At 44.8% G+C, this 288358-nt stretch overlaps 2 protein-coding genes across 6 annotated transcripts; one reads left to right on the forward strand and one right to left on the reverse strand.

Annotated features, from left to right (window-relative positions):
* The first annotated feature begins 19538 nt into the window (after positions 1-19538).
* On the forward strand, positions 19539-42313 carry bmp3 (bone morphogenetic protein 3). The gene is made up of 3 exons (XM_041195349.1): positions 19539-19949; positions 40010-40914; positions 41453-42313. Exons 1-3 carry the CDS (start codon positions 19661-19663, stop codon positions 41642-41644), a joined length of 1386 nt encoding a protein of 461 aa, XP_041051283.1. The 5' UTR covers positions 19539-19660; the 3' UTR covers positions 41645-42313.
* A 43919-nt stretch (positions 42314-86232) lies between these two features.
* prkg2 (protein kinase cGMP-dependent 2) lies at positions 86233-214856 on the reverse strand. Of its 5 annotated transcripts, none has more exons than XM_041189078.1 (19): positions 214706-214856; positions 202420-202968; positions 194679-194791; positions 187909-188022; positions 186426-186531; positions 185507-185570; positions 172299-172376; positions 163622-163716; positions 161900-161968; positions 158038-158136; positions 146371-146518; positions 134206-134342; positions 129983-130072; positions 129703-129844; positions 127277-127440; positions 123841-123963; positions 120794-120856; positions 96306-96372; positions 86233-90233 (listed from the first exon to the last, which is right to left on the reverse strand). In XM_041189078.1, the coding sequence occupies exons 2-19, from the start codon at positions 202953-202955 to the stop codon at positions 90138-90140; spliced, it is 2304 nt and encodes a 767-aa protein (XP_041045012.1). In that variant the 5' UTR covers positions 202956-202968; positions 214706-214856; the 3' UTR covers positions 86233-90137. The 5 variants fall into 5 exon arrangements, with proteins under 5 accessions (XP_041045012.1, XP_041044996.1, XP_041045004.1 ...); XM_041189062.1 differs by having other exon boundaries at positions 194625-194791; XM_041189070.1 differs by having other exon boundaries at positions 194625-194791; positions 214682-214856.
* Between the last annotated feature and the right edge of the window lie 73502 nt (positions 214857-288358).

The raw sequence follows: 288358 nt of genomic DNA on the forward strand, positions 1-288358 counted from the left end.
TCCTCAGGATAGTGTCCTCGGCCCAACCATCTTCAGCTGATTCATCAAAAGGTCAGAAGTGGGGATGTTCACTGATGATTGCACAATGTTCAGCACCATTTGTCACTCCTCAGATACTGAAGCAGCCTACATCCAAATGCAGCAAGACCTGGACAATATTCAAGCTTGGGCTGACAAGTGGCAAATAACATTCACACCACATAAATGTCAGGCAATGACCATCTCCAACAGTAGAGAATCCAACCATTGCCCCTTGATGTTCAATAGCATTACTATCACTGGATCCTGGGAGTTACCATTGACTAGAAACTGAAATGGACTAGCCACATAAATACTGTGGCTACAAGAGCAGGTCAGAGGCTAGGTATCATGCGATGAGTAACCCACCTCCTGACTCCCCAAAGCCTGTCCACCATCTACAAGGCACAATCAGGAGTGTGATGGAATACTCCCAACTTGCCTGGATGAGTGCAGCTCCCACAACACTCAAGAAACTTGACACCGTCCTGGGGGCATTTGAAAAAAGTTCTGCTCACCCAGCACTGGATGTCAAACAAGCAGAATGATAAATCAGAGATAGTAGAGGGGTGAAGCGAGGTGGTGTGAGTTAGGGCTGGCTAATATCAGCATTCAAGTTGAACCTGACCTTGTGCTTTGGGATGATGCTACTGAAGGGCAGCATGAGGATGAAATATATTAGAGGGCCAAGGATGGATCTTTGGGGGACTCCAGATGTATTAGCACACATGTGGGAAGAGAAGCCACTGCAGATGACGAACAGTGGCAGCAGTGCGTACCATCTACAAGATTCATTGCATAAACTCACCAAGGCTCCTTGGGCAAGATCTTTCAAACCTATCTAGAAGGACAAGGGTAGCAGATACATGGGAACACCACCGCCTGGAAGTTCCGCTGACACTACTCACCATCTGACTTGGAAATATATCGCCATTCCTTCACTGTCACTGGGTCAAAATCCTGGAACTCCCTCCCTAACAGCACTGTGGGTGTACCTGCACCACATGGACTGCAGTGGTTCAAGATGGCAGCTCACCACCACCTTCTCAAGTACAATTAGGGATGGGCAACAAATGCTGACCCAGCCAGCGAATCCCACCTCCCATAAATGAATAAAAATATGTAGTATAATTCTTGACCCAGAGAGTGGTTAGAATGTGGTACTGGCTACCACATGGAAATGTCTAGGTGAATGGCATAGATCCTTTTAAGAAAAAATTTTAAAAAATCAAATAAGGGAGAATAGAATAAAAGGATATCCTGATAGCATGAGATGAAGTAGGGTGGGTGGAGGCTCATGTGAAGTTAAAAATCAGCTGGGGACAGTTGGACTGAATGGCATGTGACTGAGCTGTAAATTTGATGTAATTCAATGAATATATTGGTCGATGGGTTGAGTCGACGGTTTCTCCAATCAAAATGTTCCCCTAAATTTAGACGATGAACATTGGTATTTTTCTATCCCATGGCTGCTAGCCAGGAACAAAGCCCTGAGGATCCATAAGCAAAAAAGGGTACTTAGCTTTTTTGGGCCTTTTTTGCCTTGTTGCCTATCCTTCTCTGTTCTGACGGGGCAAGACACAAGAACTAGGATCATTTGCTTCAGCCACCTCATGACTGGGCAGCTTCTGATAAACCTTCAAAGCAGAATGTCTGCTCCTTTGCCTCCACTCTCTCTCAACTTCACACCCAGCCATGTTATTTGCATGCCTGCCCTTTTTTTCTGAATTGCTGGGGCAACTTAAAGTAAGTGAATTATTAGTGCCTCTGTACATTTTTCTCTTCTTTTACAACAAGGAACTGAAAATATTGGAGTTGTGGCTTTTATGGTGACATTGGGGATCATGATTAGTATCTGTCAGCTGAAAAATCACGGAAACAGTAGGCCATTCCTACTTATTCCCCTTGCTTTACTGATTGCAAATGCAAGCATGACAGTGGTACTTAATCAGCTTTGTGAAACATTCACTGGACAATGGCATTGCATATCCACCCTCATGGCTTTGTTATCCTGCACTTTCACAGCTCACTGATAGCTCACTGATCATTTATCTCTAAGTACTCATCTGTCAGTGCTGCTCTCTAATGCTTCAGTAAGGCCACATAATCTTGCAGTATTACAATAGAGGATGCAACAGACAAAAGAACAATTTCCTAAGTGTGTGCTGTTATCCCGAACATCCGACTTTAATTAATGCTCTGTAATTATTGTTTTAGTACTATAGCTCTGTGCAGTACATTGGTAGTTCTTTACTACTCTAGCCCTACTTTAGCTCTATATACCTCTAGGTCTTAAGACATTGAAATCATGCACTATTGAATCAGACTCCATTGCCTGGAAAAGACGAACAGTTTTCAATTCATAATACCCAAATTCACTACACGATCCCCAAGGATCTTAAAATAGAAGACGATGGACTGGATTTTCACCATTGAGGCTGAAAGCTCAAGGTGAGAAATTTCACAGATATGAAAATACAAACATACGAATTAGAAGCAGCAGTAGGCCACTCAGCTCTTCGAGCCTGCTCTGCCATTCAATAAGACCATGGCTGATCTAATTTTGACCTCAACTCCATGTTCGCGCCTACCCCCAATAACATTTCACCCCCTTGCTTATCAAGAATTTAGCTACCTCTGCTTTAAAAATATTCAGGGACTCTGCTTCCACCACCTATTGAGGAAGAGAGTTCCAAGGACTCATGACCATCTAACAGAAAAAATTCTCATCTCTGTCTTAAATGGGCCACCCCTTATTTTTGAACAGTGACCCCTAGTTCTAGATTCTCCCACAAGAGAAAACATCCTCTCCACATCCATCCTGTCAAGACCTACAGGATCTTATATGCTACAATCAAGTCACCTCTTCCTATTCTAAACTCCAGCGTATACAAGCTTAGCCTGTCCCACCTTTCCTCTTAAGACAACCTGCCCATTCCAGCTATTAGTCTGGTAAACCTTCTCTGAACTGCTTCCAATGCATTTACATCCTTCCTTAAATAAGGTGACCAATACTGTACACAGTAATCCAGATGTGGTCTAACTAGTGTCCTGTACAACTGAAGCATTACCTCCCTTCTTTTGTATTCAATTCCCCTCCCAATAAATGATAACATTCTATTAGCTTTCCTAGTTACTGGCCTTTTGTGAATAAAAGAGAAACATATTATCTAAATGGTGAGAGATTGCAGAGCTCTGAGATTTTTTATTCGTTCATAGGATATGCGTGTCACTGGCTGGGCCAGCATTTATTGACCATCCCTAATTGCCCTTGTTTCAGAGGGCACATGAGAGTCAACCACATTGCTGTGGGTCTGAAGTCACATGTAGGCCAGACCAGGTAAGAACAGCAGATTTTCTTCCCCAAAGGGCATGAGTAAACCAGATGGGTTTTTACAAGAAATGGCAATAGTTTCATGGCCTTCATCAGACTTTTAATTCCAGATTTTTATTGAATTCAAATTCCACCATCTGCAACTGAACCCAGGTCTTCAGAGCATTACCCTGGGTCTCTGGATTACTAGTCCAGTGACAATACCACATGCCACTACTTCCCGCTATGCAGAGGGATCTGGGTGTCTTAGTGCATGGATTGCAAAAGGCAACTATGTAGACACAGCAAGTAATTAGGAAAGTTAATAGAATGTTATCATTTCTTGCAAGGGGAATTGAATACTAAAGTAGGGGTGTTATGCTTCAATTATACAGAGCACTAGTGAGACCACATCTGGAGTGTACAGTATTGGTCACCTTATTTAAGGAAGGATGTAAATACATTGGAAGCAGTTCAGAGAAGGTTTACAAGGCTAATAACCAGAATGGGTATCTGTCTTATGAGGAAAGGTTTGACAGACTATGCTTATATCCACTGAAATTTAGAAGAGTAAGAGGCAACTTGATTGAAACATATAAGATCCTGAGGGGGCTTGACCAGGGCGGATGTGGAGAGGATGTTTCCCCTTTTCGGAGAATCTAGAACTAGGGTCACTGTTTAAAATTAAAGGATCGCCCATTTAAAATGGAAATGGGGCAACAAAATTTCTCTCAGAGGGTTGTGAGTCTTTGGAACTCTCTTCCTGAAAAGGCAGTGGAAGCAGCGTCTATGAATATTTTTAAAGCAGAGGCGGGTAGATTCTTGGTAAGCAAGGGGGTGATAGGTTATCGGGGTAGGCGGAATGTGGAGTTGAGGTTGAAATCAGATGAGGCATGATCTTATTAAATGACGGAGCAGGCTTCAGGGGCCGAATGGCCTACTCCTGCTCCTTGCTTGCATATCGTATGCACTAGGACACCCAGATCTCTCTGCATCTCAGAGCTCTGCAATCTCTCACCATTTAGATATTATGCTTCTTTTTTTATTTTTCATGCCAAAATGGATAATGTCACACTTTCCCACATTATACTCCATTTGCCAAGTCTTCTCCTACTCACTTAATCTTTCTATATCCCTTTGTAGCCTCAAGTCCTTTTCACATCTTACTACCCTACCTATCTTTGTGTCATCAGCAAATTTAGCAAGCATACCTTCAGTTCCTTCATCTAAGTCGTTTATATAATCCCTGATCCCTGTGGCACACCACTCGTTACATCTTGCCAACCAAAAAAAGACCATTTATGGCTACCCTCTGCTTTCTGTTAGCTAGCCAATCTTCTATCCATACCCTACATAATGAGCTTTTATTTTTTGCAATAACCTTTGATGTGGCACCATGTTAAATAGCTTCAGGAAATTTAAATACAACACATGTTACTTCTTCAAAGAATTTCAATGAATTGGTTAAACATCATTTCCCTTTCACAAAACCACGTTGACTCTGCCTGATTACGCTGAATTTTGCAAAGTGCCCTATTATAATGTCTTTAATAATACCTTCTACCATTTTCCCTATGGCAGATGTTAACCTAACAGGCCTGTGGTTTCCTACTTTCTGTCTCCCTCCATTTTTGAATAAAGGAGTTACATCCACTATTTTCCAATCTAACAGAACCTTCCCCAAATCCAGGGAATATTGAAAAATTAAAAGCAACACATCAATTATCTCACTAGCTACTTCTTTTAAGATATTTGATAAGGTACACTGGATACTGAAAACAACTCTCATTCACGAAACTCAAAGATTTTAATTCCCTCAATCGGTCAATCAGTTCCAAAAAAAAACTTCTATTCGCTAACCACTTCAAAGACAGTCTCTTAGAACTGTCAATCAAAGTGTGAACTCAGCCTCCCTGCTAAGATAAAGAGCTTTTGAAACTCAGTCAAGTATTCATAATGTTTTCCATTGTAATAACAGCCTTTGTGAAATGTCAGCAATGAAGCCCACTGAAACTGCAGGAACAGATGGCTTTTTCTAAGCTACATCAGATGACCTATCAATCAATAGTCTCCAGCAATAGGAGTCTTCTTTTTTACTTTAACTTTTTTAAAAATTCATTCATGGGATGTGGGCTTTGCTGGCTTTCCAACATATAATTGCCCATCCCTAGTTGCCCTTGAGAAGGCGGTGGTGAGCTGCCTTCTTGAAGTGCTGCAGTCCATGTAATATATGTACACCCACAGTGCTGTTAGGAAAGGTGTTCCAGGATTTTGAGCCAGCGACAGTGAAGAAACAACGATATATTTCCAAGTCAGGATGGTGAGTGACTTGGAGGGAAACTTCCAGGTGGTAGTGTTCCGATCTTGTCTGCTGTCCTTGTCCTTCTAGATGGTAATGGTCGTAGGTTTGGAAGGTGCTGTTGAAGGAGCCTCGGTAAATTCCTGCAGTGCATCTTGTAGATGGTACTCGCTGCAGCTACTGTGAGTTGGTGGTGGGGGAAGTGAATATTTATGGATGTGGTGCCAATCAAGTGGGCTGCTTTGTCCTGGGTGGTGTCAAGCTTCTTGAGTGTTTTGGGAGCGGAACTCATCCAGGCAAGTGGGGCGTATTCCATCATACTCCTAACTTGTGCGTTGTGGATGAGATACATGCTTTGGGAAGTCAGAGAGTGAGTTACTCATCGCACAATTCCTGGAGAAGAATTTTCTCTTTGGCATGCAGGGATCGGCCCCATATGCCGACGCATAAAATGATGCTCGGTGACATCGGGCGTGCGTCCTGATATCACTGTGTGTCATTCCAATCTTCCGTTTGGTGGGCACACGCTGGAGGCGGCTGCGCACCCGCCAAACTGTCGAAGGCCTGTTGTGGCCATTTAAAAACTAATTTTGATCATTAACAGGCCTGATCGTCCAACATTAAGGTTGGCAGGCAGGCAAAGAACCCAAGTGGCCATCGCGTTTTTTGTGAAACATCATCCACGGGCGGGATGAGATTTCATGAAGGTTTTATTAAATTAATAAATAACATTTTCACATTTCATAAACATGTCCCAACTCATGTGACACTGTCACCTGAGAGGGCATGTGTAAATAATTTTTAACCTTATTTATTAAAAATTCTCAGTATGTTCTGAATCTCCCTGAGGCAGCTCCGTGCCTCAGAGATTTTTGCGTTCTTTCACGCGTATGCACAAAAGAGCACAGCCTCCAACTCTCCCTCTTCCCCCCACCCACACAGGTAGTGCTGAGTGCTACTGGGCGCGCGTCACGCTAGGCAGGCCTTAATTGGCCCGCCCACGTAAAATGGTGGCAGGAGCCGATCGCGGGCAGCAATCGGTTCCACGCCTGCCCGTGCCCACTCCCGACCAGCCCGATCAGCCCGCTCAACAGGGAGGAAGTTCTCCCCCTGGTCTCCGACCCGCTCTTGTAGCCACAGCATTTATGTGGCTAGTCCAGTTCAGTTTCTAGTCAACCCCCAGGAAGTTGATAGTGGGGGAGTCAGTGATGGTAATGCTATTGAACATCAAGTGACAATAGTCGGATTCTCTCTTGTTGGAGGCGGTCATTGCCTGACACTTATGTGGGAGAATGTTACTTGCCACTTGTCAGCCTAAGCCTGGATATTGCCGAGGTCTTGCTACATTTGGATTGCTTCAGTATCTGAGGAGTTGCAAATGGTGCTGAACATAGTGCAGAACATTGTGCAATCATCAGCGAAAATCCCCAAATCTGACCTTATGACGGTAGGAAGGTCATTGATGAAGCAGCGGAAGATGGTTGGGCCCAGGACACTACCCTGAGGAACTCCTGCAGTGGTGTCCTGGAGCTGAGATGACTGACCTCCAACAACCACAACCATCTTCCTTTGTGCTCGGTATGACTCCAACCAACGGAGACATTTCCCCCTGATTCTCAGTGACTCCAGTTTTGATAGGGCTCCTTGATGCCACACTCGGTCAAATGCAGCCTCGATATCAAGTATAGTCACTCACCTCATCTCGGGAGTTCAGCTGTTTTGTGCATGTTTGAACCAAGGCTGTAATGAGGTCAGGATCCGAGTGGCTCTGGTGGAACCCAAACTGGGCGTCAGTGAGCAGGTTATTGCTAAGCAAGTGCCGCTTGATAGCACTGTTGATGACCCCTTCCATTACTTTACTGATGATCGAGAGTAGACTGATGGGGCGGTAATTGGCCAGGTTGGATTTGTCCTGCCAACTGACAGCTGCTATCTTTTTTTTTCATGTTTAAAGGGTTGGGGATTTAAATAACTTCAGATCATGACCTTTAAATAGACCTTACCCATCCTTCACAATTGTTTGCACCTCCTCCATATATTTGTGACTCCCACACTGTGTGTTAAGGCCCTTGGATCAATGGAATTGAGGTCTCTTTTATCTCAGCACTAATTTCAAATTGCCCTGCTGTGTTTGGATGTCCTACCTGTGTGATTCATGCCCACCCACATCCCCCTGCCAGCAAAATGGGATCTACTGGAAAAGGGGCCTCTGCATCCAGGTCCCGGCTGCCATTTTAAAGACCTCCAGAGTCAGCTCAGTGTGAAAGGTTCTTTATAGAAGAAAGGATCTTTCTTTTCAATCGACCTCCTTAGTTATTTCCTATTCTTCTAATCTATTCTCAATCAATTGCTGAGATGAGTTTTTACATTAACAACACTGTAACTTCTCCAGTCTGGAATGCTTGGGACCAAGTCATTTCTGGATTTCAGAATTTTCTGGATTATAGAATGACATTAGAATGCCTAATAACAAGTGTGTGAACCGGAAAATACTGTATATATATATATAATATAAATAAATAATTACCTGAAGCATAAAACAGTGATAAAACATAAATCAGTAGCAATAATTGTTTTGTTCATCCAAGTACTGCATCTTCCATGTTTTTGCTCCCAAAGTACTGTACTAAAATGATGCCGTGGATTGCTTGGATCTGCGTAAAAGATTTCCGGACAACTTGAGCTTCTGAGCAGTAGATTTCTGAACTGAAGAGGTTACAATGCATGAGTTTTTGGATTTCCTGAACTTCACAGGTCACTCATCACATTAACTCACTCACTATGACTGGAGTGTCTGTTGCTTTTCTTCTCTTTCTATGTTCAACAGGATTTAGGACTCTTCCATTCAGTTCTCTTTTCTCCAGATCAAAACACAAAAAATAAACTTGTTTTCTTTTTCCAGATGAGCTTAAAATATACATCCACTGTTATGCTTTAGCTTTCCAGAATTTGCAGTTTGTTCTTTTCATTTATGGTGAGTTATCCACCTAACTAAAATAGCAGTGGCATGATGAAAGTTGATTCTGGATACATAGATGACAATGGCTTTTTTAGGTCCCACTGGTGGGTTTAGTGGCCAACTTTACTGCCACTGTGACTGTACGTTCAATAATTGCTTATTAGATTGAGATCTCTCCATAGTTATTGTTTCACACTTAGTGTCACTGTAGCAGAAACCTATGACATCGGTGGTAATGAATGAATGTTCCTGTAAAGTCCTTAAAGATTATGGCTGTCAACTAGTTCTAGAGAAAGCAAGGCTGGAAAACACTGGGAGAATTTCTACAGAGTTTTCCTAATTTTCAACTGTAATTCTGGCCGAAGATCAATGGAAGTCCTGGTGATACAGCAAAAACAGCCTTAGCTGTTTTCAGTCATGTTATGTCATCCTTCTAGGGATTCGGCCGATCATCTGTCAAATGTAGGAGAAGAGATTAGGAGAAGCCCCATGATAAATTCCAGGTGATTGTTTAATACACTGGGGTAGGGAACACGCAGTTCAGGCTACAATCTTACAACTTGATGCAAATATTCAAATTGAAGACCTGGTGAAAATTACTAAATTAATATAATTTAAAGCATTTTTGTGCTGTGCCCCATTTAATGGTGCAGTGTGTTTTGTCATTGTTTTGGCATATTGAGTCAAATCGTATCTATATGAATGAAGCATTTTTGCACCAATAGCCATCATATTTATATAAAAAGTGACAATTGTCATATTTCTGTAAAGGTCACTCCATCTTGCAGCACAGCAAATTAACGTGAAAAGTATAAAATGGGTACCGTTTATAACTGACTATATTTGATATTATAGACATCATTTCCAAGTAAGAGTGATGCCTGGATTCACAGGTTTTGTTTCACTGCTGTGTTACCCACCATTTTCATGTGTAATATGCAAAATGAAGTAATAAATTAGCTGTTCCTATGAACATAATGGCCATGAATCACCGTAGATTGATCCAACAGGCAATGTTACAAATTTGGCAAATAGAGGTAACAAATGAATTGAATGAACTTTTTAACATAATAATCACAACATAACAATCAGTCACTCCATGTGAACACAAACACTTATTCCAGGCCAGTTCAACAAACACTGTAGTGAAGAGAATAAGTGAACCAACTCTAATAAGAGAAATCCTTTCCTTCGTGATGTGTTTGCACTACATTTTTAAGTCTTGTGCAGCTCACCAGATCAAAGTCCATGTATTCGCATTTTCTGGAGCATGGAGGCCATTGCTCCAAACAATAATGTCTCTGATTCAGATTCATTCTGCTCTGGACAGATTGCATCAAAAATGAACACAAGCTACATTAACTAATGGTATGAAACCACCAAGTCTTTACATTGAAACATAACATAGCCATTAATTCATCCATGCTGCCAATGTAATAAAAGCAAAATATCGCAGGTGCTAGAAATCTTAAATAAAAACAGAAAGTGCTGGAAAACTCAGCAGGTCTGGCAGCATCTGTGAAGAGAGAAACAGAGGTAATGTTTTGAGTCCAAAATGACTCTTCTTCCGAAGACTCCCCTTCCAGCTCTTTCTGTTTTTGCTGCGAACTTAATTTCCCAGTTCTCTCCTGTGATTATTTTCTAACATTGTTATAGTCATTGATCTTTTTAGATGTCAAGGATTTGCCTATTCTCATATTGAAATGACTTAATTTACATTGATATAGAAATTTGCTCCAGGCCTCCACCTGTTTAGTCAAATAGAAGTGAAATTTGAATATTGGGCTCATGGGCCTCCCCGTTTCCTGATGCAGCATTTGTGCTTTTATGTGTTTATGTTTCTTTCACTATTTGGTTTGTCTTTTTGAACTTGGCATATGGAAAATGCTGATATCCCATTGACAGAAAGAGGCTGCTTCCTAATTTGCGAGCGTCAAAAACAGGATATTTCAATGAAAATATCAGATAAAGTGCCAGCAAAGCACAGAGGAGCACCGGGAGGATGACCAGTGGATTAAAGGGTCATCAGTGAGTAATATCAATGGAGACAAAGAGCCCTATTTTCACAATTGCAGAGACCTCCACAATTTTGACACCCTTGTCTCATTTAAATTTGATAGGCAAACTGAGTGGTGCTAAACAAATGTTCAGATTACAGCTAACTGATTGAGACTTCAAGATCAGTAGGGTGGAAGAGGGTCTGATGATGAAAGGAAGAAAGGAATTCAGAGTACTAGGGAAGAGACTAACTTGGTGGTAAGAGCCAGAACACAGCTGGAATGACTTGGAAGGGCAGCTGGTGGGAAAGGCCTGGAGGCATCAATAAGCAGCAAAGTGCTGCTACTTACAGGCAACTTTCTGTCAAAGCCATGATGCCAATAATTAGCATTTGCAATAATTCTGTGGGTGGTAAGAGTTTTTTTTGCACAAACAAGCAAATGTTCTGAAGAGAAATACTGAGATGGGGTGTGATTGTTGATCTGCTGGCAGAGTCCCAGGTACAGGGATGGGTGGAGTGAAAGGGAATGGAAACAAATTGTGATTAGCCTCTAGCAAATTAGTAAAACGGGAAAGGAGCCAAGAGAGGAGGATAAAGTAGCCGAGCTTGTTGCTTGTAGGAAGGCAGGGCCGGTCCCTCAACAGCGCCAGAGCAGGAAGCCACGGCTTTATTCGAGTGCTCATTTACAACAGATATCTGATAACAGAGTGTGGTTCCATTTCTGAATTGTTACAATCATATTCTGGCCGGCGCAACATTTAACATATTGTTATGCTCCAAATCAATTGAAGGAAAGCAAAACCAAATACGCACACTCAAATACCCAACTCTCTCACCTTATTGCGCCAGAATTGACCGATGACGTGGTAGCAGCTGATGTCATGAGGGTTCCCTGGAATGTGATTGGTGGAGGTTTTGTCCTTTTCCCTGTGGATGGGAAGGGTGTGGTACTGCCTGCAACCAGGAGAGGGCAGTATCACGGCTGCATAATTAGAGAGGCACATTTCAATGATGGTACGTGTAAAAATTCTACAAATTATTTTTTCTGTTCAAAAATATGCATGCATCTTTTCTGCCCTATTGTGTTACCCAGATTCGAACTCACTTTTCTGCTACTTGTAACATTTGGTTGGTGTTTGCCCAGTGTTGTCTTCTCTGTGCGCACACACACACACACACACACACACGTGTTTGCAAACGACCATTTTTCCAGAATAGCCACCATCAGTTGTAATACAGAACGTGGAATTCTCTCAGAAATGATGTTCCTGACGGATTTTCCACAATTTAAATCTTTGGCGACTGCAATGGTGTTTCTGCACCATTGTTTCAGAACTCTGTTCCAAAGCTATAGCCATTCATCAAACCTAGTGAACGCCGATGCTTTTAATTTATTTCACAATTTTCTTCGGTGAGGCAAAATACATTTTATGGTCTACACGCGAAAACAAGGATGTGCGAGATGGAAGAATGTTTTATTTTCAAGTGTTTAGTGATTCGAACTGGATGTCGGCTTCTGTTTTATCGGTTCATTCATTTCATGCAAATTCAGAAGCTGTTGTATTCAATTTTAAAACAGAGAAAACTGTTTTTATAGTTTTGGGACAAGTAAAATACTGCAGCTGCTGAAAATCTGAAATAAAAATGGAAAACTTTGGAAACGCTCAGCAGGTCTGACTATCTGTGGTGATTAAAACAAAGTTAACGTTTCAGGTAGCGGACCTTCTGTCTGTTTTGCTCTCAATAGATGCTGCCTGACCTGTTGAGTATCTCCAGCGTTTTCTGATAGTTTTTCTATTTTTCCTCAAATGATTCTGAGCTGGCTTCACACCAGATTATTTATTTTGGAAAAATGTAGTTTATTCATAAAATATCTGAAAACACATTACAAAAAGTGTAATCTTATTCAACTTTTCTACATACATGATGAGGCGCTTCCATATGCTTCCCACCAAATTCTGTCTTGGTGGTGGAGTTACCTTAGATTGTTGACAAGTGTAGTCACTGCATTGACGATGGAAATGTTGCTCAATCACTTCAAACTGCAAGTAAACAATAATACCAAAGGCTCAATCACTCCCCCGGTCGCAAAGCGACAAATGCAACCCCAGAAACTTCTGCTTAAAGGACATTGTTCATTTCCAGGAAAATACAGGTACATAGTTTGGCATTGAAATCACTCACTGAATTTCAGTATAAATTTAACAGCTATATAGGTTGAAGCACATTTAATGCCGCCCACGCACACACACACACACAAAGATGGGCATTACACGAGCAGGCATTACTCTTAGACGAAGGTACACAGAAAATGTCCAACCCTTGCAATCTGAGACAATAATTAGAAAACACTAGAAATGTAGCAAACCAACCAGCATCTGAATGACGAATGCTGGTTAATGTTTGGGCTGTGACTGTTCAAAACATCGATCCTGATGCAGGGTCCCACCCAAGACTTTAACCTTTCTCAAATGCTGATCGACCTGTTGTGCATTTCCCTCGATTTCTGTTTTTTATTACAGCTTAACAACGTGTACTGGGCGCTCGTCCAATATCAAGTAAGTGTGCCCTGCCCTATTAATCACTTCATACCAGGGAAGGTTTTTTGAAACAGTGAAGAGGTTACTTATTAACCCTCTCCCTGCTTCTTGCGCAGAATTAAAATGTCACGCTGCCATTCCGACAGCTGTGCGATCAGCTCGGATTTAGTTTTAGCGTCAGGGCAGAGAGGCGCAACTTTTAGAGGTAGGGTTGGAAATTAAGATAATAATTTTACCAATTCTAATTCCTGATTATTGGGGAGTGGGGGCATGCTCACTCAGTCACTCTTCCAGGCATGGTGTACAAATACTGTTGTCCTCTTCACCACACTTGGGAATATCTGTTTTCAACTTGTAACCATTTCCATTGGTTCTTAGTACATAATCACTTGTAGTCTGAAGTCCAGGTAAACAACTATTGCCTTTTGGAAAAAATACTGCCTTTCAGTGATGGGCTATAGTTTGGTCCGCACGTACGGGCAATGAATAAATCTCGGTGAAAACTTACCGAGAAGCCCGAAAGGAAGTAATGGGACACGTCCTGCAACTGCAATCCAAATTGAGAATGCAGAGACTCGTCAAGAAGGACGAGTAGCTTCATGAGTCATTTTCTCATAAAGTCAGTTTAGCGGATGATCTATTGGGTAGGTCAAGTCCAGAGGTACTGCAGTCATTCAAGTAATAGGAATGTAAAACTGATTGAGAGTGAAGTCAGATAAGTATAAAGGGTAAGTCTGTCAATTCTTGGCAATGCTTCTCCTTTTGGGGATTTGTGAAATGCGGCTCGGGAAAATTGGCGTAACTTAAATCTGATGGCATATCAGTTAAACTGGTAAGTGCGGGAACTGTCACAATGCAGTATTGTATTTATATGCGTGCATTGCCTTGGATTTAGAATAATATGAGATTAACGCGGCGGACCTCCGACCTCCACAGTATGAGTGGGACTCAGTAATAATATTCTCCTTTTGATTTGACACAATTCACTGGTGACTATCAATGCTTTGAGTGTATCTCAGGTCGATATGCGTGAATACCTTTAAGTGTCTGTATTCACTTTTCCCAATGTACCTGGGTACTCTACAGCATTTGTGAATTGTCACTAGGTAGCGACAGAAGACAGTAACATTGCTGGAAACGCTGGTCACTCGTTAACAAAGGTGACATATCGGTTGAAAAAAGATCTAAAGTCCGAGCTGTTTCATATACCTAAAAAAAACTGACATTTGATTATCTTAAATTCTTCGGTTTGGAAAATAAACATCTCTGAATCAACCTATACAGATCATGGCAATAGATGTTTACGGGAAATCATTAGTTACTCACGGATGCTCGTGAAAGAGGGTATTTAAAGTCGTCTTCCTATCTTTATTTGGTGTGTGTGACATGCAGTACTGTGTCCGGACTGGGAGCTCTACAGGATGTGTCAGCTAAACGCTATTCATTTCCTAACAGAGAAGAGATCACTTTTAAAGCCGGGAATAAGCCGCATTATTCTTCATGCACCCCAGAACCAGCTCCGCTGAATTACTTTATCTTAATCGACACTATTATTTGTAGGATGAGTGAGAGATAATTTAGATTGTATTAACTGTCGATAATCTTGTGAGGTTTTCACTTGCTGAAAGAAAACGTCAAGTAATCTAGCGTTTAATGTGGAGACGATATGGTGATACAATCTGCATTAACACTGATAGCGAGCGAATAGCTGCAATTCAAGGAGTTATTTTTTGACGACCTTTTAAAATAAGAATGAATAAAGACCCGCCAAAGTACAGCAGGCTGCTAAGGTCCTCGCCTGGAAATAATAAGCACGAAAATAAACGGTTGTTGTTTCTTTCGAAAAGTTTTATAACGCCTTTGCAGTCCCGCCCGAAAAGTTTGCAGGGACTACGTTGTTTTTCTTTGTGCTGACGAGGACTGCAGTCATTGCATATACACTGAAATATAGCTGGATATACACTGATATAAGGCAGGATATACACTAAAATATATCTGGATATACACTGATATATAACTGGATACACTGAAATATAACTGGATATACACTGATATATAATTGAATATACACTGATCTATAACTGAATATATAGTGATATTTAGTAGATATACACTGATATATGTCTGGATATACACTGATCTATAACTGAATATACACTGATATATAACTGGATAATCACTGATATATAGCTGGATATACACTGAAATATAACAGGATATAGACTGATCTATAACTGTATATACACTGATATATAACTGGGAATACACATTTATAACTAGATGCACACTGAAATATAGCTGGATATATACTGATATATAACTGGATATACATATATATAACTGGATGCACATTGAAATATAGCAAGGTATACACTGACATATAACAGCATATACATTGATATATAACTGGATATACACTGATATATAACTGGATATACACTGATCTATTACTGGATATACACTGATATATAGCTGGATACACATTGATATTTAACTGGGTATACACTGATCTATAACTGGATATACTCTAATATATAACTGGATATATGCTGATATATAACTGGATATACACTGATATGTAACTGAATATATACTAATCTAAAACAGAATACACCTAATATATAACTGGATGTGCACTGATATATAACTGGATGTACAGTGATATATAACTGGATATACATTGGCATATAGCTGTACATGCACTTATCTATAACTGGATATACACTAATATATAACAGGATATACACTGATATGTAACTGGATGTACACTGTTGTATATTTGGATATACACTGATATATAACAGGATATACACTGATATATAACTGGATATACACTGATTTATAACTGGATATACACAGATCTGTAACTGGACATACACTGATATATAACTGGATATACACTGATGTATAACTGGATATACACTGATCCATAACAGGATATACTCTGATCTATTACTGAATATACACTGATATATAACAGGATATACACTTATCTATAACTGGATATATACTGATATATAACTGGATATACCAATATATATAACTGGATATACACTGATATATAACAGGATATACACTGATGTATAACTAGATATACACTGATGTATAACCGGATATATACTGATATATAACTGGATATACACTGATATATAACGGATATACACTGATGTATAACTAGATATACACTAATGTATAACCGGATATATACTGATATATAACTGGATATACACTGATGTGTAACTGGATATACACTGATATATAATAGGATATACACTGATTTATAACTGAATATACACTGATATATAATTGGAAAAACACTGATGTATAATTGGATACGTACTGATATATAACCGGATATACACTGAAGTATAACCAGATATACAATGATGTATAACCGGATGTACACTGATATATAACCGGATATACACTGATGCATAACCGATATACACTGATCTATAACCGGATACACACTGATATATAACCGGATGTACATTGATGCATAACTGGATATACACTGATGTACAACTGGATGTACACTCATGTATAAGTGGATATACACTGATATATAACAGGACATATACTGATGTATAACCAAATGTACACTGATGTATAACCGGATGTACACTGATATATGACTGGATATACACTGATGTATAACTGGATATACACTGATGTACAACTGGATATACACTCATGTATAGCTGGATACATACTGATATATAACCGGATATACTCTGATGTATAACCGAATGTACACTGATGTATAACCGGATACACACTGATATATAACCGGATGTACACTGATGTACAACTGGATATATACTCATATATAACTGGTTATATGCTGATATATAACAGGATATATACTGATGTATAACCAGATGTACACTTATGTATAACCGGATGTACACTGATATATGATTGGATATACACTGATGTATAACTGGATATACACTGATGTACAACTGGATATACACTCATGTATAGCTGGATATATATTGATATATAACAGGATATATACTGATTTATAACCAGATGTACACTGAAATATAACCAGATATACACTCATGTATAACAGGATATACACTGATATATAACTAGATATACACTGATATATAACTGGATATACACTGATATATAATAGGATATAAACTTATCTATAATTGGATATACATTTATCTATAACTGGATATACACTGATATATAATTGGATATACACTGATGTATAACTGGATACATACTAATAAATGACCAGATATACACTGATGTATAACCGATATACACTGATGTATAACCGGACACACACTGATATATAACCAGATATACACTGATGTATAACTGGATATACACTGATGTACAACTTGTTATACACTCATGTATAGCTGGATATATATTGATATATAACAGGATATACACTGATGTATAACCAGATGTACTCTGAAATATAACCAGATATACACTCATGTATAACAGGATATGCACTGATATATAACTGGATATACACTGATATATAATAGGATATAAACTTATCTATAATTGGATATACACTTATCTATAACTGGATATACACTGATATATAATTGGATATACACTGATGTATAACTGGATACATACTGATAAATAACCGGATATACACTGATGTATAAACGGATATACACTGATGTATAACCGGATGTACACTGATATATAACCAGATATACACTGATGTATAACCGATATACACTGATATATAACCGGACACACACTGATATATAACCAGATATACACTGATGTATAACTGGATATACACTGATGTACAACTGGATATACACTCATGTATAGCTGGATATATATTGATATATAACAGGATATACACTGATGTATAACCAGATGTACTCTGAAATATAACCAGATATACACTCATGTATAACAGGATATGCACTGATATATAACTGGATATACACTGATATATAATAGGATATAAACTTATCTATAATTGGATATACACTTATCTATAACTGGATATACACTGATATATAATTGGATATGCACTGATGTATAACTGGATACATACTGATAAATAACCGGATATACACTGATGTATAAACAGATATACACTGATGTATAACCGGATGTACACTGATATATAACCAGATATACACTGATGTATAACCGATATACACTGATGTATAACCGGACACACACTGATATATAACCAGATATACACTGATGTATAACTGGATATACACTGATATACAACTGGATATACACTCATGTATAACTGGATATACACTCATGTATAACTGGATATACATTTATCTGTAACCACATGTACACTGATGTATAACCAGATGTACACTGATATATAACTGGATATACACTGATGTATAACTGGAAATATATTGATATATAACAGGATATACACTGATGTATAACCAGATGTACACATATATAACCAGATATACACTGATATGTAACCGGATAAACACTGATGTACAACTGGATATACACTCATGTGTAACAGGATATGCACTGATATATAACAGGATATACACTGATGTATAACCAGATGTACACTGATGTATAACCGGATGTACACTGATATATAACCGGATATACACTGATGTATAACTGGATATACACTGATGTACAACTGGATATATACTTATGTATAGCTGGATATATACTGATATATAACAGGATATACACTGATGTATAACCAGATGTACACTGATGTATAACCAGATGGACACTGATATATAACCGGATACACTGATGTACAACCGGATATACACTGATGTATAACTGGATATACACTGATATATAACAGGATATACACTTATCTATAACTGGATATACACTGATCTGTGTGTCATTCCAAATGTTCTACTATCGGGGTGGAATTATTCAGAAACGAGAATGGAAAAGTTGACTGGGCTGATAACAGGTAATATTTTCTTCCAGCCTAATAATAATTATTCTGGTGTCTCATAACTCTCATAAATTAAAGCTTGCTATTAAACTGCGCGATGTGTATAATACATTTTTAAAGTGCTATCCCTCTTTCTCGTGTCAATCAGTTAAGATCATGTAACAATTTATAAAGTCACAGTCTGGCTCACGTTGGGCTGCAGGATCTGAATATTTGATCTATCACCTCTGGACATCTGAGATGTAGTTGGTTTTTTGAAGTCTGATTTGATTTAAGGAAGTGAAGCAGTTTGATTGGTCGGACCGAAGCTCTGCCCTGAGCTAGGACACATAACACTGTGCGCCTGCAGTCAGATAGCAACAGAACAGCCGAGTCCGAAAGAGACAGAGAGGAGCAGCAACAAGCGGCAATCAGAGTGAGCCGGGCTCCCCACACGCACACACACACACTCACACACATATACCAGGATCTGGGAGAGCCCCTCTCACTAGCTACCTGCCGCCCCTTGGAACAGCGTAAGCCTCAACAGCACAGCCTTGGAACTTTCCGAAAAGCAAAAATTATTCCTTTTTCTGAAGACAATTAGTTTAGCGTTTCTCTTTTTTTTGTCTTTATAAGAGGATGGGCACATTCCACACGCTGGTGTTTGTATGTATCGGATGGAGCTGTTTTACTGTGAGCTCCTCGGATCTGCTGAAAGATCATTTCCGCGGGCTGAGGAGAATTGCTGGCTTGAATGAGAATTCGAGAGACTCTGCTCCCCCTCGGAAGGGAAGCCCCATCTCCACAGAATCAGACCTGATGCAGGACACGCTGTCGGAGCACATGCTGATGCTTTATGACAAGTACAATAAAGCAGGCTACCAGTTTAAGGATGGCAATACGGTCCGCAGTTACAAAGCTAGTTTGGGTAAGTGTATAGTGTTGGATGGGATGATGAAATGAGGGATGGGTTTGCGTTTCTTGAGAACAGAACGTGAAACAGCATGTCTGTGACTTTATATGAAAACTTCCTTGTCTACGGAGTCCCTGAGATTTTTAATCTGGTCTGCCTTATTCATTAATCAGGAATTCCACAGAGGAACCAGTTGGTGTACCTTTGCAGTATTCACTCTGTAGATGAATGAGTGTAAACTCTTAATACAATTATCTCCAACCCTAACAATAAGAGGTCCGTTGTCTATTAAGGCTGATAAACATATGTAGGAAACAAAATTTCAGCATAATGACTGGTTCTAATTTTAACTCCGTTACTGCCACTGTTCACCCACTCGTCTCGAGTAACGCACATCAAAACTGCTCTGTATTTGTAGAAACGCTCGTGTAGCGATTAAAGTATGTTACATTATCTAGACCAGGACATAAGTGATTGCGGTAATAAACTCCAACCCAGTTGTTATCAGTAACGGTGTCACAAACAAATGGTACTACCTTTTATAAACTCAATTTTGCATTATTCCCACGGCCAGTTTACCTGGCAAGCTCATAATGAACCAAAACAGTGTTCGGTCAAGGAGTGCGAACTTCACTGCATTTTCCCAGTTTTTTTTTCTCTCTAGCTTTCCTCAAGGCAATGAGTCATGTTGTGCAATGATTCAGTGAGCTGTGACAGCCGTTCAGTACCTCAATCAAATAGTATGGTATGTGTGCTCTGTCCAAAGACAAGGTCCTTGGTTCATTGTCCGCTGATGCTTCATTCTGTTAATGGTGGTTTGCCATTGCCTTTCAACTCTTAAGGCAGGACGAGAAAACAGGTCCCAGCCAGAACATGAATCAAACCCGCACCATTGGTGTTTTTCTGAGCCACACGCCGCCATCAAGCCAAATGAGTTAACCTCTCCGTCAAGTGTCTATTCTTAATATGTGAACAGGGATAAGTGAGTATTGATGTCACTTTTATTATGTGACTATCCCTGCCCAAGACAAAAATGTATCTTTCCAGTATTCATATCTGCATTTGCTACAGCAATAACTGCATAGCAAATAGAAATAAGACCTCTGGCCAAGTCTTGTCCCCTCATTAGCCCAGGGACACTGAGGCATATTGGAGTGTCATCATTGCTTTCTTATCTGATATTGAGCAGTTCAACAAAGACTGAAGATGCAAACTCGGACTACCATGGTCTGAATGCTCAGTAGCATGTCCTGCCTGATGTTTATTCACTGACCCTTTGAGAACATCACATTAAGGTTCTGTTTTTAAAATTTTGTGTCACTGGAAGAAATCATGATTTTAAGGCCTGAACCGAGTGCAAAGGATTCAGTTATGCTTCACCTTCATACTTTGTGATGTCACCTGAAATGCTTAGTTAGGTTGAAATTATGGGATGCTTGAGAGAGTTATGGTTATAAAGCTGTAAACTAATCAATGGTTTCAATATACTCATAAAGTGTGAGAGCAAAGCTCAAGCAGTTTAGAAGTAGTTGAATCTCAAGATTAGATTAGTCTTGAAGGCTTTGCTTGTGAATGAAAGAGGCAGTTCTGTTTTGAGATGGTTTGCACCAGTTGCCCTTGCAACCATACAGAATGCCTATCTTCAGGGCCATACCTTAATCTTCTAGTTTGTTCCCCAACCGCTGAAGTTGAAAAAAAAGGGTATTTCCGGGTTTTTTTGCCTTTTAGTCCACTTTAGAAGAATTTAGCATACTCAATAAATACTATATTTGTAACTCAAATTGTGCTATTATTCAATATTGTCTATCAATTGTATTGAATTAATTGTAAGAGCATATTGGTGCTGTTGAAACTTTGGAAACAAAGCTATAAATAAGATTGAAACATAGAAATACACAGGGCCAGAAAATATTATTACAATCTACCTGACCCCTCAGATTATTCTGTGCTTTGTCCAAGTCCTGTCAGGTTGGTCATACAATGTGTTGGCTATTGCTGACACTGTACAACTATTAAAACTAAAGAATGAATAAACAACATGTACACAACTATTAGCTTGTACTATAGATTGTTAGTTTGTCATTAATTCCATTCCCTCACCGCACTACCGTCCCCGCTCCCCCCACCCTCCCCAAAGTGAATCCATTCCATAGCACGGATTTTTAAGGTGTTTTTACACTACAATTTTAGAGTTGTCGCAAAATGGTTTCTAATCTCCATGAGCTTTGCAAGATGGAGAGAACAAAACAGAGAACCATTCAATTGACATTAATTCTGTACAGCATATACCTGCCTCTGGATGCTTGAGAACAAGTTACCCATGTATCTTCCTGATCAAGAAATAGTACTTGATGAGCTGAAGAGATGAGAGGCAATAACACTTTAATCAGTGCCCTTTGTTTCCTTTTTGTTCTGTTACTCTCATGTTTATATAAATGGGTGAACCACTGGTGACCCATGGCCCATGCATTGAGAGCAACGATAGCCTATGCCTTGTACAAGTGGTGGTTAATCCCTTAGTCAGTGCAAGCTTTTACTGCCTGCCACATGCTGTTGCTGTTTTCAGTTAAGTATTTAGTTAATTACATTTTCTTTTCGTCCTTTGATATTTTTTCAAGGCATCACCCAAGAATTTTAAATGATCAGACATGTAAATGTTCAGACAACAATAAAAAACTGTAATTGAGTTTGTGTTGCCATTCCCCCTAGCATACACAAATTTGACAATTTCAGTTAATCTTCATCTCAATATGTTATTATTTAATAATAATTAGGAAATATGAACAGAATTGATCCATGTGGGTCTGGATATTGTCAAGTTAATATGTAACATTGATGTAATTCTCAGTTTTAGCTTTCAACAAAAACAATCCCCGGGTTCTTCTTATGAATGTCGAAGTTTTTTGCTTTTCATGGAGGATAATTACAAAGAACTGAATCACTTACACACCTTTGCAATAGTGGTCACAACACCACAAATCATATTCTGCATGATTTAATCATCTTTTGTGATTTAATCATTTCCCTGCTTTAACTTTAACCAACACGTCAAAGCGAACCTTACCTCAGTGTAACCAAATAGTCACCTAATGTAGTTCAACCTTTCGTTACCCAAGCACCAAACTGCATGCGACTGCCTTTTGCATAGAAAATAATCTCTCATGATGTGGCATATCATGCATTAATAGAGTATGTTTTATTTTTGGATGTCCTTCATTCTCACATTGCATCTAATCTACAAATTCTGAAATGTGCAGCAGTTAAGTTTTCCCAATATTTTCTGTTCGGAGATTTTTCGTTCATCATACTTTTGTGAAGGTTAAACGGGGAAAGAGCTCCCCCTGTCATCAGTGCCTATCTGTCTAAATCAGCCAGCTTCACACAAACTTTATCTCAAAATCTAGTACACAGCCCTGTTGTATTCCCACTGGCAGGTGAGAGGGAAAATCGTCTATGATAAAACCTGGATCTAGTAGGAATGCCTATACATAACCTTAACAGAATCAGGAGGAAGAATAGGAACTCACATTCAACAATAATTTGTATAACTCAGAGGTGCTTTACTGTACTTGGGCGTAACTATGTTTATACTTCACACGTTGCCTGAGAGATATGGAGATGATGACATTATAAAACTGAGTTAAATGATGTATCGTAAATTTAAAATATGAAAGATAACACAGTGTGCAGTGAACCACATGACATCAATCCAATGGCCAGGATTTTGCCCGCTCCGTGAGCGGTGAGCTCGGAGGTGATGGGAGGCTGCTGGCCAGCTGCATTGGGACGGCTCCCCGACGCAGCCCCACGAAGGGTGGTGCCCGGTGGGGGCGGGCACAATGAAAGAGCTGATTGAAGGCCATTTGGCTGCGGCGGGCAGGGCGGCTCCTATCACATGGGGGGGAGGTCACCCCAGCTGCATGGAGTCAGCTTCCTGGGGCGGGGACTTGGTGTCCAGGAGGTTCGCCCTCCGATTAGCCAAGGAGAGCCCAGCCCGCCGCCCAAACCCAGCTCGGCGTCCAATTTCGCACCTTTTCAAATGGAGGCGCTGTCCTGTCCCACCCTCGCAGCCTCCTCTGATTGGACTGTCAGCGTGGGGGGCGTGGGGAGAGAGAGAGAGAGGCAGCACGCTGTTCCTGATTGGACAGCAGCCTGGCGTTGGCCTCTTAATTAGCAGCCACTAGGAGGACAACTGCTGCGGTCTTGCTGTTCCCTCATGGGGTTTGGGGTTTATATTGGTTTTCGATGTTGGGACTTACCCCGTCCTGGGAAAATCCCAGCCAATGTGAGTAAACAGCAAACAGAACCTTACAGTTAACAACATAACTTAATAGCGAGACATTTATCATTCTGTATATATCAGGCAGAAGTGAGGTTTTATTTTTCTTAATCTTATGCATCAAATCTGGTAGGGATGACATGAAAGTGATAGTTACATCGAACTGAACATGGGGGATGGTAGGTTATCGGCGGTGAGTGGGATGCAGATTTCAGGTTACTATCAGATCAGCCATGATCTTGTTAAATGGCAGAGCAGGCTCAAGGGGCTGAATGGCCTACTCCTGTTCCTTGTTCGTATGTTGGTATGAATGGTACCTATGCGGTTGTCTCTTAATGCTCTCAGGGAAACTAGAATTGGGCAATAAATACTGCAGTCAGTGTTGACAATACCCCAAGATCAATATCTGAAGAAGAGTCATACGGACTCGAAACGTTAACTCTGTTTTTTCTCTTCATAGGTACTGTCACACCTGCTGAGTTTTTCGAGCATTTTGTTTTTCTTCAGATTTCCAGCATCTGCCATATTTTGCTTTTATCGACATATATAAAATACTTGACAAAGAGGAATTTTAAAGGGTGTAGGAAGAGAGTAAGTTTAGACTAAGTGAGAGAGAAATAGACAAACACTGGCACAGATTAAATGTGTTAAATTTAATGGATTGAATTGTTTGCTTCTATGCTACGATTCAGTGAGGCTTTTACTATAATATTAAGCAATTGTCAGTAATCTATAAGGTTGTGATTATAGTACCATTACGAAAGCAGCTAACAGTTGAGGCAGATTTTCAACCCGTGCCAGAAAAACAAGAGCTGTTTCAATATTCTGTATCAATCCCAAGTCTGCACAGAAGTTTCACATTCCATCTCTGTTTGTGGAACTCTATCCTAGATAGTGTCATCACCTAGAACTCTATGCTTTGTAGGCAGAAGTTCAAACAGTATCAACTATCACTTGTTGAACTTGGATTGCCCAGGCATGCATTATGCCATTAGGTACTTCTGACTTATTGTTGGTACCCCTACAAATAAATTCAGTTGTAGCCTTTAGTCAGTCCTCCCTATAGGAGGAAGCAAACTACACAATTATAAATGAAATTTCCCAGGTGTGGAATCACGCTAGATGAAGGCATGAGTTGCCGAATGTGTCCTGTAATGAACTATCTCCAACTTATGCCTTATATCTCATGATCCTCCACTCCACGCTGAGAATACAGATTGCAAGATCACACCTCGTATTTCATGACCAGCAACAACGTAATCTAAAATAATCTTGTTGCCAGCTACGGTAAATTTCCAGTATCCACAGTTTAAATTAAATGGAGTTCATGATAAAATCTTGAGCAAGGCCTTTTATTTGGGAAAGGAGATAAGCTATATTGGGAATTTTAGATCTTTTTTCTCTATTTTAAAGAGCATTAAAATAAACTTGAATGAACTTTGGTGGTATAAGGTTAACTATTTTCCTATGGGGTTTACAAAAATGATCTCAACTATGCTGTAGCACAGTGCTAGTCTCTCTTTTACCAACAGTTGCTATCAAATTAGTTGATAAATAGTTTATTGCTATGCATGATCCACTTAAAGTTTAATTCATACATATATTTTATCATTGTGTATGGTCATGTATATATGAATACATGGAAATGCATCAAAATCCAACTGTTTGCATATATTTGGCCCTAATTACATCATATAGAGAACATAAGAACTAGAAACAGGAGTAGGCAATTCAGCCCCTCGAGCCTGCCCTGCCATTCAATACGATCATGGCTGATCTCATTTTGGCCTCAACTCCAATTTCCCACCTTCTCCCCATAACCTTTCAATCCATTACTAATTAAAAATCTGTCTATCTCCTTCTTAAATTTATTCAGCGTTCTGGCATCCACTGCACTCTGAGGTAGTGAATTCCACAGATTCACGACCCTTTGAGAAAAGTAATTCCTCCTCATCGCTGATTTAAATCTACCACCCCTTAGCCTAAAACTATGGCCTCTCATTCTAGGATGCCTCAGAAAGGAAACATCCGGTCCACATCTACTTTGTCTATCCCCTTTAGTATCTTATATATCTCAATTAGATCTCCTCTCTCCCTTCTAAACTCCAGTGAGTATTGGCCTAAACTGCTCAATTTCTTCTCATAGGACAAGCCCCACATCTCTGGAATCAATCTATTGAACCTCCTCTGAACTGCCTGCAATGCAACTACATCATTCCTTAAGTAAGGGGACCAAAACTGTGCACAGTACTCCAGGTGCGGTCTCACCAATGCCTTGTACAGTTGCAACAACACTTCCCTATTTTTATACTCTATTCCTTTAGCAATAAATGCCAAAATTCCATTTGCCTTCCTTATTACCTGCTGTACCTGCATATCAGCTTTCAGCGATTCATGCACAAGGACACCCAGATCCCTCTACACTGAAGCATTCTGAAGTTTCTCACCATTTAAATAATATGTCACCTTTTTGTTCTTCCGACCAAAATAGATAACTTCACACTTATCCACGTTAAACTCCATCTGCCAAATTTTGGTCTATTCACCTAACCTGTCCATATCCATTTGTAAATTTCTTATTTTCTTCATTGCAACTTACTTTCCCACCTGTTTAGGTGTCGTCTGCAAACTTAGCTATAGCACCTTCTATCCCTGAATCCAAGTCATTAATATAGATTGTAAATAGTTGGGGCCCAAGGACCGAACCCTGTGACACCCCACTAGTTACGGCTTGCCATCTAGAAAAAGATCAATTTATCCTGACTCTCTGCTTTCTGTTGGTTAGCCAATCCTTTATCCAAACTAATACATTACCCCTAACTCTGTGTGATCTTATCTTGTGTATTAATCTTTTGTGCGGCATCTTATCAAAGGCCTTGTGGAAGTCCAGATATACTACATCTACAGGATCCCCATTATCCACTTTGCTTGTAACATCTTCAAAGAGCTCTAGCATATTAGTCAAACATGATTTACTCTTCATAAAACCATGCTGACTCTGATGGATTGCATTTTGACTTTCCAAATGCCCCATTACTACTTCCTTAATAATGGATTCCAACTATTCCCCAATGACAGACATTAAACTAACTGGTCTATAGTTTCCTACTTTCTGCCTCCCCCTTTTTTGAATAAGGGCTTATATTAGCATTTTTCCACTCCACTGAAACATTTTCAGAATCCTGGGAATTTTGGAATATTACAGCCAATGCATCCACTATCTCCACTGCCACTTCCTTTAAGACCCTGGGATGTAGGCCATCAGGTCCTGGGGACTTGTCACCCTTTAATCCCAATAGTTTGCTCAGTATTTTTTCTCTAGTAATGGTGATTGTTCTAAATTCCCCCCCTCCCCCCCACTATACTCGCTGCATTACCTGTTACTATTGGGGTGGTACTAGGGTCCTCCACCATGAAAACTGAGGCAGAATATTGATTAAGCATCTCTGCCATTTCTGTGTTCCCCACTATTAACTCCCCAGTCTCGTCCTCCAAGGGACCAGCATTCACTTTAGCTACTCTCTTTCCTTTTATATACTTGTAGAAGCTTTTGCTATCAGTTTTTACATTTTGCGCTAGTTTTCTTTCATAATTTGCCATTGCTCTTCTTATTATTTTTTTAGTAACCCTTTGTTGATCTTTAAAAGTTTCCCAATCTTCCAGCCTGCCACTGACCTTTGCAATTTGGTATGCCTTAGTTTTTGCCTCTATGTTATCTTTAACTTCTTTGCTTAGCCAAGGATGCTTTGTCCCCCTTACCATCTTTCTTCCTCTTTGGAATATATTTTACTTGGGAGGAATTGAATATCTCCTTAAATATCTGCCACTGTTCATCAACTGTCCTACCTTGTAGTGTTCCTGCCCAGTCCACTAGGGCCAAACCTGCCCTCATGCCTATGTAGTTACCTTTGTTTAACTCCAGAGCATTAGTACGGGACTCAAAGTTTCTTGCTCTCAAAGGGTAGATGGGATGTAACAGAACGTGCATCTTTAAGAGTTTTTACCAGATATAGGGGTGTAGACATGGACCCATCAGTTTCTGTATCAATATCAGCAAAAGAGATGGGACGAGTAAAATTATTTCATCAACCAAATTCCCACAAATTCCACTTCAGTTGTCCACAACACAAAGAAAGTCCACTTATGTACTTGACAGCACCTGATCTGGCAGAGTTGGGACCCACTGCAACATAAAAGGTTGTTACACCTAGAACATAGGAAATCAGCCTTTGACAATGGGTTACTTTGTTTGATATTCCTGCAGTTTTGAGCTGGCCTAGCTCACTCATTAATCACATGGCAAAGCTCTACAACCAGTTTCCTCTCCCTTTAGATTGACACCACAGATCAAATGGTGCAGATATTAGACCAATTTATACAAATATCCCAGACCCCAGAAAATAGGGCAGTATTAGTGGGATACCAATTTCAGCAGCTCAAATTCCCATTTGTTGTGGCAGCAGCCTAGGACACACAGTTTACCAGGGTCCATAGGCTATGTTGAAGAATTTATCAAAATAAAATGTTTGACTACATAATATGGGTCACTGAACTTTGAAGTGATTCATTGTCAGTGAATATAGGTGGGAATGTGAGTGGTGAGGAGGATATAAAGAGGCTTCAAGACGATTTAGACAGGTTGAGCAAGTGGGTAAAAAATGATAGATGCAGTATAATGTGGATAAGTGTGAAATTATCCACTTCAGTAGGAAAAGCAGAATGGCAGAGTATTATTTAAATGGTGATAGATTGGAAAATGTTGATGTACAAAGGGATCTGGGTGTCCTTGTACACCAGTCACTGAAAGCAAGCATGCAGATGCGGCAAACATTTAGGAAGGCAAATAGTATGTTGGGTCTTCATTGCAGTAGGACTTGAGTACAGGAGCAAGGATGTCTTACTGCAGCTGTACAGGGCCTTGGTGAGACAACACCTGGAGTATTGTGTGCAGTTTTGGCCTCCTTACCTCTGAAAGGATATACTTGCCATAGAGGAAGTACACCAAATGTTCACCAGACTGATTCCTGGGATGGCAGGATTGTCATATGAGGAGAGGTTGGGTCGACTATGTCTGTATTCACTGGAGTTTAGAAAAATGAGAGGGAATCTCATTGAAACATATAAAATTCTGACAGGGGTGGACAGACTGGATGCAGGAATGATGTTTCCTCTGGCTGGAGGGGGTCAAGAACAAAGGATCACAGTCTGAGGATACTTGGCAGGCCATTTAGGAGAAAGAGGAGAAACTTCTTCGCTCAGAGAGTGGTGAACCTGTACAATTCTCTACCACTGAGGTCAAGTCACTGAATATATTTAAGAAGGAAATAGATTTCTAGACACTAAAGACATTAAGGGGTGTGGGGAGAGCATGGGGGTATAGCGTTGAGGTAAAGGATCAGCCAAGATCATATTGAATGGCGGAGGAGATTCGAAGGGCCAAATGACTTACTCCTGCTCCTATCTTCTATGTTTCTATTCCTGAGAGATGTGACAAAATGCTGTAAAGATCTAACTGAGGAAGCTTTTGTAACTGAGAAGCTGTTTTTTTTTTCCTATCTGTACACAAGGGTGGACAGAAACGCCTGTTGCAACTGAAAAACAGTGACTTTCAGTTTAATTATAAATGATACTGAGAATTGTTTTTATCTAATTTTTACATTACAAAATTCCACAAGCGCTTTATAGCATTCTTTTAAGAAAGCCAATTTGCCTTATCTAAAAAATATTTTTTTTAATGTCCTAACACGTTTCTCTGTTTAAGCAACTTAAAACTTTATTACAGGGCAAATAAATCAGTAATTTAGTTAATCATTGTTGGTAACTGCCTGTTTGTTCAACACCCAACTGAATTTGAATTCGATAGTAATGCCATCAGTTCATTGTTAATAGCTCAACAGCACCATCTTGTGTAAGGAGAAGGAAAACATAGCTTCTCAGTTTTGAAAGCTTCTCCAGTTAGGTTAGATGTTTGTTGTACTTCATTTCATAGGGTCATTCACAACACAGGAGGCCATTTGGCCCTTCAAGTCTATACCAGCTCTCTGTGGAACAATCCAGCCAATCCTATTCCCCACTCTACCTCATAGTCCTGCAAGTTTATTTCCTTCAAGTGTCCATCCAATTTAATTTTGAAATCATCTATCATCTCTACTTTCACCATTCTCTTGGGCAGCGAGTTCCAGGTCATTACCTAAACAACTCCCAATTTAAATGAGGCAGAATTACCCCAAAGACTTGTGACTATTTTTTGATAAAGGACCAAATTCTTCAACAGATGACTGTTTGGAACCTTTATGGAGGAAGAGATAGCTGCCCCTAAGGAAAGAGTGGATCTTCTGCTGCTACTGCAAAGCTTACTACCACCTCTCTCTTGTCCCTCAGCCTGCAGCAGCAGCACCAGCAGAGAGGCCGAACAGATTCCTGAGCCTCAATGGCCCATCTTTCAGAAATGACTCAAGGCACTTTATATAAAATGAATCGCTTCAAAGTGTAGTGATTTATTATGTGTTAAACATTTCAACTGTTTTGTACACAGCAGGATTCCATGAACAGCAATGAAACAGTTCATCCAATTCGGACCATACTGATCGAAGGAAGAATCGATCATGGCACTAGGAGACCTTCCTGTTCTGGATTAAATAGTTTCATGGGGTCTTTAACATCCACCTGAACTGCTAAATCAGATAGACAGAACCTTAGTTTAACATTTCATCTGAAGTATGTCTGTACTGTACTGCAATATCATCTAAGATTATATGCTGTGGTCCTGGGGATAACAATTTGTGTGTGTTGCACAACAGTTGCAACAATGACAAAGTTAGCAGTGGGAGCACCTATACCCAATCCATATGGGTGGTCCAGCCACTGCTGTATGCTTCAGGCTTACTCTTTGGGCAGCCATCTAAAACAGGCACTAGGCCCATTGCATATGTTGATGAAAGGCCTAAAGCCTGTTTAAGCATTCCTCTGTCAGATTGGTCACCAAACCCCCAGGGGAGCCCTTATACCTAAGCAAATGCCAACAGGTACCGTAGATTGCAACATGTAAGTCGACCCAGCATATAATATGACCCAGCTTGTTCGATACCAAAAATCATTCTTTTTGCACGTGATCGTTGCATAAGTTGACACCCTTATAAGCTACAAAATACTTACTCGTATAGGATACTCAATTTTTCACCCCAGAAATGCACACCTTCCTCACCTTATACTGTAAGATGGTGCATGGGATCAATATGGGCTGTGTTGCGAAGATGGTGCATGGGAGTTTAAGACATGCCCGCAAAGAACAGATCGTGCGAGGCATGTTAAGTGAGGAACAGAAATGGGTCCTCCAGCAAAAAAAAAGGAGTAAGAAGCTGCTTTCAAGCTAGAAGTTGTAATATTTATTAACTCATCAAATAACAGTGCTGCATTGAGCGAATTCAGTGTGATTGAAAAACGAGTGCAAGAATAGAAGAAGAAGAAGGAATCTGCCCTGAAGAAGGTGCCCAAATGAACCATCAGAACAGGGACCAGCCACTGGCCTGATCTTGAGAAGCATGTATTGGAATGGGTGCTCAAAAGCCTCAAGTGGCAAATAACATTCATGCCAACAAGTGCCAGGCAATGACCACATCCAACAAGAGAGAATCTAACCTTCGCCCCTTAAAAATTCAATGGCATTATTGTCGCTGAATCCCCCACTATCAACATCCTGGGGTTACCATTGACTAGAAACCGAACTGGACTAGCCACATAAATACTGTGGCTACAAGAGCAGGTCAGAGGCTAGGAACCCTGTGGTGAGTAACTCACCTCCTGACTCCCCAAAGCCTGTCTGCCATCTACAAGGCACAAGTCAGGAGTGTGACGGAATACTCTTCATTTGCTGGTGTGTGTGCAGCTCCAACAACAATCAAGAAGCTCAACACCATCCAGGACAAAGCAACCTGCTTGATTGGCACCTCATCCACAAACATTCATTCCCTCCACCAATGAAGCACAGTAGCAGCAGTGTGTACCATCTACAAGATGCACTGCAGGAACTCACCAAGCCTCCTTCGTCAGCACCTTCCAAAGCCACGACCACTACCACCTAGAAGGACAAGGGCAGCAGATACATGCGAACACCAGCACTTGGAAATTCTCCTCCAAGCTACTCACCATCCTGACTTGAAAATATATCGCTGTTCCTTCACTGTCGCTGGGTCAAAGTCCTGGAACACCCTCCCTAATAGCACTGTGGGTGTACCTATACCACATAGACTGCAGCAGTCAGGAAGGCAGCTCACCACCATCTTCTCAAGAGCAATTAGGGATGGGCAGTAAATGCCTAAGCAGCAATGCCCACACCCCATGAATGAAATTTAAAAGTCGTCAGAATAGTTACATCATCACCAGGAATGTAATGCATTTATACACACTGAGGTGGGTTAAATCAAACCTTGAGTCCAGCAAAGATTTTAGACCAACAGCTAGTTGGTGTAACTGCTTTATGGAACAGAACATTCTAGTGTCACAACAGAAGAGCAAGGTTTCTCAGAGACTAACAAGAGACCTCGATGCCAAAATTACCGGTTGTCAGCAGTTCATATAGACAGCAGTGAAAACCCATGTACCCATTTAGTTACAGTGGCAACATGGATGAAGCACCCCATCAATTTTGAAATGCCCAGCAGCCAAACTGTGGAGTGGAAAGGTTCGAAAATAGTTTTGGTGAACAGGACATGACAAGATTCACAGTGGCACTAACCTGCATGGCTGATAGAACAAAATTAAAGCCTAAGTTCCCTGCAGGAGTATTTGTTCATCTCCATAAGAATGGTTAGATGGATGAGGATGGAGTGAGGTTTTGAATCGATAATGTGTGGAATAGGCCTATGTAAAGAATGCAGCTTATTAGCTTGGGTATGGGACATATTCAAATTCCATATAACCAATGAGATCAAGAGGCACCTGTGAATAAATAGCACCCACATTGCAGTTATCCAGGGGGTCTAATGTCTAAAATTCAATCTTTGGATGCATGCCTCAACAAGCCATTCAAGGATCATGTTCGTGCTGAATGAAATAGGTGGTTTGTTGATGGAGCCTTCACAATGGGCAGAATTTTATGTATGACGTGCGGGTGGCAGAACCCGCATTTCAGCGCTTAAAATGGCGCGTGCTGACATCAGGCGAGCATCCCAACGTCAGCGCACGCCATCGCGATATTTAGCTGGTCAGGCGCTATGAAGTGCAACGCACGCCCGCCATTAATTAAAGGCCTTGTTAAGGCCCTTAACTCGGCAGTCGGCGCCGATTTTGAGGCGCCTGTGCGATCTTCGGCTCGGCGCACGGGCCCATCAGGTAGGCGGGTAAGTGATTTTTTAACAAGCCTCATCCACAGGCGGGATATGTGGGCTCAGAGGGGTTGTTAATGCTTTAAATGAAGTATTTAATGCAGCAAGTGTTTTAAACTTGCCTAAGTGATTGTTAGCAGTTCAGATTGATTTCCAATAGCTTTCTCTGTACTTTGAAGCTTCAGCTCAGCAGTCTGTAGACAGTAATCTTTATCGGGCCTGCAGCTTTCCGGAGGCCTCCATTTATCCTGGGTATGGGTTCTGCCATCTCCACTGGAGGCAGCTCCTCTGAGGAGGAAGGGAGGGATAGAATATGGAGGAGGCCAGAAGTGGACAATCAGCCTCCAGGGGAGCCACCATTGGGAGGCCAGACGTAGTCACAAGGGGCACAGGGCCAAGAGGTTGTCCAAGGTGCAAGGGGCCACAGAAGATGCCACTATCCTACTGCCAGGGTATACAGGTGGCGAAGCAGCTAATTCAATATGACTGAGGTGCAGTGCCGAAAGAGACTCCGACTGTCAAGGGAGACAGTCAACTATATCTGTCAGATGATGGGACCTGGGATCTCCTCTAACTGTGTGGGTGGACACCCCATGCCAGCAGCTCTGAAGGACATAGTTGCCCTCCACTTCTATGCATCTGGCTCCTTCCAGAGCTCGGTGGGTGATCTTTGCGGTTCCTCCCAATCAGCTGTCCCCACTTGTGTCAAGCAGGTCACAGACGCTCTGTTCAGATGTGCATTGACCTTCATCCACTTTCGCTGTGACCAGACAAGTCAGGCACAGCGAGCCAGAGGCTTCGCGGCCATTGCTGGCTTCCCCCGTGTCCAGGGTGCAATAGACTGTACACATGTGGCCATCAAGGTGCCAGCAGGTGAGTCCGGTGCCTTCATCAACAGGAAGGGCTTCCACTCCATGAACGTGCTGATAGTGTGTGATCACAGGATGCAGATTCTGCAAGTCTGTGCAAGGTACCCAGGTAGCTCCCATGATGCTTACATCCTCAGACACTCCCAGGTGCCAGGGCTTTTCAGTGCCTTGACTCGACTGGATGGTTGACTGCTGGGTGACAAGGGCTAACTCCTCAGAAGGTGGCTCATAACGCTTCTCCACCATCCAAGAACAGAAGCTGAGCATCGATACAATAAGAGCCATGGCTTCACAAGGGCTGTGGTGGAGAGAGCCATTGGTCTTCTCAAGATGCGCTTCCATTGCCTGGACCGCTCAGGGGTGCACTCCAGTACCCCCCCAGATCGCGTCTCTGTGATAGTGGTAGCATGCTGCACTCTGCACAACCTTGTGCTGGAAAGGGGGGATGCAGTTGACGATGAAGATCTTGACGCAGTGGATGAGGCTGCACATGATGAATCCAGCAGTGGCTCAGAGGATGAGGAAGCACAGGGCTATGATGAGGGGCAGCACGCCGACCCGCTACTACATCAAGGAGGCAGGGACATCTGGGACACTTTAATCCAACGAACCTTCAGCTAGCTCCAGACTCATGGATCAGCAGGACCAGCATTGCCTGGTACTTCCACACATGGCACTTAGATGCTACATTTTCCACCTCATCAGCTGCAACTAAGAGTTTAGTACAGAAACATCAATGTCCACTCAAACACTCATGAGATGTCTGTGAAACAGTCAAATGCAGCAAAAAGGAAACACCCTCAGCCATGGTCAGAAAAGTGGACTTTATGACCACCAAAATAAAGCACAAACATTGCTCTGATGGACATAATAATATATTCCCTAATCTAGGGCCAACACAAAATCACCAGTGACAAACCTTTGGAGTGCCTAATGTGCCTTGTGCTTATGTTTGCGGGTGCTACGTCTAGGTGCTGCCCCATCGTTCAGAGTGGCTTGTGAGACAGCCTGCTGACTCTGCTGTCCTGTTGGCCTTGATGACCTTGGCAGCTGTCCTTTGGCCCATGGAGCCTGTGCTAGCCCTGCCTGGGAGGGAGTGGCCAGTTCCAGAACTGACACCACCCCAGTCGTCGCAGCCTCAGCGGATGCTACGGTCACTGGTAGAGGGGCGGTGGAGCTGCTCCCCTCATCCGGAATGCCCTGAGAGGAGCCCACGGCGACGACAGGCAGCTGTTGCACCAACGTGAGGTCCCATTGGACCTCCCTCCTTATTGCAGATGGATGGGCACCGAGCGCCGACACTTGGTGCCCAGGACATCTCCCACATTGGGAATGACCACCTGTGGCTATTAGCGCTGTGAGGGATTGCAGGTCCGAGCGTAACCCAATCAGGAGATTCTCAATCTGTTGGAAACCCCTCTCCATGAGAATCGCCAATCTCTCAATGGAGGAAGCCTGAAGCTCTGTCCTGAGGTTCATGCCTTCACTTACACTCTGCCTGGATTCCTCCACCTCAGAGACCAAGTGAAGCAAACTCTCATGCAACCCTACCAGATGCTCCCGCACATCCTGCTGCTTGTCCTGCAGCTGCTGCATTGCTGACATCTCCAGAGGCACATCATCACTGCCCAACTCAGCATGCAAGTCCTCTGGCTGATGGCGCCATCGGCACTCTCTGTCCGTGCCATCTCCTCCAGCAATTGTGAAATGCCCTCACCACTGTGCCCCGGGACACTAGCCGACATCATAATCCCCACCGATGTGGTAGTTGCTGCGCCGGTGCGTGGCTCACTGAAATGATGTGACACAAGTTGCAAGTGATGCCCCTGAGATGCAGAGGTGGGGCTCGGGACTTGTTCCTGGTGGCCATGTGGTGGTGATGCTGAAATTAACAACAAGGACAGTGCATCAGTTAGCGTTCAGTCAGCAACACCTTTCATCCCTTTCTCCCCCAGCTTCATAAGTCGCTCATCCTTCAAGAACCTAAGGAGACGAACATTGGTGGGGTGGTAAATAGTCATGAGGAGGCCCAAACATTACACAGACAGGGTGGTCAGATGGTCTAAGGAATGCCACACGGAATTTTATGTGGATAAGTGTGAGGTTATGCACTTGGGCAAGACAAACAAGGTACGGGAATACAGGAGAAATGGTAGGACTGTGGAAAGCCATGACGATTACAGGGACCTTGCTGGGCAGACCCTTTAAGGTAGCAGAACAGGAACATAAGGCGTTTAACACAATCAAAGCCAAACTTGCCTTTATTAGCTGAGGAATAGAATGTAGGAAAAGGCAGGTCATGTTGCAAGTGCAGAAAATGCTGTCGAGGCCACATCTACACTTCTGCATTCAGTTGTGACCTGCACTTCATGGGAGGGATGGCATTGGAGTGGGGAGAGTGCAGAGGTTCCTGACCTGGATGCATGCTGGCCTGGAGAGTTGGAGTTATGAGGAAACATTGTAAACACTTGTAACATTTACCGTGGAGCACAGGAGTTTGACAGGTCACATTATTGACCTTCATACCATTATGAGGAGCATAGAACAGGTGGACAGAAGGCAACATTTCCCCTTGGCGCAGGGATGACTAACGTGGTGGCATTTATTTAGGTTGAGTGCCATGAGATTGACAGGTGAGGTACTGAGGACCTTTTGGACAGAGTAATGTGGGACGCACTGGCTGAAAGGGTGCTGGAGGTACAAACCCTCCTAAGATGCAAAATAAGTCTTTGGATGTGCAGCAGCAATGCCATGGCATGTTAGGCCATGGGGATAGTGGTCACAAATGGGCTAAGGCGACTTTGGAAGGTGCTAGAGACGCGCATCCTCAAGGGGCCAAGGGACCTTTGTGTATGACCCACACGTCTGAGTGTCTCAGTCTGTGAATGAGCAGTGTTGCTGCATTACTGATTGCAGCAGTCATCAGTGCTTTGGATGGTGGGGAGACAGAGTGGATGAGACTGTGGCCCTCAAATACCTGGCCGCTGCACCCCAGCCTCACCAACACCTGCCGATCTGGCCACTTGCCTCCTCCCCAGCTCCATGATCTCCTTATATGTGGTTAGGTGCTGCAGCACGGCATGCCCACCATCAGTCCGCTGACACTCCCGGCTATTGTGCTCTATTTTTGCCTGCAGAACAGAGAAGAGGATTTATTGGGGCTGATCGCTCGTGTACTCTGCACACGCACGCCGCACCCCAACCACAGTGGCCTATCTGAGTCCTCCAGTGGCTCCTGTCCACACTACTGGTGATCAGTCCCCATAAGATAGTATGGCTCTCCCAACCCCCTCCCCCACCGGCCACCTTGGACAAATTCGGCGTTCATCACTTTGAATAACACACAGGTATTAGCGCCCATGGCAAGGAGGCGCAACTAGGTGCGGCACCGAGGCCAGCAGATGGCTCTTGGCCACAACACCTTGGGGCTCCCCTTCCATCTCATCACCATCAATAAGACGTGTTGGAGTTCTGAGTATGTGTCTAGCTGCCTCCACTGCAGGTTGCCCCCAAACTACTCAAATGCGACAAACACCAACATATGCTGCGGGGAGAACCCATCTTCTCATCAACCACTAAGGCTGATATAAGCATGGTCACTATCTGTTTGTCCACCCAGCGTGCGCCAAATGCCCAATGCCGGGGGCGGGGGGGGGCCTCAAAGGCTAAGGCTAGCTGCTGGGTAAAATGGCCAAGGCCAACATAGTACCCACCCTTCCAGAGTGCAGCAAATCATTGAAGCGTTGGCAGCACTGCGTTCCGGTGTACCGCACAGCATCTTGAGAGCTACTACCTCCGCCACCTCCTACCACGCCTGCCTGCTCACCTGGGGGGCCCTCCTCCTTCCATCCTGGGGAAACAACACCTCCCGATGGTTGGACACCTCTTTCAGGAGGGCAGCAAGGCAGCCATCGGAGAATTGAGGGGCACAGTGGCCCCCCGCTGGTCTACCCTGCAGCCTGTTCCCCTCCTCCTCCTCTGCCCTGACCTCCTCTGGAGCCCGGTCACTGGCCATGGTGAACAGCCTAAAGGAGGCCGCCTGGCCTTTCTTTATACAGACTGCCGGTTCCCCATTGGAACCACCGGTCTGTACACGCCTGCCGCACATTTGAATTTCCCGCTGTACCCGGGAGTCTGAAACGCACTGGGCGGGCTTTAATTGGCCCGCCCATGCAAAATGGCGGTGCGGCGCATTTTGCCAGCGGAGATCGGCTACACGCCTGCCACCCGCCCGACAAACATAAAATTCTGTCCAGTGAGTGGAAAGGTGCATGCGGCCCTGTTTTATGTTCTGTGTGGTTTCCTCGTCAAATCATGGGGCGCTATTAGAGCACAAGCTATTATAATATCATTCAAAAAATGCAGAATATCTAATTCAATGGATGGAGATGAAGATGATTTGTTTTGGAGGGATGATTCTAAAAGCAAAAGCTCAAAATCTGATCCAGAGTAGGATCCTTACAATGATGCCATCGTCAAAGTGACTCAGAATGAATTAGATGAACTCTTTGTGTTGGATGCTGAAGACAATGAATTTTACAGTTTTAAAACACTTTGATTGTGGTTAAAGGGGTCTTTCTAATAAATTCATTCAGTAAACCATGCCACATTAACTTTATAAATTACCTGTGTTATGTTTCCTTCACATTTCAAAATGGTGACCACCTTCACCCATACCAGTGCTTCTCATCACATTCTCGTTATAAGTCGACTTCAATTTTTAGAAGGATTTTTGAAGGCTTCATATGTCGACTTATATGCCTCGATCTATGAGAAGTTTGAATTTAAAATATATATATTTTTAAATTGTCATGAAGCCAGGTTGAGCAGGGTTGGTCCCACAACTCCTGTCCTCTCTTGTTACCATTTCACCTTCTCCCCACCTGTCTCGGGATTTCCCTTTAGGCCGCTGCTAGTGAGACAAGTGGTCCGAAATTTTTTTGTTCAAATCAGCCAGCTGCCTCTGGAGATGAAATTCATTTTAACAAGGCCTCATGATTGGTTGTCCATTGTGGCCATATTGCCAAAAGATGTCTAAACCCCAGCTTCAACCTTCAGCATTCTGATTTGGAGGCAATAAATGCGACTGGCTATAAAGACATTAAAAGGACAAGATGTGGGTTTAATCATAACAATTGTAGCTTACACTGCTCTGCATGTTTAATACTCCTGACTATTTTAAGAAGCTGAAATGACCAGTGGTACCCAATACCATGTTTGGAACCCTGATCACTCCAAAGTAGTGAGTAGACTTCATTGTTCAAAAGTATAACTTCAAAATAAAATGTAATATTTCAAAAGAATTATGACATCATTTCATTTTTAGAATTGAAATCAATAATGCCTCATCATAATGTCAAAAAAGTGATTTAAATATTTGCCTACCAATAGATTTTTGTCCACCAATATACTTAGGTGGAATAACATTTATTAAGTATTCTCCACAGAAGCAACAGCCCACAAGGTTAATGTGTAGACATGACAAAGAAATCTGATATAAAGTGGGCAGTCAACTGTTTGTATCACAACTGATGTAATGCTGCAATATTACTGTGCACAAGCTTTGACACTACTGGATATTTGATTTGTTTTTTATTATTATAGGGTGGATTGGAGACAAGCAACTGCACATTTTTAATCTGACATCTCTGACAAAATCCGAAGACATTTTGTCTGCCACGTTGCATTATTATATAGCTGACTTTGTAAACAACAGCAATATTTGCCCCTATTCAAAGGTCTGCAGTCATCATTTACACAGAAAACAAGTCAACATTGATCTTTCAATCTGGGTTTTTGCCACTGCTGACAATAACACCAGAATTCTGGGTCACTATGTGATAAACACATCCACTTTTTATCGAGACTTTCTCTCTTGGCAGTGGAAAGACATCACACGTGTGGTTAACAACGTGAAGTCAAGTGATGACCTGTCGATTGGAATTGAGATCATGCCTTCTGGTCCAACCTTGTGGAAACAGTTGCTTTCAAACCGTTCACCTTATATCTTGGTGTATGCGAATGATTCTGCAATTTCAGAACTGGACACTGTGGTGAGCACCCTTCAAAGACACCGCGGATCATTTGTCACCAAAGTGCAGGGTTTTGGAATCAATACTGCAAACAGGACTTTTGAAGTAAGAAAGAAAAGGTCAACTAACTTACTCATGCCCCTGCACAACAATGAATTACCTGGTGCAGAGTACCAGTACAATGAGGCTAGTGCATGGGAGACTAGAAGGCCATATAAAAAGCTGCATACTCGGCCAGCAGACAGGCAAAGAAAGACAAAGCAGAGGAAGGGCAACAGACAGAAATCACAGACTCTTCAGTATGATGAGCAAACATTGAGGAAGGCAAGACGGAGACAATGGAATGAACCCAGAAACTGTGCTCGTCGTTACCTGAAAGTAGATTTTGCAGACATTGGATGGAGTGAGTGGATAATCTCACCCAAGTCTTTTGATGCCTATTATTGTGCAGGTGCCTGCCAGTTCCCAATGCTAAAGGTGGGTGCTCATTTTTCACATTGGAATTTTTTCTCTCTTCCTTAAGGTTCCCCTGCCATGTGAAATTGGCAGGCGGCTTACTCCCCAACATATGCCAATGGCACATTCTATCCTGCTAATAAGAGATACATTGGGTGACCTTATTGGATCCCTCTAGATGAGGAAGACCATTCAGTCCTTCAAACTTACAGTGAGAGATGCTAGCATACGAATATTTGACCTACTTATACCAAATTCATGGCTCTGCTATTTTAATGGCGGCATTAGCCTATCTGTTGTAATCAGGTTAATGCCTCGGGAAAGGTAACAGAATGAGAATTGGCTACAGCACATTAAGCATTTGAGAGACAAGATCACCAGCATTACACTGCACTTATTATCATCAAATCATTTGTAAATGTTGAAAAGTTGTGCTAAATGTTCTATAGTACAAATTATATCATATAATAAATGACTAGATGTCATCCATAAGAAAGATGGAAGCATAAAACAGTGTTCAAAAGTGTTTCTTTAAAATCTTTTTCCCCTCTTCTTTTAGTCTTTAAGACCTTCAAACCATGCCACGATTCAGAGTATAGTGAGAGCAGTGGGCGTTGTTCCAGGGATTCCAGAGCCATGCTGTGTACCTGAGAAAATGTCATCATTAAGCATCCTCTTTGTCGATGAAAACAAGAACATTGTCCTGAAGGTCTACCCAAACATGACAGTGGAGTCATGTGCTTGCAGATAACCCCACAGGAACGTGCACATTGATTCTGGGTTTGCACTGGTGACATTTTTGTTTTCTTGTTCATTCTGAATGACAAAAGGAAGTCTTCCAACAAATGAAAACTGAATGGTGCCTTTAGATGAAAGGAAATGAAAGATAATTTATCATTTTATTTACAAACCCATTCACCTGCGTTAAATACGCAGTTTTCTGAACCAACAAACAAATCGAAGCGGTAAAGCGTCTGTGTCTGGAATTCAGAATTCTGAAACAGAATTGCATTTATTGTAGATTTATTTTAAGTTCTTAAAGACTCATTAATATGAATTGCCATTGCACTTCAAAAGATACTGTGTTTGATGGCTGTTTTATGACTTATATGCCCCATCCTCCACACACACACCCCAGCCAATCACAGACTGTGATGAGCATTTTATTTTATTCTTTGTATTTTATTGCAGTACTCTTAAATAATTAAGTAATTTGAAAAATAAAGCAGCTACGTGAATCAATGCAAACGTATTATTCGAAAAAGATCAATTTATTTGTTAAAATACCTTACTGCAGCAGTAAGTCACATGTTCGGTGCACAACATTTTATTTAATATTAACGAGCAACATTTTTTAATGCAAAATATTTGTTGAAGATGTTGCATGACCTAAAACATTCACTTCAGCAGGCAAGGAAGTCCAGTGCCAAGGGCTTACAGGATGTTTACTGGAGCTGCAAAATACAAGTCAGACATTGTTATAACATACCAAGGAACTCAGTGGCTGCAGAGGTACAATGATTCAGAAGTATCTATTCCAATTCTAAATAGCTAATTGAGACAACTCTTGTTAGGATTGATGCAAACACATCGTTGTTAGCTCCAGGAGTTAGATTGGGGGACAAGTAAATTTGTGGTCAATTAGTAAAAGGCAAACAGTGATGCTACACTTCTCTTGCCTCCTGTATTGGCCCATCTACTACCATATCAATAAAACAATAAGTAATTCTATCATATCTGGAATAATTACTCTCCCCACTCACTGCTGTTAATGGACTATTCTATTCATAATAAAGCACTTTGCAGTAAAGTAATAAATGGCTCCAAAATTAGTCAATTAATTGCTATTCAAATCAAAGCTGGTACATGTTTAGCTCCAATTATGGTTCTATTTCTCACTATAACTTATAGTATTTTAATATTGTTTTTGCAACCATTTATTTACAAATAAATCGACAATTTAAGCCCTTATTCAAACTAAACAGACTGAATTAGGCTCAAAATGACAAAATCTGTCTTTTATTAATTATGCTTAATATATGCTGCTTTATTCGAGTAATAGACTTATTGATGTTACAGAAGTAATTCATGAATATGTCATATCTACATATGTTTTTAAAGAATAGAAACATATATTTTATCATGAAAATGAGGTTGAAGATGCTGAAGAATTAAATATGGTTTAACTTTAGCATCTGGTACAATTGATAGACATTTGTCTATCAGGTATTATGCAGGTGAGCAGTGCTATCATTATCTGCAGATTACCCCAGTAATGGCACTCAATTTTACCTTTCAGTGAGCACCACCTACATCATTACGTTATATTTCTATTTTCCATATGTAAGATAAATTAGAAGTCCCTAAAATGGGCAGTGTGTATTTTTCATTGCAACCCTTACAGTGAGTAGCAATGTTTAACTTCCCTTGCCTTTTGTTTTATTTTCACTGAGTTAGACTTAAACTTGGGTTCCAACTTTGTCTTAAACCACTGTCTTATATCAATCATTTCTTTAACGTAAAGATAAATGTAAGTGATAACAAACTCAAAAGTGTGAATTATTAGGATTTAATGAAACTTATTGCATTCCACTTGTCAGCCGAAATCTACAAACATTTGACAGAGGGAGTAAGGAAACTTACCCAGGTCTAACTTCAAACTAATTTTCTTCAAGTAAAACGAGTCAAAACACCGGGCATGACTTGGTCTCTGTGGACTTGAGAGGTCTGGCCAAATCCTTTGTGTAGACCTGAAACCAAGTGGAATTAAAGTTGTTAACATTGGCCCTTGATCATAGTGCCTTACAATATTAATATTCTAATGAGTATGCATATAATCCAAAAGAGATATTCTCTTTTTCTTTAGCTAATATATCATTTTCAATATTATTTTTATGCTAACCGTTCATATTGCCTGTTAGGTGGTTACCCTCATGTTGATCCCAAAGATGAGTTCCAGATCCAGTGTCAACTGTTTTCACCATTTTTTAACAGTAAAAAATCTCTATTTCTTTTTTTGAGTTTGCAATAACCAGACATTTTGTTAGAGGAAAAATATTTTATAATCATTTCAGAAAAAATAATCACGCATGTAATTTTTCAATAATTTTTTAAAAATTCAAATATATTTTCGCTATTTAAGTAGGTACGTATTTGAATGCATTGAGTAATTGTAATACTTGTTTTGTATATAGTTCTATCTTAGATTTGGTACAAAAGTGGACATGTTTATTAACTACCAAAATCAAATGTCAATGAAAAAACAAGTTAATTGAATGAATGTTTCCCATTTCTCTCCACTAGATTTGAATAGTTTATACTACAATAAACTGGTGTAAGACAAATTGCATGCTTTTCTCTTATAAAAATTTTAATATATATATATATTCTGTATGTAGTATTACATAGACATCTGTGAAGCAGTTTGCCTGTGTATCATTCTATTTTTCAACACTTAAGCAAATTTGTCAACTTAAAAAAGTAACTCAATTTTAAATAGCATTATTCATCATTATTAAAAAAATACACAAATAATAATGTTTCCAATGTTAACTTTGGCCATATGGCAACACTATTTAAAGATGGATGAAATTAAATGGCTTTGTATCGTTTAAGTGCATTTGTATGTTTATCAACATATATCACAATATCTTTTCAATTTTTCTGTAATTTGGTTAGTGTATTACTTTGATTTAGCTGCAGCAGATTTTTAAAAAATCAACATTCATTCATTTGTAAAGAATTTCCTGTAAACATTTAGTTGATATATAATATTGTACAATATGTTTTAAAATACTACATATTTGTATATGGCAAGAAACCCTGTTGAAAAGCGTTTTTAATTTATTTTATGTTTGGCTGCAGTTTTTTTCCCCTTTTTTGCACAGTTTCACTATTTGGTTGCAATGATGTTTATTAAAGAGAGTAATAATATGAGCTTCAGTATCCTGAACACTACAAAGCATCTGAAATGAAACTGTGAAGGGCACTTGTCACTACTGATGTCTGAGCTTTCTTGTTTAATAGTGTTTTGTTGCATTAATGGAAACCTGCCTTACGATCTTTGGAAATAAATAAATTTAGTTATGTAACAAAAAACTCATCATAATTTACTTACTATCTTCTATCAGGACTAAACCTTGTTCACTTCAGGTATGGTTTACAAAGCTTGTTTGCTTTCTTTCTCACTGTCTGTTAGAGCTATATTGCTGTTTACACAAAGCCAGTTCTTACATGTTATTTCGTCTAATTTATTTCTCCAATTGTTCTGAAAGGTAACTTCCCATCTCCAAATTTTCTCCTTTCCTGAAAGCACTGACTCAAACTGGGGTATATAGAATGGGCACTTAAGTGAGTCCCAGCAGGGTAGAATTATAGTCAAAATTGTAAGATCATTTAATATCAAGAGCCCTAGTTGAGTCACCCATTCATAACTCTATGGTCCCACCACTGACCTGGCTAAGATCAGCAAACTCACTACATATGAGGGAGTAAATTTGAACTTTCTTGATACCTTGACACTGGTCCATACTGGATGGTGCACTTACCCTACTATGGCTCTAGGTTAGTTATTCAACTCTTGGGCAGAATTTTGCCCATGGCGGGAAGGCTCGGCGGGGGCGGCTGAGCAGCCGTCCACCGCCCAGGATCGGGAACAGACTGAGATTTCATGCTAGTGGACCAATTAAAGCCTGCCAGTGTGAAAGGCAACTGGGGGAGCTCCGAGAAGGGGCGGGCGGGGCATGATTCCCGCCGGGTCCAATAGCCCAATTCAAAAGGGGCCAGGCAGCCCCTGGAAGGACGCTGTACTCTCGATGGATTCCAGGTTGGACATGGCAGTGGAAGGGCAGGTCAGCAGGGCAGTTAGCCCTACATTTCTCCAACGAGTGTTTTGCAGCCATCCTGGAGGAGATGGCAGCGAGAAGGGCCACCCTTGTCCCCAAAGAGGGGAGGAGGAGGCCACTGCGCCTCACCAATAAGGCCTAGGGGGAGACATCCAGGGTGAGCAGCCACAATGTGGTGAGGCACACATGGGCACAGTGCTAGAAGCACTTCAATGATCTGCGATCGGAAAGGGTGAGTACCGTGTTGGCATAGGTCAGTGTGGAGAACAGTTAAGGGCTGGCTACTACCATCCCCAACCCTGGAGGACCTCAGAGGTGTTAGAAAGTGCATGGCAACTGTCAATGACACCCGAGTTGGCCAAGGGGGTGAGCCCTGGCTGGGTGAGTGCCTTGCGGCTCGAGGGCCATGAATCGGATGTGCACTGTGAGGTGTTCCTCAGGTGGGATTGGTCAGGCTGCAATGGCGCTGCAGGTAGAGAGTGGACTAATCAATGCTCCTCTGTCCTTTCAGGAGAAGAATATTGGGAGGTTGTGTACTGGCAGGGGACCTCCACATCTCCTAATCCTAACCTGTTACGAGCAGCAGGCCCTGGAGCTCAAGAGGCGGCATGCAGGTGCGGCCGTGGTGAGGTTGAGGTGCCAGATGCAGTGCATAGAGGTGAGAATGTCAGCTATTGCAATCATTGTAGTGTAGTCTCTATATTGATGTGAGCCTCAAACCTGAAGTCCCCATTGATAATGGAAAGACGAGGGCACCACAATGCAGATCTCCATTGTCTCATCAGGGTGCCTGGCATGCACACTGACAGTGTCAACTTAAACTAATGACATGTCCTTCTTCTCCCTTTTAGATACATCAGCAGGCAGTTGCTATGAGGACCTTGAAGGCCCACCCCTAACCCCAGAGGACCACCATGCTCAGCACGCACCGGCATCACACCCGCTCTGTCAAGCAGGCACCAGCGCAGATACCAGCACCTCGGTGGGCATAAGATCAGCGTCTAGTATCTTGGTGCACCTTGGTGAGGGTACTTCACAATCGCTTGAGATGTAGGCGGAGGCAAAGAGTGCCCAGGGTGCTGACAGTCAGAGGTCCGTTGGAGACCAGGACAATATTCAGTCAATGGCTGATGATGAGCCCCTGGACTCGTCCATTAGGCAGCAGATACTTGAAGTCCAGCAGGGTGTGCGGGAGGATCTGGTAGAGATACATGAGGGAATGCATGCCATGGTGTCCTTTTGGGAGGAGTCCCTGCGGAGCATGACCACTGTGTTGGCCCTCAAGATCGAGCACAATACATCCTCCATGGAGAGAGTGGTGACTCTCATGGAGAGGCTACTCCAGGGGCGCAGTCAGGGGTCCCTGGAGATGCACTTGGACCTGCAAGCCCTCACACCAGCAATGACCTCAGCTCGTTAGTGTCCATGTGAGAGATGGATTGGGCACCCAGTATCCCAGCTAGGTGTCTGGCCATCAATGGTGAGCAGGGAAGTCCAAAGCGACCTCATGTTGGCGCACGAGCTGCCTGTCATCTCTGCGAGCTCCTCTCAGGGTGTTCCCAATGATGGCAGTTCCTTCTGCTGGTGACTGGGGCATCTGATGAGGCTGCGGTGACTGGGGAGATGCCATCCGTGGCACTGGCTGCTCCCTCCCAGGCAGGGCCAGCACAGGCTCCACTGGCCAGAGGATGACCACCAAGGTCATCAAGGCCAACAAGACACCAGAGTGAGCAGGCTGTCTTCAATGGCGGTGCCAGCGAAGGGTGGGGGGGGGGGGAGCACCAAGACGTAGCACCCGCAAACGTAAATGTAAAGAACCTTAAGCACAACCCAGGCTTATCACAGGTGATATTTTGTTCCTCCATTTTGCTTTGACTTTTTCAATGGTGTGATAAACAACACTGGTTAATGTTTAGTTCAGCAATGTGTCACATGCAAAATTAAATGAGATTTTATTCTGTGCTATTGGCTTCTGTATGCTTCATTTGTTCTGTAGCTGCAGGGTAGACCATTATGTAATGATGGACGTGTGTCTCCTGAAACTTTGTTGCACTGGCACAGAGTGTATGTCGGTGGCCAAGGAAATGGTCCTGTCAGGGATCGAGTATGAGGCCTGCAGCCCTGGTATGTGGTGGTGGCTCTTATGTGGTAGGCTAGCTGAAGAAGTGTTGGATCAAAGCATCCTGGATGTCCCTGCCTCCCTGGAGGTTACCCAGGTCAGCGTCCATGTCCTCAGCGTTCTCTTCACCATCCTCATCCTCGTCACCACTGGACTCATCATCTGTGGCCTGCACAGCTGTGTCAACAACCTCTTCCTCCACCAGGCCCCCTATAGCTAGTGCCAGATTGTGTACAGCATGCAGCCACAATCAGTGACACCCGATCTGGGGGGTATTGTAATGTGCCCCCCGAAAAGATCCAGGCATCAGAAGCGCATCTTAAGAGCACCGATGGTTCTCTCCACCACAGCCCTTGTGGGGGTGTGGCTCCTATTGTATCGCTGCTCAGCTTCTGTTCTTGGAAAGCGGAGATGTGCCATGAGCCACATTCTGAGGGATAGCCCTTGTCACCCAGCAGCCATCCATCCAGCCGGACTGGAGCACTGAAAATCCCCGGTACCTGGGCGTGTCTGAGGATGTAGGCATCATGGGAGCTGCCTGGGTACCTTGCACAGACTTGTAGAATCTGCATCCTGTGATCACACACTATCTGCACGTTCATGGAGTGGAAGCTCTTCCTGTTGACGAAGGCACCGGGCTCACCTGCTGGCGCCTTGATGGCCACATGTGTACAGTCTATAGCACCCTGGATGCAGGGGAAGCCAGCAATGGCCGCAAATCCTCTGGCTCGCTCTGTCTGGCTTGCTTGGCCCATACGATAATGAATGAAAGTCAACACCTGCCTGAACAGAGCATCTGCCACAAGCTTGACGCAACTGCAGGCAACTGATTGGGAGACTCCACACAGATCCCCCACTGATCTCTGGGAAGTGCTGGAAGCATAGAAGTTGAGGGCCGCTGTGACCTTCAGAGGCACTGGCATGGAGTATCCACCCACACAGTCAGAGCTGATCTCAGGGATGATCCTCTGACAAATGGAGGTCATTGTCTCCATTCAGAGAAGGAGCCTCCTTCGGCATTGTACCTCAGTCATATTGAAGTAGCTGCTTCGCCGCTTGTATAACCTGGCAGGAGGATAGTGGCCTCTTCTGTGGCCCCCTCTGCCTTGGACTTTCTGCTGGGTCTGCGCCCCTTGTGCCTGCGCCTCTTCTCCCACAGGTCCCTCCCCTGGAAGCTGCATTGGGACACCTGGCCTGCTCTCCCTTCTGCCTCTCTCTTCCTCCTCAGAGGAGGTGCCTCCAGCAGAGACCAAAATCCCCATTACCAGGGTCATGGAAGGCTGTCTGATACCTGGAAGGGCCACACAGTCTGAATACTCCGGGGGCCCGGAAGACACCAATGAATTCTGAAATGAAGCCTAGAAATGATGACAATGCAGCTCTGCAGCGAGATGAAGCTGTCCAGTTCACATAAGCAACCAGCAGCACACGACCTCCAAAACTCCTCACCACTCACATTGACAATTCTGTTGACCCTTCTTATCCTGCCCGTGGATGAGCTTTTGCTAATTGTGGCCTGCCCACCTGCGTTTTGACCATGTGGCGGCCGAGAATTCACACGGGCTATGTAAATTCAGAGAGAATTGGTGTGTCAAGGGCCTTAACTGGCCTCTTAATTAATGGCGGGTGTGCCTTCGTCTACCTCGCACGCCTGCCGAACGAAATATTGCAAGAGTGCACATTGACGTCAGCACACTCCGCCAAGCAAAAAATTCTGCCCATTATTATGCACTAGTCAAAAGCTGAGTTAGAATGTTTTCCTGTCTTTATAATTTGGCTTATAATGAAGTATTTGAAAAGCCAGATTGGTCCTTATATAAATTAGGAAATTTTTAATATTATAAGATATCTGGTGGTAACATCTCTGGACTAGTAATCCCAAGGCCCAGACTAATGCTCTGGGGACACGGGTTCAAATCCCATCACGGCAGCTGGTGGAATTTAAAATCAATGGGCTGAATTTCCCCCCTGTTGGGGGGAAGTTGATGGGTGGGCGCATGCGGGCACACTTCTGATCGGCGCCTCTGATTAGAGGTGCGCTGCCATTTTACATGGGCGGGCCAATTAAGGCCCACCCAGCGTGACATCTGCATAGAAGCGCTATGTGCTCCCTGTGCGGGTGGGTGGGGAGTCCCAAAACTGAGAGTGTGCACGAAAGAGCGCACTCATCTCCCTGAGCCAAGAACAGTCTCAGGGAGATTGGCTGAATATGTAAAAAAGATAAAAGTAGAAAAATAAAATTTCCCTTACATGAGTTGGGACATGTCTATAATTTTTACAAAATCTTTATTAAAATTTTTTAAACCCTACGCGAAACCTCATCCCGCCAGTGGATGAGGTTTCATATTTTTTCTACTTCCCGCCAGGGCTCCTGGCCTGCCCAAGGTTGGACGGGCAGGTCCTTTAATTACTTAATTGACCCTATCAATGGCCTTAATTGGCCATTGGCAGGTCGGCGGGCACACAGCTGATTTTGCTGCGCTCTTGCCTTCCTGAAAATTTAAATTGGGCGCAGTAACGTCGGGAGTTGCCCCCGACGTCAGCACACATCATTTTACGCGTCGGCAAGCGGGCCCCACCCCAGCTCACCGACTCATAAAATTCTGCCTAGTAAGTCTGGAATTGAAAGCTATTCTCAGTAATGGTGACTATGAAACCATTGTCGACTGCCATAAAAACCCACCTGGTTCACTCATGTCCTTTAGGTAATGAAATCTGCCATCCTTACCTAGCCTGGCCTATATGTGACTCCAGATCCCCAGCAATATTATTGCCCTCTGAAATGGCCTAACAAGCAGTCAATTCAAGGGCAATTAGGAAGGGGCAACAAATGCTGGCCTTGCCAGCAATGCCCAAATCCCAAGAGAAAATTAAAAAAAAACACCACCTGGAAGTTCCCCTCCAAGCCACTCACCATCCTGACTTGGTAATATATCACTGTTCCTTCACTGTCGCTGGCTCAAAATCCTGAAACACTATCCTTTACACAACTGTGGGTACACCTATACCACATGGGCTGCAGCAGTTCAAGAAGGCAACTCACCACCTTCTTCTCAAGGGCAATTAGGGATGGGCAATAAATGCTGGCCTAGCCAGCAAAGCCCACATTCCATGAATGGATTAAAAAAAAAAGCTCGACATCATCCAGGGCAAAGAAGCCGCTTGATTGGCACCCCACTCACCACCTTCACTATCCATTCCCTGCACCACCGATGCACAGTGGCAGCAGTGTGTACCACCTACAAGATGCACTGCCGTAATGCACAAGACCCATTTTATAGCATCTTCCATACCTACAACCTCCACCATCTAGAAGGACAAGAGCAGCAGGTAGCTGGGAACAGCATCACTTGCAAGTTCCCCTCCAAGCCACACACCATCCTGACTTGGAAATATATCGCCGTTCCTTCACTGTTGCTAGGTTGAAGTCCTGGAACTCTCTCCCTAACAGCACTGTGGGTGTACCTACACCACATGGACTGCTGCGGTTCAAGAAGGCAGCTCACCACCACCTTCTCAAGGACAACCAGGGATGGGTAATAAATGCTGGCCTAGCCAGTGACACCCATGAACGAATAAATAAAAAAGATATGAGGAACAAAAATTATTCCAAAAACTTGGGATCAGGAATTAAACTTGCTTTCATTGAAGAAAAAGTGTTAGAAATAAAACATATGGAACAATTCTGTAGAAGAGCAATGTATAAAGCAATGCATGTGAAAGGTTGCTCAGAAGGGCAATAACAGACATGCCCTGAACGTTTCCATCCCCAGCATCTTCCATGCTGTCACAAGTTATTTCAATCAATCTACAGTCCACCCATTTCTCAGCTAACACTTTCACTGTGAACCTCAGGATAAGCTTTGAAAGTTTGTGCAGTTTGTAGGATTCTCCAAAGCCCCAGGTGGCACTGATTGCATGTACACTTGTATCCTGCCTGCTCCGACTCATAATGCTCTGTCTCTAATGAGTTACAAAAGATTCCACTCCATGGGTGGAATTTTCCGTGCCCACTGCTGGCAGGCGTGATGAGTGGTTTGAGCACACAATATGGCATGATCGGTTTCACGACGACAGGAAGGCAGGTCTCGACTGCCCGCTCAGTCCGCTGACAGCAGGCCGCGTTTCCCGCCATCGGTCATCGGGAACCTCATTGTAATACATCATCCTATCGTTGTCAAGCCATCCCGCCAGGCTCTTGCGCCCCCGCTGGATCACCTGCCCGCATCAGCTGGAAAGCACGCCGACGTGTTTCACAACAGCATAGAGGCGATGTGCACTTGGCAGCCTGCACTTTGGGTGAGCTGGACGTGAGTGAACAGCAACTTTCTGCAGAGCTCGCCAGTGTTGCCTGTTGCTTTGCAGGTTTCAGGGGCACTGGGGAGGCCAGGGTGAAGTGCCACCCTGCCTCGGAGATGACTTTTGAAGGTAAGCGGGAGCAGAGGGTAAGTGTCGCCTTGCTGCTGAGGTAAATTGTGACGGGGGGCAATTGCAGCCTTGCCCCTGAGGTGACTGGTGGTGGGGGCGGGGTTGGTGGTTAAGGGCAGCCCTGCCTCTGAGGTGACTGATGCTGGTGGTTGGGGGGGGGTGGGGGGGGGTGGTGGGTGGGGTTGTGGTCAAGGGCAGCCCTGCCATTGAGTGTAATGGTGGGGGGCTAGGGTGGGCGAGGGAAGTGGCCACACATTCCGCAAACCTATAGAAAGTGACCATTCCTCTGCAACTGAGACAGTTCAGGTGCAGCCACATTGATATGATTGGGGTTGGGCTCCGAGCTTATTCTGCCCACTCATGCAATGCAGAGGCATCAGAGTGCCACCAAGTGCTCCAGAGCTTCTGCCCCCTCCCCGTCCCCTGCCCCCCCCCCCGCAGAGATTGCAAATTCAAGAGGCCTTTAGCGGATTGCAGAACAGTTGGGTAACTGCACATGTTGTACAATCTCCTCACTAAAGCTGCCCATGGAGCAGTCACTGCTGGAGGTGTTCACATCCCCTTGCAGTGTCAGCATCCCAGTTTGGACCAGTCTCCCCCATGGTTCAAGCTAACAGGACAGCCGTGCAGTGCACTAATCTCTGGCCAGCACTCTCCGGGAAGCGTTAAGGGGCCATCACATTTAACCAGCACAGGCTATTACTAAACCCATACTAACCACGTGTCTCTCTCTTTTATCCTGCAGGGAGAGTACATCAGGATCATGGAGCCTGGTGAACAAGCTGTATGTCTGATGGTCTACAGAACGCGAAGGAGATGGAGGAGAGAGCAACTGAGGCTCCTGGCTGTGCAGAGACAGGAGCAACTACCTCAGGAAAAAGGGGCGGCTGGGGCTCCTGTGCATGCCACTGAAGAGCAATAGCGAGCCGTTGCTGGTCAGCACCTAGGCATCAGTAATGTTTCCAGGGAGTGTGAGGTTGGACCATCACTTTGTTCTGAAGGCTGCACAGAGCACAGGGAAGAGGCTCTGGACTGAGACACCTGCCTTTATTTTCTGCAGAAAGGTTTCACATCTGAGTGACAAGAACACTGCTCATCAGAACAATGAGCCATAGGCAAGGTGACAATCTTGGGAGTTTATTGACAATAGTGTATAGTGTATACAAGTGATTAACACCGTGCCCAGGCTGTGCAACTAATTCTCCTGTCGTAACTGTCCAAACCCTGCCGCTACATCTCGATGCTCCCCAGACATCCACAGTGGATGTGGAGGTAGCCTACTGACTGCAACACTCTGTCTGTGATGACTTTGGCAGCCGTCCTCTGGAGGACCAAGTCTTGGAGGGCCCCGGCCAGCTTTCAGGGTCCTGTTGTGTGGCAGTGGCATCCTCCTTGTTTATGGAGCTGGAGCTGCTGAGGTCGCAGGACGAGGGGAGTTGGATGGGCCAGATGCTCTCAGAGTCACCTGGATGGATGGCCCTGCAAGTCCTCCTCCCTATGGGTTCCCAGGCGCCCCAAGCTGACTCCTTGAGGAGCAAGGGTAGCTGGAGTGAGATTAAGCTGCGCGACACCCCTCTCGCATGCACACTGTTGGAGGCCAACTCTGGCACCAGCGATGGAGTTGAGCCTGCATAGCAGTGCAGGAGCAAAGTCCTGGACCAAGGTCTCCACAGCGGCCACCATCCTACCAGTGTTGACCTTGGTGTGTTGGCATGCCGACGCTATCACACCAGAGTGAAGGCGGACGGAGTCCTCCTTGCAATCTGAGGAGTGCAGCAGACATCCGTTCCTGATGTTCCTGAACTTGTCTTTTCATTTCCTGCAACTGTGACATGACGAAGTCCAGAGACTCGGACTCAGCAATGTCCTGGCCTTCAGGAGTCTTCAGAGTGCCGGGGACCTGGGAAGTCCCTGCCACCACCTGCAGTAGATCAGACAGTGCAATGTGCTCACCAGATTGCGATCCTGAGGCTACTTTAAAGCTGTGTCACACCGAGGTGTGTGTCTCTGCGCTGGTGGAGGGTGTGGGTGAGCACTGTGACAGGTCTTCAATTGGGGTTTCATCAGATTCCTCTTCTGAGGTGTCTTCGGGGTTTGATTGGAGGCCCTGGGTCATGGGCTCGGTCAACTATTTGCGAAAACAAGGAGAGATAATTAGTGCATGGCAGTGGCCTGTGAAAGAGACACATCATTCACGGCATGGTTGCCTGATGGATGTTGCACTGCTGAATCCTCACTTGGTAGAAGAGCGCCAACCTCACTGTCAGCGCAGGACAGGTCCAGATCCTCGCTGGCCAGCTGGATGGCTTTATTTTCAAAGTCCGTGAGGACCTTGATCTCAGGCATTCCTCCACCAGTCTGCGACCTCTCTCTCTTGTTGTGTGCCAGCTTGTCCTGCATGGATAGAGATGGAGAGAGTGTGAGCGGGATGCATGACAGGCCAGATGATAAGTATGCCTGGCCTATATGGGTGGTCACTGGCCCCGTGGATGGGATGAGGACAATAACAGTGTGTGTGAGAGACTGAATGGTGATGTCCCTTGGACTGGCAGTGAGTGAGGGCCCTGTGGATGTGTGATGGGTTTGTGAGTGCGTGCATTGAGAGTGATGAGAAGAGTGACTTAACCTGGTGGAAAATAGGAAAGCATTCATCCTCTTGAGACACTGGGTGGCTGCCTTCCTCTGAAGGGCATTGGCTCTGACCACCGCTGCCACCGGTGCCCATCTTGTGGCCAGAGCAGGGTACATGACATCCCAGCGGGCCTCCACGGCTTCCAAAAGTCACTCGAGAGACCCGTCATTAAACCAGGGAGCTGCAGTCTTCCTCAGTTTCAGGGCCATATTATCCATGCAGGTATGGTGAGCTGGAAGCAATGAGTGCTGTGCTTGTGGCTGGACTTTAATCATGGTACCCAACCTGATGTGGCAGCGGGTGATGGACGGTGGGCGAATGAGAGCCCACCCGCCATGGAAATGGCGTGATTCCCGGGGGTGCATAAATAATCAGGCGGGGTTGAGATGATACAGCATGCAAACCCGCCACTATGGCCACTACCACTCCTGCAAGACTTAGTGCAAATCTGGGAAAATTCCACCCTATGATTGTGCAACTCATCTATGAGCATCTGCACAAGAACATGCAGGTCACTGTCTGCTTTCAGGGCACCTGGGCTGCTAGCTCAGCACCATAATTTCAAAGATTCGTGATTATGGGGCAAAAGAGCTGTCAGCCAGGGAGACAGAAACATTATCCACATCCACTCCAAGCTTGCCATTGCATGAGTTCTTCACTGATATTCCCATTGATCTGCAGGAGAGGCTTGAGTTGTCTAGAATCTCCGTGCATGTAAACTCCTAGCCCCTGCAAGTGGTGGAGACATTGGAACCCATAGTTTACATGGCTGCAAAAAATAGCAATTTGAGTCACTAGAATATGGTGGTGGCAGGGGTAGGGGGATGAGGGAGGTTGCTGCAGGAGGTGATTAGAAGTAGTGAACAGTGGGGATGGTTGAAATGAAGAGGTATTGATGTGAAACATGGTGCCCAACAAATCACCTGAACTTGATCCACCAAAATCTCTACAAACCCACCTGCACTCTGCCGTTTTTTTTTTAATATCCATTCTTAAGCGTTACTGGCAAGGCCAGCATTTGTTCCCCAACCCTAACACCCCTTGAGAAGATGATGGTGAGCTGCCTTCTGAAATCACTGCAGTCCATGTGGTGTAGGTAGACTTGAATGTCTGTTAGGAAGAAAGTTCCAGGATTTTGACCCAGCAACAGTGAAGGAATGGTGACATAGTTCTTTGTCAGGATGGTGTGTGGCTTGGAGGGGAACTTGCAAGTGGTGGTTTTCTAATGCCTTTGTCCTTCCAGACGATAGGGATCAAAGGTTTGGAAGATGCTGTTAAAGAAGGTTTGACGTGTTCCTGCAGTGCATCTTGGAAATGTTGGAAGGGTGAGTTTTTAAGGTGGTGGATGAGATGCGGATCAAATGGGCTGCTTATTCTAGGATGTTGTTGAGCTTCTTGAGTGTTCATGGGGCTGCACTCAGCCATGCAAGTGGAGAGCGGTGTCACATACTTGACTTGTGATTTGTAGATGGTGAACAGGCTTCGGGGAGTCTGGGAGTGAGTTACTGACCATAGAATTCCAGCTTTTGACACTTCTTGGTAGTCACAGTATTTATATGACTGGTCCACTTAAGTTATTTCTGGTCAATGGTAACCACCACTCCTGTTGCCCTCTCCCACCCCATGGTCCCATGGTGGAGGATTCAGCAATGTTACAGCCATTGAATGTCAAAGGGAAATGATTAGATTCTTGCTTTTTGAAGATCGTCATTGCCTGGCACTTGTTTGCTGCAAATGTTACTTGCCACTTATCAGCCCATGTCTGAATGTTGTCCAGGTCTTGTTGCATTTGAGCACGGAGTGCTTCAGTACTTGAGGAGTCATGAATGATAATGAATATTGTGAAATCATCAGCGAACATCCCCAGTTTTGATCTTATGATGGAAGGAAGGTCATTGATGAAGAAGTTGAAGATGGTTGGGCATGGGACACTACCCTGAGGAACTCCTGTAGCAATGACCTAGGCCTCCAATAATGACAACCATGTGGTGTGTCTCTAATCAATAGAGAGTTTTCCCCTTCATTCCCATTGACCTCAATTTTGCTAAGGTTCCTTGATGCCACCCTTAGGCAAATGCTGCCTCTGGAATTCAGCTTTGTCCATGTTTGGGCGATGGCTGTAATGAGGTCTGGAGCCAAGCTTTCTTAACTGCTGGAAGACATGTCATCAGAGCTGCTCAGCATGGTTTTCCCCATTTGCCAGGAAAAGCAAACTATGCTTTTAAGCTGATAAAGGCCTTTAAGACCTCCTCCCCAAAAGATCAGCTGCTTGTCCTAGATACTTATTGGCATTTGCTACTCAGCTATAAAATACCAACGAGGCTGCATCTGGATATTCAGCGGGTTTAACTCAGGCAAGTAGGTGTTAATCCTGCCCCACTCACCTTCCACCTGTATTATACCTGATTATAAATAAGCCGTCCATATGTTTCTGCTTGTTGTTCAATCTAAATAAGCTGAATTTTCTATTTTATTGCATGTTGTAGCTCTAATAGCATTTATAACTCATTAATTAGACTTTTTCTAGTCTATTTTCTTTATGGCATTCGATGCAATGTTAATCCAAATTCCTTATTCCTTACTTTTCATTCCCCCAGGTATTGATCAATCTTGCAATCTTTAAGCTTTGCTCACTATTACAACTGCATAATCAATGTTACACCACAAATAACTTAAATGTATATTGTTGTGATCTCCATAGAGACTCTAAACTTTTAAACAGAAACTTGAACTCCCAGTTATTAACTGAAAGAAATTACACAAGATTTGACGTTTTAAACAATAACTTTTATTGCAGAAGAATTAAACAATGCATGTGCTATGAATTTAACACCATATTTCATAAGCCCATATTATTTAAGCCCAAAAATCACAACAGGACATTCCATGATCTATTTTATTTCCACCAAAGAGTTTCCTTAAACATTCTCAAATGTTAAGCGTTCATTCACTTCTCTTTCTGGGAGCAAATCAATTGTGCCACAGCTCTCTTGAATTCACTTTGATTTATCCTATGTGTTCCAATTCTCTGAGGTACAAGATGTCATGGGATCCTTCCGTTAGCTTTTAGATAAGTGATGCTCCAACTTTTTTTCACTGCTGTAGACATCTCAGCTCAAGCCTGGACCCCACTTATTTATGCTTAGTGATTTAAAAGTAAGGAACACCCCTGGTTTCTAATAGCCTCTACACTCCTTGTCCTGGCTTTGGACAGACACAGACTGCTTTCTTTCAGTCTGCTCCCACAGCTCCTAGATAGCTTTGGTCCCAAAGCTGTTTTACAGCTCCTGACAGACTCTACCTTCTCGAAAGTTCCAGCCAAGCTCACTGCCTCTTCTGTGAGCAAACACACACAAAATAAACAAAGGCAACTCACTAACCTCCATGGCAATGTGGCGTTCTTTGGGATGTCCCAAACAAAAAGGCAAACTCATTATCTTTCATTGTTGATTCTGTGTTCTACATAAATAATTTGTATCTCTAATGGAATTAGCAACCTCCTTTCTAGATTTGCTGGCTCCACCGAGAAACACCCTCATTTACAAAGGTGATTTTAGTTTTTTTGACCTGGGAACTACATGAATAATTTAAATCCCTTATTGAAGTAATTGCAGGCCTCCTGTCCCCACAAAGAACTCAGAGATGATCGTTCTTTGTTTAGGTTTTCTCAGTTCTACCTCTGACCTTATTAAATAAATAGAAATTGGCCTTTAAACTGTAATTACCAGGCCTGTTATCTGATTTCTCAACCAAGTGTTTCCAGTTATCTACCATTTATCTTCCATTTATTTAAAATTCAATTTCTAAACTAAAATTTAGTTTCTAAAATGTATGAATTATGAAATTGGATACTTACAACAGTATGAATCCTAACTATTTAATTTGTAAAGAATTCAGAATCACAGAATTGTTACATCACAGAAGGAGGCCAATCAGCCCATCATGTCTGCACTGGCTCTTCGAATGTGCAATTCACCTAATACCTTTACCCCGCTTCTCCCCGTAACCCTGCACATTCTTCCTTTACAGATAATAATTCAATTCCCTCCATCATGCTCTCAGGTAGCACATTCTAGATCTTAACTACTTGTGACATAGAAAAGTTTCTCCTTATATCTCCATTGCTTCTTTTGCTATACGACCATAAGACGTAGGAGCAGAAGTAGGCCATTCGGCCCATCAAATCTGCTCCGCCATTCAATGAGATCACAAGGGGAAACAACCTCTCACATTGACTCTGTCAAGCCCCCTAAGAATCTTATATTTTTCAATAAGATTGTCTCTCATTCATCTAAATTCTCATGAGTAAAGGCCAAACCCACTCAACCTTTCCTCATAAGAAAATCCCTCCATACCCAGGATCAACCTAGTGAACCTTCTCTGGACTGCCCCCAATGCCAGTATATCTTTCCTTAAATAAGGGGACAAAAATTGGTCAGAGTATTCTAGATGTGGTCTTATTAATGCCTTGTATAGTTTTAGCAAAAGTTCCCTATTTTTATACTCTATTTCCTTTGAAATAAAGATCAACATTCCATTTGCCTTCCCTATTACCTGTTGAACTTGTATGTTACCTTTCTGTGATTCATGCACAAGGACTCCCAAATCCCCCCTGTGCTGCAGCTTTCTGTAGTCTTTCTCCATTTAAATAATATTCAGCTCCTCTATTTTCCTGCCAAAGTGCATAATCTCACATTTTCCCACTTCATATTCCATCTGCCAAGCTTTTACCCACTCACTTAACCTGCCAATATCCCTCTGTAGACTCCTTGTGTCATCCTCACCACTTGCCTTCCCATCTATTTTTGTATCATCTACAAATTTGGTGATAGTACATTCACTTCCCTTATCTAAGTCATTAATATATATTGTAAATAACTGAGGTCTCAGCACTGTTTCCTGTGGCACTCCACTAGTTACAGGTTGCCATCCAGAAAATGTCCCCCTTATCCTACCTCTGTCTTCTATTAGTTAGCCAATCCTCTATCCATGCTAATATATTACCCCCAATACCATGGGCCCTTATCTTATTAAGTAGCCTTTTGTGCGGTACCTTATGGTACGTGTTTTGGAAATCCAAATATATTGCATCTACTGGTTCCCCTTTATCTATCCTGCTTGTTACATCCTCAAAGCATTCTAATAAATTTGTTAGGCATGATTTCCCCTTCATGAAGCCAATGCTGACTCTGCTTGACTAGATTATGTATTTCTAAATGCTCTGCTATTACATCCTTTATAATAGGCTCCAACATTTTCCCAATGACAAATGTTAAGCTAACAGGCCTATAGTGAGCTGTCTTTTGCCTCTCTCCCTTTTTGAATAAGGGTGTTAAATTGGCCGTTCTCCAATCCTCTTGGACTTTTCCAGAATTGAAGGATTCTTGGAAGATTACTACCAATGCAATGAGTGCCCTCTCATTCTCAATCCTTCCACCAATGGGAACAGTTTCTTCCTATCTACTCTGTCCAGGCCCTTCATGATTTTGAATACCTCCATCAAATCTCCTCTGAATGTTCTCTTCTCCAAGGAAGACAGTCCCAACTTCTTTAATCAATTTAGGTAATTGAAGTTCCTCATCACTGGGGCCATTTTCATGAATTTATTCTGCACTCTCTCACATTTCTTCATGCCTTTATTAAAGTATGGCACCCAGAATTGGACACAATACTACAGCTGAGCCCGAATCAGTGTTCTATACATGTTTTTTTTATATTCTTTTCACGGAACATGGATGTCGCTGGCTAGGCCAGCATTTTTATTGCCCATCCCTAATTGCCTTTGAGAAGGTGGTGGTGAGCTGCCTTCCTGACTGCTGCAATCCATGTGGTGTAGGTACATCCACAGTGCTGTTAGGGAGGAAATTTCAGGATTTTGACTCAGCGACAGTGGAGGAATGGTGATATATTTCCAAGTCAGGCTGATGTGTGGCTTGGAGGAAACTTGCAGGTGGTGATGTTCCCATGCATCTGCTGCCTTTGTTCTTCTTGATGGTAGACATTGAGGGTTTGGAAGGTGTCAAAGGAGTCTTGGTGAGTTTCTGTAATGCATCTTGTAGATTATGAGCACTGTGCATTGGTGGTGGAGGTGCTGGATGGGGTGCCAATTAAGCAACAGCTTTGTCCTGGATGGTGTTGAATTTCTTGAGAGTGTTAATGGAGCTGCACTTGTCCAGGCAAGTGTAGAGTGTTCCATCACACTCCTAATTTGTGTCTTGTGACAGACTTTGGGGAGTCAGGAGGTGAGTTACTCACTGCAGAATTCCCAGCCTCTGACCTGCTCTTATAACCACAGTATTTATATGGCTGTTCCAGTTCAGTTTCTGGTCAATGGTAACCCCCAGGATATTGATAGTGGGGGATTCAGCAATGGTAATGCCATTGAATGTGAAGGGGAGATGGTTAGATTCTCTCTTATTGGAGATGGTCATTGCCTGGCATTTCTGTGGCATGAATGTTACTTGCCACTTGTCAGCCCAAGCCTGGATATTGTCCGGGTCTTGCTGCATATTCTTACCTCAGTATCTGCATATTGCTTCAGTATCTGAGGAGTCGTGAATGATGCTGAACATTGTGCAATCTTTAGCGAGCATCCCCCACTTCTGACCTTATGATGGAGGGAAGGTCATTTGATGAAGCAGCTGAAGATGATTGGGCCTATGATACTACCCTGAGGAACCCCTGCAGTGATGTCCTGGAACTGAGATGACTGACTTCCAACAACCACATCCATCTTCCTTTGTGTTAGGTATGACTCCAACCAGCGGAAAGTTTACCCCCCGATTCCCATTCACTCCTGTTTTGCCAGGACTCCTTGATGCCACACTGTGTATGTACCTATACCACATAGACTGCAGGGGTGCAAGAGAGCTCATCACCAGCACCTTCTCAAGCGCAATTAGGGATGGGCAATAAATGCTGACCTAGCCAGTCCACATCCCATTAATGAATAAAACAAAAACTCGGTCAAATGCGACTTTGATGTCAAGGGCAGTGACTCTCGCCTCACCTCTTGAGTTCAGCTCTTTTGCCCATACTTGAACTAAGGCTGTAATGAAGTCAGGGGCTGAGTGGTCAGCAGAACCCAAACTAGCATCAGTGAGCAGGTTGTTTCTGAGTAAGTGCCACTTGATAGCACTGTCGACAAGCCCTTCCATTACTTTACTGATGATGGAGAGTAGACTGATGGGTGGTAATTTGTTGAGTTCGATATGTCCCGCTTTTTGTGTACAGGACATACCTGGGCAGTTTTCCAAATTGCTGGGTAGATACCAGTGTTGTAGCTGTACTGAAACAGTTTGGCTAAGGGCGCAGCTAGTTCTGGAGCATAATACACCAGCAATATTGCTGGAATGTTGTCAGGGCCCATAGCCTTTGCAGTATCCAGTGCCACCAGCCATTTCTTGATGTCACATGGAGTGAATTCAATTGGCTGAATTCTTTCATCTTTGATGCTGGGGACATCCACTCGGCACTTCTGGCTGAAGACTGCAAGATTGTTGCGAATGCTTCTTATGAGCAAGGAGCAGGAGTAGGCTATTTGGTTTCTCGAGCCTGCTCCACCATTTAATAAGTTCATGGCTGATCTGATAGTAACCTTAAATCTGCATCCGCCTACCCACTTTTGCAGTGAGGTTCTCGGCTCCTGCATCATTGAGGTTGGAGATTTCTGTTGAACCTCCTCATCCAGTGAGTTGTTTAATTGTCCACCTCCATTCATGACTAGATGTGACTGAACTGCAGAGCTTAGGTCTGATTCATTGGTTGTGGGATTATTTAGCTCTGTCTACTGCATGTAGCTTTGTTTGTTTGGTACGCTAGTAGGTCTGTGTTGTAGCCTAACATGGCATCTTTGATTTTGTACTCTATGCACTTATTAAAAACGCCTAGGATACTATATGGTCTATTCACAGCCTTCTCAGCCTGTCCTGCCACCTTCAGTGACTTATGTACTGATACACCCAGGTCGTTCTGCTCCTGCACCCTCTTTAGAAATGTACCCTTTTTCTTATATTGTGTCCATGTTCTTCCACCAAAATGAATCACTTCATACTTCTCTGCATTGAATTTCACCTGCCACATGCCTGCCCAACCTGTCCATGTCCTTTTGAAGTAGTACACTATCCTCCTCACTACTCAAAATGCTTCCAAAATTCAGATAATTTGGAAATGTTGAAATTTAGCCCTGTGCACCACAGCCTGGTCATTAATATATCCGGAAAGAGCAGGAGCCCCTGCACCGATCCCTGGCGAACTCCACTCCAAACCTTGCTCCAATCCGAAATACAAAGCTGCGGGCTGGGATTTTCCGGCCCCGTCCCAGAGGGAGCGGCAGCGGGAGATTCGGTGACCCAGCCAAAAGTCCAACGACGTTCAGAAGGACCCAATGACTCTGTCGGCAGGCGGGGCTGGAAAATCCCGCCTGTGGTGTTGATAATCATGACAACCGATCAAACTAGATCCATTAGGTTACCTGAATACTTTAAAATGAAACCAGTATCTGAAGCAGAGTTGATAAAAATTTCAGCCAGGACACTCATGAGAATCATGAAATAACATAGGTTTGAGCCTGCATATTAGAATAAAGCACCCAAAAATAACGAATATTATAAGAAAAGTACACCTGGTTAAAGATATTTTGAAACGCACTTAAATGACATTTTGTAACTGGTATTTCATTGTATTCAGTCAATCGTTTGGATTTGAATTTGACATTCCAAAAGTTGCTTTCTTGAACTCGAGCCACCATTCCGCAAATCTAACGTCCAGACCAGCTGCCAGAGGGAGCTGTAGAAAATTACAGCAGGGAGCAGGGACAGCAGTCACCCACTTTGAGGCACCCGACCCTAATCCGACTGTACCAAAGATAAATCTCCAACAGGCAGTTTATCAGGCTTGGGAAATGGACTTGATTGATCCACTGGAATGAGAACTGATTCTGCTCTACTACACCAATGTTTGAGCGTTTTGAACTGCAGATTGAGAACATATGTTTTATTACAAGAAAAATATGACTTAAAAAATCTTTACTGAATTAACAAAAGAAGCACGTAACTTTCATAAATTGCGTACATTTTTTTTAGATGAGGATTAAATCCTGTAATCTATAAATCTGCAAAGGAAAAATGGTAAGATTTCTGTCCCAAACGTTTGTAAGCAATACCTAAGGCTCATTACTAGGCTTACGAAATCCTTGAAACTCAGCCTTTGTGCCCTGGAGTTGTCAATACCTGGGATGATTAAGACCTGTAAACACTCAAGGGCCTGGCCCCGGGTGATGGACTGGAAGAAAGGTGGGCCAGCAAAATGACCCAAAACGGACGGAAGCCTGACATGCTCCTGCCGCTGCTGAAGCTTCCTGGAGGAACCTGATGTGCTGGGTGGAGACTTCGTTTAATGGTGGCAGGCAGACAATTGAACCTGTTTAAAAGCCAGTTAATGGGTATTTTCTCGAGGTCTTCAGGGACACACATGAAGAGCAGAGCTTCAGAGCCTCACCAGTTATAAGGAGGCAGGAGCCCAAAGGCAGGTCAGTGTTGCCTCCTGTTGGCAGCCACTGTGAGCAGTTCGTGGGAGTCAGGAAAATTCCTGGCTCGGCCCGCCCACCTCAGGAGGACAACGACATAATTTTCAGTCCTGGGGGGTGGCGGGTGCGGGCTGAAGTCAGGCCAGCCATCCCAATCCACACAGGGGCTGCCGGATGTGGAGCTGGGCTGTTTAAAAGGGCCACCTTGGTGTTATGGGGTTTGGGCCCATTTAAAATAAAAACAGAAAGGCCTTCCAGCCCTCACCCCTCAAATCCCTCCCCTCACAGACACTCCCCATGACCTATCCATGACACCTCATGCCCTCCACCCACCCCCCAGGGCCCACCATACTCTCCATGCCAAGCTATGATCCTCCACATATAGCCTATGGCTCCCATACCCTGCATTCCAAGGTATGCCCCCATCTACCCTCTGTGGCCCCTCATGCCCCCATATGCTGCTTATGGCACTTCCATTTCATTCACCCACTATACAACGTATAGAATCAATGAACCCTATTCATTGATAACCTTCCATCATGTAAAAGAAACTCATTTTTATTGCAGGCCAAGAAAAGTGTTGATCAACCAAACCCTTTAAGTATCATTAGAAGTAACTGCAAACACTTGAAACGTCTTTTGCTTGTGTAAATAGACATTATGCAATTGACAGCATAGATCAGAGCTATCAATCAAGCAATGTTTTCCCTGGGGCTCAGGTGTTTCAGAATGTTAATAGACATCTGGGCTCTCAGCCAAGCCTCGATATGCATTCGCGAAGGGCCAGAGGGGTTGGGTGGGGGGCATACCATGGCATGGGGGCATTAGGAGGATCTTTTGAACTTACCTTTCAAAAGGTTCCCTCATGCAGACTATGGTTCATGGCACCTCTGAGGTGAACCACAACTCATTGAATAACTCGCCCAACTCCATGAAGATTGCTGAGGAGGAGGACATGCCTATCCCTGCAATGGAGCCAACCAGGTTGGGAATGCAGGGTGTGGGCTGGCGACCTGAACCTACCCACACCCTTAAAAGGTACTGTTAAAAATCAGTATGAAAGGTAGTCACAAAAATGTGTGGTTTAATTCAAGTACAAACTAAATGAGAACAAAATGTTGACTGTCTTTGAATTCTAGCAATCAAGATTAATAATTGAGGACTTCTTTACCATAATAGTGATCTTTGTGCCATTTTCTTTTGTGAAAATAAGTGCATGCTGGTGACACACTGCAAACCTCCCATTCAAAACTTTATGAACCTTAAAAAAATCCACCTGAGATTACACTTTAAACTCCATTTCCCTACCCTCACAATATTGCTGCTACAGAGGATGACGATGAAAGATAAAGCATTTAACTGTCAGCTACTTTGAAATGTTTTCCTTTTATAATGCTACAAAGTCAGGGAAAACTTGTGTATCTGTAAATAAGCACTATAAGTAAGAGGTAACTTGCTGTGTTAAACAGCGTTTGGTGCTGAGGACAAGAGTGGTTTAAAAGGGCACAGTTATCTTAGGTTTTTGCAATTTACAGAGTTGTGGCCCAGAAACTATCCTGCAGAAAATATTCCAATTTGATAAGCTTTTATTTGCAGAATAACGTAATCCTAATCAGAGGCCAAAATCTTCTGGTTTCCACATCTTCGGAGACTGGACATATGATGGACGATACGCATCGGGACCCTGTGAAAGTCCTGACATGCCAACCTATAAGGGCACTACCCCTGCTCCCTGCAGGACGTTGCGTGAATGTCTCCAACTCTGAGTTAGAGTCGGAGACTTGGGCCATTTCCAATGTACTTACTTAGTTATTTGCCCAGGAAATATTAGACAGATTAAAACCTGGCCAGGATTTTCCGTGCCCGCCGGCATTGGGTTTGTTCGGTGGCGTGAGCAGACAATATGGCGCAATCGGTCTCATGACAACGTGAAACCAGTTCGCAATCATCCGCTCAGCCTGCTGATGGCGGGCCACATTCTCCACCATTGGACATTGAGAACCTCATTGTAATACATCAGCATATCTGTCACAGAGTTGAACTTCAGACAAGTTTTCTTAGTGGAAATATTTGGCTTTTTTTAACCAGACTGCAGTAGCAACTACATGCATTTAGTTAACTCCATAACTCCATAAAGTACTCTCTCCTGTAGAGGTTCCCTGTACTGCTAATGCATTGGTTTACACAGATCATGTGATCTAACATCACAGGATTATTCTTAAATCTTCAGTCCAACATTTTCCAAAACTATAATTGCTACATTCCTCCCCCTTTAACTTTTCTGTGCATTTTGTGTTTGCAAGGATATTTACCTCATGAAATTGCAATACTTACAAAGGTCATGAAATTACAAGTTCAGTCTTTCAGGTGGTTCCCTTATCCGTGTGGAACGTCACAGCTCCACAACTTCAGATTTTTTTGTGAGAAGCATATTCTCTGGGACTGCATTAACATCAGGTACCTCATTAAGCACTTGCAGCTCAATGTCTTGCACTCTCATAGAGACATCAGGCATGTCTGTCCTTGGCTGAGCATCTTCAATGGGAACCAGTAGTTCAGTAATGGTTACAGGTGGTATCTCTCTTTTTCTTAAGTGATCCACATGCTTACGGATGATCCAACCCTCCACTTCTATGTGGTATGACAATGGTCAGGTTGCAGAGCTTACTTTAACTGGTAACCACTTTGGTCCTCCACCAAAATTCTTTACATATTTTGTTTCTCCAACAGTAAATAGTCTCTCACAAATATGCAAGTCATGCAACACTTTCTTGCTCCCTTGACTTTTCTCCATCTTCTGCACCAAATTGGGAAGTATTAAGCTCAGTCTTATCTGAAGACAGCACATCATCAACAATTGTGCAGCTTCTTTCTACATGTCTTCTTTTTACCACAGAATTTAGTCTCAGGCTTCACTGTCGGCCAGGCTTCTCTCAGATGTAATCTCAACTTGTCTTAGTTTAGTAGTTGTGTCACCCAAGACTTCATTATCTGCTCACCTCTTGAAGAGTTCTACAACTTTTGCTTTCAAAGCTTCTTTAGCTTAATTTAACTGATTCTTCAACTCTCCTGTCTCTTTCTTCTATCTGATAGCTTCCTCTTGAAAACTTGAACATTGCTGTGCCTTCTCTGCCAACTGACTCTTCAGGTTGTTCAGAGAGGTTTCAAATTCTTCCTGTTTTTCCTTGTACTTTTTTAGAGGCAAAAACTTTGACCTGAGGGAATCTTATAGCGTGTGAAGGTCTTTCAACAGGTTTTTCTTTTCTTTGCAAAGGCTACTCACTTCATCTTGAATTCTGTCATTCAACAGGGCCTCCTTGAGTTTCTTCTGCTGTTCTTCCATGTCATTGTTTAAGATTGTTTTCATTTCTTTAGGTTGTTGAATGCTTACACCTTGAATGCTTTTTCATCCTGTTGCGGTCCTTGGACTCTCTAGGCTCTTTCTGAAGTACCTTGCCTTGTTCCTTTTTCTAGACAGGAACTCTTCCAACTTTCTTTTGAAATATCACTGGCCACTCAAGGTTGATTTCCCTTAACCAATTTTGCCCTAGAAGGCTTGGTCCTCTGCCTTTAAATACCATCACTGGTAGATATGCCGATTAGTTTCTATAATGAACAGTTGCTCTGGTGAAACCTTCTACTTGGATTTCTTCGCCTGTGTTTGTTTCCAACTTTGCAGATGTTTGCTCCAAATTTATTTCTTGATTGACCTTATTTAGTTATCGGAAAGTGTGTTTCCCTATTACAGCGGTGGAAGCTCCTTCCATTTTTAATAATTTGCACTGTAACAAACATTGGCTCTGTCTTTTCAACTTTCATGTTGAATATTGAATAAATGTCCAAAATGGCTGTTTTAGACTGTTCTGCAGTGTAGATTTCATTGAACTTCATTTGTTGTTTGGAGGCCTGTTTAAATCTCACTTTGCACTGTCTCATTATGTGTCCACTTCTGTGACAAAAATAATACTCTACTTTTTTATATTGCCAATTCCTAGAACAATGATTGTTTCCAAATTGCTGAAAGTTATTTTTTAATTTAGTTGCTGAGCTACTTCCTCTCATTTTTCGGTTAGCAGGGACTGTTGCCCGCTTCTTGGTGGAGCCCCAGATTTTCACGCCACTTTCGGCTGACTGTCCCCACATGATTAGGTGCATGGCGCCATTTTGTGCCCCTTGCTTGTGAATCCCTTATATTGTTTTCCATCATCAGTGCTATTTCTAATGCTTTCTTAAATTCAAGATTCACTTCAGCCAGCAACCTTTGCTGCATCATGTCTTCCTGCACGCCACATACCTAACGATCTTGGAGGATGTCATTCAGGGTTTCACCAAAATCACAATATTCTGTTAGTTGCTTTAATTTTGCCGCATAGGTAGTGATTGTCTCACCCCGAGCTCTTCTTCATGAATTGAACTTGAACCTCTGCATTGTAACTGAGGGCTTGGATTGATAATGTCCCTTGACAAGGTCTACCAATTCACTAAAAGTCTTTGAATCTGGGGCACTGGTGGCCATCAAGCTTAGAATCAAACTGTGGGTTTTGCTCTTTCAGGTACTCAGGAGGATCGCTCTCCTCTTCTCTTCCCCCATGATTTTGTTTGCTCGAAAGAAGAATGCTAGAAGTTCTGTATACTGAGACCAATCATCTGTGGCTGGCTCTAAGGGGTTGAATCTACCAAAATGTGACATTTTGGATGAGCATATCTTCTGTTATTTTTATCTAACTTAAATACTCACAATTGCAGGGCAAGGTAAAGCACCAATTCTGATTTATCCTCGTCACCAGTTTGTCGTAGAGTTGAACGTCAGACAATTTTTCTTAGTGGAAACATTTGTCTTTATTTACAAGACAACAGTAGCAACTACATGCATTCACCAAACTCCATAACTAAAGTACTCTCTCCTGTAGAGATTCCCTGTGCTGCTAACACATTAGTTTGCACAGATCATGTGATCTTTCATCGTAAGATTATTCTTAAAGCGACAGTCCAACATTTTCCTAAACTATAATAATTACAATGCTGTTATTAGGCCTGCCTGCCGGAATTGGCTCCACACCACTCCCTTGCTGGATCATCAGTCTACATCAGCGGGAAAATATGCCAGTGCAGAACACATCTTGACAAGTGTGATGTGCAAAAGTCGGGGCTTACCACCAGGGCTTTTCTCACATCACCAACATCCGAGAAGCAGAAGAAGCTGGAAGCTGACAGCAACAGCACACTGGAGGAACATCCATGGCATGCTGGGTGGATTCTCATCGACATGGCTCTGCTGCAAAGCAACGCATGGAAGTTGGATAATCACCATTGATGCCCACAACAGGTGATGATCGAGTGGGTGGGAGAAGAATGTCGAAGATTGGCTGGGAGAGGAAGAGGTGTCGGCCGGGGGGAAGGAGCTTGTGGGGGGGAATGAAAGTGTCAGGATTGGGGGGGGTTGGTGGGGGGGAATGAAGGTGTCAGGATGGGGGTTGATTGGGAGGGGGTAATGGTGCAAGGTGCAAGGGAAGGAGTGTGGAGAGGGGAGGGAGTAAGGGTTGAGGAAGCAGTAAGAGTGGAGGAAGGAATCAGGAAGGGGGCAGGGGTGAGGCTGGAGGAAGAGGTAAGGCTGTAGGAAGGAGTTGGGGGGCAGGGACTAAGAGTGGCTGAAGAGGTAAGGGTGAGGAAGGAGTCAGGAAGGGGAGGGATTAAGCGGGGGGTAGTCCAGGAGGGGTGGGAGGACTGGGGGTGGAGGAGGAGTTCCAGGGAGAAGCAGTGCAGAGGTGGGGTTGTGCAGGTGATCTTGCACGAAAGGGGTCTGATTGTTCCATGTCTGCCTCCTGTGGAGCGAACTGAGGGTGGGCGTGGCATGAACGAAGGATGAGAATGGCCGACAGCAGAGTGAGGTGGTAGGATGGGAGGGTGAGAGTTCCATAGTAATGATAGAAGGGGTGGCAAGGGTTGTCGGTGGGGACCCGGAGGCAGACACGGACCCTGGGGGTGGGAAGGATGAGGTCGGGGAGGTGAATGTGGTCGGTGGTCGGATTTTCAGGAAGGAAGGGGACGTGGCTGGTAGGTCACAAAGTGGAGGTGGAAGGTGATGCCAAGGAGGGTCAACTGTGATGGGGGAGAAGAAATGGGTGACTGGGGGAAGGTAAAGGAGGGAGGAGTGAAAGTAAAACCGAATTAGCACCATGCTGTCCAATTTGAAAGTGAAACAAGAGTCATGGTCAGTGAGATCAGGTGCTGCATTAGGGTGTGATCAGTGAGTGGGTGGAGATGCAGGTCAGCTCAGATGGACAACTGAAAGTGAATCCCAGCAGGCAGCGTTCAAAATGCTCAGGACTTTGAGATGAGTGTGAAACGTGAAAGATCCATGTGTGTGGGACAGTGCTTGCACAAGGTTCCGAAAGGCCCTGCCACACACACACTTTACCCTCCTGAACCACTGCTCCCTCTGAGGTGATGGGTCTTCCAGGCTGCTTGTTTATACCTCTCCACTGGCGCAGGAGTCCTCTTGGCTGATGATGAGGATGTGGATGGAGCTGAGGGACTGGCTGGCTGAGGCTGTTGGGCCCTTGGCCGAGCTCCCTGTGAACCAAAGTAGAGATAAGCAGTGCATGGCAGCAGGGTCAAAAGCAGAAGAGAGAGAGAACATTCACATTTGCATGGAGAGAGGAATGACGTGGTGCAGGATCCTCAGGTGGGTGTTTGTGGCCGACCTCACCATCACCGCAGGCATGGTCCACGTCCTCATCAGTCAGCGCGACGGCACATTCCTCAAGGTGAATGAGGAGCCTAATGTGGGCCACTCCATCCCCGTTCTAGGACTTCTCCCTGCTGATGTGAGCCAGCTTCTCCTGCATGGGAACAGATAGAGAGAGTGTGAGCAGCACACATGACACTGTAAGGAATATTTGTGTTGTCAGGAATAAGGACACGAGCTCGAGATGATATGAGCCTGATGGGGATGTGAGGGTGTGTGTGAGAGTTAGTGGTGTCGTCCCTTGAGGTGTGAGATCCCTGTGGATGTGTGATGGGTTTGTGAGTATGTGGGTTGAGAGTGATGAGAACAATGATTTATCCTGGCGGAATGGAGGAGATCATTCATCCTCTTGTGGCACTGGGTGACTGTCCTCTTTTTCAAGGCATTGGCGCTGACCACTGCCTTCCAAGCCTGCTTGGTGACACCTCTGCCCATCCTGCAGCCAGGGCGGGGGTAGAGGAATTTGCGGCAGGCCTCGAAGGTATCCAAAATGCTGTGTGATGCATCATTAAACCTGGAGGTTGAAGCACTTTTGCCTTTCGTAGACATCTTCCCTGTGTTAGTCGAGGCTTGGAAGCACTGAGATGTGTGCGCGTGGCGGGACTTTAAATATAGTGTCCGGAGTGATGAAGCAGTGAGGTAATGGTGGGTGCATAAGAGCCCGCCCACCATCAAAGCAGCGTGTTTCCTGGGAATGCATAAATTATGTGGCAGGATTGAGACGATACGGTGTGAAAACTCGCCATTGCAGCTGGCAGGTAAAACATCATTTTACCCACCCACTACCGCACTTAGTGCAAATCTGGGATGATTCCGCCCCTGGTCTAACACCTGGGTAACTCCAACAATCACCCCTCCCCTCCTGAGCCCCCTACTGGCACCCCAACCAGACCCTTATCCCCAACCCAATCACTCCCCCCAGCCACCTGACTACCCCACTGACCAAACCCCTACCTCCATCCACTGGCTTGACAACCCCACCGACCAGATCCCACCTCCCCCGAGCTGACTGCCCCCCATACCTGACTACACCCCACCCCCATTTTATCCAACTACCCACCAACCCAACTACCCCTCAACCAGACTCTTATTCCCCGACCCGGCTAACCCCCAACCACCCAACCCAACTACTCTTCCCGACCAAACCCTGTTTTGCCCCTGACCATCCGACCCGACCTAACCTGATCTGACCCAACTAGCCCCATGACTACCCAACAGCCCCCCACTGACCTAACCATCACCCCCAAACCTACTACCCCCACCCCAACTATACCCTGATCACCTGACCTAACCTGACTGCACCCCGACCACTCAAATAACCCCCCGACTATCTCCCTAGACCCGATTAGCTCTGACTCGACCAGACCTGACTATACCCCTGACCACCTGACCCAATTAGCCCCCCAATTGCACCATTGCCCACCCGATCCAATTACACCCTCAACCCAACTACTCCCTGACCCAACTGCCCCTCCAAACAGACCCTTACCCCTGACCCGGCCAGAGAACCCCCAAACCGCCTGGCTCCCCCATGACCCGACCTAATAATCATCCGACTATCTTCCGCCCCAACCCCACTAGCCAACCAGACTGCCCGCTCACACACCCACCCATGTGCCCATCTACCTACCCACCTCAGTCACCTACCCACCTAGCCATTCACTAAAAGGCTGGACCCTTAAATATTTACCAGAATAAAACAGCTAGTGCCATCAAAAGGGGAAGTGCCTTCCGCACTAATCCTGTTTGCAGCTCTCTGCATGGATTCCTGCACTGAGGGAATTCTTCTGCTTCATGGGTCGGAAGTGTGGCCTTTTTAAAGGTGACCAGATAGGTGCATGGTTTCCTGTCTTATCAGCATAGACACAATCATTCCAAAGCTACTTGGAAGATTTTGGTCCGGGTCTTTTGAAGTGAATGGTAGTGTTAGAGTAATTCCAGGAGTAACAAATTGTTGATGAAATTTTTGAGGCAATGAAATAGACAAAAAACGGTTGAGTCAAAAATAATTTTTAGCAGCCAGCCAAATGGAAAGCAGCAAAGTGGAGGGTCACGATTGAGACTAAGTGAGAAATCAAGTGTTCAAGAGAAGTGATTCACAAAGAACCAGGAAAAACAGTAACATATGGAAAGTGAAATTTAGTCAGGACTCCTATGTCTTTAAATCCTTTTCCTTCCCCATCTTTTCAGCTCCTTGCACACCTTATAATGAAGACATCTGAGCTTTAGAAAAAAGTGTGATTTAATGAAGAATTTGAAACTTTATTAATGGACTGGGTCTATACACTACGTTCAGCACTCTTTCCCTGCTGCTACCTATAAGCCTAACTGCAATCAATGCCTCACAACCATTCAGTTACTCACTTACACCACTAGGTGTCATTTGGAACTGACTCCACCAAAGCAGTCAAATCTTTCAGGGCAGCTCTCATTATGGACTGTATTACATGCTCGTTTTTATCAGTGTTGGTGAATTCAGTGCTTTGATTTTTGATTAGCAATGATTATTTCCATGATGAGTTTAATTAGCGGCATTAACTAACTTCTGAACATCATGTCCTTGTTAGAGAAAAGCTCAGCATTGAGCTGCTAAAGTGGAAAACAGTGACATTTCATTTCAACATATTACTAGGCTGGCTCCTTTCAAATGTGATTCTAATTATTTTTCCTTAATTTATTATTTTTAGAAGGTGCCTTTATGGACCAGAGATGTTTATATGTCAGGGCAAAGAGGGGCTCAGACAAGCATTAGGTCTCTTATAGACAAATAAGAAGGGTTTAATCCCTGTTTCAGGCATAGGCCCTGGAAGCCTGAAAATCCTGCTGTTACAAGTAGGACAGAACACCCAGTGCAGAATGTGTCATTCACCATATTGGACACATAGCTACGCGTTTTGGATGGGATACAAAACACTCCTCCTACTTGATGCATGGTGAAATGGATGTGCGGTTGAGTAAGGTAGTTATGAGGTTACTCAATTTGATATATCGGGGCACCCTGATCAGAGGATACCAGCACAGCATTCCTGGCAGTGAATGGTAAATAGGCTCGATGCTGTGTGCACTACCAGGAACTGGGAACAGATGTATAAGAGAACAGAGATTCAAAGAAAACTGGAAAGGAAAGAGAACGATTTATCTCCAGGATGGCAAAGGTTGCTTGCCACAAAGCGTTACCCATTCCATGTAGCCTTCATCCATTCCAACACCTACTTTTGAAAAGATTGGCACAAGCACATCTTTCAAAGCTGAAACCTCAGTTCACAGCCAATCAATTTAGCAGATTGATGCACAGTCACATACTGGCTCCCAGGCTAGCCTGCAGGTTGTGCACGGTCCAGTTAATATACATGTGTTCTTTTAACTTGCAAACTCCCAATTATACTTTTCTGCTCCGAGAGACACAATCCCAACCCAGAAAAAATCCTTCCCTGTCAGTTCTCCCCTCACATTGCAAGAAGCTCTGGTGAGGCCTGTAATCAGCCTACCTAGGTAGGCCCAGTGCTACGGCCTAAAATAAAACTAACCTCCCTTTGAAAATTCTTCTTGTCCTCCAGCTTCCAGGGGGCAAGAAAACACAAAGGAAGGTCCAGCTACTAGAGGGAGAAGTTATAAATCACAGTGAGACTCCCTTGACCAGTAGGTGGTAACATCCAATGCTCAAATATCCAATGTCCAATGTTGCTGTCATGTCATTGTCCAGATTGAGCAGCCAGAGCTTCAGACTTGAAAGACAGCCTTTCAAAAAATCAGAACTGTCAGCTGTGCTGACAGCTGCTGCGAGTAGAAACTGTTGCTTCTGACCTTCAGGCAGCTTTGCGGTTAATTCTTTTTTTAAAAACCCGACGATAAACCACGTAGCTGCCTGAAGACCAATAGCAGCAGTTCTTACAAGCAGCAATGACTGACAGTTCCAGTTTTTTCTTAAAGCCGGTCAACCAAGAGGCTGCCTGAAGCACTTCCCTGCTTCCAGCAACTGACAATATTTATTTTAAATAGGGCCTGTCAGCTGACTCTGGTAGTGCTCTGGCCACTGAACTCTAAAGATGGAAACAGCCAGATCAAAAGCTGGAATGGGTTAGGAAGTTTTACCTCGCCATTATACAGGTACCATGGTTCTGCTTATACCCACAGTATCTTTACAGTGCAGAAGGAGGCCATTCGGCCCATCGAGTCTGCACTGGCTCTCTGAAAGAGCATTCCATCTAGTCCCACTCCCTTGCCTTATCCCCATAACCTTGTACTTTCTCTCTTTTCAGGTAGCAATCCATTTTCCTTTCGAATACCTCGATCGAACCTGCCTCCACCACCCTTTCAGGAAATTTGTTCCGGACTCCAACCACCCTCTGAGTGAAAAAAATTTTCCTCACTTTACATTTACTCCTTTTGCCAATTATTTTGAATCTGTACCTTCTAGTTCTTGATGTTCTCTTGAGTGGGAACAGTTTCTCACTATTTACCCTGTCCATGTCCCTCAGGATCTTCAATATCTCTATCAAGTCTCCTCTTAGCCTTCTTTTCTCCAAGGAAAAGAGTCCCAACCTCTCCAATCTATCCGCATAGCTACAGTTCTTTATCCCTGGAATCATTCTTGTGAACCTCCTCTATTCTCTCTTCAATGCCTTCACATCCTTCCTCAAGAATGGCACCAAGAGCCAGATGCAATACTCCCAGATGAGGCCTAACCAGTGTCTTATACAAGTTCAACATGACCTCCTTATTCTGTGCCCCTATTAATAAAGCCTAAGATACTATATGCTTTATTAACTGCTCTTTCAACATGCCCTGCCATCTTCAATGACCTATGTACACCAAGGTCTCTGTGTTCCTGCACCTCTTCTAGAGGCTCTCCCTTTATTTTATACTGTCTCACCGTGGGTAGAATTTTTGGGTTGGTGAGTGGGGGCGGGGCCCGCTCACTGACTTGTAAAATGACACGCTGTGAGGGTGGGCCGGCGTCCCAATGTCACCACGCGTCATTTAGATTTTCAGTTAAGTAGGCGCGCAGCCGAGTCGGTGCACACCGCCGAACTATCAAAGGCCTATTAAGGCCTGTTAAAAACTAATTTAAATAATTAAGTGAGCTGCCCATCCAGCCTTAAGGTTGGTGGGCAGGCAGAGAGCACAGGCGACCTTCGCATTTTTCATGGAGCCTCATCCACGGGCGGGATGAGGTTTCATGAAGTGTTTAAAAATTCAATAAAAATTTTCAAAAAAATTTACTGACATGTCCCAGCTCATGTGACACTGTTATAAAATATTTTATTTAGATGGTTAAAACTTAAACTAACCTCCCTGAGGCACCTCTGTGCGTGCGCATGCGCGTGAAAGAGCACAGGTCCCGACTCGGGGAATACCCCTCACCGCCAGCACAGGGACCACTCTGTGCTTCTGGGCAAGCATAACACTGGGCAGGCCTTAATTGGCCCGCCCATGTAAAATGGCAGCACGACCCTGATGGGGGCACCGATTGGGTTCAAGCCCACCCCCGCCCGCCCCTGCACAACGCCCCAACTGGGGGACATTCCTGCCCCATATCTTTCCTGCCAAAATAAATCAACTCACACTTCTCTGCATTGAACTTCATCTGCCACTTGTCTGCCCAATTCACCAACATCTCTGTCCTTTTGTAGCTCAAGACTATCCCCATCACAGTTGACAACATTTCCAATCTTTGCATCAACTGCAAATTTTGAAATCATGCCCTGCACACCACAGTCTAGGCCATTAATGTATATCAGGAAGAACAAGGGTTCCAACACTGACCCCTGGGGAACTCCACTACAAACCTTCCTCTAATCTGAAAAACATTTATCACTACTTTCTGTTTCCTATCACTCAACCAATTGCATATCCAAGTCCCTAATTTCCCTTTTATTCCATGGGCTAGAATTTTGCTCACAAGTATGTTGTGTGGCACTGTATCAAATGCCTTTTGAAAATCCATATACACCACATCAACAGTGTTTCCTTTATCAACCATCTCTGTTACCTCCTCAAAAACTCCAGCAAGTTAGTTAAACATGATTTTCCCTTAATGAATCCATTCTGGCTTTCCTTAGCTATCCTGCCCTTGTCTAAGTGGATATTGATTTTATTCTGTACTATAGGTTCCAGAAGTTTCCCTACCACTGAGGTCAAAATGACTGGTCTGTAGTTGCCGGCTTTATCCTTGCACCACTTTTTGAACAAGGATGTAACAATTGCAATTCTCCTGACCTCTGGCACCTCCCCTGCGTCTAAAGAAGGCTGAAAGATTATCACTAATGCATCTGCAATTTTCACTCTTACTTCCCTCAGTACCCTTAGATGCATCTTATCCGGTCCTGGTACCTTATCTTTTTAAGTAAAGATAGCCTTTCCAACACCTCTTTCCTCTCCATTGTAAGTACTTCTAGTAAACCAGTTACCTCCTCTCTCACCTCGGCCTGGGTAGGATCCTCTTCCTTTGTAAAGACAGATGCAAAGTATTCGTTCAACACCTGCACTATTTCTCCGCCATCACATACAAGTCTCCATTTTTGTCCCTAATCAGCCCTACTCTTTCTTTTACCATCCTTTTATTATTTACATGCTTATGGAGGATCTTGGGATTCCATTTTATGATCACTGCCAACCTCTTTTCATTCCCCCTCCTTGCTTTTCTTATTACTTTCTTCACTTCCCCTCTGCTTCTTCTATAGTTAGCCTGATTCTCTATTGTATTTTCTACCTGACATCTGTCATATGAGCACTTCTTCCCTTTCATCTTTTGCTCCCTCTCTCTCTCTCTCTCATCATTCAGGGTACTCGACCAGGATTTATCGACCCTACCTTTCCCCTTCAAGGGAATATACCTTGACATTGCCTGCAATACTTTTTCTTCTGTTAAGCCACCATCTTTTCTGCTAACTTTAATTCCAATTCACTCGATGCATTTTCATCCCATCGAAGTTGGCTTTCGCCAATTAATCATCCGTGCTCTGGATTGTTTCCTGTCCTTTTCCATGATTAATCTAAACTTTATGATGCAATGGTCACTGTCCCCTAGAGGCTCTGCCACTGATATTTGATCCACTTGGGTCAACTCATTCCCCAGAACCAAGTCCAAATGTGAACGTCCTCTAGTTGGACTGGAAACATAGTGATGCAGAAAATTATTTTGAATGCATCCCAGGAACTGTCACCCCTCCTGTCCCTTTGTACTATTCCTTTCCAAGTCTATATTTGGATAATTGAAGTCTCCTGTTTTCATTTCTCTATGATTCTTGCACCTCTCTGTAATTTCTTTGCAAATTTGTTTCTCCACATCCCTCCCACTAGTTGGTGGCCTATATACTACACCAATCAATTTTATTACACCCAATGTGCCAGTGACATTCTCTTCCAAGGTGTGCTTTAAATGGAGGCTAACCTGCCAGGCTTTGCCTCCTTTCCTCACTTCCTCTTACTGGCTTTAAAATCTAACCTGGGCAGGAAACGGCCCTTGAGTGGCCACTGGTCATTTAAGGGCCTCGGTTGGGATGAGAGAGGGTGGGTGGCCCTAGCCCATACCCACCCTCCCCTCATAAAATTGTGGACAGTTTGGAATGGGCAGGACAGCATTGCAAGACCCGCCTGGGGAATTTTACAGGCCACCCAGCCTGCAAATGCACTGGTGAGGGCCCATAACATTCTGTCCATGGATACAGAGGACATGGCTAAAGTACTAAATGAGTACTTTGCATCTGTTTTTACTAAAGAAGAAGATGTAGCCAAAATCACAGTGAAAGAGGGTGTCGGTGAGATATTTTATGGGCTAAAAATTGATAAAGAAAAGACATTGGATAGGCTGACTGTTCTTTAAAAGTTGATAAGTCACCAGAACCGAATGGGATGCATTTGATGATGTTTTACTTTATTCTTTCACAGGACATGGGCATCACTGGTTAGGCCAGAATTGGTGCCCATCACTAATGACCCTTGAGAAGGTGATGGTGAGCTGCCACCTTAAACTGCTGCAGTCCATGCATTGTAGGAACATCCACAGTGCTGTTAGGAAGGGAGTTCCAGGATTTTGACCCAGCGATAGTGAAGGAACGGCGATATAGTTTTAAGTCAAGCTGGTGTGGCTTGGAGGGGAACTTCCAGGTGATGGTGTTCCCATGTGACTGCTGCCTTTGTCCTTCTCGTTGGTAGATGTTGCAGGTTTGGAAAATGCTGTGGAAGGAACCTTGGTGAGTTTCTGCAGTGCTCTTGTACACTGTTGATATACACTGCTGCTATTGTGCACTGGTGGTGGAGGGACTGAATGTTTAAATAGGTGGATTGGGTGCCAATCTAGTTAGCTGTTTTGTCCTGGATGGCATTGAGCTTCTTAAGTGTTGTTGGAGCTGTACTCATCCAGGCAAGTCGAGAGTATTCCACCTCCCTCTTGACTTGTGTCATTTAGAGGGTGGACAAGCTTTGGGGAGTCCGGAGGTGAATTACTCCCCCCACAGAATTCCCAGCCTCTTGTAACCAACCTATTTGTATGGTTCAGTTTCTGGTCAATTGTAACCCACCAGAATATTAATAGTGGGGGATTCAGCAATGGTAATGCCATTGAATGTCAAGGGGCAATGGTTAGATTCTCTCTTGTTGAACATGGTCATTATACCTGGACATTTTTTTTTCACTCATTCACAGGATGTGGGCATCACTGGCTCGGCCAGCATTCATTGCCAATCCCTAATTGCCCTTGATGAGCTGCTTTGGTGAGCTGCCTTCTTAAACTGCTACAGTTCCTGTGATGAAATGTACACCCACAATGCTGTTAGGGGGGGAGTTCCCAGATTTTGACCCAGTGACAATGAAGGAACAGCGATATATTTCCAAGTCAGAATAGTGACTAACTTGATGGTGAACTTCTAGGTGGTGGTGTTCCATCTATCTGCTGCCCTTGTCCTTCCAGATGGTCATGGTCATGGGTTTGGAAGGTGCTGACTAAGGAGACTTGGTGAGTTCCTGCAGTGCATCTTGTAGATGGTGCACACTACTGCTACTGTGTTGGTGATGGAGGGAGTGAATGTTGTGGATGGGGTGCCAATCAAGTGGGTTGCTTTGTCCTGGATGATGCCAAACTTCTTGAGTGTTGTTGGACCTTCACTCGCCCAGGGTAAGTGGAGCATATTCCATCACACTTCTAACTTGTGCCTTGTAGATGGTGGACAGGCTTTGGGGAGTCAAGAGGTGAGTTACTCACCACATGATTCCAAGCCTCTGACCTGCTCTTGTAGTCACAGTATTTGTATGGCTAGTCCAGTTCAGTTTCTGGTCAATGGTAACCCCCAGGATGTTGATAGTGGGGGATTCAGTGATGGTAATGCCATTGAACATCAAGGGACGATGGTTAAATTCTTTCTTGTTGTTCAGTACAGGCAAGGACAGGAGAATTTATAATGGAGAATAAGGAAATGGCGGAGAAATGAACAATTTATGTCTGTCATCACGGAGAAAGGAACAGAAAATTTCCTATAAACACTTGGGAACAAAGTAGCTTGTGAAAAAGAGGAACTGAAAGAAATTAGTATTAAAAAGAGGTAGCACTCAAAAAGTTAATTAGATTGATGGTTGATAGATCCCCTGGATCTGATGAGCTACATCCCTCAGTGTTGAAGGAGGTGGCTATAGAGATCTTGGATGGATTGGTAGTTATCTTTCAAAATTATATAGATTCTGGAAAGGTTCCTGCAGATTGGAATGTTGCAAATGTAAACCCACTATTTAAGAAGGGAGGGAGGAAGAAAATGAAAATCTAGAGACCTGTTAGTTTGGCATCAGTGGTAGGGAAAATGTTAGAATCTATTATAAAGGATGTGATAATGAGATACTTGGAAAATAATGATATGATTGTGCAGAGTCAAGATGGATTTATGAAAGGGAAATCATGTTTGACAAATCTTTTGGCGTGTTTTGAGGATGTTACCTGTAGCATAGATGAAGGAGGACAATGGATGTGGTGTATTTGGATTTTCAGAAGACTTTTGACAAAGTCCCACACAGGAGGTTAGCAAACAAAATTAGAGCACATGGTTTTGGGGGTAATATAATGGTGTGTATTGAGAATTAGTTAACAGACAGGAACAGAGAGTAGGAATAAACAATCATTCTCAGGATGGCAGGCTAATGGAGTACTGCAAGGAGCAGTGCTGGGGCCACAGCTGTTCACCATCCATATCAATGAATTGAATGGCCAGACCAAATATAATATTTCCAAATTTGCTGATGACACAAAATTAGTTGGGAATGTAAGTTGTGAGGAGGATGCAAGGGGGTTTCAAGTGAACTTGGCGAGGCTAAGTGAATAGGCAAGGACATGGCAGATGGAATATAATATGAATAAGTGTGAAGTTATCCATTTTGGTAGAAAAAACAGAAAGGCAGAGTATTTCTTAAATGGTGAGATGTTGGGAAGTGTTGATGTCCAAAGGTTTCCTTGTTCATGAGTCACTAAAAGTTAGCATGCATGTGCAGCAAGCAATTAGGAAAGCAAATTATATGTTGGCCTTCATCACGAAGGGGTTTGAGTGCAGGAGTAAGGATGTCTTGCTGCAGTTGTATAGAGCCATGGTGAGACCTCACCTAGAGGATTGTGTACAGTTTTGGTTTCCATATCTAATGAAGGATATACTTGTCATGGAGGGAGTGCAACAGAGGCTCACAAAACTAATCCTTGGCATGGCAGGATTGCTTTATGAGGAGAGATTGAGGAAACGTGGCCTATATTCTCTAGAGTTTCAAAGAATGAGAGGTGATCTCATTGAAACTTACAAAATTCTTACAGGGCATGTCTGGATGCAAGACGGATGTTTCCCCCGGCTTGTGAGTCGAGAACCAGAGGGCACAGTCTCAGGCCATTTATGACTGAGATGAGGAAGGATTTCTTCACTCAGTGGGTGGTTAATCTTTGGAATTCTCTACCCCTGGGGTCTGTGGAACCTCAATCGTTTAGCATGTTCAAGTCAGAAATCGATACATTTCTGGATACTAAAGACATTCAGGCATATGGGAATAAGAAACAAAGTAACATTGAGGTAGATGATCAGCGATAATCTAATTAAATGGCAGAGCAGGCTCAACAGGCTGAATGGCCTAATCCTATTCCTATGTTCCTGTCACCCACTTGGCACTACTAACAGAAGATAGTTGCAAATGCATCAGCCTTGTCTTTCTCATTGAGGATGGGGATATTTGTGGAGCCTCCTCCTTCAATCAGTTATTTAATTGTCCACTATTCACGACTGGATCTAGCAGAACTGTAGAGCTTTGATCTGATCCGTTGGTTGTGGGATTGCTTAGCTCTGTCTATCACTTGCTGTTTATGCTGTTTGGCACGCAAGTAGTCCTGTGTTGTAGCTTCATCAGGTTGAAACCTCATTTTTAGTTCTACCTGGCATGCCCTCCGGCACTCTTCATTGAACCAAGGTTGATCCCCTCGTCTGATGGTAATGGTAGAGTGGGGGATATGCTGGGCTATGAGGTTACAGTGTGGTTGTATACAATTCTGCTGCCTCATGGTTGCCCACTTTTGGGTTGCCAAATCTGTTTGAAATCTCTCTCATTTCACACTGTATTAGCACCACACAACACAATGGAGGGTATTTTCAATGTGAAGACAGGACCCCATCTCCACAAGAACCATAGGGTGGTCACTCCTACCAATATTTTCATGGACAGGTGCTCCTGTGACAGGCAGATTGGTGAAGACAAGGTCAGGTAGATTTTTTCCTAATGTTGTCTCCCTCACCACCTGCTGCAGACCCAATCTAGCAACTTCAGGACTCAGCCAACTCAGTCATTAGTGGCACTACTGAGCCACTCTTGGTGATGGACATTTGAAGTTTCCTCCCTCCCCCTGCCATGGTATATTCTGTGCCCTGGCCACCTTCAGTGTTTCTTCCAAGTGGTGTTCAACATGAAGGAGCACTGATTCATCAGCTGAGGGAGGGAGTAGGTGGCAATCAGCAGGGGGTTTCATTAATCATGTTTGGCCTGATGCCATGAGACATCATGGGGTCCAGAGTCAACGTTGAATTCTCCCAGGGCAACTCCCTTCAGACTGCATACCACTGTGCTGCCACCTCTGCTGGTTCTGTCCTTCTGGTGGGAGAGGGTATACCAAGGGGTGGTGATGTATGATATGATTCGCTGAATATGGCTATGTCAAGCTCTTGCTTAACTAGCCTGTGGGACAGTTCTCCCAATTTTTGAAAACATCCCCATATGTTAATGAGGAGGACTCTGCAGGGTGGACAAGGCTGAGTGTGTTTTTGTCATTTCTGATTCTTAGGTTGATGCCTGATTCCTTTTTGACTTTGTAGCAATTTGATACAACTGAGAGGCTTGCTAGGATATTTCATAAGAGCATATGAAATAGGAGCAGGAGTAGGTCATTCGGCCCCTCAAGCCTGCACCGCCATTCAATAATTTCATGGCTGATCGGCCCCAAACCTCAATTTCTGAGTATGTTTAAGAGGCAGCCATGTTGTTGTGGCTCTGGAGTCATATGTAGACCAGGCCAAGTGAAGACAGCAGATTTCCTTCCCTAAAGGATATTAAAGAAACACTTGCACTTATATTGCACTTTTCAAAACAGCCAGATGTCTTAAAGTGCTTTTGAAGTGAAGTCACTGTTGCAATGTAGGAAAGGTGGCAGCCAAATTATTATTAGCAAACTCCCACAAACAGCAATGTGATAATGATCAAATAATCCGTTTTGCTGTGATGTTGACAGAGGTACAAATATTGGCCTGAACACCAGGGATAGCTCAAAACAAAAACAAAAACAGAATTACCTGGAAAAACTCAGCAGGTCTGGCAGCATCGGCGGAGAAGAAAAGAGTTGACGTTTCGAGTCCTCATGACCCTTCGACAGAACCCTGGAAAAACGCAGCACATCTGTCAGCATTTGTAGAGAGGAATACAGTTAACACTTCGAGTCCGTATGACTCTTCAATAGAACTGTTGAAGAGTCATACAGACTTGAAGCTTTAACTGTCTTCCTCTCCGCAGATTCTGTCAGACCTGCTGAGTTTTTCCAGGTATTTTTATTTTTGTTTTTGTTTTGGATTTCCAGCATCCGCAGTTTTTTGCTTTTATCTTAGAGATAACTTCCCTGTTCTTCTTCGAAACAATGTCATGAAATCTTTTACATCCAACCAAGCAGGCAGCTGGGGCCTCAAATTAACAACTGCAAGATGGTACCACCAGCAGTGAAGCAGGCCCTCAGTACTGCACTGGAGTGTCTGCCTTGATTTTTATTAAAGCCTTGGAGCAGAACTTTATCCCAGAACCTTGTGACACAGAGGCGAGCATGATACCATCTGAGCCACAGAGACGGGTGGAAATTGTGGAGGTACTGGCCATAACCTTCCAATCCACCTAGATGTGAGAGCAGTGCACGTTGGACACGGGCAGATGCGAGGCAAGATTTCTGATGGTGCAAACCCCCACACAGGGGCCTGGGGTGAGCAGGCCTTCCAACCACTCCAGATCTGACTCCTGATGTTGTGGGAAGAGGAGGGTGTGAAGGGAGGGAAATCATTCCCATAGGAAAGGTCACAATCTAGAACACACAGTTTCTCTCCCAGAAGACACTGCCAGCCATGCTGAGCGTTCCCAGTATTTTCTGTTTTTATTTCAGATTTCCAGCAACTGTACACTTTTGTTTTTGGAGTGTTCTTGGCTCTGGTCTCTCCACTACTTAACCATCTGGATCCTCCTTAGATACGAGATTGGTGCATGATGAACCCAGCATGCAAATTATTTGAGTGGTAGTAATGGGGACCAACTGGGGGTACAACCTGGATTCTGTCAACAGTATAACCACAATCTAACACAATATTAGCCTCTATTAGTAGAAAATAATGTGAGGTGGTGGTGCTGACTGGCTAGTGGGCAGCTAGCCAGTGTCTTCTCTCATTTGTCTTTTGGCAGGCACCCAAGGTGTGATCATTTAACTATGGGCATCTACCAATGTTATTTAACTGTCAATTCTACTCTAACAAAGAATTTTTGATCAAGTTTTGAAAGCAGAAAACAATTGTGATAAAATGTCCTTTTGCAAGGTAACAAGGTTGTCTCTTATGTGTTAGACAACTAGGCCCCAAAATTCCTGTGCAGCTACTTTGCTGCTGCAGGTGTAGGAAAGCTGAATCCCTGCCCATCCATGTAAGTATCCTTTAAGGACACATTAATGTTGTCCTTCCCAATGAAGGACCAGAAAGTTGCAGTGGTGCCATGTTATTCCGACCCATTGTAGGAATCCTGGGAAGATCCTTTTCAGACGAAGAGCAGTCCAACTCTTCAGCTCCCACAGGAGCTGTTGGGCTGTCTTTGGAAGATAATTGATCCCATCCTGCATCTTATTGCCTTTGCTGGGCACACAATGGTAACAGGTGTCATTTCCATTGGATCCAACAGGAAGTAAAGCAAGCAGTCTTTCTTAGGAAGCCCCAAAATAGCTCTCTTCGTGAAGTCCCCAGGGAAAGCAGGTGAAGATCTTTGTTCACAGTCTCCCACTTTCTGGAAGTTAAAGGGCTGTACAAATGGAGCAGAATCCCAATGTAACTGGGTTCCTCCCCAAATTCCTGCCGGCTTCATGGGCGAGCTTTTCTTCCCTCTCCTGTCCCAGGAATCTTGGGACCCTAGAAAACAACCTATACTGGCAGATCAAAACCATGCTGTCTGTCTCAATAGCCTGCAAGTGACTCTGTGGTATTTTTTATACAAATGCTTAGTACAGTTTTATGATAATATACACAGTAATCTTCAGGCTTATATTTTGCATAGTGAAAATGCTTTGAGAAAAGTAGGTCACAGAGAAAAGCAAATATTAACCTGTGGTTAAATTTAGAGAAGCAATTTCTCAGTTGACAGCTTTCCCTGATTGTTTGAATTCCCTGAGTCTTTGTAAAATTACTTCACTTCAGGCACAGGTTTATGGAATTTATCTGCATTTTCTTCATATTCCATTTTTGAAATATGAAAGCATTTAGTATATCTCTGAATAAAAATACCATCACAATTTTTATTTTTGTGCATCTAAATTTTATTAAAAATATATAAACCAAACTTCAAATACAAAGCATATTTTTCCTTAACACTGACAAGAGGAAATAACTAAATTTGTACTTTATTATGATTTAGGAACACCAGCTAAGAACTTACCATAACAGACTTGTACTTTATTAAGAATTTATTTTTGAAATAAAAGTTTTTTAAGCATTTCTATTTTGAACATTTGAAAATAGCAGATAAAGCATATTGTCTTCATCCTATTTTCATTCTGATTCTTTGTTGACATTCATGTGCATAACTATATTTTATTCTTAAAACTCTGTCCATGTGAATTCAATGAACAGTGGGGAAAAAGTCTATACCACTTCAGAGGATCAATTGGTAACATACACTACATGATATACAACCTTCTTCCCAATGATGGCATTCCATAAAAGTCATGTTTACAAAATACAGTAGAACTTAATGCCTGTGAATCCCTTTTGTGAACAATATTCATAAACAATAAAAGTCTGTTATTTCTTTTGTATACTGCTAGTGGTATGGTAAGACATCTATTTGGGCCATATCTAGATATAACACACACACAAACACCAAGTGCGATGAGTTACTAGAAACAACAGTGTTAAACGTACACATGAAGTATCATAATATTTCAGGTAATTGATGCCACAACAAAGAATAATTTCAAATTTTTGGTGCTCCTGAAAATTGGGGAAAGGGTGGATTATGTTTTTGAATGCCTGACATGCACACTCAAAGATGAAACCATTTACCCATTGTTTCCTAATCTTATATCAAATAAAACTCCAGAATCTCTGTCGTGTGCCAGTTTGTTATTTCCCCTTAATAAGATCTCTACTCCTCATGCCAGATCTCTTGCTAGAACAAAGGACTGGATTTTTGATCCACGCGGACCTTTAAAAATACTGGCCAGGACCTGATTCCAGTTTCCCAGCCCCATTCCCAATGCCTAATTTTCACCAGCGCTGGATAAAGTTGCGGACTGGTCCAAGAAGTCCTGAACCTGCACCCTGCACTCCAGTCCTGGCCAGGGATAGGCATCTCCTAGCCTCCTGCAGTTTTTGTGGAGTCGGACAGTTTTTCAAGGACTCATGGTTCATGCCCCCTCACAAGTGTCGTGAACAATAGTCTGGATGAAGGAACCTTATGAAAAGTAAGTTCAAAATGTCTTGCTCTTGGCCCTTTGCCAACTTATGTCCCTCCACCCACCCCCCATGGCCCGTCATACTCTCCATGCCAACCTATGGCACTTCATGCCCATTCACCCAGTATACATTCTGTACAGAAGCATTGAACCCTATAGTAATAATAGCATGTATGAAAAAGCTTTAAAAAAAACTCATTCATTCATAAAAATGTCTTTTACTACAGCCCTATAAAAGTCAATCATCAGGGCCCTTTACAGTAGCAATAGCAGAAACTGCAAGTACTGTGGCTACCTCCGAACTCCTTACAGGGATGTTGGGCCCGACTCTAGTTAGCACCTGCCCCTCCAAAATGTAATTTCTGACTTTTCATGCACTTTATCCCAATTCTGGTGTGCCGAGCCAGGGAATTTCCTGACTCCTGTCACCCACCTTGAAGATGAAAATCCAGCCCAAAGTCTCCAGTCTGCCTAAAGGAGTAGTTTCAAATTGTCAGGCATTAGAGTGTCAAACAGTCTATGGATTAATGAGATTTTTGTCGTTTATTTTTTAGCTTCTTTAAACCTCGCATATTGACTCTGGGTGAAGAGCCATATCACACTAGATTGTGCTTAATGGGGCAACCAATATAAAAGAAACAAAGCTGTTTAGGTCATTCTAAAAACAGCTACTAATCCTCTGCTCTTTAAACAACTCTATGGAGAGTAACTAAAGTGGGAAAGCAAACAAAATGTATATTAACATACTTCTGGCTAAGGTACAAATGAAATATTTTTATATTCAGCACACCTGAACTGTGGTCATATGCTATGTCCTCCAGCATTGGCCAAAGTGGTACACTGCCTAGGTTAAAACACAAACTAAATGCCTCCACAGCCAGATCAATATGTCTATATTAGCATCTGCCGAAGGCTTTAATTCCCATGTCAATACAATAATCCATTCACAGTCACTGCTGCTCATGTTTGTTGCACATGCTCTGAAAATCCACACACCACAATTCCAGTGATTCTTCCATTGCTGATGTCACTGAGTTTGTGACATCAGAGAAAAGACACCTCATTTTGCTAGGGCCAACAGATGCCTGCACCTTTACAGGCACTTCTTCAGCAGCCACCAGCCCCCATGCAGTCAGCAAATGTGGTATCTGTCCACCAGAGAGGCAGAGAGGGGCTGGGAATGTACTAGTGCTCCACGCCATGAGATTTCAGTTATCTCTCCCTCGTGTAAAGGGGGGAGACACAAAGCTTCAAAATATGATTTTCCTTTCATTCAGTGTCCAGGCAGTTCAACCCACCTGGACTGGATCCTAAGGAAAAACCAGTAACACTTGGATATGACTGGTACTGGTCTAAACTGGAATTTCATTTTAAGGACCAGTACCAATTGTTTCCCAAGTTTTACTGATTTTTTTCCATCTGGTGCCACCGCCCCCACCAGATACAGCACTCCTCAGTTCATCAGAAGGCCAGTATCATCTCTTAGTGTACTGACCTCAAAGGGAATATCCCATCATAGGGAATGCTTGCTCCAGTCCAAAATCCTTTGAAGTTATTGGCCTTGTAATGGGTGGCCAAAGGTTCTACCCAGCTACAAGGCTGACAGGGAACTTCTGGAATTGGTATGAAACTGGCATAACCAGAGCCTTTTTCTGATGAGTTCCCTTGAACTCCCACTGAAGTTATGGCTGAGCAGACTTAAGGGTAATTAATTATTCATCTGTCCATGCTAGTTGAACACTGTTAAGAGATAGTACAGAATTTGGTTTGAAAACACAGAATTCTTGCCTTTTGGGGTTGCATTTAAGTCCTTTGAATAAATTGGGCAACTAAGAATTTGTGGGGTTTTTTTGCAAATTTTAATTGAAATTCCTGTATTTATGAATATTGATTAATTAATCAGGCTTCCTGAAGAAGTGCTTTAATTCTTATAAAGGAAGGTAATTAGAGAAGAAAGCTTTAGATCATTTTAGAAATGTATGGAGCAATATTAGAAGCCTTTTGATAGAAAGAGAAATGTTACAAATGTTTAGCCAGAAGTAGAAGCGCTTTGTGAAAATACAGTTGGTCAGGTTGTATAATTTAGCAGAAGCTTAAAAATAAATAATTGTAGGATAAGTGCAAGGTATTAGGAAATTATGTCAACAGCCAAGACAGGAAAGAAGATGATTATACCCAACTCACCATAAATGTACTCTGGAGGTGAAATCAGCATAAATATGTTTAGAAAGCCTGATAGGTCTTCATACAAAGACAAAGCGGCTGCCTGACCAAAGACATGGTAACTTCAAAATTCAGGCATGTGTAAATTGAGGAGAAACATTGCAATGCAAGTGTTACTACTGACTGTACCTGTACAGCTGTTTACTCTGGCTATTTGGCATTTCCATATGAGCGGCCTGGCCACATGGTGCAACTATTTTAGCACAGACTGAAGACATGCTTCCACAAGGCACAGGCTGACTTAAAGGGCTTCAGCAGCTATTTAAGTGGAAAATGTTTTAAAAGGAAAATGGAAAAGATAATGCCAAAACAATTTTTTAATTGATTTTTTTTTGGAACTTTTTGAAGTTGTTTCCTTTCTTTTTTATAATAGTTAGTATGCACTTTTTTCAGAGATGCTCATGCAAGTCGATTGATAACAATGCCACATGTCAGAATATACATATAACAGGAAATTGACCAGATTGCGTTATGAACATTGAATAACAGTAACAGCTGCAGTTTTCTTATCCCCATACAGTAGGGACTTGTCATTGATCTAAAAATCCTTGTCCCAGCCTGAAAATTCATCTGGGGGAATATCCTTATCAGGAGGATAGGTATCAAAGTATCTACAATCTGTAGGACCTGTAAGCTTGAAAAACAGGAAAAAGTTTTACACAGCACTTACCCACTCAAAAAGTACACAGGCTTTTAAATAATTAGGTTCATCATAAATGGTTCTCATTAGTAAGTCAGGAAAAAGGTTACGTTTGGTGCTCTTGGTCCATCAGGCTCTTTCTACTTGTACATAAACTTTCCCATTTTAACTTCAACAATGGTAGAACTTCAGCCTTTGCCAAAAATGTTGGTCTGTTGCTTAATTCATTTAAATATATATAATAAGAAAAAATGCATATTATTTACAACATGGAAGGGAGCCATTTGACTCAATTAGTCTGTGCTGGTGTTTATCCTCCACAAGCCTCCTCCTATTCCACTTCATCAAACTCTTATCACCATATCCTTATTCATTTTCCCCTCCTGCACTTATCTAGCTTCTTCTTCAATGTATCAATGCTACATGACAGACGTACCACCAACTTTAACAAAGGCCATCCAGCTGCGATAAAACTCTGCAGGCAGCCTTGACAAGTTGGGGGTTGGACTTCCACCCCCCTCACTGGGAGAAAGTCCCCACCTTTGAGAGCTGCCAGCCAATCTGATTGGCCAGCAGCTCCAGCAGTCCCAGCAGTGCCAGAATTCAGCAGTGGGTGCTGCTGGGATTCTTGGGTAAGGAGGGATCAGGCACCTGGTGGCTGGGGTGGCAGTGGGGGGGTGCAGGGTTTGGGGTGTGGGTTTTGGAGGCCAGGCCAGGCAGAGAGGCACAAAGAGAGAGGGTATCATCTGCAAGGGTTGGGTTTGTGGGGGGCGGGGAAGGGGGGTGGTGGGTAGTGCCCTTGCTGTGCATGGGGAACTCTGCATAGAATGTTTTTTTTTGCAAAAATATACTTTATTCATAAATCTTCAAAAACATTTCGAACATTTTAAATCACCATTACAAAAATACAAACAGGTTCAACTTTTACAAACTGAAACAGAAGGTGTATCAGAAAAAACAATGAATATTTCAATCATTGGCAGACATACATTTTAATCTGTACAGACTGAGGGGCTCTTTACAGTTCCCAGCCCCCCAGTGCACTGTGGCAGAGAGGTCTTAGGCAGCGACCCTTCCCCATTGCGCCTTTGCAGCGGCTGCCCCAAGCTTAACTGTGTCCCTCAGCACGTAGTCCTGGACCTTGGAAAGTGCTAGTCTGCTACACTCGGTCGGGGACAACTCTTTGCGCTGGAAAACCAACAAGTTTCGGACAGACCAAAGAGCGTCTTTCACCGAGTTGATGATCCTCCAGCTGCGGTTGATGTTTGTCTCGGTGTGTGTCCCTGGGAACAGCCCGTAGAGCACAGAGTCCTCTGTCACAGAACTGCTCGGGATGAACCTTGACAGCAACCACTGCACCCCTCTCCAGACCTTCTTTGCAAAGACACAATCTACAAGGAGGTGAACAACGGTCTCTTCCCCACCACAGCCTCCTCGAGGGCAACGTGCAGAGGGGGTGAGACTCCTGGCGTGTAGGAAGGATCTTACAGGGAGGGCCTTTCTCACCACCAGCCAAGCTACATCTTGGTGTTTGTTGGAAAGTTCTGGTGATGAGGCATTCTGCCAAATTACTTTGTCAGTCTGCTCAGGGAACCATCTCACAGGATCCACCCTCTCCTTTTCCCTCAGGGCCTTTAAGATGTTACGTGCCGACCACTGCCTGACGGACTTGTGGTCGAAGGTGTTTCTCTGCATAAATTTTCCCACGAGGGACAGGTGGTACGGCACGGTCCAACTACTTGGAGCGTTCCGCGGCAGCGTGACCAGACCCATCCTTCGCAACACCGGGGACAGGCAGAACCTCAGCATGTAGTGACACTTGGTGTTTGCATACTGAGGGTCTATGCACCGCTTGATGCAACCGCACACAAAGGTGGCCATCAGTATGAGGGCGATGTTGGGCACGTTTTTTCCCCCTTTATCTAGAGGCTTGTACATCGTGTCCCTGCGGACACGATCCATTTTCGACCTCCACATAAAGCGGAAGATGGCTCGGGTGATCGCCACCACACAGGAGTGTGGAATGGGCCAGACCTGCGCCACGTACAGCAACAGCGAGAGTGCCTCACACCTGATGACCAGGTTCTTACCCGCAATGGAGAGGGAGCGTCGCTCCCACATGCCCAGTTTCCTTTTCACCATAGACACTCGCTCCTTCCAGTTTCTAACGCGTGCCCTGGTCCCTCCGAACCATATCCCCAGCACCTTCAGGCCATCAGCCCTGACAGTGAAGGGGACAAAGGATCGGTCAGCCCAGTTCCCAAAGAACATGGCCTCGCTCTTCCCACGATTTACCTTGGCTCCCGAGGCCAGTTCGAACCGGTCGCAGATGTGGATAAGTCTGTGCACCGACAGCGGATCCGAGCAGAAGATGGCGACATCGTCCATGTACAGGGAGACTTTGATCTGAGTGCCTCCACTACCTGGGATTGTCACTCCTCTTATGCCTGGATCCTTCCTGATGGACTCAGCAAAGGGTTCTATGCAACACACGAAAAGAACAGGCGAGAGAGGGCAGCCCTGCCTGACTCCAGATTTAATAGGAAAGCTATCTGATTCCCACCCATTGATTGAGACTGCAATACTGATGTTAGTGTAGAGCAGTTGGATCCAATTGCGAATTCCCTCCCCAAACCCCATTTTGGTGAGCACATCCACCATATAGGTGTGTGATATTCTGTCAAAGGCCATCTCCTGATCCAGGCTGATGAGGCAGGTATCCACACCCCGTCCTGTACATAGGCAATCGTATCCCTGAGCAGCACAAGGCTGTCAGAGATCTTCCTGCCCAGCACAGTGCAGGTCTGGTCAGGGTGGATCACCAATTCCAGAGTGGATTTGACCCGATTGGCGATGACCTTGGACAGAGTTTTATAGTCCACATTCAACAGTGAAATGGGTCGCCAATTTCTAATTTCCTCCCTTTCCCCCTTGTGCTTGTAGATGAGGGTGATAATGCCTTTCCTCATGGATTCTGACATACTGCCGGCCAGGAGCATACTCTCGTACACTTCCAGCAGGTCTGGGCCGATCTAGTCCCACAGAGCCGAATACAACTCTGCCGGCAAGCCGTCGCTTCCGGGAGTTTTACTCTTCTCGAAGGACTCAAGGGCCTCAGTCAGTTCGTCAGGAGTTAGCACTTTGTCCAGATTCTCCCGTGTACTGTCATCTAAGACCTCCGTGATAGAGGACAGGAAGGACTGGGAGGCCGTGCTGTCTGTGGGCTTTACGTCATACAATCCGGCATAGAAGGACTTGCTAATCCTCAAAATGTCAGATTGCAATGACTTAACTGAGCCGTCTTCTATCTTCAGGCTGCTGATCACAGAGCTCTCTCTGTGTACCTTTTGGAAGAAGAAACGTGAGCATGTCTCATCCTGCTCCACGGAGCGGACTCTGGACCGGAAGATGATCTTGGAGGCCTCCGAGGCAAAGAGCGAGGCTTGCTGGCTCTTCACCTCTGGGAGTTCCTCCTTGATATCGACCCCCATCGACCGCAGCCAGAGCAGATTCTGCATGTTTTTCTGGAGTCGGGACATTTCCCTCTGTTCCTTTCTAGCTTTCTGAGTGCCTTTGAGGACAAAAAACCTCTAGATGTTTCCCTTGATCGCTTCCCACCAGTGTGTCAGGGACTCAAAGTGGGGTTTCATGGTTCTCCAACCTTTGTAATCCCTCTTGAGCTCCTCAATGTTCTCTGGGGTCAGCAGTTGCATGTTTAGCTTCCATAGCCCCCTGCCAACCCTCTGGTCCTTCTCTAAGTGACAGTCAGCCAGTAGGAGGCAGTGGTCAGAGAAGAACACCAGCTTGACGTCGGTGGATCTGACTGCAAATGCGCGGGACACAAACAGGAAGTCTATCCTGGAACAGACGGACCCGTCAGGCCGCGACCAGGTGTATCTACGCTGCACTCCATCTGCAGGGTTGCTGAAGACGTCGTGCAGCTTGGCATCCTTTACTGTTTCCATCAGGGATCTGGATGTAGCGTCCAATCTGCTGTCGGCCCTGCCGGATCGTCCAGCCGCATCGATGATGCAGTTGAAGTCACCGCCCAGAATGACCGGCCTGGAGGTTGCCAGCAGCTGTGGAAGCTGCTGAAAAACCTCCAGCCGCTCAGCCCCTTGTGACGGGGCGTAGACGTTAATTAACCGGAGTGGAGCATTCTTATACATTACGTCTGCTACGAGGAGGCGCCCGCCCACCACCTCCTTAACCTGGGACTCGGTGAAGCTGCCTCCCCGCAGCAGAATCCCCAGGCCGGAGGAACGAGAGTCGTTTCCTCCCGACCACATCGATGGCCCATGGGACCACCATCGTGACCATTGCCTGTAGGAGCTGAGGTGCGGTATCGCACACTCCTGTAGAAACAGCAGGTCAGCTTTGACCTTGGAACTCTGCATAGAATGCAACCTCCTTCCTTCTCACTTTTTCACCTCAGATGGCAAAAAAGAGAACTCGTCATTCTCACACACCTGCCGACGCCAACCACATTATGGGGTGGGTAGCATAATATTCTGGTCAATTGGCTTGTTAACAAGCTCAATTTCCCATTAATGATTTTTTAAAAATTGCTGGGCGCCTGTCTACTGCATTATGGGAAACAGGCATATTGACGTCAGGTTTGTGATCTGATGTCATCATGCCAGATTTTACACATGGAGTCCTGATTTGCGAATGCAATAGCCCAACCTATGTATTAGCGAGTTCCACATTTTAACCACTCTCTCAGTGAAGAAGCTACTCCTGAAAGCTTTATTGGATTTATTAGCAATACTTTATGTTTATGACCCTAGTTTTGGACTCTCACAAGTGAAAATTCCTTCTCTATATCTCCCTATCATAATTTATAATTAAACGACTTTATCATTTTAAAGACTTCCTGCAGACAACTGGAGAAAATGCCCCATTTGTTTAGTATATGATAGTTATAACCTCTCAGTTCTGATATTATTCTTGAAAATCTTTTATCACAGTAAAGTAACTGAATTTTCAAAATATTCCCTTCATTGATCACTTTTTCTAATGAGGTTCACTTAATTAAGAAATCGTTGTATAATTATAAGTTTAAAATGTTTTTTGTAAATTTAATTATGCATTACATGGTTGGAAAGTATGAATGGGGACATGAGTGTTCAGAATGAGCAGTTTTGTACTTTGGATTCCAAAGAGCTGACTCTTAACTTGACCAAATCAGCAGTGATGATCTCAAAATGGGTTTAATAGACTAGATCCCCTGTTAAAGCTAATGCACTTGCTTCCCCCCACTCCATTTTCACTCCCCACTCAGTGACCTGCCTGTTGGTGGTACAAAGTCCAAACCACCTGATCTTGTGTCGATCTGGACTCAGTGAGTTGCAGTGATTCATCCATTAGGGGGTGTGTAGCTCACAAACAGCATAGAAATGATGCCCGAACAATATCAAAGCAGAAATGGGAAGGTGACTCACTGGTCAACAGCCCAAAGGTTAAAACTGATCCCCCAGTGTCAGTATCAGATAATCACTGAGGTGGTATATTACAGTCAGGTGCAGAGTAAGCCACCCTCTGCTGTGTTCCACCAACACACATTTACCCTGACCCAATAGGTTACCCTCTTCTCCATCAGACTACATTTTCCAGTGTCCTATGCATGTACTACTGCTTCTCTGAATGCGATTTCATTTTAAAAAGTAGCGCCAATTTTTCAAGTATACTTTGGTGGTGAGGAAACCTTTGCTACTATCTGCAATTTTTGTATTCATTGATGCCAATGGAATTAGAAAACTCAACCTAGCATACCATTTTTGTATTATCTACCTAAACTGTACCAGATTGGACAGCTCATCCTGTCACGAGGGTTAACTATTATTTACAATAGTAGGAAAATTGTTCTTTACTATTATTGTCAAAATGATGTTGGGTAAGAACAAAGTATCATTGATTATGAATAGGTGGACAGGCAGTGCTTCACTGAGCTAGTTACTCCCAATTGAGAACCATTTATTTTGAACGAAAATATAACAGAGTACAATAACCTGCAAAAACATGAAATTCTAATGTCAGAAGTAAAATATTAATTTCCACAAATACCTCTCTTTTTAACGGTGATGACAGTGTCCTAGCTTTCAATCCTTCCCAGTTAAAACCACTGAACCATCTGCATTTGAGGAAAATGAAATGTATTATTTAAATGCAGCCTTTATTTAATATGTCTACAGTTTTTCCTTTTATTATACTCAAACTTACATTTGTGAACTAAAACTGTAGCTTTTGTTTATGTTAAGTCAATATACTACTAAAATAGTTCTAAATCATTGAAGTATATTTTTTTATTTGTTCATGGGATGTGGGTCGCTGGATAGACCAGCATTTGTTGCCAATCCCTAATTGCCCTTGAGAAAGTGGTGCTGAGCCAACTTCTAGAACCACTGTAGTCCATGTTGAGTAGGTACACCCACAGTGCTGTTAGCAAGGCAATTCAGTTTTTTGATCAAGCAATAGTGAAGGAAAGGCGGGTGATGCAGTTCCAAGTCAGGATGGAGTGTAGCTTTGAGGGCAATTTGCAGGTGGTGACATTCCATTGCATCTGCTGCCCTTGTCCTTCTAGGTAGTAGAAGTGATGTTGAAAGAGTCTTGGCGATTTGCTGCAGTGTATCTTGTAGATGATACACACTATTGCCATGTTATGCCAGTGGTGCAAGGAGTGAATGTTTACAGTGGTTGATGGGGTTTCGATGAAACAATATGCTTTATCTTGGATGGTGTTGAGCTTCTTGAGTGCTCTTGGAGCTGCACTCATTCAAGCAAGTGGAGACACACTCCTAACTGTACCTTGTACATGGTGGACAGGCTTTAGGGAGTCAGGAGGTGAGTTACTCACTGCAGAATTTCCAGCCTCTCACATGCTTTTATTAGCCAGATTATTTATATGGCTGAAACAAAAATAAAAATACCTGGAAAAACTCATCATGACTGACAGCATCTGTGAAGAGGAATACAGTTAACGTTTCGAGTCCGTATGACTCTTCAGCAGAACTGAGGAAATATAGAAATGAGGTGAAATATAAGCTGGTTGAGGGGGGTGGGGCAGGTGGAGCTGGATAGAGGAGCAGGTGGAGCTGGATAGAGGAGCAGGTGGAGCTGGATAGAGGGACAGTGATAGGTGGAGGCAAAGAAGAGATTGCCAAAGATGTCATAGACAAAAGGACAAAGGGGTGTTGACGGTGGTGATACTAGCTTAGAAACGTGCTAATATTGACATTAAGGATAGAAAGCAGGAGGAGCAAGTGACAGATATCCCTAGTGAGGGTGAGTTGGGGGTAAGGGATCAAAATAGGCTGAAAGGTGGAGATGAAACAATGGATTGAATTTAAAAATAATGGAAATAGGTGGGAAAAGAAAAATATATTTTTTAAAAATTATAAATTATTTGGAAAGGGGGGATCGGAAAGGGGGTGGGAATGGAGGAGAGAATTCATGATCTGAAGTTGTTGAACTCAATGTTAAGTCCGGCAGGCTGTAAAGTGCCTAGTCGGAAGATGAGGTGCTGTTCCTCCAGTTTGTGTTGAGCTTCACTGGAACAATGCAGCAAGCCAAAGACAGACATGTAGGCGTGAGAGCAGGGTGGAGTGTTGAAATGGCAAGCGACAGGGAGGTCTGGGGCATGCTTGTGGACAGACCGAAGGTGTGCCGCAAAGCAGTCACCCAGTCTACGTTTGGACTCTCCAATGTAGAGGAGATTGCATTGGGAACAGCGAATGCAGTAGACTAAATTGAGGGTGGTGCAAGTGAAATGCTGCTTCACTTGAAAGGAGTGTTTGGGCCCTTGGACAGTGAGGAGGGTGGAAGTAAAGGGGCAGGTGTTGCACCTTCTGTGGTTGCATGGGAAGGTGCCGTGGGAGGGGGTGAGGCGTAGGGGGTGATGGAGGAGTGGACCATGGTGTCCCAGAGGGAACGATCCCTGCGGAATGCTGCCGGGGGGTGAAGAGAAGATGTGTTTGGTGCTGGCATCATGCTGGAGTTGGCGGAAATGGCGGAGGATGATCCATTGAATGCGGAGGCTGGTGGGGTGATAAGTGAGGACAAGGGGGACCCTATCATGGTTCTGGGAGGGAGAGGAAGGTGTGAAGGTGGATGTGCGGGAGATGGGTCGGACATGATTAAGGGCCCTGTCAACCAGCATGGGTGGAAAACCTTGGCGAAGGAAGAAGGAAGACATGCCAGAAGCACTGTTTTGCAAAGTGGCATCATCAGAACAGATGCGATGGAGGTGAAGGAACAGAGAGAATGGGATGGAGCCCTTATAGGAAGCGGGGTGTGAGGAGCTGTAGTCGAGGTATCTGTGGGAGTCGGTGGGCTTGTAATGAATATTGGTGGACAGTCTATCACCAGAAATTGAGACAGAGAGGCCAAGGATGGGAAGCGAAGTGTCAGAGATCGACCATGTGAAAATGATGGAGGGGTGGAAATTGGAAGCAAAATTAAAAATTTTTCCAGGTCCAGACTAGAGTATGAAGCGGCACCGAAGCAGTCATCGATGTACCGGAGAAAGACTTGTGGGAGGGGGCCGGAGTAGGACTGGAACAAGGAATGTTCCACATACCCCATAAAGAGACTGGCATAACTGGGGCCCATGCAGGTACTCATAGCCACACCTTTTATTTGGAGGAAGTGAGACGAGTTTAAGTGAGACTTGTTCAGTGAGATTTGTTCAGTGAGAGAACAAGTTCAGCCAGACAGAGGAGAGTAGTGGTGGATAGGGATTGTTCGGGCCTCTGTTCGAGGAAGAGGGCATGGAGAGCGGGAGCCTGAGGTTTGTGGCGGGTGTGTACAGACTGCTGGGTCCAATGACGACCCAGCAGTCTGCTTAAAAAAAGGCCTGGCAGCCACCTTTAGGCTGTTCACTATGGCCAGCTGCACGTCGTACTGCAGGGGGTCTGCACAGAAGGCCGCTGTTGAGGGAAGGCCAGAGGAGGAAAGGCAGGCTGTAGGGTGTGGCCCAGGAGTAGGGCAAGCTGCAGGGTAGGCCAGCGGGGGGGTCCAATGTGCCCCTTGCTTTTCTGATGATTGCCTTGCTGCCCTTCTCAAGGAGGTGGCAGCATGACGGGAGCTGTTGAAGATGGGAGGAGGAGGCCCCCATCGCATGAGGAAGCGTGCCTGGAAGGAGGTGGCAGAGGTGGTGAACTCCCGGGACCTGGTGTGGCGCACCTGGATCCAATGCCATAAGCGCTTCAACGATTGTTGTGCTCTGGAAGGGTGAGTACCATGTTGGTGTTGGGCATTTAACCCAGCAGGTAGCCTTAGCCTTTGAGGCCTCCCCGCCCCGCAAGTCTTACTGTCGTGACTGCATTGAATCTTGTCGGGCATTCGTCACACGCTGGGTGGACAAGCAGGTAGCGCCTATGCTTACATGAGCCGCAGTGGTTCATGAGAAGATGGGTTCTTCCTGCACCATGTGTTGGCCTTAGTCGCACATGACTAGTCTGGGGCAACCTGCAGAAGATGCAGCTAGGCGCATACTCAGAACTCCAACACATGCCCTATTCATGGTGATGAGATTGTGGAAGGGGAGCCTCAAGGTCTCCTGGCCAAGAGCCATCTGGTGCCCTCGGTGCCGCAGCTAGTTACGCCTCCTTGCCATGGGAGCTAAGACCGTGTGTTTCTGAAAGTGATGAAAGCAGAATGTGTCCAAGGTGGCCAGTGGAGGGGGGGGGGGGGGGTGGTGCATAGGGAGCAGCCGTACTATATTTTTGTAACCAATCAGCAGTAGCGGGGAGAGGAGGCACTGGAGGCCTCAGATGGGCCACTGTGGTTGGAGTGCAACATGCACGTGCAGGGTACATGTGTGATTAGCCCCAATGAATGGTCTTCTCTGTTTTGCAGGAGAAGAATGCTCACAATGTCTGTGAACGTTTGTGCACTGGAGGTGGCCAGGCCCAGTTGGTGACCTTGAGCCGTTTTGAGCAGGAGACCCTGGAGATTGAAACCCACCATGCGCCCAGGTCCACAGGTGTTGGTGAGGCTGGGGTGGAGCAACCAGGTATTTGAGGTCCACAGTGACATCCGCTCTGTCTTCCCACCATCTATAGCACTGACGATTGTTGGAATTGTTAATGCAACACTGCTCATTCACAGACTGATACAGTCAGGCATGTGGGTCATAGACAAAGGTCCCTCAGCCCTTCGAATATGCACATGTCAAGCACCTTCCAAAGTCGCCTTATTCCATTTCTGACCACTATCCCCATAGCCTTGTATGCCATGACATCGCAACTGCACATCCAAATACTTATTACATGTTAGGAGGGTTTCTGCGTCCACCACCCATTCAGGCAGTGAGTCCCACATTACTGTGTGCAAGAGTTCCTCATCACCTCACCTGTCAACCTCATGCCCCTTACCTTAAATAAATGCCACCAGGTTACTCATCCCTCTGCCAAGGGGAAAAGTTGCTTTCTGTCCAACCTATTTATGCCCCTCATAATGTTATAAAGCTCAAAAATGTCACCCCTCAATCTCCTGTTCTCCACGGCAAATGCTATGTGTCCTCATAACTCCAACTCTCCAGCCCAGCGTGTATCCTGGTCAGTGACCTCTGCACCCTTTCCACTCCAATCACATCCCTCCCATGAAGCGCTGATCACAACTGCAAGCAGAAGTTTAGCTGTGGCCTCGGCAGTGTTTTCTGCACTTGCAACATGGCCTCCCTGTTCCTGCATTCTATTCCTTGGCTAATAAAGGCAAGTATGGCATTTACCTTCTTAAATGCCTGATGTACCTATCCCACTACCTGTCGACATGCCCAGCAAGGTCCCTCTGATCCTCTTTACTTTCCACGGTCCTGCCATTCCTCGTGTATTCCTGTACCTTGTTTCTCCTGCCCAAGTGCATCACCTCACACTTATCCACATAACATTCCATTTGGCATTCCTTAGGCCATCTGACCAGCCCGTCTGTATCCGCCTGTAATGTTTGGGCCTCCTCCCACCAATGTTCGTCTCCATAGGTTCTGTAAGGTTGAGCACATAATGAGCCTGGGGGAAAGGGATGAAGTGTGTCACTGTGTGGACGCTAACTGATCCGTTGTCCTTGTTGTTATTTTCAGCATCATCAGAGGCTGGCAACCAGGCTCCATTACAGATGCCCCCTCTCACACCTGAGGGCCGTGAACTGTCACCAGCGTCACACCATTTCTGCGAGGCAGGTCCAGCACAGATACTAGCACCTCGGTGCAAATTGCAACATCAGCTAGTGTCCCAGGGCACAGTGGAGAGGGCTCTTCACAATCGCTAGAGGAGCTGGCAGAGACAGAGAGTGCCGATGGCGCCAGCAGCCGGAGGACTGCAGGGGACCAGGCACATGCTGATTCAGTGCCTGATGATGTGCCTCTGGGGTTGTCTGCGACGCAGCAGCTACAGGAAATGCAGTCGGATGTGTGGGAGCATCTGAGTGTTGCATGAGACCATGCTTTGCTTGGTGTCCATGGTGGAGGAGTCCACACGGAGCATGAGTGATGCAATGAGCCTCATGGCAGAGCGTCATGCTTCCTCCATGGAAAGAGTGGCGACTCTCATGGAGAGACGCCTCCAGGAGAACAAGCAGCTTCTCCTGGGGTTACGCTCGAACCTGGAAGCCCTCACAGTGCCAGTAGCCACAGCTGGTCATTAGCAATGTGGGAGATGGTGTGGGCACCAAGTTTCCCAGCTCAGTGTCCATCCATTCATGGTGAGCAGAGAGGTCCGAAGCGACGTCACGTCGGTGCAGCATCTGCCTGTCATCTCTGCGGGCTCCACTCAGGGTATTCCGGATGAGGGCAGCAGCTCTTCCGTCCCTCTGCCAGTGACCGTTGCATCCGTTGCGACAACTGGGGAGATGCCAGCTGTGGAACTGGCAGCTCCCTTCCAGGTGGGGCCAGCACAGGCTCCATGGGCCAGAGGACGACCACCAGGATCATCGAGGCCAACAGGACAGCAGAGTCAGTAGGCTGTCTCAGAAGCCACTCCGAGCGATGGGGCAGCACCAAGACGTAGCACCCGCAAACGTAAGCTTAAGGCACCTTAGGCACACCACAGGTTTCTCACTGGTGCTTTTGTGTTGGCCATAGATTAGGGAATTATTATTTCTTGCTGTTGTAAAAATGTTTTGCTTTCATTTTGTTGCACCATATCATAGACTAAATTACTTACAGATGTGTTACCATGGCTGAGGGTGGCTCCTTTGTGCTGCATTTGTATATTTTACAGACTTGTCATGAGTGTTTGAGTGGACATTGAGGTTTATGTCCAAAACCCTTAGCTGCAGCTGATGAACTGGCAGATTTAGCACTTAAGTGCTGCGTATGGAAGCGCAAGGCAAGGCCGGTCCTCTTGATCCATTTGTGTGGAGCTAGCTGAAGGTTTGTTGAATGAAGGTGTCCCGGGTGTCTCTGCCTCCTTGGTGTAGTCCTGGGTCAGCGTTCAGCCCCTCATCATTGCCCTGTGCTTCCTCATCCTCCGAATCAGTGCTGGACTCATCATGTGCAGCCTCATCTACTGTGTCAACATCTTCATCGTCCACTGCATCGCCCCGTTCCAGCGCAAGATTGTGCAGAGCGCAGCATGAGACCCTATCACTGAGACAGAATCTGGGGGGTACTGAAGTGCGCCCCCGAGCGGTCCAGGCATCAGAAGTGCATCTTGAGAAGCCCAATGGCGCTCTCCACCACAGCCCTTGTGGAGGCGTGGCTCCTATTGTAACGCTGCTCAGCTTCTGTTCTTGGATGGTGGAGAGGCGTCATGAGCCACCTTCTGAGGGGATAGCCCTTGTCACCCAGCAGCCATCCATCCAGCCGAGCCAGAGCACTGAACAGCCCCGGCACCTGGGAGTGTCTGAGGATGTAGGTATTGTGGGAGCTGCCTGGGTACCTTGAACAGACTTGTAGAATCAGCATCCTGTGATCACACCCTATCTGCGCGTTCATGGAGTGGAAGCCCTTCCTGTTGATGAAGGCACCGGGCTCACCCGCTGGCACCTTGATGGCCACATGTGTACAGTCTATTGCACCCTGGACATGGGGGAAGACAGCAATGGCCACAAAGCCTCTGGCTCACTGTATCTGGCTTGCCTGGTTCCAACAGAAGTGAATGAAGGTCAATGCATGCCTAAACAGAATGTCTGTAACCTGCTTGATACAAATGTGGACAGCTGATTGGGAGACACCGCAAAGATCACCCACTGAGCTCTGGAAGGAGCCAGAGGCATAGAAATTGAGGGCATCTGTGACCTTCAGAGCCGCGGCATGGGGTGTCCACTCACACAGTTAGCAGAGATCTCAGGGCCAATCATCTGACAGATATAGTTGACTGTTTCCCTTGACAGTCGGAGCCTCCTTCGGCACTGCACCTCAGACATATTGAGGTAGCTGCTTCACCACCTGGATACCCTGGCAGTGGGTTAGTGGCATCTTCTGCGCCTCTTCCAACCTGGACTACCTCTTGGCCCTCTGCCCCTTATGCCTGTGCCTACACTCCCAAAGGTGGCTCCCCTGGAGGCTGATTGTGCACTCCTGGCCTCCTCATTCTAGTCCTCCCTCCCTCCTCAGAGCAGCTGCCTCCAGTGGACATGTCAGAACCTATACCCAGGCTAAAGGGAGGCCTCTGGAAAGCTGCAGGCCCAATAAGGATTCCTGACTGAAGAATGCTGATCTGAAGGTTCAAAGTACACAGAAAGCGGCTGGAATTCGTTCTGAACTGCTACAGATCACACAGGCAAGCTAAAAAAACTTTCTGCAATAAATACTCACAGATCAGATTGACAACCCCACTGAGCCCTGTCATGAATGAGGTTTGTTAAGAAGTCGGTTACCCGCCTCCCCGTTGCGCCCATGCGCTGACCCGAAGATCACACGGGGGCCTGAAAATCGGCGTTGATTGACGAGTTAAGGGCCTTAACTAGCTTGTTAATTCATGGCAGGCACGCATTGCACTTCATTGTGCGCCTGCCCAATGAATTATCGCAATGGCATGCGGTGACGTCGGGATGCTCGCTCAACATCACCGCACGTCATTTTTCACACTGATGTGCGGGGCCCGCCCCCCGGATGTCAAGCAGAAAATTCTGCCAGAGAGTGGTCGGAGTCACCGGAGTCAGCAAGTGTTTTATTCTTTTCACAAAAGATAAAAAACATTTATTTAACAAGAAAAGATGAACTATATTACAATACTCCTTCACCCATAACTATATGTTTACAGATATATACAGATTTGTAAGGATAATACAAGTTACAAAAACTATCCTGTACTCTAATGTTCACAGTGAGTATATAGTCCATGTAAATCAATTGTGGTCAGACACACTGCACTCTGAAACTAAGTGAAAGATGCCACCCAACACAGAGGCTATGGATCTCTCCTCAACTCCCCCCCTAATGCTTGTCACACCATGAACCAACCAGTCTTACTGAACTCTGCCTTCAACATGAGGATTTCCAATCTCCACTTTCTAAGAACTCGCCTTGGAATCTTCTCCCAAACCAATGCTTTCTCTCAGACGTTGTCCACAAGGGTTCATCTCCAGGGTTTTGAACTCTCCTTCCGATGTTCCTCTCCCCCGGGTCACCACATGCATTCAAGTTTTCTTCCATGCACACTCTTCCACCAACTCAGCTGTCAACAGTACACCATTGCTTCACATCCTAAAAAGTTTCAGACCTTCAGTTGTCTCTTCTGACTTCCCACAAGTTTTTATATCGCTCTGATATTGTTTTCTGCAGCTTGAAGCTTGGCGCCTGTCTTTGCCCCTCACTCTTAACTTCACTTAACAGATCCTTTTCCAGGTTCTTGTCCTTCCTTTGACTAGAAGGTCCTCTTGGGACTTTTTCCTGTTCCACACCCCTGAATTCTGGGGACTTTCTTCTTTAGCTTGGGGCTTGCTATATGGTCCTTTGCTCCAGTCTCTCCACGGCAGCTACGTTAAACCAGCTTTAGTTTGGAACTGGCTATTTGACCCATCTAGGCTGCTTCTACTTGGCAGCTGTCTTCAAACTGAACTCTAAACTGCTGTTTCTTTAGTTTGTGTTGTGTGGGATAGGGATGGGGCCTGCCTCTTTGGACCTCTGTTGCTAGGCAACAGCACAGTTTGTTTCTACTCTTGTGTGTGCTTTAACTTCTCTTTGAGTCATAAAACTTATTAGAAATGCAGGCATCTTTTAAAGTGAAACTAAAACTCAATTTGACATTTTCTTAACACACAAATACAGAAATACAAATCAAAATTAAACTTTAAAGCTTAATCTCATTCCTAACACCCAAAAATACAAATATAACTTAAACTATCTTTACTCCCTAACAATGTATTCTTTTGCATTTATTTTTCTCATGTTCAAATCATTATATCTGGCTTCTATTGCCTTAACTATCCTATTATTCCTGGTTGAATTGGGCCCTGATAAATACAGTTAGGTTCTTGATGGGCTAAAAATAATCTTGTGAAACTGGTCTAAAATGATTTTTGTACTTGAAGAAATCAGTGGAGGTGGTGGTGTAGTGGTAATGTCACTGGACTAGTATTCCAGAGGCCCAGGCCAATGCACTGGGGACAGTTTCCATGGCAGCTGGTGTAAATTAAATTCAGTTAATAAATCTGGAATTAAAAGCTAATCTCAGTAATAACGACCATATAATCATTGTTGATTGTCATTAAAAACCTGTATGGTTTACTAATACCCTTCAGGGGAGGAAATCTGCTGTCCTTATCTGGTCTAGCCTACATGTGGCTCCAGACCCACAGCAATGTGTGTTGACTCTTAAATGCCCTCTGAAATGACCAAGCAAACCGCTCAGTTTTATCAAATTGTTGTGAAGCCTAAAAGGAATGAAACCGGGCCGACCGCCCAGGGGCCCTAGGCATTGGAAGCAACAAAGGCACACCTAGCCCTGTCAACCCTGAAAAGTCTTCCTTATGAAAATGTAGGGACTTGTGCCCAAATTGGGACAGCTGTTTCACAGACTAGTCAAACAACAACCTTACATAGTCATACTCATTGAATCATACCTTACGAACAATGTCCCAAACATCACCATCACCATCCTTGGGTATGTCCTGTCCCAGCAATAGGACAGACCCAGTAGGGGTGGCAGTACCATGGTATACAGTTGAGAGGATGTTGCCTTGGGAGTCCTCAACTTCGACTCTGGAGTCCACGAAGTCTTATGGCATAAGGTTAAACATGGGCAAAGAAACCTCCTGCTGGTTACCACTGAACGTCTCCCCTCAGCAGATGAACCTGTACTCCTCCATGTTGAACATCATTTGGAGAAAAAACTGAGGGTGGCAAGGGCACTGATGTACTCTGGGCTGGAGACTTCAATGTTGATCATCAAGTGTGGCTTTGTAGCACCACTACAGACTGTGCTAGCCAAGTCCTAAAGGACACAACTGCTAGGCTGGGTCTGCCTCAGGTGGTGAGGAAACAAACAAGAGGGAAAAACCTACTTGACCTCATCGTCACCAATCCACCCATTGCAGGTGCATCTGTCCATGACAGTATCGGTATGAATGACCACTGCACAGTCCTTGTGGAGACGAAGTCCCGGCTTCACATTGCGGATACCCTCCATCATGTTGTGTAGTACTGCCACCGTGCTAAATAGGATAGTTTTCAAACATATCTAGCAACTGAACAATAGGAAACCATGAGGCGCTGTAGGCCATCAGCAGCAGCAGAAATGTATACAAACACAATCTGTAACTTCATGGCCCAGCGTTTCCCCAATTCTACTATTTCTATCAAGCCTGGGGATCAACCCTTGTTCAATGAAGCGTGCAGAAGGACATACCAGGAGCAGCACAAGGCTTCCGAAAAATAAGGTGTCAACCTGGTTAAGCTACAACACAGGGCTACCTGCATGACAAACAGTGGAAGCAGAAAGTGATAGACAGAGCTTAACGATTCCACAACCAATGGATCAGATATAAGCTATGCAGTCCTGCCACAAGCAGTCATGAATGGTGGTGGACATTTAAACAACTAACCAGAGGATGAGGCCCTACAGATATCCCCACCCTCAATGTTGGGAGAGCCCAACACATTAGTGCAAGAGACAAGGCTGAGACATTTCAGCCAGAAGTGCCGAGTGGATGATCCAACTCGGTCTCCTCCGGAGGTCCCCAGCATCACAGATACCAGTCTTCAATCAATTCGATTCACTCCACGTGATATCAAGAAACTGTGATAGCTGAATGCACTGGATACCTGCAAAGGCTATGGGCCCTAACAATATTCCGGCAATAATACTGAAGACTTGTGCTCCAGAACAAGCCGCGCCCCTACCCAAGCTGTTCCAGTACACCTACAACACTGATATCTAACCAGCAATGTCTACAAAAAGCAGGACAAATCCAACCCAGGCAATTACTGCCCCATCAGTCTACTCCCCTAGCCAAGCTGTTCTAGTACAGCTATAACACTGGCATCTACCTGGCTTTGTGGAAAATTGCCCAGGTGTATCCTGTACACAAAAAGCAGGACCAGTCCAGCCCAGTCAATTACTGCCCCATCAGTCTATTCTGAATCATCAGTAAAGTGATGGAAGGGGTCATCAACAGTGCTATCAAGTGGCACCTGAACAGCAATAACCTGCTCACTGATGCTCAGTTTTGATTCCACTAGACCATTCAGCTCCTGACTTCGTTACAGCCTTGGTCCAAATGTGGGCAGAAGAGCTGAACTCAAGAGGTGAGAGTGACTGACCTTGACATCACCGCACCATTTGACTGAGGGTGGCATCAAAGAGCCTTAGCAAAACTGGAGTCAGTGGGAATCGGAGAAAAACTCTCCACTGGTTGGAGTGATAACTACCACAAATGAAGATTGTTGTGGATGTTGGAGGTCAATCACCTTAGCTCCAGGACATCACTGCAGGAGTTCCTCGAGGTAGTGTCCTAGGCCCAACTATCTTCAGCTGCTTCACCAATGTCCTTCCTTTCATCATAAGCTCAGAAGTGGGGATGTTCGCTGATGATTGCACAATGTTCAGCACCAATCACGACTCCTCAGATACTCAAGCAGTCTGTGTCCAAATGCAGTAAGACCTGGATGATATTCAGGCTTGGGCTGATAACTGGCAAGTAACGTTTGTGCCACACAAGTTCCACTCAATCTCCAACAAGAGAGAATCTAACCATCGCCCCTTGATGTTCAATGGCATTGCTATCACTGAATCCCCCACTATTAACATCCTGGGGGTTACCAATGACCAGAAACTGAACTGGACTAGCCATATAAATACTGTGGCTACAAGAGCAGGTCAGAGGCTAGGAATCCTGTGGTGAATAACTCACCTCTGTACTCCCCAAAGTCTGTCCACCATCTTCAAGGCGCAAGTAAGGGGTGTGATGGAATATTCTCCACTTGCCTGGATGAGTGCAGCTTCAACACCGCTCAAGAAGCTCAACACCATCTAGGACAAAGCAGCCCACTTGATTGGCACCACATGCATGAAAATTCACTCCCTCCATCACCGACGCACAGTGGCAGCAGTGTGTACCATCTACAAGATGTACTGCAGGAATTCATCAAGGCTCTTTCTACAGCACCTTCCAAACCCACGACCGCTATCATCTCTTAGGACAAGGACAGCAGATGCATGGGAACATCCCAACTTGAAAGTTTCCCTCCAAGTCACTCACCATTCTGACTTGGAAGTATTTCGCTGTTCCTTCACTGTTGCTGGGTCAAAATCCTGGAACTCCCTCTGTAAAGCGCTGTGGGTGTACCTAGACCACATGGGCTTCAGTGGTTCAAGAAGGCAGCTCACCACCACCTTCTCAAGGGCAATTAGGGCTGGGCCTAGCTAGTGATGCCCACATCCCATAAATAAATTTAAAAAAAGAAACCAAACTAGATCAGCCATATAAATACTGTGGCTACAAGAGCAGGTCAGAGCTGGGAATTCTACAGAGGGTAACTCACCTCCTGATTCCCCAAAGCCTGTCCACCATCTACAAGGCAAAAGTCAGGAGTGTGATGGAATATTCTCCGTTTGCCTGGATGAGTGCAGCTCCAACAACACTCAAGAAACTCAACACCATCCATGACAATGCAGCCCGCTTGATTGGCACCTCATCCACAAACATTCACTCCCTCCACCACCGACACACACTGACACCTGTGCAGCAACTCACCAAGGCTGCTTCAACAGCACCTTCCAAACCCATGACCTCTACCACCCATAGGGACAAGGGCAGGAGATGAATGGGAACACTACTACCTGCAAGTTCCCATCCAAGTCACACAACTTCCGGACTTGGAACTATATCACCATTCCTTCACTGTTGCTGGGTCAAAATCCTGGAACCCCCTTCTTAACAGCACTGTGGGTATACCTACACCACATGGACTGCAGTGGTTCAGAAAGGCTGCTCACTACCACCTTCTCAAGTGCAGTTAGAGATAGGCAATAAATCGCCTAGCTAGCGATGTCTACATCCCATGAGCAAATATAAAAAAATAGTCAAATAACAATGTAATTTTTGACTTAGCAGGTGGCAGATCAAAATGAGTTAGCTTAATGTTATCTCAAATAGATAATTCAAAGGCTAAGCATTCCTGAGTGTTGTTTTAGATTAGTAATTTAAAAATTAGATTAGCTGCAAGAAATAACATTGAAATGCAAATTGAAGCAAAATATGAATGAAAGATGAACGAAATATGTACAAATTCTTGAGGGAAAGACTGGTGACAGAATTTATCCAAAGATACTTATGATTCACCTAACTTGCTTCATTAATTTCAAGGCGGAATTTTCCACTCCCATTTGTGGTTTGGTAGAGTGAGTGGAAAATATCGCAAGATGGCCCTAGCTGCATTTCCCAGTGATGTAAATCCAGGATTCAATTGTCATCGCCCCCACCCCCTCCATCAGTGACGAGCCGTATTTCTCGCCATCCAATGTCGGGAACTTAATTTTAATGCAATTACATCTCATTATTGTGTCTGCACACTGGAATCATCCCCCATGTTAAATTTAATTTCCATGTCGTCGTGACTTCAGAACAATGTGATTTCCGGCCGGCTTTAAAATGCGTGCAACTGGCGGGCTGAATTTCGAGGGGAATGCAAAAGTGAGCGCACAAAACCTCATGCAGCACTCGCGAAGATCACCCATAGGACATCAAGAAAGAAGTGTCGCGCATTCGCGGGGGTGGAGGGCACAGGCAAGTTGCCTTTTCCCGGCTGGCTTTCAGTGCGGTGCCCTGGCAAGGGCTCCAGTGTGGGTGGGGCCAGGGATGGGAAAGGCAGCGCACACTGAAGGAAGTACACAAGCCCATGCTGGGGTTGGGTGGGGCATGAGGGGATGCGGGTGTGAGGAGGTGCCAAGGGAGGAGGGTGAGGGAAGCACTTGGAAAAGCTTGTCAAAAAGTGAGCGTTCTTCTGCAGCTGAGTCTATTCACTAGCAGCTCCATTGACAGACTTGGTGTCGGGCCTCTGAATCTTTCCTGTCCACTCAAGCAACACAAAAGCATGAATGTGGCATTAAATGCTCCAGAAATTTTCACCCCTCAGGCACAGACTGAAAATTAATGTGCATTTTAGGGGGCTGCGGAGCAATTGTGTCACTGGGCAAGTTATAGCATCCCCTTGCGAAAGGTGGCCATGGCACAGTCACTGACAGAGATGCTCAGAGCCCCAGGTTTGGACCAGTAACCCTCATAGTTCAAGCTAATAGCCTTGCAGTGCGGGTTAGGATAATGCCCGAGCTGAGAGCACAACATGCAGTCAAGTGACTGAAGCTGCTGCCAATTGGTAAAGTGGAGTGGGGCGGCGGTGGGTGGGGTTTCGGACAGCCATGAAGCACACTACACACCGGCCATCCAAGTAGTTGCCAGCACTCTCCAGCATGCATGAAGGGGCCTTGAGACACAACCAGAGCCAGAAACCTAACCAAGAGAGGTCCTTAGGAGATATATGCTAACACTCGTGTCTGTCTCTTTGATAGAGAAGGAGGGGAACGTTAGGATCATGGAGTCTGGTGATCTAGTGGTGTGCCTCATGGCTTACAGGGAGCAGGGAAAAAGGAGAAGAGAGCGACGGAGGCACCTGGCTCGGCAAAAGGAGGAACACTTCCCTCAAGATGAGGGGGCGAAAGGGCCTCCTCCGGAAGCAGCTGAAGACTCACAGAAGCCATCACTCGTAGGCGCCTCGCTAGACTCAGGGTCTATAGACGGTGCTTGTCATTCCTGCAGATGAGTGAGAACCAGTGTCACCAAAGGCTGCACATGTGTAGAGAACTGGTCAGCCACATACGCTACCTGCTGCAGGATTTAGCGCCACAGGCAGTTGGAGGGCATCTACTGTCAATGGCAGTGAAAGTGACCAAGGCGCTCAAATTTTATGCCAGTGGTTCCTTTCAGGTCTCCACAGGTGACCCGTGTGAGATCTCACAAGCCTCCGCCCAAAAATGTACCAGGAGGGCAACATCTTCGCAAAGGCACAGAACTTTGTGCATTTCGCCCGTGATTAGGCAAGCCAGGAAGCAAGAGCGCTGGGATTTGTGGCAATCTCTGGTTTTTCACAGGTGCAGGGTGCCATCGACTGCACTCACCTGGTGCTCAGATCTCTGTGGCAACAAGCAGTCCAGTATGTGAACCGCAAGAGCTTCCAGTCACTGAATGTTCAGCTGATCTGCGACCACAATAAATGCATCATTGTAGCTTGCTGCATGCTGCACAACCTTGTGCTGCAACAGAGGGAAGATCTGGCTGAGGAGGAGATGGAAGAGTTGCACGTCTCCACCGATGAGGATGTCGAAGGAGATGAGGTCCTGGAAGGCGAGGATGCCGGCAATGAGGCCATCGCACAGGCCAGACGAGGCAGATGTGCTCGTGAGGTCCTAACAGCTGCAAGATTTGTGGAGGATGATGACGAGATGCAGTGAGGACAGACCTGACATCCTCACTTTACACCTGTGAACGTTTGACTCCTGTGTGGCTGGTGGCAGCGCACATGCCCTCAGTGCTCAGGCTCATGTCATGGAGACGCAGCAGAGACCCTAATAGTCACTAGATTCCAGGAGGACCATGGTGACATGCAGTAAGGACACTACATAGACCTTCACATAGCCTCAGTGAATGTCTGAGTCATGTCTGGCCAAGGGCAGCTCACTTGTATCCTGTGAAATGGTCGTATCATAGCGATAAAAACAGAAAATGCTAGAAAGGTTCAGCAGTTCTAACAGCATCTGTGCAGAAAAAAAAAGAGTTAACGTTTCGAGTCTGTATGACTCTTCTTCAGAGCTGAATAAGAGTCATACAGACTTGAAACGTTAACTCTGGTTTCTCTCTCCACAGGTGCTGTTAGACCTGCTGAGCTTTTCCAGCATTTTCTGTTTTTGTTTCATATTTCCAGCATCCTCAGTGTTTTGCTTTTATCGTATCATGGAGGTGCAGCGGTGATATTTTAACAGCAGCTGATCCTTTGGCAGCCTTCATCACCTGTCCCCTTCAGGACCACGCTGTCACTGAGCTGAATGGGTGGGGGGTCCAGACCTACCTTAAAGAGCACACCAAGAGAATGACAGAACTCTGTGACACCTGCCCACAACATTCTGGCAGCAATGACAAGCACCGTCGAGGTGCAGGAATCACTGATGTGTCCAGTGAGTGTGAAGTTGGACCATCACTTTGGTCTGAAGGTTACACACTGCACAGGGAAGAGGCCCTGGACTGAGACACCTGCCTTTATCTTGTGCAGGGACCAAGCTTTCACATCTGAGTGACACGAACACTGCTCATCAGAACAAGGAGCCATTGGCAAGGAGACATTCTTGGGAGTTTATTTACATTATGTACAAGTGAACATTATGTACAAGTAGCTAACACCTGTGCCCAGGCTATGCAACCACATCTTCTTAACCTTCCTAGCCCTGTCGCTACGTCTTGGTGCATCCCGGACATCCACAGCAGGGGTGGAGGTAGCCTGCTGACTGCTACGTCCTGTCTGTGATGATCTTGGCGGACATCCTCTGGAGAGCCGAGAACTGGAGGACCCTGGCTTCCTTTGGGTGCCCTGCAGTGTGGCAGTGGCACCCTCCTCAGCCTTCCAAACTGGAGCCTCGGGTTTCTCAAGAAGAGTTGAATCAGATGTGCCGGACACTCCCTGAGTCACCTGGGTGGATTGCCCTGGGGTCTGTACCTGCTGATACTCTTCCCTATGGGTGCCCAATGACCCTGGCTAACTCCTGGAGAGGAAGGGGCAGCTGGAATGAGTTTGAATTGCCCTGCCACGCTCTTCACATTGACACTGATGGATGCCAGCAAGTGCCTCAGTGATGGATTGCAGCTCCTGCAGCAATGCAGGACCAATATCCTGGACCAAGGTCTCCACAGCGGCCACCATCGTACCAGTGCTGACCTTGTGTGTTGGCATGCTTGCGCAATCACCTCAGACTAAAGGCGGACGGACTCCTCCATTGTGCTTTGCAATCTGAGTAGTGCAGCAGACATCCCTTCCTGATGTTCCTGAGCTTGTCTTTGCAGCTCCAGCAACTGAGGTAGAACCAGGTCCAGAATCTCGTCGTCTGACTCGGACTCAGCAGATTCCTGGCCTCCAGCTGTCCTCCAAGTGCCGGCACTCTTGGATTTCCCTGCTTCCGTCTGTTGTGGATCAGACAGCGCAATTGCACACCAGATTGTGACTCCTGAGGCTAATCTAGAACTAGGATCCATTGGGGTGCGTGTCTCTGTGCTGGTGGAGGTGTGGGTGAGCGTTGTGACGCATTTCCATTGGTGTGTCTGCAGGTTCCTCATCAGAAGTGACCTAGGGGCTGGAGTCAATGGACTTGGGTTGTGGCCATCCTCGGCTGCTTCCCCAATGTGCCTATGATAGAAAAGAGAGATAATTAATACATGACAGAGGACCCAGTCAATCTGCCAGCACCTTCCTGTCTCTCTATTAGTGCAACACCCATAGCAGTTTCCCAACTGGCGTGCAGGCCCTTTTATTCTCAGCTAAATTCAGGGCATCCATGAGGCACTGTGGGCCATCAGCAGCAGAATTATACTCAAATACAATCTGTAATACAATCCATCAGACAACCATCACTCACAGTATGGTTGTCTGATGGATGTTGCAATGCAGGATCCTCACTTGGTTGTGCGCCACCTAACTCACTGTCTGTGCAGGAAGAGTCCACATCCGTGCCAGCCAGCTGGATGCCTCTATTTTCAAAGGCTGTGCAGACCTTCACTTCAGACATGCCTCCCCCAGTCTGGGACGTCTCCCTCTTGCTATGGGCTAGCTTATCTGGCATGGACACACATGGAGAGAAGGTAAACAGAGGGAGATGATGGCGTAGTGGTATTGTCGCTGCACAATTGATCTGGGGTCCTGGGTTCGAATCAATAAAAATCTGGAATTAAAAGTCTAATGGTAACCATGAAACCATTGTTGATTGGTCTAAAAACCCATCTAGTTCACTAATGTCCTTTAGGGAAGGAAATCTGTTGTCCTTGCCTGGTCTGGCCTACACATGACTCCACACCCATAGCAATGTGGTTGACTCTTGAATGCCCTCTGAAATGGCCTAGCAAGCCACTCAGTTGTAACAAACCACTACAAAGTCACAAAAAAGGAATGAAACCAGACAGACCACCTGGCATCGACCTAGGCACCAGAAACGACAACAGCAATCTCAGCCCTGTCGATCCTGCAAAGCCCTCCTTACTAACATCTGGGGGCTAGTGCCAAAATTGGGAGAGCTGTCTCACAGATGAGTCAAGCAACAGCCTGACATAGTCATCCTCATGGAATCATACCTTACAGATAATGTCCTAGACACCAACATCACCATTCCCAGGTATGTCCTGTCCCACTGGTAGGACAGGCCCAGCAGAGGTGGCAGCACAGTGGTATACAGTCGGGAGGGAGTTGCCCTGGGAGTCCTCAACATCGACTCTGCACCCCATGAAGTTTCAATGCATCAGGTCAAACATGGGCAAGGAAACCTCCTGCTGATTACCACATACCACCCTCCCTCAGCTGATGAATCAGTACTCCTCCATGTTGAACACCAGGTGGAGGAAGCACTGAGGGTGGCAAGGGCACAGAATGTACTCTGGGTGGGGGACTTCAATATCCACCACTAAGAATGGCTTGGTAGCACCACTACTGACCGAGCTGGCCGAGTCCCAAAGGGCATAGTAGCTAGACTGGGTCTGTGGCAGAAGGTGAGGGAACCAACAAGAGGAAAAACATACTTGACCTCATCCATACCAATCTATCTGCCACAAATGCATCTGTCCATGACAGTATCAGTAGGAGTGACGACCGCACAGTCATTGTGAAGACAAAGTCCCATCTTCACATTGAGGATACTCTCCATTGTGTTGTGTGGTATTTTATAGATTTTGAACAGATTTAGTAACTCAAGACTGGGCATCCATGAGGCACTGTGGGCCATCAGCAGCAGAATTGTACTCAACCATAATCTGTAACGTTATGGCCTGGCATATCTCCCACTCTACCATTACCATCAATCCAGGGGATCAACCCTGATTCAATGAAGAGTGTGGGAGGGCATGCCAGGAACAGCACCAGGCATACCTAAAAATGAGGTGTCAACCTGGTGAAGCTATAACTCAGGACTACTTGTGCGCCAAACAGCATAAGCAGCAAGTGATAGAGAGGGCTAAGCAATCCCACAACCAACGTATCAGATCTAAGCTCTGCAGTCCTGGCACATCGAGTCGTGAATGGTGCTGGATAATTAAGCAACTAACTGGAGAAGGAGGCTCCACAAATATCCCCATCCTTGATGATGGAGGAGCCCAGCACATCAGTGCAAAAGGTATGGCTGAAGCATTTGCTACAATCTTAAATCAGAAGTGCCAAGTGGATGATCCAGCTCGGCCTCCTCTGGAGATCCCCAGCATCATAGATGTCAGTCTTCAGCCAATTCGATTCATTCCACGTGATATCAAGAAACGGCTGAAGGCACTGGATAGTGCAAAGGCTATGGGTCCTGACAATATTCCGGCAATAGTACTGAGGACTTGTGCTCCAGAACTTGCCATGCCCCTAGCCAAGCTGTTCCAGTACAGCTACAACACGGGCATCTACCAGCTGCGGAAAATTGCCCAGGCATTGCCCAGTGCACAAAAAGCAGGACAAATCCAACCTGGCCAATTACCGCCCCATCAGTCTATTCTCTATCATCAGTAACGGAAGGGGTCATCAACAGTGCTATCAAGCTGCACTTGCTTAGCAATAAACTGCTCACTGAGGCCGAGTTTGGATTCCACCAGGGCCACTCAGCTCCTGACCTCATTGCAGCCCTGGTTCAAACATCAACAAGAGAGCTGAACTCAATAGGTGTGAGAGTGACTGCACTTGACATCAAGGCAACATTTGACAGAGAGCGACATCAAGGAGCCCTTGTGAAACTGGAGTCAATGGGAATCAGGGGGAAAGATCTCCATTGGTTGGAGTCATACCTAGCACAAAGGAAGATGGTTGTGGTTGTTGGAGGTCAGTCATCTCAGCTACAGGACATCACTGCAGGAGTTACTCAGGGTAGTGTCCTCAGCCAAACCACCTTCAGATGCTTCATCAATGACCTTCCTTCCATTATAAGGTCAGAAGTGGGGATGTTCACTGATGATTGCACCATGTACAGCACCATTCACGACTCCTCAGATACTGAAGCAGTCCATGTCCAAATGCAGCAAGTGCTGGACAATATCCAGACTTGGGCTGACATGTGGCCAGTAACATTCGCACCACAGAAGTGTCAGGCAATGACCATCTCCAACAAGAGAGAATCCAACCATCGCCCCTTGATGTTCAATGGCATTACCATCACTGAATGCCCCACTATCAACATTCTGGGGGTTACCATTGACCAGAAACTGAACTGGACTAGCTATATAAACACGGTGGCTACAAGAGCAGGTCAGAGACTAGGAATAGTACAATGGGTAACCCATCTCCTAACTCCCCATAGCCTGTCCACCACCTACAAGGCACAAGTCAGGAGTGTGATGGAATACTCCTCACTTGCCTGGTGGAGAGCAGCTCCCAGAACACTCAAGAAGCTTGACACTATCCAGGGCAAAGCAGCTCACTTGATTGGCACCACATCCTCAACAATTCACTCCCTCTAACATCGACGCACAGTAGCAGCAGTGTGTACCATCTACAAGATGCACTGCAGGAATTCATCAAGGCTCCTTTGACAGTACCTTCCAAACCCACAACCACTCCCATCTAGAAGGACAAGGGCAGCAGATAGATGGGAACACCACCACCAGACTTAGAAATATATTGTCGTTCCTTCACTGTCGCTGGGTCAGAATCCTGGATCTCCCTCCCTAACAGCGCTGTGGGTGTACCTACACCACATGGACGGCAGTGGTTCAAGAAGGCAGCTCACCAACACCTTCTCGAGGGCAATTAGAATGGGCAATAAATGCTGGCCCAACCAGCGAAGCCCACATTCCGTGAGTGAATAAGAAAAAAACAAGATGCCTGTGAGGCCAGATACCTGGCATGTGTGGACTGTGAGTGGTGCCATGGATTGGCATAAGCACACGATGGGCTGGGGAGATGTGGTTGTCTGTGAGAGAGTGAGTGGTGATGTCCCTTGGGCAGTGATGGCAAACCCTGTCGATGTGTGATATGTCTGTGAGTGTGCCGGTTGACAGTGATCAGAAAAATGACTTACCCTGGTGGAACGGAAGAGATCATTCATCCTCTTGCGGCACTGGGCATCCTCTTTTGGAGAGCGCTGGTGCCTCCCATGCTGGATTGGTGAGCTTGGTGGCTGGTCTACACTCAGAGTGAGGGGTAGAGGAGTTTGCGGCAAGCTTCCACTGCGTCCAGCAGTCGCCCCAGAGAGACGTCACTAAATTTTGGGGCTGCTGTCGTCTTTGCTTTCGGCTTCATCTGTCGCCTGGAGCGGTCATGGTCTGTAGGTATGAAGTAGGCACGCGCTCTGGTGCGCTTCAAATATGGGACCCGGAGCAAGAGGGCACTGAGGTCACGCCATGGCGGGCAAATTTGAGCCTGCCTGCCAGTGATCCGGGGTGTTTCCCTTGCATGCATTTTTAATGAGGCGGGACACGTTGGGAAGCAGACAATACGACACCCGCCATTGTCTTTTTTCGCGCCCATCACCTCACCATGCAATTCAGGGAAAATTCCACCTCCAGTTTTGATTGGTGCAGATTATGTAGATAACATGAAGATGCATAATGACTAATGACCCAGGATGGAAAGGCATTGCCCAGGGAAGACAACAAATTCTTCGCCGTCAGTAGCATAATCAAATAGTTATTTCTAAAAATATAAAACGATTAAGGAACAGGAAGAAGATAACAGAAGAAATTAGTATGAAAGAAATACATCAGCGTAGGGCTGAGCCCTGTTTATATAGAGCATAAATTCCTGCAGTCCAATTGCAAAGTGGGAAAGGCTTCCAAAGGAAAGAGGCAATTAGTATAAATTTCCAAATCTCATGTGATGCTTTGAGTGAAGTTTGCAATCATTTTTGCAGTGATAGTGTCACATAATCTTGGATCACCAGAGATCATGGTTGTTTCTCACAATTAAATTTTATTTTCTTGTTGTGCTGAAAAGAAAAATTGCAGATATAATAGAAACCATGAAAATAGTTCAGTTCGTCACACAAGGAAGAACAAAATTTTCTGAACTTCCGGGTTATCATGTTTTTGAATATACTCAGTAATTGTTTAACTCCTCGTGTGTATTTCTGTTGCTTATTCCTGCACAAAATAGCTAGAAATGAAGACGTTTTTGTGAACGTATTGATCTATGGGACATTTTGCATAATGGCATTGCGTTTTCCAGAAAAACATATTTTCAATGCAGCATGCTGTTAAACTGTCTGAATATACAAGTGACAGAGTCAGACGAGCAGTTGTCAGCAAAAGACAACATGACGGCTTTTCGTGTTATGGCTCAACACTGACATAAATCACAAAGTGACATTCACAGCAATAACATGACTGGTGTATCCCAACCAACGTATATATCACTCCTCGCAGCCTGAAATATTTCAAAGAGAAAAGTGTATTGATACAAAATGGATTCTGTACCTCTTTACGTGTTTAAGCAAAAAGAAATTCCATCTCATTTTTGATGTAATTATTTATCTTCCTATCAACTTAATTGTGTATGAACATCAGAGGCCAGTCCACAAGAGGAGTATTTATTATGACAGATTGGGTGCAAAATGAATGGAACTAGCCTACTGGGCCTGATAAAAATCAATATCTCTGCTGGCAGCAGATCTCTTATATTGCTAAACAAAGAAGCAATTTTTCAGCTTGCGTTAGTTACCAGTAAGGTGATTCTTCATTCCCTCTCCCACTGTCCAAACTCTACCTTGTACTCTTTTATTGAAATTACTTCTCTTTATGAAGCTATTACCTTTGCTTTAGTATCCTCCATCCTTAGGAGAAAATTAATGAACAAATATAAATGTGACCACAAGAGAGGGGCTATAGAAATAATTTCTACAACTTCTGTGCCTTTGTTGTAATTGATTCATCGTTTAAAAATAGAGAAGGAAAGATCAATGAAGGGAGAAAATGCCAGAACTGACATCTGAGCATTGTTTATTCAACTGCCTGACTTTCAACATAAAATATAAAAAGTTAACTGTCCAAAATGAAAGTACATAAACACTTTAAATCACATCACACGCAATGATGCAATTATTGTTAGCGCTCAAATAATAACTCTCAGTTTAGGTCAGAGATTTATCTTCACTAGGAAAGGCTTCTTTGTTTGTGGTACAAGGAGCGATTCCGATTTCAAAGTAAGTGAACTATATTTCATCTCTACCCATCTCGGAACTGGCCATGGATCTTTTAGGAGTATTTTTTCTGAGCTGATGACCAAACTGCCAATTTGCAGAAGTTTTAAAGCTTTAAAACTCTCTAACCCAACCCCAACTGTCTCCAAACCACTGACTTCCAGTTTTAGCGGAGGCAGAACAAGGGGTGGTCAACCAACCTGCTCCCGGTGTTGACAACTTAAATATTTTGATGAGGCTGGTAGTCTCTGATTTAACCTGTTTTAGAATGGCAGGCTGCTTTCTCAGGCCTCTGGGAACTCAGCAGCTGAAGAGGACAACTATGTGGATAAGGGCAGTGCTTCAGGCTCCCCCAAGTTCCTAACCCATCAGATTACCTCAACCTCCACCCACCACACACTATGCACCCACCCTACCGAGTCAGAGATTGGATCTTTTCTTGGGGTTGGGGAGTTGGACCCCCTCTACTGGGGTCAGGGATTTGGGCCCCCTTCGCAATCCCATTCAGAACAGCAGGTGGCTTACCTACAGCTGCAGCCTCCTCCAGAATTCTCCCACCTGACTGGAAACCAAGCCTGTCGATCAGATAACTTCTGGGCAGGGAAGCTGTCAAAGCAAAACTACAGATGCCATGGAGTCAAAACTCTAGAGTATGCAGGGGCCTTCCAGATTTCCTCTCAGAATTCCTCAGAATGCAGCCTGTCTTGGTCAAGATTCAGCCCAATGTCTCTAAAAGTTTGTTAAGTGTTGGTGGAAAAAAGTTACCTGTGCTTCTTTATATCATTTATTCCATTTTTCAGATTTCCTAGGCGTTCAGTTGGGTTTTGTCTGCAGTAAAGGATATCACAGAAAAATAATTAATGTATTTTTTTCCAATTTTCCCTCCCTCTGTTTTTCCCACCACAGTCTCCTAGAATTGCTGTCACATGCTGGGCCATGATTTCGTAGGTCCTGCAGCCTTCCAGTACTCATTCTTTATGTGAGCAAAGACAGTGAGGTTTGGCAGGGTGGTTGACAGTAGGGCCCACAGCCAAGCTCAATCTTGTCTCCATAACCACACACCCTCATTTTTCAGCAGCTGCTTGTCAGAAACAGGAACCCTAGATCCTGTTTTTAAAAAAAATTCACTTAAAATGAGCTAGCCCTCTGTCAAAACAGCAGACAGGGAAAGATCATATTAACCCTTTAAGTGTTGGACTATTAATATCATTCCTGGTTTCTGGGTTGATATTTTCATTTAACAGCCCAGGGACCCTGAGGTTACTTTGTTAGGCCACCATTGACTAGGCTAGAACTAGCTGTGTAAGGGTCTATAAATGCACAATATGCTATGCAATGCTATTGGTTATGGTAGCCTTGTGGTTATGTTACTGAATGAGCAACGCAGAGCTCCAATTTCAATGTGGAAAGCTAGAAAAATGAAGTCAATAAACCTGGTACACTGGCAGCTGACACCATCAACCGCGTCAAATAAAATCACCACGAAACATTTCGAATTGTCATAAATCAGGTGAAACACTAATATCCTTCAGAGAAAGGGCTCTGTCTCCAAACCCACACTAAATAATTCACTCAATGGGAAACATTTTACTGGTTCTGTGAGGGGGCTTTTCCGGCAAGACCAGGAGTAAGGTTGGACAGGAGGGCGAAAGGTTGGGGCTGGGTTCCTGCCTCAGGCCGATCTTGCTGCAGGCAGAATTAAACTGGCAAGGGCTAGCTGCCCAGCAGTGGCGGATAGCTTATTTGAATTTGCCAATGCCCACTTCTGGGCTGACTGGAGATGCTGCCAGGATCTTCCTGGCAATGGATGGACCCCACCCTCCCCTCCCCCCACACACACCGAGACCAAAGCCCTGCAGGTGCTTGGAGGCAGCTTGCCACTGGTTGGCTGGATGGACTGAGGGGCCTCCATTACTTACACCCACCCCCAGAACACCAAGGATCAGCCAGCCACTGCCGCAGCTGAAAACCATCCTATGAGGGGGTTTCCATCCATTTACTTTAGAGAAATGGAACCCTCTTCAGAGGCCACCTCACGATGGAGGCACCCTCATGGCCCCTCTCCTATAGTGGCTCTGCCCACCTCTGCTGGTGCAGCTGCTGTCCTTCCAATGCTGCAGGCCCTCTGACTGGACCTACAACCAAGGGACCTGCCCTTAATTAGACATCAGGTGCGGAGGTGACCGATTAGGAGGCCACCTTCTGTAAGGATGCGTCAGTGGCGCACTGCCATCAGGTGCCGGGTTGGGACCCCGGAATAGTCCTGACCAGTGATTGTTTTTAACGTGGATAAGATTTCACCCCTGTGACTCAATGAATTAAAGGAGGTTAAGGATAGTCTAGTGGATAACAATTGTGGACTTTGCTCCTGAGGCCAGTAAGAGTGACACTAGCCTGTTCCATTAAGCCAAACTTTGCAGATCTTTGTTCTTTCTAAAAATCAATACCATCTATGAAGAACAGCACAATTAACCAGATTACCCTTCACAGAGTCTGACTTCAGAAATCACTGAAACAATGTCAGCTGTCAACTGCCTGTCTCCCAAATATAATTCTTTCTTTGAATGAACTGTTACTTAATGACAAGTTAGAGGAAAGATTTCTTCTGTGCAGTGAAATAATAACTATGTTGCCTGCTATACAGATTACAATGTTGTTGCACACAGCACAAAAGAAATCTTTCTCAGTGTCTGTGAAGATGCTAATGTTTAGTTGCCATAAAATATTGACCCATTGACCAATGTACTGTCAGACTAAATATCCAAGGGCTGATTTTTTTAACCCTATCTGCTTGGCAGAAACTGGATGGGTAAAATGGCTGGAGCCATAGGTTGTAATTTTAACCTGCTCTTTTGAACAGGCAAGAGGAACACCTGCCAGAAAACAACAGGGTATCTCTTTAAATATGCAGATCAGACTCTGATGACATTAGAACCAAGTTTAATCCAAAGACTGCGTGGGAACGTTCCTGAGGCTCCTCCACCATACCTGGGAGCCAGAGGAGCCATGCAGAAGAGGCCAATAAAGTTGTTAGACAGGAGTGCGGCTCCAGCCCCATAAGAAAATTTGTATACCCTGCCACAAACTTCCTTGCCTTTCTCTTGACCGTGCTACCCTTCCAATCCCCCTTAGGTGAGAGCCATCCAGATCCACAAGCAGTATCTTCCACCTACCCAAAACTCTGTTCCTTCCCGGTAGCCATTTGGCACTTGCAGCCAGGTTTGAGTGTTAAACTTTCCTGGCCTCGCACTGCAGAAGGCCTGAGAGTTTGTCAGTCCCTTCACCCTTCCTCGGCACAACGTCATCCCAGGAAATCAACCCTCTGATTTGAATAAGTCAATCATACCATGGAATAATGTCCTTAGAGTGCATATGCGTTTCAATTTAAGTAAATATGGACATGATTTAATTAACATAGTCACCTTTTTCTCATGTGATGCAAAAATGTTAGAAATTTATAGAATAATATGGCACTGAAGGAGGCCATTCTGCCTATCATGCATATGCCAGTAGAATAAAAGAGCTATCCAACTCGTCCCACTCCCCCACTGTCACTCCATAGCCCTATAATTTTTTGATTTTCAAGGTATATATCCAATTCTCTTTTAAAAAAATTCTAATTGAGAATAAATACAGCAGACTGGTTACTTTTATATTACAGCTTACAGTAATGACTCTGGTTGATAAGTAGTACTTTCTGAATTATTAATTTCTTCATTGCTGTTTTATGAAATACACAACACTGAAACCAATCCAGGTTCATGAATGTATGCATCATGCCTTTGTTTTAAAAGTGTGATTTTTCTTCTTACTTGCACAGCCTACGAATGACATCTTCGGGACGCTTTGTTATTTTCTTAGGAAAATCCAGTTTTTCTACACCTTTAAGAATCAAGTTATAGATCATCATCTGGTCATAGCCAGAAAATGGTGGGCTGTTAAACAAAGGTTAAAGGTAATTAATGTTAAGGCAACGTACTGCAAAACTGAAGAATTTCCACAGTTCCTCAGTGGCTTTCAATGCCCAGGGAACTTCTAAAGTGAACCACAATAAAAAAGATCCAAAATACTGAAGTTAAGTATTTAAAAATTTATGAAAGCAATTGTATTTTCTATGGCTTTTCATTCAGGAAGGGCAAAATTCAACATTATGATGCCAGTTCTTTGGGAATAAAATCAATACTGGGCTGACAAATTTCACATTGCAGTTTTGTGTGCCAACATCCCCTGGAAATATGCCCTCCATCAAAATGGAAGGCAGTGATATAGAGTAGAGATCCTGGCTGAAACAGGGATTAGGTTCTCATTCTATGCAGATCGGAGTCTTATCATCAGTTGTTGCACCTTGATTGAAATTGGTCCAAAAGAGACATTGTGCATGCTCCATCCAATTGATTCAGTTATTGAGTGATCTAAATAGCTGTCATTAAAGGGATGGTTGGTGGACCGTTAAAAGACAGCCAGAGCATTTTTTTAATAGTTAAATTACTATCGAGCCAGGAGGAGCCCCCTCTACTTCACTGCCCTCTGCAACTAGCCTCCACACCCCTCCCCCATCCTGGCAGTTTGTCAGGTTCTAACTGGTGAGTTGCAACAGGATGCCCCATTTGTATCATCAATCAGCTTGTTTAATGAAATTGATTCACAAGCATGAGGCTTGAGGTCCAATTTTGATCAGACATCAGGATGATGTCTTTGGGTGAAACTTCTAATCACATCACCAATTTCAGCTCGGAAACTGGCATCATTTGAATTTCTCCCCCATTAAGGTAAAATATATTGCTCAATTAGCATATACAGATTGTCGTATAATGTGGGGTGTTAGATGCCCTCTGTGCACTACATGTAATGAAGCGGTAAAGCTATTTATAAAGAAGGAATTTATAATTTCACTTCATAGCACATAGAAGAATTTTTTTCTATTCCCAGTGTTCCATTGAGGAGCTTCGAATTCAATATATTTCTTTCATATCACAAAAATAAACAAAAGTTTAGAGTAGTAGCGTTAATGAAAAAAAATTATTTGAGCACAAAAAAGTGAGCTTTCTTCTCAAATGCTCAGTTTATGGAAATAACTGTGCATGTGGGGCAAACTGGGCTGGTTAAAGTACATTCCTAGTGAAATTTGAAGCATGTTTCAACATTACAACACTGGGACCAACTTTCACTGCAAAGTCCCTTTCATCAGACCTACCCCATGGATAGGCCCTGGGATTGGGTAACAAACCACCTCCCTCCCACCCCCCTTAATCTGGCATAGGAACCCCACTCAGGTCTGAGATCATACGTCCACCCCTCCCACATCCTATTGGGATAATGGAGCAGACATGTCTGGTCCTGTGACCTGCTTTGGAGAGCTCCTGACCCAATTGGAGGCCAACCCTGTCAATCAGGCTGACTTCCATGCAGGAACCTATCAGGAACAAAAGATACGAGCTGTGGAATGAAGATGTCACAGACTGTGGGAAGCCCATTCTTCTGGGTTTCCTGTTTGGAACTCCACCCCATCATAACCTGCTTATATTACCCACTCCAGTAAATGTCCAGACTGATATGTTTGACTCTGTGCTGTGTCCAGCCCATAGTCTTTGTGGCCAGTGAGTAACCTACCCAGACCATACTGCAAATGAAAACATTTTCTTTTTCGCAGGTGTCAACTTTTAACTTTCAACTGATAATTCTTCATGTAGCAACTCTCTGCTGCAAGGTAGTATCCTTACAGCAGATGGCACAGCTTGACATCTGCCTGTCTGCTGACCCAGAAGGCTGGTCCCCATGCCATTTCTGGGTAGGTTTCCCAGGGCCTTCAAAAATGGGTTGTTTGTTTTTGTTGGATGTGGCCAATCTGACGATGCCGATTCCTGGTCATCCTGACAAACCTTCTTTTCTGCAGTGCCATGTAAAGCACAGCATGTTGTGATTGGTGTGCTTCTAAAGAACTTTCCAGAACAACAATTAGTCAGGCACTTGCTTCTCCGTGATTCCACGTACTGAGCTTCTGGCACAGGGCTCTTCAGGGAGAAAAATTCCCATCAGCACAGTGTGTGCTACAACAAGGTCATTTCACTTCTTTCTGCGGATGAAAGGGTTGGGATACTGAAGGGAAGATGTGGGACATTGCTTGGGCAGCCTGATATGCCTGATTTCCTCCTCTATTCTCCCTCTTCCTCTAAATATGTTCACTTAGTGGATCACCCACTGACAAATGTACTTGAGCCAATAAAGGAATGTGGAGGCAAAAAAAAAAATCACTAACAACTTGGTAAAGATTTGTGAAGGATAAGGAGGTCATGTGGCACATCGTGCCTATGTCAGCTCTTTGGAAGGACAATCCAATTAATTCCATGCCACTGGATCTAGGTCCATTAAACAGGACAGACACTTTTTGTTTTTGATGTTCTCTCCAGCAAAGTCCACTACCTACATTCCCACCTCACCCTCGCCCTCCTCCATCCCACATACATACTCTGCATACATTTCTTATGATGGTCTTGAGCATAGCCTTTACAAGCAGAAAGGTGATTTTTTTCCCATTAGTTTCTGAGAAACCCATTTTAGGATGGGAGTGGTAAAAATGAATGAATAGGCCATTCTTGCATTCAACTGTTTAAATAGGCATTCTTGTGTCTAAATCTAGACAGTGAATGTCAGCAGGTTGTTCAATTGTGAAATACATCACATCCCAACCCAACCTACCCAACCCAATTCTGTTTTGAACTGAAATCTAGACACAAGTATTTTCCACCACTGATCATTTGGATAGCAGTGAGTAGTGGGATAGGAAAATAGGAAATGCTAAAGGCAAAAAGTCCAAACTCCATCTTGTTTGCCTTCTACAATCCTAGTTGTCAAATAACGCAATGGCATTTGACTATTGCAATCATTACATTCGATTCGTACCAAATGATCTACACCACATCCAGAAATAACACAAGGAAAAACCCAGAACTGCAGGTCGAAAGCCAACTTTTAACCTCCAAAGCATGTTACAGTTATACCATGACTCAAATTACTCATATGCTATATCCCAAAATTTTACTTCTAAAGGAAATTTAATTTGAACTTTTGATCTTGGCTCTCGCTAGCCGATGGACACATAGTCAACTATACCATCTAGCTGTTACAGTGTCTGAGATCAGTTAACTAAGCACACATCAGCAGTTTGAAAAGATTTAACTTTCTACTTTTTGCATTTTCCTTCACGCCCAGTGATTGCAGATAGAATCAGTTATACAAAGGGCTGTTTACCTTCCAGTAAGAAGCTCAAAGACAAGAATTCCCAGTGACCAGAAATCTACACCAAAATCATGGCCCTTATTCAGAATGATCTCAGGGGCTACATATTCAGGAGTGCCACAAAATGTCCACGTTTTCTGACCTTTACCAATCTTCTTAGCAAATCCAAAATCAACCTGGAAACAGAGGATCAGGGAAATTTATTCTTCCAGTTATCTGCAAAATCATGAAAAGACCAAGATCTGCGATCCACATTGGCCAGAACTTTTGCCATTGACTCAATCAGCTTTCCAGTACTGGTGTGGGCAATGGCACTGACAGGTACCCACACCACAGGAGCATCTGGTACACTCCCAATGGTGGGCAGAGAAGCCAGGAATTCAGGTTCAACTTGCTGGTTCCTTATGATGTGGTTTAATTTTTTTTCAACTTCCTGATTTATTCTCGAAAGGTCCAGGCTATGATCCTGGCCTGAAGCCCAGAAGGCACCCATGTGCACTCTTCAACAGTCTGGTGTACCTGGTCCTGCTGAGTGAACCAGTACTGATCTGATGCTGGTCCCTTCTGTGGGCCAGCGATATGAGAACTCCATATATAGGGAGTGTCTGGCCCTACTGCCTTCTCTTACGTTATTGGCCTTCTAATAATATCATGTGTAATAATAATAATAATAATAATAATGATAAAGGAATAAAGAAATAAAGGACAATCAAAAATACCTAAATAAAAATTATTTATTCTTTAAAAGGTAGACTTAAAATATGGGTAAAATAAAATATGCAGGCTGGGAAATCAGTAGAATGCCTGGTCCTTTAACAGGCTGTTCACTTGGAAACATGCATAAGATATAAAACTCAATTATTTTAGTAGTAAATAACGTTAAACCTAAGCCATGATCTTATTGAATGGTGGAGCAGGATCAAGGAGCCAAATGGGAGAGTTTCACTGAGAGCTGTCAGCGCCATGTGGTGGGGGGGATACAACTTTGGTCTTACACTCCATTGACACCTCAATTCCAAGTGTACTGTTGGGAAATGCCAACTGGATGCTAGCAGCTTTCTGATCATTAGGCTGGGTGCCTGTTATGTAGACTTCTTAGTGACTGACTGAAGAATGATATTCTTGGAGACTGGTGTTAGTTGCCAATGAGAAAAATAATCATGGTACACCCTGTGAGCTTTGGAGGTAGAAGGGTATCTGCAGTGGGAATGGGAGACTGAGGAGCTGAATATCTTCAGCTTCAGTAGCAGACGCATGGTCACAAGTTAGATGTAGAACTAAGGGGAACCTGGCAGCAAATAGAGATTTCAGAATCTTACAAAAACACTGTAAAACTGCTGAAACTAATTATTGGCATTTATAAATGAAAATGTGCAGAGCCATATATTTTGTTATTATTGCATATCATTGGTCCTGCAAGGTCTAAATATAGGGGCAGCAGGTAGAATTGTTGGTTATCTCCACTATGGTTTGAGATAATGTGGCATCATGTTAACCTACAAGAATGATTGTGCTTAACGTTATGCTCAATGGACTGAATCTTACCTATGTCAAGCGGGCTAGGTAGGAGCGGACAGGGGAGGGCGCAGAGCCGATCACCACCTGTGATTGGCTGCGTGCCGCCATTTTACATGGGCTGGCCAATTAAAGCCCGCCCAGCATAATATGCGTTTTGTGATGCTCAACGCTACATGTGTGGGTGAGGGGAGGAAGGAGAATCGGGGCCTGCGCTCTTCCGCGCATGGAGCTGCCTCAGGGAGACTAAGCTCATAATAAAACTTTTGAATAAAGGAAATTAAAAATAATTTAATCATGTCCCATCATGTGACAGTGTCACATGAGCTGGGTCATGTTTGTGAATTTAGCAAAATTTAATTAATTATTAACCTTCAGGAAACCTCATCCCGCCAACCTTAAGGTTGGACAGGCAGCGTGGTTAACTACTTTAATTGCTTTTTTAATGGACTTAATAGGCTGTTGACAGTTCAATGGATGCGCAGCCGACTCCGGTGTGCACCCACCAAACAAAATATCGAAATGAGGTGCAATGACGTCGGGACGCATGCCCAATATACCTGCTGCCCCTATGTCATTTGATGCATCGGTGTGTCAGGTCCGCCCCCACATGTTGACGGCAATATTCCGGTCTATGTTACAATTCTGTATTGAAACATGATTCAGAGACGGAATGAAGCTTTTCCTTAAAATGTTTTCTTTCGATATCAGAATTGTGGAAATAACTGAGTTTTTACGACAATCAGCAGATCTGATGAACATCCTTCCCACAAGTGACCAGATTTTTACTGAGTTAGATTTCACAAGGCACAAGTGGGAGGTATTTAGACTCACCACCTCTGGATTGCTAGCCCAGAACCCAGAACAATAATGCACCCAAATGCATTTCATTCTCAAGAATCAGCACAATATTTAATACTTACCAACTTTACGTATCCTTCAGTATCAAGCATCAAATTCTCTGGTTTTAGGTCCCTGTAGATAACTCCAATGTGATGCAGGTAATCAAATGCTTCAGTCACACAAGAAATACAAAACTTTGCAGTGCACTCATCAAAACAACCTCTGCCACAAGAAGAATGTATTGAGGCACATGGTCAGTGAGATATGCAGTATAAGATAAACTTTTACTATCAAAATTCAACAAGGCTTGCTTTAAAAAGACAAGTTCGATGCCTGTACACCAATATTAGGTCAGCTCACCTATCCCTGAGGGTGCTCCAGATCTCTCCTCCAAGGCAAGCCTCCAACAGCATGTAAACATACTTGTTGTCTTTAAAACTGCGAAATAGTCTACAACATCAGGAAGGGAGAAACCAGATGACACACAGCTTGTAAAGCTTGTTCATGATGTTTACAGGAATATACTGTGGGAGTGCATTAATATTAATGCAATAGGTTTTGCACATTTGGGATCAGCAGGTTAACCAAAGTTAATTGCAAACAGTTGCAATCCTATTGCTAATTAAGCATTTGAATATTGCTGAAAAGAGAGACTTGTTGGCAAAGTTTTTCATCTCGAACATCAGGACAAACACAATACCAAATTTCAAACTATCATAACAATTTATATTATAAGAGAAAAGGGTGATGATTGGTTGGGAGTCCCAAATTAGCATTTAGGATTACTTTTCATAATGGAAATATTTGCTTGACATATGGGAAAACACATATGCAGACCATTAATCAGAACATTGATGACATTTTTTAATGTGAGAGAAGAATTAAATGTTCCTGTTGACTACTGTTGAAAATGAAAATGCAGTACAAAAATCCAGAGTGTCTCCTATGTATCCCACTAAAGTACACCTAAGAACTAAAAGATAAAATATTATCAACAAAAAATTCATTAAAAAGTATTATAAAGGCAGCATTCAAGGTTATGAAATTCATTGTTGTCATGAGCACTGTGATTGCTATGTTATATTTTCTCACTATCTCTCTAAACTGATTCATTTGTGTAAATGCATTCTGTATCCAATTGTTGCCCAAGGTGCATTTGCAATGTATTTTTTTTAACAGTTTAGATACTTCTATTAAAAAAAACATCCATTTTTCTTGTCTCCCTTTGAAACTCTCTCGGAAGTGTTGCAAAGAGGACACAATAATAGGATAGGCGGTTCCAAAACCACTACCACATCTGCTTTCAGCTTTTCCGCTGGAAGCTAAGAGAGAGCAGGCTGACAGCTATCCCTTTCATAGTGTAAACAGCTAAGGAAACTCAATGATTAAACTTGATCTCTGTCCTTCTTAGTGCTGCACACTTCTGCTTCAAAGCGTAATTCCATGCGCTGTACATGTCCTGTATATTCAAAGGAACTGGAAATTGTAAGTACATGCAAACATATGAATTAGGAGCAGGAATAGGCCTTTCGGCCCCTCAGTCCTGCTCTGCCATTCAATAAGATCAGATCAGCCATGATTGTGGCTTCAACTTTTATGCTAGAAGCTTTGGAACTTCCAGCCTGGAAATTTGGCTCAATTGATATTTTTTAGGGGCTGTATTTTCCTCTGCTCACTGTCAGGTGGTATTACAGCAGAGGAAGGTGAAATATGGAGTGGGGTGCCTAGTACTAGATGCTCTTGAGAATATTGCAAAAATTCCCCCTTCCCTGATGCCACTACTACCCCTCAAGTAGGAAATTCAGTCACTTGATCTTTGACTGCTCTGTTGCATTTAAGTGACAGTAGGTATGGACATAGCGAAAACAGATGATTTTCCTACCTCCCGCGTATACCCCAGGTACTGCCAGCAGGTGGGTAGTGTTACTTCCAATGGGGGCAATGGGAATCCTGTTGTTGTCCTTTATGGAGGGAGACAGTCAGGAAGTGGATACATTTCTCCCTTTCTTCTGCCCGATACCCAAACCAAAGGTCCCAGCAGCTCGTGCAGACCCTGCTTACAAATCTTACATTAAATCTTTGGAGTGCTTCTGCCACCTTTAATGGTTTATCCTGCCTCCTTCTGCTGCAGAGGCATGCTTCACTGGAGCAGCACTCAATCTGTTTAGAGTTTGTAGGTTTTCTCACTGTCCCCTACATGGAACATTGAACAGCAGGAAAATCCCTCACTCTCTCTCTTCATATAGTGTCCTCATTGTCCAAGGGTTGCTAATCATAGCTTATGCCAAATTATCAGTATGGGGCAAAGCAAGTAGGGTAAGGACAGTGCTACCAGTATCTGTGGGAGTGACCACGGCCCTGAATTTCATTGTAGTAGGGTCCTTCCAGGCTGGAGCAGGCGACATCTGTAACAATACCGGGGAGAGTGCAAATGGCTTTACAAGATGACCTTGAACAGCACTAGGCCTAGAAGCACTGGCTTCAAACTGCACCACGTCAGCATGGGCAGCAGCAGCGTGGGCTGGCCGCTGACAGGGATCAGTACTACGGCACTCTTGGAGTGGCAGTTATCCCGGGAGAAGTAGGAGCTTGGTCCTGCATGAGTCACTGTCACAATCGCAGGGCAGTGCCTCATAAATCTTAGTAATCTGCTGGTGGACAGATAGCTGGACTGTTGAGAGACCTTTTGAGCACTGGTATCTGCAGCCATGATGGCAGCAACCTGAGCCTGCATGGCAGCTGAGGTTTCATGATTTCATTCTGAGCTTCCACTGTAGCACTCAGAGGATGGGTGGAATTTTGCAACAGCAACCCCCTCCCCACAAGCCGGGAAGTGGGCTGGGATGCGTGGGCAGGGGGTTAAATTTAGGTGGCATGGTGGCAGTGCCATGCCTGTTGTCTAACTTCCTCCTGCGGTAGGGGAGATGTTAGGGGCCACCCATCTTTGGGCCAATTGAGGCCCTGAGGTGGCCAATTAATGGTCACTTAAGGGCCTTCTCCCACTGCCATTCGTATTTTATCAGCTATGGGTGGGGGAACAGGGGGATATGGGGTGGGAGGGGGGGAGGTGGTGCCCATGCAAGGGTAGCCAATTAGGTGAACCCTGACGACCTTGTTGGGGGGGGTTGCTTCATTGGACACACTGTGCCCAGTGGAGGCCTCTCCCCACACTACTACCCACCCCCACCCTCCTCCACCCACCCAATCCTGGCCACCCCACCTCCCTCGCGGGGGCCTGCCAGCCCCAGATACTTTTCAGTGACGCCCGCCATTCGAGATTGCTTGTAGTCCCAGCAGTGGCCACTGTTCCCAGTGTTGCTACTGGGACTAGAGAGTTGACAACCTTTTGGTTGGCCAGGAGTTCGAGGAGGCAGCACATCCTCCCAGACAGAGATGGGAGTTTCAACTTGAGCCAATTCATAACCTGATGGCTGTAAAACCAGCTTGGGTCTTCCAGGTGGGCTCGCCTCCAACTTTTAAATCCAGAGGTGAGGCCACTGCCTCTGTGTAGAATTCCAGATGTTGAGTGGCTTCACCTTGCGCTGTGATGAAAGCTGAGACATTGGTCATTAGACGTTACATCATGGTCGTGTCTGCAAGTGGCCCTGTGTGAGTACAGCACCTTATTCCTCTTATGCACCTCCAAGGCCTGCAGTACTGCATCAGAAACCTTTGGAACATATTCTCTGCCCTGTTGGTGCATTTTCACTGTCCTACTGCTCAGAGACTCAACCTCAGCCTCTTCCAATACCTGTTGCTGCCACTGCCTTTAAGTAGTGTAGGCTACCATTAGTGGTGCTAGCCTTGCATGAACTTGGGCCTCTGCTGAGATGTGAAGCCACTCAGCAGTGCATTTTACACTGGGGTGTATGCTGGAATCATTATAATTTGTAGGTAGTGCAAAGCTTCCACATCGTAACAAATGGGCGATAGTCAATCATGCACAATCCCCACACCTGTTTTTGGGCCTTATCCAATTTTAACCCTACAGCCTCATAAAATTACTCCCACAATATGACCATAATTTCATTGCCTATTGTCCCCTTTCAGTGCTCCAGTGCAGGACAATTACATGCCTTATTTTGTTTCTAGATCCATAAAAGAAATTAAATTTATGCACAAGTGAAAAAAAATTAATCCGATTTTCTGCTAAAAAACATAAATTATTTTCTTGTCATTCCTGTTGCGATATAGGAGTGGCCCTGCGGACATTATTTTAAATTACTTATCATAAGTAAAGGAGGAGTCCCATTCAAAATATAAGACTTTCGATACCATCTGTCAATCAAATTAATAAGGCTAAGAAATGGAAAGCGACCATGACTCTAGGATGCCAGGACACTATTCAATATTGAACCCAACAGAGGAGAGCTGGACTCAACAGCTGGTGCTAACAGATTTATGCAGGAACCAGGTAATGGCTGTAGATTACTTTTCAAACAGTATGCTGATAAAAAGTAAACTGGCCTAATAAAGGCAAGTTGAAACTATATTTTTTACATAAGTTACTGTCAGCTTTTAAACAGAATTGTTAAAAGTCTTCCTGGAGTATTTCTTTAATTATCATTCAGAAAAACACCTACGTCACAATAAATGGCGAGCATGCCTCTTCTAGAATCTTCTTCTCTGAATATATGTGCTCCTGCTGTCTTGTGTCAACAATATGTTTTTTCTTTATGCACTTCACAGCAAAGGTCACATTTTCATTCTTCATTTTGACCTGTAAAGAAGGATAACTAATTACTTACTATTACAGTTTTAAAGATTTATTTTACTTGGCAAAGAAGTGCTCACAAATGTATAAATTTTCACCTTCACTGCAAGAGCATGGAATGATAATCAGTCAGTTTCTGTAATGGGTGGGAGATGCATTCTGCTAGGCTATTGCTCCTACAGTGAAGATGAAAATTTATGTTGTGATGTGCTTTTGCCATTAAGAGTTCAAAAGAATTATTTTAAATCCCATGACTTTAAACAGTGTTAACCAAAGGTCAAGCACAAAGTGTCCTCAGTATGAGTTATAAAGAATCAAAAAGTAAAGATATTGCATATAAAATGGATATGGATGAGGACATCGAAAGTTTTAACCATCCAAAACTGAAGTTTACAGGACCATCAGCTCAGACCTCGTGACCTTCACAAATTCGATTCTACTGTAAACACCTTCTCAGGTTTTCAAAATCAGTCTGTGTATTTTACCTTTGTGCAGTTGACTTGAGCTGCCCGTTGAACTGAAAATTTGGGTGTTTATCCTTCAGGCTCACAAAAGTTCAACCAAGCAAGCACTTGGTGAGACAAGTCACATAAGAATCATTCAGCTAATTTTACAATAAGGTGAACATAGGGAACAATCATTAACTTTGGACTAACCCAATTCAGTCCATAAAAGCATGTAAGTCAAACTCTGTTTTTGGAAGATTATTTCGAAGCTTCAAAGGTCGATTTATACAACGTGATCTACGGTATCTTTGTGCAATAATACAAAATAAAGAAAATACCATGTAAGCTTACGTCAGGAGGTCATCTTACTTGATTTAAATAAAGGGAAGAATTTTACCGGCCCTAGGGGGTGGGAATGGAGGCTGTGGAGGTGGGGGGGGTAAAATGGCATGGGCCTGTGGTGGGCTGGTTCTCCGATATCTTTTTCTGATGAATAATTTTATGGGCGATGGGGCAGATCAATGGCAGGCAGGTAACTAAGGAGTTGAAACAGCCAATTGTCAGGCATTTTCCTATCTTTTTCTCATTTTACCAATGGCATACTGGATGCATGGAGACTGAAGGCGGGATTTTCCGGTCCCGACACCAGCGGGACCGGAAATTCCTGCCCAAAGTCAACTGACTTTTGGCTGCTCTCCAAATTTTCCGGTCCCACCTGCGCCGATCCCCGTCATTGGCAGACCGGAAAATCCCAGTCCAAGTTTCACCTACTCAAATGAGGCGAGACCTGAGCAACAGCTGAGCCATGAAGGGAACTGGCAGCAACTCTGTGAATCTGTCTGCAGTCTGTGTCTTTAAGAAATGACAGCATCATGTATGGAGGCACTGAAGAAAGTGGGACTGCTAGTGAAGGTGCTTGCATGATCCACAGCAGCCGCTGGAGGTAAGACAAGGTTCTTGAGAGGCTCATCACAGTGAATGCTTCTTCTGGTAATGGGTCGATACTTTCAGATTTTGACTCCTCCAGTGAGAAAGTGAGTGGCGTAGAGATGGGGATGCGGCCATATGGAAGCTCCAACGGATTGAGGAAGCCATTGGACATGGACAAGGAATGCACACCGGGGCAAGAGGGCGGCCTCATAATTGCAGAGGGTGCTACCCAGGTAAAAAAGGTGTACTGTCAGAGGCTCATGGAGATGGCCCGAGGACCCAATGTCTACAGAGACTGCATCACTCCAGGGTAGTGGTGGAGGAACTATGCGGTATACTGCAACAAGAGTTGATGCAGTGGGAAATGGTGGTCACCCAGTGATCTTAAAGGTGATGTTTGCATGCTTCATTTACACCTGTGGCTCATTCCAGGAATTGTCTGGAGATCTATGTGGCATCTCTCGGTCAGTGGCCCATCCCCTGCATTAAGGAGGTCAAAGATGCCACCTAACGTTGGGCTGGCTGATATATCAAGTTCACTACCAACCAGGCCAGTCAGGTAGAAGAGGGCAGTTGGCTTTGTAGCCTTGGCTGGGTTTCCCGAGGGGCAGGGGAGTCAGTGACTGTACTCGCATGATTATCAATATTTCCTCATTGTGGGGACCCTGCCACCTTCCCCGCCACCTTCCAGTATTCACCTCCACTCCAATTAATTCCCTTGTGGGAAAGCCTGTGGATGGCCTTCCCGCCTTGCTGTCAATTGAGGCCCTCAAGTGGACAATTAATGGCCACTTAAAGATCTCATCCCATCGCTGCTGGTATTAACCCAGCAGTGAGTGGGAGGCTCACCAAGTGGGGAGCACAACAAGCAAAAAAGCTGCTGGCTTCTGATTGGCTAGCAGCTCTCGGCAGGCAGGACTTCCCAATTCCTGGTTCTGATCCCGTGGCAGGCCTGCCCAGCCTGTTAATTGCCTGGCATACTCTTAATTTGGAAGCTGAGACCCCCATCACCTCCACAAAATTTCCCCATGACCCCAAAACAGCATGTCTGGTTTTAACTATGGTGGGTCAGGGTGGGGGCATGGTGATGATCAAGCCCTCTAAGGAGATAGGTTGGCACTAAAATAGTTTAATGTAGTTTAAGGAGGTCATGTGCCTCCATTTTAACAAGTTTTTTCCCCAGGGCTTGGGAAACACTGCAGCTGAAACGAGGTGAGAAGGACTGGATCCATGAGGTACGTGTCTTTGTGTACTGCTTGTGAGCCAGGGAGAGCAGGGGTATTTCCCACCAGCCCACCAATTTAAACATGTCATGATCAGCAGACTCCTCCCCTATTCACCAGTTGGCTGCCCTCCACCACCCCCTCCCCCCTCCCCCCCACCCCCGCCACCCCCTCAATTCCCCCACGAATATTGGTCATTTCTCCACGTTATGTTGGACTTAAGTGCCAACTGCTTCACAGTTGCTTTCTAGCCCAAGAGACAGTCAGCTTGTCAATCTGGCTGACTAATGGAGAGAAACCTGTTGAGATAATTTGAAACAGGGCCTGGGAGAAACCTTTACTTCTGGGTTTCCTTTCTGCAATCCATCCCCCTGCTCTCTTTCAGCTCCAAGGTATTATGAGGCTCATATTGTAAGATTGGTGGGGGAAGCACTGACTAGGGTCTTTCAGGGATCAATATTTAGATCCTTGTTGTTACTCATCTATCTGGGTACTGAAACCACATTTTTTGATATGTCATTCAGGGATGTGGGCGTCATTGGTAAGGCTCTGTGGAGCATGAACCTGCTGTCCCCTCTCAGGATGACAGCATTCATCCTCTCATTGGTGCCATTCCACCAGTGCCCTTGCTGTCCCCATCTGCCAGCCTGCCCAAACTGCTGTCGCCCATGCCAAGGTGCTGCAGTTTGAAGCCGGGCCTTCAAGGCCTAGAACTGCTCGAGGTCATCCCTCAGGTCATCTGGAGTCTCCTTCCACTCAAAGTCAGTATCCTTCCAACAGTCTTGCTGCAGTCAAGGGGTAGCAATGCATAGGCACACTAGGACAGGAAAGACACCCCAACACAGGCACTAAGGAAATGTACAAGAAGATTAGTTTAATTTTGTATTCAATTTGGCATAATTTATTATAAATTCAGTTTGGAATATGTATTTTGTGTTGGTTTTTACTTTTGCACTATAGCTAAGAGAATGGTGTGATGGCCAGTAACAGAAGAAAAGTAAGAACAGTAGAATTGTTTGTGAATGGAGAATTAAGCTTGAGCTTACTGGTATTACATTTGCAGTACTTCTTTATTTACAGCCCAGGCAAAAAAAGCAGTTAACTAGATTGTAGCCTTCCTTTTTCTCCTTTTTCTTCTGTCTCTTCCACTTCCTCTTCCTTCTCCTCCTCAGCTTGTTATCTGATAGATAATGAGAAAGGTTTTTCCCTCATGGTGGTGAGGTTGTGCAGCAGACCACCACAAATCTGGAATGCTGCTCAGCTGAGTCCTGTACGGCTCGCCAGAGCAGCGGAATCATTGCTTCAACATGCCAGGTCTGCTCTATCAGCCTTCTTGTGCCACCATGGCTTTTTGTTGAATGCATGCTGCTCATGTGTTTTTTTTAAATTCATTCATGGGGTGTGGGTGCTGCTGGCTGGGCCTGCATTTATTGCCCATCCCCTAATTACCCTTGACAAGTTGGTGGTGAGCTGTCTTCTTGAACCGCTGCAGTCCATGTGATGTAGATACACCCACAGTGCTGTTAGGGAGGGTGTTTCAGGATTTTGGCCCAGTGACTGTGAAGGAACTGCATTATATTTCCAAGTTAAGATGGTGAGTAGCTTGGAGGGGAACTTCCAGGTTGTGGTGTTCCCAGGTGTCAGCTGCCCTTATCCTTCTAGATGGCAGTGGTCGTGGGTTTGAAAGGTACTGTCTAAGGAGCCTTGGTGAATTCCTACAGTGCATCTTGTAGATGGTACGCACTACTGCTACTTTGCGTCGATGGTGGAAGGAGTGAACGTTTGTGGAAGGGGTGCCAACCAAGCAGGTTGCTTTGTCCTGGATGGTGTCAAACTTCTTGAGTGTTGTTGAAGCTGCACTCATCCAGGCAAGTGGAGAGTATTCAATCACACTCCTGATTTGTGCCTTGTAGATGGTGGACAGGCTTTGGGGAGTCCGGAGGTGAGTTACTCAGCATAGGATTCCTTGCCTCTGACCTAATCTTGGAGCCACAGAATTTATATGGCTGGTTCAGTTCCATTTCTGGTCAATTGTAACCTCAGGTTGTTAATAGTGGGGGATTCAGTGATGGCAATGCCATTGAACGTCAAGGAGTGATGGTTGGATTCTCTCTTGTTGGAGCTGGTCATTACCTGGCACTTGTGTGGCATGGATGGTACTTGCCACTTGTCCGCCCAAGTCTGGATATTGTCCAGGTCTTGCTACATTTGGACATGGACTGCTTCAGTATCTAAGGAGTCGCGATTGGTGCTGAACATTGCGCAATCATCAGTGAACATCCCCACTTCTGACATTTTGATGGAAGGAAGGTCATTAATGAAGCAGCTGAAGATGGTTGGGCCTAGGACACTACCTTGAGGAACTCCTGCAGTGATGTCCTGGAGATGAGACGATTGACCTCCAACAACTGCAACCACCTTCCTCTGTGCTCGGTATGTGCGTGTGTTGTGAACTGGAATCATAAGCCATGTTGTCAGCGGACCGTCCTTGTTGCCCAGCAGCCACCCATTGGTTTTGTGTAGTGAAATGCAAATGGCACTGTGCATTGCTGCAGGATGAAGACGCCATGACAGCTGCCAGGATATCAGGCACTGACCTGCACGATGTGCTGACTATAGTCACACACCAGCTGCGCATTGAGGGAGTGGAACCCTTTCAGTTCAGGTACATGGCAGAGTAGAAAAGGCAATGTGTGTACAGGCAACAATGCTTTACACCCTGAGCAGCCCGTAATCCTTGCATTACCTCAGGCTCACTCCACCTGCTTTTTTTTACCAAGAGGGAACAAAATAAATGTAATAGTGAGCTGCAAACTGCTATATGTTGCTAATATCGCCAACACCAGACTGGAAGGAGCCAGATCCATCAAAATTCAAAGACATTGTCACCTTCACAACAATTGGCTTTGCAGTCTTTGCTCTGGTCTGAGTTTTGAGTTGTGGCTGCAGCAGTTCACAGTTTTCAATGATAGGAGCCCAGACCACTCAAATTTTGGTTCTTACTGAGATTCAGGGAAGAGAATTGCTTCCTGAACATACTAGATGGAAAAGGCCTCCTGCTTGGAATCCTCCTTTCCTTCTTCCTCCTTATCTTTTCGTAGCTTTTCCTGTTCTGCAAGGCCTCTACTCATTTGCCCGGTCATGCTGTAGGCCAAGGGGAAAGCCTACACACATTTGGCAGTAATTGGTTTGTGCTGAAGCCTGGAAAAACTGCAGTGCCTGCCACACTACTCCCTGCAGAATTGTCAAGCTTGAAACAACTAAGGAAAGCACTGATTGCTGATAGAATTGTAGCAACAGTCTGAAGAAATAAGCCAGTCTAAGTAGTTGATGATCTCTTTAAATAGTGCTGGTGGTGGTGGGGCAGTGGGGACGAGGCCCTTCATGCTGCTTAATGTTGTGTTCAGCTGTACAAAGTTAAGAGAGGGTGTTGGCTGGAGCATGGAATTGGTCCGACGGTGGGGCCAGAAGTGTGCGGGACCTCAGCTCAGGGGGCTGACGTCTGGCCACACGCAATCACACGGCAGCCAGCCAATTAGATATTCATAGTCCAGGGGCCCAATCAATTGTCCAGCTGGGATGGCAAGGATGTAGACAGCTCTGCCATAACCTTACAGGGTTGAAGGGGCAAGTGCCATAGTTAAATGGCAACTGGACAGGCACCTCTCCCTGCCATCCAGCAGCATTAGCCAGGTTGTGTGAATGGACACTCTGAGAGTACAGCTACTGCTGAAAACTGCTGATCTGACCACTCCACCACCGCACCCCCTGCCTCCCTGCAGGATCTCCTCCAGGCCATCCAGGAATGGCAGGAAGTTCTGCTTCCCAGTAATGGCAGCAGGAGACCTTCCTGCCAGGCCATGGCAGCCTGGATGGAGATAGCAGCCCAGGGGCCCACAAGTGCAACTGAGTCCAATGCCACAAGAGGGTCAACGACCTCCTGTGCTTTGCAAGGGTAAGTGGCACAGTATAGTCACTACAAAGTGGCACTTATGAGGGCATCAAGCAATGTAACTATGTGAATGAGGAGGTATGCCAGGCAGGAGTTTGAATTCTCAGCCTCAGCACCAGATGGAATATGAGGACTGAATGTGTGGGAGTCAGCTCATGCTGTAAAAGTTGTACCAGTTGCAAGACAGTGCTTGTGTGGAACACTTACTAGGGAGGGCACAGGAGCTGTCATAGGCCCGCATGCTCCTATAGGGTTTTGGTGTCCATTGAGACAATTCTCAATCCATAATTCTGTCTGCCTATCAGACAAAAGAGCAATAATGTCATGGAGCATTCAAAGACTGGCGGCGGACTACCTGACATCCGCATATTGACCCCTGCAGAGGAGCAGACTGTGGGGTCACAAGAGAGGACGGCAGATGCTCAAGACGGAGAGGCTGGAGTTTCAATATATCAGAATGTGGATGTCTCCAACCTGGTGTTGAGAACAGAGCATACAGGAGGCACCCATGACAGTGACGGGAGACGGGATTCTGCATAACCATAAGCTAATTCTTTGTTTCCTCTACTACAGATCCTTGCATTCAGGAGACATTGCAAACACAGTCTGTAGCAAGCCAGAACTCCACCTCTGAAGATGATGATATGGATCACTCAGACAGTGCACCATCACATCACTCCCCCACACCCTCCACTAGTGCAGAGACATTCACCTTTGTGGGTACACATTTGCATGTAAGCTCGGGGTGACAACCTGGTTAGCATACTGCAGCAGCTAATGGAGGATGTGACAGTGAGGTCCCTGTAAGTCGCAGGACTGCTGGAGACCTGATCCATGCTGAGTCCCATTCCGATGATGGGCCTCTGTAAACAGCCATAAGAAACCTGATGGGGATGCAGAGACAGGCAGGGCAACATCTATTGGAGGTGTAAGAGGTCATGTGCAGCCTTGAATGACGATGGAGGAGTCCATCCAAGTCATGAGCACTGTCATGGCTCCGGCATGGAAGCACATGGCTTCCTCCATGGAGAGGCTGGTGAATACCATGGAGGCCCAGATTCGGCAGAACAACCAATGGCTGCCAGATGGGTGCTTGGACCTGCATTCTGTCACTCTGGCCATGGGCTCTATGCAGCAGTGGCTAGACAAGAGCAGCAACAAGGCACCGCTATCTCCCTCCAGTGCATCACTATCTCCCTCCAGTTGCCCCTTCTCCTCCTGGTGTCAGTGAGGTGCCATCATGCACCCACAGGGAGGAGGAGAACCAACTAGCTGCCCGGGGATGTCATCTCAGGGCACTATAAGGGTGAGCTGTGACTCCTCCTCCATTCTGCCAGTGACCCCAGCACATCCAGCGGGTGAGGTCAAAGAGGGAGCACCTGCACCTGTGCAGGAGACCCTCAGCAGGCCAGAACCCTCAAGGCCTCGGACCACCAGAGGACAGCCACCAAGGTTATCTCAGGCAATGGGGCATCGTATTCAGCAGGCTGCTTCCACCTCAGCCATGGATGTCAGCGTCACATCAAGGTATAGTGGTAGAAAGTATAAATGAGAAACCTTCTAATGACACAAAGGTATTCAGTCATTCTCTAACATAATACATTTATGTGTAAATATATAGATTGGAACACTTTATTTATGTGTGTTGCATGGTCATGTTGGGAGTCTTAAAAAACACTTTTAAGGACTTTAAGGACATTGACAATCAATGATGGCGAATGTGGGGTTTTTGCCACACCACTTATTATGGTGCCTTGGAATGAGTAGCATATCTGGGTTTCTTGACAAATGGAGATTTCCATGTTTGTCAACTCTTTAGGTTGGCGGATTGGAAACTCACTGGCAAGCCATCATATGGTGATATGATGCTCACCCATATCACCCCTCAGAAAGTGTTGCCTGAACAGCATCTGCACGTGAGGCACTCTATATTTTGCAGGTGAACCCACAAGATATTGCCAGGAATTGGTGTGTGTGTGACTGGGTCATGTGTGACTTCCTTCCAGGTCAGAAGTATGTGAGGCTTTGATGGAAACATGCATATACTTGCTCATGCCAAGGGCCTGCAGCCTTTTCCTTCTGGGTGCCAGAGGTTGCAGGCAAATAGGTTGGTCTGGAGGGAGCATGACAGACATTGTGGCACCTTCACTATGATACTTCTTGAGGTAGCAATGAAGAGATCTTGCAGGGACCTCACTCTGGCTGAAATCTGGATTGAATGAAGGTATCACAGGCCTGCCTGACACGTTGCTCCACCACCCTGGCATCTGCAGCTCTAAGCTGCACCATGCACTCCCTCATGCACATCAGCATCTTCCCCTTCTTCCTCATCTGAAGAGGCATCCAGCTTCTCTATCTCTCCGTCTGGCAATTCCTCATCCCTTTGCTGTGCAAGGTTGTGAAGAACGCAGCAGGCCACAATGACCCTGGAGACTCTCTTTGGCTTGTACATAGTGCTCAATCTAAGCAGTTCAGGCAGTGGAGTCCCATCTTCAGCAGTCTAATGGTCTGTTCTATTGTTGCCCTTGTTGAGGCATTGATGGCATTATACCCCTCCTCTGCTGGGCTTTGTGGGTACTGCACAGGTGCCATGAGCCAGGTCTTCTGTGTATCTCTCCTGTCATCCAGGAGCCACCCCTGCAGTTGTTTGGCAAGTGCAAACAGTTGTGGGACCTGAGAGTGAGGATGTGAGAGTCATGAGAGCTCCCTGGGAAGCGAGCACACAAATAAAAGATTCGTTTACAGTGCTCACAGACCAGCTACATATTAAGAATGAAAGCTCTTTTGGTTTATGAATGCTGTTGGCTGCTCCCAGGGAGCTCTCAGCACCACTTGCAATCAATTGCCCTTTGTACCTGTGGAAATCCAGTGATGGCACCGAATCCCACAGCTCTGGCTGCCTGACTCTCCAGGTCTGTGGCAAATCCCACAAATTCATTAATCCTTTTGAACAAGACATTGATGACCTCCCTGATGCACTTGCGAGTGGCTGACTGTGAGATGCCACATATATCCCCTGTGCAGCCCTGGAATAATTTGGTGATATAGAAATTCAAAGCTGCAGTGACTTTTAAAGCTACTGGCACTGGATTGCCCTCCCCACCCCATTCCATGAGACGTTGGTCTTCCTGAAGGAGCTGTCATAGGTGAATGAGAGAAACACATGATATCCTCAGCTGTCTCTGGCATTGCCTCGCTGATATTTTTAGGTAATTACTCTGCATGCAGTATATTCGATTACACACCATTGCTTGGCGTCGCACTGGCCCCTGTGTGCCAGCATCCTGAACTGCCTCACCTTCTGCTGCTGTCCCTTGTTGTCATTCTGGCCAATGCTGAGCCTGGGCTTGGACCATCCTCTGCCAGTTCCCATCCTCCTCCGAATGAGCATCCAAAGTCACTCGGTCCGCAAGACTCATCTTGTCTGCCAGAGATGAACCATGAACACAAGGCAGCCTATATGACCCTCCTTCCTGACCTGAGTACTCTTCACCAATGTGGGGCCCACAGCTGTGTGTCAACCATGGCCTGGTCACCACCTACCCCACTGCTGATAACTCCCTCCTTGACCTTTACTCCAGCCACTTCTCCCTGTTGTCGCAGCTGCGTCCATGGACACTCCCACCTTGACCCTGCAGCTGCAAGCCATCACCCTGCACCCTCCCTCAGTCACCTTTGAGCTTCTTTTCATCACCCTCGACCCTCACTCCATCACCCTTGCCCTGCCTTTGGTGACTCTTGACCACTCACCATCAGCCTAGATCAACTGAGCTGCACCTATCGCCTTCACTCTCCCCTTGACCCCGGCTCCAGCAAACTGCCTGCTATTACCCTAGACCTGCCATCCATCACCCTCGACCCTCCATACATTTGATCAGTCCTCTGTTACCCTTGACTCTCCCAACCTCACCGCTTACCTGCCCTCTATCACCCTTGATCTCCCATCTATCATGATTAACCTCCTGTCCATGAAGATAGGCCTTACCAATGTTGCCAGCTCACCCTCCTCATCCCCCATGAGCCTTTGTCAGGCTGTCATGACCCGATCTCCCTTGGTCAGCCATGCCCTCACCTCAATCGACAGCCACCGCCCTCTCTCCCTCACTCAGCCGAGCTCTGACCACCCCTGGACAGTCGCCACCTGAGCTCAATGCAACAGCTCAGCCTCCTCTGCCCTGGTCCAATAAAGTTCCCCATACAAGAGTCCAAATCCACCAGGGAGACTACATGCCACCTTTAACTGGTTGTGAATCTGAAGGCATGTGTTTCTCATTTGCTGCTGACTTAATCGCAAAGGTAGAATTTAATCCAGTGTACTTGTGTTTTAACAAGTATGTGTGACATGCAAATGCATTAAAAATAAGTTCCTGCTGCTTGCCATCAAGATCCACCTTTAATCTGCCACCAACCTAATTCCCAACTTTCACCCTGCTGTTGGGAAGCTGGCATTTTGCCTCCCACACAATTAATAGTCCTCAGCTGGCTCGTTTCCCACTCCTAGTAGCAGCAGGCGCTAACCTTTTGATCAACATATACCTGGCATGCTTCATGTCAGAGATGTGCCGCAGATGTCATTTTGGAACACTAAGGAGACTTGTAGCACTTCTTAAATAGACACTATTGGGCTCAATTTCACCCCCTAGAAATGCTAGAAGAATGGTAGATTATAATAGTAGTATGTAAGTCTACAGGAGTTGTCTTAAGGCTTCACAACAAACTATTCAAACCACAATTAGAGTGGTTCACTTTGAACATCACTCCTTGAAAAGATATATATGTTGTAAAATGTACAGAAAAAAACAGTAACTAAATGGAGATGAAGTATAAGAAAAGATTAGAGAAATTTAAATGTCCCAATGAAGGTGATGTTCATTAAGTGATCAAGCAAATTGAACTCTGATTATTAATTCAAATGAGGAAAGATTAAGATAAGGATAAGAAAGGTAACGAGTAGCTCACATAAAGTAACTTAATTAAAGCATATATCTTATTGATCTATTGTCTTCTATATCCCAAAATAGGAGATGCACAACATATGCAAATTGCTTAGTTTATGCTGCAAATTTTAGAGAGAAGAACAGTGTGCATTATGAGCAAATACATGATTTTTATGAAAAACTAGAGAGTGGTAGATCTAACTGATGTGAAACTCTGTTGGGACAGTACAGTACTGAGTGCAATTCCTGATATCAGAAGATAAATCTAGTAGTTAGCAAGGCTCAGGTAAAGCAGCATCATGGAAACAGTAATGGAAGTGTATGGGCTGAAACTGGTCTTTGGCTATAGTACAACATGAACAATAGTAAATCATCAGCCTGTTTTACACCCCACCAGATTTTCTATTCTATTATAGCCCATAGAAAAGAAAATTGGGCAGAGTGTAAATCAGGCTGTTGATTCACTAGTGCCAATTTCACCCCCATTCATTTCAGACCATTAAAAAAGTGTAATGTCATGTTTCCTATTAGAGGAAATCACCTTACCAGTTCAACTCGCCCAAATCCACCTATCCCCAAAGTGGTGATGATCTCAAGGTTTCTGAATGGGGATGTTGGAGAAAATGTGGCAACCTTTTCCTTCATCCGAATCATCTCCAACGAGATTTCTCCTCCTTGTACAGATGTGGATATTCTACACAGAATCAGATTTTTAAGTAGTAAGAACCGAGAGCATAATCCAACATTCATTTTCATTCTTTAATAGTTAAAGAAAAAGCGAAAGAACAGATCAGAAGGAGGAGGGATTAAAAATAAGATTGCTGAACAAACAGATACAGGTTTGAAGAAGAAGCTCTGAAGAAGAGTTATACAGACTCGAAACATTAACTCTCTTTTTCTTTCCACAGATGCTGCCAGATGTGGAGTTTTTCCAGCATTTTCTGTTTTAATTTCAGATACAGGTTTGAGTTGAATATTTAAATTCGCACATAGTCTGAATAAAGTTTCTCAGCTGCAAGCAGAAATTACTATTGGGTATATGGGACAAAACATGAACAGAAACATTGCTGAGGCTAGGGCAGGATTGGAAGCGAAAGCTTCCCAATTCCAAAATATTCAGTGGGCATAACGTATGTGAGAATGAGGGGTGGCAGTATTAATCAAAGATTCTATCCGGGCACTTCACTAGAACAGACGTTCGATAGTGAAAATGTTGTTATGTATTTGGTTAAAGTTGAAGAATAAGAAAGGAAATTTTACTCTATTCAGTCTACTGTAGATCATTGAATGTTGAGAAGAAAGTAGATTAAGAGAGATGTAGGTAAATTAGAGAAAAATGAAATAACCATGCTATAGTAATAAGCATAAGGGAGTTGGTGCTGTTTTGGTAATGTCACTGGACTAGCAATCCAGAAGCCCAGGTGAGTGCTCTGGGGACACGGGTTCAAATCCCACCATGGCAACTGGTGGAATTTAAATATAATCGATAAATCTGGAATTAAAAGCTAGTGATAGTGACCATAGAACTATCATTGATTGTTATAAAGATCCACCTGGTTCCGTTTAATGCCCATTAAGGGAAGGAAATCCGCTATCCTTAGCTGGTTTGGCTTTTATGTGACTCCAGATCCACAGCAATATGGTTGACTCTTAACTGCCCTCTGAAATGTTCAATTTAAGCCCATATCCCCATTAAAGAATAAAGAACTTAATTATCCAAAGACACACTGCAAGTGGCAAATAAGGGAAGCGATCTCCAGAGAACTGGAATAGTACCAATATAACATTTCTATTCAATTAGGGAGAAAGGGATAAACCAGCTAACTATGGACCAAGGACCCTGGCATCAATGGTGAGTAAGCTTCTAAAGACCATGCTATGGGATTAAATTAATGTTAACTTTGCAAAATGTGAGATTGAACTTCGGCAAGAGCGTAAAAAAAGTTAGAACATCGGCCATCTATTATACATCCGTCTGCTATTTTTATTAATATAAGTCAATAAAAAGAGAAATTGGACATGGATTATAATGGACAGTCCAATCATTATTGCTTGTTTAGCACCTGTTTTTTTTTTCCTAAGATACTGTATATGTGAGAGAATGGCATAAAATGTATTCATTTCTGGTCAATCTTCTTTTAAAAAGACCTGGGTCAATGAAGGGGATTCAGGATTTTAGACAAATTAATAGATCTGTTTGATTCACATGGCAGTTAGGGCGAATGCCCATTGTTGAGGGAATCATGTATGAAATATAAGAGGGGCTGGATGTGTTTTCCTCATTCCTTTCTTATGTTCCTATTCTTACTAATTGTATTCCAGAGCTGATACATCCAAGGCTGCAGGTTCCACTAGAGTTCCCATCAGATGGGCACCAGCAGATATGTAACACCCTACCCTTCAATTCTCTTTCTTCCTGTGAGAACATATCTGGTTTCTGCCCAGCAGCATTATTCCAAAGGTCTCTTGCTGAGATAAACAGTTCACTGTGTAGTGGAATGGGTATACATTTCTACACACCACACCTTTGTGGTATGATGCATTGGGTTCTCAATATAAAAACAAGCTGTGAAGCTGTAGAACTAGGATTTTGAGATGCTTAGTAAACTGCAGAAAGTTACTGAAACATTTTCTCTCTCCTGTGGCAGTGCTAAACTACTATAGAGGCATCCTAACTGGTTGTGGAAACAGGAGGGTGTCCCATCATTATATCAATATACCACCAGCTTTAAGGTTGTATGGTAAAATGCTTAGAAAATAAGGAACAAGGTGCAAAGGTTTTATATAACGAAAGTATGGCAACAGGATAGCGCTGATCTCCTTCATCAAATGGAATTTGTATGCAATACATTAAATGTGCATGTTGTAAAGAGGAAAGGCAAATGTTGAAAAAATGTACATTAAACTTAGATGCTTCGAGTGATCAATAGATACCAAGCACAACTCTTATGACATACAAACAAGTTTTGTGAAAAACAACTGAAAGAAAAGACTTTGTACTAGAAACGCACATACTGTGACTGTTTGATTTTGTTGTCAGGTTTAGAAAGATTTACGTCAATGCTCAAATGACCAGGGAACTCAACCACAGTGATAGCAGATGTTCAAAAATGCTACTGTATCAGTTAATAATCCTTTGCTCTTCAGGCCACTAAAGATTAAACAATGCAATTACCTGTAAAATATTACCTGACATAAAAATAAGGAACTATATTATGTTTAACAAAGGATTATGCAAAGAAGCCGCACCCTAGTGTCAATGGGTACGTGCACCTGTCAATGTGGTACTCAATGTCCAGATCAGGTTTGATCTTTGATCCATCTTGAGTTAGCTAATCTCAGCCAGGAGGAAGGTAGAGGCACACAATGTTCTCCCTGGGTCAAAGGGTAGAAAACCTGACAAGTATTGACCCTCTTATGTTATGACCAGGATGGGAGGAGTGCACAAATTATCAAGCCCCACTACAGACTGTACCATTAATTTAAATGTTTAATTTTCTCACTGAAATGGCCAGTTGTTTACCTATGACTCTAATACCCAGAAGAAAAGAGATTCTGACCAGGCTTCTTTCAAAAATTCAGAATGATTAATTTATTTTGAAACAAAACCTCTTTTAACAAGTTGCAAGTACTGGTTAACATAATTGTAATCGGGAAGTATAACTATCTATCTCTTCCTAAAGAATTCCCCCAGCACGCACACGGACACTCACACAGATAAACAAATGACAAACAGATAGGGCCTCTCTGCAGAGATGGGCTTTGGAGGATGGGCATTATAAAATAAAGGATGAGGTCCACAGGGTCTCAACGCCGTCGACGTTAAGGTCCCTTATGGATGTTTGGAAGTTCTCACTAACTGGTTTCAGCTTTGCAGGTCCAAATATAGACCAGTTGCACTCAGATGAGGGTTCTCTGGCTGCAGGTTGATAGCCACATAGAATTCTAGACAAGGCAGAGAAAGGGAGCCAGCTAGGGTAGCCTTCCTTCCTCAGCTTGTTCCCCAACAAGACTGCCTTCAAAACAAGCAGGTTCACAACTTAAGCTTTGTTCCTCTCACACATGTGGTTTCCAGCAGGTTCCTAACCTTCCTATGAAGCTTTTTTTCTCCATCAATTAAAGTGATTGCAGTTCAAAACAACCAAACCTTCCTCAAGTACCATAAAGGTCAAGAGGTTTCTTGGAAGAGGCCTGCTTGCTGACAGTTCCAAGGTGAACTTGTGACCTTCTTTATAAAAAAAATCCCAGATTAGCATTCAGATGTCCAGATCATGCCATGTCCTTTGATTTTGTAAAAGAAAAATTCAATCTTGAGCGATATGATTCCAGCTTTTTAAAAATTCATTTACGGGATGAGGGGTTCGCTGGCTGGGCCAGCATTTATTGCCCATCCCTAATTGCCTTTGAGAAGGCCGTGGTGAGCTGTCTTCTTGAACAGCTGCAGTCCATGTGGCGTATATACACCCACAGTGCTGTTAAGAAGGGAGTTCCAGGATTTGGACCCAGCGCCAGTGAAGGAATGGTGATATATTTCCAAGTCAGGATGGTGAGTAACTTGGAGGGGAACTTCCAGGTGGTTGTGTTCCCAGCTATCTGCTGCCCTTGTCCTTCTAGATGGTAGTGGTTGTGAGTTTGAAAATTGCTGACTAAGGATCCTTGGTGAATTCCTGCAATGCATCTTGTAGATGGTGCACACTGCGTTGGTGGTGGAGGGAGTGAATGTCGTGGATGTGATGCCAATCAAGTGGGCTGCTTTGTCCTGGAGGGTGTCAAGCTTCTTGAGTGTTGTGGGAGCTGCATTCATCCAGGCAAGTGGGGAGTATTCTGTCACACCCCTGACTTGTACCTTGTAGATTGTGGACCGGCTTTGGGGAGTCAGGAGATGGGTTATTCGTCACAGGATTCCTAGCCTCTGACAGGTTCTTGTAGCCACAGGTTTTATATGGCTAGTCCAGTTCAGTTTCTGGCCAATGGTAACCCCCAGGATGTTGATAGTGATGGTAATGCCACTGAACATCAAGGGGTGATGGTTAGATTCTCTCTTAGTGGAGATGGTCATTGCCTGACATTTGTGTGGCATAAATGTTATTTGTCACTTGTCAGCCCAAGCCTGGATATTGTCCAGGTCTTGCTGCATTTGAACATGGACTGCTTCAGTATTGAGGAGTCACGAATGGTGCTGAACATTGTGCAATAATCAGCAAATATCCCCACTTCTGACCTTATTATTGGAAGGAAGGTCATTGATGAAGCAGCTGAAGATGTTGGGCCAAGGACACTACCCTGAGGAACTCCTGCAGTGATGTCCTGGAGCTGAGATGACTGACCTCCAACAACCACAACCATCTTCCTTTGTGCTAGGAATGACTCCAACCAGCAGAGAGTTTTCCCCCTGATTCCCATTGACTCCAGTTTCACTAGGGCTCCTTGATGTCATACACTGTCAAATTCGGCCTTGATGTCAAGGGCAGTCACTCTCACTTCACCTCAGGAGTTCAGCTCTTTTGTCCATGTTTGAACCAAGGCCGAAAGGAGGTCAGGAGCTGAGTGGTCCTGGCGGAGCCCAAACTGGGCATCAATGAGCTGGTTATTGCTAAGCAAGCGCCACTTGATAGCACTGTTGATGACCCCTTCCATTACATTACTGATGATCGAGAGTAGACTGATGAGGCGATAATTGGCCAGGTTGGATTTGTCCTGCTTTTTGTGTACAGGATATACCTGGCAAGTTTTCACATAGCCAGGTAGATGCCAGTGTTGTAGCTGTACTGGAACAGCTTGGCTAGGGGTGCGGCAAGTTCTGGAGCACTAGTCTTCAGCACTATTGCCCGAAATTGTCAGGGCCCATAGACTGCAGTATCTAGGGTCTTCTGCCATTTCTTGATATCATGTGGAGTGAATCGAATTGGCTGAAGACTGCGATGCTGGGAACCTCCGGAGGAGGCCGAGATGGATCATCCACTTGGCACTTCTGGCTTAAGATTGTAGCAAATGCTTCAGCTTTATCTTTTGCACTGATGTGCTGGGCTCCTCCATCATTGAAGATGGGGATATTTGTGGAGCCTCCTCCTCCAGTGAGTTGTTTAATTGTCCACCACCATTCATGACTGGATGTGGCAGGACTGCAGAGCTCAGATCTGATCCATTGGTTGTGGGATCGCTTAGCTCTGTCTATCACTTGCTGCTTATGCTGTTTGGCATGCAAAAACTCCTGTGTTATAGCTTCACCAGGTTGACACCTCATTTTTAGGTATGCCTGGTTTTGCTCCTGGCATGCCCGCTGCACTCTTCATTGAACAAGGATTGACCCCCTGGTTTGATGGTAATGGTAGACTGGGGACATGCTGGGCCATGAAGTTACAGGTTGTGTTCGAGTACAATTCTGCTGATGGCCCACAGCGTCTCATGGATGTCCAGTTTTGTGTTGCTAGATCTGTTTGAAATCTATCCCATTTAGCACAATGGTAGTGCCACACCACACGATGGAGGGTATCCTCAATAAGACCATAAGACCAAAAGACATAGGAGCAGAAATTAGGCCATTCGGCCCATCAAGTCTTCTCCACCATTCAATCATGGCTGATAAGTTTCTCAAACCCATTTTCCCGTCTTCTTCCCGTAACCTTTGATCCCCCTACCAATCAAGAACCTATCTATCTTGGTCTTAAATACACTCAATGACCTGGCCTCCACAGCCTTCTGTGGCAACGTGAAGGTGGGACTTCTTCTCCACAATGACTGTGCGGTAGTCACTCCTACCAATACTGCCATGGACAGATGCATCTGTGGCAGGCAGGTTGGTGAGGATGAGGTCAAGTATGCTTTTCCCTCTTGTTGGTTCCCTCACCACCTGCTGCAGACCCAGTCTTACAGCTATGTATTTTAGGACTCGGTCAGCTCAGTCAGTAGTGGTGCTACCGAGCCACTCTTGGTGATGGACATTGAAGTCCCCCATCCAGAGTACATTCTGTGCACTTGCCACACTCAGTGCTTCCTCCAACTGGTGTTCAACATGGAGGAGCACTGATTTATCAGCTGAGAGAGGGCAGTATGTAGTAATCAGCAGGAGGTTTCCTTGCCCATGTTTGACCTGATGCCATGAGGCTACATGGGGCCTGGAATCGATGTTGAGGACTCCCAGGGCAACTGTGCCGCCACCTCTGCTGGGCCTGTCCTTCTGGTGGGACAGGACATACCCAGGAATGGTGATGGTGGTAACTGGGACATTATCTGTAATGTATGATTCTATGAGGGTGACTATGTCAGGCTGTTGCTTGACTAGTCTGTGAGACAGCTCTCCAAATTTTGGCACTAGCCCCCAGATGTTAGTACAGAGGACTTTGCAGGGTCAACTGTGATTGCTGTTGTCGTTTCCGGTGTCAAGGTCAATGCCAGGTGGTCTGTCCGGTTTCATACCATTTTTGTGATTTTGTAGCGGTTTGTTATGACTGAGTGGCTTGCTAGGCCATTTCAGAGGGTATTTAAGCATCATTCACATTGCTATGTGTCTGGAGGCATGTGTAGGCCAGAATAGGTAAGGACGACAGATTACCTTCCTAAAGGAAAGTTTTTACAACAATCGGCAATGGTTTCATGGTCATTAGACTTTAATTCCAAATTTTTATTGAACTCAAATTCCACCATCTGCCCTGGTGGGATTAGAACCTGGATCCCCAGAGCATTACCCTGCTCTGTGGAATACTCGTCCAGCGACAATATTACTACGGCATTGCCTCCCCCTCACTTATGCTTAGAAATTCTCTAATGCTGCGCCTATTTTACAACAACAAATCACATTTGTGTGGCTGCTTTAAAGTAGGGCAGAATGTTCCACCCAGCCACTGCCTCCCTCCTTCACCTAACCGCTGCCTCCTTCCTTCGCCCATCTGCTGCTTCCCTCCTTCGCCCATCTGCTGCTTCCCTCCTTCACCCATCTGCTGCCTCCCTCCTTCACCCATCTGCTGCCTCCCTCCTTCACCCATCTGCTGCCTCCCACCTTCACCCATCTGCTGCCTCCCTCCTTCACCCATCTGCTGCCTCCCTCCTTCACCCATCTGCTGCCTCCCTCCTTCACCCATCTGCTGCTTCCCACCTTCACCCATCTGCTGCCTCCCACCTTCACCCATCTGCAGCCACCCTCTTCACCCATCTGCTGCCTCCCTCCTCACTTATCCGCTGCCTCCCTCCTTCGCCCATCTGCTGCCTCCCTCCTTCGCCCATCTGCTGCCTCCTGCCTTCGCCCATCTGCTGCCTCCCTCCTTCGCCCATCTGCTGCCTCCCTCCTTCGCCCATCTGCTGCCTCCCTCCTTCACCCATCTGCTGCCTCCCTCCTTCACCCATCTGCTGCTCCCTCCTTCACCCATCTGCTGCCTCCCTCCTTCACCTAACCACTGCCTCCACCCATCTGCAGCCACCCTCTTCACCCATCTGCTGCCTCCCTCCTCACTTATCCGCTGCCTCCCTCCTTCGCCCATCTGCTGCCTCCCTCCTTCGCCCATCTGCTGCCTCCCTCCTTCGTCCATCTGCTGCCTCCCTCCTTCGCCCATCTGCTGCCTCCTGCCTTCGCCCATCTGCTGCCTCCCTCCTTCACCCATCTGCTGCCTCCCTCCTTCGCCCATCTGCTGCCTCCCTCCTTCACCCATCTGCTGCCTCCCTCTTTCACCTATCCACTGCCTCCCTCCTTCGCCTAACAGCTGCCTCCCTTGCTCACCCCAACTGCTGTCTCCCTCCCTCTGTGAATCGCTAACTCCCTCTGGCCAAATCTACCTGAGGCCATTGCCAATGGCACAGTGGCACATAGTTAATATAATTATAAAAGCAAAATACTGCAGATGCAGGAAACCTGGGAAAACTCAGCAGGCTTGACAGCATCTGTGGAAAGACAGAGTTAACGCTTCAAGTCCATATGACTTTTTCAGAGCTAAAGAGAAGTAAAAATGTGGTGAAATATATATTGTTTAAGGGGGTGGAACAGGTGAAGCTGGATAGAAGGCCAGTGATAGGTGGAGGCAAAGGAGAGATTGCAAGAGATGTCATAAACAAGAGGTCAAACGGGTGTTAATAGTGGTGGTACTGGCTGAAGGAGGTGCTAATGGTGGCATTAAGAGTAGAAAGCAGAATGAGATATTAGCCAGACCAGGGTAAGCACTCTGGAAAGAACAACATGAACAAGTGACAGGTGGCCCTAGTGGGGGTGGGGTGGGGAGAGGGGACGGTGGTGGGGGAAAAGGTTGAAAATAGGCTAAAAGGTGGGGATAAAACAATGAATAAAAATGGAAATCAATTAAAAGATAATAATAATAAAAATAAGTGGAAAAAAATTAAAAATAGAAATGAATGTTGAAAAAGGGGGATTAAAAAGGATGGGGATCAAAAAACCAGGATGGTCTGAGGGCTCTCCGCTTCTTCCTTGAACAAAGGCTGAACAATCCCCATCCATCACCACTCTCCTTCATCTGGCTGAACTTGTTCTCTCACTGAACAATTTCTCCTTAAACTCGTCTCACTTCCTCCAAATAGAAGGTGTGGCTATGAGTACCCGCATATGCCCCAGTTATGCCTGTCTCTTTATGGGGTATGTGGAACATTCCTTGTTCCAGTCCTACTCAGGCCCCCCACCCAAAAATCTTTTTTTGGTACCTCAGTGACTGTTTTGGTGCCGCTTCATGCTCTCGTCTGGAACTCGAAAAATTTAACAATTTTGCTTCCAATTTCCACCCATCCATCACTTTCACATGGTCCATCTCCGACACTTCCATTCCCTTCCTTTACCTCTCTGTTTCAATTTCTGGTGATAGACTGTCCACCAATATCCATTACAAGCTCACCGACCCCCACAGCTGCCTTGATAACAACTCTGCACACCCTGTTTCCTATAAGGACTCCATCCCATTCTCTCAGTTCCTTCGCCTCCGTCGCATTTGTTCTGATGATGCCACTTTCAAAAACAGTGCTTCTGACATGTCCTCCTTCTTCCTTGACCAAGGTTTCACACCCACGGTAGTTGACAGGGCCCTCAACCGTGTCCGACCCATCTCCCTTGCCTCTGCCCTCACACCTTCCTCTCTGTCCCAGAACTATGATAGGATCCCCCTTGGCCTCACTTATCACCCCACAAGCCTCCGCATTCAAAGGATCATCCTCCGCCATTTCTGCCAACTCTAGCATGATGCCATCATCAAACACATCTTCCCTTCACTGCCCTCCCCCTGACATTCCATAGGGACCATTTCCCCTGGGACACCCTGGTCTACTCCTCCATCACCCCCTACACCGCAACCCCCTCCCACAGCACCTTCCCACGCAACCGCAGAAGGTGCAACACCTGCCCCTTTACTTACCCCTTCCTCACCGTCCAAGGGCCCAAACACTCCTTTCAAGTGAAGCAGCACTTCACTTGCACTTCCCTCAATTTGGTCTACTGCATTCGCTGCTCCCAATGTGGTCTCCTCTACATTGGAGAGGCCAAATGCAGACTGGGTGACTGCTTTGCGGAACACCTTCGGTCTGCCGGCAAGCCACACAGCCGCTGCTGTCATGCCCACATGTCCGTCCTTGGCCTGCTGCAGTGTTCCAGTGAAGCTCAACGCAAACTGGAGGAACAGCACCTCATCTTCCTTTATAGCCTTCCTGACTTAACATTGAGTTCAACAACTTCAGACCATGAACTCTCTCCTCCATCCTCACCCCTTTTAGATCCCTTTTTTTCAATCTCCATTTCTATTTTTTAATCCTTATTTGTTTATTTTTCCACTTTTTAAATTATTTTTAAATTTGATTTCCAATTTTATTCATTGTTTTATCCCCACCTTTTAGCCTATTTTTGATCTTTTTTCCCACCACTAGGGTGATCTGTCACTTGTTCATGTTGTTCTCTTTTGTTTATGACATATTTTGCAATCTCTCCTTCACCTCCACCTATCACTGGCCTTCTTTCCAGCTTCACCTGTTCCACCCCCCCTTAAACAGTATATATTTCACCATATTTTTAATTCTCTTTAGCTCTGAAGAAGAGTCATACGGACCCGAAATGTTAACTCTGTCTTCCTCTTCACAGATGCTGTCAGACCTGCTGAGTTTTTCCAGCATTTTTTGTTTTTGTTAATATAATTGTCCCTGACAAGCTGCTTGGGAATGCCTAGCAGGCATTTCCAGCTTGCCAGTCTGGTACAAGTGAGGCTCAAAGCCATATAATTAATGGACACTGTCCATCCTTTCCAGCACAGTAATTGTTTCCTGTGTACATTTTCTGTCAAGCTGGGCCAACCTGGATCAAATCTTTAGACCAAAATATCTATTTGGACAGAATTAGGCTTGGCTATACCAACACCAATCACCAATCACCATCTATAAACAAATCCAACTTACATGCAGTGTCAGAATATCACTGGCACCTGTGGAACTGATGGAAAATAATTATTTAAAAATAAATTCTCTACACTTAGCTAAATAATTTATTAATATAATAGGGGGGAAATCCTATAACTGACAGTCTTGAACTAAAAGTTAGCACCTTAGGCTACCTTGTATTGACAAATCAAGACCAAGTCCTGCTCCACTCAGTTCCTAACCTGCACCATGTTGAGTCTGAAAGGCTGTTACATTTATAATGGTGGGCGGAAGCGACAAATTGGAGCAATTGGCTGGGCAATCTCTGGCCCTTTCTGGTCACTAGTTGATTACAGAAGATTCTAGACAGCTTGGAAGTAGACTGCGTGTTTACCATTTTGACTAAAGGTGCCAAGATGAAAAGAGAAAAATGAGGAAAATAAATTTCTAGCAAAAATGTCAAGGAAAATTAAGTAAAATAGCAAAAATATTTTTGACGTTCTGGTCTAGAAATGACTGTTACAAGATGACATTTTATTTACAAAGCGTGTAACATACTTAAGATGACATAATAAATGTCACGTTCATGGGCTGCTATCAACAATAGTAATTTCCACAACCAGGCCTTTACTCGAACTGTGTTAACTCCAACACCACAATTCCAGTAATATACACTGGCAGAGCTTGAGCAGTTCAAAGGAAATGTGTCCCCTAGGTTTACAACATCACAGTGCCTAACTATTCATTTCTTCAGGAAATGATGTATATCTGTAGATGTGTTGCAACTTGTCAATCCTAAGTACTTTTAAAATATTGAAACAGTGCTAAATGTTGGTATTTTTGCATTTACTATTGTATATATTATTAAGGGTAAAAACAACTTACTTGGCATGTCTTTTCTCATCATCTCTAGCCAACTCTGCGACATAACCCTGAAGGTAGTTCTGGAGTTCATCAAATGTACCGACCGTTTGATTGAACGTTCTGTCACATGCAATAAGATAAATAAAGGAAAGAGCATGTAATTGTCTTTTGAAATCATGAAGGATTTATTGTTCTAAGTCTACTTCAGCAGTTCAAAAATATTGATCATCTGACAAAAAAGACAGCAGCTCTGAAATGTTTTTGATGGGTTCTAATGAAACAGTTAAGACTGGGAGATCTTCAGGGTGTATGAATTTAAAATAATACATAAAAATAACATTCATTATTAGAGAATATTACAAAAATAACACAAGTATTCTCTTTTTCAAATAAAGGGTTCAAATAAAGAATTGAATTCACTTATTCCAAAGAATGGTGTTATGGCCTACTGTCCCGAGGGTATGCCCATTTAACTGTGAAAATATGATTTTCAAATTTTCAACTGACTGGAAATTTTGCAATTTGAAATGAGTCAGAACAAACTATTTAAACGTTCAGGGCCACCTTTCAAGGTGAAAGTGAAAAACAAACAAGTCACCCTCAGGGGAGTGTAGAGAGACATTAAAATGTTGGATATTGAAACAATGGCTGCCACAGGCAGACCTACCCAAGACTCCTTGGAAATACACAACGGGTGGAGTATTTCAGGCCAGCTGCAGCCACTGCAGAGTAAGATTTGAAAGAAAGACTTCAGCAGAAGAGATCGATTAATAGTGGTCTCTATCCTCTCTTTCTTTTGGAATAAGTGTATTACCCAGTTCAGAAGTCAACTTTACTAGAAATTTACCAGCAAACCAGGATCTCGTAATAATTCCAACATCTTCTACATCTGACTGCATCCACAAATCTAGCTAATCCCAATCGGCTGCGACGTTTAAAAATCTAGCCTCAAGGATAATCAAAGGACACTTAACCATATTTCTTTTAACTTTTTATAGGACTCTAACTTCCCTTATTCCTGATACTTGTGTGTGTGATTTCACGTTTTTATTATTTTTTCCGCACGTTTAGTGCTTAGTAAATTTGCTCTTCTTTTAAAAAAGAAAGCCCCTTATTGCTCACTGCTTAAATAGTTAAATACATTCTGATTTGGGAAAGGCATATCCTTGTAAAAATGAAACTTAAACTTTTGTTGTGGCTAACTGAGAAGGCTGAATAGATGGGAGCTAGTTCACTCCTTCTCACCTGATCGTAACACTCACAAACACAAAACGTGCACATGCTCAAGAATCAAATAGCATTGTAACAGATAGCCATAATGAAAACATTAACCACTTGGGCCAAAATACTGTACAAAATGGTTTCACATGTCATTCTTTCATCGTTCAGGAAAAGTGACAGTTCTCCAAAAGCTAAGTAAACAGGATTTCATAGCAAAACTTCAACAAATAAACAACTGACATATCTCATTTCAAATGTGTCCAACAGAAAGTAACAATATCTAATTGTCTGGTTCTTCCAGTGAATTTTGTAATGAGATCCTCATGAACCAGCCACTCTTGGTGCAATGGTTTAGTTTTTGCTACTCACCATAGTGAGATCATACATGGCTTGCTCTTTCGTCTCTTCAAAGTCCATTGGGGAGATTTCTTTTCATGACAATATTGTGCATCATGAATCACATTGGTATAGAAATTTTTCAACTTCCCCTTAATGCAAGCATCTGAAGCAATGCTGTAACAACCCAAATTTCTGTTCAATGAGGGCCCAAGCTCACTCTACTGCCTCACCATATCTATCTTTGGGGTTTGCAGTTGTGCAGAGGTGGCTCCAATCATTGTTGCACTGTGTAGATCATACCTCCAAGTTAGTTGTCATTACTTGGAATGATTAACTTTGGGTGTTCATTTGTACTGGATTACATTACCATGTAATAAAAACAAAAAAACTGTGGATGCTGGAAATCCAAAACAAAAACAGAATTACCTGGAAAAACTCAGCAGGTCTGGCAGCATCGCCGGAGAAGAAAAGAGTTGACGTTTCGAGTCCTCATGACCCTTCGACAGAACTTGAGTTCGAGTCCAAGAAAGAGTTGAAATATAAGCTGGTTTAAGGTGTGTGTGGGGGGTGCAGAGACAGAGAGAGAGAAGTGGAGGGGGTTGGTGTGGTTGTAGGGACAAACAAGCAGTGATAGAAGCAGATCATCAAAAGATGTCACCAACAATAGAACAAAAGAACACATGGGTGTTAAAGTTGGTGATATTATCTAAACGAATGTGCTACTTAAGAATGGATGGTAGGGCACTCAAGGTATAGCTCTAGTGGGGGTGGGGAGAGCATAAAAGATTTAAAAATATTTAAAAATAATGGAAATAGGTGGGAAAAGAAAAATCTATATAATTTATTGGAAAAAAACAAAAGGAAGGGGGAAACAGAAAGGGGGTGGGGATGGGGGAGGGAGCTCAAGACCTAAAGTTGTTGAATTCAATATTCAGTCCGGAAGCCTGTAAAGTGCCTAGTTGGAAGATGAGGTGTTGTTCCTCCACCATTTCCGCCAACTCCAGCATGATGCCACCACCAAACACATCTTCCCTTCACCCCCCCTATCGGCATTCCGTAGGGATCGCTCCCTCCGGGACACCCTGGTCCACTCCTCCATCACCCCCTACTCCTCAACCCCCACATATGGCACCACCCCATGCCCACGCAAAAGATGCAACACCTGCCCCTTCACTTCCTCCCTCCTCACCGTCCAAGGGCCCAAACACTCCTTTCAAGTGAAGCAGCATTTCACTTGCATTTCCCCCAACTTAGTCTACTGCATTCGTTGCTCCCAATGTGGTCTCCTCTACATTGGAGAGTCAAAAAGTAAACTGGGCGACCGCTTTGCAGAACACCTGCGGTCTGTCCGCAAGAATGACCCAAACCTCCCTGTCACTTGCCATTTTAACACTCCACCCTGCTGTCTTGCCCACATGTCTGTCCTTGGCTTGCTGCATTGTTCCAGTGAAGCCCAACACAAACTGGAGGAACAACACCTCATCTTCCGGCTAGGCACTTTACAGCCTTCCGGACTGAATATTGAATTCAACAACTTTAGGTCTTGAGCTCCCTCCCCCATCCCCACCCACTTTCTGTTTCCCCCTTCCTTTTGTTTTTTTTCCAATAAATTATATAGATTTTTCTTTTCCAACCTATTTCCATTATTTTTAAGTATTTTTAAATCTTTTATGCTCTCCCCACCCCCACTAGAGCTATACCTTGAGTGCCCTACCATCCATTCTTAATTAGCACATTCGTTCAGATAATATCACCAACTTTAACACCTATGTGCTCTTTTGTTCTATTGTTGGTGACATCTTTTGATGATCTGCTTCTATCACTGCTTGTTTGTCCCTACAACCACACCAACCCTCTCCACTTTTCTCTCTCTCTCTCCCACCACCGCCCCCCCCACCCCAACACACCTTAAACCAGCTTATATTTCAACTCTTTCTTGGACTCGAACTCAAGTTCTGTCGAAGGGTCATGAGGACTCGAACCGTCAACTCTTTTCTTCTCCGACGATGCTGCCAGACCTGCTGAGTTTTTCCAGGTAATTCTGTTTTTGTTTTACATTACCATGTACTTGCATAATTTAGTTCCAGTTCACTTAAGAAAGATTTTTTTAAAATCATTCTCAGGATATTGGCATCAATGGCAAGGCCAGCATTTATTGCCCATTGGTGAACCTTCTTCTGGAACTGCTGTAGTCTGTGTGCTGAAGGTGTTCCCACTTTCATCTAATGGGCAAATGGGGAGTTTACCAAAGTTGCGATAGTTCAACTGAAAAGATCTCCATTTACCAATAGCTGGAACACTTACTCTCTGTTGGAACACTTACTCTCTGTCTATCACAAGGCATTCCACATTGTTTTCATCAGCAATTATATTAGCTGACCTAACATCATCACTGTGAAAGATAAAAGATAAAGAATATTTCAGAAATACATCAAATACTGCTTTGAAATACACCAGGACCTGGCATCCTGGCAATTCAACTCTTGTACCTTCAAACAGAATAATGTATGCATCAAAGAAAAGCATTCTCACACACCCACAGACATTCCTACCTGATCCAGTTTGTTGGTTTGTTTAATTAGTTTTTGTTCCCTGGATTTAATTAAAACCTCAGGCTAGCTCTCCATAGAGAGAACATAGTGATGTGTGAATTTATGTGGGTAAAATTACCAATCAGGCTCCCAGCAGGGTACAGCATTTGAAAGAAGCTTGAGCTGAAGGCAGGGTGTCAGCCCTTTCCTTGGTTTTCCAACGTGTGCTCCTTCTGAATGTAACTCCCTAATGGGAGTGTAGGATCTATGGATTTACCCAAAGAGGAGAAGTCAATAAGTACTTTGATTGGGACTGTTAATGTTTTGGATTCTTGCTATCCTTCTCTGCCTTAGCGTTTGCAGAGTGTGGTGGTGCTTAGGCTAGAATTGTCCCAAAGGAAAGATGTCTCGGTCATGGAATAGGCCCAATTTCAATTGCGGGTCACTTTGGGCAGGAGATTAAGAAACTCGACCACTGCTCCAGAAACAAGGTCAAGGGTATCTTAACTCCCAGATCCCATTTAAATTCCAGTCTGGACAGGAGGTTGGTGGCAAGCAGCGGATAATCACATGGCCCACAGGTTGCTCGGCAAAACCAGGTCAATGGTGGGATCAGCTGTCTGAGCTGTCTTTCAATTGAAAAGAGGGGGATCGAGTCCACACAGAAGAAGATAAAGCCTTCCTTGCAAAGCCTGGAAGAGCACTCATAGATCCCAGAAGGAAAATAAAAAAAATACAAAAAAGTTGCCCAACATGCTTATGGAAAAATGTATGCCATGGTGCTCATGTGGGTATCCTTACAGCCTATTCAGTTGAGCCAGTTAAAATCCCAACTGATCAGCTTCCAGCAATCCAGGCCAGGTGAGTAACCAGGGCAATTCCAACTGTCCACCTGCTCTTGTTTTACCCTGGACAGATAGGGTTAAAATCGCTCCACAATGGCGAAGCTTAACTTAAGCTAGCCAATAGCATTTCAACAATGCCAGAAGCACTGCTTGCACAAAGGTTGCTCATGGACCTGCCTGGCTGTGCAATATTTGTTCTTTTTGTCTCAAGTGGTCACACCAAATAAATAAGTTCTTGCCAAAACGATTCCAATATCCAATATTCTAACAGCTATTTCAAAGCAATTTTTTGTTGAAAATAACAGGATCGACTTTCAACTTGTCACCAAGCTGTAAGACTGATGTCGTAAGTGAGCTACCCAGTTTAGAAACCGCCTGACCTTTATTTCCATACAGGCAATGAAAATTGGGCAATTTCTACAAATGGCAGCTATATGCCTGGATGGTACGTTGAAAATTGATCACAATAAAATATGATTATACATGACCCCATAAGTTGCTGCTTGATAGACAGCATTTAACCGCTCTCAAACTGCAGACCAGTCAATTCATCTTCCAATATCATAATAAAAGTACTTATTGTTAATATACCAGCAATTTAGGGATGGCAAGATTATTTTTTCTCAAAAATAATTGCTGAGTTAATACATTAATTTTCAGTAGGCGAACCTGATCAGAGCTTTTTCTCCAAAGTAATCCCCTCTCTGGAGGACTTTGATCAGCTGTGGCTCTATATGATACTCAGTGCTCTGAGTGACTTTCACCTAAAATCAAACAGAATGATGCAGATTTAAAAAATCATACCAACAAACATCATTGAGAAAACCAATCTTAAGCAGCCTTTCAAATACTTCGGGAATAATACCTGGGGGCCTTGCCATGTGGGATGGGCCTCTCCATCGCTAGTAAAATACCATCAATTGGCCATTTAATGGACTCAATTGGCGCAGGAGTGGGTGGGCTGGTAAAAACGGGCATGGAAATCTTCAACATCCAACCTGATTTTATGTCCTCTCCCCACATGTCAGCCACTCCCAAGTGGTGGGTTGGGGGAGTGTAAAAGTCAGCCATAATGTCTGCAGTGTATACTTCATGTCCAAATTATAGAGCTCTGTAAGATGGATGAACTCTTTAAAAATATCGTAAGGGCACGTGATATATTTTTGTTAGCTATCATTGAACTCTTCAACGGCTGTTGAGTGTGACTCATTGAAGTAATTTGTTTAACTTAAAGATGATCTTGCTTCTACAGTCAATTGCCCTTAACCCCATTCACATGTGTAAGCAACTGGATTTTTTTGAAGTATCACTTGTTTCCATGGGTAGCTCTTGTGAAGTAGTGGTTCAAGAAGGCAGCTCACTACCTACCACCTTATCACGGGCAACTAGGGATGGGCAATAAATTCTGGCCCAGCCAGCGAAGCCCACATTCCACAATTGAATAAAAAACAGCTAGAAACACTTTCTTTAAATCTACCCCAATAACTAAATCAGTTTATTTTAGCTTGAATTTTGTATCAGCAGCGGATGGTGAGGTAAGGTAAGAGTGACTACCCTTGAAATCACGGCAGCATTTGACCAAGTGTAGCTTCAAGAATCTCTAGCAAAACTGAAGCCAATAGGAATCGTGAGGATAATTAGTGATGGCTAGTGAGACAGGAGGGCTAATGAGATAGTTGATGCATTGGTTTTTATTTCCCTAGATTCGAACAAGGTCCCATTAGATTGGAAGATAGCAAAGGTAACTCCGTTATTCAAAAGGTGAAGGAGACAGAAAGTGGGAAACTACAGGCCAGTTAGCTTAACATCTGTCATAGGGAAAATGTTAGAAGCTATTATTAAAGAAGTTATAGCAGGGCACTTGGACAAGTTCAAGGTAATCAGGCAGAGTCAACATGGTTTTGTGAAAGGGAAATCACGTTTAACCAATTTATCGCAGTACATTGAGGAAGTAACCTGTGGATAAAGGAGAACCGGTGGATGTATTGTCCTTGGATTTCCAGAAGACATTTGATAAAGTGCCACATCAAAGGTTACTGCGGAAAATAAAAGCTCATGGCGTAGGGGGTAACATATTGACATGGATAGAAGATTGGCTAGCTAACATGATGCAGAAAGTAGGCATAAATGGGTCTTTTTCAGGTTGGCTAGATGTAATGAGTGGTGTACCACAGGGATCAGTGCTGGGACCTCAACTGTTTACAATTTATATAAATGACTTGGATGAAGGGATGGGTGGGATAGTTGCTAAATTTGTTGATGACACAAAGATAGGTAGGAAAGTAAGTTTTCAAGAGGACATAAGGAGGCTACAATTCGGTATAGCTAAGTTAGGTGAGTGGGCAAAGATCTGGCAAATGGAGTATAATGTGGGAAAATGTGAAATTGTCCATTTAGACAGGAAAAATAAAAGAGAAGCATATTATCTAGATGGTAAGAGATTGCAGAGCTCTGAGATGCAGAGGGATTTGGGTGTCTTTTTGCATGAATTGCAAAAGGCTAGTATGCAGGTACAGCAAGTAATCAGGAAAGATACTAGAATGTTATCATTTATTGCGAGGGGAATTGAATACAAAAGTCAGGAGGTTATGCTTCAATTATACAGAACACGGGTGAGACCACATCTGGAGTGCTGTGTACAGTATTGGTCACCTTATTTAAGGAAGGATGTAAATGCATTGGAAACAGTTCAGAGAAGGCTTATCAGACCAATACCAGGAATGGGTGGGTTGGACAAACTAGGCTTGTATCTGCTGGAGTTTAGAAGAGTAAGCGGTAACTTGACTGAAACATATAAGATCCTGAGGGGTCTTGACAGGGTGGAGGTGGAGAGGATGTTTCCTCTTATGGGGGAATCTAGAACTAGGGGGTCACTGTGTAAAAATAGGGGTCGCCCATTTAAAAAGGAGATGAGGCAAAATCTTTTCTCTCAGAGGGTTGTGAGTCTTTGAAACTCTCTTCCTGAAGAGACAGTGGAAGCAGAGTCTTTGAATATTTTTAAGGCAGAGGTGGATAGATTCTTAGTAAGCAAGGGGATGATAGGTTGTCGGGGTAGGTGGGATACAGATTTGAGTTTACAATCAGGTCAGCCATGATCTTATTAAATGGCAGTGCAGGCTCAATGTGACAAATGGCCTTCTCCTGCTCCTTGTTGCCATTGGTTGGAATCATATCTAGCACAAAGGAAAATGGCTGTGGTTGTTGGTGCCAATTATCTTAGCCCCACGATATCACCGCAGGAATTCTTCCGGTTAGTGTCCTAGGCCCAACCATCTTCAGCTGCTTTATTGATGACCTTCCCTCCAACATAAGGTCAGAAGTGGGGATGTTTGCTGATGATTGAATAATGTTTAGTGGCATTTGCTACTCCTCAGACACTGAAGGAGTCCATGCCCACATATAGCAAAACCTGGACAACATTTAAGCTTGGGCTGGTAAGTGGCAGGTAAAATTTGCACCATATAAGTGCCAGGCAATGGCCATCTCCAAGAAAAGAAAATCTAACCATCTCCCCTTGACTTTCAATGGCATTGCCATTGCTGAATTCTCACTCTCAATAACCTATGGGTTACCAATGACCAGAAAGTGAACTGGACTAGTCATATAAATGCTGTGGCTACAGGAGAAAATCAAAAGCTGGGATTCTACAGCAAATAGCTCCTCTCTTGATTCCCCAAAGCCTGTCCACCATCTACAAGGCAAAAGTCAGGAGTGTGATGGAATGCTCTCCACTTGCCTGGATGAATGCAGCTCCAAAAACACTCAAGAAGCTTGAAACCATCCAAACCAGTGAGCTCTGCCACCTAGGAGGACAAGAGCTGCAGTCGCCTGGGAACACCACCAACTGCAAGTTCCTCTCCAAGGGCAGCAATTTCCAGTCGGCAAGCAGGAGTGGGGCCTGCTTGCCGATGAGTAAAGTGACATGGGGTGACGTCGGGCGTGCATTCCAATGTCACCCCGTGTCATTTAGATTCTCAGTTTGGTGGGCGGGCAGCTGAGCGGCCACTTAAGGCCTTTAAAAAAGTAATTTACCTAATTAATGGGCCTGCCAGTCCAACCTTATGGTTGGCAGGCAGGCAAAAAGCCTAGGTGGCATTCCGAAAAAGCATGAAACCTCATCCATGGGCACGATGAGGTTTCGTGAGGGAATTTAAAATGTTCAGAAAATTTTTAAATAAAAGTAATTGACATGTCCCAGCTCATGTGACAGTGTCACATGAGGGGACATGTCAGGAATATTGTTTTCTGCCTTTAATAATGTTTTCACACTTGAGCCGATCTCCCTGAGGCAGCACTTTGCCTCAGGGAGATCTCTGCGCTCGTTTGCATACATGTGGGAAAGAGTGCACTCCTGGCTCAGGGAGCACAAAGCGCTACTGAGTGGACATCATGTTGGGCAGGCCTGAATTATCCTGCCCACATAAAATGGCGGCATGCCCCCAATTGGGGGCGCTGAACAGGAACCGCCCGCCCGTGCCTGCATAACCCCCCCGAAGGGGGGAAAATGCTGCCCCAACTCACAGATCAATCTGGCTTGGAACTATAATCACCATTCCTTCACAGCCCCAGATATTCATTGCACTTGCACTTGCCCACTTTCTATGGGCTTTTGTATTGGAACTTACGGTGATTGGAAATCCATTTCTGTACAGTATATGGGATCTGGGACAGGGCAAGCAATTGTGTATCTCTTTAACCAATCAGATTAAAGAATTGTCATCGAACAGTGCAAATTCTGAACTAGGAGGCATAATTTAACACAGGTAATCCAATGCCAAATCAGGTACAGAAAGTGAAATAAATACAGGGAAAGAATGATGGGATTAAGAGACAGAAGAGAGAGAAAGAAAAGGGTTTTAAAAATTATTTTTCTGATTTTGTTTTTAAAAACCGCCAAGAATAATTTAAATATGAAGGAATGAGACTATACTCTAGTACAAGTTAATTTTCAGTATCAGAGATTAATAAGAGTGGGTTTTAACTCTTTCAAAATCCAACCACTAAAACAGAGTTAAGACTGGGCCCTAAGTTTTAGTGCTGCAATTAAGACTTATCAAACTGTACTGGAATGGACAAGCCCTGGCTTTTTCTGATGTATTTAATGTGTATTTATTATGTAACTACAGTTACTTCATGCCATTCTAGGTATTTCACTGTTGAATGTCTTGATGTGACACAGCTGCAGGAGGAGCAGAGCAACATCCTAATTTCTGCATTTACTGTGCATGTGTGGTCTTCAGACATTGCTGTCTGATGTACGCTTTAATAATGGTCAGCACTGATAGCCTCACTGTTACTTCTACTGCAAACTCTGGGTCAATATCCAGACAGCGATGTCAAGGCCAGTTTCGGACTATCACTGAGAGAGGCAGGATTTGATTCTATATGAGCAGATAATCATCTTAATTTCTCCTTCAGGTTACATCTTTCATCCACGCAAAATTTAAGGAGGCTTTCAAAACATATGTACTGAAAAAATTGTTGAAACAAACTGAGGAAAACGACAAACTGTAACGGAAGTGGCAATTGCCAACTACCAGCCCCTTGGACACTGCCTCGATAAATCCATGCATTAGTAACTCACAGACTGTGTGAAGTGATGATCAGCTGGCTTTACATATTTCCTGTGGAGGAACAGCTGCCAAAGCAGCTTAAAAACAGAAGACAATGTCTGATGGAATCACTTTCAACCCCAAGAGGACAATTATTACATAAAGTGCTGTTTGGTGACAGAGTGACCTAAGTGCCTGAGCTTAAGAAAATTGGAAATCCTTCAAGGTATGCAAATTCTACCTCCTCTGATGAATGTGAATTATTTGATATTTATCCTTAATCAAGTTTTGTAACACTGTTGTGCTGGGTCCCTCATGTTCTGTTCCAAGTTATCCGCTCTTTTATTATGTTCGCCGAATGATCTTTTCTGCGTGAAGCAATAAGTAATGACCTTACACCCAGTACCCATACTGAGAATTCAATAAGCTCTGATGTACTTTAGCATGTTCTACAATCCCTTTTGTATAGACTCAGGAAATTCTTTAAAAATGGTAAATGGTTAGACAAAAGAACATAAGAAATAGGAACAGGAATAGACCATTCGGCTCCTCGAGCCTGCTCCACCGTTTAATAAGATCACGGCTGATCTGCTTGTGTTTCAAATTCTATGCTCCAATCTACCCCATTAGCCTTTGATTCCCTTGCCTAAAAAGAATCTATCTACCTCTGCCTTAAAAATATCCAGTGCCCCCACCGTCTTCTGAGGCAGAGAGTTCCAAAGTCACACAATCCTCCGAGAGAAAAAAATTCTCCTCATCTCTGTCCTAAAAGGGCGACCCCTAATTTTAAAACAGTGCCCCGCAGTCCTGGACACACCCACAAGAAGAAACATCCTTTCAATGTCCACCTTGTTGAGACCATTCAGGATCTTGTACACTTCATTCAAATCACCCCTCACTCTTCTAAACTCCAGTGGAAACAAGTGCAGTCTGTTTAATCTCTCCTCATAAGACAACCCACTCATTCCAGGTATCAATCTAGTAAACCTCCTCTGAACCGCCTCCAATGCATTTACATCCTTCCTTAAATAAAGAGACCAAAACTGCACACACAATTCGAGGTGCGGTCTCACCAATGCCCTATATAACTGAAGCATAACATCCTTACTTTTATGTTCAATTCCTTTTGTATGTAGAAGGTAGATCTGATTTCAGCTTCACAAGCTTTCCCGACAGGAGATCTTCTACTGAGTTGATTCAACCACATTTACCTGCTGGACAATCCTCTGTTGTATCTAGTTCCCTCTCTCCGTCCAAGAAAACAGTCATGATCAAAGTATAAGAGTATAAAGGTTGTGGAAGGTCATCTTGGATCATTTAGTTGAAAATACTCTCCTAAACTAACTGATTACGAGGTTCAGTTTGTTAAAAGGGAACATTTTGAGGCATTGTTGCATAGTAACTATGTGCAGGATTTACAGCCCCACCCACCACTGGGTTCGTCCAATCCTGCCGACCGACAATGGGTTTTTAGCTGGCCCACCGCATACCCCGCAGTGGACCCCACTATGGCAGGGCCAGAAAATCTCAACCCATGTCTTCAGAGACCATGAAGATGCTAGAATTATTGGATTGAATTTTCCACAGGGCGTCGAGAGCCCAACCTCAGGATCATATGTGTGTCCCAACAAAGGCGTCCAAGTTCCACCTATCTGCTCGATCTTCCAGGAGGCAGCCAATTAAGGGCGGAGGGCCAATTGGAGCAGCTGGTGCTGTGGGTGGCCAGTGGCTCCACCGGAAGACGTAGGCACTGCCAAAATAGATGGAGATCATGAGGCTGCCTCAGGATGGAGGAGCCCTCTGAAGGTTTCTTCAATTGTTAAAAATCTGTGCCTACAGCTGCCATACCATTGTTAAGGAGGGGGGTTGCCTCCATAGAATGACCCTCGTTTCTGGAAGAAGAACAGAATTAGAGAAGGCATCGATATCCCTCCAGCTAGCAGGTTCTATCCACAGGGTTGGGGGTGATGGGTGGGCAACTCCGATGGCGGGAAGATCCCATCCCAAATGTTTCCAGCAAGTAAGAAACAATCACCACCAGAACCAGATGTGGGTCCCAAGACACAAGGGCAGACGGCACTACCCCTTGTGAACATTACCAGTGGTAGCAAAGTAAGAGGTCACCGATGAGACCGCTGCACTCAACTGAGGATGGCGATCACCTCCCAGAACCCACTTGGACATTGCCACAGTTTACCTGCCGATCTCCCCATATTGCAAGGATCCCTCCAGACACCAGTAAAATGCTGATTGGGGCAACAGATGGCTGTTAATCGGCCAACTAATTCATTTAAAGTTGGACAGCTGCACTGCTGAGGTTCCCACCCTTGAGAATATCCAGTGGCAGTCAGAAAATGAGGATTGCCATCCTGTTATCTTTAGCCGCCATTTTCCAAGGTCTTCCAACTGCAGCCTATCTTCAAAGGGCCAGTAAAATCCAGTCCCTGTTTCTATCAGAAAATGGCTCCTAATTGGGCCCTTAAGGGACGTAACTGGCTCTCTGCCTCTTTATTTAACTGATAACTTTCTTGCCCGGTCATCCTGAGAGGTTCCCCAGGAAGCGGGAATGCATCCGGGAACCATCCCAACATGGCTCTCCCCCATTTTCCCTGACCCTCTGCTTCCAACCTTGTCTCTTTGGGGCTGGGGAAATTCAGCCTATTGTTCCGGTTAGCAGCAACTTGCTTTGACTGGGGTGTAAAGGAGACAATTTAGGAAAGGCTGCCTGTTACACATTCCCTGCCCCATTTTCCTTCCCATAAAAATCAGCTGAGGTATATAATTGGTGGCTGAATCAACATCAACGTTTTACACTCCCACCAAAGGTGCAAGTTCCGGCTGATGCTATGCTTCTTGCCTTGTCCCTCAAGTGCTTCCTGTGGGGAAGAGATCTAATTAGGCAACCTTGTTTCTGTTTGTAAGTACTAGGTCAACTACCTACAGGCTTGTAGTTCCAGGTCAGCAGAATATAGTACAATAAAACTTTCTTTTTTTGAGATTAAGGTTATTGACCATGTTCCACGCTATGGGGTTGGGGTTTTTATGAAGATGCCACCCTAATGAGGTGCTAAAAAATTCAGAGCAGAATCCCACTGCTTCAAAAAGCTTGAGGTCCTTTTAAATACATTAAAGGCCCTACTAATACATAAATGCAAGTTGTTGTTTAGAGGCCAAAGGTGTAGGTGCCAGAAAAAAAGTTTCAAATTGATTGTACCTTTGAACTGAACTCATAAAAGTGAATGTGTCAAAATAATTTGATTTTACGATTGTTTTCTCTATCAAAATAAAATGAAGCAGTGGAAAATGGAATGCTTAAATATAGTTGTTTAAAGTGAAAGGAGGAGAGTGCTGTAAATGTGCAACAGGCTGTTGAAAAGAGAAAGATGAATAAAGATTTCAAGGGGAACTCTTTGTCAGAATGCCTTTGTGTTTGAGAGCGAACGATTCAATACAGAAATATAGAATGTTCTCACTCTTCGTGCCCGAGACTGACAAATTAGTAATTTGGGATTTACAATCCTGTCCAATAAATTGAGGTAATTCTGCCTGTGGGATATGTAAAACCTTTCTCTATTCTGATTTTAAGAAAGCCACCTCTTCAGCCATTGATTTTTGAATCTCCTACCAATTATAAGCTAAAGTGCACACAAGAGAGCACTATTCTGAGGATAGCGGGTTATCAGATAACTACATTGTCTGACTAATCCTGCAGCTTGCAGAAAGTGCATTGGTAAATGTAGGAATAGGATATATGATTTCTGACTGAATGTATCTAAGAACATTGAAAATCTTACCTTTCCTTTTGCCAAGATGAAGAAGGTGCTCCCTTCCTCACCTTCCCGGATAATGTAGTCTCCTTTATCATAGTATTCCTATAGGAAATCAAAAGTTTGGTTACAAGCTCCAGGTCGGTCTTACTTTCGATTTTCATTTTTGGATGTGAAACTGCGTCTTTTGACACACTGATAAAACCCCCCCAGATCCCACACCACCAGGACAGCCTCACAACCAATGGTTTATCAAGAAATTGAAGCTGCACATGCAACCTTTCACTAAGTCGCTTTCCGCTACCAGTCTCTGATGCCGATGTGAGATCTCGGCAAGTTTGCACCCATACACTCAGCATACTGGCCACTGCACAAATGCTGGATCTCAACTGTGCATCAGGAGCAGGAACCCCTGACATTTAGAATTCCTGATCCTGGCATAGCATAACTGGATCTTAGACATTTTCTGGTGGGAGACAGACAAAACCTCGTGAAATCCAGGGCCCATTGTATCTTTCTGTATCTCCCCTTATCAAAACCATTCATAATTTAAAAACATTTCATTTGCACTCTGCCCTTAAATTTATTTTGCTCAGAAGATTAAATTTGCCTTCTTTATCTGTTGTTTTGTCTATTGTTGAAATTATGTTACATCAGTTTCATCCGTTTGTCCAAATGACCTGGAATGATTTCCAATTAATTCCCCTTCCCCTTGTGTGACTGACTGCCATCTGAAACATGTTAGACCTCTCATCATCCAAAGCCTGTGTCCTTCCAATGCTGAATCTCCTTGCAGAGCACAAGCATTGTCCATGATATTTGGAATGATGACCCAGGATTTATGGGGAAAGTGAGTTTATTGTGCACCTCATTGTTAATGTGTAAATTGTCCAGTAATTTGAGGCAAGGGAGGGATACACTATGAATTGTGACTTGCCATTACCTGCGGGATAATTTGCACCACTCCATTGTTAACCCCATGAAAACATGGGGCTTATCATCAACCTCTCCAAAAGTTTCAAGAAAGTGCTATATTTGCGCAATAAACACAATTGAAAATCACCATAGAAAGTTAGGGCTGGTACTTAACAGTGCAAGGACACTTAATGATGAGATTTATGGCCCTGCAATGCCATTTAATCCCTCTGACCTAGAAAGGTAATAGGGTTTGAAGGGAATGTAGGGAAGAGTGGGTGGGGGCAGAAGACTGATTGGCCTGAAAGTCCCGTTAAGATGCAAAAGGTAACCCAGAAATGGCAACTGGTCATTCCAGACATCAATTAAAGCCCACAATGCAACCCATGCTTACTGATAGTAGATATAAGATTCACTGAGACTTTCATGCAGTAACCTGGATGAAAGCACCGCAGTGCTTCCTCGCTCTGGGCGCCATATTTAAAGCACACCAGAGTGCAGCCTACTTCATGTCCACAGACCAGGAGCGTTCCAGGGGACGAATGGCCCCAAAAGCAAAGAAGACTCCAGCCCGCAAGTTCAGAGTCACATCTCTGAGGCACCTGCTGGACACAGTGGAAGGCTGCCACAATGTCCCCTAGTCTCGATCTGGCCACAGGAGGTCCACCAGAATCACCAATCCGGCCTGCGAGGTGGTGACAGCAGCGGTCAGTGCCACCGGAGCATAAAGGAGATCTCATCTGTCTCTCCAGGATAAGTCACAAACCCATCACACATCCACAGGTATCTCACACCTCAAGAGACAACACCACTAACTATCACACCCTCACATATCCATCAGGCTCATATTCTCTGGAGCTCGCATCCTCATCTCGTCCATGGCTCCGCTCACCATACAAATATTCCACGCAGTGCCTTGTGTCCTGCCCACACTCTCACCATCTGTTTTCATGCAGGAGAAGCTGGCTCACATCAGCAGGGAGAGATCCCAGACTGGGGGTGGAGTGGCCCACATTAGGCTCCTCATTCACTTTGAGGAGCGTGCCATTGTGCTGACTGATGAGGATGTGGACCTTGGCTGCGATGATGGTGAGGTCAGCGGTGAACATCCACGTGAAGATCCTGCACCACATCATCCTTCTCTCAATGCAACTGTGAGCCCTCTCTCTCCTGCTTTTGATTTTGCTGCTATGCACTAACTATCTCTACTTTGGTCCACCAGGATGTAAAGGAAATTTAATTTTTTTCCTAATATTACTGTGGGATACTGAAGCAGGCTTGTGGAGCTGTGTGTGTGTGTGACAAATTTAGTTAAACTGAAGGCAGTCAGACTGCAAGAAGGTTTAAAAACAAAAAACTGTGGATGCTGGAAATCCAAAACAAAAACAGAATTACCTGGAAAAACTCAGCAGGTCTGGCAGCATCGGCGGAGAAGAAAAGAGTTGACGCTTCGAGTCCTCATGACCTTTCGGCAGAACTAGGTGAATCCCAGGAAGGGGTGAAATATAAGCTGGTTTAAGTTGGGGTGGGGGGGGTGCGGGGAGGGGGGGGAGAGTGGTGGGTGGGTTGGGTGGGTTGGGTGGGGGGAGAGAAGTGGAGGGGGTGTGTGGTTGTAGGCAAAAGCAGTGATAGAAGCAGATGATCAAAAGATGTCACAAACAACAGAACAAAAGAACACATAGGTGTCGAAGTTGGTGATATTATCTAAACGAATGTGCTAATTAAGAATGGATGGTAGGGCACTCAAGGTATAGCTCTAGTGGGGGTGGGGAGAGCATAAAAGATTTAAAAATATTTAAAAATAATGGAAATAGGTGGGAAAAAGAAAAATCTATATAATTTATTGGAAAAAACAAAAGGGGCAAGAAACAGAAAGGGGGTGGGGATGGAGGAGGGAGCTCAAGACCTAAAGTTGTTGAATTCAATATTCAGTCCGGAAGGCTGTAAAGTGCCTAGTTGGAAGATGAGCTGTTGTTCCTCCAGTTTGCGTTGGGCTTCACTGGAACAATGCAGCAAGCCAAGGACAGACATGTGGGCAAGAGAGCAGGGTGGAGTGTTGAAATGGCAAGCGACAGAGAGGTTTGGGTCATTCTTGCGGACAGACCGCAGTTGTTCTGCAAAGCGGTCGCCCAGTTTACATTTGGTCTCTCCAATGTAGAGGAGACCGCATTGGGAGCAACGAATGCAGTAGACTAAGTTGGGGGAAATGCAAGTGAAATGTTGCTTCACTTGAAAGGAGTGTTTGGGCCCTTGGACGGTGAGGAGAGAGGAAGTGAAGGGGCAGGTGTTACATCTTTTGCGTGGGCATGGGTTGGTTCCATAGGTGTGGGTTGGGGAATAGGGGGTGATGGAGAAGTGGACCAGGGTGTCCCAGATGGAACGATCCCTTTGACAGGCCCTCAACCGTGTCCGGCCCATCTCCCGCGCATCCGCCCTCACGCCTTCTCCTCCCTCCCAGAAACATGATAGGGTCCCCCTTGTCCTCACTTATCAACCCACCAGCCTCCACATTCAAAGGATCATCCTCCGCCATTTCCACCAACTCCAGCATGATGCCACCATCAAACACATCTTCCCTTCACCCCCATTGTCAGCATTCCGTAGGGATCGTTCCCTCCGGGACACCCTGGTCCACTCCTCCATCATCCCCTACTCCCCATCCCCTACCTATGGCACCCCCCATGCCCACGCAAAAGATGTAACACCTGCCCCTTCACTTCCTCTCTCCTCACCGTCCAAGGGCCCAAACTCTCCTTTCAAGTGGAGCAACATTTCACTTGCATTTCCCCCAACTTAGTCTACTGCATTCGTTGCTCCCAATGAGGTCTCCTCTACATCGGAGAGACCTAACGTAAACTGGGCGACCACTTTGCAGAACACCTGCGGTCTGTCCGCAAGAATGACCCAAACCTCCCTGTCACTTGCCATTTCAACACTCCACCCTGCTCTCTTGCCCACATGTCTGTCCTTGGCTTGCTGCATTGTTCCAGTGAAGCCCAACGCAAACTGGAGGAACAACACCTCATTTTACGACTAGGCACTTTACAGCCTTCCGGACTGAATATTGAATTCAACAACTTTAGGTCTTGAGCTCCATCCTCCATCCCCCCCCCCCTTTCTGTTTCTTCCCCTTTCCTTTTGTTTTTTTTCCAATAAATTATATAGATTTTTCTTTTTCCCACCTATTTCCATTATTTTTAAATTTTTTAAATCTTTTATGCTCCCCCCGCCCCCACTGGAGCTATACCTTGAGTGCCCTACCATCCATTCTTAATTAGCACATTCGTTTAGATAATATCACCAACTTCGACACCTATGTGATCTTTTGTTCTGTTGTTTGTGACATCTTTTGATGATCTGCTTCTATCACTGCTTTTGCCTACAACCACACCACCCCCCTCCACTTCTCTCCCCCCACCCAACACCCCCTCCCCACCACCCCCCCCCCCCACCCTTCACCACCTTAAACCAGCTTATATTTCACCTCTTTCTGGGATTCACCTAGTTCTGTCGAAGGGTCATGAGGACTCGAAACGTCAACTCTTTTCTTCTCCGCCGATGCTGCCAGACCTGCTGAGTTTTTCCAGGTAATTCTGTTTTTGTTGTGCAAGAAGGTTTAGGTCATCAAAGGGATTAGGTGTAAAAGCCGGCATTTTGAAATGGAAATGGACAAGCTAACATTTGTAGATAAATTGAGAGATTGTTTGAATTTCAAAGGGAGGTTAGAAGATGACAAGGAAAATGGTTGCATCTTGCCGGAGTTCACAGGTAAACAAGCAGTAGGGATATCATGTCCTTGCTTTTGGGTCAATAAAACAAGATGAAAACATAAAAGATTTTTATACACTGGGAAAAGTAACTTCCAAAGAAAGCTCAAAACAATTCGTTTTAAAGATATAAAGGGAGAAAATATATTTAAGGAAAGATTGAAAGCTGTATGTGATGTGGCCATGTGAGATTATGAAGAGTGTACTGTGAAGTATCAGCTTCTAGCCAACCCAGAGAAGTGCTTGTTCGTTCCAGAAAGCAAAGTTTTGTTCAAAGCTTTGGAATTCCATTATTGAGCAAGAGGAAGAAAAAAGCTGTGAAATACCCGTCTTATAGCAACGGTGGGTGCCTTATGGTAATATTATTCAATGTTTTATAGATGAGGAATCTATTTGGACTGTTGCCTGGAAAAGGGTGTTTAGTTTGGGAGTCTAGCTAATTAGAAACATTTTGGGAAATGTTATAAACACTAAATTTAACTGTCTAACTGTAATCTTGATGTGTTTAAGTTTTCTTTTCTTTTGTTAATTAATGTTTTAATTTAATATTTAAAATATCCAGAAGTTATAGTAGAATCTTTACTTTTGACTTCAGTGCATATACCTTCACATAATAAAAATAAAAATTGCAAATCATTGTGTTAGGTTGGCTAAGTTTCCCTTTGGGATTTGGTCAGCCAGGCAATTGCCACCTGCCATATCATAACAAAATTGGGGGCTCTTTGCAGGATTTAAAAGAAAATTCCTTGGTTGGCTTGCAGTTGGTGAATCTTAAGGCTATGAGTGCAAAAGGAACACTGCACTCAGGAGTTGGTGTTGAAGGGATTTTAAAGTGGTTAGACTGCAAAAATGGCTTTAGCAATTGCTAAGACTTTTCTGGGAGTAGAAGATGAAACCCTGATCGGTTTAGAAAAAGTAACTAAGGCTCAGTTAACAGAATTGGCAGATAACTTGCAATTTGGATTAACCGCAGGGGTGAAGAAGGCAGACATGATTGAAGTAATAGTACAGCATTTCAAATTGGAAGGGATACTAGAGAGACCACATTCTCCAAAGGGTGAGTCACTTGAATTGGCTAAGATTCAGTTAGAAATGAATAAACTTTAATTAGAAGTGCAAGAAAAAGAATGAGCATTTCAAAGGGAGCAAGCAGAAAAGCAGGAGAGAGAAAGAAGGCAGGAAACGGAATTGGAAATGGAGAAGCTAGCAATGGAGGAAAGAGAAAGGGAATATCAGCTTAAAAAACTGGGCATTAAGAAAGAGTCCTCAGATGCTGAGGAAGGTTCTGATGGTGAAACGACCATCTTCAACCAATGGGGAGATGTTTAAATTTGTACAGGCTCTTCCGATGTTGAGGAAAGGGATGTAGACGCATTCTTTATTTTATAAAAACAAAAAAACTGTGGATGCTGGAAATCCAAAACAAAAACAGAATTACCTGGAAAAACTCAGCAGGTTTGGCAGCATCGGTGGAGAAGAAAAGAGTTGACATTTCGAGTCCTCATGACCCTTCGACAGAACTTGAGTTCGAGTCCATTCTTTATTTTGTTTGAGAAAATTGCTGAGCAAATGAAATGGCCACAAGAAATCTGAAAATTGCTTTTACAGTCCAGGTTGGCAGGTAGAGCAGGTAGGTATATGCATCACTGTCAGAAGAAGTATCCATGTATTATGATGCAGTAAAAAAAGGCTATTTTGAGTGCATGGTTCCTGAGGCATACAGGTAGAAATTTAGGAATATAAGGAAACAGCCTGGACAGACTTATATTGAGTTTGAGAGAGTAAAACAAAATAATTTTGATCATTAGATACTGACATTAAAGGTAGAGATAACATATGCAGCTCTTAGAGAAGTAATTATTTTGGAAGAATTTAAAGATTCACTTCCTTTGGCAGTTAGAACTCATGTAGAAGAACAGAGGGTTAAAACAGCTAGGTAAGCAACAGAGTTGCTGATGACTGTAAGATGGTCCATAAAACCTTTTATCATCACCCTTTTAAATCAGAGAAAGATAGAAAGTGGGAAGGTGAAAGGAAGGTAAGTAGCCTGGTAGTCAGGGAAGAGGAGGGACAGCTGGAAATTCTCAGGAAGTTTCTCCTCAGACCAGAAAGGAAGGTGCTGAGAGTAGAAGTGTCATTCAAAGACTTAAACGTTTGCATTGTAATCAAGTTGGGCACACACAAAGTCAATGTGCTGGAGGTTACAAGGAAAATCTATTGCAGTAACTGGAACACAGAAAATGCTCTGGAAATAAGAGTACTGTGGACTCTGAAATCCAGAGGCACAAAAAACCAGTGGTTTGTGTACAGTTGGAGCAGGAAGAATCAGTGGTAGCGAAAGAAGGGGAATGTGTTCACAATTTATCCAAGGGAGTTCTGAAGGGCAGGTTACAGAGCTGTTTTACATGTGAAGGGAAGGTCTATCCATGCGTACAGGGTGGAGCAAGCAAAGATACCAAAATGTTAAGGTACACAGAGGCTAGTCAGTCCTTAGTGTTATGGGATAGTGTTATTTGTTATCCAGAGGGGGTGTTGCAGGAAAGAGTATTAATAAGTGGAACTCATGGAGATACTGAACATATTCCACGTGTAAGGCAAATTTAAAAAGTAGGCTGAAAACAGACAAGGTGATTGTTGGAGTAGTGGAAAAATTGCCCATTGCAGGGGTTCAATTTATCCTAGGTAATGATACATCTGGGTCACAGATATTGGTGATGCTTACCGTAGCCAAGCAGCTTGTGGTGACGCAATCAACAGAGCTGTTGCAGAAAGAGCATCCTGGATTGTTTCCAGATTGTGTAGTAATGAGATCACAAACTCACAGGTTGAAACAGGAAGGCGAGGAATCTAAAAGGCAGGGGAAGGATGCTGACATCCATTTAGCTGGATCTGTCTTTGAAAAGATTGTGCAGGAAGAGAAGGTGGGAGAGAGTGAGGCTGAACTATGTGCACCATGCACTTCACTTCTTCAGTGGAAGCGAGTGAGAGGAGCCCATACAACTAGCTCTATGAAAACTGGGCCTGATCAGCACTTGTGTGTGAAATATGCAGGTATCTATCTGGTTTAGCACCTCCAGGCGAGTCTAAACAATGGTAATAATCAATTAGGGCCAGAGCTGTGTGCTAAATCAGATTTTCAAACAGCTTTGGCTTATAAGCACAAATCAATTTAGTGTCTGTTTTCACCTTCTGGCCAAAACAATCTCTTACTGTTTGCATTTTCAGAAGTTTATCACAAAACTTCATATCACCATTTCTTTCACAAAACCTTCACCAGTGTGTTTTTGTATTTTAGAGGAAAATGCATTAATATTAAAAAGTCTGTAATCATCCATTATTATGTGCTTCCTATTCACAATTAGATTTGGGTCTAACAGCTGACCCTATTCCATTAAAAAACTTTTAATTGAAGAGAAGGAAATGCATTCCCAATAAAGTCATGAGATAATTAGGTCCAACAGGAAATTTTGGTGAATTTATAGCTCCAGTCTCCATCAGTGTCCTCTAGTCAGTGATATCATCACAAATTACCACTGTTAAAATGGAAGAAAACTAATCTTAAAAAAGATGTCAAACCTTTTTTTCAGATAGTTTTCACATTTTAAACATTGAATAATACTTGTGAAAAATAGTAAACCTTAGGGATGAATTTTCCGGGGCAGGAGGAGAGGAATGTTGGTGCTGCATTCAACAAGGCCACCCCTGCAGCAAGAATATGCTATGGGTGACCTTGAGAACGTGAGAGTCAAGCTTCTGCCCCTTGGTGAAAGAAAGCACACCTTCAAAAATTGCTGGCCAATCTGATTGGCCGTGGGCAGTTCCAGCAGTCCCAGCAGTGCCTGAACAGTAGGTGCTGCTGGGACTGCAAGCAGGCCCCAGGATGCAGAGAATAATAGATCCCGAAGGACCTGGACTAAGGTGAGTCCCAGGGTTTTAGGGCAGGAAGGGATCAAGGAGCCAAGGGAGTGAGGTGAGGGGGATGTGGGAGGGGAGTATGGTATTTGGAGGTCTGGAAGGGAGACACCAATGGGGGTTATCATCCTGGGAGGGGGTGCCCCTGATGCTCACAGCGCCCCCTACAAAAGATGTACACCCGCCTTTCTTCTGCCTTTTCCACAAAGTTATTTACATAACGGCCTTCTGAATCTCACCTGTCTGTCCTAGACCATAATATTCAGGTCAATTGGCTTGTTAACAAACTCAACTGCATGTTAATAATTTTTTTAAAATAGCAGGCAGGTTGCCGATTTTGGTGCCTGCCTGCCTACCGTATTATGGGGACCATGTTGGGACATGGGCAGGAAGGCGGTGGGCTAGCCACCCCTCATATGTTATATGTCGCCCCCCCCCGCCATCAAAAACGCACCGAGCAATGGGAGGGGTGGGGGGGGCGTTGCTGGTGGGGGGGTGACAGGATATAAAATACAGCCCTTTTAGGAATCTTTTAGGAGAAAATACTATGGCCAGGATTTTACTTATGGCAGGAGGGCTGATCAGGAGTGGGTGTGGGTGAGCACAGAGCTGATCGCCGCCCGCTATCAGCTCTATGCTGCCATTTTACATGGGTGGGCCAATTAAGGCCCGCCCAGGATGAATCACGGCTCCTGAGAACAGCAGGAAGGGGCGGGCAGCAGTGGGAGGACAATGACTGCCAGGTCCAATGACGGCCTGGCAGCCTGTTCAAAAATGGCGCAGGTAGCCTTCCAAAGGCTGCCACCGATGTCACACAGGAGGATGTCCGACTGTGCTCTCAGAGCGCAGGCCAGACAGCAGGGCAGGTTGGTGGGGCAGTGTGCCCTGAGTTTTTCGGATAACTGCCTCGCTGCCCTCCTCGAGGAGAGGGCAGCACGCTGTGACATCCTTGTGCCAAGGGGGGGGAGGAGGAGGCCCCCCACATGACGAAATGTGCCTGGGAGGAGGTGGCAGAAAAGATCAGCTCCCACGATGTGGTGAGACGCGCCTGGGTGCAGTGCTGCAAGCGGTTTAATGACCTCTTGTGATGGCGAAGGGTGAGTTGGCATGGGTCACTTAGCACAGTAGTTAGGTAGGCTCCCCCACAACTCAGAATTTTGTTTTTGTTTTTATTCATTCACGGGATGTGGCCTTCGCTGGGTGGGCCAGCGTTTATTGTCCATTCCTAGTTGCCCCTGAGAGGGTGGTGCTGAGCTGCCTTCTGTATCTGTTGCATGTGGTGCAGGAACACCCAGAGTGCTGTTTGGGGGCAAGCTCCAGGATTTTGACCTAGTGACACTTGTGGAGCGTCGAAACATTTCAAAGCCAAGATGTGAGTGACTTGGAGGGGAACTTCCAGGTAATGGTGTACCCATCTATCTATTGCCCTTGTCCTTCTAGGTGGTAGTGCTCATGTGTTTGGAAGCTCTTAGAGTGTGAGTGGCAAATGTGATGGAGGCAGCATCTGGGCAAGGGGGTCAGCCCTGGCTGCTTGGAATGAGTGTATGGTGGCTCCAGGGTTACGAATCGGATGAGCCCTGCAATGTTTCATTCAAGTGGGGGTGGCAGGGCTGCAATGGCAATGCAGGTACAGGGTGGACTAATCAATGTTCCTCTCTCCTTTCAGGAGAAAACAGCACACAATAATATAGAGGGGCTGCAGACTGGCGGAGGGCAGCCCCATCTTCTCATCATCACCAGATACGAACAGGAGGCACTCAAGCTGGAGAGGCACCAAGCGCCCAGGTCAACCGGCCGCGGTGATGTTGTGCTGCCACTGGGAGGTAAGAGTGCCGTGCACTGAGATCACAATGTCTGTCAGTACAAATGTTCCACTGTTGACTATATATTGATTTTAGCCTCCAACATGGGATCCCCATTGATAATGGAAGGAGGAGCGCATCCTGATACGGGTGCCAGGCATGCACACTAACAGTGTAACAACTTCTGCTAATCAAATGTCCTTGATCTTCCTTTCAGCCTCACCAGAACACGCCCACACTCAGGAGGCAGAGGGACTGCTGCTGACCCCTGAGGGCACAGAAGATATAAACGCACCAGCATCACACCCACTCAGCCAGGCAGGCACCAGCCCAGATACCAACACATCGGTGGGGATATGATTGTCGGCTAGTGTCTCAGTGCACAGCGGTGAGGGCACTTCACACTTGCTTGATGTGCAGGCAGAGGCACAGAGTTGGAGTCAGTACAAACTCCACAGGCCAGAGGACGCCCACCAAGGTCATCAAGGCCAGCAGGACAGCAGAGTCAGCAGGCTGTCTCCAATGCTGCTGCCAGCGAAGGGGCAGCTCCTGGACATAGCACCCGCAAACATAAACGTAAATCACCTTAGGCACAACACGGGCTTATCATTGGTGGTTTTCTTTTGCCCCCTGTTTCAGTTGTTTTTAAGTAGTGTACTGCTCAACACCTTTTAATGGACTTTCATTTCTGTCTGCAAGTTAGCAAGCATTAAATGCTGTAGTTCTGAACAAGCCTCTGGGTTCTTCATTAGTTCTGCAGGTGAAGGGGAACCCATGATGTTATGAGTGACTTGTTTTTCATTGAGCTTTATTGACAAGGCACATAGTTAATGTTCCTGACCAGGCAAATGTTACTCTCAGGAATCGAGTATTGGAGCCTGTAGCCCTGGCATGTGTTGGAGGTCCATTTTTGGTAGGCCAGCTGAAGGAGCGTTGGATCAAAGCCAGGGTGTCCCTGCTTCCCTGGAGGTTGCCCGGGTCAGCGACCATCTCCTCAACATTCTCCTGAGCGTGATCATCCTCAGACTCACTACTGGACTCACCGTCTGCAGCCAGAGCAGCTGCATCAAAATCTTCTTCCTCCACTGCGTCCCCCTTTTCCAGCTCCAGATTGTAGAGAGCACAGCATGCAACCACTATCAGTGACACACAATCTGGAGGGTATTGCAGTGCTCTCCCTGTACGGTCCAGGCATCAAAAGCGCATCTTGAGAAGACCGATGGTTCTCTCTATCACCCCACTTGTGGAGGCATGGCTCCTATTGTATCGCTGCTCAGCCTCTGTTCTTGGATGGCGGAGGGGATCATGAGTCACCTTTTGAGGGGATAGCCCTTGTCACCCGCTAGTCATCCATCAAGCCGGGCTGAGGCACTGAGGAGACTTGGTACCTGGGAGTGTCTGAGGATTTACTTGTCATGGGAGCTGCCTGGCTTCCTTGCACAGACTTGCAGAATCTGCATCCTATGGTCACACACTATCCGCACATTCATGGAGTGGAATCCCTTCCTGTGGACGAATGCTCCCGGCTCACCTGCTGGCGCCTTGATGGTCACATGTGTACAATCTATAGAACCCTGGACGCGGGGGAAGCCAGCAATCACTGTAAGGCCTCTGGCTCGCTCGGCCTGACTGGCCTCATCTGAGTGGTAGTGAATGAAAGTCAATGTCGGGCTGAACAGAGCATCTGTCACCAGCTTGACACAACTGTGGACAGCTGACTGGGAGACCCCACAAAGATCACTGACCCCTGGAAAGAACCAGAGGCATAGAAGTTGAGGGCAGCCGTGATCTTCAAAACCACTGGCATGGGGTGTCCATCCATACAGTTGGAGCTGATCTCAGGGCCGATCATCTGACAGATGGAGGTCACTGTCTCCCTTGAGAGACAGAGCCTCCTTCGGCACTGCACCTCAGGCATATTGAGGTAGCTACATTGCCGCCTGTAAACTCTGAAACCCTGGCGTCTTCTACGGCCCCTTCCACCTTTCACTTCCTGTTGGCCCTGCGCCCTTGTGCCTGCACCTGTCCTCCCAAAGGTGGCTCTACTGGAGGCTGGATTTGGACTCCTGGCCTCCTCCCCTTCTGGCCCTCCCTTCGCCCTCAGAGGAAGTGCCCCCCTTGGAGAGCACAGTCCCCATTCCCAGGGTAAGGGAAGGCTGTCTGAAACCTGCAAAGCCCCAAATGTTATGATTCCTCCAGAGTCCTGAACTGAAGCCTGTTATTTCTGTCACAGCAACTCTGAAGAGAATTGAAATTGTCCTGTTCACACAACCAAGTAGCAGTAAGTTTAAAAACTAAAGTACTAACAACTCGCATCAGCAATCCCACACACCCCTCTTATCCGGCCTGTGGGTGAGGTTTTTAAAAATATGGCCTACCCGCCTGCCCGCTGCGCCCGTGTGATGCACTGAAAATCACACGGGCTGTGAAAAATTGCTGTCAATTACTGCATCCAGGGCCTTAACTGGCCCTTTAATTAATGGCGGGTGCACCTTGGAACTCATAACGTCAGTCCCTCGAAAAATTGTGATAGCGCGCGGTGACGTCAGGACGCACGCCCGACATCATCGTGTGTCATTTTACGCATCGACATGTTGGGCCCGCCCCCTCACGCCAACGGCAAAACTCCACCCTATATGTATATTTACATTTCTAAACCCTGCTCTGATGAATACAACCTCCTGCTCAGATTTCTGAACTGTGTGTGAAAGGCACAATTCCAATCCCTCTGGAGTATGCAATACTTATCCCATTATTTTGCTGTAAAGATGGGAAACAGAAAGGGCTATTGAAGGACTGCAAGATATTTCCACTATTTCCTTCCTGATAAATAACTTACTACTTCCAAGCAGTCCACTATCTTCATGAGTTTATCTTCTGGTAGGTTCTTAAGCAGAGAAACACTAGAGAAATATATGAAACAGCAATCATTAAAAAGCATTCTTGTTTCCAGTGACCTTGTCAAACAATTATTACTGAATAAAGTTTGATGTTAGCCATTGAGCTAATAGTTTGATCCTGTGAGTCCTGTGTGTAACGGATCAATTTAATTGCATAAAAAATACAGTATAGCGGCAAACGTTTACAGAAATACAAAACAGGGACAAGGACAGTGCAACATGATATTTCAGGATGGGCGGGGAGGCAGAAAGGAAATGAGGCTCTTATTTCTCTGGGGAACTGTTCAGATTCTTTTCTTTGGCAAGGGGGAGTAAGTAAAGTACTTTCTATGTATCACAGATTGGGTGAGTAAGACTAGGCCTCAAACTGCTGCAGTTAGAACATTAAGTTGAATGGTTAAAAATTATTCAGATGAAATCAATAGCAGCAACAAGTTTAATGTACTGGATAAAAATGATAAACATGAAGGTTATTTCACATCTTCTCTGAATTAATGTTCCAAGTGCAGCTATTGGTTCTAAATTTTGATATGGGCTGGCCTGATCACAGCCCAAACTTCAAAGGTAGATTGTGTGAACTTCAGTGTCCTGGTCAATATTTATTTCTCAATCAACACCTAAAAACTGATTATCTGATCATTATCACATTTCCGTTAATGGAATCTTGCTGTGTGCAAATCGACTGCTATGTTTCCTACATTATGATAGTGACTGCACCTCCATCTTCATTGGTTGTATAACACTTTAGGATATCGTGAAGTCATGGAAGGTGCTATATAAATGTAACTCTTTCTTTTTCTTTTCTCCTTATATCCTCCTGCATTACATGCACAGACACAATGCCAAGAAAGACTTTACCTTCTGAGGAAGTTTCTGTACTGCTCTTGCCTGGCCTGAGTCGTTCCTCTCATAATATTGCGGAAAACGTCTTGGTCTAGTACCCAGGTTTTGACACTGCTTACAGCTTTGAGAGGATAAACATAACACAAATAATGGCACAGGTAATTACAGTCAATTTTCAATTTACTGTTCTTCTCACATCCAACAACGCTGTTGCTGTGGGTTTGTCCGAAGACTCAGTGAGATTTTCCAGTGTAGCACGTGGGACACCACTTTGACAGGTCCATTTTAATGGCCAAGCCTCATTAACATTGATGCTGAAACTGGCCAGCAGAAATGACCTTCCAGATATAGCTCACCAAGGGCTGGTTGGTGAATATCAAGCTGCTGGAGGCCATCCAGCTGTTATTTGAGGTAAGTCAATAGAGGAATTCAAGCAAGTTAAGCAAGCATGGAAAGATGGGTTGGGGTGGGGGGCCCAGTCTTTCCTTGAGGGGTTCTGGAGGAGTGCTCCTGCTCCTCTTGGCCCCACGAGAATAACTTTGAAGCTTACTTACAGAAACCTCTCCTTCTTGCACCCATGTCTGAGCAGAGTGCACATTCATATAAAATCTACTTGTGCAAATTCGGATTCAATGCAGCTCATGAACCCAGGAACTGCCTCGATGAAGTGGTAACTAAAACTAACCTTAGCTAAGAAAACCCTGATAGTATGAATTTCTATTTTCAGCTAAATCTATGGTAAAACGTAAATGGAATCATTTATTGCTACTAATAGGTTAGTACACCACAAATGCATGTAAAATGCAAGGAAGTTGTTACAGCTCCTTTAAAGCCAGGTCCACTGCAGTAACTATGCCACTGAACTATCCATGAATCAACTCTAAACGAACTTCAGATAATTTTGCAGTAATCATTTCACATATGTTTTTAATCAAACAGATCAATGTTATTACAGATTAGAATCCAACCTCAATAAACTCTGAGATTTAATTAAATCATTATTAATGAAGGCCAAGGTGTAATTTTATGATTATAATCTAATTCTGGCATCAAACGATGGCCATGAATTGATCTTGCTTTGTTGTCATGGTTTATGACATCATCTGAGCCCAAGGTTAGATTTGTGTATTTTAGTCAATAGTGATTCATTATTCTACCTTTAAAATTCTCTTGAATTGCCTCAAGAGACAGTTGTAGGAAAGGAGGTTATGGTATTATTTCTAATATGATTTCAGAATCAATCTCTTAAGTGCTTTACCTTCACATTTAAGCTTATAGTTAACAGATAAAATGGTGGTATTTATTTATCCCTCAACAACACTCACCTAATATAAATACACTATACAATGGGTGCTGCTTGCAAAATAAGTACCATAAACTAGAAAAGAGTGTTAATTGTAAGGTACATAGTCTTAAACAAAATGTTCAAACATATAATACAAAGACTGAATTGCAAAACAATTATTTTATTGCGCTTTGGGTAACGGAAGAGCTGTACCTTTCACAGAAGCTGTCCTTGTGCAGTTATATAAAATAGCAAGTTCACCAAATGCTGTCCATATACTGATAGATGTGAGAATTTTGCTATTTTGGAGGACCTCCAGTTTGCCCTCTGTCAAAAAGGACAAAAAAAAGGACATTGTAAAACAGAAAATATCCCAGTGAGAATAAGATCTAATGCAGGAAAATGCTTTCCGATGCAGCAGTTTTACCCAAGGCAATGTATCTGATCCTAAAAATGTTTTAAATTTTTAAATGATCTTAATCGTTTTACAAAAAAACTTGCATTTATATAGCCCTAACCCTCACCTTTCACACCCTCACAATGTCCCAAAAATGGTTCACAGCCAATTAAAAACTTTTGAAGCTGTGCCCACTGTCACGAAAGAGATTACAGCTTCACCAACTACCTACGGGCATATTGAGCTTTTTAAGGAGGACCTATGGTTTTTAAAGAAACACTAATAAAGACACTGATCAAACGATGGCTGATAATGTAAAGTGACCACTTTCTGGAAAATTCCTATGTGGATTATACTGACAGACCTGTTTTGAGACCATGGAATTTTGCAACTGAAGAGTTGTCAAAGCCCAATTCATACAGAGACATTTGAAAGATAGGTATGGAAAATGCAAAAGGCTGGACTTTAATCTCCTGTGTTTGAGAAGACAATGGAAACTGTTTCCGGCACCTCATCACAACGTCCAAAAACCCATCTCCTGTAGATTTACATCTCAGAACGTGTAAAAGACCTTCTAAGATGAAGAGCAAACAAAGAAAATGAGTTAAAACGGGTTGAAAAACAGCCATTGGCAGAGCAGAAGAAGAAGCAAGAAGGACATCTCCCTCTCCCTCTGTGTCTCTTGCTGGAGGCACATGTGTTTTAGCAGAGACAGACAGCAAGCAGGAAGAATCCCTGAAGAGATAACTAGGTCACTTTTACCTCTGGGAAGAAGCCAGCAAGTGTCTCCAATAGAGTACAAATTTGGCCACGTTAGCTCTACCAAAATCACCTAACTGAACCACCACAATATACCAGCATCTTCGCTTCTTGGACAAGCCAAGGACTAGTTTGTATATTCTTTTTATTTGGACTATTAACTTTCTCATTTCTGGTGTGTGTGTGTGTGTGTGTGTGTGTGTATATGTGTGTGTGTGTAGGGTGTCTTTATTACTTTCCTCAGGTTTTAGTACCTAATAAACTTGCTCTTCCTTTGACTCAAGAAAGCCTGGTTAAATTGGCTCCTTACGAAAAGTAAATGCATTTGGATTGGGAAAGGTACCCACAGGAAAAGATTTTTAAACAAACCTTTGATGCAACTAACTGAAAGGGTTAAATAAAAAGGGAAGCCAGCTCAATCCTCTTCACTCTGTCGTAACACCATTGCCTACCCGCAGCGATCTAGGTGTTGATTGGCCTGTCCGCCCTTAGGCCAACTGACGGCCTAGCTGCGAGCTTAGGGGGTTCAGAGGTGGCAGTGCGGGGAGCAGGGCAGGATGTCACTCCTCTTGGACATTCTGTGCCCAACAGGGAACCTCCTAGTGGAAAGGGCTGACCAAGCTTCCTCAACATTCCCAGCTTCCTGATCTGCTGCCCACCCTAGCAACTTGCTGGGGCCTGCCTGACTTTATCAAAATGCAGAAGCAATAGCTCAGTTGGTAGGGCTCTTACCTTTAAGTCAGAAGGCTGTGGATTCAAGCCCTATTCCTGGGACCTGATTACAAAATTCACGTTCCAAAGCAGTACTGAGGGAGCGGTGCACTGTCAGAGATTCTGGGTGGAACTCTCCCAGATTTACACTTTGTGCGGTAATGGGGGTGAAAAATGTTTTACGCACCGGCCACAATGGCAGATTTCTGTGCCATATCGTCCCCTTCCCACTGCGTCCCACCTCATTAATAATGCATTCATGGGAGATAGGCGGCATTGCTGGTGGGCGGGCTCGGATTTGCCCGCCACGCTGTGACCACAGCACTTCCTCACATCGGATGCCATATTTAAAGTGCCAGAGCGTGGTCATGTCCACAACAGACCAAGACTGCTCTAGGCGACAGATGCCCCAAAAGCAAAGAAGACAGTAGCCCCCAAATTTAATGACGCCTCTCTGGGGCGCTTGCTGGATGCATTGGGAGAGCACTGCGATGTCCTCTACACCCGCTCTGGCTGCAGAGGTTCAGCAGAGTCACCAATCTGGCCAGGAAGGTGATGACAGCAGTGGTCAGCGCAATTGGAGCACAGAGGAGGTGAGCCTTCCAGTGCAGGAAGAGGATGAATGATCTCAGTCATTCTGCCAGGGTAAGTCAACCATATCATCACTCTCAACCCTCACTCCCAAACCCATCACACATCCACAGGGATCTCACACCTCAAGGGACAACATCACTAACTCTCACTCACACCCTCACATCTCCATCAGGCTCATATCCTCTGGTGCTCGTGTCCTCATCCCGTCCGTGGCTCCACTCACCACACAAACATTCCACGCAGTGCCATGTGTCCTGCTCACACCCTCCCCAGCTGTTTACATGCAGGAGAAGCTGGCTCACAACAGCAGGGAGAGGTCCCAGGCTGGGAGTAGAGTGGCCCACTTTAGGCCTCTCACTGACTTTGAATAGTGTGCCATTGCTCTGACTGGTGAGGATGTGAACTGTGCTGTGAGGTCTGTGGCGAAAACCCAAGTCAAGACCTTGCACCTCATCATCATCCCTTCCTCAACACAACTGTGAGTGTTCTCTCTCTCTCTCTCCTGCTTTTGACTGCTGCCATGCACTAATTATCTCTACTTTGATTCACAGGGATCTCTGCCAAGTGACCGACGCCCTCAGCCAGCCAGTCATTCAGCTACATCCACGTCCTAACCTCCAGCCAAGAGGATACCTCCCACACTGAAGAGCTGGAAATAAGCAGTCTGGAAGACCCGTCACAGCGCTTATCCTCACCCTCCACCAGCACAGGGACACACACCTCGGGGGGACCTAGATCTAGAGCAGGCTCACGTTCACAATCTGGTGGTCACTGCATGTACCCGTGTCCGCAGCAGGAGAACGCAGCTTCAGTCAAGTTCCCCAGCACTCGATGGACTGCTGAGGAAGAGGCATCTGTCAAGTCTAAGTCAGATGACGAACAAATCATCGTGGAGAGTCAGCAGAAGGCGGGAGAACACCACGCAGAACTGTAGGAAACCCTCAACAGGGTGGCACACCAGTCAGAGGAATACTTCTGCCTGCTCTCTGAGGTGATGCCCACATGTGCATGTATGGCGGTCTCCATGGGAAGGATGGTGGATGCCATGGAGACCCTGGTCCAGCAGAACATGGAGATGTGTGCAGACCTGCACTCCACCATGGTAGCTATGGGTAAGTTCCTGCAGTGGCAACACGAGAGGGAAGCGGGGCGCCTCAACGTTCCTCCCAGGTGCTCCTTCCCCTCAAGGAGTCAGGCTGGGGCCCTAAGGCACCTAAGAGAGGAGGAGCGGCAGCTGGACATGCCTGGTCATCCACTCAGGAATTTCAGGATCTGTCCTCTCCCTCCAAGTCTCCTTTGCCTGTGAGTTGTGGTGACTCTGTCACCACAAAAGGAGCAGCTGGCCCAAAGGAGGACAGCTAAAGCAAGGCAGGGCCCTCAAGGCCTCGGCTCTCCAGGGGACGCAGATTGAAGTCACCAGAGGTAACAAGCCCAAGCTATCTCCACCCCTGCTGCGGATGTCAGGGCAGCACCTAGAAGAAATGGTAGACCTAGAGAAGTTAAGAAATTCTGATCGCAAGTGGTTGCACAAGTGAATACATTTGGTCACTTTATAATCTGAAAATATATTCACTTTCACTAAATAATGTGTAATGGTGTCTTTCAGCTTCATTGACAGACTCTGTGAGTCATCCCACTGCATCACCACCTCGCCCCCCCCCACCCCCCCACCCCCACCACTGAACTAGCAGTTCAGCTGCACACAGCCAGACCACTAATGATTCTGGAGGATTGAGTGTGTGTGTGTGTGTCGGGCAGGGCTTTTCAGAGCCTCGTGCAAGCATTTTCCCGCGCTAATGGAGCCTTTGTCCATCACAACTCATCTCACTGTCCAGAGTATTTTCAATGCTGCCTGCTGGGGCTCTCTTTCAGTTGTCTATCTGAGCTGACCTGCATCTCCGCCCACCCACTGATCACACTCCCATGTAGTACCTATGCCTGTCTAACACAAGGCACCGCTCACTTTCAAATTCGACAACCATGTTCGTGGTCAAGTATATTGTCAGCTCCCCCATCCTTTCCCCTCCCCTAGTCACCCATGTCCTTTCCCCCATCACTGTTGATCTCCCTGGCATCATACTCCACCTCCCCACCATCACCTACCAACCTGAACCCTTGTTGTTCCAGGATGCCCAGGTGAACATGCATGTTCCCTACCTTCCCGAGAATCCCAACCCCATCCACATTGACTTCGCCAATCTCCTTCTTCCCAGAGTCCATGTCTGCCTTCGAGTGCCCACCATCCACCCTCACCCTCCTATCCTACCGGCTCCCTCTGCGCCCTCTCATACTCACCATTCCCTCCTACCACACTCACCCTCAGTTTGCGCCCCAGGAGGCAGTCATCAACTCCACAGGCCCCTCCCCTGCACGTTCACCCCCTTGCTCCCTCTTCCATCCTTACTCCCTCCTCCCCTCGGACATCTTCTCCCCTACAAACTCCCTCCATCCCCCCAGACACGTTCTCCCCTCCAAACTCCCCCCTCCCCCGGACACCTTTCCCTCTCCGAACTCTCTCCCTTACAATTTCCTCTCCCCTTACAAGCACCTCCTCACTTGCTGCGTTCTCTCTGTTACACCCTCCTCCCCCATACTCCTTCCTCCCCCCTCCCAACCTCACCCCCCCATCCACCCCCACCCCCTGACAGCATTCCTCTCTTAACCACACCCCTCTGGTACACCTTCCTCTCCCACTCACAGCCGGACCTTCCTCTCTGAACTCCCCCCCCCACAAATGATCATCCATGGCCAAGTCCGTGATGTTCTGAAGCAGGCCTGAGACATCAACTGAGACCTCCCACCTTCCATGAGCTGCATCATGAGGAGCCATGCCCATTAGACCCACCCAGCACGTGATGCACATATTCCTCCAGGGCCTGGTTGTTGGGCTCCAACATTTTTTTCTCCTCGGATGCCTGTGATCTGAGCAAGGCCCTAACGTTAAGTCCCGACTTCTGCACGCCACTCTTGTCCAGACCTGTTTTGGGCTGGCATGTTTTCCTGCCAGTGTAATGATAATAATGAACTGGGGGAATGATTCCAGTCGGGCCTTACTTTGCATCCCATTACCGGGATATTGTGTTCATGCCAGTCTCCAGCAGGATTCGTGTTCCACCATGGCGGACTCAACTGGATGATCCCGCTGCGCTTGCACACCTGCGGGAAACCAATTTCTGCCCCTAACACCGAATTGTGCCCACCCCCCCACCCGCCATGACACCCACCGCCAATGGGGGCCGGATGATTCTGTCCCTTTGTCTTTCAGATGAGGTATTAAACTAAGATCTTATCTGCTCTCCCAGGTGGATATAAAAGATACCAGGACACTATCATGCAGAAGAGCAGGGGGAGTTCTCCTATTGTCCTAGTCAATAATTATCCTGCAACCAACATACAAAAACAGATGATATCGGCACTTATTTCATTTCTGTTTATGAGAGTTTGCTGTTTACAAATGACTATCAGGTTTGCTATATTACCACAGTGGCTATATTGCAACAAAAGCTACTTCATTCATTGTAAAGCATTTTGGAGGCATCCTGCGAAAGGCATTATATAAATGCAAGTCTTTTTTTTAGATTTTATAAATTTTCAACAGAAAAAGAGCTCATAAGTTCTTCACCCGGATACTCCTGACTTTAATTTTACATGATTGTTAAATTTTAGCTTGTTGAAAACAGATACTGTGGAATAATAACTCTATTCACCATGTGCAGTAAAGAGACTTGCTTATAATTTTGCTAGGAGCACCAACCAGATGAGAGCCTCAGATATTTAGGGGAGGTTTTCCTTGCTCCTGCCTTGCAGAAATGGGACAGCAGTGCAGCAAAAATGACAGGAAGTGGCTCACTGCCTGGGCCTGCTGTCACTGTGAATGTCTAATACTCCCATGGGTCTACCTGCCTGAGGCAAGTGGTCAATTCTTTAATGTGCAAATCATGATCCTATGACGCACTCAAGACTCCAATTAGCATTTTAGGAAAGCACTGGGTGAGGCATGTGCAGATGAAGGAGCTCAAAGGTAAGATGTACTGATTTTGTAGGTCTACGAGGAACAGGGGTACTTTCCCAGACCCCACAAACCAGCCTTGGACACTGCCACACTAGTTTTCCCCTCTAGCTCACTTTTCTTGAGAACAGGCAACATCCCCATACCCCACCTGTCCCAGCTCCACAGGCCTACCTTCTTCTTGCTTGGTGGCTGACTGAGCAGGTTGATAATTCGGTGGCTACGTGTCAGCAGCCTATTCAGAGTGCTCATTTTTACCTGCAGCTTGCCGAATGAGCATTAACAAGTCCTGCCTTTCAAAATGGACTCTCTCTGGGACTAACGGATGCTCTGCTGATTGGGTGCCCAAAGTCTGCCCCCATATGATGTTACAATGTACAATGACTAGAGCAATTCCTCCCCCACTGTAACTTCAAGAGTAAATTCAAAAATTTTACAAAATTCCAAAATGGAGAGTACCTGCCAACACAAAAAGATGGTTGCCTGGTTCCCCTTGCTTAATAATATAGTCACCGTGTTGATAGTTTTTCTCATACATACACTCCACCATGTCTCTGACATGCTGCGTCTCCAGTCGCTTCAGAAACTGATTCTTGTTGAGGGCCTCTGTTATAAGCTTCTTCACTCTGTCATGGAAACAATACAGCCTATTACATCAGAAAGTGTCCTTTACTGAACATAACTTATCCTATTATTTTTATCCAAAAAACAAACTATCATTTAAGTTAAACATGGAGCTCAGAGGCTGAAGGCAGCAGGTAAGCAGTTGCATCAGCTGTCATCATTACTTCAACAACAACATCAACCCATTCATATCGCATATTCAATATGGATCTAAAATGGGCAAAATGAGGGTCACCTTCAAGGACCAATGTCCTGTGCCCTAAAGATATCTAAAAGACATCTGACCTGACATTGCATTACGCCATTTTTCAGGCATCCCAGGCAGCCACCTAAAACAGGCTTTAGAACTCTTACATATGTAAATATGAAATGTTTCTTTTCAGTCTCCCCACTGTCCCCTCAGAATTAGATTGTGTCCTGATAAGTAAGCACTGGGCCTGCCTTTTTTCCATAGTCTGAGATCATCACCTGCTTTAATTATGTGCTTAACTCTCTCTTATTAAAAATAAAGACTTTTTTTAAAAAAAGATGCAAGTAGAATAATCAAACGCACGGGTCATAAACAATTTAAGCAAACTCTGCCACTTACCAAAATAAATACCTTCCTCAAAGTCTCCCCAACCCTTTTCAAACCTCCGCTTTGTCCTCTCCCCAGGTGTCGTGTGCCTTTTCACCTTTCCTAATCCCCCGAAACAGCTTCACCCCTCTCCTGGCTCCCTGGCTCCTGCTCACTCCCTGGGCAGCCTTGTCCCTCTCCCTCTCACCAATTCTTATCTCCCTTTCCTCCCACAAAAGCTGGACCTCAAATTTTGGAAATTTTATTAGGTGAAATCGAGAACTTGTTTGTATTACATGGGTCTGTGCGTGAGCGAGAGAGAATAACGACAATGTTCTGGTTCCACCCATATTGTAGCCTTCACTTAGTGTTCTATAAATGTGAGAAAGTAAGAGACAGATGGAGAGAGGGAGAGGGAAGTGAGGGGAGAATGTGTGTTTCTTTCTTCTGACATTATACAATTATCAGAAACACATTGGTTGACTTTTGCCACTGATTACCTCACCTGTATTTGGTAGAAAAGTTAACAGCCTTTGATTTACATCTATGAGACAGATTTTAATTTATAATGCTAATAATTAAGGGAGAATGATACATTCACACATATGTAAGCCATTTGGACTGGCAATCAGAAGCACAGTTTCAAATTTTGCAGATATGACTCCAAATTGGGTGTATAGTTTATACACCAGAGGGTAGCAATAAAATACAGGAAAACTTTAATAAACTTGCATAATTGGTCAATGAATTTCAATATAGTGTGAGGTGGTAGATTTTGGTGGGAAGAATAAGGAGGCCACATTGGAAAATAGCTGTGCAAATGGAGGAGCAGGGAGATCTGTGGAGCCTGCATGCCATCCTAAATTGGATGGGTCCTGGATGCAGCCTCATAATAGACCGCCTCCTCCAAAATTTCCCTTGGGATCCAGTGGCTGGCATTTCTGGTTTCCCAACCCATCTTTCACCCCAATGGCAGGATCAGGACCAGTGAATGAAAATCCAGCCCTATGTATTAGCAAGAAAGGAAATATACAAATAGAGAGAAAGCCAGGCTGTCAGTCTCATTCTTCATTCTAATGTGATTTATTAGAAGCTAATCCAATAGAAAGGTTGGTAGAAACCGTTTGAGGGTAAGGGGTCTTTGGCATCTTGCCATCTGCCCTTGGGGAATTGAGTGAGGGGTGTGGTTAGAACAGGAATGAGTAGGGACATACAATAAGAGTTGGGGTTTGGTGAGAGAGCGAGTTACTGGGAGGGGACATGAAGGATGGTGCTGAGTACATTTTCCTCATAACCCCCAATCAATGCAGACTGCAGCAGCTGATATTTCCTCCCCCTGGCATATGCCATGTCCCCCAACCACATTCACTCAAAAGGAAAAAACACAGACAGAAAGAAACAGAAGAGGATAGAAGGGGAAACAAAAATTTAGTTGAGAAGCAGAAGAAAAGAGAAAGAGACAGACCAATGCAGGGCAGAGAGAGAGAGAAGAACCTGTGTCACAGGAAACAGAAAGTAATGGTTAATGAATGTTTTTTGTGCTGGAGAAATGTGTGTAGTAGAGTTCCCCAGGGATTGGTATTGGGGCCCTTGCTCTTTCTGAAATATATTAATGACCTAAACCTTGGTGTACAGGGCACAATTTCAAAATTTGCGGATGATACCAAACTTGGAGGCATTGTAACCTGTGAGGAGGATACTGTAGAACTTCAAAAGGACACAGACAGGTTGGTGGAATGGGTAGAACAATAGCAGATGAAATTTAATGCCGAGAAGTGTGAAGTGATCCATTTTAGTGGGAAGAATATAGAGACCATGTGAAGTAAAGGGTACAATTCTAAAGGGGATGGGTGAATATGTGCAGAAATCATCGTAGTTGGCAGGACAGGTTGAGATAGTGCTTAATAAAGCGAACAGCATCCTAGGCTTTATTAATAGGGACATTGGCCAGGAATTTCCCCCCATCGGGGGGGTTGTGCGGGAGCGAGCAGGCGCGAATGCGATCGATGCCTCCGATCGGGGACGTGCCGCCATTTTACGTGAGCGGGCAAATTAAGGCCTGCCCAGCGTGACACTCGCCTGGAAACGCTGAGCGCTCCCTGTGCGGGCTGGTGGGGCGGATTCCCTGAGACCTTCCCTGTGTTCTTTCGCGCATGCACGTGAAAGAGCGCAGAGATCTCCCTGAGGCACAGAGGTCCCTCAGGGAGATTTGTTTCAGTGCTAGAGTTTGAAATAAATGTTTTTAACACTTTTAAAACATGTGCCCTCATGTGACACTATCACATGAGCTGGGACATGTCAAAGAATAAATGTATAAATTTTTATTAGATTTTAAAACATTTCATGAAACCTCATCCCGCCCGTGAATATGGTTTCATGAAAAATGCGAAGGCCGCCTGGGCTCTTCGCCTGCCACCAACCTTAAGATTGGACGGGCATCTCATTAAATTGAATTAATTAGGTTTTAAATGGCCTTAATAGGCCTTTGACAATTTGGTCGGTGTGCCCACTGAACTGAAAATCTAAATGAGGCGTGGTGACGTAAGGACGCCTGCCCGACATCACCGTGCGTCGTTTTACGTGTCAGCGAGCATACCTCGCCCCTGCTCGCCAACAGGAAAATTTTTCCTATTGAGTATAAAAGCAAGGAAATTATGTGAACTGGAATATTGCGTCCAGTTCGGGGTTCCACGCTTTAGGAAAGATGTGGATGTGTTAGAGAGAGTACAGAAAAGATTCACGAGAATTGACCCAGGGATAAGAAACTTCAGTTATATAGATAGATTGGAGAAGTTGGGACTGTTTTCCTTGGTGAAGGGAAGGTTAAGAGGAAATTTGATAGAAGTATTCAAAATCATGATGGGTCTGGGCAGAGTAGATTGGGAAAAAATGATTCCATCGATAGAAGGATCAAGAACAACAGGACACAGTTTTAAGGTAAATGGCAAAAGAAGCAATGGCGATGTGGGGAAAAGCTTATTCATGCTGCAGATTGTTAGGACCTGGAATTCACTGCCTGTCAGTTTCAAGGAGGCAGATTCAATCAACGCATACAAGGGGAAACTGAAAAGGAGAAATGTGCAGAGCGTGACAATCGGTAAATTTCTCCTACAGAGAGCAAGCGTAGACATGACTGGCCAAATGGCCACCTTCTGTGCTCTAACAATTCTATGATATTCTGCAAAACTGTGTGTGACTCTGTGAGAGATCAACTAGTAATATATTTAAAACCCACATCTGCACACACTTCGCATTATTTTTTCCAATATGATTGTGTCAACTTTTGTCCATTTCAATTATTATATTCACATTTATAGAAACTGTTGAAGTCATGGGACAATTATACCCTTCTACCAGTACTGACAAAGTAGTGCTTCAATTTTATATCACCCAACTCTTCAGCCTATACTGTATAGAAACTCAAATATTCAAATAAATTTGACTTTGAAAATCAAAGTATATAAAACTAAAGACTGAATACATGGTTTTAAAATGGGTACAGATTATGTATTAAATTCAGTACATACATGGCCCATTTCATTGAAAAGTCATATGTAATCCATTTGTTATTGAAAATACCACCATAAAAATACCCAATTTCCATAGGCCTTGGTTGTGACTGCACTAGCTAGTGTTCTGACAGATTTTCCATACCAGAGATAACACACCTTCCTTGTCAAGTCACACTTTATAGTCACAAGGTGCTCATTTATAATTTCCCCATAAATCATTGAAAATGCTTTCTGCCAGTGACTAAAATTAAAAATGTTTAACCAAAATTGGAATGCTAAACAGTAGCATATTCTACACCAACAAGATTATATTGGTGATTAGGATGATGTGTCTCCCCTGAAATGTTAAACGGTCTTCACTTTTACTCATTGGCCTGCTGCACATCTTCAGCATTTTGCACATTAAGTTATACTTTTACAAATGCTCACCCACTATATCTCACAAAACTATTCCCTACAAATAATATTAAACGTACTAATTTGTAGTTTCTTGGACTCTCTCTTGTTCTTCTTGTTTTTTTTAAAGCCAATTTTCTCTCCCCTCCCCCTCCTTTCCTCTTGTTTCACCTTTTTGTAACGGAGCTATATTAACCACTTTTTAAATGACCAGGCCTGGTACTTCATATATTTTAAGAGCATGGAACATTTGTGTTATATCTATTGTTATTTGCATCCTGTCTAGCAGAATATTGATAAAAGTATTAGCAGTCTGGAAATCTATGTCCTTAGCGTGGGCTGATGTCACAGTCTAGGCTACCATCTGTTAGGGCTAGATTGCTCTTCATAGTCATATGCTAACGTCACGTAGGCATTGTTCCTTGACCATTTTATTAGGTTAATTTATACATATCCCTGTACTGATAATAAATAAAAAGGAACAATTAAAAAAGCACTCAAAATTGAAATAATATGGGATTTTCAGCGGTTCCCAAATGCCCTTTGTCCTCGATTTAATATGTATTTATCAGAATAGAATCTCACAATAATAAATGAATGAACAAGGATGTAATTAAATTAGGTAAACATTACCCTCAATAATCAGAGATTATGAAAATCTGCTGCTTAATAAACTGCAACACATATTGAGGGCCTAAATTATTTCATAATTCCTGAATACATTTGGAGATACTGTTTAAAGTCAAAAAATGCTTAACCGAATGTTAACATTTTGCAATAGCATTTTTTTATACCTACTACCTGGAAATTGTTTTTTGTCAAATGGATGCAGCACAACATGTGCACAGCCGATGACAGGTTCAGAACATACCGGCAGTAATGCTACTGAATCAGATATTAAGATTAGGGTTAAATTATGTTCTTAACACTCCCAGCGCATGCAGGAGTCAGAGATAAAATCTCACCCTATTGTTTTCAATGGTCAGTCACAAGGGAGCATTAACAAGGGCCCAGCTGAATATTTTCCAGTACTATCTATTTGTACTTCAGATTTCTAGCAGCTGAAGTATTTTGCTTTTATCACTTTATTTAAATGGCTTTTTGACATTCCTCCTTTTGGGGCTCAGATCACAATCCTGGCCTGGGCCCTGCCAATGAGGTTGAACAGGATGCCAAAGTTGCAAAGAAGCTTTTTAAACTGGAGTGAGAGGTCAGGGACGGAAATGGAGTCAATGTTTAGAGGCACAAAGTTTGTGATCAGCATAAAAATCCATGACTTTAGTTCTATGAATCTGGGAATGATGATGTCTGGAAAGTGTTCCAGGGCTATTCTGGGAATTCTACCTAGCGTCCCCCTGCTGAGTGCAGACATGTGTTCCCTTGTGGGCCTCTTAAAGCCTCCAGAGTTACAAAGCAAATGCTACCCTATATTTCAAATTAAGTTCTTTTTCTGCTTCAACCCTCAAACTTGGGATTATCCCCTCACTATGGCAGTGCATTGCTTTGTGTCTCTGACCCAAAGCAGCACATAACGGGATAGGTGCTTGTTCCATCTCCAAGGTGTGGGCCACTAGCTCCATGTATGTAAACTACCTTGACCCTGCAGTTGGGGGTGGGGTCAACAGCCTAGTAAATCTCCAAATGGGAATCTGGGCTGCACAATTTCAGGTCCTTGATTTTGGATAGATAGCCTGTTACTGCTGTACGATTGACTGAAATGGTGCAGAGTTAGCACTGGATATCATCAGCATACCATACTACATGCCTGCAGATACTGTCACCAAGAGGTAGCACGTGGATCAGGAAAAAGAGGCCAAGTATAATCTTTTGGAGGCCCTCCTGATATGACAGTTCAAAGAAGTGAATCAAGGACCAGAGATATGCTCAGATAGATATTACTGCAGTTATATATAGGCAATCCTTGTTGCACATCAGAGAGATACTGGAGGAGTACAGTATGAACAATTACTGCAAGAGGTTTGAGGAGGATAAGGGTACGTAGGGTGCTGCAGTGGTAATGCTACAGGACTAATAATCCAGAAAATTTGAGTTCAAACCCGACTATGGCAGGTTGAGAATTTTAATTCAGTTTAAAAAACATTTCAATAAAAAGCTGCAATCAGTAAAAAAGTGACCATGAATCTCTCATATTGATGTAAAAACACAACTGTGATCTTTCCTTGGTCTGGCCTATATGTGACCCCAGTCCAATGCCAACAAGAACTTCTGAGTTGGCCTAGAAATCAGTGCAGTTGTGTAAAACTGCTACAAAGTCACACAGAATGCAACAGTTCAAGAGGGTGGACCACCACAACTTTCCCAGGGCAATTTGGATGGGCAATAAATTAATGCTGTCATTGCCAGTGAAACCCACATCCTAAGAATGAATACACAAACAGGAGGGATAGTGGCTAAGGTCACACAAGCTGTCATTCATGAAGCTAAGGCAAGGCCTTATCCATCTGTCCCTTTAGGTCACATGCACTTTTTGAAGAACAGGGATACATTTTCCTTTGTTGTGCTTGACTGTAAATAATTTAAATGGGCAGAAAATCCAGCAGGCTGTGTTGCGGGTGTTCACTCCTCCCTAATCAATTTCTCTCTATACATGCCACTCAGGGGAATATTTATCTCCAAGTTTAAAGAAGGAAATCTATCCCAAAATATTAAACCTGATTTACACACAAATAATAACACAGGGAGTATACTTTTTTACGATGCACAAGCAGCACACAAGGTTTTTTTGGCTCTTATTATGAAAGGTTTCTTAGCATAAATGCTCAATTTGTGCATGTGGTAACTCTAATGCAGTGAATAATTTCAAACAGTTTTGCTATTAATGTCACAATCATTGGCCCATATCTCCTGATCAGCATTGGAACCACTGTGTCTGACGCTAACCAGACAGAAAGCTGTCCAATTATCACATACACTTTTTCTTGATGGCGGGGTTGGGGTGAGGTGGTAGTCAGGTCTGGTCCGGGTTGAGGGAGGGGTAGTTGGGTGCTTCTCAATCACTCTGTGATACTGATTCTTCTATAATCACCTGTTTACACATATGTGGTATGATCAAAATATTAATAAACAAAAAGACTTCATGACTTTGATATGCGCTTGTCACATTGAAAAAAGTAATGCAAAGCAACTGTGAAAGGCGGGTCATTACCCTGAATCTTTTCGAACCCTGGTTCTTTCCAAAGAGAACTCTGGCAGTTTGTTGGAATCATACGTCCTAGTACTAGGTTCTGCAGAAACACCCTCCTTAGCACCTCGCCTTCTGTTCTCAATTTCTTTGAACAAACCAGCGCACTGATTCATAATTCTGTTAGCAGATCTAAGCGGTGATGGTGACAACTGAAGAGGGGCTCCACACTGAGTTTTAACTACATCTTGTAGTTTGTTCAGCTGAATGCATTTGGCTTGTAAGTCCATCGTGATTTCAGCAATCGTCCGGGTCTGCCTTATAACCTGGCTTTCCAGCTCTTGTATCCTGCAGTCCTTCTCATGCAATCGGTCATCTTTGCTTTTATTCTCCAGTTCAAGTTCCAGTAATCTGTTTTGCAGGATTTCTGCTGTGGCTTTAACATTTGCACTGGTCCCAGAGTCTCTCCAAAGCTCTGAGTTGTTCCTGTTGAAAGAAACATTCACTACGTCGCTCTCCATCTCTCTTGGTTGCTTGGATTTCACTAAGCCATTTCCCATTGTGCCTGGGGATCTGCAAACACACACACAAAAAGTCTCATGAGCTTTAAATCAGTGCAATCTCAATGCCTGAACCAGTACATGTAGAGAGGACAATAAATGACTCATATCGATCTTATTGGTTTGCCCTTGACATGGTAATAAGTCAGTTGATTGTAACTTAATGCATGTGGCTTTATCACAAAGCATCAACCATTTCCATTGAGTACACAAACTGACCTGAAATTGCATAACATAAACCACTTCTCTATTTTTCGTGATGGCACAAGAATTGAGAAATGCATTGATTGCCCAGCTTCACTCAAAGAAAATTGATCTGCTAACATGCTAAAGGGACAGTTGTGATTTCATATTATTTAGTTATTGATAGAAATTCTATGCTTCAGAACCATTTACAAAATACTAGCTTAGTGCCCCAGCTTAAGTCACCTCATATATGTGGACCTCATAAAAGAGTAGCTACTATTCTGTTCTTTGCTTTTACCAGTTCCCTACTTCTTCCACAATCAGTTCATCAGTCAAAATCTCAACAAGTCCCAGTGAGTCAGTGAGTACTTTTTAAGCAATTTTGCATGGAAAAATCTGATTGTTACGTATTTCAGCTTATAGCATCTTTGATTTTGCTACCTCTTTTTTGGTTATGGACACGGTGATCAATAATGGGTAGATATTACTGAAAAGCTCCTTCAAATTGACTCCTGAGCCTCAATTTTAGTCTTCAGCAAAATCAGTGCAAAGCCAACTAAGAGCACACAGAGCTGAATCTACATAGTCTAGTAGGGTTCAATCATCCGAATAATTAGCATAAGCTCCTCGCACAGTGTTGGCTTTGTCGTACCATCAAGTGTAAGAGGACAGGCAGAGACAATCAGGCCAGCAACTCAAATTTAAAGGGATATGGCTCCTGAATGGTAGGTAAGTGGCTACAAATGTCGACAAATATTGTTATAATGGTCCAAGATAGATCTGTAATATTTGTCAGTCTTTGTGAAGACAGCTGTGTGGGTAAAGATGTGCCAAGCAAAAGTTAATTGAAAATCACCGAGAAGAAAAACGATGGTGTAGTGCAGCACCCAATTCCCTCCTTATTGCTTGTAAAGTGGATGTGATGCTGCATGAGGCAGGTGCAAGAGGGTTGCCCCAGAGAACAGAGCAGGAGGGCACTGTGTTTATCAGAAGATTGGGAGTGTGTTGAACAGTCTGTGCAGTCAGTACATGGGTGTAACAAAGCTGCTTCACACTCCCGCGAGCCTTGCTGGCCAGGAAAGACCTATACCCCTATAAATTGACATCCCATTTTCATGGGGAAGTTGTAAGATTTCTCTCTTGCAAACAAGCCTCTGGCGATTGCTTGGTGCATCTGTCAAACAGCTAAATGCCTGATCTGGTATATTTCAATTGGCTGGCTTGCAAGAATCAAGTGAAGCAAAACTTTAATGCAGTAGCCGCCTTTGTGTCCACAGAAGAGCTGTCCCTGTGGGGCAAGTCATCTGCCGGCCTGCTTCTAAGGGATCATGCAGCCATTGGGCAGCGCAGACTCAATGGACAGAGAGGCCTCCTTCTTTGCCTTACTATTTTGTAACAACTGGTATATTTCCCTTTGTTATCCTACTAATAATTTTGTTATTGTTACATGTAATTGCTATTCCAACAAATGAAACCTCTAAATATAAGCTGACTTTTGAGATTGCATCATTCAGTGCCAACTGAATTTCCTTAATCTACAGAAACCTCAATCAAAAAAAAGAGGGGAAAGAACTGTTCACCTTACAGTGCTACGCTGACTCCCTAGGGGTAGACACTGCCACAGTCCACGATCTGTGTAGCCCATGTTGTTTTTTCCAAAGATATCAATGGAGAAACCCAGGCAGGTTGCACAGGTAGCAGCCCACAGTGCTACCAGGACTGGGGAATGTACATAAATCTATGTATCACTGCTTGAAGTGGCACAACATGAAATAATCTTTCTCCCATAATGCTCAGCAGGAGCTGCAGCTCCCTGAAACATAAAAGTGAGTATGCAATAGCACGTCTGTAAATAACTTCCCTCACTCGGCAGGTGATCACTTTATGTCGAAACTGACCTTTGCTGTTGACTCAGTTTCTGTTCAAAATTTTAGAGGTCCCTACTTTCAATACTCTCCATCCGAACAAACAAAGTCTACAGGTAAAACTTTCAACAATACAAAGAGAAATCAATAGCGGTGTGAAATATTAGGTTTAAGGCCAACCTGGTTCACCATTTCCTTACAAATTCTTCCACAAAGAATTGTGGGTCAACGCGTCTGGATTCAGAATACATCACAAACCAAAAAAGCAAAGATCAAGTGATTTATAACCATAGTCCTCACCCTTAAAATGAGTTTAGTACCTACTGTTCCCAGACATTGAAAGGCAGTAATAAAAGCAAAAAACTGCAGATGCTGGAAATCTGAAATAAAAACAGAAAATGGTGGAAAAACTCAGCAGGTCTGGCGACATCTGTGGAGAGAGAGCCAGAGTTAACTTTTCAAGTTGAATATGACTCTTTGTCAGGAGAAAAAGAGTCAAATTTGACTCAAAACATTTGTGCTGTTTCGCCCTCCACAGATGCTGCCAGACCTGTTGTGTTTCTCCAGCACTTTCTGTTTTCATTTAAAGGCAATTCCTGACTTTTCCAGATCCCAGTGGATAAAAGCAACATTTAGAGTACTGTTAAGCTTATTGGTCAAAAAGATTTCAGATTCTTCCTGTTCTGATCTCAACCAGGACAACACTGAGGGTGTTAGTATTAGTGTTATTAAAATTGATTGTGAGGCGCTCCGAATGTGGACAGTGGCTCCTCAGCCCCTCTGTCAGTGATACCAGCTCCAGCAGCTGTGACAGCAGAAGATACTCCTAAACCTTTGCACAAGGGCATCAGCGTACCAGGGCCCTCCAGGCCTCAAGCAGACAAAGTGTGGCTGCCAAGGTCATTCCAAGCCACGGGGCTGCTTGAACAACAGCCTTCCTCTACCTATGCTGTAAGTGGAGGGGTTGCATCTCATATGAGCACATGTAAAAACATTAATAAAAGCAATTAGAATACTAGATGTACTTGTGCTTCACGAGTGTTTAAACTTTTCATGTTAAGCCTTGATACAATGGTACCACTCAATAAAAGTCACATTTACTGTAGTTAGTTGTCCATGCATTCCTCATTGCCTTGTCAGATACCAGAAACCCCCTTGCTTCCTCAGTGGGCTGCTAGTGCTGGGGCAGGCTACATTTGGTCAGCTCCTCAGCTATGACAGTGCACATGGCGAACCTTGGTGCTGGGTGATGGACTCGAGATGAATGAGGTAACAGCCAGTCCACATTAAGGTAAGTTTTTATAGAATTCATGTTGAAAAGGGATCAGAGTCACACAAAATGGATACGTATGAGATTGTCCCAAGCCTCCCTTGCTCGTCTCTCATTTCTTCTTACGTCTGGTGAAAGGGGTTCCTCATCCTGTGCCACCTGTTTAGCAGCTTCCTCCATATCCTCCTCATTGGAGAAGGAGTGGAAATCAATGTTGTCCTCATTATTCAAGGCCTCCACCCTGTGCATGGCTAGAGCATAGGATGCCACCACAACACTAGAGGCTCTTGCTGGGGCAAAGTGAAGGGCTCCACTGGTCTAGGCACCTGAATCTCATCTTCAGTGGCCCGATGGCTTGCTCAATGTTTGTTCGGGTGGAGTCCTGACAGATTTTGTACCTCTTCACTGCTGCAGTGTAAGGGCTCATCACAGGCGTGAGCAGCTATGGCTTCAATGGGTAGCCCTTGCCCCCAGAGTCCATCCCATCCATTCCTTTAGGCACATGGGCTGTGGGCTGAAAATATTACAACACCTTGGACTGCTAAAGCATAGAGATGTCGTGGCTGCTTCCTGGAAACTGGACAAAAACTTGAAAAATCTACTTTCAGTGGTTGACATCGTTGGACATTGATAGCCCTTCCTGTTGAAGAAGGCTGCTGGCTGGTCTGTGGGAGCCTTGATGGCTACGTGTGTGCAGTTAATGATGCCGTGCACCTGAGGGGAATCCAGCAATAGCCCCAAACCCAAGGGCCCTCTTCCTCTGACTGTTCGGGTTATCTCCGATAGTGCACCGGCTTCTTGAACAGGATTTTGGTCACCTACTTGATGCAGTGGTGAGCCACAGCCTAGGAGACCCTGGACATGCCCCCACTGGATTCCTGAAAAGATCTGGATGTGTAAAAGTTGAGAGTTGTTGTGATCTTCAGGGCCACTGGCATTGAGTGTCCACCAAACCCCATGGGTCTCAGCTCTACTGCAGCTTGATGCATAAGTTGGTGATAGCCTCCCTTGACAGCTGTAGTTTGCCCTGACACTGCCGCTCAGACATCTGCAGATAGTTTGAGCTATATCAGGTTGCTGCCTCCCATGGACAGCCCCTTCTTTGGCTGGCAGGCTATCTCTCAGAACCTTTCCTTTGCTTATCCCTTTTGAACACTTGCCACTGCCCCTCTGCATCCCTTGCAGAAGACCCCCCTCTTCTGCCATTGGTTATGTCAGCCTTGCATGCCCACCACCCATTGCAGCTCCCATTGTTAGAAGCTTTCCACCCCCAGCCAGCAATACTTCCCCTCCCCACTCTTCTCCTTCAAGCCAACGTAACTTTTCAAAATGGCTGGCTGCCAGAGGCAGCACTGTGGCCATGACTCCTGCCTGTAAAATTTCATTCATTTGCATGGAAATTCAGATTAATTACCTTCTAAGCAGGTTCCATTGATGTCTCACTGTGCCATACTAGCAAGTCTGTCCTCCATCTTTCCTGCCACTCAGAAGATTCCGAAGCGGTATCACTGTGTGGGGTTTCCATGCAAGTGCACCCCCTCTTGAGTTTGCTCTCCACCCACTGCCTCCTACCCTGCTCTTTCAGGCCTTGTAAAATTCCAGCCACAATATGCAAAGCTCACTTGTTATGGACAGGGAGAGATGTGGGATGATTTCCCCCCTTTTCTCACCTCCCAGCTGACTTCACTGGGACCTGCAAGGATTCTTTTGATGCAGGCCCCAAGCAGCTCCAGTGAACAGAAGTGGCAACACAATTTACAAGACCAGGGAAGTGTGCGTTTCTTTCTTCTGATTTCTACGGGCCAGCACTTTCCGATGCTAGTTGGAGGTTACGGCCCTGTATCAACTCATTGGGAAGAATTCAAAAGCAAGTTTCTACTGGCACAGCATAGACATGTCCCCACAAAAAAAGGGCAGTACTGCCAAATCTAGAGCTCGGTTATCCGGAAGCATACAGGGTAAGATAAAGCAGAAAAAGAAAGCTCATGGCAGTCACAAAAGACATAATACCGTAGAAAGCCTGGAGGAGTATAGAAACTACAGGGTTGAAGTAAAAATGGAAATTAGGAAAGCAAAGAGAGGATACAAAAAAATATTGGCAGGTAGGATCAAAGGAAATGCTAAAATGTTTTACCAGCACATTAAGAGCAAGGGAATAACTAAGGGAAAGGTGGGGTCTATCAGAGACATACATGGTTATGGTGGGTTGATACAGAAGATGTGGGCAGGGTTCTCAATTAATATTTTGTCTCTGTCCTCACTAAGGAGAGGGATGATGCAGACATTCTAGTTAAAGAGGAGAAGTGGGAATATTAGATACAATAAGCATAGTGAGAGAGGAAGAACTGGAGGGACTGGCGTCCTTGAAGGTAGATAAATCACCAGGGCCAGATGGATTGTACCCCAGGCTATTGAACAAAGCCAGGGAAGAAATAGACGATGCTTTGAGGGTCATTTTCCCATCCTGACTAGATACAGGCAAGGTCCCAGAAGATTGGAGTTCTGCGAACATTGTACCATTATTTAAAAAGTGTGCGAGCGATAAGCCAGAAATTTATAGGCCGGTCAGTCTGACTTTGGTCGTGGGCAAATTATTGGAATCAATTCTCAGAGATAGGATAAATTGTCACTTAGAAAGGCACAGATTGATCAGAGATAGTCAGCATGGTTTTCTTAGGGGAAGATTGTGTCTTGTTAACTTAATAGAATTTTTTGAGGAAGTAACAAAGAGGATTGATGAGGGTAGCGCTGTGGATGTTGTCTACATGGATCTCAAGCAGGCATTTGACAAGGTCCCACATGACAGACTGGTCAGTAAAGTAAGATCTCATGGGGCTACAGGAGAAGGTGGCAGGTTGGATCCAAAATTGGCTCAGTGACAGAAAACAAAGGGTAATGGTTGATGGATGCTTTTGCGAATGGAAAACGGTTTTTAGTGGTGTTCCACAGGGCTCAGTGTTGGGGCCCTTGCTTTTGCCGTATATATTAATGATTTACACTTAAATGGGGAGGCATGATTGGGAAATTTGCAGTTGACACAAAAAATGGCCATGTAGATGACAATGAAGAGGATAGCTGTCGACTCCAGAATGAGATCAATGCTTTGGTTGAGTGGGCAGAGAAGTGGCAAATGGAATTCAATTCGAAAAAGTATGATGTAATGCATATGGAGAGGGCAAACAAAGCAAGGGAATGCTCACTAAATGGGGAATTATTGAGAAGGGTTGAGGAAGTGAGAGACCTTAGAGTGCATGTCCACAGGTCCTTGAAGGTAGCAGGACAGATGGACCAGGTGGTCAAGAAAGCATATAGACTGCTTTCCTTTATTGGATAAGGTAATGAATACAAAAGCAATGAGTAATTATGGAACTGTTTAAAACACTGGTTAGGCCACAGCTGGAATTTTGTGTACAGTTCTGGTCACCATAACACAGGAAGGACAAAATTGCTCTAGCGAGAGTACAGAGGAGACTTACATGAATGTTGCCAGGGCTTGAAAATTGTTGTTGTTAGTGGAGATAGGCTAGGCTTGTTTTCCTTAGAACAGAGGAGGCTAAGGGGTGATCTAATTGAGGTGTACAAAATTATGAGGGGCCTAGAAAGGGTAGACAGGAAAGACCTGTTTCCCCTAGCTGAGGGGTCATTTAACAGGGGCCATAGATTTAAGGTGATTGGTAGAAGGATTAGAGGGGACATGAGGAAAAACCTTTTCATCCAGAGGGTGGTGGGTGTCTGAAATTCACTGCTTAAGTTGGTGGTTGAGGCTGAAATGCTCAACTCATTTAAAAGATATCTGGATCCACATCTGAAGTGCTGTAACTGTATTTTTATTAATTCACAGAATGTGGGCTTCGCAGGCTGGGCCAGCATTTATTGCCCATCCCTGGTTGCCCTTGTGAAGGTGGTGGTGAGCTGCCTCTTGAACTGCTGCATGTCATGTGGTGTAGTTACACCCACAGTGCTGTTAGAAAAGGAGTTCCAGGATTTTGACTCAGCGGCAGTGAAGGAACGGCGATATATTTCCAAGTCAGGATGGTGAATGACTTGGAGGGAAACTTCCAGATGGTGGTATTCCCAAGGCGACGGACCAGATGCTAGAAAATAAGCGGCTAGTTTCTTTTTTCTCTTTTTGGCCGACATAGACATAAGGGGCTGAATAGCCTCTTTCTGCAACACAACTTTTCTATGGTTCTAAGAAGTATTTTATCTTGCAGATAAAATGAATTAGCCCCAATTCTTTACCTATGGTGACTTTTGAGGCATGGTCCTCCCTTGTGCTGAGCGAGAGATGACTTTCCTCTCAACTTCGTATCGCAGACTGATCTGCTGGGCTGCTCAGGTGGATTGATAATGTATTGGCTATCTCCAGCCAGTTTCAGTCATATGATGACAGATCAATGTATTCGATTGTCCACAAAATGGGATTATGGCAGATGTAACTGACACACAATGGCGAATGAATAATAGCCCATCAACTTTCCAGCTATGATTAGCCTCCTGAAATGTCTTTATATTTGACATTCCATCTTCATGTGGCCAGCCAGGCAGGTGGCCATTGTCATTTTAAATCTCCTTCATTAAAATGGTGGGGTGGTGGTGTAGTCAATCTGCACTTGGGAAGGTCATTCGCATTTTAATTAACTTCCCAGAGATACGTGACCATGCAGCTGCAGGAGAGTTTCCCAAGATGCTGCAGGAATACATTGAGGAGAGAGGCTACCAGGCAGAGCAGGTCTTCAATGAAGACGAGACTGGCCTATTCTAGAAGAAGATGCCAAGTAGGACCAACATTTTGAAAGAAGAAAAGACAGCTCCTGGGTTCAAAACAACAAAAGACAAGCTGACACTTCTGCTATGTGCCAATGTGGCTGGCTTTAAATGTAAACCAACTCTGGTTTATAGGTCAGAAAACCTGCGAGCTTTCAAAGGGAAAAATAAATCTCATCTGCCAGTCTTTTGGAAGGCTAACAGCAATGCCTGGGTCGCAGCAGCTGTATTTGAAGACTAGTTTGTCAATTGCTTTCAGCCAGCGGTCTGAATTTATCTGAGGGAAAAGAATCTGTCTTTCAAAGACCTACTATTCCTTGATAGTAGACCTGGGCACCCACACTCTCTCACCAAGAACCATCCAGATGTTAACGTTTTGTTTTTATCCCCAAATATGACCTCACTTATCCAACCAATGGACCGGCGGGTCATTGCCTCATTCAAGGCTTACGACACCCGACGAAGTTTCAGCCACATCCTTCATCTTCTGGAAGCAGATCCTTCAACCACAGTCCGTGATTGCAGGAAGGAATTCAAGATCCTCTTAGCAGTAGGCATAATTAAGGACTCATGAGATGCAGTTAGAGCTTCAACCATAAATGCCTGCTGGAAAAAAGTTTGGCCTGTGATTGTGAATGATTTCACAGTGTTCTCCAATGTGGATACTGAAGTGGCCAGGATTGTTGACTAGGCAAGACAAGTTGGAGGGGAGGGAATTAAAGACATCACCACAGCTGGTGGATGAGCTGCTTCAATCTCTTCAAGAGGAACTCTCTATGGAAGAATTGGTTGAACTGATGAGATTAAATAAGCCCAAACAGGAGCAGGAATGGCAGTAGGAAGAAGAGCCTAAAAGGTTCCCTACACAACCAAGATGATGGCAGATCTCATACGATCAGCCGAAGATTTGAAAAAACAGGCGACAGATCAGATGCAAGCATGGAAAGAAGCATCGCCTTTTGTAGATTAATTGAAACAGGCGATTACTCCTGACAGAGAACTTTACAAAATTGAAAAACAAAAGGCTAAGCCATCAACAATAACATCACTCTTCTCATCCAGGTCAATGCCTATATCAGCCATGTCACCCATTCTCTCTACCTCCACTCTTGAATAAAGTGTGGTACCTGGACTGTACAGTAATGTATTGCAATTTGTATTATTCTCTAATTGACAAGTTTTATATTGTTCTTGTTTTCGTGCATTGCCAAACAATATCTGCAGTAAAATTGTCTTGAATTTACTCAAAAAAAGTTTCCATTGCCTATTTTCCTTTAAAAATGTTCAATTTGGCATGGCTGGTACCTACCTAATTCAATCCCATTAGAAAGTATTTTCACCATTTGCAATTTCACCCTTTGTGAGATTTTGTGGGACCGGAACCCCTGTGAACAGCAGGACTTTACTGTATCTCAAAAACCAATGGAGCTTTTTTTAAAGGATCCATTAACATTGGGAGATAGGGTAAATTTACTTTTTTATACAATGTTTACATGATTAGAAAGCTGTTGATTGTTTTAGAATGTTCTGGATTGTCTCAGCTGCTGCAATGGAATTTGTCACAGTTGTCAAAAAGTGAGCAGAGTTTTCAGAGCAGCTTGTTGGATGTGAATTAGCCTGAAGCCTCTTCAGTGAGGTGGAAGCGCTTCATAAAAATATTTATTTTTACAGCTTTGCAGTTACAGAGCACCAGCCAGGCAGGGAAAGCTTCAAGGAAGTGCTGCGTAATTGTACTAGTGCTGAATTAATGCAGCGTGTTGGAGATATATGCTTTACTGAGTGCCCTCTTCACTTGTTCTCCCTGTTATACTGCAATCCAAGGGAAATGCATGCCATTTTCTAGCAAGTGGTTTGTGCTGAATCCTTGAAGTGCCTTACCACTCCCTGCAGACTTTAGCAACTTTAAAGAACTTTAGAAATCACAAAACACTTCTACAACCATAATAATGGCTAACAAAAATCATTTGGCAACTAAGTTAAAAGGAATTAATGATCTATTTAAGTAATGCTGCTGAGCATTCAGCTGTGCAAGTTTAAGTAAAAGATGAAGTTGGCTGGAAATTTAAGCTCCAAATTGGAAGTGCTAGCACCAAATCAGCACCATGCTGATTGACATCATAATCTGCCTGCCCTGCATACTTCCAGCCAACACTCCCTGCATGCATGCCCTCACCAAAATGACATCTGATGCAACTTGCACTTATAGAGTATGCATGCACAAAACAGCATTAGTAACACCAAAAGATTGTTGCAGCCGATGACTCCTTGGTTGAAATACCACAGGAAAAACCTCACTCCCAGAATCGTATCCCAACAAGAAGTAACACATTCAGGATAGAATATGGTCCAATACATGAACTTTGTGTATTTTTCAGTATACAACACTTACTTGTCCCATGGCATAAATTAATTACATTTTCAAATCAAAGCTAGAAGATTCCAAGAACATAATTCCAAAAAAAATCCCATAGCCTTCTTTGCTTTCTTAGCTCCTGTCACTTTAAAACTATACTTAATGTATTTCTGTCCTTTCATAACAGATCTGGTGATTGAAAAAGGACAACCAAACAAAAAATGTTCAGATAAACAAATTCATGCTGTAAATTAAAAAGTTGGATTTTTGCAAAACATAAACTATACCATCTTTCATATTCACTGCAATAAATTCAAACCTTTTTTCTAAGATATGAATGGGTTTGTACAATTGCAGCAGATAATAGACAGGACTTGCCAAAGAACACTTTAAAATACAATGATGTCTCAACTTGACAAATCTTACCAAAATGCCTAACAAAACTAACTGCTGGAACCTGATGTAATCATAGCCAAATATCACCAAAAAAAATTACAAAAGAAACATGTAACAGACCACCCAAAACACTCTTCATAAGAATAACATTTACTGATGTATCCCATTTACAAGATTGGGATCAGATCTTTGCAAGAGTTTGTTTTAGGGATTAGTGCATTTTCTCCTAACAAAGCGTGTATGCCACATCGTTGCCTCTTACAGGAAAGTATACTTTAACCCATATGCAACAATTTTTATTCACAAACTTATACTGCACAGAATCAAATAAATGTCAGTACAGAAACAGAATAGTTGACAAATTTCACCTCTGCTGGTGCAAGCTCAGCAACTGAAGCTGTCCACTAATCCTATTTCCACGCTCCTTTTGCAGAAACGTTCATGTTTTTATCTTCTTCTCAAATATTTATTCAATCCCATTTTGAATAATATTTGCCACAGTATTTGCCACAATATCTGCTCGTAGAAAATAATTCATTCTTCCAGAACAGTATTCCTTCATTCATACAAAAGTGGATACTTTCTTCTCTCATACCACTATCTTTTACAGAAGAACTTTGCATTTCCATTAAGAGCGTGCGTTTTTTACCTTATACATTCGGAATGCAGATTTAGTGTTTATTATCCGTTAATGAAGAATGTATCTTAAAGAAGTGCATCTTGCGAAAGTCTTACAGGAGAATGGCATCTTATCCCATGTGGAAGGGTCTACCTTAAAGGACAATATCTAATTCAATATTTCAGCCTGTAGGGAAATTGTACTTTGCATCAAGGTGACAACCTAAGAATGTACTGTAGCCGAAGGGAGTTAAAGAGCTGTGTACCTTACCCTGCAGTGGCAAGTGTTTCTTACCCGTACAGATGCGTTTTCTTTATCCCGAGTGCTCTACAATAGAGGCATAGCTCCAGCAGCACAGAGTGCGAATTGCAGTGCTCCTGTTTGTGGGGTGGGAGTGCCTGCAGAGTCAAAGCTCGGAACTCCAGTCCTGTGGCAAGCGGAACGCCCCACCGTAAACACGCAGCGATTCTGCGATCGGACAGAGCTGTAATCAGTTAAGCGCGCTCTGGCGACACTTGTTGGCGGCAATACAAGTGCCAGGGCTGACCCATCGTAATGAAAGGCTGCATCCGAGCCGTTCTAACCAACCGGACCTCTGAATCCGCTTCTAGTAGGAACAGTTCATAGATTGGTTCCAGATCTTAAATACGATAAGAAATAAGGCGGTTGTTTAATTTCGCTTGCGCGCGGGTACTCCAAAATCTGCAAGCAACTTCGTCATATTATGGCCCTTGCGTTTCCTGCTTTGTTAAAGTTTTCCAATGCTATTCTATAAGACGCCGCATTAACGACAGAACTCTTGTTTTATGAGTTGAGGTGGTTGATGATGAACAGTCTATGAGCCTGAGCACGGCTCCTATCGGGAAACTGGGGGTGCTGCTCGGTGAAGATCAGTGACGGTTGGTGAAGGTTGGATTACATATCTTTGCTGCAGTTTCCCCTCATAGTAGTCATGTTTCCTGAAGCTCCCATATCGTTGCAGCCCTGTAAAAATGACATTTTGCCATATTATTATTGGAAGATTTAAAAAAAAATTCTATTTCCAGCCACTCCTCCTCTGTAAACACTGGGAATAATTTCCCCATACCGACTGTGGGGAATCACAAGCAATGGTTTTTCGATCTGTGCGTTGAGTGACCAAGGCTCCCCACAACATAGTCAGAAAATTACTCCCAGTGATTCTTGCACTCTTCATTACTTATAGCCAAGTGGCTATTCTTCATGAGTGGCTTTAGACAATGTGTTGGCGATTTTTTTTTCTCTAATGTGGTCGCCCAGTCCTGATCTTTACTCATGTAATGTTTACTCATTTCAAAAGATTTTCTCCCAGGAATAATGAAGCCATTCGGGATTTCCCCACCATTGTTCCAGCTTACTTTAGCTGCCTACTGCAGTGGTTCAAGAAGGCAGCTCACCACCACCTTCTCAAGGGCAACTACGGATGGGCAATAAATGCTGGCCCAGCCAGCAAAGCCCACACCCCATGAATGAATAAAAAAATACCACAGCAGACATCCAACCTGTGACCTGATAGTCTTTATTCTATTGTCATGATCAGAAAACAGGGAGGAAAAAATATGTCTATATCATCCTGGCTACTTTATAAACTTATTAATTTTTTTAAAATGGACAAATGGCTGGACTAATCAAATGGCCACAGCTGACTACATGATGGCAGTTCTGGAACTTTCTGAACAGTTTAAAAATGGAAAAAAGGCTAAACTCCTGGGATGTAACACCCTTTGCATTGTATAAACATTCTCCAGCCAAGCCAACACAAAGGGCTAGTAAATGAGGCATCTTCTCTAGCCAGTGCTGGACAAAGGCAGAGCTATTGGGACTCATCATCTCCAACATTGTGCTAATGGTTCTACAGTTACCTGCTCAAACCACAATGAATTTTAACAAGGAGGCCACATTAGTTGAATAGCTCGACCCAAAACCACACATCACTTGAACTGTTTGAATTGCTTTAATTATACAGCTTTTGGGTTATATCTTCAGTTACTGTTTAGCCTCAGGAGAGAAGCAGGACTCCAGGCTAGCAGCCTGCCTCTGTCTATCATTTATCACCTAAGAAGTAGCAACAGAAAGAGCTCTGCCCAGGTGTAAATTGCTTGGCCCTCACCTACACTATGTTCTACTGGAACATTTGAACTTCAGTATCTGTGCCTACAAGTCCAATTCATCTCAACATGCCTTCTTCCATTGCGGAAAACGTCACTTCTGGAAAAGCAGATCATCACCCTGCAACCGTTTCAGCCTGCTAACTTCTGAAGGAATACACCATTTGTCTTTTTGATTCTGGACTCTGGGCTCACATGAAACCATAATTCCTATTTTTTTTTGTCTGTGGTCTTTGTACTGAACCCCTTTATTTCCCTTGCCCCTCTTTTATTGTATGAATGCAAAAAGGGGCAGACTTATTGAACCCCCTTCCTGTTTTTTGAGTGCTTGTAAAATAAACTAACATTCCGATTTTACCTTATCCCGAGTTTGCTGTGAGGTTATTCATTGAGGATTGGATCACTCCAAAACTGAGGAGTTGAGGAAAATACATCACCTCTTATAAAGGGGAAAATCAAAAATCAAAAATACCTTTCTGTTTATAGGTGGATAGAGACTAGAGAAATCAGGTCTGTTCTAAATTAACCCACCTCCTGTCTGTAACACTATGTTCATTGTGGAAGTTTCCTTTATAGGCCATTGGGGGTCAATTGTGAAAATTTCGTCATGTTGCCACATTTAAAAAACTGATGACGTGTATGAAAACAGAAAATGCTGGAAATACGCAGCAGGTCTGACAGCATCTGTGGAAAGAGAAACAGAATTAACCTTCCAATTCGAGGACCTTTTTTCAGAACTGAAGGAAGATAGGAATGTGCAAGTGAAAGTTGGGAGGAGGACGAAGAACAAAAGGTGGGGGGTCTATGATAAGGCAGAGGGTGGGAGAGAATAAATGTCAAAAGATTACATGACACAAAAGACAAAGGGAGTGGTAATGATTGTAGTAAAGAAACAAAAGAATTGACCAAAGCGAGTGTGAATTGCATGTGAGGAGACTAAGACCTCACACTGTATGTTTTTCTGAAGTATATACAACTATTTTCAATTTTAAAAACTGGGCAAAGACCTTAAAAAAATAGCTGAATCTATGTCTGTCTGTGACCACTAAACAAAAGAAGCCACCTGGCAGTATCGGTGAAAGTCGTTCATTGTTATCTCTGTGGAGACACTAATGATTCCCTGTGGGCTGCAAAGGCCAAATTCAAAGGGAACTATACAAAGGCCATCTGCATTTCATAACCCCAGGCTGGCCAGCAAGAGTCTGCTTGTCTACAGACAAAGGGACCCGCAACTTTCCTTTCAATTCTTAATGGTTGAGAAGGTTAACAATCTTGGGGACCCAGATGAGGGATGCACATCCTTTGTCAAAGACAGTGTGGAGAGGTGGGAGTCATGTGACATGGACCTCTGGCTTGTGGAACCAGTGATATTGACTTGCTGAACTGAAACTCAGTCAGCTGTTTAACATCTGACTAGCAGGCCACATCAAAGGAGCTCTTGTCTAGGTTGAACACCTGGCCCCATCTACCATCCTTCTTTTGCATGTTCTGTGCCATCACCTACAATATTGATTCATCTCTGTGTGAAGTCAACACCACCGAAAAGTGAATTCTACAACATTGGTTTTCAGCCCACTGACTTCCATGAAGGAATACTTCATTGGACTTTGATTCTGGACTCTGGGACCCAGATGAAACAATTTTCTTTCCTCTGCGGTCTCTGTCCTGTAAATCTTTCTTTTCTCTATCCCTTTCTTCACTATCTGAAGATGATAGGGATGTTGTGAAACCTCTTTTCGCATTTTGAATTTGTGTAAATAAACTAACCCTTTGAGTTCATCCTATCTTGAGTTTGCAGTGGGGTTATTAATAGAAGATTGGATCACACCAAAACTAAGGGGTTGGGAAATGTGCCACCGCTTATAAAAAGAGAAACAAATCAAAAGCACTGTTTATGGACAGGTGGTGAGAGGAGAAATTCATGCTGTTTAAATTAACTCCTTTCCTGTCCATAACAGAAATTCGGGACTTGTTCAGGATCACCCATTTGAATTTGACCAGAATCTAAGTAAGACACAAGCCAAATCTGATTAAAAAAAGTCAATTGGAAACCAAAAGGAGAAGCTTGGTGGCTGGAACAAATGTGAAAACGCAAGTAACTGACCTCAGCAAATTCCTTTTATCTAACACTAAGAAAATGGTAACTTTTGATTCCCAGATAAGGGTCAAGCAAGGAGATCTGAATGGTGAAATATTGGCATCCATTAGCACAGAGCAACTGAAAGCTGTAGCTAGGGAGGTACAGTTAAAATTACCCAGTAAAGTAAGAGAAGCAAACTGATCCAGTTGTTGCTAAAACATTTGGACCTCACATACCCAATAGAACAGGTAGAAGAAGGGCTCGAGCATGACTCCGAATCCCATTGCTTAGCCAAATTCGAGCTGAAAAAGCTCAGAATGTAGCTAGGATTTAAGGACAGTGAAAGAGAGAGAGAAAGGGAAAGAGAGAGAGAGAGAACAAGGGAACAGAAAGAGAAAGAGAATTCCAACTCCAAAAATTGGAAATGGAGCTGATAGCTCAAAGATAGAGCGAGCGAGAGAGAGATGAGACAGCTAGAAGCTGCGAGGGAAAATCTCTCTCTAACTGAAGGCACACCCTAACTCACTAACCTAGAGCCACTCTCTGAGGCCCTCAAGTGTGCTAGATTCATTTCCAAAATAGAAGAGAGTGATGCCTTTTTTGTCACTTTTGAGAAAGTAGCAGGACAGTTTAAATGACTATCGGCTATTTGAACATATGTAATTCAAGGACAGCTGTCAGGGAGAGCCCAAGAGGTCTACTCCATGCTGACCTCTGATGTATCCATGAATTATGAGCAGACCAAGGCTGTCATCCTAAGTGCCCACGAGTTAATCCCAGAGGCATATCCCCAGCAATTCTGGAGCATTGTAAGAAGCCCACACAAACGTACTTCAAGTTCGAATAGCTGAAGCAAATCATGTTCAATCGATGGGTAAAGCGCTTAAGAATCTCAAGTACCATGGTAGACTGCATGAGCCGGTACTGTTGGAGGAATTCAAAAATTTCTTACCCTCCAGCCTGGAAATACACTTAGAGGAGCAGGGAATCCTCACAGCCTAGGGTGCAGCCGTTGCAGTAGGCAGTTACAATTTTTAAAATATTAATTCAAGCGATATGGGCTTCTCTGGCTTCGCCAGCATTTATTGCCCATCCCTAGTTGCCCTTGAGAAGATGGTGGTGAGCTGCGTTGTTGAACCGTGGCAGTCCATGTGGTGTAGGTACACCCACAATGCTGTTAGGAAGGGAGTTCCAGGATTTTGACCCAGTGACGGTGAAGGAACAGAGAAATATTTCCAAGTCAGGATAGTGAGTGACTTGGAGGGGAACTTCCAAGTTGTTGTGTTCCGTTCTATCTGCGCCCTTGACCTTCTAGACAGTAGTGGTCGGGGGTTTGGAAGGTGCTGCCAAAGAAGCCTTGGTGAAATTCCTGCAGTGTATCTTGAAGATGATAAACACTGCTGCTACAGTGTGTTGGGGGTGGAGGGAGTGAATGTTTGTGGATGTGGTGCCAAACAAGTGGGCTGTTTTGTCCTGGATGGTGTCTCTTCTTGAGTATTGTGGGAGCTGCACTCAAGCAGGTAAGTTAAGAGTATTCCATCACACTCCTGACTTGTGCCTTGTAGACGGTGGACAGGCTTTGGGGAGTCAGGAGGTGAGTTATTCGTTGCACTATTCCCAGCCTCGAACCTGGTCTTGTAGCCATAGTATTTAAATGGCTAGTCCAGTTCAGCTTCTGGTTGATAGTAACCCCCAGGATGTTGATAGTGCGGGATTCAGTGATGATAATGTTATTGAACATCAAGCAGAGATGGTTAGATTCTCTCTTGTTGGAGATGGTCATTGCCTGACACTTGTGCGGTGCAAATATTACTTGCCGCATGCCAGCCCAAGCCTGGATATTGTCCAGGTCTTGCTGAATTTACACATGGACCGCTTCCGTATCTGAGGAGTCATGAATGGTGCTGAAAATTGTGCAATCATCAGCGATGGGAGGAAGGTTATTGATGATGCAGCTGAAGATTGTTGGGCCTAGGATACTAACCTGAGGAACTCCTGCAGTGATGTCCTGAAGCTGAGATGACTGACTTCTGACAACCACAACCATCTTCCTTTGTGCTAGGTATGACTCCAACCAGCAGAGAGTTTTCCCCTTGATTCCCATTGACTCCAATTTTGCTAGGGCTCCTTGATGCCACACTCGGTCAAATGCAGCCTTGATGTCAAGGGCAGTCACTCTCACCTCACCTCTTGAATTCAGCTCTTATGTCCATGTTTGAACCAAGGCTGTAATTAGGTCAGGAGCTGAGAGGCCCTGGTGGAACCCAAACTGGGCATCAATGAGCAGGTTATTGCTAAGCAAGTGCCGCTTGATAGCACTGTTGATGACCCCTTCCATCACTTTACTGATGATGGAGAGTAGACTGATGGGGCAGCAATTGATTGGGTTGGATTTGTCCTGATTTTTGTGTACAGGACATACCTGGGCAATTTTCCGCATTGCTGGGTAGATGCCAGTGTTGTAGCTGTACTGGAACAGTTTGGCTAGGGGTGTAGCAAGTTCTGGAGCACAAGTCTTCAGTACTATTGCCGGAATATTGTCAGGCCCCATAACCTTTGCAGTATCCAGTGCCTTCAGCTATTTCTTGATATCATGTGGAGTGAATCGAATTGGTTGAAGACTGGCATCTATGATTCTGTGGACATGTGGAGGAACCCGAGATGGATCATCCACTCGGCACTTCTGGCTTAAGATTGCTGCAAATGCTTCAGCCTTATCTTTTGCACTGATGTGCTGGGCTCCTCCATCACTGAGGATGGGGATATTTGTGGAGCCTCCTCCTCCAGTGCGTTATTTAATTGTCCACCATTATTCATGACTGGATGTGACAGGACCGCAGAACTTAGATCTGAACCGTTTGCTTTGGGATCGCTTCACTCTGTCTATCACTTGCTGTTTATGCTGTTTGGCAGGCAAGTAGTCCTGTGTTATAGCTTCACCAGGTTGACACCTCATTTTTAGGTATGCCTGGTGCTGCTCCTGGCATGCTTCCTGCACTCTTCATTGAATCAGGGTTGATCCCCTGGCTTGATGGTAAGGGTAGGGTGGGGCATATGCCAGGCCATGGCGTTATAAATTGTGTTCGAGTACAATTCTGCTGGTGCTGATGGCCCACAGCACCAAATGGATGCCCAGTCTTGAGTTGCTAGATCTGTTCAAATTCTTTCCCATTTACCATAGTGGTTGTGCCACACAACACGATGGAGGGTCTCTTCAATTTGAAGGCAGGACATCGTCTCCACAATGACTGTGAGACGGTCACTCCTACTGATAATGTCATGAACAGATGCATCAGCAGCAGGCAGGTTGGTGAGGATGAAATCAAGTATGTTTTTCCCTCACCACCTGCCGCTGACCCAGTTTTGCAGCTATGCCATTTAGGACTGGGTCAGCTTGGTCAGTCGTGGTGCTCCTGAGCCACTCTCGGTGATGGATATTGAAGTCTTCCACCCAGAGTACATTCTGCGCCCTTGCCACCCGAGGTGCTTCCCCCAAATGACGTTCAACATGAAGGAGCACTGATTTAGGGAGGGCTGTACGTGATAATCAGCAGAAGGTTCCCTTGCCCATATTTGACCTGATGCCATGAAACTTCATGGGGTCTGGAGTCAATGTTGAAGACTCCCAGGGCAACTCCCTCCCAACTATATGTCACTGTGTTGCCACCTCTGCTGAGGGATGTTGATGTCTGGGACATTGTCTGGAAGGTATGATTCTGTGAGGATGACTATTGGCAGGCTTGACTAGTCTGTGAGACAGCTCTCCTAGTTTTAGGACTAGCCCCCAGATGTTAGTAAGGAGGATTCTGCAGGGTTGACAGGGCTGAGATTGCTGTTGTCATTTTCTGTGCCTAGTTCAATGCTGGGTGGTCCATCAGGTTTCATTCCATTTTTGTGGCTTTGTAGCTGTTTTATACAACTGAGTGTCCTGCTAGGCCATTTCAGAGTCAATCACTTTACTGTGGGTCTGGAGTCACATGTAGGCCAGACCAGGTATGGACAACAGATTTCCTTCTCTTAAGGGCGTAAGTGAACTTGATGGGTTTTTACAACAAAGATTTTTATTGAATTCAAATTCTACCATCTTCTATGGCTGGATTAGAACCAGGGTCCCCAGGGCATTACCTCAGGTCTCTGGATTATCAGTCCAGCAATAATACCACCATGCCGTTGCCATAGGCCTGGAAACTCAGCCAGACCCTTTCCAAACAATTCCCATGAATATTGGAAAGATTAGCAGGGCAGCCTAGATAGGAAATCCTCCCCACCCCCCACCCAGAAAAAAGAACACAAAAGGAAAACCGCCAGAGACTGGTGTGTTCCATTGTAATAAGATAGGCCATTCCAGACCTGAGTGCTGGAAATTGCTTGGAAAGCCTGTAGGTCTAATAGAGCTCCATATGAGAAATCCCCTGAAGGATGCTCCAAAGGGCAGTGCAGCAGGGCGGGTGGAGACTCTCACTACAGAAATTTACTCTTTGGAGGACATGACACTGTCTGTGCCCGAGCCGGACAAACACCCATAGAGCTCCCGCAAATTTGTCCTTTCAGGAACACTGTCCCCAATCCCGCCCCAGAATGCGAGCAAGTCCATTGTAGCGTTCCAGGATACAAGGGCCTCTCAATCCTTAATGCTGGAGGGAAACCTAAGCCTAACCCTGAGCCCTCCCTGAAAGTGAAAGCCCTGATCAGTTGGGTGGGAGGAGGGAGGATCTGTGTTTGCACCCCTCCATAAGGCCCTGTTATGGTAGGAATTGTCCCTGAACTAGCAATAGCAGGAATTGATTTCCTCCTTGGAAATGATTTGGATGGCAGCAAGGAGTTCGCCAGTGAAAGCAAGAAGCTGCAGGAGAGCAGAAAGTTGGGGAAGGTCCAGAGACATAGAAGGGTGAATCAGCACCCATAAATATCAAGTGAGAGCTGTTCGAATATAGCAAGGTTGAAGCCATGTCAGTAAAGTTAAAAGAGGAAACAGCACCACAGAATATCGCCAAATTAAACAGGGACTAAAGAAGTCCCAGAGCAGGGAAAGAGATAGTGAGGGAGATACCCCACATAGTCAAAGAGCCTGAAGGAAGGCAAGCTATTAAACCGGGAAAGAAAAAGGTTAAGGAATTGTTGGAAGTATGACTGGCAGAACCTTCTTTCTGATATTAAATAGGAACAAAGGGAATCCCCAAATTGATGAGCAGATAGGGAGTGAGATGCCTCCCCCAGTCGAAACACCACAAGGGAGTGTAGCTGGAACTGCACCTCCACTTGAGGGCAGTAGTGTTCCAGGGGGCATAGAACAAGGTAGGAGAGCACCCCCACCCATTCCAAAGGCCCCAGCCAAGTAACCATTGATTGGTCTGGCCAGCCGACAGCTTTACAGCGAATCTTAACGGGGACCAGGAAAGTTCCCAAACTGACCCAAAAAGAGTGAGGGTGATGCCTTACTTAGTTAAAAGAAACCTTTAGGAGGTAAGTGAAAGCTGACCATCCAACAGAGGACAGCTGTGTTCCAAAAGACATGGAGCCTGCCACCTGACTTGTCAGCAGAGAGATTACAACCCAGATTGGATCCCATACCGATCCACCTGAGTGCAGAATCACAAGGCAACCTGACTGGGCTGCCCACTGCATTTAAAATGGTTTGTAACAACCCACCAGGTTACAGCGCTGTAGCCCTACCTGGTATGGATGCAGGAGAGCCCCTCACAGAAGGCAGCCTTCCTATCATCTGGGCCCAGAAAGGCTGACTGAAGTTCAGGAGCAGATTGCCCGCCTATTACCATGCCAACCCATAGCATCTAGCAACAGTAACTGGAACACCACAGTGGTGCTAGTGCCCGAGCCGGACACTAAAGTGGAATCCCTGAAAGATGCCAAAGCCCATTAAAATACCCCAATCTCCTGACAATCAGCCTAACCACATCCTTGGGTTTGAGCAGCTGAATACACAGGTTACCAAGGTGGACAGGGAGGAGATAAGCTGGACCAGAGCCGCTCAGTCCTATGATCAAAGGACCTGGCACTCACAGAGTGAGATACCCAGCATTCCCCTGAGTATAGCCCCGATCAGCTGGACCACTACTTGCTCCCTGAGTGCTAACCACCCTGTAAAACCCCCAGAACCTTTAGAGGACACTTAATCAAGAGTTGGACGGGCAGAGTTCTGAAACCAGTGGCTTTGCTTATGCCTGATCCTGAACAGAGGAAAATTCAGAACTCCAACCCTGACGAGACTCCCATAAAAACAGACTTGAATCTTTCCAGGTCACCTTATCATTCCACATCTCAGGATAGGACAATGTCCTTGCTGATGCATTAACCCAGATTTAAACAAAAAAAATAAGTGCAGCAGGGAACTGACATTGCCCCTGCTGGCAGTATACTTGATGTGCCCTTGTGAATGAATGCATATTTCCTTACTTCCTGTTCTTCCTTCATAAGACCACGTAAAAAAATGAAATATAATTCACTATTTTTCTCCAAGGCTGCAAGGGTTGTAAGGGGACTAAGACCTCACACTATAAAATATATATAGGTATCCTCATGGCTATCTCTAAAAATTTTAAATCTGAACAAAGACCTTTAAAAATGCTTGAACCTATGTCTGTCTGTGACCCCGCCCCCCCCCCCCCCAACGCCAATCAAAAGAAGCTGCCTGGCAGTATTGGGGAAAGTTGCACATCAGTGGAGCCACTAATGACCCCCTGTGGCTGCACAGGACAAATTCAAAGAGAGCAATATGAATGCCATCTGCATCTCATAACCATGGCTGGCCAACAGGCATCTGCTCTCTGCTAAGACAAAGGGCCCCGCAACCTTCCTTTCAATTCTTATTGGTTGAGATATTTAACAATTACTGACAAACAGACAAGGATATGCAACCCTTGTCAAAGGCAGTGTGGAGAGGTGGGAGTCATGTGACATTCAAGAATAATAGGAAGCTTGTTAAAGGTGGAAGGGTAGCACTGTTAATTAAGGATGGCATTTGTGCAATAGTTATAGATGGCCTTGGTTTAGGAAATGAGGGTGTAGAATCGGTTTGGGTAGAGTTGAGGAATTGTAGGGGAAAGAAGTCACTAGTAGGAGTGGTCTACAGGCCCCCTAAGAGCAACCACAATGTAGGACAAAACAAGAAGAAACATTGGGTGCTTGTGATAAGTGGATGGCAATTATCATGGGTGACTTTAATCTACATATAAACTGGAAAAATCAGATTGGAAGTAGTAGCCTGGATAAGGAGTTCATAGAATGCTTTTGAGATAGTTTCTTAGAACAGTGCGTTCTGGAACCAACCAGAAAGCAGGTTATATTATACTTGGTATTGTGTAACATGAAAGGATTAATTAATGATCAAAGGGGCTGCAACTTCAATCGATGCAACCCAGATGAGTACCAACTATTGTAGCCAGACCTGCAGCAACATTCAGACTGCCACCTCAGTGAATGTGAATGTTACCATGCAGTCAACTTGCGAACCATTGAGTGTCTCCAGGCACTCGCACAAGGTAAGGTGGAGTGCACTACAGGCCTTTTAGGATAACAGATTTCTTCCCTGTCATAAGCGGTATGCAGCACTAACAGCAGTCAGGCAAAATTTTACTTGTCAGGTACAGAAACCCACTGATGAACTTCACTTCACTATCAATGCACCTGGCAGGCAATACCCGGTCTTTTATTGAAACATTTATGATCTCGCTCTTGCAACATTCAAATGTTATCCAGTCATAGCTAGAATGTTATTCAAGTTACTACTTGTTTGGCAGTGCATTCTCATGATGTAATTACTTTGATGTAATGAAGAATCCCCCAGCTGTTTGAGGAGAAAAACAGAATACATGGTTGATTTCTGGCTCCAAATCTGGCTGATGATGCCTCTCATGGACCCCCATTTCCACAGATAGGACCTAAAAATGCATATTCATGAAACAAAAATGCAATGCAGCAGACCTTTGGATTGTTAAAGTAGAGGCTTGGAAATTGGTCATGACCTGATTTCAGGTACATAATCAGTGGTGGACTCTTCCAATCCAATATTGGGTCAGAAGTCTTGAAATCATTTTTGGGATATAGGACCTGGATCTCTAAAATTAATGCTTGTTGTACCAATTTTGTGCCCATTAAATGGGTGCAATTGGGTCCAATTTCTCCCTCAATATTTGGACCACTCTGATGTCTTGCAACATAGCAATGTTGACAGAATAGATTGCAGTGTGCTGTATTCTGTACAATTTGCTATTGAACAAAGAATATGCATATTTACCAAAGAAATGACAAGCACAAAATCTTTGCCACATGACATTCACCAGTTCATAATCATAGTTTTAATCCACAGAACCTACCGATGAGACATATGAAGCAACTGAACAGGGCCCAAAGTCATTCAGTACATTCACACAACAGAAACCACTCCTTCTTCGCTTGCTGCCTCTGCTGCTTCTGCTTCCTCCCCACTCACAAACAGTAAATGCACTAACATTTGTCACAGACAAAGTTTATGTGTTTTGTGTTGCTGAAAAAGTACATTTTGTTGAAGCTTTTGCTTGTGCGCGCATCAGGACAATTGCAAGAATACCAACATCAGGAGAAGCAACAACTTTATACTGTATGAGAAGAGACTGCTGATGGGTTGGCTAGTGGACTTTGATTGGTAGAGGCGTTGGCATTGGGAGTGCACCAGTTAATGGTTGCTGACAGTTAACTGCCAAGCATTGTTTGAAATTTAAATCAGGCAGCTTGACTCTGGTTAAGATATTAATCCTGTGTATTAATATATGTAGCTTCCAGTACATGCAAATGCACCATACTGGAAATTGGTCATGACCTAATTTCAGGTCATGCGTGTCCTGGAAGCTACATATATTATACACGGACCTGTTCTTTGCAGACAGAAAGAACATGCACACGCAATTGCACCTGTTTCAAATGATAGTCATTCACTGGGTTCATTCCTCAGTGCAATGCCTTGAGCAATCAGAGTCAAGCTGCCTTTCCAGCCAAGGCCTGGCAGGCAGGCACCGGCAATTAGTCTAGAGGGCGGCATATCACAGTGGTGGCACCTCAGTCACAGGGACAGCCATTGCCATTGGTGGGGCCCTTCCATGGGGCATGGAGCAGCCATAAAGGAGGATATGCCCTGATAACTTGCTGGTGGGGAGCCAGGATTTCATGTGGCGGTGGTCCCTCCTGGTGCCAGTAAAATACTGGTGGGTCAGTAGATGGTCCTTAATCGGGGTCTTAAGAGACTCAGTTGGCCACTTGTTGGGCAGCTGCACCACTGAGGTTCCTGCTTTTGGTAACATGCCAGGCTACACCATTTTCAGGCAACACTAGTAATTCTATCAAATGCACCCGGACAGGCACAGCAGTAGCTATATCTGCTGAGAACAGGCTCAGGTGCCATTCTGGGCTGCAGTTTGGCCCATCAGCAGCACTAATTGAAGTGCTTGATCTGGCTTTAAGGAGAGGCCAAGTAGCTTGTTCTCAGCTTAGCCCTCTTTGAGGGCTTTGGCAGTCCTTTCAATCTTACATACATACCAACATATGAATTAAGAGCAGGAGTAGGCAAGTTAGCCCCTCGAACATGCACAGCCACTTGATAAAGATAATGACTGATCTGAATATGGCCTCAACTCTACTCTTCTGTCTTCCCCCCATAAGACTCGACTCCCTTGTCAGTCAAGATTCTATCTAACTCAACCTTGAACATAATCAATGACCCAGCCTCCACTGCTCTCTGAGGAAGCAAATTCCACAGGCTAAAGATCTTTTGAGTGAAAAATATTCTCCTTATCTCCATTTTAAATCTTTGGCACAAGTGGGATTACAGGTACTCTTCTTGAAGCAGCATCCTGTTTTCAGGGTCCACTGCCACAGATGGGGACATCCTCCCGATTTGGGACATGGGTGGACCAGGTTAAAGCACCATTGATGGCTTGGGATGATTGAGGGTTGGCGGGGGGTGGTGAAGTTCAATGCTGCTGCATTTCTAACAACACAGTGGCACTGTTGGAATTTGTACTCACTACTCTATACCTTCCCAAGAACTATACGTATAGTTTGAGATGTAATTTTGTTGAGATAAGCAAAGGTTATTGCATATTTCATCAGGTTCAGGGAATGAAACGTGAATGTGAAATACCTTGCAAGTGGAAGGTATCAATTCATACAATCAAGATTTACAGCACAGATTACAGCCCAAGCACCTGACAATATAAAAGTCAAACAGGTATTTTTGTAAAATTGGTTGCATATTTGGATAAGAATAAGAGATGTACAATCTGACTTAGCTACAAGAAAACAGGCTTACTTTTTCTAGTTGTTGTAAAAATTCAGGGATGTTCTCATTGCCTCTCTTTTGTGTTCCACTTAGCAAATTAGGCAAAATTCAAGGTAACAATCCTACAGGTGAAGGTTTTCAGGCAGATTTGGCTGACACCAGATATGTCCTGTACAAAAAAAGCAGAACAACCCCAACCCACCCCATCAGTCTATTCTCGATCATCAGTTAAGTAATGGAAGGGGTCATCAACAGTGCTATCAAGCGGCACTTGCTTAGCAATAACCTGCTCACTAACACCCAGTTTGGGTTCCTCCAGGGTCACTCAGCTCCTGACCTCATTACAGCCTTGGTTCAAACATGAACAAAAAGCTGAATTCCCGAGGTGAGGTGAGAGTGACTGCCCTTGACATCAAGGCAGTATTTGACCGAGTATGGAGTCAAGGCGCCCTCACAAAACTGGAATCAACGGGAATCGGGGGAAAACTCTCTGCTGGTTGGAGTCACACCTAGCACAAAGGAAGATGGCTGTAATTGTTGGAGCCAATCATCTCAGTTCCAGGATATCATTGCTGGAGTTCTTCAGAGTAGTGTCCTCAGCCCAACCATCATTAGTTGCTGCATCAATGACCTTCCTTTCATTTAAGGACAGAAGTGGGATGTTTACTGATGATTGCACAATGTTTAGCACCATTCTCAATTCCTCAGATACTGAAGCAGTCCATTTCTAAATGCAGCAAGACCTGGAAAATATCCAGGCTTGGTCTGACAAGTGGTAAGTAACATCCGCGCGACAAAAGTGCCAGGCAATGATTATCTCCTACCAAAGAGAATCTAACCATCGCCCCTTGACATTCAATGGCATTACCACTACTGAATCCACCACTATCAACACTCTGAGTGTTACCACTGAACAGAAACTGAACTGGACTAGCCGTATAAATACTGTGACTACAAGAGCAGGTCAGAAGCTAGGAATCCTGCAGCGAGTAACTCACCTCTTGATTCCCCAGAGCCTGTCCACCGTCTAAAAGGCATAAGTCAGGAATGTGATGAAATACTCTCCACTTGCCTGGATGAGTACAGCTCCAACAACACTCAAGAAGCTTGACACTATCCAGGACAAAGCAACCCGCTTGATTGGCACCCCATCCACAAACATTCACTTCATCCACCACCGACGCACAGTGGCAACTCTGTTTACCATCTACAAGATGCACTGCAGAAACCCCACCAAGGCTCCTTAGACTTCACCTTCCAAACCCATGACCACTACAGTCTAGAAGGACAATGGCAACAGACACATGGAAACACCATCGCCTGAAAGTTCCCCTCCAAGCCACTCACCATCCTGACTTGGAAATATATCGCCATTCCTTCAGTGTCGTTGGGTCAAAATTGTAAAATCCCTCCCTAACAGCACTGTGGGTGTACCTACACCACATGAATTGCAGCGGTTCAAGAAGGCAGCTCACCACCACTTTCTCAAGGGGAATTAAGGATGGGCAATAAATGTCAGCTTAGCCAGTGATGTCTACATCCCATGAATGAATGAAAAAAAACTGACAAGCTCTTTGGAAAGGCGGAACAGAAAAGTAATTGGAACAAATACCTATATTTAACACTGTCAGTTTATTGACAGTGATCCTTATTTCTTATCTTTATACTTTTCTTCAAATTAAGCACTAACTTCTGCACTTTCCAAGCCCACCAAGTTGTTCATAGCTCACTAATCTTGTATGTGATTGCCACCTGCACCTTCTGGAGCTTTTGCTTCGTGGCGTGTGCCTCTTCTGATTTTAACTCAGTATATCTCCAGTGCATCATATAACTAGAATAATCTGAAGAGCCTGAATTGTAAAGCAGCCCTTTGAGTTCTCTACTGCCACCAATGTGCACATCCAACAGTCGGCTTACTACACTGAGCATTATCTTAGCACTTCAATATATATTAAGTAGGTTAATGAGCGATTCAGTATGATTCCTGTAGTTTTCCACAGCCTGGCTGGTCAGATTCAGTTAATAACATTCCCTCGTTCCAAAAAGGGCTAGGAGAAAATTCCTGCATTCCTAAAGAATAAGAAAAACATAAGGATAAAAAAATTGTTGCTCTTACTCGGCATGCACAAGCAGCAACTTAAAAGCCCTACTAATAAGAAATAACTTGCATTTTTTAGCGACTTTTACAATATCAGGTGATCCCAAAATCCTTTACAGTTAATGAAGAACTTTTGAAATGTTGCCACTGTTGTGCTGTAAGGAAATGGTCGGATTGTTGATGAGTTTGAGAAACTGCATTAAATGTTGGACATATCAAGCACTTAAACCGAAACATGGGGCAGGATTTTTCAGATGGTGAGGAATCCTGCTCTGCCACCCGAAGAGTCCAAGGGGAATGCGTCCCCACCATGCTGTCTCTGAAGAGCATTCATTGGCTGGAGGCAGGACATCCCACCCATCCCCCACACCTTCCCATGGAAGCTGTATAGTCCCAGTGGCGCTACTGGGAGTGATGGCCACTGCCAGGGCTACAAGTAGTCCCACCAGCCCAAGTGCTGGGCCAGCTAGGTGTGGGGTCTCACAGCGGGGGTGGGAGGGGAGGCCTGGCCAGTGAGGGGAGAGGAGGGTTGGGCGTCATGATGGCAAGGCCAGGTGGGGAGGGAGCACCCTGGGGCCAGGCCTGACGGGCGGGTGGGGACACCCAATTTGGAAATGGGGCCAGTGAAAGAGGCGCTCCCCACCACCACTACCACAGCCCCCTGCTCTTTCCTGCCCAAGAACCGAGCAGGGTGACTTGCCAAGCTTCCAACCCACTGCTGAATTCCTCCTGCCAGCTTCAAAATTGAGGCTGGGTGAGAAGCGGCCCTCAAGTAGTTAATAATTGGCCTGACTAGGAGCGAGGGTGGGAGAGTGGCCCTGGGCCTCACGCACCCCCCTGTAAAATTGCAGACAGGTCAAGGTTGGTGGGGGGAAGGCAGGATGTCCTCCCAGGGCATTTTATGGGCCCCCCCACCCTCCCAGGGCATTTTATGGGCCCCCCCACCCTCCCAGGGCATTTTATGGGCCCCCCCACCCACCCTCCCGTGCCTGCAAAACCACCGACAGGGTCTGTAAAATTCTACTCAGGGTAATTACTTACATCTTAACAATTCAGCTGAAGTTGTAGAATTTATCTATAGGCATTAAATTGAAGAACATAAATTGTCAAAATAATGGCAGAGAAACAATTGCCAGGCTGTTAACATTTTCTATTTCTACATGTCAATTATCATTTTTCACATTATAGTGACAGGTATTACAACTTTAATTTCTGTCTTCTGATAATCCTCTCAAGATGCCGCATATCTTTCTTTTGGTGTATTGAAATTGCATTTTTGACATATCAGTCACTGTACATATTAATTAAATGAGTTCACTGAGCATTTGGTGACAGTTTCTGACATTATTTACTGACTGCATAATATACAGAAACTTCAGTATCAGGATCTAGCTTATTGAAGCTGTTACATTAATCATGAATATTTTAGCAACATGTTCGCATTTTTCATCTTTATGGAGCAGAATGAAAAGATAAAATCCCTTTAGCGCATGTATTCTGCATCATTGACAACCGGACATGAACTAGTGGAAATCGGATCCAAACTTAGGTTACAATCTCCGAAATACACCACGCAAAATTGGATCCAGTGACTGTAATCGTCCAAGCACCCCTTTTGAAAAAGGTGGAAAACAGATTTATACAGGTTGCTACACTGTTCGTTAGACCCTGATATGAAATTGGATGCAACTAGGTGGAATGTGCAATATACAAACTCCTACTAGTTCTTCCAGCTCCACAGTACTGACCTATAGCCACTATAGGATCCATCAGGGATTGCTGAGGAAAGGCCCTTTTTGTATTTTGTTTTGGAAGAGCTGGGATGCTTCTCCTGTCTCAACAAAATGACTATCAGGACTTAACTAAGGGTCACTACTGAGCTACTCACTCTCTTTCAGCATCGCTTCACCCCTCCTCCTCCTCGACAGAGCCTACCCAAGGGCCGCTGCCAGTGTTGCATCCTGTCCAATTTGCTACTGTTGGTACCGACACCTGGTTGGTGCCCACTGTTTGCTGGTTAAATGCAGATGAGGCCAGTGCCAAATCCGGCATAGTTCCTGTGCCAGCATGTCGAGCAATTAATCTGCTGCTTTGCTGCCTGTTTCAGGCACAAATCCAATTTCTACCCTAGTATGGGAACTGTTAATATATATCACACATATATTACACATTACATATGGATTATCAGCCATAATAAGCTCTGGGTGGGATAAATTGGCTTTCACCCTTCACTGGGGAGGAAGTCCCCCTCTTAGGAGCTGCCAGCCAACCTGATTGGCTAGCAGATCCAATAGGTCTGTAGTGGGCACTGCCGGGACTGCAACCAGCCTCAAGAAGAAGGCCCAATAGATCCAAAGTGAGGTAAGTCCAGGGTTTTGGGCGTGGAATGTTTGGCCAGCTGAGGGAGGGGGGTGGGGGGTGAGTTTTGGAGAGCAGCTGGGTAAGAAGGAGGGGGGGGGTACTACCTTAGGGGTACTACCCCCTATTACACAAAGGGCTCTCCCTCGAAGATAGTAACCCCAACTTCCTTCTCGCCCTTAACCTTTTTAAAAAAACGACCTGCCCATTCCCACCCGCTTGCCCACACCAACTGTATTATGGTGTGGGCAGCATATTATTGGGATCAATTGGCTTGTTAACAAGCTCAAAGGATCTTTAATTATTTACTTACATATGGCGGTCAGGCTGTCGATTTCAGCACCTGCCCACTTACCATGTTATGTGGGTGAGCTTGGAGGTGCAAACTGGCCTGACAGGGGCACGTAAAATCCAGCCCTTTCTTGCTGCAAATTAAGGTCCATTTCTTCTTCAGAAAATTGGATGTCCGTGGGACATTCATGTATCTCCAAAGGGGTCTCGGCTAAAAACCTTTTGGAAACTTTTGCCTTGGTCATTAACTTTTCACCCTGGGATCTCCTTATACTTTGAATATATTTGCCGCACTGTGACACCAAGCTATTGCTATGTAAAGACCAAAACCTCAAAATAAAGAGAAGCTTTAAAGGGCGGGAAAAAAAAAGGCCTGGACAGTAATTTACAGAGGTTCTATTGCCCTCTGCTGGAATCAAAGGGATTTTTATTAAAGAGGGAGCCCATTGATTAAAATAAATGTTCAATGATTTTTATTCTATAATTTTGTTTGTAAATTCTTAAGCTTAGAATTGGTATCCTGTGGCAGATGCAAAGTGCTCAGTGATGCACTCTTATTTTTATACCCTTTTTGCAGGTAGTTTTGCCAAATTTAGCCTAAGTATGTGCACCTGCATCAACACAACTAACAACTTCTAACCAAACATGTGTTACTCTTGACCAAAGGGAAAAGTGTTCCTAGCTTCTGCACAACAAATTGAGCCAATCAGTTCTGCAGGTTTGAAGTTCCTTCTAACTGCTGACTATAATTTGTATCCAAACAGGTAGCCTGGAAACACCTGGACCAGGATTTTCCGTGCCCGCCGGCGTCGGGCATGTTCGGTGGCCTGAGTAGACAATATGACGAGAACGCCAAAAATTGGCTTCACGACGTCGTGAAACCAGTTTGCGATGGTCCGCTCTGCCCGCTGATGGTGGGCCACATTCTGTCATTGCAGCACCTCAGCATATCATTATAAGGCCAGCCCGCCGGACTCATCTCCCATCACCCCCCCCACCCACCACCCCCTCCAACCACCCCTCTCCCGTGGGATCATCTGCCCATGTTGATGGGAAAACACACTGATGTGTTTCACAACAGTGTATATAAGGCATGCACTTGGCCGGCTGCACTTCATTTGGGACTTCAAGGTTTGTTTGCCTATCTTGCTTCGGCAGCACTCACAGTCATCAGCGCCAAGCTTCACACACAGCACTACATCACTTTTAGGGGGGCTCATGAGCAGGTCTCTACCTACCAGATCAGCCATAAGTGGGAGGCTTTTCAACAGCTGCACAGCTAGGTCTTGCTTGGGGAAGAGGGAGAAGTGGCCTCAAGCAAGGGAAGTGGCTGCAGGACAAGGGCTGTACTGGGGAAAGGGGTACCCCGGTGTGTGTGTGTGGGGGCACAAGTTGATCTGTGCAATTGGGCTCAAAATGGTTAGGGCTGAAGAGGCAGTCTCCAGAGGAGACGAGGCCAGATGGACATGTGAGGATGTGTATGAGAATGAGTGGTGATGCCCCTTGAGCGGCAGGGAGTGAGATGCCAATGAATGTGTGATGGACTTGTGAGTGTGTGAGTTTAGAACGATGAGATAGTTGCCTTACCCTGGTAGCATGGATGAGATCATTCATCCTCTTTCTGCATTGGATGGCCAACCACTTCCGTGCAGCATTGGCACTGATCATCACTGCCATCGCTTACCAAGCCGGAGTGGTGATGTAGCTGCTCCTCCTATGGCCAGAGTGGGGGTAGAGAGCATCACAGTAGGCCTCCACAGCGTCCAAAAGGCGCTCGAGAGCAGCAATCTTCTTGCCTTTTGGGGCCATGTCTTCTTTGCTGCAGTCCTTGGCTGGAAGCACTGACTGTAGTTGTACTTTAAATGTGATGCCTGGTGTGATGAAGCGGTGAGATGGTAGCGTGGCGAACGAATCAGAGCCCGCCTGCCATGGAAACGGCATGTTTCCCTGGAATGCACAAGTAATGCGGTGGGTTTGGGGCGATACGGCGTGAAAACCCATCATCGCAGCCGATTTCCCCACTCACTACCACACTTCTGCACATCTGGGATGATCCTACCCCTGGTCTCAGACCACCTTTCTTGAGCCCATTAGCTTCACAGCCCTGGTGGCCTTTCTAACTGCTATGTATGACTTGTATTTTTTTGACAGGAGGTCCTGAGACCCAAGTGCATTGACTATCTTCCTGACCATAACGTCGGTATTTTTCTAAAAGTTACATGAATGAATGGGCGGGATTTTCCAGACCTGCCTGTGGCAGGGGTCATGGTGCACGGGAGGGGAAACATTGTGAGATCGGACAGATCAGTTTACCGCCATTGTGAGAGCAGTCCGGGATTGTCCGCTCCAGCTATCAATGGCGGGCTGCATTTCCCTCCCTGGCACATCGCCAATGTCATTTTAATACATTTGCATCTCATTATAAGGGCTGCTGTCTGGAATCATCCACCCACACTGGATCAAGAGGGCAGGTCGACATCCAATTAGACCAATGTGTCTCACAATAGTATATAAGTGCTGTGCACCTGCCGACCTGCATTTTGCCCGTGACTTTGAAGTTTGTTTGCCTACTTTGCATCACACAGCGCTCGTGGCAACTCAGACTCAACACCAGCCTTCGTAGGCTGCACCACACTGCTCTCAGTGGTAACTCGAGGGTGGCTTTTTAAATGTGCTGCAGGGCAAGGCCTCCACTGGGGAATGGGGGGAACTGGCCTGGAGCATGGGAATGACTCCACTGGGGGGTAACAGCGGGGAACTGTGAACTCAGACATATGACTCAGGTGGGAGTGTGGCGGGTAAGCATCTTCAGTGCCAGAATTCAGAGAGAGTTGGCTACAGTGTTACAAATGGTCCCCGGGCAAGGTTCTCCCAATTTGTTATGATCCCAGGTGAGATATCCCAAATTGTTATGCTCCTGGGTGAGGAGAGATTAACTGGCTCTCCCTTTTTATTCAACCCTCTCAGTTGGTCGCAACAAGGTTAATTTAAAAAGGATCCCTTGCTTCATGAACATATATTCCCAGTCCAAATGTATCTATGTTTTAAAAGGAGCCAATTTAACCAGAATTTATTGAGTTCAAGAAAGCGTGAGTTTATCCGTTACTAAAATGCAAGGAAAAAAGTAATAAAAATGCAATAAACATACACACAGGTTAGAAATGAGAAGTGAGACCAGAAATAAACATTAAAAAGTTATATGAATCAGCCTTTGGCCTGTTCCCGAGGAGCAGATGATGAAACATCGCAGTTATTATGTTGGATGTTTCCGATAGATCTGACTTGAGGCAGTTGAGCAGTCGGTTTGGAGATTATAGGCCCTCCAGGTTAGCTGAAAGGAGTCGTCCTGTTTCCTTTATGACTGTGGCTTTGCTGATTTGTGACTTGCTTCCAGCAATCAGAGAGATTTTTTTACCTGCAAATGCAGGGATGCCTAGTTGATGTTCTTCTCCTGTGACACTTACAGCACAGCCTCACACACAGGCCTGGAACATCAAAACTAGGACACAGAGACCATGGTTACAGTTGGCTTTTAACCCCTTTTCTTGTGTATTCCTGGAAGGGAAAAAGCCAACATGTATTTCACCCAGGTCTGCTTTCCTTTCAACTCACATCACGTTCACATTCTGGGATATAACTCACAGGAGATTGTTTCTGCTGAGATGCTAACCAGCCTCCATTATCTCCGCAACCAAAGATTACAGTTCAGTTTTTGAATTGCATCTTTTCCTTTGAAGTGTCTCTGAAGTAGGCCTTGACACCTTTTCAAGTGTAACATTCTGTTCTCTGAACTAGTTGGTCAAGTGTAATCACATAGGAGTTTTCCAGCAAGTGGTTACTTTGCAGTCTCAGCCAGCCTTTGCTTGTAAGCCCTTTTTTGAAAAAAAATGTCTTACTTAAAAGTTCGATCTCTCCATAAGTAATTCAATGGTCATGACAACAGAATGACATAGCGACTTTGGACCAGAATGTGAAGATCGCTCAGTAAAGAAATGCATCAATGTTGAGCTTGCAAATATTCTGCTTTCCCAGTCAAAGCAGGGTTAGGTCATGTCAGTCCAGTCTCAGTCATGTCCACGATGATGTGCACAGGGCATTGTCATAACATCATGCACTTGGGTCCAAGGATGGGGGTTTCTGCCATCATTATGGGCTGCCAGTGGCATACTCAGTCAAGTGAGGCATCTGCAACCTTTAGATGGTGTCATGACCACAGATCATAGCCTCAAATTACTTACGAAGGCGGTGGCGTAGTAGTATTGTCACTGGAGATGCCCAGAGACTCAGGGCAATGCTCTGGGGACCTGGGTTTAAGTCCCACTGTGACAGATGGTGAAATTTGAATTCAATAAAAATCTGGAATTAAAAGTCTATTGATGACCAGGAAACCACTGTCAATTGTCGTAGAAACTCATCTGTTTCACCAAAGGCTCAGTAGCACCACGACAGACCGAGCTGGCCAAGTCCTAAAGGACAAAACTGCTAGACAGGGTCTGCAGCAGGTGGCCAGGGAACTAACAAGAGGGAAGAGCATACTTGAACTTACCCTCACCAAACTGCCGGCCACAGATGCATTTGTCCATGATAGTATCAGTAGAGGTGACCATCGCACAGTCCTTGTGGAGACGAAGCCCTGACTTAACGTTGAGGATACCCTCCATAGTGTGTTATGGCACTACCATCATACCAAATGGGATAGATTTTGAACAGATCTAGCAATTCAAGACTGGGAATCCATGAGGCGCTGTGGGCCATCAGCAGCAGCAGAATTGTACTCAAGCACAATCTGTAACCTCATGGCCCAGCACAGCCCTCACTCTACTATTACCATCAAGCCAGGGGATCAAACCTGATTCAATGAAGAGTGTAAGAGGGTGTGCAAGGAGCAGCATCAGTCATACCTAAAAATGAGGTATCAACTTGGTGAATCTACAACACAGGACTACTTGAATGCCAAACAGCATAAGCAGCAAGTGAGAGACAAGGCTAAGCGATTCCACAACCAACAGATTAGATCTAAGCTCTACAGTCCTGCCACATCGAGTCGTGAATACTTGTGGACAAACAACTCACTGGAGGAGGAGGGTCCACAAATATCACCATCCTCAATGATGGGGAAGCTCAGCACATCAGTACAAAATATATAAGACTGAAGCATGCGCAACAATCTTCAGCCAGAAGTGCCAAGTGGATGATCCATCTTGGCCTCCTCCGGAGGCCACCAGCACCAAAGATTCAGCCAATTCAATTCACTCCACATAATATCAAGAAATGGCTGAAAGCATTGGATACTACAAAGGCTACAGGCCCTGTCAATATTCTGGCAATAGTACTGGAGACTTGTGTTTCAGAACACGGCATGCTGTCCCAATCCAGCTACAAACTGGCATCCACCTGACCGTTTTGAAAATTTCCCAGGTATGTCCTGTGCACAAATAACAGGACAAATCCAATGTAGCCAATTAACCGCCCCATCAGTCTACTCTCGATCATCAGTAAAGCAATGGAAAGAGCCATCAACAGTGCTATCAAGCGGCACTTGCTTAGCAATAACCTGCTCACTGTCGCTCAGTTTGGATTCCACCAGGGTCACCCAGCTTCTGACCTCATTACAGCCTTGGTTCAAACATAAACCAAAGAGCTGACCTCCAGAGGTGAGGTGAGAGTGACTGTCCTTGACATCAAGGCAGCATTTGACCAAGTGTGGCATCAAGGAGCCCCTAACAAAATTGGCGACAATGGGAATCAGGGGCAAAACTCTCCTCTGGTTGGAATCACACCTAGCACAAAGGAAGATGATTGTTGGAGGTCAGTCATCTCAGCTCCTGGACATCACTGCAGGAGTTCCTCAGGGTAGTGTCCTCGGCCCAACCATCTTCAGCTGCTTCATCAATGATCTTCCTTCCACCATGAGGTCAAAAGTGGGGATGTTCACTGATGATTGCACAATGTTCAGCACCATTTGCGACTCCTCAGATACTGAAGCAGTCCATGTCCAAATGCAACAAGACCTGGACAATGTCCCAGCTTGGGCTGACAAATTGCAAATAACATTCATGCCACACAAGTGCCAGGCAATGACTATCTCCAACAGACAGAATCCAACCATCACCCCATGACATTCAATGGCATTAACATTGCTGAACCCCCGACTATCAACATCCTAGGTGTTAACATTGGCCAGAAACTGAACTAGACTAGCCATATAAATATTGTGGCTACAAGAGCAGGTCAGAGGCCAGGACCATGACTCCCCAAAGGCTGTTCACCATCTACAAGGCACAAGTCAGGAGTGTGATGGAATATTCTCCCTTTGCCTGGATGAGTGCAGCTCCAACAACACCAAAGAAACTTGACACAATTCAGACAAAGCAGCCCTCTTGATTGGCACCCATTCCATAAACATTCACTCCTCCACCACTGATGAACAGTGGCAGTGTGTACCATCTACAAGATGCACTGCAGAAACTCACCAAGGCTCCTTAGGCAGCACCTTCCAAACCCACAACTGCTATCATCTAGAAGGATAAGGGCAACAGGTACGTGGCAATACCACCAAGTTCCTCTCCAAGCCACTCACCATCCTGGCTTGGAAGTATATCACCGTTCCTTCACTGTCGCTGGGTCAAAATCCTGGAACTCCCTCCTTGCAGCACACTGGGTATACCTATACCACAAAGGTATATGCAGCAGTTCAAGAAAGCAGCTTGCCACCACCTTCTCAAGGGCATTTAAGGATGGGCAATTAATGCTGGCCTAGCTAGCGATACTCAAATCCTGTGAGTTATATCCCCAACTGTGAACGTGATGTAAGTTGAAAAGAAAGCAGACCTGGGTGAAAGACATGTTTGTTTCTTCCCTGCCAGGAATACACAAGAAAAGGAGTTAAAAAGCCAATGGTAACCCTAGTTACTGTGTGTAGTTGTGTGTGCTAGTTTTGGTGTTCCAGGCCTGGTGTGCAAGGGTGTACTCTGAAGGTCACAGTTGGAGAATATCAACTAGGCATCCCTGTGCTTGGAGGTAAAAAGAATCTCCCTCTGATAGCTGAAAGCAAGTCACAAGTCAGCAAAGCCGCAGTCGAAAAGGAAACAGGACAACTCCTTTCAGCTAACCTGCAGAACCAAGAATCTCCAAACCAGCTGCTCAACTTCCAAAATCATCCAACTTAACGGCCACACTTTTTCATCCTCTACTCCTCACAGACCAACCAAAGACTGATTTGTATATCTTTTTCACTGTTAGTTCTTTAATCACTTCTCATTTCTAATCTGTATGTGTGTTGCATTTTTTATTATTTTTTCTCTCGCGTTTTAGTAATTATTAAACTCACTCTTTAACTCAAGAAAATCTGGTTAAAATGGGCCCTATTAAAACATAAATACATTTGGACTGGGAAAAGGCATCCATGAGGGAAGGGATCCTTTTTAAATTAACCTTGTTGCGACCAACCAAGGGGATTGAATAAAGAAGGGGAGCCAGTTCATCCCTTCTCACCCAGGAGCATAACAATTTGAGGGATCCTTGCCCGGGGACCGGTTGTAGCAAAGGGGAAAAGATGTTGTGGGGGCCGTTAAGGGTGTCAGAAAGAGGGGTGGTTTATGTCACACTGTGTACGTGTCCTCAAGATAGGGAGCGGTGAGGTCCACATGAGGCATAGGCACATCTACCTCACCATGCTTTGGGGGTAACAAAGGGATATCCACCACAATCACAATGGCATCAAGGAAAAAGGGCAGAGGATTGAGAGGGAATCCTGAACATTAAACTCCTGCAGGATCATGGGAGTGATTTCCGCACTCACACAGGGAGTGTCCAAGCTGGAATGCCGCCAGGCTTGCCAAAGGGAGGATGTAAACCTTCAAGATCAAGGGGCAGCAGAGCCCCCTCTGGATGTAGAGGATGAGGCTTACAGAGATATCATACGTAGGCATCTCGTAAGACTGAGGATGTACAGAACTCACATATCTTATCTGCAGATGAGCGAGAGACAGTGTCGCCAGCACTTTCACAAGTCCATGCATCTGGTGACTCAAATTTGCCACATTCTCCAGGAATTGGCGCTATGGGGACTGGCTGGGCACCTATTGCCACTGTCTGTGAAAGTAACAGCCACACTGAAATTCTATGTGAGTGGTTCCCTCTGGGGCTCTACTGGGGATCTCCGCAGGATCTTTCAAGTGTCCAATCACAAATGCATACATGAGGTAAATCGCAGAAACCTTCGAGGGACCACACAGGATTGGCTCCTTAGTGACAAGAGATACCCACAAAAGACTTGCGCCGGCCATCGGATCCTGCAGAAAGAAGGTACAACGATGCTCGTGCCGCTCCCGAACATTGATGGAGCAGACCATAGGCATCTTAAAGAAGTGACTTCAGTGCCTGGGCAGATCTGGCGGAGCACTCTAGTGCCTTCCCCAGACGGTCACATGGATCATTGTGGCTTTCTGCATGCTGCACAATCTGGTGCTGCAAAGAGGTTGGATTTGCCAGATGCCGAGATAGAGGAGCTGCACGTCTCCTCCAATGATGAGGACATTGAAGGGGATGAGGGCATTGAGTTTGAGGAAGCCAAGGCTGCAGGGAAAGAGGCCTTAGCACCACCCAGATGAGGCAGGCATGCACGTGAGGCCTTTATAGCCACCAGATTTCATGAGGAGAAGGATGAGTTGCAGTGAGTGCCCTCTTGGACATGAATACTAGCATTGCTATTCCTCTCATTTCAACCATGCATTTCAACAGGAGAGTGAATAGTTGGACATCAGGCTCACATTGTCTTTATCCTTTGAAGAATGATGAAGCCTCTGGAGCATGTGTCCTGGCTAAGATGAGGTGCTAACTGGAGGAGAGTATCCCAGCATCAGACGTCAGAAGGTGCTGCATCTTCAAGCATCTCTCCAGCATCCCAGTCACAATGGCAGCCTACAAGAGTCAGGAGCTGTTCCACTATCCTCAGTGGGCTCGTAGCTGTCTGCCTTCAGTTTGACAAAGCTCCTCAAGGAGGTCCAGCTTCAGCAATGGGACAAGCATCTTGTGTAACCTCGATGGTGAAACCGATGGGTGACACTTGGGCCAAGGCAGCTGAGGACATTCTGCAGGTTTGCATCTAATTGCAGATGACTCAGTCCGCTGTTTCACCTTCTTCTCTATCACATTAACATCTGACACTCTCAGTTAGGATGCTGACCTGTTTTTATCCTCACCTTACTTTGCATGTGAACCACCTGAAGTTGATGACGTGTGTGCCAGACATTAAAGTACCTTCTCTTTAAAACACACATTGTGCCCTCATGGCTGGCCCTGGCCCTGGTGGACTCCAAAATGCTCAGACACCATGAGGCCCTCAAGGTCGCGAGTTGTTGCTAATGAGTAGCAGACTTCAGCTTCGGTACATCCTCGCTCCAATCCCATTGCTCCCCTCAACATTGTCGAAAGCTATGATGTGCGTTTCCAGAGCAAACTCAAAGGCTCCATTGACCAACAAGGATCACCATTTTCCATTAGCATCACACATCTCGGCGAGTATTTAGATGATGGGACGCATAGTGCTGCATACCAACATTGTGACGAGAGCCTTGTGGCCACAATACAGCCAATTACAGGTGGAAAAATGATCAAGGTTGTAGGTTCAAGCGCCATGGCATTGATGTGGCTGAGAGGGGCAGAGCTTTGGTACCTTGAGGTGGCAAGTTACTCCCACTTATTAGTGAGCTTAGCAGATGTACAATCAGAAATTCAGAAAAGCTGTTGGCAGACAGGAGCACACATGGGCTCTGATTAAGGGCTCATAGCATGCAAATCCTGCCTGAAGACAGCGCATGGAGTTGCACAATACATGAGCCTTCTCCATGTGTAAACACATTTCTCCTTGTACCCTACACCTTCACCTTTCAAGAATGCAGACGAGATAGGAGAACACCTCTACCTCAATCTTACACAGGAATAAACATGACATGATCTTGCAAAGCATGTGAATGAGGTTCGTTCCACAAGCACACTTAACACCAAGGTCAAGGTTTCACTGATCTCGAGAATGATCTGAAAAAAGGGGCACACATTCTGGTGACATGGAAACACACTACATAGACAAGAGGATGATGATAGTGACATCTGCGATAAGTGGGGGTGGAAGCACCATGGTATCACACCTGATAGACAGCAACACAGTTCATCATAAAAAGGAGGTATGCACAAGATAGGTGCAATTCTATTTACATTTGTGAACATTGTATACATGTTGTGAACACTCATGCCACCGTTGTGCTTCTAAATTTTTTTAACTTTCCTAACTCTACCACTATGTCTGGGTTCATCCCCAACATCCACAGCAGAGATGGAGGCAGTCTGCTGATTGCTACGCCTTGTTGTCTGTGATGACATTGGCACGCACCCTCTGGAGGGCTGAGACCTGCAGGGCCCTGGCCTGCTTTGGCTATCCAGCTGCAGGGTAGGTGGACTCTTCCCGGCATGTGGGGTTGAAGGTGATGGGGTCACAAGAAGGGGCAATTAGGATCGGCTGAACACTCCTGGAGCCAATTAAGTGGATGGCCCTGGGGTTTTCATCTCCCTATAGGTGCCAGAGGGACCCTGGCTGACTCCTTGAGAAAGGGCAGCTTGAATGGGATCGTGGTGCCCCATCCCCTCTCACGTTAACACTGATGGATGCCACCAGTGGCTATAGCTATGGAGTGCTGCTCCTGCATGACCATTGTCCTGGACCAAGATCTTCATGGCGGCCGCCATCTTGCCAATGTTTCCCTCTGTGCATTGGCATTCTGGCGCTATCACCTCACACTGAATACTGACAAACTTCTCCATCATCGGTTGCAATCTGAGGAATACAGCTCATATCCCTTCCTAATGTTCCTGTGATTGTCACTGCACTCCAGCAACTGATTTAGAATCAAGCCTGGAGGCTTATCATCTGACTCAGACTCAGCAGAATCCTGGCCTCCATCTGTCCTCCGAGTGCCAGCGACTTCAGATGTCCCTGCTTCCGTTTGCTGTGGACCAGATAGTGTGCTGTGCTCACCAGTTTGTGACCCCAAGCTTGCTTTAGAACTAGGTCCCATGGAGGTGTGTATCTCTGCACTAATGGAGAGTGTGAGTGAGCACTGTTATGGGTCTGCTGCTGCGGTTTCCTCAGGATCCTCATCTGAGGAGGCGTTAGGGCTTGAACTAAAGTTCTGACTGGTTGAGGCCGTTGGGCACTTGGCAGAGGTTCCTATGAAAGAAATTAAAAATGCTAAAAGAGAATACAGTAAGAATTTACTAAAAACCCCTTAAAATCTCCAGGCAGACATGGCTGCTAAACATATTAAGAGTTGAAGATTATCAGATGAACATTTCAAGGGATTAGAGACACAAGCAGAACATAACTTAGATTAAGTGTACTCCCCTCTCACATAGGGAAGAGGCAGATGGATTTGGCTTAGATATGGGAAGACATACAATAGACAAAGAAGGGGCTTTGATGAAACGCAAACAGTCTTGAGCTGTGAAAAGCAAGGTCTTTGCATACATGTTTTAATTTTGATTGGCTAATATAATTATGTATATATCCTTTAGAATAATTGGTTAGCAAAATCACATGTTTATGTACTCAATAGGATAGAGTTAGTATGGAGCCGATGTGTAGGTTACCAATTAGATGTATTCAAATGTACTCAAATGTATTATGATAAGAAAAAGTATGAAAGTAATGAAATGTAATCAATCTGGGAACTGGGTCTTCATTCTTAGGAATGATTGTGGCTCCCTTGCACTTGCTTGAATAAAACCGATTAAAGGAAGCCTGAGTCTCTGTGGTCGCTGTGGGATTGGAGAGTGTAACTACTCCTCTTCAACTGGCCTATGTGGTGTACCTTCTTCAACTGGACAATGCACTCACAGTATGGATGTCTGATGGATGAGCTGGTGCGGGACCCTCACGTGGATGTTTGCCACTGACCTCTGACCTCATGTCCTCTCCAGTCAGCTCAATGGCTCAATTTTTTAATTGAGAGAGAACCTTGACAGCACTCCGCCACCCAGAGTGAGATCTCTCACTGCGATTGTGTGATCTTGTCCTGCATATAGAGATGGAGAGAGTGTGAGCAGGACACATGCCAGGGCAGGTGATCAGGATGCCTGGCATGTGTGGGTGGTGAGGCGACCCATGACAGGATGAGGACCGGATGAGTCCAGATAGAGATGTAAGGGTGTGTGTGAGAGTGGGTGGTAATATCCCTTGAGCAGGCAGTGAGTGAGACAACAACGAATGTGTGATGGGCTTGTGATTGTGTGAGCTTAGAGTGATGAGATGGTTGCCTTACCCTGACAGCACGGATGAAATCATTCATCCTCTTCCTGCACTGGATGCCTGACCTCTTCTGTGCAGCGTTGGCACTGACCACTGCTTCCACCGCCTCTCAAGCCAAATTGGTGAGATTGCTGGACCTCCTGCAGCCACAGCTGGGTAGAGGATATTGCAGAGGGCCTTGACTCGTCCAAAAGGTGACCCAGTGGAGCATCACTGAATTTGGGGACTGCTGTCTTCTTGGCTTTCAGTGGAGCAGCTTCTGGGCTGCAGTCATTGAGAACACTGCGCGCGGCTGCTTTTTAAATATGGCACCCGGAGTGAGGAAGCGGTGAGCTCACAGTGGGGCAGACGAATCTGAGGCCACCCACCAGTGACCTGGTGTGTTTCCCGTGTGTGCACATTCAATGAGGGGGGACGTGGACGAAATGCAGTGAAAACCTGCCATTGCGGCCGGCAGGTAAAACGTTGGTTTTCATGCCTACCACCTCACCCAGTGCGGAGGGGATCATCCTGCCCACGGTATCTGAAACTTAAAGAGACACCAACTTTAAACGTAGAATTTTCGGGTTGGTGGGCTGCCATGATTAGCGGGCCCGGGAGTGGCCAGGGACTGGGCCGCCGCCTGCGATCAGCCAACCAGTGTGAAAGGCGCGCTGTAAGGCTCAGAACCGACGGGGCGGGAGCAGGAAGAGGGCGAGCGCTGAAGTTAGTGCGGGTGCGGGGGAGTGCGGAAGGGAATTTTCCCAAAGGCAGAGAGCTGCCTCAGGGAGCTGACGAATTTAAAATCAACAAAAACAGAATTTAAAATCCTGAAAAGAAAATCCAGGCATCAGAATGAGACACCTGCAGCATGATATTATAAAAATTCTGTGCATAGATTTTAATTTTTTTAATTTAATTTCGGAAACCTCATCCCGCCCATGCATCCCGCAGTGAAAAATCCCTGTTAATTGATACTTTAATGGCCTTAATAGGTCCCTTAATTGCCAGCGGGCGCACTGCCGACTCTTGCACGGCCGCCGACCGAAATATTGCACGAGTGCGCAATGAAGTCGGGACGCTCGCCCGATGTCATCACACGCTAATTCACACTCAAGCATGTCAGGCGTACACCGCAAGCCAAGCAGAAAATTCTACCTTCAAACTTGTTGACAACATATCCCACAATTCATGAATTATCCCAAAAAATCGAGACATTTCATTCACTAAGCTTATGTACAGGAGAATTTGATAACTTTAGCCCTATTTATTACACAAATGTGGCAACGAGGTGAAGTCTCACAGCCTTTTACATGAATGATCCCAAAGTCATTCACATACAGGAATACAGAAAACAGATGCAGGGTGGAATTTTCCCAGAATTGCACCAAGTGCGTTAGCGGGTAGATAAAATGGAGTCCTACCCACCGACAAAAATGGCGGGCTTTCATGCCGTTTCTTCCCGAGCCCGCCTCACTATTTATGCATTCCTGGGAAACATGCTGCTTCCATGGCGGGTGGGATCTCATTCGCCAGCTCGCCATCACCCCGCTGTTGAATCATGCTGGCTGCCTTTTAAAGATGGGTCAAAGGGCAGTTAATAGTGGTGGTACTAGCTTAAGGGGGTGCTAATGGTTACATCAAGAGTAGAAAGCGGAATGTGATAATAGCCAGACCCGGACTTAACATTGAGTTCAATGATTCCAGACCGTGAACTCTCTCCTCCATCCCCGCCCCCATTTGATCCTATTTTTTCAATATTCATTTTTATTTATTTTTTCCCCACTTTTTTATTATTATGTTTTAAATTTATTTCCATTTTTATTCATTGTTTTATCCCCATCTTTTAGCCTATTTTTGACCTTTTTCCCCACCACCGTCCCCTCTCCCCACCCCACCCCCGCTAGGGCCACCTGTCACTTGTTCATGTTGTTCTTTCCAGAGTGCTTACCCTGGTCTGGCTATTATCTCATTCGGCTTTCTACTGTTAATGTCACCATTAGCACCTCCTTCAGCCCGTACCACCACCATTAACACCCCTTCAATGTTTTGTTTATGACATCTTTTGCAATCTCTCCTTTGTCTCCACCTATCACTGGCCTTCTATCCAGCTTCACCTGTTCCACCCCCCTTAAACAGTATATATTTCACCACATTTTTACTTCTCTTTAGCTCTGAAGAGTCATACAGACTCGAAGCATTAACTCTGTCTTTCTCTCCATAGATGCTGTCAGACCTGCTGAGTTTTTCCAGCAATTTTTGCTTTTGTTTCAAATTTCCAGCATCTGCAGTATTTTGCCCTTATCCTAAGAATGTCACCCTGCCTGTGGCTCCTTGTTCTGATGAACAGTGTTCTCGTCATTCAGATGTGAAACCTTTCTGCACAAGATAAAAGGCAGGTGTCTCAGTCCAGGGCCTCTTCTCTGTGCTCTGTGCTGCCTTCAGACCGCAGTGATCGTCCAGCCTCACACTCCCTGGAAACATTATTGATGCCTGCACCTCAGCAATGCTGGTCATTGCTGCCAGAATGTAGTGGGCAGGTGCCACTAAGTTCTCTCATACTCTCTGTGTGTTCTCAGCACCTTTAAGGTGGGACTGCCCCCCATCACACCAGCGTCTGTGACCAGTGATGCTGTGCACCAGCTCCTAAAGGGCTGAGGTGCTGAAGGTGGACGCAGCAGCAGATGCATCTAAAGGTTCATGGCTGCGTCTCTGAGATGTCCCTGATCATAGAGTACAAGCAAGCTGCCCTCAGTCAGACAGGAGTCAGACATTCTTAGAGACTATGTGAAGATCTATAGAGTGTCCTCACTGCATGTCGTCATCATCCTCCTGCACTTGAGCGACTATTAGGGCCTCCACTGCATCTCCAATACAGGAGCATTCTCAAAGAGGGTATTGGCGCTGCGATAAGCCAGTGGAGTCAAATATTCACAATTGCGACGTGAGGATCTATGGGGATACCTCACTGCATGTTGTCATCATCCTCCACAAATCTGGCAGCTATAAGGGCCTCCCGAGTGTGCCTGCCTCTTCTAGCCAGTGCGAGAGCCTTATCCCCATTGCCGTCACCACCGAGGACCCCCTCACCCTCATCCCCATTGACATCCTCCTCATCGGAGGAGATGTGCAGCTCCTCCATCTCCTCCTTAGCCAGCTCTTCTCCCCGTTGCAGCGCTAGGTTGTAAAGGGCGCAGCAGATGATGATGATGCGTGACACTCGCTGCAGACTATATTGTAAGGCTCCACCAGACCGGTCCAGGCACCGGAACCGCATCTTCAGCATCCCGATGGTCTGCTCCACCAAGTTGCAAGCTGCTGCATGAGCCTCATTATAGCATTGCTCTGCTGCAGTCTGAGGCCACTGCACTGGTGGCATCAGCCTTGGCCTCTGCGGGTAGCCCTTGTCACCAAGGAGCCAACCCTGCAGCATCTGTGGACCCTGGAAGACTGCAGGGATCTGCAAGTGACTCAGGATGTAGGTGTCATGCACACTCCCTGGAAACCGTGCGCATACCTGCAGGATGTGTTTCTGGCGTCCACGTACCAGCTGCACCTTTAGTGAGTGGAAGCCCTTGCAGTTGATGAAGTCCACTGAGTGTAGCGATGGAGACCTGAGTGCCACATAAGTGCAGTCAATCACACCCTGCACCTGTGGGAATCCTGAGATCTGGGTGAATCCAATGGCCCATGTATCCTGGCTGTCCCGGTCCCGGGCGAAATGCACAAAGTTGTGTGCCATGGAGAAGATGGCATCCGTGATCTCATGGATGCATTTGTGGGTGGTGGATTGTGAAATCCCACAGAGTCACCTGTGGAGCCCTGAAAGGAGCCACTGGCATAAAAATTGAGCACCGCTGTCACTTTCACAGCCACTGGCAGTGGATGCCCTCCATGTTCCCTTGGCGCCAAATCCTGCAGTAAGTGGCAGATGTGAGCCACCAGCTCCATAGACATGTGCAGCCTTTGGCGACACTGGTTCTCTGTCATCTGCAGGAATGGCAGGCGGCGTCTATAGACACTTGGTGTCGCTAGGCACCAACCAGCCACTGCTCACTGTCGTTCCTGGGTAGTGTGTGCGGGAGCCCCTGCTGCCCTTTCTTCATGAGGTTTCTGCTCCTGCCTTTGCGCGGCCAGGAGCCTCAGTCTCTCTCTCCTCCATCTTCTATAGTCTCTGTAGGCGATCAGGCATACAGCTAGGTCACCAGGACCCAGGATCCTGATGTGGTCCTCCTGCAGCATGAAAGAGAGACAGAGAGACGTGGTTACCATGGCTGTACTTAGCACCTTCCTTGGCCCTGTGTGACTGCCCCTTAATGCTTCCTGGAGAGTGCTGGTCACCCCTCGGATGGCCAGAGATGAGTGCAGTGCATGGCTGCCCTGTCAGCCTGCGGCATAGGGGACACTGGTCCAAACCAGTTGCTGAGATTGCAAGGGACTGCGGGAACCTCCAGCAGTGACTGCTACATGGCCAGCATTGGCGAGGAGATTGTACAATGTGTGCAGTCTAACTGCTCCGTGGTCCAATAAAGTGGCAGCGGACTCGAAGTATGTGCTCTTTGGTGCCTCCACGTTGTTTGCATGGGCGGGCAGGCTAGGAGCCTGACCCCAATCATATCACTCTGGCTGTGCCTGATCTGTCTTAATTGCAGAGCAATGGTCAGTTTATACAGGCGTCCCTAATGCGTGGCCACTCCACTCGCTTATCCTGGTCCCCAACTCGATTGCCTGTGCGTGGGATGCAGCCCCAGGGCAGCACTTGACCCCCTCCCCCCCTCAGCAGTCGCCTCTGGGGCCAGGCATCAGTTGTCCCCAGCCCCCATGCCCCTGAGGCCTGTAAACAACTTAGGAGAACACTGCTGCTCACTCACCTCAGTTCCCCCAAAGTGAAGGCTGCCAAGTGCACGTTGCCTGTGTGCTGTTGTGAAACACGTTGATGTGCTTTCCTACCGACGTGGACAGACGATATGACGGGTTTCCAAGATCCTGGCGGGATGGCCTTTTAATTATATGCTGATGTATTACAATGAGCTCCCCGCCGGCCAAAGATGGGAAATGCAGCCTGCTGTTAGTGGGCTGAGTGGAAGAATGCAGCCTGCTTTCACGCTGTTGTGAAGTAGGTCCCGCCATATTTTCCAGGCACATCATCTATCACACCCACCACCAGCGAGCTCGGAAAATTCCCCCATATGTGTTTTGGAATGAGAACCAAATTAGTTGAGTGAGGACAATGGTGATGGGAGAGCAGGAGTAATTTGGAGTAGGATACTTTCAGCAGAGTTTTGAACAATTTGGTGCTAATGCAGGGAGTGGGGAGGGGCAAGAAACCAAGTAAGGAGTTCACTAGGATAGTCAAATCTTGCAAAGGCTTGTACAAGAATTTCAGCAGTGGAAGGGCTAGGAGTTAGGGGCAAGGGCTGATAGTGATATGGGAGTGAAAGTAAGCAGTCTTGGTGCTAGAAAGTATATGGGTTCTAAAGCTTAGCTCACCATGAGAGAGAGGCAAGGGGGCGGGTAAGCATGGCAGGGTTTGAAGACAATTGATTTGATTTTCCCAATATTAAAATAAAGAAAGGTTATGATCATTTCAAAAGTTAATGTCAGACAAATTGTGAGAAAGTATGGAAGTAGATAAGGAGTCAAAGGATATAAAGTTTGGCATCGTCATTGTGCATGTAGAAGCTGACTTTATGTCCACAGACAATCTCACAACGGTGTGGCATATAGGTGAGGGAGTTAAGGACAGACCCTTGCGTAACTCCATGTATGATGGCGTGGAGTGGGAAGACATGATGCAGATACTCTGTCTATGCTTGGACAGAGAGAAATGAAAACATGTAAGGGCAGTCAAAAGGATCTGACCAATGGAGGAGAGGGTTTAGAGGAAGATAGTGGACTCAACCATGTTGAGCACTGTGGAAAGATTGAGGAGGATGAGCAGGATAATAGAATTTCAGTGGATGTGGTTTGTGATTCTGACCAGGGTTGACTTAATAATGAATGAAGATAGGAGTGAGACTAGAAGAATTCAGACATAAGGTTATGGGAGAGATATGGAACTGGGACATGAAAACAGCATAAAGCATTTCACTTTGCAATAGGTAAAACAGTGAATGCTGAGCAGGAGAGAAAAGCAAGGAATCCCAAGTTTGGAATATTCATTCATCCTCAATTCCACTATTCAAAACCAGCTATCCACAGAAATAATTTCTGTCCCTGTTCCCCCATTTTGCCTCAACACAACAACAATTATATCCAAACTAAATTGTTCAGAGTCTTTATTTAAATACTTGTGATGATAATATTAGCAGAGGATAGAATACAAATCAACTGAAGTCATTTTGCTACTTGCACAAACAGCAGTAAAACCCTAATTGAAGTAATGCATTCAATGCTGGCCACAGGCGCAGTGCCTTATCCACTCACTGCAATCCAATTTCTGGAAAGGGATTTAAAACATGATTCTAAGCCCCTCATTTACATGTGTAAGAAGCCTGCTTCAAGCAGTCACCACAGATACCTGAAAAATAGCTCGTCCCTTGGTAGGGCATCCTTCAGGTGTCCTTGTATGATCCTCAAAAACCAGCACAATTTGATCCAATTTCTACGTCAGCATTTGTAAGCAAGTGCAATAATGGACAGTTGGCAATTTTTAATGTAACCCATTGTAGGTGAACACTGCTGTGTGGGATTTTCTGAGCAGTTTCCAGGCAGAATACAGTTTTTGAAAGAGATCATGCACAATCCCCTTCTGGCTGTTGATTGGTATATTAGGTGCATGATTGGCTGTTGGTTAGTTGGCATATTCCCAAGTTGTCTCGAATTGGCTTGGCCATATAAGGATTTCTTTCTATGCCACTGTGATTACCTGTCATGTTTCAATCAGCCACCACTGAAACCAAACAGCTTTCTGTGGTTAAAAGTAAAATACTGCGGATGCTGGAAATCTGAAAAACTTCTGAAGAAGAGTCATACGGACTCAAAAAGTTAACTCTATTTTTCTCTCCACAGATGCTGTTAGACCGGCTGAGCATTTCCAGCATTTTCTGTTTTTGTTTCAGTTTTCTGTGTTCAACAGTTCCATTCAATTCAGATTGGTCTGTTCAACTCAGCAGTATCACTGCAATTAACAAGTATTGATGTAATTAGCAAGTATTGCACTCATCCAGTTTCTACACAACAAACACTACTCTGAACACATAGCCAGCCTGTTAACCCTTTCCTTACACCCATACTGATAACAAAAAACTGACAGAAACAGAAAATAAGGTACAGATTTCAGTGAGAAAAATATTTTAAAATATTGCTTAATGATTCACCATTATTAAACACCAACACTATGACTTTGTTCCCTGTTGTACTGAAAATTCAGAGTATAATTTTCTATCTATTTGAATCAGCCTAATTACAGGAAATTTACCAAGAGCAGAGTCATGATAATAGCAATGAAGCATCTGGGTACAGAACTCATTGAACAGTATAAAAAAGAAAGGTTACTCAGATGAATGCAAATATGAGAACAACATCTTTACCTCTGAATTTCCTTGACATCTTACGATCGAAATCGGCTTTACGCATTGATTCCATCTGTCCTTGGGTGCAAAATTACAGGAACACCTGGCCCTGTTAATCAGCTTTCATCTTTATTGTACAAAAATAGCTTGTATTTGATTTCATAAGGATTTATTTATTTGTGCCTGCTAGTAAATCGCTTTTGAAAAAAAAGCCCAAGTTTGAAACAGGAGAAAACCAGTGACTTACTCCATTCCTTTGAAGAATTATGTTCCACACAAAGGCTGATTTACACATCTCCCTTCATTATTACTTAAAATGCTTTGCTATTTCTTCAGTTTGCTGGATCTTCGAACAGACAACATAACAATAACGGCAACAGCAGTTTGTACTTATATCGAGCCTGTAATGTAATAAAAACATCCCTAGCTACTTCATAGGAGAGTTATAAAACAAAATTTGACAGCAAGCCAATTAAGGAGTTGTTTGATTGAAGCTTGGCCAAAGAGGAAGGTTTTAGGAGCATCTTAAAGGAGGAAAGAGAGGCAGTAAGGTTTAGGACAGGAAATGCTCAGATTTACATTGGGAAAATGCTAAACAAACATGGTGGCAGCTCTTTACCTATTTGTAAAATTAAATGCAGGATCCATGAGTTTCAAAAGTATTTAATTGGTTGTAAAGTGTTTTGGAACAAAGGTGACGAATGACACTATATAAATTTACTTAATCCTTCCTTCCATCCTCCCCCCTCCTCCCTTCATGGCTGGGATTTTCCGTTCCCCTCTGCGGTGGGTGTCATGATGGGCTGGAGCAGAAAATATCGTAAGAATGCCGAAGATCAGTTCTGCGTCGTCATCAAACCAATTTTTGAATGTGTGCTGCAGCCTCCAATGGTCGGCTGTATTTTCCACTGCAGCATGTCGGGAATGTCATTTGAATAGCTTTGGACCTCATTATAAGGACAGCTCTCAGGAATCAATTCCCCTCCCCCCACACTTTCCCAGTGGAGCCCTAACCCTGAAGCCCAGACACCCCCACCTTATTGCTGGTCTGGTAACAAGAGGCTATGTCAGCATGCAATTAGAACAATGTGCACGTGATGGCCTGCACTTTGCTCGTGACTTTGAGGTTGGTTCAATGAGTTTGCACGGAGCAGCACTTGTGTTAATCAGCACCAGGTTTTGCAGTTGGGACTACATTGCTTTCAGGGGGTGTCACAGACAGGTCTCTACCTATCAGACCAGCAGTAAGGTGGGGATGCCTGGGCTTCAGGGTTAGGGCTGTATTGGGAAAGGAGGGAAACTGGCCTGAGGCATGGAAGGTGCTGCAGGGCAAGGTCTCCACTGGGGTGGGGGGGAACAGTGGCGAAGGTTGCATTCAGACACATGACTTTGGTAGGGGGGGCGGGGGTTGCGGGGGTTGGGGGAGTGGGGGTGCGGCGGGGTTAGTGTCCTCAGAGCCAGGATGCAGAGACAGAATGTTATAAAATTGCATAAACCACTTACGTCTCAAAAGGGAGGGGCGCTGAGTAAAGAAGCTCTTCAGTTTACATTGTTGATCTTGCAAAGGCTGTCCTTCCCCCAGTCCAGGGAGGGGGAGGGCATGTTAGTCCAGTCTCAGTTGTGCCCAGTATGTTGTGTGCAGGACATTGTCGTAACATCTTGCGCCTCAATCCGTGGGGTTTCTGGCACCACGCTGGACTGCAGAAGCTGCAGTCAGTCAGGGAGGCATCTGCAGCCTACACATGGAAAGAAGGTATTGTGGCGGCAACCGGGGGTGTGGGGGTGGTATATGTTTAACTGTGCAAGTGGCCTCAATTTGAGGAGGGCTGAGGTCTACATGGGACAAAGGCACATCCACCTCAAAACATTCAGGGCCTAACAAATGGATACCCACCACAATCATGATGGGATCAAGAAACACAGGGAGGGGATTGAGAGGTAATAGGGAGAGGGAAACCTGAACATTAAGCTCCTCTGGGACAATGGGAAGGAATTCCAGGCTCATGTAGAGAGGGTTTAAGCTGGTCTGGCAATGAGAGCTCAGCACCACCATCTTCCAAACCGCAGCAATGATGCAGTACAAACTTAAAATGAGGAGAAGCTCTGCTGGTGAGGGCTCTGATGGCCAGTTGGAGGGCAGGTGCATGCACTGAGTTGCCAATTAAAGGGGCACACAATTGAACTGTGCATTCCCAAATGAGGAGAGATGTACAGCTCAGACATGTTAGCAGCCTTTCAATGACAATGCAGGGAATCAGGAAAGCGAAACAATGCTGTGCTCTCATGTGAGATTAATCCAGAAAGTGACACTAATCAATCTCTTTGTATTAACCCCTTGTTCGCAGCTTGGAAATTCCCCAGAGCGATAATGAACTCCAGAGCAATTGAGCAACTGGACAAGCACCAGATTTGTAAAAAATATAAAAACAAAAAAACTGGGGATGCTGGAAATCCAAAACAAAAAACAGAATTACCTGGAAAAACTCAGCAGGTCTGGCAGCATCGGCGGAGAAGAAAAGAGTTGACGTTTCGAGTCCTCATGACCCTTCGACAGAACTTGCGTTCGAGTCCAAGAAAGAGTTGAAATATAAGCTGGTTTAAGGTGTGTGTGTGGGGGGGCGGAGAGATAGAGAGACAAAGAGGTGGAGGGGGCGGTGGGGGGGTGTGGTTGTAGGGACAAACAAGCAGTGATAGAAGCAGATCATCAAAAGATGTCAACGACAATAGTACAATAGAACACATAGGTGTTAAAATTAAAGTTGGTGATATTATCTAAACGAATGTGCTAATTAAGAATGGATGGTAGGGCACTCAAGGTATAGCTCTAGTGGTTTTTTTTTATATAATGGAAATAGGTGGGAAAAGGAAAATCCTTTCGAGTCCAAGAAAGAGTTGAAATATAAGCTGGTTTAAGGTGTGTGTGTGGGGGGGCGGAGAGATAGAGAGACAAAGAGGTGGAGGGGGCGGTGGGGGGGTGTGGTTGTAGGGACAAACAAGCAGTGATAGAAGCAGATCATCAAAAGATGTCAACGACAATAGTACAATAGAACACATAGGTGTTAAAATTAAAGTTGGTGATATTATCTAAACGAATGTGCTAATTAAGAATGGATGGTAGGGCACTCAAGGTATAGCTCTAGTGGTTTTTTTTTATATAATGGAAATAGGTGGGAAAAGGAAAATCTTTATAATTTATTGGAAAAAAAAAGGGAAGGGGGAAACAGAAAGGGGGTGGGGATGGGGGAGGGAGCTTACGACCTAAAGTTGTTGAATTCAATATTCAGTCCAGAAGGCTGTAAGGTCCCTAGTCGGAAGATGAGGTGTTGTTCCTCCAGTTTGCGTTGGGCTTCACTGGAACAATGCAGCAAGCCAAGGACAGACATGTGGGCAAGAGAGCAGGGTGGAGTGTTGAAATGGCAAGCGACAGGGAGGTTTGGGTCATTCTTGTGGACAGACCGCAGGTGTTCTGCAAAGTGGTCGCCCAGTTTACATTTGGTCTCTCCAATGTAGAGGAGACCACATTGGGAGCAACGAATGCAGTAGACTAAGTTGGGGGAAATGCAAGTGAAATGCTGCTTCACTTGAAAGGAGTGTTTGGGTCCTTGGATGGTGAGGAGAGAGGAAGTGAAGGGGCAGGTATTGCATTTTTTGCGTGGGCATGGGGTGATGCCATAGGAGGGGGTTGAGGAGTAGGGGGTGATGGAGGAGTGGACCAGGGTGTCCCGGAGGGAGCGATCCCTACAGAATGCCGATAAGGGGGGTGAAGGGAAGATGTGTTTGGTGGTGGCATCATGCTGGAGTTGGCGGAAATGGCGGAGGATGATCCTTTGAATGCGGAGGCTGATGGGGTGATAAGTGAGGACAAGGGGGACCCTATCATGTTTCTGGGAGGGAGGAGAAGGCGTGAGGGCGGATGCGCGGGAGATGGGCCGGACACGGTTGAGGGCCCTGTCAACGACCGTGGGTGGAAAACCTCGGTTAAGGAAGAAGGAGGACATGTCAGAGGAACTGTTTTTGAATGTAGCATCATCGGAACAGATGCGACGGAGGCGAAGGAACTGAGAGAATGGGATGGAGTCCTTACAGGAAGCAGGGTGTGAAGAGCTGTAGTCGAGATAGCTGTGGGAGTCGGTGGGTTTGTAATGGATATTGGTGGACAGTCTATCACCAGAGATTGAGACAGAGAGGTCAAGGAAGGGAAGGGAAGTGTCAGAGATGGACCACGTGAAAATGATGGAGGGGTGGAAATTGGAAGCAAAATTAATAAATTTTTCCAAGTCCTGACGAGAGCATGAAACGGTACCGAAGTAATCATCGATGTACCGGAGAAAGAGTTGTGGAAGGGGGCCGGAGTAGGACTGCAACAAGGAATGTTCCACATACCCCATAAAGAGACAGGCATAGCTGGGGCCCATGCGGGTACCCATAGCCACACCTTTTATTTGGAGGAAGTGAGAGGAGTTGAAGGAGAAATTGTTCAGCGTGCGAACAAGTTCAGCCAGACGGAGGAGAGTAGTGGTGGATGGGGATTGTTCGGGCCTCTGTTCGAGGAAGAAACTAAGGGCCTTCAGACCATCCTGGTGGGGGATGGAGGTGTAGAGGGATTGGACGTCCATGGTGAAGAGTAAGTGGTTGGGGCCAGGGAACTGGAAATTGTTGATGTGACGTAAGGTGTCAGAGGAATCACGGATGTAGGTGGGAAGGGACTGGACAAGGGGAGAGAGAAGGGAGTCAAGATAACGAGAAATGAGTTCTGTGGGGCAGGAGCAAGCTGAGACGATCGGTCTACCGGGGCAGTTCTGTTTGTGGATTTTGGGTAGGAGATAGAAGCGGGCCGTCCGAAGTTGGGCGACTATCAGGTTGGAAGCTGTGGGATGGAGATCCCCAGAGGAGATGAGGTCACTGACAGTCCTGGAAACAATGGCTTGATGTTCAGTGGTGGGGTCATGGTCCAGGGAGAGGTAGGAGGAAGTGTCTGCGAGTTGACGCTCAGCCTCCGCGAGGTAGAGGTCAGTGCGCCAGACAACAACAGCACCACCCTTGTCAGCGGGTTTGATGACAATGTCAGGGTTGGACCTGAGAGAAGCACCAGATTTGTGTTGGAATCCTGGCACTGGCAGCTTCACAGAAAAGAAGACTCAGGCCCCTCTCAAATAATCTCAGTTCCTGAACATTTTCCCTCATGTTTATTCCAAAGAATGTAGTATTAGAGTGCAATGAATAAGGATCTCTGGGCCGAAGGATGCACATCTAAGCACTTGGTCAAAGCAATCTCATAGCAGTCAGTCAGTCATGTCAAGCAGGGGGAATGGGGTAGTGGAGCACCTTGAAACGCACCCTGTGCTGGCCAGGATTTCAGAGGCGAATAGTTGCTGACACTGGAACAAGACCTTGAGCACACGTTCACTGTCATTGACAGAAATAAGACCTTTGCAGATTGAAGCTGACTCAAGTCTGTTTCTCATTGATGCTGCAGAGAGGAGACCACCAGGGCGATGGAGGCTGGACTTATTGCTGCCTGTTTAATTGCATACAGGCAGGAGAGAAGAAGGTGATTGCAATGGAGGCACCAGACTTGTGAAAGGGAGAAGCAAAACTCTCGAGACCAAGGGGCAGCAGGGCCCCTCCGGATGCAGAGGATGAGGCTCACCGAAATGCTCGCAAGACCGAGGGCATAACGAGCTCTCATGTCTTATCTGCAGATGAGTGAGAGACAGCGTTGCTGGTACCTCTGCATGTCCAGGGACCTGGTATCACAATTACCATATTCTTCAGGAATTGGCACCACAGGGTCTGGGAGGGCATCCATTACCAGTGGTTGTGAAAGTACCTGTCGCTCTGAACTTCTACATCAGTGGCTCCTTCCAGCACTCCACGTGGGACCTCTGTGGGATCTCTCAAGTGTCCACACATAAATGTTTACATGAAGTCACAGACACCCTTTTTATCAAGGACCGCAATTACGGCAACTTTGACAGAGATCAAGCAAGCCAGGACACCAGAGCACTGGGCTTTGCTTAGATTCCAAACTTCCACAGATGCAGGACATCATCGACTGAACTTGTGGCTATAAAAGCTCCCTGGCAACAGGCACTCCAATATGTAAACAGGCAAGGCTACCACTCACTTAATATACAGCTGCTCTGTGACCATTAGACTATCATTCAGGTTTGCACCAGATACTGAGGAAGCATGCATCTTGAGCAGGTCGCAGGTCCCGGATATCTTCGAGGGACCACACAGGATTCAGGGCTGCCTCCTTGGTGACAAAGGGTACCCGCAAAGGTGCTGGCTGATGATGACTGTGCAGCGGCCACAGAATCCCGCGGAGAGAAGGCACAACGAATCTCATGCCGCTACACGACCATTGGTGGAACGCATCATAGGCATCAGAAAGATGCAATTCTGATGCCTGGACAGATCTGGCGGAGCACTCCAGTATGCTCTCCAGAGGGTCTCACAGATCACCATGGCTTGCCACGCGCAGCACAACCCGGTGCACATCTCCTCTGATGAGGAGGACATCAACAGGGATGAGGGCATTGATTTTGAGGAAGCCAAGACTGCAGGGGAAGAGGCCATAGCATGGGCCAGATGAGGCAGGTGTGCACATGAGGCCCTCATTGTCATCAGATTCCACAAGAAGGATGATGAGTTGCAGTGATACCCTCCTGGACAAGTGCCCTCCATCATGGGCCAACATTAACGCCAGCTTTGCTATTCATCCCATTTAAACGATGTACTTTAATATGAAAGTAAATAGTTACATATCAGGCTCATGTTGTCCTGATCCTTTAAGGATGATGAAGCCATGGGGGTATGAGTCCTTGCTGAGATGAGGTGCAGGTGGAGGAGGGAGTCCCAGCATCAGAAGGCTCTTCAAGCGTTTCTGCAGTATCCCAGTCACAATGGCAGCTTACAAGAGCCAGGAGCTGTTCCACTGTCCTCAGTGGGCTCGTAGCTGTCTGCCTTCAATCCAGCTCCAGCAATGGGACAAAGCATCTTGTGCAACCTCGATGGTGAAACCGATGGGTGACACTTGGGCGAAGGCAGCTCCTTGGTAAGAGCGGGTATCCACAAAAGAGCTGGCTGATGGTGCCTGTGTAGTGGCCACAGAATCCTGTAGAGACGAATCTCATCCCTCTATCCGAACACCTTTGCATCAATCTTACACAACCAGGAATAAACATGACATGACCCTGCAAAAGCATGTGAATGAGGTTCCTTCCACAAGCACACTTAACATTAAGGTCGAGGTATCACTGATCTCGAGAATGATCTGAAAAAGGGGCACATACTGCGGTGACATGGAAGCACACTACGCTGGTGAAAGGCCCATGATAGCGACATCTGTAATAAGTGGGGGAGGCACTGTGGTATCACACCTGATAGACAGCAACGCAGCTCATCATAAATAGGAGGCATACACAAGAGGAGATGTAAATGGGTGTGATTCTGTTTGAATTTGTAAACATTATATACATGTTGTGTATACTCATGCCACCGTTGTGCTCTTAAATATTTTTAACTTTTCTAACCCGACTGTTATGTTGAGGTGCACCCCCGACACCCATGGTGGATCTGGAGGCAGCCTGCTGACTACTGCGCCCTGTTGTCTGTGAAAACTTTGGTGGGTGTTCTCTGGAGGGCCAAAACCTGGAGGGCTCTGGCCTGCTTTGGGTGTCCAGCTGTGGGGCAGGTGCACCCTCCTCAGTCTGTGGAGCCAGAGATGCTGGAGGGGATTAGGATCAGCCAGGTAATCCGGGAGTCACCTGGGTAGACGGCCCCAGGGTGTCCAGCTGCTGGGCCTCCCACCTGCCCAAAGGCCCCTCCCTGACTCCTTGGGGAGAAGCGGCAGCTGGAGTGACATCTAGGTGCTCTGCCCCCATCTCGCACAGCTACTGATGGATGACACCGATGGCTACAGTGACGGAGGGCTGCTCTTGCAGCAGTGCAGGAACAGTGTCCTGGGCCAAGGTCTCCATGGAGGCCGCCATCCTACCAGTGTTGACCTCGGTGTGTTGGCATGCCGGCGCTATCACTGACTGACTGATCCAATGTCATTTCAATCTGAGGATTGCAGCCGTCACCCCTTCCTGATGTTCTCTTGACTGTCGCTGCAGTTCCAGCAATTGATTTAGGACCGAGTCTGGGGGCTCGTCACCTGACTCGGACTCCGGAGCTTCCTAGCCTCCAACAATCCTCTGAATGCTGGCGACCACAGATGCCCTGCCTCCACCTGCTGTGGGCCAGATTGTGACCCTGAGACTGCTCTGGAGCTATGTCCCACCGAAGTGTGTGTTTCGGCACTGCTTACGGGTGAGCACTGTGACGGGTCTTCGACAGCGCTGTCCTCAGGTTCCTCCTCTGAGGTGTCGTTGGGGCTCAGGCTAAGGGCTTGGCTGGTTGAGGGCCTCAGGTGCTTGGCTGAGGTTCCTATGAAAGAAAGTAGACATAATTAGTGCATATCAGACAACTCTGAAACAGGACAATGCACTGACAGTATCATTGCCTGAGGGAGGAGCTTGTGTAAGATCCTCATGCAGGTGTTTGTCGCTGACATCTCCATCACCACAGGCATGGTCTACGTCCTCTCTGGCCAGATTAATGGCTCAGTTCTCAAAGGTAGTGAGGACCTTGAGTTCCGGCATTCCAACCCTGGCCTGAGGCATTTCCCTGCGATTGTTTGCAAGCTTGGCCTGCATAAAGCCAGATGCAGAGTGTGAGCAGGATGTCTACCAGGGCAAGTGATAAAGATGCCTGGCATATGTGTGTGTGATGAGTGAAGCCAAGAATGGGATGAGGACACGAGTTGCAGAGGAAATGAGCCCAGATGGAGATGTGAAGATCTGTGTGAGAGTGAGTGGTGATGTCCTGTGAGCTGGCTGCTTGTGAGGTCCCTGTGAATGTGTGATGGGCTTGTGAGTACATGAGTTTAGAGCGATGATATGGTTGACTTAACCGGGTGTCGTGAATGAGATCATTCATCCTCTTTCTGCACTGGATGCTGAGCCTCTTCTGGGTTGTGTTGGCACTGACCACCATTACCACCACCTCTCAAGCCAGAGAGGTGAGGCTGGTGGACCTCCTCCAGCCATCACAGGGGTAAAGGACGTGCATCCAACATGCGTTCCTGTGAGGCATCTCTGAATTTCAGAGCAGTGTACTTCTTCCCTTTGGGTGCCACGTCTTCTGTGGAGCAGTCCTGGACAGCAGACATTGAGAAATCTGTGCATGGGTGCCGTTTAGGTATGGCACCCGGAGTGAGGAAGCGGTGAGTTCATGGTGGGGTGGGCAAATCAAAGGCCACCCATCTGCAATCTGGCGTGTTTCCTGCGCATGCACAATTAATACGGCAGGAGGTAGATGATATGGTGCAAAAACCCACCATTGCAGCCAGCAGGTAAAACACCCTTTTTTGCACCTGCCAATGCGCTTAGTGCATTGAGGGGAAGATCTTGCCCCATTTCTTTATGGCTTCTTTTGGAAATATAGGAACATGTATTCCATGTTTAATAATTTCAGCAAAAAGGTAGATGGGGATCATTGTAGCAATGGGCGATTCCCATGCTGGCTCTCTGCAAAGCAATTTAATTGGTTCCACTGATCCACCCTTTCCTTCCAGCCCTGCAAACTTTCCCTCTTCAGGTGCTTATCCAATTCCCTTTTGAAAGTTAGGATTGAAACTGCGTCCGCCACATTCTCAGATAGTGCATTCTACATCCTAACCACTCAGTGTGTCAAAGTTTTTCCACATAGGTGATGTGAAAGTTGCCACCCATTATACACTTTGCCCAATTACCCCTTCCAATTATTAAAATTACTCCTTAAGTATATAGGAAATGGATTGTTTGTTCATGTTTAGTACTGAACTTTGAATTGCCTCCATCTATCCATAGTAATGTGAGAAAAAAGGCTTTGGTTGTATCTGTACTACACATGCATGGTGGGATAGCACCATCAGCCTCATCTGCAGGGGTTATCCCTTATCCCCCAGTAAACATCGTGTGCTTGTGTTCCAGTACCTAATGGTCAGATTTGTGTTACACTGTCAATAAGGCCCTGTATGAGATGGAGGCCAACCACTGCTGAAAGGCCACAAACTCTTCCCTATTGACTGCTGACGTCAGTGGGGAAGGTGGTATATTGTTTCAGTCCTGGCAAATTAGGCCTTTGGTCTCCTGCTCATAGCAGTTGTGGACTGTAGATTAGGAGATATGGCTGGAGCGTATAGTGTAAAAATTCAAGACTGTTGTGATATTGAGACCCAATGGCATGGCACAGCTCACTGGTCCAGCAGGCAACAGGTCCTATTTCGGAAGGTTGCGGAGGCATGAAACAGCTTGGCTGGAGAGATGAGCTTTCCTCCTGTACTGCTCCTGAGTTAACTATAGGAAGGGTAGTCTGGGCCTCTAGACTGTGTGTGCTGGCATAGCCACCTGTAAATAACCTCCCCCCTCACTTGATGTATTCAGAGACCCAGGAATACATCAAGTTGCTGATGCTGATGCTGCTCCTCCTTCATATCTTGCTCTACCCATAAGCGAGTAGCAAGAATGGCACCCACAATAAGGGGAGAAGGCAAAAAACATGAAAAAGCCATGACCTAGGATCTAGGAACACTTCTGGTGACCCAGAGTAAAAGGTCATCAGACACAAATTCTACTTGGTTTCACTGGTAGGTCTGAGAATGAGCAGACCAACTGCGAATTTGAGTTAAAATATAGTGGAAATTTATATGGCAGCATCAGAGAACAACCTTTACAGACTGTGTTTGCCTACAGCAGATAATCTGATATGCAGCCAGAAAGTAGTCAGATAAATTGTGATGGTGTGGCAGGAGGTATATGGTGCTGGAAGGGTGTCGGGCAGACACAGCTGTAAATGTAACAGCCTGAACCATTCCCACCAGGAGGAAAAGGACCTTAAAACTGACCTTTATATAACTGAATAATACAGTATTTGCATGCTGTTTGTAAAGCTGCAGTGGTAGACACACAGCCTTTAGTTTTATTAATTAGAGGGCAGTACATATAAGTAGAAGTTACTTCTTGTCCTGGAAAAAGGTAAGATTTAAAAAAAAATCATTCACAGGATGTGAGCATTGTTGGCTGGGCCAGCATTTATTGCCCCTCCCTAGGTGGTGAGCTGCCTTCTGGAACTGCTGCAGTCCATGAGGTGTGGGTACACCCACAGTGCTGTTAGGAAGGGATTAGCTTGATTTTCAGTTTACCAGTTGCCGCATGCTGCGGACTATTATTTCTGATGCACAGTTTAAGATTATACTGCTTCTGTGCTACTGCACTTCCTGAAGCAAGTTTGTATCATTTCTTTCAAAAATATGAGTGAACCAACAGTCCAGGCTCTCTTCTACAGACAGCCACCTACTGCTTGTATGTGAGGAAAAAAGAATAAATTCCATGTTTCAGCTATTGGTTATATCAAAAAGACTTAAAATTTTAGAATATAGTATTTTCAGACTTAAAGGTGTAAACTTTTTAGACCAGCCCCATAAGGAATTTTCCCAATTCCTAATGGTGAAGAAAATTGTTTCTTTGTTTCTTTACAATTAGAAACTGTTGCCAGTTAGATGAGGGTCAATATTCAAATTAGTGCTAATCAATCTGTTTAAAAATCTGGTGAAAAACTGCAGTAGTCAACAAACATATCAATCCTTAGCCATTGTACAAAATCCTAAATGTTTCTTGCTACAAGAAGTAAACACACAGGACATGAAACTGGGCAGAGACCAATAAAGGATGACGGATTGTGATGCGGGATTAATCTGCACCCATTACTCCTGATGGCAGGCAGCACACAAGCTCCATCCTGCCTACAAATTTAAATGATTGTTGTGTGCAGCCAGCATTAAGCATTGAGTGGATGCACCTCCCAGCAAAATTATGTTAGCATAAATTAGCTAGCCTCCGGTACTTAAAGCCAGTTTGCATGTGTCTTAAAGGGGAGGTGCATTGAGGTGGGAGAAGTGCTGGAAGTCAATTTAAAAGTGATCTTGACCTGGAGAACATTCAGTAATGTCACAACATGGCAGAGAGCAGGTTCCAAGCCTTTTCAATGCTGCACTGGAGACCTTGGTGCTGAAAATGGAGAGAGATGTCTCCTATCCCCCGGGGGCCAGGACAGCCTCCAGGCAACCTTTGTGAAGAGAGTGGGATTAGATAAATTCTGATGATCAATGCCAGTTATCTAGCCCCAGGCACCTGCTGCAGTTCCTTAACCTTGCCAGTGGTTAAGGTCAGTAAGTGCATTTTCAAATGCCATATCCCACCAACTGCAGTAGTCTCAGGAATTGCTAAATGTAAAGCTCCCCATCACTCACCTACCAGCAATTTTTATCAGTCACAGCTCTGCATACTTGACATTCATATGCACACTGCACCCTCATACATTTAGCACTGCTGCAAGCCTCAAATCCATACATCACAGCTTGCACATGCTGCTGGCTATTCAACCATGACAGCCACATCACCCAAAACATTGCAATGCACTCAATGACACACTTGCCCCAGTCTTGCAGGAAAAGGTGCCGCATAACTAGAGGCAGAAACATCTAATTATCTGCGGTCAGGTTCAGCTGTATGTCTTCGCCACATGGAGGAGGTGTTGCTCTCTATCATTGGGGCAGCCATCATTGAGGTCATAGCCAATGGTGTGCTGAATGCATCAAAGTTGATGGTGTCCTCATATCTGATCCACCTTCTCACATTCTACTTCCCCATCATCCCACAATCCCTTCTGATTTACCAATTAAAGGTTGTGCAAGAATGGACCCCTTACATTCCCCTCCCCCTTCCTCTCACCATGACCCTATCCCTGAGCCTTTCTCCTTTCAGGGACCCCGAGCTGCAACCTGGACAGGCAATGGTTGAAGAGTGAGAGATGGAAGAACAGGGAGACAGTGATGAAAAAGAAACGCCAACGTTCACTCTCACACTTGCAGCCATCAGATACTGACAGTGTGTGTATTTTAGAGAATAGTTTAGTGGCAGATTCTGTATTGGTGAACACCAGGCATGAGTGACCTGCAGCTAGGGCAGAGGACAAGGGTGGCACTGGTGCTGCAGCTCACTGAAAGATGAGGATGTACATGAGTTCTGCTATGGAGGACCCAAATGACGATTTCGCTGGTACGGTGTGCAGAAGAAAGTTGCTGGGTATGCACAATGAAATGCGTGGTGCATTGACAGGCCTGCCAAAAAAGTTGCATTCAATATCAAGGAGCATGAAGGACTCAGGCACAAACTTGGCGCAGGGCTTTGCACAGAGGCTGGAGTCCATCTTTTCCAGCATGGAAGTGTGGCCAACTCCAATAGCACTTGCGGATCCTACCATGGTGCAATGTCTGATGGCCAGTGTCTCAGCTTCATTGGAGTACAACAAGAAGCAGCATAATGTCTAAAGTGCTGCTTTAGAAGCTCCGACAGAGGTCATGCAAGGTCAGCTTACTGCGGTGGAATCACAGACTTCTGCCATCATTGCTGTGGATACTATTGTTCAGTGGGACTTTCAGAGTGTCACTCAGTTCAGCAGTCTGATCTCCAACAGATTACTAGGATCCCTGAGGTATCACCCCAGTGGATCCATGGGTCATGAACCTGCTGTTCTCTTTTAGAAAGACAGCATTCCTCCTCCCACCTTTGCCACTCTGCCAGAGCCCTCATTGTTGTCTGTGAGCCTGCCCCGCCAGGCTGCTGCTGCCCTTGCTGAGATGGTGCAGCCGCTGCCCACTAGGCCTTGTTCAAGATCACTCTGCATGGCCATCTGCATTTTCCCTCAGTGAAAGTCAGCAGCATTCCCCAACCGTGCTGCAGCAGTCTGGGATCACACTGTGTAAGAGCACTAGGACAGGCAAAGACACCTGCAAGAAGACACTAATGGATTACACAAGGATAGTTAGTTTACAATTGCATGTAATATGGCAATATTTCATTTATAAATTTGGTTTGTAATATTTATTTTGTGACAGTTTTTATTTTTGCATTGTGGCCTAGCAGACACTCTGATGGTCTGTAACAGAGGGGAGATAAGGTGTGGTTTCTCCTCCTCCTCAGCTGGATGCCATGTTGCTGGTGGCAAGGCACCCCCATCTTTAACATTCACTCCCTCCATCACCAGTTCACTATGGCAGCAGGGTACTATCAACAAGATGAACTGTAGCAACTCAAGGATCTTTCCACAGCACCGTCCAAACCCACGACCTCTACCACCTAGAAGGATAGATGAAGCAGACGCATGAGAACACCATCATCCCGAAGCTACACAACATCCTGACATGGAACTAGATCACCATTCGTTCACTGTCGCTGGGGCAAAATCCTGGAACTTGCTCTTTAACAGTACGCTGGGTATACCTAAACAGAGAGACTACAGCATTTCAAGAGGTAGCAAACCACCACCTTCTCAAGGGCAATTAGGAATTGGCACCAAATGTCTCACATTCCAAGACCGAACAGATTGGGCCTTCATGATGGCGAGGTTGTGCAGCATGCAGCAGACTATCACAAATCTGTAGTGATTCTCCAGAACAATCCAGGGAGTAGTAGCATTGTTTCAGCGCAACAATGGTTTATTCTAACACAAACAAAAACAAAAAGCGCTGGAAAGACTCAGCAGGTCTGCCAGTATCTGTGGAGAGAAAGACAGAGTTAAAGTTTCGAGTCCGTATGACTCTTCTTCAGAACTAATGAGAAGTAAAAATATAGTGAAACATATACTGTTTAAGGGGGGGGTGGGACAGGTGAGGCTGGATAGAGGGCCAGTAATAGGTGGAGGCAAAGGAGAGATTGCATAAGATGTCAGAGGGAAAACTTTTCTCCCTGTTGTGGGGAGTTTTGGGGGGCGGCGGAGGCAGATGCGAACCCGATCGGCTCCTCCGATCGGTGATACGCCGCCATTTTATGTAGGCGGGCCTGAATTGGCCCATCCAGTGTGCGTGCCCAGAAGCGCTGAGCGCTCCCTGTGTGGGCGGAGGTGGGGGGGGGGGGGGGGGGGGGGGCGCGGGGAATTCCCTTAGTGGTTCCCTGCACTCTTTCACACATGCGTAGAGGTGCCTCAGGGAGATCTGTTTGACATTTGTAAGTTTGAATAAAGGAAGGAAAATCTTTTGAAACATATCCCCTCATGTGACACTATCACATGAGCTGGGACATATCAAAGAATTATTTTAATATTTTTTATTGAATTTTAAAACACTTCATGAAACCTCATCCCACCCGTGGATGAGGTTTCATGAGAAATGCGAAGGCCACCTGGGCTCTTCACCAGCCCGTCAACCTTAAGGTTGGACGGGCATCTCATTTAATTGAGTTGATGACTAGTTAAATGACCTTAATAGGCCTTTGACAGTTTGGCGGGCGTGCAGCTGAGTCGGCTGTGCGCCTGCTGAACTAACAATCTAAATGAAGCGCGCTGACATTGGGACGCACATCCAACATCACCCTGCATCATTTTACGCATTGGTGAGCAGGCCCTGCCCCCGCTCACCAGCGTAGAATTCTGCCCATAACCAAAAGGTCGAATGGAGTTTGATGGTGGTGATACTGGCTAAAGGAGGTGGTAATGGTGACGTTAAGAGTAGAAAGCAGAAGGAACAAGTGACAGATGGCCCTAGTGGGGGGTGGGCTGGGGGGAGGGAAAAAAGATCGAAATAGGCTAAAAGGTGGGGATAAAACAATGAATGGAAATAATTTTTAAAAATAATCATAAAAATAGGTGGGAAAAAATAGATATATAAAATTTTTAAAATAAATATTTGAAAAAAAGGGATCAAAACAGGGTGAGGGTGGAAGAGAGAGTTCATAGTCTGAAGTTGTTGAATTCCGTGTTAAGTCTGGAAGGCTGTAAAGTGCCTAACCGGAAGATGAGGTGCTGTTCCTCCAGTTTGCGTTGAGCTTCACTGGAACATGGCAGCAGGCCAAGGATGGACATGTGGGCATGAGAGCAGGGTGTGTGCTGAAATGGCAAGTGACAGGGAGGTCTGGGTCATGCTTGCGGACAGACTACAAAGTGGTCACGCAGTCTGCCTTTGGTCTCTCCAATGTAGAGGAGGCCGCATTGGGAGCAGCGAATACAGTAGACTAAATTGAAGGAGGTGCAAATGAAGCACTGGTTCACTTGAAAGGTGTGTTTGGGCCCTTGGACGGTGAGGATGGAGTAAGTAAAGGGGCAGGTGTTGCACCTCTCCAATTGCATAGGAAGGTGCCGTGGGAGGGGGTTGAAGTGTTGGGGCTGATGGAGCAGTGGACCAGGGTGTCCTGGCGGGAACGGTCCCTATGGAATGCCAGCACGGAGGGTGAAAGGAAGATGTGTTTGGTGGTGGCCTCATGCTAGAGTTGGCGGAAATGGCAGAGGATGATCCTTTGAATGCGGAGGCTGGTGGGGTGATAAGTGAGGACAAGGGGGACCCTATCATGGTTCTGGGAGGGAGAGGAAGGTGTGAGGGCGGATGTGCGGGAGATGGGCCGGACATGGTTGAGGGCCCTGTAAACCACCGTGGGTGGGAAACCTCGGTTAAGGAAGAAGGAAGACATGTCAGAAGAACTGTTTTGGAAAGTGGCATCATTGGAACAGATGCAACGGAGGCAAAGGAACTGAGAGAATGGGATAGAGTCCTTACAGGAAGCAGGTTGTGAGGAGCTGTAGTCAAGGTACCCAAAATCCATATACAAGACTGTCCCGGTAGACCAATCGTGTCAGCCTGTTCCTGCCCCACGGAACTCATTTCTTGCTATCTTGACTCCATTCTCTCTCCCCTTGTCCGGTCTCTTCCCACCGACATCTGCGATTCCTCTGATGCCCTACATCATATCAGCAATTTCCAGTTCCCTGGCCCCAACCACCTCCTCATCACCATGGACGTCCAATCCCTCAACACCTCCATCCCCCACCAGGATGATCTGAGGGCTCTCTGCTTCTTCCTCAAAGAGAGACCCGAACAATCCCCATATCTCACCATTCCCCTCCATCAGCTGAACTTGTTCTCTCACTAAACAGTTTCTCCTTAAACTCGTCCCACTTCCTCCAAATAAAAGGTGTGGCTATGGGTACCCCCATGGGCCCCAGTTATGCCTGTTTCTTTATGAGGTATGTGGAACGTTCCTTGTTCCAGTCCTACTCAGACCCCCTCCCACAATTCTTTCTCCGGTACATTGAAGACTGTTTCGGTGCCGCTTCATGTTCTCGTCTGGACCTGGAAAATTTTATTAATTTTGCTTCCAATTTCCACCCCTCCCTCACTTTCACATGGTCCATCATTGAAAGTTCCCTTCCCTTCCTTGACCACTCTTTCTCAATTTCTGGTGACAGCCTGTCCACCAATATTCATTACAAGCCCACCGACTCTTACAGCTACCTCGACTACAGCTCCTCACACCCCGCTTCCTGTAAGGACTCCATCCCATTCTCTCAGTTCATTCGCCTCCGATGCATCTGTTCTGATGATGCCATTTTCAAAAACAGTTCCTCTGACATGTCTTCCTTCTTCCTTAACCGAGGTTTCTCACCCACGATGGTTGACAGGGCCCTCAACTGTGTCTGGCCCATCTTCCACGCATCTGCCCTCACACCTTCCCCTCCCTTCCAGAACCATGATAGGGTCCCCCTTGTCCACACTTTTCACCCCACTAGCCTCCACATTCAAAGGATCATCCTCCTCCATTTCCGCCAACTCCAACATGATGCCACCACCAATCAAATCTTCCTTTCACCCTCCCTGTGGTCATTCCGTAGGTACCATTCCCTCTGGGACACCCTGGTCCACTCCTCCATCACCCCCTACATCTCAGCCCCCTCCCACGGCACCTTCCCATACAATTGCAGAAGGTGGAACACCTGCCCCTTTACTTACCCCATCCTCACCGTCCAGGGGCCCAAACATTCCTTTCAAGTGAACCAGTGCTTTACTTGCACTTCCCTCAATTTGGTCTATTGCATTTGCTGCTCCCAATGTGGTCTCCTCTACATTGGAGAGACCAAATGCAGACTGGGTGACAACTTCGTGGAACACCTTCAGTCTGTCCGCAGGCACGACCCAGACCTCCCTGTCGCTTGCCATTTCAACACACACCCTGCTCTCATGCCCACATGTCCATCCTTGGCCTGCTGCCATGTTCCAGTGAAGCTCAACGCAAACTGGAGGAACAGCACATCATCTTCCGGTTAGGCACTTTACAGCCTTCTGGACTGAATATTGAGTTCAGCAACTTCAGACCATGAACTCTCTCCTCCACCCTCACCCCCTTTTTTTCAAATATTTATTTTTTAATTTTTATATATATATATATTTTTCTCACCTATTTTTACTATTACTATTATTTAAATATATTTCCATCCATTGTTTTATCCCCACCTTTTAGCCTATTTTGATTTTTTCCCCACATTGTCCCCTCCCCCCTCCCCATCCCCACTAGGGCCATCTGTCACTTGCACATTTTGCTTTCAACTCTTAATGTCACCATTAGCACCTCCTTTAGCCAGTATCACTACCATCAACACCCCTTCGACCTTTTGCTTATGACGTCTTTTGCAATCTCTCCTTTGCCTTTACCTATCACTGGCCTTCTATCCAGCTTCACCTGTCCCACCCCCCCTTAAACAGTATATATTTCACCACATTTTTACTTCTCTTTCGTTCTGAAGAAGAGTCATATGGACTCAAAACGTTAGCTCTGTCTTTCTCTCCACAGATGCTGTCAGACCTGCTGAGTTTTTCCAATTTTTGTTTTTGTTTCAGATTTCCAGCATCTGCAGTATTTTGCTTTTATCTTAGTGGTTTACTCTGCCACATTTCATTCGGCAGCATGGCTTTCATTATATGTGCACTGCTTGGGTTATGCAGCAGAATCATAGGACATGTTTTTACGTCCCAGTAACCACCCTCTGGTTTCGTGTGGTGGTTCAAACATAAATAGCACAGAATGAAGGCATCATGACTGATGCCAGAATACTGAGCATTGATCTGCCTGATACAATGTTTATGGTCGCACACCAGCTGTATTCTCAGGGAGCTGAATCCCTTTCTGGTGTGGTACATTTCAGAGTTGACCTGTGGCTCCTACAAAGCAATATGCATGGAGTCAATGGGACCCACGCAGTCAATGAGAAACCCAAAATCATCACAAAGTTCCGTGCTCACTCTGCTTCCTTGTGGCTGATAAGAGAGAATGAAATATATTCATTTTTTTTGGAGCACAGATCTTCAGTGACTTCCCTTATGCACCAATGGATGTCAAGCTGGGAGATATGCAAATATCTCCAGCTCCAGCCCAGAAAAAGCCAAATGCATGAAGATTCATGGTCAGCTTAATCTTCACAGCCACTGGCAATGGTATCTTATCCCCACTGTGAGGGGCAGCAGGTAGTAGATTTCAGTGATGACATTCTTAGTGATGTGAAAACATCTGATACACTGCTCCTCATTGAGAGTCAGGTAGGAGAATTGCTCCTTGAACACACTGGAGTGATATGTCATCCTGGAAAGGGCCCTCCTCCCTTCTCTTCCACCTGCCTCTGTCCTGCTCTGTGTGACCTCTGCTCATTCTCCCTGTGCTGACCAAAGGGATGCAAGCTACTGCAGTCATGTCTGGGAGCAAGTTCTTTGTGCAAAATCCTTGGAGATTGGACAAACTCCTTCAGCACTTGTTCCATCATTCACTGTGGGTTTTAGCAACTTTAAATAGATTTTAAAACCACTAAATGCATATACAATTGCAGCAACTGCTCATAGGAATCAGTCAGCAACTAATGTGAAAGTGATTGATAATCTTTCTAAATCCATGTGACTGGGGAATTGTGGGGTGCCCTGATGCTAACTTTTCACTCGGCAGTGTGATGTTGAAGAAAGGGTGTTAGCTGGAATGCAGTGCTACAAAATGGCAGCAATGTCATCAAATCAGCTTTACACACTGATTGACATCATCATCTGCATGTTCTGCATACTTCTGATGGACGCTCCCAATGTGCATGCTAATGCCCTCACCAAAATGGCAACTGGTTAGCACTGGGGTGGTTAGCACTAGAAGTATGGACCTTGGACACCATTTTGGAGTCAAAATGGTACTCGTAGTGCCAAAGAAATGGGTGCCAAGGAGCTGAACTTTACAGACAAATTTTCTGTAAATAGTTAAATGTTTTTATAGTTAGAAATTTATTTGTATTTTTGCTTCATTATATAACCACTTGATGGCATGAAAGAGCTCACCATCAGTTTGTGTACAACTGACTCACCTGTCAGAGAGTAGATAATCAAACACATTTAGAAGCAACTTTTAAATGTTGTTATTTTTGCCAGCCACAAACAATATTTTTATTGCAATCTATTTTGAAAAAAATGTTAACATAATCTCAGCGCAATGCTCTCTACTTCAGTTGGTTTGCTTATGACTAATCTTAAACATAGTATTATTGAAATATCTTTACAGGTTTTGTGGAATTGAATGGATAAAAATGTTATGCTTAATCTTTATAAATCACTGGTTAGGTCTTATAATGTCCAATTCTGGACATCACGCTTTAGGAAGGATATCAAACTCTTTGTGTAGTGGTTGCTGTGGAGATATACTAGAATTAAAGCAGAGATGGGGAACTTCAGTTATGTGGGGAAATTGAAGAAGCTGCAATTAGAACAGAAAAGGTTAAAGGGAAATTTCATAGAGAAGCTCAACATTCTGAATAGTTTTGATATAGTAAATATAGAAACTGTTTCCGCTGGCAGAAGGGTTGGTAACCAGAGAACATTGATTTAAGTTTATTGGCAAACGAACCAGAGTGAAGTGGCTTGTGGTTCGGTTCCCACTTGGGATAGTTCTTGGATGTCTCTTCTGGTAACTTATGATCTAAACTGTATTTGGAAGGTTTCCCTCTACTTATGACTGGCATAGGTCTGACTCAGATAGTTTTTTTCAAAACTACTTTATTCACACTTTATACATAACAAGCTTCTTGGTAAGTACATTTCTCTTGTGTGTGGATTATTCCAACTTTCTTCACCGTCTCCTTCACATGACTGCTGAGGTCACTGTTACATCATGATACACATCACTATCTCATTATCATAACTATTAGGCCTTTATTCTACAGGGGGATGCACCATTTTTTGCTATGCAGCAAGATCTGGAATGCTTTGCCTGAAAGGTTAGGGGAAGCAGAGGAAACAGTAACTTTCATAAAGAATTAATATATACTTGATAAGAAAAAAGTTGCGTGTCTATGGGAAGACAGCAGGACAGGGCACTAACTGATAACTGACATAAACATGATGGTCTGAATTGCCTCCTTCTGCACTGTAAGATTCTAGAAAGAATATTATCAAAAAGGATGAGAGATAATCGTAAAAAAATGCCTCAAGCTCCAAGGAAATAACATTCAACTCTGCCCTCTGGTGGTGCAGGAGGAAATGATGTTCATCCTTGAGAAGCTATGGTTGTTTCCAGTGTATCTACATTGCAATGAATATAAATTCAGACTGACCTATTCTGTATTATAATTTTTCTAAATATTTCATCAGCTAACAGTGTAGAGGGCAATCTGATGGGTTAAAGTTATGTATAATTTAAGAATGCCAGAGGGTTGTTGAATCGAGCTGAGGAAGCAGTGACCTGCATCAGAAGCATAAAAACAAAAAAGCTGTGGATGCTGGAAATCCAAAACAAAAACAGAATTACCTGGAAAAACTCAGCAGGTCTGGCAGCATCGGCGGAGAAGAAAAGAGTTGACGTTTCGAGTCCTCATGACCCTTCAACAGAACTAGGTGAATCCAAGGAGAGGGGTGAAATATAAGCTGGTTTAAGGTGGGGGGGTGAGGGGGGAGGTGGTTGGGTGGGGGGAGAGAAGTGGAGGGGGGTGATGTGGTTGTAGGAACAAGCAAGCAGTGATAGGAGCAGATAATTTCTGTGACATCTTCCGACTAGGCACTTTACAGCCTTCTGGACTGAATATTGAATTCAACAACTTTAGGTCTTGAACTCCCTCCTCCATCCACACCCCCCCTTCTGTTTTTTCCCCCTTCCTTCTGTTTTTTCCAATAATTTATATAGATTTTTCTTTTCCTACCTATTTCCATTATTTTTAAATCCTTTATGCCTCCCACCCCCACTACAGCTGTACCTTGAGTGCCCTACCATCCATTCTTAATTAGTACATTTGTTTCGATAATATCACCAACTTCAACACCTCTGTGTTCTTTTGTTCTTTTGTCTGTGACATCTTTTGATTATCTGCTCCTATCACTGCTTGCTTGTCCCTACAACCACACCGCTTCTCTGCCCCCACCCAACACCCACCCCCCACCCCACCCCCCACCTTAAACCAGCTTATATTTCACCCCTCTCCTTGGATTCACCTAGTTCTGTTGAAGGGTCATGAGGACTCGAAACGTCAATTCTTTTCTTCTCCGCCAATGTTGCCAGACCTGCTGAGTTTTTCCAGGTAATTCTGTTTTTGTATCAAAAGCATGTTCAGGACCCCTAACATTCTGTGACATCTCAAAGCCAATCCTGCACCAAATGCACCAAATCCTGCAGCAAGGGAAATGTAGACTGTGTGGCAGGTCTATCTGGATGGGGACATGAAATTTGTTTGTAATTGTGCTTATTGTACTGAATTAAATATATATAACGTCACGTAGTAAGCAGTGCATTTGGATTAAGTGCATAGTCAACTCTAAGCCCATTGCATTGTGATGCGTTACACTGCAGTGCCATAGTGCTATCACAATAAGACTTCAACTACTTGATTGATACAGGTAGAGTTGCAGTTCACCAATCAAACACCAAGGCCGGAATTTTCCAGCACCCCCCCCACCCCTCCCGGCGGGTACCCCCCCCCACCTACCCCCACCACGGTGGGGCTGGCGAGCCACTGAAATCTCCATTCACATCAGCAGGACCAGAAGATCCCGCCAGTGTGAGGAGCAGGAAAATTCCAGCCTAAGCTCTAGCAATTGGCCCATTTCATTTTTAATGGGTGCAGGTATCACGATTTGCCAGTTGTCCGTACCTGTTACCATGGAGATGGTAGCACAAAAATTCGATACTGCCCCTTCATTTACCTGTTTGTATTGTTGGGGTTAAGTGGGGCTTTTATTGCTGGCTGCCTGAACGCTCAGCTGGGGGCCAGGCAGCACATAGCACATGATGCTGTCAGCCTGCTCATCCTAAAGGCAGCCAGTTTCTTTCAAATTGGAGCTGAAGTGAATCCCAGGAGGCTGCTGTTGAATGCTACACTGTTGCTCCAATTTGAAGAAGGAAATTGTAACACCAGGTCACAGGGCTCCCAGGTTCACAGATGTTGCACAGGAGACCTTAGTCATGTTGGTGGGAAAGAGGAGAAACACCATGGTTCCATATGGGTGGAAGCGTGGTCATTGAGCAGCAAGCCCTCATGGACCATGGTGAGAAGGGGTTGGAAGCAGGTGGCCAGGAAGGTCAATTCCTGGAGTCTGGACCCAAGGAGCTGGCAGCAGTGCCCAAAGAATTCTAATGACCTCAAGTGGAAGCTCAAGGTCAATGAATGCCTCTTCATAGGACATCTCCTACCTGCTGCTTCACCATCCTCTAATGCCACTCAATGCACCACATGCCATCACTCACCCAGCAGCACTCCCTGGCACTCAGAACTCATGTCCAACATCCAGATACCCCACCTCCCTTCACACACCTACACAATACTGCTAGCGTCACAACCATCTCTTGATGCTTTCATATAGGTCCAACTATTCAGCCAAAGACAGTGCAACACAATCACTGACATTTGCCTTCTCTCTTGCAGGGCAAGGTGACACACAATAGAAGAAAGCAGCGAAGAACCCATGGAGGTCAAGGACCCCAGTATCTCCTGAACCGTATGGAGGAGATGACTTCCAGCATCAAGGGGCTGCAACAGGACCCATGTGATCCAGCATTGCTGAGAACATTGAGGGTGACGGTATGTTCCAGCTTATGCTCCACCTCCACTTCCGGCACAGCCTCATTCTGCTGTCTCTCATGATGAGCAAGCTGCTGATCATGTGACCATGGACATCTTGCTTCCCATTTCAACTGCCTATCCTCTCCTGAACCTTCCCCTTCTGATTTTCTGCTTTTAGACATCTAAGAACTGCTACCTGCCCAGCCACAGCAACCCCAGGAGGAATAGAGAAAGCAACTGCACAATACTGACAAAGAGGCCCTGCCACTTAATCTGACACTCACAGGTACCAGCTCAGATACTGGCACTGCACATATCTTAGAGGCTAGTATAGAGTTGGAATGTGTGCATGTGTGTCATCTGGCAGGAGTGGGGGGCAAGGATGGCTCATGTACCAGCTCATCAGACTACGAGGTTGCAGATGAGTTTTGCTACAGGGGTCTCAGATGTGGAGCTCGATGAGGCAGCATACAGGAGACCTCTGATGAGGATTCACATTGAGATACTGGGTTAATTGGCTGGCTTGCCAGGCAGCCTCCTACCACAGTTAACAAGCTTTGAGGAGTCTGACTCCAACATGGCAGAGGGCATCACACAATTCCAGCAGCTTCATCTCCCTGTAGTGCTGCAGACCCAGAGGTGCTGCAACTGTAGACCACATACCTGCCCTCATTCCTAATCCTCACCCTGCCCTATGAGGATGTAGCAACACTCCCCTTGCCAATTCCAGCAATGCACAACAGTGCCTCTCTTGCAGGTGCGTGTTCTTTAATGAGAGACAATTGAATATATTGAATGGACCTGCGCAATCCATATTTGCAAATAAATCAGGTAGTAGGGCTGAGTGACACCAATGACATCAGCAGTTCAGAGGCTTCTGGCATATGCAGGGGAAGCATATGTGGGAAGCGGCTGGAGGCACAGCACACCCTACTCGGAGGACCTTAGAAGGGTTTGAATTCTGTGCCCCAGGGACATTCTTAATCTAGAAAGTGACTAGTGCCTAAAATGGTATAAAGTCGGTGCATCCATTGCTCAGCATGCCAGTCTGTGCTGCTCTCGGGCCTGAGCTCATCTGAGAGAGGAGGAGGAGAGAAGTCTTGTCTGGGTCTTGAATATGCTGGCAGTCAGCTGGAAATCTTTTGTGCACCCAGGAGGAGCACTCCTCTCTTTCCTCTGTCGATAAATATAAAAACTGAACATTTCTTGCACATTTTCTGAGTGGTATCCAACAGTGCCTTTAAGAGCTGCTGATTCAGATGCTCAGGATCTGGTGTAATCAGGCAAAGCATGTGTAGCACTGGCTTCATTCAGTTTTAATTTAATTTCACATTCAAGGTGCTAAAACTGCTGTAGGACCCTGATTTGTACATGCATTAAGCCTAATACTTGTTTCAGGTGGACTTCAAAATTTACATTTGAAATATATGTGGTTGTAGGAAAAGACCTTCAGACATTTACGCGTTTGCTGTTATTGAACTACCAAAGCTTCTGATGGGTACGCTTTCCCCCCAACCCTATTACCCTAATGTTAAAATTAGCGCTAGGCTGTTCAGGAAGATATGAGGGAGCGCTTCTTCAGTCAAAGGGTAGTAAAAAAAAATCTGGAACACTTTGCCCCAGAAGCTGGTGAGGCTAGGTCAATCTGAAATATCAAAACTAAGATTGATATAAAAGGCTTACAGAATTAAGGTGTGTTGAGGGAGTTAAGATACAGGTTAGCCATGGTCTAATTGAATGGCAGAAGAGGCTTGAGGGACTGAATGACTTACTTCTGTATTTTCCCAAGCTGCATGCATACAGTCCCCCATCTCCTAACTCCATGGATCTAAGCATCATGCTTCCACCTGGGGAAAGATCTTTACTTCACAATGACTATTCTTCCATTTGTGTACATGCACAATAGTAATTACTGCACGGACCCACTAAACCTATGGTGAGCAACAATACTTGCTGACTGTACTTGCAAAGTCTTGACTAGTTAAATGGGGAGATCCAGTCATGGTGCCACAAATACAGTCAAAAGTTTAGCAAGCATGCTTACAGTCACCAAGAACTGCAAACAAAAACAAAGTATAGTTACAATAAAAACATCCTTTTGTGGTCTGGATGGTTGCAGAACAGCAGAGAACTTGCAACCCTGCTGGATGTAATCAGGGAGTGCCTCATTTTGACAGTGGGAGCTAGATATTGCCTCATGTGGCACCTCTTGTAGTTGTGCTATGGAGGCATTATGTTATTTACTGGGTGTGGCCTGCAGGGCTGGCCACTTGCTGTATGACCACATAACATGAGAGGAGAAGAAAGGTGTGATACATTGTAATAACTGAGAATTTTTATACTCCCCCTCTGCTGCCCTCTCTGTTGGGGGGTGTAAATAATGTTGTTCGATAATGGCTGCTTACGGTGAATCCACATGGTGAGTTCTGCTCAGTGCTGTTAGGTGATCACAAGGCTGGGATGGAATTCTTGTTTAAATTTTATTTGAGAAATTCAGGACTGAAGAACATTGTGGCACATTTTGGGCACTCCTAAAGTTGATTTTGAGGAAATTTGAGTCATTTGATAGATTGCTCCATGTGTGCACATCATATTCAGGTGTGCAGTGAGTCAGCATGGTACATAATTGAAAAATGGCACTGAAGGCCTATCTGGGGACAATCGAGGAATGGTGCAATTCTGAACACAGGTCACAAATTTAGTTGAGAGTGATAAAATAGGAGATGAGGATAAAGTAAATGTTTTCCTCACAATGATGTGGCCAAATTCTTTTGAGGTGGTGTCTAACCAATGTTGCCCATGAGATTCCAGTGCTATGGACTATTCTGAAATTAATTAGATTATGGACTCATATTATAGCATGACTAAGAATGGGATTGCCCTGAATGTTGCATTCCATGAAAAGAAACATTAGCAGATTAAATTCTCGAATTAAAGAAACTCGTGAAAGTGGGTACGGCGCAAACTTAGAAATCGACCTTAAAGAGACATTCATTGGAGGCCTAAAGAACAATAAAATTGAGGCCAAACTTTTGAGCAAAGGCACTAAGCTGATGTGGAAGGAGGCCTGCAATGAATCCATGGCCATGGAAATGATACAAAGAGTTGGTTGTAGATTGCAACCAATTTTTTTTTCCTGAGCTGGCAGGGACGGTTCACCTGATCTCAATGAGATCCAGGCCACAGCAGCAGAATTCACTGACCCAGGTATGGGGGCATTTCTCTCAATGCCTCTGGGTCTGCAACAAGCACCAAGGAATTGGATAGAGAGTACAGTGAGGCCAAGACCTATGAGAAGGGAAGGAAGAGGAGGAGGAGGAACTGGAGGAGGCAGGGAGGATGCATCCTGGACCTCATGCCACACTGGATTGTGGAACCCCATTTCCACTTCAAACAACTTCCCCATCCCAACATGGACCCACCAATCATAATGTCACCTTGGTCAACAATCAGCAAAAAGAGCCACCAATAAAAACATTCAGCTTATCCTTATAAGACATCCTTATCCAACAACACATTCAGTTATGCAAACTGCAATGAACTAATCACTCTTGTGAATTCCCTTAGTGTCCTTCTTGTGGGTGCTTTTGTCTGGCCTAGTGCTCCTACACAACGCTACCCCGGTCCCTGTGGCATAGCTGGTGAAAGGCTGCTGACTTTCACTGAAGAGAACGCAGGTAGTCTTGTAGTATGACTCTGAGAAAGCTCTGGGCCTTGAGGGCCCAGCTTCAGGCTGCACCAATTTGGCAAGGGTAGCAGCAGTCTGGACTAGCTGACAGGCCACACCAATGGAACTGGTGGAGTATAGCAGTGGTGGGAGGACGAATGCTGTCATCCTGAGAGAAGCCAGCAGGTTCACCCTCCAAGGAGTCACTGCCATTCCCAAGGGTCAGTACGTTCAGCATTCCAAGTAATCAGCTCAAGCACAAATTGCTGGACTGCTCTGAAAGCCTACATGCTTCATTGAACATTGACAACCACAGACATGATGGCAGCAGTCTGGGCCTGCATGGCAGAAATGAAGGATCTCATAGCCTCCAACTAAACTTCCATTGCAGCACTAGACATGAACATATGAAATAGGAGTAGAAGTAGGCCAATCAGCCCCACGAGACTGCTATGTCATTCATTAAAATCATGGCTGATCTGCTTGTGTTTCGAATTCCACATTCCCATCCAACCCTGATAGCCTTTGATTCCCTTACATCCACTTAAAAATATTCAATGACCCCGCCTTTGCCACCTTCTGAGGCAGAGAGTTCCAAAGTCACACAACCCTCTGAAAGAAAAAAATTCTCGTCATCTCTGTCCTAAAAGGGCAACCCCTAATTTTAATACAGTGCCCCCTAGCTTTGGACTCACCCACAAGAGGAAACATTCTTTCCACGTCCACCTTGTCAAGACCATTCAGGATCTTATATACTTCAATCGAATCACCCCTCACTCTTCTAAACTCCAGTGGAAGCAAGCTCAGTCTGTCCAATCTTTCCTCATAAGACAACCCACTCATTCCAAATATCAACCTAGTAAATCTCCTCTGAACCGCCTCCAACACCTTTGGGAGGCATTCACCTGAGCTGCATTGGAAGCGAAGGCAATGGCCAGCAGATGTTATTTATAGGCTGTTCAGGTAGTGCTGTCACGGAGGTGTCCGTCATTTTCATGGTGGAAAGTATGGGCTCCAAGCTCTGCATGATGCCCTCTGTCACTTTGGAGCTGGTCTCCTCTACGTTCCTGGACAGCGATAGAAGGCTGATTCTAATGTATTACTGGCTGGTCTCCCAAATTTTGTCATCTGTAAACTTGAGACCATCCAAAACTCCGCTGCCCATTCCTTAATTTGCACCAAGTCCTGTTCCTCCAGCACACCTCACTGACCAACATTGGCTTCCAGTCAAGCAACATATTGATTTTAAGATTCGTATCCTTGTTTTCAAATGCCTCCATGGCATTGCCCCTCTCTAGCTCTGTAATCTCCTCCAGCCCCACACTCTCCAATATCTCTGCACTCCTTAAATTTTGGTCTTGTAAGCATCCCCAATTTTAATTGTTTCATCATTGAAGACCATGTCTTTGATTTCCAAGGCCCCACACTCTGGAGTACCAAACCTCCACCTCTCCTCTTCTTCGTATTGCTTTTCTTATTTAAGACACTCCTTAAAACACACCTATTTAACCAATTTTTTTGTATCCGACTTAATATCTCCATATGTGCTTGGTGTCATACTTAGTTTTATAATGCTTCTGCGAAGCATCTTGGGACATTTCATTATATGTTATATAAATATAAGTTGCCTGGCACCCAGTGTCTCAGTGTGCATCACCATTAGCGTTCTCCTGTATGCTGTCTGATTGAGGTCCTCATCTGACTGTTAGGGGCTAGAAATAGTTTTAAGTAAGTTATATGCGTATTTGTGTGTTTCAGTAGTGAGGTAGATCTTTAAGTTTAATTTGTGTTTTTGTATTGGTGCATTAAGAAAGGGGGGAGCTTGAGGTTTGGTTTCACTTTAAAAGATGCCTATATTCTAATGAGATTTTATGATTCTTGAAGGGGAGTTAAAACAAACACAAGGTAGAAAAAACTGGACTGTTGCTAAGCAACAAGGGGCCCACAGAGAAACAGGGAGAAACAGAAAACAATTTTACTTTAGTTGAAGCCAGGAGCCAGGAGAGGTTGGACACAGCAGAGGGAGCAGATTTCCCATAAGACCAGGAGAAGGTTCCAGAAAACAGGGAGTGGGACAAAAAAATAGTCCCAAGAAGACCTTCTAGTCAGAAGAAAAGAATAGGAATCTGGAAAAGGTCCTGTTATGTGTAGTTAAGGGTGAGAAGCAGAGGAAGCCTCCAAGCTTAAAGCACAAAAACTGCAGCAAACAGACTAAAAGCATAATAGGCTTGCGAGAAACCAGAAGATTCAAGGAGACAACCAAAGATTGGAGACTACTTACTATGGGCACGTGAAGCAGTAGTGTTCTGTTGGCAGGGCTGAGGATCTGAGAGAGAGTGCGTGGAAGGCAAATGTACGTGGCGATCCAAGGGAGAGGAACAATGGAAGAGGAATTCAAAACCCTGGAGGTGGACTCTTCTCGAAGGCGTCTGAGAGAAAGCATCGTTTGGGAGAACATTCCAAAGTGAATTAAAAGCAAAAAACTGCGGATGCTGGAAATCCAAAACAAAAACGAAAATACCTGGAAAAACTCAGTAGGTTTAACAGCATCTGCGGAGAGGAACACAGTTAACATTTTGAGTCTGAATGACTCTTGATCAGAACTAAGGAAAAATAGAAAAGAGGCGAAATATAAACTGGTTTAAGGGGGGGTGGGACAGGTAGAGCTGGATAGAGGGCCAGTGATAAGTGGAGATAACCAAAAGATGTCATAGACAAAAGGACAAAGAGGTGTTGACGGTGGTGATATTATCTAAGAAATGTGCTAATGGTGACATTAAGGGTAGAAAGTAGGACAAGCAAAGTGCAGATAGACCTAGTGGGGGTGGAGTGGGGGGAGGGATTGAAATAGGCTAAAAGGTTGAGATAAAACAATGGATGGAAATACATTTAAAAATAATGGAAATAGGTGGGAAAAGAAATATATATATAAATTATTGGAAAAAGAGGGATTAGAAAGGGGGTGGGGATGGAGGAGAGAGTTCATGATCAAAAGTTGTTGAACTCAATATTCAGTCCGGAAGGCTGTAATGTGCCTAGTTGGAGGATGAGGTGTTGTTCCTCCAGTTTGCATTGAGCTTCACTGGAGCAATGCAACAGGCCAAGGACAGACATGTGGGCATGACAGCAGGGTGGTGTGTTGAAATAGCAAACTGTCCACAAGCATGACCCAGACCTCTCTGTCGCTTGCCATTTCAACTAGCCATAGCCATAGCCACTGTGACTACAAGAGTGGGTCGGGGGCTAGGAATCGTGCAATGAGTAACTCACCTCCTGACTCCCCAAAGCCTGTCCACCATCTACAAGGCACAAGTCAAGAATGTGATGGAATATTCCCCAATTGCCTGGATGAGTACAACTCCATCAACACTCAAGAGGCTTGACACTGTCCAGGACAAAGCAGCCGCTTGATTGGCTTCACATCCACAAACATTCACTCCCTCCACCTCCGATGCACAGTAGTAGCAGTGTGTACCATCTACAAGATGCACTGCGGGAATTCACCAAGGATCCTCAGACAGTACCTTCCAAACCCACAACCATTACCATCTAGAAGGACAAGGGCAGCAGATAGATGGGAACACCACCAACTGGAAGTTGCCCTACAAGTCATCCTCACAGAATCATACCTTACAGATCCTGACCACCATCCTGACTTGGAAATATATCACCGTTCCTTCACTGTCGCTGGGTCAAAATCCTTCCTAACAGCACTGTGGGCGCATCTACACCACATGCACTGCAGCAGTTGAAGAAGGCAGCTCACCACCACCTTCTCACAGGCTTAGCCAGCGATGCTCACATCCCGTAAATGAATAAAAAATAAAAAAATCCGTCACTTAGTTCCCTGGAAGAGATGGTGGTTTGTAAGTAATGCTTCCCATGGCATCTGGCACAGGAGACACTATTCAGGGTTATGGTGAGTGACAACCTTGTGTCCCTTTTTGGGCATTCCCACACAGAGTACATTCTGCACCCTTACCTCCCTCAGTGTTTCCTCAAAGTGGTGTTCAGCATGGAACAGTACTGACTTATCAGCTGTGGAGGGCGGTGGGCGTGCAGCAGGAGTTTCCTAGCCCATGTTTGACCTGATGCCATGAGACTTCATGGGGGCCGAGATCGATGTTGAGGACTCCCAGGACAACTCCTTCCCGACTGTACTACTGTGTCATCACCTCTGCTGGGTCTGTCCTGCTGGTGGGACAGGATATACCCAGGGATGCTGATGGACTTGGCTGGGACATAATCTGTAAGGTATGATTCTGTAACATATGACTATGTTAGGCTGTTGCTTGACTAGCCTGTGAGGCAGCTCTCCCAATTTTAGCACATGCCGCCAGATGTTAGTAAGGAGGACTTTGCAGGGTCAACAGGCCTGGGTTTGCTGTTGTCTTTTCCGGTGCCTATGTTGGTGCCATGTGGCCGGTCTGGTTTCATTCCATTTTATTGACTTTGTACCAGTTTGTTAGGACTGAGTGGCTTGCTAGGCGATTTCAGAGGTGATTTAAGAGTCAACCACATTGCTGTGGGTCTGGATCACATGTAGGCTAGACCAGGTGAACTCCGAAGATCTCCTCACCTAAAGGACATGGGTGAATCAGATGGGTTTTTACAACAATCGACAAAGGTTTCCGAGCCTCTGGAGCAGCATTACTGAACTGGGGGACCTCCCCTGTGCCTTGTGAACCATCCTTGAAACATGCAACAATGATTTTCCATCAGCCATGATTTCTCTTTAACAGGCAGTGAGCTGAAAAAGGAGCAGACTGCCTGGATCACATGATTGGCAAACAACACTGCCAGGCCCTCCTGCTATGCACAGAGGCGACGGGCAGCTTTGAGATCAGAGGTACAGCATGGGAACAACAAGGTAGCTGCTCCAACCAATCCTGTAATCAGGGAAATGAGGTGGGTACACCAAAATCGCGACATACTCACTTTGATTTCAACAGACACAGGCAAGCTGAAAGTAACTCCATGCTTGAAAAATGGAGCCCGTGAATTTCTAGCTCGGGGTGTTCAAAATGATAGTCTTTCCTATCCAGTGATAATATTGTTGAAGTTGATGAGCATAAAAGCTTACCAAAAAGAAAAAAAAAAGCCTTACAAATTAAAAAAGCTATTAGCTGAATTAAATTGGTTTATAGCTGTGTACACGTCTTACATCTTGGGTTAAGGACTGTCTTTGATGTACTAAAAAAATTGAAGGTTTCATTTTAGCTCCAATACCATTTTTTTCATCTTTTATACTTCAGTTGCTGTATGTTAGATGTCACTTCAAAGATATACTCCTGGATAAGTCTGTTTAATTGCCTGGACTTAGAGCTGTCTCAGGATGGCATTTCTGACTGATCAGAACATACATCAGTAATTAAAAGTGATTTTATACCAGATAAAAGTCACTTTTTTTATCGTGTAGCTACAGATTGGATCTGCAACAAAAAGATCTCTTAAATGTTATGGACCTGTGCATAGTTCTAGGAGGGCTGATCTGCATTGGCCATAGGATGTTAACCACCAAACAGAACAAGGGGAATGGGGTGATAATGTTTGGATAGACACTGAGCTGTCAAACCCCAGCCTGCACAGAATGACAAACAGGAGAATCCTGGTTCTGTATAGCCCCAGAAAGGCCACATTTCCATTTCAAAGGGCATGTTCAAGTTTCCTTTCAAAATAATTTTTAAAATATTGGCCAAGATAAAGGGGAGCCTACAACTGTGACTTCTTCAAAGAACTTTCTCCTCAGACAAAATATTCATTAGCGAAGTATAATTAACTGAGTTAAACCTTTCATGAAGAGTGTTATCTGTAATTAGCATTTTCAAGTGCAAGACAAGCAGGTTCTGTTGGCATTTGCCTCAAAAGCTTAGCCTTTGTCAAACTAAACTCTAGGTGTTGATAGTTAAAAATTATACCTGATGCGCATCAGACCAAAATATGTAAAGTTTCGTAGAAATTTGGAGAAGAAAGGCAACCTTTTGGCAGGTGATTTCCTTGCTCTGGCAGACACCCGGGTGACTTTATTGATTTCTTGCTGCAACAACCATAGAGAACAAGCTTGACTTCGGTGCTCCCAGAAGTCATGCGATGTCTGCGTATATAAAGATTACAGCAGCATTATTCTTTCTTGCCCCAGGCCCCTTTCTGATAAATAAAAGGCACATCTGGTATCAGTTAAGCTTCCACATTGCATCGCATGTCTCAGGCGGCAACTGCTATTGTTAAGCAAACAAGTAATTATACTGGTTTCCAGTGACCAGCCCAGCAGAGTCAGCATATCAATAAAGAATTCTAGCAGATGGCAGCCTTTGAGAATTTCCTGTCACCAAATAATGGCACATTACTATGAGACTCGCTGTTTATGTTGACCTTTTTACAGGACATAGGTCTATATTATGAATATGCAATCACTGCATCATCGGAAGTAAATCACTAGAATAAAGCCTGTGGCAACTTTGCTTTTGCTGTAACTCTGCATTCCAACAATTTCACACACAACCTCCTGAGTGTCAAATGACAGCACGTTGCTATGATTCTGGCACAGGAAAATACCATTAGCTTTGAGATGATACAAATAGAAGTACAGTTACAATTGGGTTGACCTTGAAGTGAGAATGGATGAGTTACTGTTCCCAAAATTAGTCTTTTATGTGGACTCAAGGAGAGTCAGGCAGCATAAATAGTTCAGCAACATGCACAAGCAAAACCTGACTAACTGTATAGTGCAAGTGAAGGACAAGGAATGTGGTATCATGAATCAATCAGGCTGGAATGCTTCCATCGCAAACTACAACAACCAATGGGTGGCAGCAGAAAATGGGAACATAACCTTTTCACATTTAAAGCATCGATCTCACTAGCCATATGTGCATATATGACAGCAGAGTACAAATACAAACAATATATGAAATGTCTATTCAAAGCTTTATCAAAATTAACATGAAGCTTTCATTTCAACAATCTGTCTATCCCCCTATCAACATTCTGGAGTTACCATTTGCCAGAAACTAAACTGGATTAGCCATATAAGTACTGTGGCTACAAGAGCTGGTCAGAGATTGGGAATTCCATGGAGAGTAACTCAACTCCTGATTCCCCAAAGCACGACCACCATCTACAAGGCAAAAGTCAGAAGTGTGATGGAATATGCTCCACTTGCCTGGTTGAGTGCAGCTCCCATAACAATCAAGAAGTTTGACACCATCCAGGACAAAGCAGCTCGCTTGATTGGTTAGCATCCACTCCCTCCACCACCGATGCACAGTGGCTGTAATGTGTACCATCTATAAGATGCACTTCAGTAACTTAGCAGAGCTGTTTCCAGAGCCCCTTCCAAAC

This window comes from Carcharodon carcharias, chromosome 1, assembly GCF_017639515.1.
Source record: "Carcharodon carcharias isolate sCarCar2 chromosome 1, sCarCar2.pri, whole genome shotgun sequence".
NCBI classification, from domain to species: Eukaryota; Metazoa; Chordata; class Chondrichthyes; order Lamniformes; family Lamnidae; genus Carcharodon; species Carcharodon carcharias.

Bases quoted from the DNA above. Each gene is read 5' to 3' on its own strand.
- bmp3 (XM_041195349.1), top strand. From the start codon at position 19,661: ATGGGCACATTCCACACGCTGGTGTTTGTATGTATCGGATGGAGCTGT. The intron at 19,950-40,009 runs GTAAGTGTATAG...TTATTATTATAG, and splicing joins CAGTTACAAAGCTAGTTTGG to GGTGGATTGGAGACAAGCAA. The intron at 40,915-41,452 runs GTGGGTGCTCAT...CTCTTCTTTTAG, and splicing joins GCCAGTTCCCAATGCTAAAG to TCTTTAAGACCTTCAAACCA.
- prkg2 (XM_041189062.1), bottom strand. From the start codon at position 202,955: ATGGGAAATGGCTTAGTGAAATCCAAGCAACCAAGAGAGATGGAGAGC. The intron at 194,792-202,419 runs GTAATGACCCGC...TTTCCATGACAG, and splicing joins AGGGTTCGAAAAGATTCAGG to AGTGAAGAAGCTTATAACAG. The intron at 96,373-120,793 runs GTAACTTTTTTC...CCTCAAATGCAG, and splicing joins AATGATATAAAGAAGCACAG to ATGGTTCAGTGGTTTTAACT.